The 229,377-nt window shown below is 41.7% G+C and overlaps 4 protein-coding genes and 2 long non-coding RNA genes across 13 annotated transcripts; 2 read left to right on the top strand and 4 right to left on the bottom strand.

Annotated features, from left to right (window-relative positions):
• Nucleotides 1-2,788: 2,788 nt before the first annotated feature.
• On the top strand, nt 2,789-134,921 carry ITPK1 (inositol-tetrakisphosphate 1-kinase). Of its 3 annotated transcripts, none has more exons than XM_090141528.1 (11): nt 2,789-2,940; nt 3,181-3,371; nt 34,215-34,239; nt 68,349-68,474; nt 75,823-75,940; nt 112,091-112,189; nt 114,234-114,274; nt 119,201-119,366; nt 121,233-121,300; nt 122,742-122,904; nt 128,420-134,921. In XM_090141528.1, exons 2-11 carry the CDS (start codon nt 3,277-3,279, stop codon nt 128,740-128,742), a joined length of 1,224 nt encoding a protein of 407 aa, XP_089997654.1. In that variant the 5' UTR covers nt 2,789-2,940; nt 3,181-3,276; the 3' UTR covers nt 128,743-134,921. The 3 variants fall into 3 exon arrangements, with proteins under 3 accessions (XP_089997654.1, XP_031448927.1, XP_089997655.1); XM_031593067.2 differs by having other exon boundaries at nt 2,800-2,924; XM_090141529.1 differs by lacking the exons at nt 2,789-2,940; nt 34,215-34,239 and having other exon boundaries at nt 3,196-3,371.
• On the bottom strand, nt 26,616-41,957 carry LOC149917902 (uncharacterized). The gene is made up of 2 exons (XR_016467042.1): nt 34,454-41,957; nt 26,616-32,683 (listed from the first exon to the last, which is right to left on the bottom strand). It is a non-coding gene; the product is annotated as an uncharacterized LOC149917902 (long non-coding RNA).
• A 1,231-nt stretch (nt 134,922-136,152) lies between the features above and the next one.
• CHGA (chromogranin A) lies at nt 136,153-146,487 on the bottom strand. 2 transcript variants are annotated; one of them, XM_031593068.2, is made up of 8 exons: nt 146,132-146,487; nt 145,624-145,670; nt 141,866-141,959; nt 141,481-141,549; nt 139,783-139,881; nt 138,687-139,196; nt 137,795-138,249; nt 136,153-136,617 (listed from the first exon to the last, which is right to left on the bottom strand). In XM_031593068.2, exons 1-8 carry the CDS (start codon nt 146,172-146,174, stop codon nt 136,534-136,536), a joined length of 1,401 nt encoding a protein of 466 aa, XP_031448928.2. In that variant the 5' UTR covers nt 146,175-146,487; the 3' UTR covers nt 136,153-136,533. The 2 variants fall into 2 exon arrangements, with proteins under 2 accessions (XP_031448928.2, XP_031448929.2); XM_031593069.2 differs by lacking the exons at nt 141,481-141,549; nt 141,866-141,959; nt 145,624-145,670; nt 146,132-146,487 and adding an exon at nt 140,252-140,477.
• Nucleotides 146,488-146,511: 24 nt separating this feature from the next.
• On the bottom strand, nt 146,512-166,958 carry LOC149917901 (uncharacterized). The gene is made up of 4 exons (XR_016467037.1): nt 161,476-166,958; nt 160,556-160,650; nt 152,997-153,153; nt 146,512-146,940 (listed from the first exon to the last, which is right to left on the bottom strand). It is a non-coding gene; the product is annotated as an uncharacterized LOC149917901 (long non-coding RNA).
• A 10,730-nt stretch (nt 166,959-177,688) lies between these two features.
• GOLGA5 (golgin A5) lies at nt 177,689-193,678 on the bottom strand. The gene is made up of 13 exons (XM_031593070.2): nt 193,482-193,678; nt 192,205-192,814; nt 189,590-189,811; nt 188,304-188,523; nt 187,677-187,800; nt 186,697-186,900; nt 185,400-185,570; nt 184,623-184,751; nt 182,690-182,788; nt 181,459-181,684; nt 180,449-180,554; nt 180,177-180,240; nt 177,689-178,683 (listed from the first exon to the last, which is right to left on the bottom strand). Exons 2-13 carry the CDS (start codon nt 192,764-192,766, stop codon nt 178,603-178,605), a joined length of 2,208 nt encoding a protein of 735 aa, XP_031448930.1. The 5' UTR covers nt 192,767-192,814; nt 193,482-193,678; the 3' UTR covers nt 177,689-178,602.
• A 7,021-nt stretch (nt 193,679-200,699) lies between these two features.
• Nucleotides 200,700-226,040, top strand: LGMN (legumain). 5 transcript variants are annotated; one of them, XM_090141522.1, is made up of 15 exons: nt 200,717-200,859; nt 201,143-201,187; nt 205,660-205,815; nt 212,984-213,081; nt 213,952-214,033; nt 215,028-215,113; nt 217,465-217,540; nt 217,931-217,993; nt 218,841-218,907; nt 220,532-220,650; nt 221,287-221,376; nt 221,903-222,100; nt 222,766-222,936; nt 224,477-224,544; nt 225,302-226,040. In XM_090141522.1, the coding sequence occupies exons 3-15, from the start codon at nt 205,678-205,680 to the stop codon at nt 225,339-225,341; spliced, it is 1,296 nt and encodes a 431-aa protein (XP_089997648.1). In that variant the 5' UTR covers nt 200,717-200,859; nt 201,143-201,187; nt 205,660-205,677; the 3' UTR covers nt 225,342-226,040. The 5 variants fall into 5 exon arrangements, with proteins under 5 accessions (XP_031448934.1, XP_031448933.1, XP_089997648.1 ...); XM_031593074.2 differs by lacking the exon at nt 201,143-201,187 and having other exon boundaries at nt 200,700-200,854; XM_031593073.2 differs by lacking the exon at nt 201,143-201,187 and having other exon boundaries at nt 200,702-200,859.
• The last annotated feature ends 3,337 nt before the right edge of the window (nt 226,041-229,377 follow it).

Below are 229,377 nucleotides of genomic sequence, written 5' to 3'. Positions count from 1 at the left end.
GCAACTGAATCTGGGCCCCTGTGTTTGTTGGAAATAATAGGAGACAAGGTATGAGAGGTTCTACCTCAACAAGGTTAACAAACCTGCTTTGACCTGCAGCAGGAGTTGAGATGAAGAGGAAGATAGTTATGACTGCTGGAGGGCTTAAGATCTCAATCAGCCCTCACTCCTTTAATTAGCATGAAGCTGTTCAGGAGTTACAGCTCACAGCATTGGGCCATAGAAAGTCACAGGAATAATGAGCCTGCAACTGATCAGGAATTGGGTAAACACTACCCTGGGGCTTCGTGTGGTCACAGATTTGGCATTGCCTAACCTGGCTCTGCAGCATAAGCAGAAAATTATAATGTATTTGGCAACATCATGCAGCAAGATGCAATACAGTGTCTCACTAAGCTGAAACGTATTTCTCACATATGAGATCATTAAAGGGTTAAATTAAAAGAAAAACAAAACAAAAGCCTCTCTTAAAAGGAGGGGGTTTACAGTTCTCTTTCCTAGGATTGAATCTTGTCTGATATACATCATTCAGTTTTGCTTTAACTGGAGAAAAAAAGATTCCTCCTTTGTAGCACCTGTGTTTCATTGCTATAGGAGCCAGGAACGCTTAACATCTCTGAGAACCTTTTCCCCATTCCTGGGCAGAAGTTCATAAATCCTTCTGTCTCCATAAATTGTGCCTTCAATTGGTGTGAAATTAGGACATTCCTTAAAGAAAAAAACACTCAGAAAGAAATCTTTCAGAAAGAAGGCTTCAGTTGCGTCATGTAACAATATATCAATATTCCATCATGATATAAATATGAATTTTGAACTTAATATGCTAATGGAAATCATAATAAATAGTCTAAAAATAAGTCCAGTGAAATGATAGCTGAAATAAAACATGCCCAGACAAACTTAAACCAAACAACGAACAACCAAAAAGCAACAGGAAACTCAAGTTGTTTGGGGATTTTTACTGGATAGGGTTGGATTAGCCCTTGTATTTGGGCCTTTTTGAGTTACAAGTTTTTCTGAGCTTACCACGCTTCCTTGAAATGGATAAATGTCAGAGAAATGCTGTGCAGCAGAAACTGTGCTATCAACATACACGGACTTTTTCTAATTACATTAATTTATGAACAGTGCAAATGTGTGAATACGATTCAGATGAAAAACGCATTCTGAAAAATAAAGGTTATACCATATTAGTGGCAAATAATTTAAGATGATTACCTGAAAGAGGAAAATAAATATATTTATTCCTGAAAGCCACCACATTTGGACAGAAAGTATGTTTTCCAGAAACACTGCTACATGGGCAATTCCCCTTCCTGCCTACTTGCCAGTATACCTGGGGCTTGGGGTGACCTCGCTGTTAATGTAGGTCACTCTGAAAGTAATGCTTCTTATTTATTTCCAAGGAAACTACAATGGATACAAAGAGCACAAGAACACTAGATGACAGAGCAAATTCTCAGCTACAATACATTATTTTTCAGCATAGTCACCACCGCGAGCTATGCATTTTCACCAGCAATGAACAAGAACCTGCATGCTGTGTTCATTTGCAGCAGTGGAGGTGACCGACTGTCACCACTGCTGAAACGCATCACCCAGTGCTTCACTGCGCTTACGTGCACCGCCTGGTCTTTAGAAATGCTCTGCAAGCATCAATGCGTATCAGTGGATGCCATGGAGGAATTAAAGGACACGCCGTTGCTTCAGCCACATTTCCATGTCAGACACCATTCTGTCACACTGCCCCTCTGCTGCCATCTGTCTCACGGCAACAAAACGGAACGGAATATTGGTGGGAAGGTTCAGCCTCTACTGCCGTACCACCAACATCCACCTCTGACGTCGTGGGCCAACATAATAACATAGAAGGCATTACTTTCGGAGCAGCCATTGTAAATACTGAAAAGGAAAGCAAAGCGTTCTCCTTGGTTTCTCCCCCTTTCATATTTCCTAAGGCTTCCTCGGCTTCCTCCTTCACTGCTCTTAGCAGACCCTCGTGCCACCCTTCGGGCACTGCGCTGGGGTTACGGAGCCGCCCCGTGAGTCAGCGCAGCGCCGGGCACATCAGCCAGAGCTCTGCCCTGCGCCTCAGCTCGGGGCTGCCGGATGGCCGGGCCGTTGGGAGGGGATCGTTGTTACACCACAGAGGAAGAGGCGAAGCGACAGAGCCAGGAGCGAGCCTTGGGGCTGTGTGATTTATGCCGGAGGGAGACACAAAGATGGGAAAACGGTACGTGGGCGGCGAGACCCTCAGTAGCGCAGGCGGAGATGTTCTTCACCTGAGCCCAAGCCGAGGAGCTGCAGAGCCTGAAAAGGGAACGCCGGGAGATGCTGCCGGCTGCTCCCTTCGGCAGTAAAAAAGAAATAGCTGCTGTCGAAACTTATGTGTAAGTTCTTACAGACACTTCCAAGTGTCCTGGTTTTAACGGTGAAAACTTCTATTTACCGAAACATTGTTGTGTTTGGTTTTTTTTTTCTGCAAGAGACGTACACCTTTCTCCCAAACAAGCACTGCAGAAGCTTTAAGAGAACCCTCTTCCCCGGAACGCAACACCTCACGGCCTCCGCAGTCCGCGCTGCCGGACCCCCTCGCACGCGCCTCTGCCTGCCGCCGAACCGCCGCCGGGGCGCTCAGCAGGCGCATCCCGCGCGGGGCCGGGGAAGAGGCGCTGCGCCTTTACGGCGGCGGCGCGGCCCGCGCGGGAGGTGGAGGCAGAGCTGCGGGCGGGGCGGGCGCTGCGGGTGTGTCCTGCGCTCGCCCACCCCTGTGCCGTGGGCTGGGCGGGCGGGGAGGAGGGGACGGGCCGGAGGAGGAGGAGGAAGCGGAGGCGGCCGCGGATAGCGGGCAAATGGGTAGCTGAGCGGCTGCAGCAGTACCGCGCAGCAGCAGCAGCACCAGCAGCGGGAGCAGCCGGCGGCGGGTCCGTGCTGGCGGGGGTGCGCCGGGAGCGGGGCGCGGGCGCGGGCGCGGGCGCCGCCGGGCGCGCAGCGGGAGTGCGGACCGGGCTGGGGCTGCGGAGCTGGCAGCGGGCTGGGCTGGGGCTGGGGCTGCGGGCAGCGGCTCCCCGGGCAGCACCGCGCTGCGCCCCGTGAGGCCGGGCCTGCCGGGCTGCGGCCGGCTCAGCGCGGTGGGGATCGCCGTCTGATTTCTTTCCTTTTTATTTTTCATTTTTAAAGCCGTTGCTCCGTAGACGCCGAGCGCCAACTGCAGCCGGGCTGCCCCGGGCCGATCCGCCCCGCGAGCGGGCGCCCGCCGCCTCCCGGAGAGGCACCATGCAGACCTTCCTCAAGGGGAAGCGGGTGGGCTACTGGCTGAGCGAGAAGAAGATCAGGAAGCTCAATTTCCAGGCCTTCGCCGAGCTGTGCCGGTAAGGAGGCGGCCGTGGCCTGCGCGCGCCCCGGCGTTCCGTGCTCCGCGCGCGATCCCCGCAGCCCGGCGGGCGGGGCCGCTGCCCGCGCGAGGCTCGGCGGCCGTGCCGTGGGATCACCTGGGCGGCGGGCGGGGTGCGCCGCTCGGTTGGGCGCCCGCAGACCTCGCTGGGGCTCGAGGCTGACTGGGAATAACTTGCCTTCGTGTCGTGCTGAATTACGTAAAGTAGCGCGTCTGAACCCGAGAGGGGAGCCCGGACTCGGAGGAGGTGATAGAGCCGTGTCCGTGTTCTTTGCTCCCGGGGCGGTGTGATAGGTGCCATTAGGTGTTACCGGGATGGCTCAGAGCATTGTAAATGCCGTATATTGCGCAGTCAACTTTATTGTTTAATTGTAAATGTAAACTTTATGTAAGTCCAAGGTTTCGTGACACATTGTGTGAGGCTGAGTAACAGCTCTTTATTTCTTGCTGTTACCACTGTTTTATCTAGAATATGGAATAAACTTTGATAGTGTTTGAATTTCAAAAGTATTGTCATAATCACTGTTCCTATAGATTCTGCAAAGCGTGTTCAAGCCTTGCAGGATGCATTTTATGAAACTTCATGTATGCTTTATTGAAGTATGCCATGCTGAAACCAGCAATCCCAATGTACTGATAGCCCTGTTGGCAGCACTGGCTGTAAGGAGAAAGGAGGCAGAAAAAAAAAAAAAAAAAAAAAAAAACACCCTGAAAACTATTTGGAGAAAGCAGCAGAAGCCTTTACATCAGCTGGCGTTCCTGACGTTCTCTATCTGCTCTGTCAAACTTCAGCAGAACTACCAGCATCTTTTAAAGTACAGAAACAGCCACAGGCTCTGGTTTAATTTCTTATGAAATTTCGTGGGCTTCTCAAGCGAACTGCGTCCAGATGAATGATAAGTTTTGAGTCTGCATAAGAGATTTTTTTGTTTATTTCTTTTGTGTTGCTCAAAAAATACGCTTTAATAATTGTAAGGCAGATGTCATTTTTCAGAACTGATATTTGATGTAGTTTGGCTTTCAGGAACAGAAACTCAGAAGAATCTTAGGAAATGCATAACCACTTTCTCCTTGTAATTTGTTTTTCATTTCTGGTACCGTATGCTGTGCTTTATATTTAAGGATCTCCAGAGGTGACTTTCTGCGCTCTGCTGGTCTCGTTTCTCTCCTGATTGTGTTACCTGCCTCATTTTCACTACTTCAGAAGTGCCTTGCATTTGTCTTTCATAACACAGTACTCAAAGAGACTGTGTGTCTGTATATATTTATCATTTGTTCTAAATCCTGGTAGTGCTATGAAAATGGACCTTCAAGTTTTCTCTCTTGCTGCGCTTCCCTAATTTTGTAATGAAGATTAGGCTGCCTGCCTGCCTCCCTCTGTGCCAGTGAAGTTCGCTTTGAATAGCATTTGTAGAGGTTGGATAGATACATCCATTCAGTCATGCCTCAATTATTATTATTTTTTTTTAAACAATAGAGTTAGTCTATTTGTAGAAGTGAGGTTTAAACATCAGTGCTGCTGCTGGAGCCAGTTGCTCAGAAGTCTTGGACACTCTGTTTTCCATCCTGGTAATTTCTATTGATACTGGTGGTAGGCTACATTTGTTTAGGCAAAGACTTCAAGTATTTAATGCATAATATCTATTAGATTGCCTGTGTACTTCTATGATTTTGTTACTGCAGGAAAAGTAGTGCCAAGCTCAACATACATCTTAACAGGAATATTGTGCACGGTAGGAAATAAGGCGAGCATACTCATTCCTGCACAGTGATTCATGTGTTAGAGTGGACTATGTGTCTGTCTGTCTACTGTATGTATTTTATGGTGGCTGTTACTTGGAATTTATTTTCCTGTTGCCTAGGGATATACTTTCTGGATGACTAAAAAGTTCAGCTTTGTTTGTATGGCTTTGCAGCGAAGCTGTTCTGTAACCCAGGAAAGTAACAGAAGACGCCTAATGAACTCCTGAAGCGTGCTGGTTTTAGACCAGGAGTATTGTTTCGATAAGAAAAACTTTAAATTCTTTGCAGCCTGTCAGTGCAGCCAGTACCAGTGTAAGGCAATGGTCCCTGAGAGGGATCGGGGCATTTCAGAATCAGTTTGAGCCATCCTTTGGGAGATGGTCTAAGTGCTGAACTGCTTTCTTCAGAGTGGTTTCAGACTTCGTCTCCAGCAGCATTCCAGAGCTGAGATGTCACTGTTGTACTACTTGAAGTGAGATGAGAGAGTGAATGGGACAGCAGTCAGGTGCTGCTGTGGAGCACAGCCATCCGGTCTTCAGGCCTGCTCTCCCATAAATACTGTCCTTGTATTCTTATCCAGTATTGAGGTGCAGCTTTGGCTGAGTTTCAGTAAGTTTCCCTGGGAATTTTTTTCATTTGGATTCTTCCAAGATATTTTGTGGCTGTAGAAAGGATAGACACCTCCTTTATTTTTTTTTGAAAATTTTTGTTTGGAAAGACAAAGTTCTGATCATTCATGTGTCTGGATCAGCCCCTCTCCTGCCTGAACAGAGTTTCGTACTTTTGCTTAAGTCTTGCATTCACAAGACCTTGTATCAAAGACCTTCAAGTTCCCTTGCACTGTGGTCCCCTCACCGTGGCACAGTGCAGTCCTGCCTTCAGGGATCACAGCGGCTTCTCAGCTGTGGACCAAGGAGGTGAAAACAGTGGCTGTGTGTATCTACCTCCACATTCATAGCCCAGCAGTAGTTCCCAAATTAAGTTATGTCCCACTGCAATTCTGATGCTTCCATAGCCCCAGGGCTGTGCTCAGAGAGTGGCTGAAGGAAGGACGGAGCCCTTGCCTGTGGGAGGCCTGGTGGGGTCATGCCTTTGGTTCTGGTTTCTGCTTCCCACATCAGTTTTCGGTTCCACCTGCCAACTGCTTTCTGCATGTCCATGCAGAAAGGATCCCATGTTCCTTGGTACGCATTGGTGTGGTTTCAGCAGGGAGCAGTATGCCCCTGTTGGCCTTGTCAATATGAGGATGTTCCCCTGGGAGCTGCAGTATGAGACTGAGCTCCTGTGTGTGGAGAAGGGCACTTGGCGAGGGCTTCTTATTGCCTCGTTCAGTTTGTTACTCGGGAAGCTATTAAAGAAGCTGCTGCTGCTGCCAGGCTGACTTGTACTTTTCTGAGAGCTGTTGGGTCACCATGCCTTATATTGAGGTCAGTATCACCTGTGTGCTAGTGTATGTGCTGCAGCTGTATGGCCAGGGCCTGCTCTGGGAATGCAGTGTGTGCTTTCCTTGGGGTCATGGAGTCAGCTCCCTCAAGGTGTGGCTCAGATCCAGAGCTTTAGGTAACTGCTATTGGTAAAATACCAGTACCTATGGCCTGCTGAACATCTGCGATCCTGCTAAAAAGTCAGACAAGGTTTCTTGGGACTGCTAACTGATAAGTGAATAACCCTAATTTGTGCCTGTAAAATGTGCATAGATGTACTGCCATTCCTCTTTGGGTGTTGTGAGTAAGGAGTCTTGTGTTCGTGCAGTATACAGAAGGGCAATGGTAGTGGTACAGAAAACTGCCTCTATCAGCTCAAAAAATGAGTTGTGTGTGTTAGGCACCAGCTCAGATTAGTGAGGTGTGGCTGTTTACAAGTGGCTGTTGTCTCTCTAAAAGCCATTTCCTTGATGATAGTGTTCTGCATGTCATCAGTTAATATTGCTTTTTTAGAGAGCCATGAAGATGTGAGGCAATAAGGTTATGGTTATGTGAGTAAGTTACGATGATAAAAGGTGAAATACCCAAGAGGAAATAATTCAAAGTCATCCCATTATTCATAATCTGCTTCTCGTTTATATTGGATAAAAAAACATTCAATAGTGCAACTCATAAGTTCACATGGTAGTGTGGTAGTTTTTCTGTTTAGATACTGTGTCAGTTAATCTGTTTTATAGCATGCAGAAAATGTTGAGCAAAGGAATTGAAGAGTTGCCCGAGGTTGTAATTTGTCACAATACATCCTGCAGTTTGACAGACAGCAAAACTGTGCTTGTTCGTCTTAATGTCCACATAATTTATGGTCAGATTTTATTGCACTGTGTTTTTCCCACAAAAGATTGAAAGCCTGAGAGGAACAATTTCTCAGGGAATTCTAGAAATTCTGAGAAGCAAATTCTGCCCACCAAAGGAAGTAATGTAAGCAAAATAACACAGAATGCCTTATGGTGAAGATTTGTTGCCTTAGTCTTCAGTGAACAAGTCCAATTGTCGTCCTTCCTTGAGAAATTGTTCACCATTGCACATGAAAGTAAGGCTACAGATCTGTTTTAGGTGCTACCTACTGCTGAAATCTGCTCTGGAACTTGAGCGTGTGTTATTGAGCTACTGTCTGCATTAGTTCAGTGGTTCTTGGTTTTACACAAAGAAGTGTACTTCTCTTTGTGCATGTAACTCTTGTTAGAGCACGTGTCGCCTGTGCTGAAGGCCGTGTGGGTATGAAAAGTTGCTATGGTTTTTCTGGTTTTTATTTTGTCGTTGAGTTATATTGAAACTATTTTGATGCAGCTACCAGATCAATCTGCTGAGCCAGTGAATTTTCAAGCTGATGTATTTTTCATACCAAAACATTAGTGTGTCTAATTTAAGTTTTTGTGTGACTTGCTCTTGTTTAGTTAATCGGTGCCATAAGTGGGTAAGTGCTTCGATCAGTACTATAAGTATCTACGGTTCACTTTTTCTCCTTTAGACTCTGTGTTGTTGTCCTTTGTTTGCTGTGGTCTGTTCCCAAGAACCTAGACATGAGTTTTAAGATACATTTAAGAATAGTGCTGGTATGAAGACTTCGAATTTAATCTGTTTCTTTATCGGAGACCATGAAGTGTGTGTCTATATACCTACAAACGTATGTGTATATATGTGTTTTCTTCTCCCTGCCCCAGAAGACCTTAGGGGATTTTATGTAACCCCAGTTTGCCACAACCACCTAAATATAGCTTCTGTTGAATATCTGGCTTGTGCCAGTTAACTTTTACATTTTATGGTCTTTATGCTTTTAGGTCTGTGTGTGCATTGGTCAATAGCTCCCACTGTTAGTTGTGTTAGTCTGAAATACTGTATCGTGAGAAGTAACTGGGTAGAATGGATCAGAAATTGCCTTTGACATAAGCTCTAACAAAAATTGCAACTAATGAAATGATAGTAACGATAATGCCATGAAAATATGTTGAAGACAGTAGCAAAAAAAGTTCCAAATTTCTTAGAGGAAAATTTACTGTATTTCCTTCTTCTGGATGTAGATATGCCTACTTCACATCCCAGAAGCAGATGCATGTGTATTTTCTCGATCTTCAGGAGCAATGACTGACAGGCATCCTTCTCACAAAAGCATACTGCTTTATGTCTGTAAAACTGTTCCATGGGAACACGGAGCCTGGCCATGCAGCAGCTGAAGCAACTTTCATGGTGAGACTGTTCTGTGATCTAACAATCATTTACCTTGCATTAAGGAAGTCTGTGTCTTCCCTGCAGTACATCCCCATACCACCACCTGTTTGAGCTGATAGGCAGCAAGGAACAATACTAGCCTTGGTCAAGTGGCAGCTCTTTAGAGAAAGGTCTGGATTCTGCTGTTGATCGCAGACAACGCGAACTGACACTTGGCTAAAAAAAATAAAAAATGAAAGTCATGTTGGGGTACATAAGCTGTAACTTGGCCTGCCAGGCACGTGGCGTATCTACTCTGTGCGGTGCAGATAAGGCTGCTCCTTCACTCTGCTTTTGGTCGGGAGTGCTGTGTTTCAGGGACAAGGCAGGTCAGCTGGTGTGACCAAAGGAAAGCAGTGGGAAGCAGCAGAGGTCTTGAAAATAGTGTTATTCAACAAGAAGAGCTGGATAAATCTTTGAATGCTTTAAAAAGCTGTTGCAGGAAAAAAAAAAAGGAAAAAAAAAGTGGTTTTAAAGAGTAAAAGTAGATTGTCTAGATAGTGGAAGAATGTTAGGCAGACATGGCAGGAATGACATCAGGCTGTCATCCCATTTTAAGGCAGCGTTGCTGACCTCTCCTGATACAGTGCTGCTTTGTTCAATCTGTAATAATTCAGAAGGTGTCCAGGAAAGTTCTTTGTGTTCATTAAGTAGTCTGAAGTCCCTTAATACTTCAGGAGTCATGTCTTGGGATGTCTAGGCAGTCTAAACATGAGCAGCTTTTTCCAAGATGGGGACTCAATCTGCGAGGGCTTTCAGAGCTGCCTGCTGGAAGTGTTTGTTCTGCCTCAGTGTACTGCATTGGTGAAGCATCAATTGGCAGTGCCTTGTGATACTGGCCAGATAATGCGTTAATTATCTCAACATTTGACACCTTTTCTTGAGGTGACATTCCTGAATATGTTCCAAGGAAACAGGGCATGTGAAAGACACTAAAATGAGTGTGATAATAGATAACGTAAGCACCTGTGCTGGGCACGTCTCTGCTGTAGTGCTGCAAAACAAACACTCTCCTGTATGGTTATCTTTTTTTCTTTTTTTTTTCATTTTTGAATTCAGTGTTCAGTCCTTGAAACAATGGTTTGTTTTGTACTGATGGAATTTTGCTCTCTTCAGAAGAAGTTGTGCCCTTTATGTGATCATGGAGGAAACTGCTGATGTTTCCATGCTGTTTCAACACTGCACAAATACTAGCTAGCATTCTGTTCCCTCTGCAGACAGAAATCACCACTGGAGGACAGCTGCATGTTTTAAGAATGCCTTTCAGAATGATTGACTCTCATTTGAGGCAATCCTTTAGTTCCAAATAAAACTTCTATCGTTGTCCTTCTCTTTCTTCCTAACTAGAGTGCTTGGGCTGGCTATCTTACCTGAGGTGTGGTTGCCACTGCTAAAAATGGTCACGGGATTCCTAGGAAGCCTGTTCTTTCCTGTAGTCAGGTCGTAGTGGATGACTGTGAGCTTACTGAGGTTGCTGGAGGCTCCCAGGGACCTGCTCTGTCCAGAGGGAGAAGTTCATTTTTCTAGATCTAACTGTGCTTTTAGGAAAGCAATTAGCAGAGCCAGGCACTGGACTTGGAAGCAAATTCAGCTCATGTTGAGCTGTTTAATCTCATCCTCTCGGATGCTGGTTGGCAAAGGTTTATAATGCATCTTGCTTTGTTGTGTCACTCACTGCTGAGTCATGCTTGCTTACTTGGAAGAGCTTGATGTCTGTCCTTCCTCAAAAAGAACAGAATAATTTTCTTCATCACACTGCTCACAGGCTTTTCTTTTTTTTTTTTCTTCCTGCCAACAAGCCATTTTCAGCTTTTTTGCTCTGTAATGCCTCAGTTCTATGTATTCAGTCTGGGTCTCCGGGCATTGCCTCGTGAAACTGAATTCTTCAGGGTGCAGCAGATAAAATACTTGAAGGAGACATGTCAGTAGCAGAAGACAAAATGAAAAATCTTGAACTTTGAAGCTGGGATGCTCCTGGCAGTTTTTCTGAAGGCCCTTGTTTGCCCTGTCATACTGCATTTCTGCATGCTCTTTGATGGAATCTTTTCTCAAAACTGGTACTTGGAGAGTCCTGGCTTGCACTCTGTTTTAGCTATGAGCAACATTGTTCTCCTTTTCTTTGACTTCCTGTAATTTCTCCCCCCGATGTTAGGTATGGATAGTACATATGCAGGAGGAAATAGCTCAGAGGATTCTGTAGAAACAAGGTGTCCCAAGTTGTATGGTGTGGCGCTTAGTAAAGACTTTTGCTGCCTAGCCTTGATAAAGTTATCTGTGTGTTGGGGTAACTGGTTAATAGCTGATAGAACAAATGATGTCTGGGGTGATTAATGGTGCTGGAAGGAAGTGATATCATACAGGTCCATTTGCGATGTGCCACTCCTTCCCCATCTGTGCTGGCGTGGCCCTCCTTTCTCTCTGCCACTCCTAAATTACTTTGTGGTTACAAGAACTGAGGTAATGACTAGGCTTATTTTTATCTTGTCAGCTAAGCTTCATTACAAGGGCAGAAAGTGTCATCATTTCATAGAATGACTTTGGTTAGAAGGGACCTTAAAGCCCACCTACTTTCAGCTCTGTGCTGTGGGCTGGCTGCCACCCAGCAGACCAGGCTGCCCAGCACCTCATGCAACCTAGTCCTGAACACCTCCAGGGACTGGGCATCCACAGCTTCTCTGGGCAGCCTGTGCCAGCACCTTTCTGTCCTCTGAGTAAAATAAAATAAAAAAAAAAACTTCCTCCTAATATCCAATCTAAATCTATTCTATCAGTTTAAAGCTATTACTTCTTGTCCTGTCATTACATACCTTTATAAAGAAGTCCCTCTCTAGCTTTCCTCTAGGCCACTTTCATGAACTGGAAGCGCATGGAGGTCTCCTTGGAGCCTTCTCTTCTCCAGGCTGAACAAGGCCGTCTCACTCAGCTGGTCTTCGCAGGCGAGATGCTCCAGCCCTCTGACCATCTTCGTGCCCTCCTCTGGACCACTCCAACAGCTCCACATCCTTCTTGTGCTGGGGGCCCCAGGCCTGGATGGAGAACTGTAGGAGGGGCCTCACAAGGGCAGAGCAGAAGGGGCCAATCCTCTCCCTCTCCCTGCAGCCACTTGGACTTCTGGGCTGCAAGCACACACTGCTGGCACATGTTATTTTCTTGGTAACCAACATCCCAAAGTCCTTCTCCTCAGGGCTGCTCTCAATCCACTCATCACTCAGCCTGTATTTGTGCTCAGGATGGCCTTGACCTTGTGCTTGGACTTGTACTTCATGAGATATAGGTGAGCTATGAAGCATTGTCTCTTTTAGCATTATACTGTATTCTAATGAGTCAAGTAGTGACCACCTAAATCCAATGGTATGTTAATTATTACACCTGTGTTGCAGTGAAAATCTTGTTACTTCCTTGTAGTTAAAAAAAAAAAAAAAATCAAACATACAACAGAACACTGCAAAAATTAAATACAAATAAGCGTTGGCTTTCTGCTCCATCTGCATTTTGCACAGCTGCACGTAGATAGGGCATTCAGGGCTGACCTCAGCTGTTCCATCGTGTGACAAATCCCCTCTCAGATGGAGGGCCCTGTCCCTCTGCCTGCCCTCACAGTGCCTGGCACCGCAGCCTGAAGCTCTGGGGTTAGCAGAGGGCAATAGTGTGGCACTCTGGTGTGGGCTGCTCCCTATGGCTGGGTGCACAGCAGGCAGACCTGCTGAGGAGGAGCATGAGGCCAACTGGGTGTGCAGCTGACCAGCCAGGCCAGAAGGATGGTCTGTAGCAGATACTGAGTCAGCACAAGGTGCTGAAAAAACGTGTGCATCTTCCCTGGTGGAGCCTCTTTCCATCTGCAGGTCACTGACTGGTCTGGAGGCCCTGGTGGTGGCAGCTGCATCCATGGTGTGAGGTTTAATAGCTACAGGTAGCCCTGTCCTATGGAAACCTTCAACTGTGTCTCTTGATCTCACTTTCATTTCTGGTATCATAGGATCATTAAGTAAATTTTCAGCATGCATTGGCTATGTTCTGTAGTTGCTGTACTAAACAAATACAAAATTGCTTTTTTTTCCTCCTTTTTTTTTAATCCTGTAAAGGAATCGATGTTACGTATTTTTAAGCATATATATATATGTATGTGTGTGTATGTATATATATATATATATATATATATATATATATATATATATATACACACACACACGTGTTTATTTTATTAAAACATCTTATTAAGAAAATGATTATTTTAGTCAAAGAGCTGTAAGAAGCTCAGAAGTCAAAAATTATTCCCCAAAGAGAAATAACTTCCCTTTTAAAAATAACAAAGCTTGAACAAGAGTGGGAGGAGGAGCTAGAAGCTGGGCACAGCCTTGGGGCTTTATGTAGTGCGTGCTGTGAGTTACAGCTCTCATGGCAGAGAGTTTGGTGGAAACTAACAACCCCTTGCAGTTAAAAGAAAAGTGTCCACATGTGCTGCCTGACCAGGTTGCATGGAAAGGTTCCATGGGAACACTCAGAAAGATGGTGTGTTATTTAGTGTGGAAACAGCCCCACTTGCGTGCCAATAATGTGCCATCTTGTGATGTTTCCATTGCGTGTGACTTTGTCACTGGTGTACTGTGAGACATGGTCAGGGTGAACCACGTCATCAGGGACCCTCTGTTGTGACAGAGCTGTATGAAACCTGGCATTTAGTTGTGCTTGCTTGTTGGATGGTAGGAAGAGGAGGACAGAGGGAGCTTGTTCTGAGGCTGCCTGTGGTGCTGCTCTTGTATTGCAAACAAAGAGGGAGTTTAATTCACAGGAGCTGTCAATCTGGTAGTTTTCAAGTGCTGAAAGAAAACTCCTTTAAAAGGGTCCATAAGTGTATGGGAGGGAGGAAAGCAAAAAAGAAACTAAGAAAGTCTGCTATTTTAATGAAAGAATGGTAGCCAAAAAAACTCCAATAGTACTTGTAGTTGTTGACCTGCACTGTATCTGTCAAGGGAGGGGAGAAGTATTATTGCCAGCACGCAAGGTGGGAGCATCGTGTGCTGTGCAAAGAGTATGTGGTGGAAAACTATAAAACAGAGCAGCACCCTTTGTCACTCACGAAGTTTTCTTATTCCCAACTTCTGCTACCTTTAAAGTTGGTGGAGAGACAGAGTCCTTTGTTTCACCTTTAGCTGTTCCTGGTTGCATGGCCTACAAGGTAGGAGCTGAGGCTGCTGGAGGAAAACAGACGTGTTTGCAGGTGCATAGGTACTGGGTGGGGTTGTATTCTGATGTTAGAGTTCGACTTCTTGGTGTTACTTTTCCTTCTATTCCAAGGAATGGATCGAAGTGTATGTTGCAGCGAGTTTTGAAGAGAGTAGGTTTTTAAATATTTTTCTTGGCCTCTGTAGGACCAAAAATCTTGCATGCTTTGAAGCATAGAAAGTACAGACTTGTTCATAGTTAGAAGGCTCTGTTTTCTTTTCCTTTCTTTTTCTGGTACTGTTGTAGGCCCTTGGTTCTCAGAAGTGGAGAGAATTTGTTCTTTAAATTTTGTTTTATTTTCAGTTGAGTAGAGACTGAATTTTTGGTCACAGACTTATCACCAAGCTTGAATTGGTTTTTGTGGCTAACTGTGTTTCAAGAGCTCTAGCTAGTTCACCTTCTGATTCCTGTGGTAATGCAGTGTGATCATAGCTCTGCTCTTCGTGTGTGCTCTGAGACAGTGATCTTCCACACTTTGTTGCTTCTAAGCAATGGACCACTTGCTTGCAAATGGCACTTCACCTCAAGATGGCGGTGAATCAGGATTTCCCTTTATGCATTAGTAACACTGAATCTTACTGTTGTCTGGTCAGCTGCTGTGCTTTAATTGTGAAAGTTTTTGAGGTACTGGTGGGATGTAATTGCTTCTGTGAGTCGGCTGAGAGTCTGCTCTTGGAAGCCTAAACTGATGCTGGAAGGAGCCAGAAGTGGTTGAATGGAAGAACAGAAGGCTGTTTGGGGAGTTTGTCTCTTTCCCTGAACTAAAATAAACTTGGATGCATAGTACAGAACTTTGGGGTGCAGCTATCACTTCCACATGTACTGTGCAAACCACCAGCTTTTCTATAGTGAAACCTTTTTTCTCATTTTTGCACTGTTGTGCTACTGTGCTGGGCAGTTTCCTGACTGTGCATCTTAGCTCACGATAGGTATTATCTAGGAGGGGGCTGGCACAGTTTGTTTGTACTGTGATATAATCTCTTTGTTTTGAGTAATCTGTTAATATGTAATGCTTAATCCCATTCCTTTTTGTCAGCTTTTTCCTCAAGTATTGTCACAACAATGATAATAGACCTGTAGCTCTAATTGCAAGAGGTAACTAAAAAAACCCAGTGTTTTGGGATGTTTCTTTTGTGTCTCTGGCAATAAAGCAGGGAAGCTCTGGCCATATTAAAGGCAGGAGCCTGGGCAGGTTGGACATGAGTTTGATGGTGTTTGGCTGTTTGTATGTTAACAGAAAGTTTCTGTGATTCTCCCTTGCTCCTTGAGTTTCTCATATTTTCCTTTGCAGAAAAAGAAGTCTGCAGAACCAGACAGCAAAGCTTTCTTCTAAAATAGATAAATAAAAATTGTTTCTAATCCACTGAACATGGGTAGGGCATTTGCTATACTTGACACGTATTTTTAAAATGTTTTTCCTTTCTTTGTCTATCAGCTTTTGTACCAGTGGTCTGTGGAAAAGTATACTTGATCCCTGCCCCCTACTCCAAATTACAGAATTGCCATCAGCAGACTTAATTAAAATTCTTATTTAGGCTGATATGCCCAAAAGCTCCTATTCCAGTTCTCCTGATCCCAGTGAGAACTGAAGGTATTTGCAAACCTTGGCCTAATCCAGCATCCTCTGAAACTGTTGGAAATCTCAGTAGTTGAATTCCCTCGGGACCAAATAAACCTGCTGTTTCAGTTTTCTTTTAAATGGAAAAGTGGGGAGTTGGGGACTGAAATTGAACCTGTGCCACTGTGAAGAATTTCAGTGTGAAACCTGCAGTCGACAGCATGTGGACCTCTGCTGGTTTGTTCTTCCTTTGTTGCAGAAGCAGTACTGAGAGCGAGTGCTTAAGGGGTGTAAGTAATGACTTGGTAACAGTGACTGATAACCAATAATCAAAATTGGGTAGGTAACAATAAAAAATACTACTGTAGAGCTATTGGAAGTGTTTTGAATGCCTCCTTGACTCAGAAGCATCCGGTAGAATAATTTGAAATGTTTTTGTAGGACCTTTTCTTGTAGTGACTGATAAGTGGGTGTGAAAGCTCCCTGTAAGAATAGACTTTTATCACACTTGTTGCTGATGGTATAGTGAAAGGTTAACACAAACTGTGTATTTGTGGAAAGTGCATGAAGTCCTTGTAAAATCTCCTTTTTCCATCTCATCTCCCTCTAAATCAAAGTAGATTCCCAGTTTCTGGAAACTAATTCAAACAAGATGGAGCAGACTAGCGGCACTGCTAACATCACAGTGAAGAAAGGTTTGGGCTGGAGAATATTTTTGGTAAATATTATTTACTCTTTAAAGAAGTAATGTTTGTGTTGGAGTGTTTTCAGCAGCCAGTTTGGCTTCAGGAAATAATTGTTGGAGCTGTCTTTAAGAAAACAGGGATGAGAGTTCCTCTTTGGTCCTTTTGGACCTCCTTTTGAAGAAATAAAAACTACTAAAGGGTTAACACCTCCACCCCATCTTCTGTATGTCTTCAAATGCAAAAATTCTTTCCCTGGCTTTTTTCCTTCCTCCCAACAACTTCAGGAAATTAAATTGTTTATTCAAACTGTCTCATGTCTGTGTTGGATGGCTACCTTAGCTCAGGAACTCGGAGACATTCCTGTGAGGCAAATCCCCAAAACCTGAGAGGTGGCTCTTTTCCTGCTGTACTGTAAATGTATGGTTTGACTGCCAGAGGGCTTTGAAACATGCCGCCCAGACAGCTTTGAAATATGAATGAAGTCTGACTTTACATAGATGAGATTGAAATAGGTTTAAATATTTGCTGCTGTCTTCCATGCATTCATTTGTACCTAGAATTGGAATGTGGGGGATATTGAGGATGTTTCCAAATCACAGAATTCACTCAAATCCAAGAGAAGTGAGAGAAAAGCCTCTTGAATTGAGCTTTGGTCTTGCAGTCATCATGGAGTTTATCTCTGAACTACACATAATTGCATCTCAGACTAGTACGTGAATTTCCCAATATTTACTTGAGGGGAGCTTATAAGGAGGATGGAAAATGTGCTTTCACTGTCAGACCATAGAAGAAGTCAAAGGGGAATAGTTTTAAACTAAAAGAGAGGAGATTTAAGATTAGCAGTTGGGGGGAAATTTTTCACTCGGAGGGCAGCAGGACACTGGCACAGCTGCCCTGAGAAGCTGTGGTGCCCCATGCCTGGAGGCACTCAAGGCTGGGTTGGATGGGGCCCTGGGCAGCCTGATTTCATGGGGAGCAGCCAAACCACAGCAGTGGGTAGTAACTGGGTAGGCTTTGATGTCCTTTCCAACCCAAGCCATTTTCCCTTGTTGGGATACCTAAGTTCCTAGAAGGTCTCCACAACCCTGTGAATGCAGCATGTGGCTGCTGTTTTCCAAGCATTCACCATGAAACACAGGAAAAAATGAAAGCTCTGAAAGCTATGAGTGATTGTGAGCCCAATACTAAATGTGCTCAAGCTAACAGGAGTTAATTTTCATGACAAAATGATTATCAAACACAGGAAGTTTGGAAAAAAACCTCTCTTAAAGTATGAGTCTTTAATATCACCTTATCTTAAAAAGGTGTTGTATAACTTATTCATCTTGCTGTGAACTGAAAAATTGCTTCTCAGAAGTGATTCATTTTCTTTCATATCTTCAGGGTGGTTTTTTGTGGCTAATTCTTCAGGAAGTTTTTTCTTCTTTGTATTTATTATACACAGTTTTACTTGAAATAAACATCTGAAAGACTGGAATGATTGTCTGGCTGAAGCTTGTATTGGATGTGGGTAGTAGCCTGGTTTTGTGTTTATTCTAAAATGAAAAGATGAAGTGCTTGGCAGCTTTTTTTTTCTAGAGGAACTACTGTACTGAGAAACTATTTTTTCCCCTCTAAATGAAGCTCAGAATCTCCTAGGAGATTTTAAGACTGCATATTTATTGTTTCAGAAATAGAATAATTTGCTACATCTTCAAAAGTGATGCCTGAGCAGTAAGATGGTGTCTCTGACAAGGGACTGGCAGGCAGCATCAGGAGTAGCTGAGGCTGAGCAGGAGCAGGCAGGTGGCAGGGACCTATGACAGTCCCAGCTGGATGCTCCCAGGTAGAAGCAAGGCAGGCTGTGCATTTGCTTTAGGTGTAGCTTAGTGTTTTCAGGTGGGCTAAGCTTTACATGTGTTATCTCATCTATAGGACTGAAACCAGTTTCCAGAGGGACAGATGTCTGCTTCAGAAAAGGACTCTGTAGCTTCTATTGTTTGGTGGTGTCAGTTCTTGGAAAATCTGTTAAGCTAGTTAGTCAAAAATACCTTAGAAAACCTTTCTGTGATATCATTACTGGGAAGTACCTGTCATCTGTGGCATGTTTATGTAAGGTGGTGTGTGGCAAGTGGAAGAGTCGATAGATATAATGCCACTGCTACTACGATCCTAATGTATGTGTGGGAGGAGCAGTTTCCTAGCAGGCTCTTTTCCAGGCAACTCTGGTTAATCTCTCTGTACAGGTATTACATGATTTGCAGTTATTTTGCTTTCATTGTCATGGAATCAACAACAGAGAAAGATTGCCCTTATCCCAAAGTAAAGCAGTACTGCACTGGCATGGCTCTGCTTGACTGGCTGTTCTGATAAGGAACTGCAGTGAGAGATGGCAAAAATCGGAGGATTTAGCATTTAGTTCTGCCTCATGGAAGTTGTTTGCTTCCCATGGAATCAAAGCCTGCAGTTTTAATCCTAAAGCTGCAGACCTGTGCCATACATCTCAGGATAGCAGCCTAAGGAAGAGCTTACACAGCAATTCTGCAAAATCCAAAATCGGAGTGAGAAACAGTAGCACTATGTGAAGTGTCTGCAAAACCATCATCCACAGCTTCTGTCACCCATGCTCTCCTAGCACGTTTACCATCAGTGCAGGGTCTGGTACTTGGCAGTGTGTGTCCAATTCCTGCTGCTAGAGAAGAGCTAGGGCAGTGGTATTTGGCTTGGTGCCATTAAGGCACAGCACGAGGAATGTATTGCTGCAGGTGGGTAAAGACACTAGATAATGCTCTGGGGAAATCCTAGTGCCCAGGCAGTGAAAGGGAAAAAAAAAAAAAAAAAAAAAAGAGGAAGAAGTGTGAATAAATTTGATCTATAATGTTGTGTTCTCTGTGTCGTTCTGTCTCTCGTGCAATGGTAGAGCTTAATGGCAAGTTAAGCACACTGGCTGTCTTCAGAAGCACCTGTGTGTAGTTTCTTGGGGGAGGGTGCAAGGCTGTGTGAGTTACAGCCATAGTTACAGTGAAATACTTTGCAGGCAAATGCTTGGAAAAAAATCTTTGTTTTTAACAATATCAAAGCCTTGGGTTTATTTTTGGGTTTTTTTGTTTGTTTTTTTAAGTAAGGTTTTATTCAGTCCTTCTCAGTCATAGCCTTAAATGGTCAAAAATACAGCTCTAGACTTTTCTTTCATTTCCTAATTGTTTGTGTACAGACCCTTTTTTTTTTTTCTTGGGGGAGAGAGAGAGAGAGAATTACTCACCGGAAAAAGTCGTCTTGAAAAATTTCAGTCATGATCTTCCTTCCTAGCATTTTTCTAAGGAGAGCATCACAGTGAAAAAACAGTGGGAGAAAATCACGAAAAAATAGCCTGTTATCTTTCCAGCATTAGCTCTGACTGAACATTCCCAAGAAAGAAAGAAAGTGATGTAAATGAAGCTGAACTGCACCCCTTCAAGCAGGATCTGTGGTTTAAAAGTGCTCAGGGGCACAGAACTGTTATTGTAAACATCCTGGAATTGGTAATTGGTATTATTGGTGTTATGCCTGACTTAAAGACAGGCTGTGCGTACAAAGCTGTCTTTAGACTTTCAGCACTTGGACAAAGTTTTTATTGGTTCCAGAAGTTTGCACACGGATGGTGTAAGAGAGGGTTCTGCTGCAGAGCTAAGGCCTCTTGTGCTGCTGTCAGGCTGCTGGTGAGCTGTGCCTTGGGGCTGTGGGTCTGGGCTCTGCAGCCCTGCAGGTCTGAGAGTTGTCTGGGGTGGGCTGGGGCTGCCTGGAGATCCGTGGGGCTGGGGTTTGGGCATGTGCAGATCAGCAGAGAAGACATCCTTTGCACAGCGTGCATGGTAATATCAGCTAGGATTCTGGGGAGGAAAAGTGTAGGTGACCATATTATTCTTGGAAAAGAAAAAGCTACTAAGCTGGCAAAGTTTTTGAGTTCTTCAGAAAATAATTAGGTGTATAGTCCGAATGACGACACTCATTTATGGTCCCTTTAGTGCCACTTTCTCAAGATCTTTAGTTACCTTTTTTTTTTTTTTTTTAAAACTGTCACGACTTCTTTTTTTTTTGAGGACTGAGAAGGTTTTGAAGAGGAACATTTCTATTGAAAGAGAATAGTTTCTGCTTTTTTAATAGTGCCTGTACACCTTGCAGCTTTCTGTGGCATCTTGGCATTGTGCTGGTTAAGCGCAAAGCCCTGCAGGTCCAAGGGGCAGAGAACATCAGCCCCACACCCGTGTGCTGTCAGCAAGCAAACTGAGTGTGTAAAGTCTGTACGTGATGCTGGGTGTGGAGCAACTTTGTCCTTGTGAAATGCAGCTGGCTGGAAGGCTGACATACAAGGAGCCATGATAGTGTGCTGGCTGGGAAAAAGGCTTCCTGGAGCAAAGCATCCTGCTGCTACAGGTAGATGTGCTGGTGGGCTATAAGAGCAGACACCCAAGTGGGGATTTTCTTTTGCCTTCACAAACAGGAATTCTTGAAAACACTCTGAGCAAATGATGTTTTTATTTTCTAAGAGATTGAGAGGTACATGTACTCATTTTTCTCTGTAGAGAAGTCCTAATCTTATTATGTGGCTCAGTTGTTCTCCTTAGCTGTTATTTGATATATCTGAAGTGAAAGCAAATGAGGTGAATGAAAATCACTTTGCTCAGTGGATGTAGTTCTTCAAGGACCTACCAAAGACATTTTCAACGTTGCCTTAAGATACTGTGTGATGTGAACTTTATTTTTCTATATAATGGTTCTTCAAGTCCTTGTACACATCTCAGAATTGCAGCAATTTGAAACCTTTCCACCAGTTCCTTTCTTCTGTGCTGACTGTGTCTCCAGTTAACCTGTGATGTACTTCTGGCAATCTCTGAGCTGGATCCCGTGTCAAACATCTAAGCCCTAACAAGAGAAGCTGGGCAGTTAGCTGTTTGTACATTATGATGATATGTAGAAACCAACCAGCAGGAGGGGAATCATTGTTTTCTCCCTGCCTTGTGTTGCACAGTCACCTCTTGTCTTGAAATCCCACCGTGTGGTATAGCATCATCTCTGGAGTTCCTTATCTTTCATGTCTACAAGCAAAAGAAGTGAGCAACAGAAAACGAATATGCTTGTCCAAGAGAAATTTGTTCTGCAATCCTATTTAATAAAAAATGTAATCAACATTTAATCAGACATTTAATCAGCAACTTGCATTTTTCCTTCTAATTAGTTGCTGCCTTTTGTTGGGATTGAAGAGTGAGTTTCAGGGCGGAGCTGGACAGAAATAACCCAGAGGAAAACAACTGGCTGTTCTGCACCTTTGTGTCTGCCTGTGCAGCTCCTGCTCAGAGGCTGCATCAGCTGTTGGTGTCTGCATCCTTAGCAGTGAGAAGGACAATGGTAATTTGGTGGATTAGAATAGAAATTGAAATCTATCTGTCTATATAGATTTAGATTCTTAAACTCATTGGCATGTTGTAATGGCACCAGCATTGCAATTGCAGGAAACCCAGCTAAATCCATAAAGGGAAACAAATGTGAAAGATGCCACTGAACTGCTGGCCTCAGGCTGTTCTTCTGAAAGAGAGAATGAGAATATGAGTAACTAAGCTCCTGCAGGGTTTTGCTTGTTGAGGCAGCTTCTGGAAAACCTGGGGAGGCCAAAGGCATTGCCTTATTCCCAGCTGTGCAGGGCTGCCAGCAGGGCCAAGTCTGGGCTGCAGTGAAGTCCAGCTGGAACAGGTAATAGCATTCTGGGGGTTGCATAGCAGATCCTGTGTGCCCTGGCTGAACATGGGAAAGTTGTAGTCTTGGAGCACTTCATCTGATGGAAACAATGGATTTGACAGCTGCTGTCTAGTTACCAAAAAACAAACAAACAAACAAAAAACCACTGGCAGGAATGATTAGAGTGCTGTATGTATGTGTTGTGCGGGAGAGATCAGCAGCAAGAAGTTCCATGGAGAGGGAGAGGTGTGGGGATGCATGGTATGAGCAGTGAGTGTGAGCCCAGGGCAGCGTGTTGAAGGTCACCTGCTGGGCACAGTGGTACTGGTAGAAGGGCTGAAGCTGGTTGGGAGGAATGGCTTGCTTCGGCAAGAAGAATGCTCTAAATTTCTTGTAAGCAAGCAGGATTACTGTTGAAGAACTTCCTTACTCTATAATGCATTTTTGCATTATGGGTGGATATGCATTTCGTCTAACAGCTTGGATTGCAAACAGGTAGTAGCTGTTCTTTGTGGCTGAAGCAAATGAGAAAATGGGTGTTCTGGCAGTACTGTGCGTATGCTGCTGCTCCAAGTGAGAAGTCTATGGACTGGAAGAAATAGGGAGAACTTTAATCTTACTGTAGCAACAAAGTTCATTGTAATCTAAAGCAGTTAAAATGTCTGGCAAAATAGATGCATATGCAGTATGCACACAGATGTGCATTTCTGAAGTGGTTTAGACACCGCGACGGAATTTTCTCCAGCTAGGGTGGAGATTTCTCAGAGATCCTGTTCTGTCTTTTTCAGGTGCAGAAACTATCTTGAGTGATGGAGACTTTGTCTTACTGTCTCATCTCTGCTCCACCCTCAAGTTTACTCTCTCTGACTTCAGCTGTTCTATACAGAAGGATCCTATATCCTTCACTGAACAAAGCTTTTGGTAAATTTCTATGAATCCTCCTGATTAGACTGCCTTGATACTTAAAGGTTGAGGGCAGTATGCTGTTCCATATGTTGAATTTCTTACTCCTCTCTACCAGGACTAGCAGAAAAGTATTTTTCCCTCCCAAGGGAAAAAACTATTTATTCCCACATCAGCCATTAGTAGTATTCTATATGCAGTATAATTAAAATAATTCCTTAACTATCTCTCAGTTTAGATTCTTTTTCCTTATGAGAAGAATCATGCTCAATAACTGCATGTTGCTCGCATTTCAATTTCCAGAATCATGTGTAATTTGTGTAGAGCACCAAGATAATTTTCTGCAGCGCTGTCAAATGCTCCATCCTCTTTCTTCTCAGGGAATTTGGCTGCATGTCAATAAACAGAATGTTTTGAAACAGTGTGGTCATCACTTGTTGGAAGCCAAGCTTTCGTTTTATTGCAAGCCTTCCTAATGAAGCTTCCAAATAAAGTAAAATCATTTCTTTGATCTATGTTGATGTAAACTGAAGCAGAGCAGTAAGTTGCAGGGGAAGGAAATTCCATTTATTGGTACTGGCATCTGAATATGTTGAAGTGGAGAAAAGCAATCCAGTTCACTTTTAATTTGTACCATGCGCTTTCTGCTGAACACCTTTTTTCTTCTCATAATGGGAACTAGACAGCGGGATTGCACTTTCTGCATTCCAGTTGGATTTCTGTCTGCTGATGACATGGTTCCTACAGTATTTGGAGAGTACGGGATGGGGGATGGTGCACAGCAAATAGGTGATCCCGAGTTTCATATAATACTGAACTGGTGGGACTCCTTTTTAGCCAGATACTAATTTTGGGCTTTAACAGTTCTCTTTAAAATAGTAGCTGCTTTCAAAAGTAGTCCAAACAGAAGGCTCAAGCATGAAATGCCTGTCAAAGGTAGCAAGCAAACCAGGAACTGAATGGATGAGTTATGTGAGTCTGAATGGGCGCTGAGCTGAGTGGAAGGACTTCTGGGGACGTTTTTTGCATTAATTATTTTCTGTAAGCCCTCTCCCTTGATATCCTGATGTTCATCAGGTTGGAAGCCAGTTTGGTAGCAGTGGCAGTAACTTCTGGGCGTAGAGTCCTCTTGTGAGTTGTGCCTGAGTCAATGCTTTTCTTTGGTTCCGTACGAGGAAGAAAATTTGTTCACTGTGTACGCAAACAGAGGTCACTTGGTAAACATAGGAGATGAGAAATCACAAGTATTCTCAAAGCTAATGGCACTTGAGGAAGATGTGATGTCTGAGTTGCAGTGTGCTAAAACATTGAGGCCATCCTTTGTGCAAAAACAGAAAGTTGCAATCAGGTTTCTGTGGTGAGCAGACATGCTAACTTAACTGTCTTGTTTGTACAATGTAGTTTTGCATGCAGGAATAAGCCCCAGGCACCTATATATCTTACTTGAAGCCTTGCTGGAAATGAGTAAACATTTTTGCATGGCAAGTTGCTGAGTTTAAATAAATTTCTAATTTCTGCCAAAAACACCCAGTCTCTTTCAGAGATCCAAGTGAAAAAAAGCTTGCATTACACATTTCTCATGTATGTCTCAGTGCACGTCCGGTCTCTGTAAAACTCCAAAAGGTTTATCCAGGGCTGTTTGCCAATGTCTTGGGAAGCTGCAGTGGAAGTTCAGCGTTGGGTTTCAGGGTTAATGGAATAAAAGCCGTTTCAGTATGAAAGCTTGCCTGGTAGAGACACACTCATCACTCAGCGCCCCGTGTTTGTAGCAGGGTTGGGATGCAGGGCCAGCAGGGCCTGGTCTTGCTGTCCGTGCTGGGCTGACTCTGTGTGGATAGCATGGGAAGCTGCTTGGAATGCAAGCTCCAGGCCCAAGGTTCTGGAAGGCTAACAGGCTGCTTTTGTTCGGGTAGGAGTTAGGAATCCAGATAAGACTTGTGGAAGTAAGCAGGCAGCAGTAGTATGCTGGAGAGGGGTGGGGAGCGGAACAGAAAGGGCAGTGTGGAAGCAGCCCCTTCTGGCTGATGTACAAGTCTGCTCTAAGTACCTTCTTTTTTACCTTGTTTTTTAAGACACTCGGCAGTTCTGTGCCTTGATTAGTGTGTGAGAATTCAGCAGACATTCTTGTATGGGGTTTTTTAGTTTGGTTTGCCACGTGTTACATGTTTTGTAGACAGGCATGGTAAGAAGGAGATTTTCACATCTCACACATGGATGCTCGTAATTCGGAGGATTATGGCAAATTTTCATCTTCAAGTGCTGCACTATTAGAAAAAGTGCTTCCAATTGATATTAATAGGCTGAGCATCAACTCTGTGGGAGAGCCATAAGCTCTCTGCAGACCTTTCAGGGGCTTGAGTGAAACATTGTGGTCATGAATGGGCTTTGCTGTCGGGGCTGATTGGTGTAACAGGAGTAGCTCTCTGGGCTGATGGAGTTGGATGCTTTTCAAATGCGCTGCCCAGGGGGATTCTGGTCTAGGTAAGACAAACTGTGGATAATGGTTCTACTAAATGAGTGTTCCTAATGCAGTTTGTTTTCCTGCCTGCGTTTGCCAGGTAGCTGTGTGCAGGCTCCGATGATAATGTTGTTAAAGATGAGTGCAGCAGATGCCTAGAACTGAGAGAAGTCCTGAGAAGGTCAGACTCTCAGAGGACAATTACCAGATGCTTTCAGAAAGTCTGCTTACTGCAGGGGAAAGACAGATGGGGGAGTCAAAATTGTTATGTGACCTTGGAAGACCGAGCCAGTTCACGTCTTGTCTTTCTTTCTCTTCTGTTCTCTTTCTCCTTCCAAAAAAAAAAAAAAAAAAAAAAAAAATTAGGCAGCTGCTGTCTGTTGCTATGCCCATTTTAAGTTAGCTGATCAGATGTGTTGCATTTCTTCAGTTTGATTTCCCTACCCAAAAAGAAGAAGCAGGCAATTGGAAGATTTGTAAATAAGGCACAACATCAATATATTTAATCTAAAGCTTTCTTTCCATGGGTAGATTTAATGAGATAGATAGTTGGGTATATTGATAGATGTAGATATATTTGCACTAAGAACTGTCTAAATGCATATCAGTCCAGATTCTTGTCTTGTCTCTTTAGCCTTTCTTGGTAGCTGATAACAGTGTGATATTTCTACTAATGGTGAACCAATGTTTCTGGTTTGACTAGGTTATCTGCAACTATAGGGAGTAACTGTTTTTGTTGCCTAAATCTGATTGATAGTTTTAAAGTTGAAAACTGTTAACAAAACAACTTTGTGGGTGTCTTCATGTATGTGTATTGTCCAAATGCAAGGAAGAATGCATGCTGTCTCTATTTAAACCTCATCTTGCCTTATAAAAGCCCCAGAAGCCTTGAGTGTATTTGTTAACCAAAACATGGAAGACAGCTGTTTTAATAAAGAGACGTTGACAGCTGCTAGAATTCTCAGAGAAAGCTGCTTATAAAATATGTATGCAGGTTTTACTAGCCTTGGTGTACATGAGTTAAAAATTAAAAACTATATTGAAAAGAAAGTAATCTTATGTTGCGTCACACTGAACAGTGAGGCAGAAGCCTTAAGGAAGGCCCAGAGTAAAAAAATAAAAATAAAAATGCTCATTTGCATCTGCTTTAGATCTTTTATTTTTGAGCTGCTGTCTGCCTAGATGGAAATCTGTAAGAGCATATGATTTTGTTAGCCTCCTAGAGAAGGGGCTTTTCTGCAGATGCTGGGGGAAGTTTTTTCCCCATTCATTTTGACAGCCTCAGCTGTGCTGGAAAAAAACTACGTATTCTTCTCTGCCCTTCTCATTTTCCATTTCCAGTTGAAATGGACCTATGGTCCAGTCTAGCTTTTTCTGTAGTACAAGAAGAAATCTGTGAGGTAGTTTTCAAGTGGCTAGTTTGGGAAACTTCAGCAGTGAGAGATGGAGTACAAACTGTATCCTTAGGTGAGCAATGCAGTCTGCTATAGTAAGATTGCCTGTTGCACTTCAGCTGTGGACTCTAAATAAAGGAAGGCAAGGTTCTGGATTCTGGATGGTTTTACAGGTAGGTAAGCTGGAGTGCAGGTGCATGCCTTGATTCAACTTTATCTGCATTGCTTCAGCTCTTGCTAAATCTTAATTCCTGTTGCAAAGGACGTAGTCTTTGAAAGGAGGTAGGTGGAAGGCTTGGGTATCTTGCCTGATGCATTTCAAAGATTTAGTGGTAAAGTTGTGTTGATAGTGCTCAGAAGCAGCACGGGCCCACATAAGTACGGGTAGAGTTTGGAGGAGTTGTGCTTGAGCTGACTTCAGATGTGATGGTATCAGGCTGAGAGAACAGGCATTTTTGACTTAATGCTTTTTGCCAGTTTTGTTTGAAAGGCACCTGAGCATAAAGTTAGAAAGACCCATGCAAATACAGGAATTCTACCTATCACTGGGGAAAAGCATATTGAAGGGCATCACCATGCAGCTGGTATGCAGCTTAAACAGAAAGCTGTGTCAGTCTTTCACTGTGGGATTTGTGAGCTGCTAGCTCTCCTGGCTCTGACAGGGAATTCCTAAAGTGGTGATGCTTTGTGAGGTCTGAAGCCCAAATTGAACCTACAAGCCTGCACTTTCAGGCTCTTTTGTAGCTGAGTGCAGTGCTGTGTGTCTGTCCTACTGGGGAGCAAAGAAGTCTGCTTGCTGTAGGCACGAGAGCTTCAGGGTGATTCCTGGGAGCAAGAATCTGTAGCTCACTGCCAGCAGGGTTGCTGACTCTTTCTTCAAATTTAGTGCTCTTTGTTTCACTTTGCAGTTTGTGACTGAACATCCTACCTTGTTTCACTTTCTTAAAACAGCATTGTTCTGTCAATCCTCTTTAAATCTCATTTTGCACAATGGCTTAGCAGAACATTGTGCTTTTCCAGCACATCATGTGTACTTTTACATGCAATGAAAAAGTGATGTAACGAGTTTCTCAGAGCAGCTAGTGAGGGAGCAGTTTAATTATCTGTGTTGGTTGGGATATAGACTCATTGCTTTGAGTGCTGGTGTGGCCTTGGTGAAGTTAACTATGGAAAGTGAACTCCTGTCATTTGGAAAACTGAAAAATGACCTGTTTGTTGGATCCTCAGCTGCTGCAAACGAGAAATGGCAGGACCATTTACCATTAGCTTTTATGTAGAGCAGTTCTAGCAGTGTTACCCGCACGTGACACTGATGAAGTCTTCATCAAGTCAATGCGAGTCTTCCTTTTGACTTTAGTGTAGGTGCCTTTTTGTGGCAAGCCTTTCAGAATGGTTTTAGTTTCTTACATTGCAGTTTAGTACAGGGGAAATTGAGGAGACCCTAATTTTTAACTACTGGTTTACTATCAGAGGAGATTAGCTGAGAATGATAGAAAATCTCATTTTTTTAGAAGCTTGTGAATGAAATAAGTCTTAAAGCATTTTATATTACAGTACCAAGGAGTTTTATCAGTGCACGTAGAAAACTTGTGCTTTGGTGTAACACCTAATTGAACATACTGGAGAGCAAATATGCAATATCAAGTGTTTCAAAATACAAACCTTTTCATGTGAAGTTTTTGTTCATTTTGTTTAAATGAAATAAAATGTGAATAGGTCTGTATGTTTCTGGAAGCCTGTTACAGCTTCTGCACTGCGTTTACAGTGTACACAGAAGATAAATACTGTATCTATTCTCCGTAATGATATTGTCTTCTGCCTTGGGATTCTGTCTACTCTTCTCAAGTCTCTCAGTCATCACTGGTGCCTTGTGACCTTGGAAATACTATTGAAAGGGATGGGTCAAGTGTTTGGTTTTTGCCGAGGGTCACTGGGATCATAGAGAGACAAAGGGAGCCTGGCACAGGGAGGGCATACGTGCTTTTTGCAGCACTTAAGGAGGCAGGCAGTTTATTGAAGCCAAAGGGTGGTGCTGGAACAACTTAGCATTTTTAAGGACTGTGACCTTTGGGAAATTATGTGTTGTAATGGAAGATGCAGTGCCAAAGCAGCTTGGTTTGAAGATGATTTTTAATAAGTTTATAGAGAGAGTATGTGGTGTGGCTGCTTGCCATAGGTGGAAACTGGATCTGATAAGGTCTGAAGGTCTCACTGGTGTTGCGTGCCTATGGTTGAAAGCTAAACCCTGCGTAATTGCTTATAATTGCCACCAGGTACTAAATATGCCTTTGAATGTCTGGTAGGATGAATAGTTCATTGTCTTAAATCATTTTTCTGTGCAGCTGTTAATCGTTCCTTCTTCCATGATTGCGCCTCTTTTTTTCTTTTTTCTTCCCTTCTTACTGTGGTTTTGTACCTCTTCTGGGGAAAACAGTGAGTATGGACTCACAGAACCCAAGATCGCTACATTCCAAGAACATCATGCAGAGATCACCACGGAAATGTCTTAAATGTCTAGTTTAAAAAGAAAATAGAAGAAAACAGATCCTTTTTAAGTTTGTATTACTGAAATGTAGACTTTATATTTAGTGACTTAAGGTAGTATATTCCCTATGGTTACTGTTCAGAGTGTCTGGTTTCTTTCTTTTGTGGCTTTCTCCTCCTTGCAGCTTCAACCACTGAAGTCTTGATGTTGGATACTTCAGTTTGTCATTGGTCTGGCAGAATGACAGATTAGTGGGGTTCTAGCTGGCTCTTTTCTGGAAGGTGCCTGTGTTGTGGTGGGAATTGGAGGTGTAGAAGCACTGTGGTGCCTCAGGTAAATGCCAGAGTGATGTTGCTTCCTGCCCTGTCAAAAAGCTCTCCTTTTTTCTAATCCATTTTCTGGCATCTTGTTCTGGTACGGTGCTCAAAGGAGCAGTTTTATAGCTGTAGATGGGATGATATAATGCTTTGAAGATGTGGAGGAGAGCAGATGGCTCTCCCAACTGTCACGTGGGATGGCTACATGAAAACTGCTTGCCATGTTGTAGTGTCTGATGTATGAGGTCTGTTCCCCATTCTATGTGATTCTGTGTGATTATAAAAAGAATGATGAAATGCACATACATGGCTGTCTCCCATGATTTTTTTCTGTTTTAAAAAATCCTCAGTGGCTGTCAGAGGTCCCATTTCTTCAGCCTATCTGAAGAACACTTAAAACATAGAACACTATCTGTGGCTACCTATCTATAAGGGTAAACTTGATTGTCCTTCTCCTCTGGATCTATGATGCTTTACAGAGATATGGAAAACCAAGGATTCTCCCTATCCCAAACATCAACTTCTGACTAATTCCAGTCATAAATCTTTCAAAATTACTAATGGAAGAAGAACAAAACCTTCCTAAAAGGAATAGCTGCGTTTATATTAGCAAAATTATCTCTGATTAATTCCCTGCTTAATAGATTGGCTGCAAAGCAACGATAAACCACAAAAACAAAATTCCTGTGTTACTTCCAAGTCTTGTAGCTTTTCAGGTGCTTTCAACTAACTTCAGTTTGACCTATGACTGTAGGCCTGCACCTCCCAGCAGCACACACTGCACTGGGGCTGCTGTCTGGTTGCTTCTGTCGTGGGCAGTAATGAATGTCCATCAGTGAGGGAAGGTAATAAAAGCATGGATCCTCAAAATATTCCCTGACAGAAATGCAGGGTGCCCCGCTGATGGAAAATCTCGTGCAAATTAGCTGAGCTCGCCTTTGTGCCTGGAAGAGAAAAACAGGATGTCTGTGAGGCTGTGGGGTGGCTGGTGTTTGCTGATTATTGCACTTTGCTTTGGTACTTTTTGTAGGGTGCCGTCCTTGGTGCCTGATAATTTCAGGTGGAAAATCTTACTGGATGCTGTTTTTGCTCTGGTTCATTAATATTTATGCAAATCCCTTTGAAACCAAAAAATGCTTTTATGTTTTATGTCAAAGCAGTATGTTATTATTTGCTACTTTTCTAAATGGGATCTTCTGGAGGTGAAACATCCTCATATCTGAGAAAATGAACTTCACTGCATGCATTAATAACTGCTTAGGCTATTAAAGCAGATATCATGATTGCTTTTTAGTTCTCAAAATGTAAATTGCTTGCCATTTTTCAATCTGTCACTCAGTCCAGACAGCAAAAATATGCTACTTAATTTAACCCTGGCTGTAATGTATGACATTATAGTAATTTTTTTCTCTTTAACTGTCATTCACTGTAGCATTTTAGTCTGAGATGCTGGGGTGAAGTAGTTCAAACTGTTTACTTTGGATGTTAAAGCAAGCAAACAACCAAAACTGTTCCACATAGTTTGAGACTATGGTAGAAGATCAGTTCTAAAACACCAGTTTATGGGCTCATAGTAACTTGATATTAAACTCTTCCCTGAATCCATAGATAACTTCATAACTTCTTAAGTCATGTAGCATGGTAAGTTACTTTAGTCACTGTTCCACGTGGTTGTAGAGTTGTCCACATGCCTCAGGTATAGAATTAAGTCATGATGGGCTTCTGGGTGTTATCCAGAATAGCAGATAACTTTAACAATTTTGTTTTTTTTTTCTTGAGATGTTGTAGTGTCTGATTAAATGAAAGCTCAGTGCTGAAGGAAGGGTGTGCTAAAGCGCCAGTCAGAAATTTGTGATGCCTGTGAATACATTTCCATAGTTTTAGACAGACTGGACCAATTGAAGACACTGAAGCTTTGGTGTAAATTAGGTGTTTAGTTTTACCACTTTCAGCCAATTTTTTTCTTCTCTTTTTCTCCAGAGGATTTCTAGCACTTGCTATTTTTACTTTTCCTGGCTGGTATAAGGTCCCAGTCTGGATATTCTTTAGAATTATATTTGTTCTAAAAACAGTGACCTCTAGGAACATTGTTTCAGAGTGACCATTTTTCAAGGGTTTGCTCAAGGAAAATAGGCGGGCAGTCTTGCTTTGAGGTGGTTGTGTCACCTCTTGGGAAGAAGGAGGGAAACACAACTAATGGGGATCACTCTCTTCCCCTCAGAAAAAAGGGGTTGTATTGTATAGCTTGTTTTGGATCCCATGTAGGCACTTCCAGGAGGTGTCTGGACAAGCTGGGAATAGCTGCCCTTCCTCAGGCAGGATATGACTTGGTTTCAGGCTCATTCTATTGGGCTCTCAGACGGGCTAATTTGGCAACTACTCCACCTCACCTGCACACCCCTTGCTGCTGAGTTACTTATGGCCTGTGGTCTGCTTCTTTCTGCCCATTGTTGTTTTTTTTTTTTGGGGGGGGGGGCAGTCCTAGAGTTTTTCGTATGGGGTAACAGCTTGTTTTCCACTCCTAATCCCTTTCCTACAAGATGTGGGACAGCTAGTGTGGTGTGCACTTGGCTGTGGAGTGCCCATCTTGGTGCCTCACAGCCACAACCTGTCTGTCCTTGTGGCTTTGTGGCACTGCTGGGTGGTGATCTAACAGAGACACGAGGCTGCCTGCCGTCCTGGTTACTTGGGTATCTTTGGTTCTTTAAATAGCTTAATTTTACAAAAAAACTATTTTGATAGAGGATTTATCCCAAGATACCTAATCCACAAAACACGCATGCTTCTGTGCTTTCTTGTCTCCTGGGTTTAAGTGTAAGTAGTTCAATATTTCATATAACCGAAGGGGAAAGCCCACTACTGAGAAAGAGGAAGATCCAGTGCCGCAAGCCAACCTTGCTGATCGCTTCCTCCTTCCCATAGCCACTAAGTGTGTGACAGCGTCTTCAGCACCGGATGCTTCTCGCTATTTGTTAGCGTAAACAAAAGCTGTAGGCTGGCTTCTACCTTCTGCTGATGCAGTACAATCGGTTTCAGCAATTCCTGGTAAATTTGCAGAGTCCATTTTGGGGTCATTATAGAAAGCCTTTAGGCCCATTCGTTCTCAAGTAGCTTTGGCAACCAGCTTTCAAGTATTTCTCTTCTGTAAAATAGGACAAAACTTATTCAGTGTGTGTAGGCATGGCAAAAAATGCAGCCTTTTCCATCAGATGCCGTCCTTCAAGGAGCTTTGGAGTAGTTCTTGCTGTAGCCTGGTGTATTTTTATGACGCTTTTGAGTTCTCTTTACTCCAGGGCAGACACAGCAAAAATGTAGCTAGTTTGGTTATTTTAAGTCTTAGCTTACAGTACTTTGGAATGCCTCACCAGTGGGCTGCTGCACTCATTTACAAAAAAAGAAAAGCACACAACACTTGCTACCTAATATTTCTTGTTTATCTGGCTTAGCTGTGTGAAAGTCATTGTTTCAGCAATTTGGCTATTAACTCTTTCTCTACAAGAGTCTTTTTCTTCCCAGAGCATAATTGGAATGCATCTGGCTAGCCTCAGGTGCTGTTTTGCAGCAATGCTTCCCACACTCTAATGGCAACACATCAATCACCCACCATTTACAGGCCACTGTTATTTGCAAGGGGGCTTTGAAATCCTCTGTAAGAGGTGCTTGGTTTCATTTTCTTTTTAATTTCCTTGCTGAGCAACGATGAGCTCTGTTTTGACCGTGCAGTGCACGCACTCTGCATTTCAGCCAGAGAAACTCCAGGCTTGTGAAGTGGAAGAAGGGAAAAATTTATGTCATAGATACTGATGGATTGCCTGTCCCTTTGGGCGTCTTTGTAACGGCCTTCCAAAAGAAAGACTTACTGTATTGGGGAGAAAACTGGAGGATCATTGTGCATTCAGCAGTGTGTAACAGTTGCGACTGTGGAAAGCAGCATAGGCACTGGTAGATAGGAGGGTGCTGGGGACAGTCAGGCAGCGCTGCCCTGTGACCTCTCCAGCAAGGGTCTTTGATTTTCACAGATGAGGTTAGTGGCAATGAGAAAAAAAGATTCCAGTCATGTCCTTGCTGAGGCTTTTGATTCTTAAATTAAATTCTTTATGTCCTCAAAGTGAGGAGAAGTTCATAATGTATTTAAATAGCCCTCATGTAGTGGGAAAGTGGCATGGAACAGGAACGACTGGGCTTTGTGCCAGATACTTAGTTCTGCTCTCCAGACTAAAGCAGAAATGGTTTGTTTTTCTTGATAACTTGTCAAATGCACTGACTGAACATTGCTGGGCTGCGTGTACCTGAATCTCAATTCTCATACTAGCAGAGTAGATGGGTCTCCACTGGCTCTGCCAGTTTCAGTTCTTGATGCTTTGATGTATGATTAGAATTCAGATGCTCTCCCCCTTGCATCACCCACTTACCACCTGTGCCCACTGGGTAGCTGCATTGGTCTCAGCATTACAGCTGCTCAGTGCATGTCCCCATTGAGGCCATGGTTCAGAAACTGCCAAGGTGCTTCATAGACAGAATAGAACTGAACAAATGCTTTCCTGAATTTGAATCAGCAAATGCAGATTTTTAGTGTTTGCATTCTAGTATGAAGCAACCTTTTACCTTTAAAGTTTGTTGTGCGTTTTTTCCACATTCCAGCAATAACCTTTTTGTTTTTTTTTCTTTTTCAGGAAAAGAGGAGTAGAAGTAGTACAGGTGAGTAAAAACTATTCAGTTATTTTTCTTTCTTTTTTGTTCACTTCTCTGCTATCAATCCTGTTTTTGGGAAAAGAAATGGGTCCACTTTTGTCAAGTATGTATCAAGCTCATCTAGTGGAGGTTTCTAAGTAAAAGTGGAGATGAAGTTGGCTTTTTTTGTCTCAATTAATAAGATCTGATAGTTGATTAAGTTATATTAGTCTGTGCTTACTTTATTTAAGGACAGTCAGATCTAGCAGAAACAGGAGCTGGACTCTGAAACAGAGCTGTGGTAGTGGTGTTTTTGTAACCTAGGGAGCAGAGAAGTGATACTGAAGTGCTTTGAAGTTTTAGCCCCTCTGCTGTTAAGTATAAATGTTAGCTGTGTCTAAGCAGTCATATTTTACACAAGACGTTACTTAAAGGATGATGCCAACTTGGGAAAGGAATTATGTTAGCATGACAGCTAAGTCAGAGCACTGTGGTCCTAAAAGATCGAATGGGGAAGCACATTCTTTCCTTTTGGCCTGTTGTGTGTACTTAGAAGAGCTGAATGTCACAGGTTTCACTCTTCCTGGTGCTTACCTGATGCTCATTTTCTAGTCTAAGGCATGCTCAATGTGTTCCTCACACATAGAATCGTTCAAGATGGAAAAGATCATCTAGTTCAACTGTCAACCTACCACCACCATGCCCACTAATCCATGTCTCTCAGTGCCACGTCTCTGCATTTCTTGAGTACCTCCAGGGATGGTGACTCCACCTCCTCCCTGGGCAACCTGTTCCAATGCCTCACCACTCTTTTTGAGAAGAAATTTTCCCTAATATCCAACCTGAACTTCCCTTGGTGCAACTTGAGACCATTTCCTCTTGTCCTATTATTTCTTATATCCAGTAGTAGCAATGAACCTGCCTCAATAGAGGATAAGTGGGTGTTAGTCACTGATAGTTGATGCTGTTCTTGTGTCCTTGTGACTTCACACAGACATGAAGTAGGGACATTCCAAAAGAAAAAAAAAAATAATCTGCAAGATTCTAAAGAATCTTGTCAGAAAAGGCTTTTAAAAAATTACTAGTTAACCTTGGAGAATGTCTTTCTAGTAGGTCTGGTTATCTGAGAACTGTATGGTATTATGACCAAAGAAGGCACATATTTCACTGTCTGAATTTAGACTTAATTCTAGTACCCTTTCACCACTACAGCAGCATCTTCCTTGCTTGTAGCTGCTATTGCTCAGAACTAAGAAGCAGCTCCTTTTATAAGTTCTGATAGAGCACCTCTGGATTGATAAGTGCAACCAACATACGCAAAGTACGTCCTCAGCAAACAGCACAAGGAGAAAGCTAGCCTGTATTTGTGTCATTCTTTGGTTTACAATACAATGTCTGCGTTTGTTATACATGCCTAGTTCCTGTTGTGTGCACTTAAGCTGTGCCTGTATGAAACGAATTAAATGATCCTATGATTAGATAAACAGAGAGCAGATTCTGTTTTACCTCTTGGGCTAAAGTTGCTGTCCTTCAGTGTGTTACCTGAGTTAAGTCTTTGCTGTATCAGTGTATGCAAGATACACAAATGCATTTATTTAGTTAGGTTTTTTTGCTGGTGTTTACGTAACTTAATGGCTAGTCATTAGATATTCACAAAATAATTGGAAAGAATTTATTTATTCAAAGAGCATTTGGGAAACATTTGGACAGAACTAGGCAGGACTTTGTAGAGTTTCTTAGATGGTTTCAAATTTTAAAGCATTGTTGAGATGCCACACTAACCTTTACTGGGAATCTGTGCCCCAAAGGCATACATGGAATATCAGTGCCTGATGCTCTGCTAGAGCAGGACGGATGGCCATGTGTTATCACTGCTGGTCTGCATGATGCTTTGTACATGCTAATGCATGTACTTGTAGTAGCATAGGATATCTCAGATATCTGTTCTTTGCCCACTCAGTATTCCTAGAAAGCTTGGCTTTTGTCACCTTGCACTGTCTGTTCCACTAGCCCTGCTTTCAGGTAAAGAATATCTTGGTACTGGTCTGCTGGACAAAGTTTATCTGACAGGGGGAGTGTTGTTTACCTATGTTGAGCAGCAGGGTTTCTTTGATTTGTTTTTCCTTCTCATTTAAAGAACCTGCTCTGGTGTGAGCTGTCTCAAGAGAAGCCAGCTGTATGCATGGTAAAAGACAAGTAACTCAAAACACAGAATACTTATTATCTGTTTTCCTCTTCATAATTTTTTTTTTTCCCCTGAATGCGTACGTGCTTTCCAGTTAAAAGTAGCAAGTCAGAAGATAAGGTTCAATTATTGGTTTCCAGGTACCATAATGGACTGGTTTATGTTGATTTCTGCAGACAGGTAACAATTCACTCTTTTCCAAAGATGTTGTACAAGAGCAGGAATTAATTTCCTATTACAGAACAACAGTCTTCAAGTAAGCACATACATGACTTCTATTTTCTTCATGCTTAGACTATTCTGGCATTTTGTTTACTTAGGGCTACTTTCACTGTACAGATTTTCTGTGAGATGATGTTAGATAGCTTGTTGTATTCAAGTTCCCAGTTTTGTTTCATCTCAGACTTTGTTATAGCAGAAAGAGTAATTCCAGCTTCCTGTTTTTATTGAGTTGGGATACATGCACATTGTCCAGTAAGAAGTAGTAGAAGAGTAGCACTGACAACGGGATGCTAAGCAGGCATGACCCTCTGTTCAAGTTTAAGAAATTGTTTAAGTACCATATTGAAAAAAAAAAACAAAAAAAAAACTCTCAACTCATGGGGTGATAAGTAATTTTGTTTTCTTTGTTATTCTTTATAGAAATCCTAATTAAATTCTAACAATGAGAATTCACTGTGAACTCAATGCATAGGAGCTGAAATGTAATATGTTATTTAGTACAGTTGAGTAACACCCATCAAGCTGTCTTAGATTAAAAGATAGTACAGAAAATGAATAAAAAGCTTTCAAAGTTATGAAATTTCCAAAGACTGAGCCTTTCCGAAGTCTGAGCCTGCACCCAAACATTTGGGAACCTCGGATTTATTCTGATCAGGCTAGCTCATGTCTTTTTTTCCAGTGGCTGAAGTCTGAGTAACAACATAAAGTTTGGAAGCATTTTGGACCTAGATTTGCTTCTTGAGACTTAAATCCTAGTCAGTGGGGCAGCTACAAACCATTATTATATCAGAAGGGAAACCAAACAGAAATCTCCCTGGATCGAGGACTGTGCTCAAAGTCTTACCTTGTGGCAGGCTGTTTTCTTGGTTTTTAAGTAGGCATCACCACCACCATGTTAGGGTGCTTATCCTGCTTGTACTCAGAGAGGTAAGGAAATGCTGTTGTTCCATTTTTAAGGTGAGAACTGAAAAAGAAAACAAACAAAAAAAAAACCCAAAACCTGAAGGCCGTATGCAAGCTCTGCAGGAATGCTGTTTTTCTTCCAGCCCAAGTGGTGTTTTGGCAGCTGTGCTGACAGGGCTGCATGGAACAGGGTAGAGCTCAGACGTCTGGGGAGCTGTGGGTTCTCAGACCCTGGGCTATTCCCTGTCATCCTGATTTATTTTCTTGCCGGTTCCCCTGGCCTCTTGCAGCTGGAGCCACCAGAGGAGGTAGCCAGTGGTGGGGTGGTGATGCCCTGCGTGGTGACATGTACCCAGAGCCCCAGTAGTACCATGGCCTGTAGGCCACTGGGCAGGCAGCAGCTTTGGCGCTAGCACTGGGCTGCCAGGGCACTAAGTGCTTCAACAAAAGCCTTTCTTAATTTCTTTCATCACTGTTTCAAGGGGAAGACTGCTTCTGTATTTATGCAGTGATTGGCTAATTCGACATTAACAGTAATAAATAAATCTTTTCTGTTAATGGAATCTAGCAAATATGGGTTTTGAGAAGTTTCTAAAACGAAAAGCTGTTTCTGAACCTTTTTTTTAAAGCTTGCTTTTGTTCAGTTTCGCCCCTCAAGATTAACGTAGGGCCAAATTTAGAGTTGCATACTGTCAGCTTTTCTTCAGCCAGTAGAGTATTCTATTTCTTATAACTGTGCATTGGTGAGGAAAAGAAAGAACATCTCCATATACCTTGTTTTTCAGGCAAAAATCTGTTTGGCTTAGTTTGAAGAATGTAAGATTGAAAACATGTGCAGTGAAGTGGAAATCATCACAAGTACCTCTGATGGGGACACGCATTTATTTTTGTTTCACAAGCTATGCAAATCCAGAATAATTAGCTGCAGCCCTTTGGCTTCTGACAAATTGCCAGTTCCGTCTTTGTGTGACAAAGTTTGGAGCCTTCGTATTTCTTGGGACTTCAAAGCCCTTTCGAGCACTTCTGCACCCAACTTTCCTAGAGCTCTAACTCACTTTTTTTTTTTTTTTTTCAAATTTTAAATAGTTAAGATTTCCTTTTTTCCGAGTGTATTTTTGGTTCTGATGAGCACTAATGCTCTCTTTTATCTTGGAGAGATGTTCTAGTTGGTTGGCTATAAAAGTGGGATTAGTCATTGTATTTCAAGCTGCACATTTTTTAATAGCAATGGGATATGGAGGACAACATGTTTTTCAGTGTGGAACAGCTGATTGTAGTAGTTACAATGGTCTAGGCTGCTGTTTTGTTTTTCCTTTCTTTCCCTTCAGCCCTCTGGGAATTGAAATATTTGAAATCTTTTACTTTTGAGAAGAAAACTGTCCTTTGGGCTGTTGGTTTTACTGATGACAGCAAAGGAGAACTGAGGGTCCCTTCCCCCTTTCCTAAATCTTCAATCAAAGTGAAATACCAATGGCAAGAGTTTCCACTAATTGTTGCCAGGGAACAGTTGTTTTCTTGAAATGCAGAGAGGTTTATTTTCACATGAAGTATTAATGGAATAAGCTTGAAACAGCAGCAGTCTAACAAGGAGAGAGCTTATAAAGTATATATCCAAAAGCATGTACAGAAAGATGTGACTGGAAAGCTTCCAAAGCAGGCAGGTTTATTGAGATGTTGGAGAGCTGGCTCTGTAGTACAGGGAGAAGAAAGTTTTATTTTTACATGCATGCCAACCCCTCGTTACAGTGCATGTTCTCCTCAGTATGGCAGTCAGCTTTGTCTGTATTGTGGAAGTGATTTTGGAATATATTTTTGGAAATGATGCTCCAAAAGCCCTCCAACCCTCCTTAGTCTGGATTGTCTAGATGCTTTGCGTGTGCTGGGAGGTGAAGGCAGCTGGTTAAAATCTTGAGAAGATTATAACACAGAAGCATGCAGTGATGCTGCTTAGCATTTGGGGACCCTCAGAGTGGGGTCTTCAAAAAATAAAAAGCTGCAGTAATAAAAGTTGTAGCTTTGTCCCCCAGGAATAGGCGGTCTGTGGGGGGAAAAAAAAAAAAAACAAACTGCCAGGCCTGTGATCTTTCTCAGAAGGGGAGATCCTGCTACATGAGGCCATCTTGGTACTTAAGGAACAGCAGTGCCCTGCAGCATGGAGCACAGGTTCTAGAACAGGGAAAGGTGGCTTTGGCACTTGCTACCTATTGCATCAGCAGACTGGTCAGGGAGGTACAGCATGGCCCTTTCTGGTTCAGTGGGGAAGAAGAATAAATACACATCTGGTGGGGGAATGAAGGGAGAGAAAACAACAGAACGTTTCCATCATGTGGATTGAACAGATTAAATAAATATGCACTTACTTTGTCTAATTTTTAAGAATTAAGTCAGTCAAAATGCAGTTAGATCTTTATTCTTGGGAAGTGAATGTGAGATCTGAGAGGAAGTGTTTGTGGCTCAGAGATGTTCAGTCTTTTACTGACTGGTTGGATTGCTTTCTTTTGACTTTGAATCCCACTAGCTTTGGATGAGGTGTGGACTCTGAAGTCACTTGCCAGAATTTCTTGAGTGAGTGAAAACATTTCTAAGATTTAGAAATCTGTGGTGAGTAGCGTTCAAGTTTGAGCTTGTTCTGCTTTGGCCTGTGAAGCCTTCTCTGCTAAGCTCATTTGTCTTCTCCCATCTCCTGGCTATGTCATGATGAGATGGTGATGCCTACCAGTGCTGCAGGCTGGGAGCTGGGATGCCTCAGATGGAAGTCTAGTCACTCTGGGAACTCTGCCAAAGATTTATCTGATTATAGTGGGACTGAGATTGCAATGGGGAGATGCCCCACTTATTGCAGGCACTTTGGACACTCTTAAAAAGTCTGTTTCTGCTTTCTAGTGAAGATATCTTTCCACTTACTGGAATGCCATTTAAGTTGCTTTGAGATATCTGAATTGAGCAGATACAGAGTAAGATGAGTGTGTAAAGGAGAAGAGGAGTAATAATGTGTGCTGGTAATTTCTAAAGGCAGCTGTGTATAGTACTCTTTCAGCCATCGATATGTGTCTTTCCAGACACTTACACAAATTGCAAAGTTTCATAAAACCATCCTCAGGAAACAGTACGGATAAAAGTAAGACCTTAAAGGAAATACTGATTCTTATGCTTGGGAATAGAACTTCCTATCCGCTTGCTTTTGACTAGGAATATTTTGCAGCATATAGTCAAGTCTTTGCACAAAGTGGCAGTTAAACACTGCTTTTATCAATCATGATTTCTGCAGCGGTACCCATGGGTCACCAAAGAACAAACTTTAATGTTAGGCTGCATTAAAGATTATATATAAGATTATTCATCTCACTGGATACAAGGTTAGGTTATCAAACCAGGGCAAATGGAGTATCTTTTAAAACCAACCTGTCTCGTGTGGCTTGCTGAAATTGTGAAGTATGTGTTGAAGTACAAATATGCACATGGCTCTTTTGACATTTTTCATCTGAAGTTTTTTTTTCTTGATGAATGTCATTCTCTGTTGGTATTGCAGGAGTGAGGGTGGTCCAGCAATAATAAATAGATTGAAATATTCACTGGATACCTAAGGAGAGATGATCAGTCCTAAGTAGTCCCCTTAGAAAGTGGTGGAAATAGGGCCCCTCTTATTGAACAGCTCTTTCTGAAAAGAGGATTCAGGTCTGGAGTTAACTTTCCTTCCACAGACTGCAGAGGGAGGCTGGAGACAGAAGCCTCCTTCTGTCAGGTTTGTAGGAATTTGTATCTATTGCTCATATTCACATCAGGAATGATAAATATCTGAAGATGTTGTGCTACTGACAAAGTATGGTGTCTGCGCTACCCCTGCTAACTCCTCCATAAAGCTGTATAATTTTGTTCCTAGGAGGCTTAGTTTCCAGATGCTCTCTAGTTCAGTTGTGCTTTTAGGCAAAATAAACCCAAATCTGTGTTCAGTCTATAGAATAGATCCAGGACTTGTCCTGTTCTTTGGCTGTTATTTTAGGATCCAAGCCACCTCACTCGATTTCACTGATCTCAGCTTCTCAACCTGAGATTTTTTCAGTAATTTGCAGTATTCTCATTTAGTTTCCCAAGAGGTATGCTTCCCTGAATCAAAGTGGTTTTGTATCTAAGTTAAGGTTGCTATATGCATTAGGTTACATGGATCTCACGTCCTTGTTTGAGCATTTATTCTAACGTGGGCATTTACTTCAGTAGTCAGTGAAGAGTTTTTATTTTAAATAAAACTTCCCTGACCAAATGCAAACAAGTTATTTACAGTGTTTTGGCAGAGTAATCTTAAGACGGGAATGGAAAACATGCCATTAGGGCTGAGCTAAGAGACTGAGATGTAAGGGAAGCAACTGTTGCAGAGGAGTTTCTGGCTGAATTTGCAAACAGAGAAGAGCTTTTAAGATTTGTTTTCATAGTAAATTGTTGATTGGAGCCAAGAGCTTCCTTTACTCAAAGGTCTAAGTGCATCTGAAAATGTTTTCTTGCACAAGAATCTTCGCTGCACAACCCTGTCCTGTAGTCCTTAGCAGCACGGAGTTCCTGTGCTAGGTTTGCTCACTGCCTTACTGATTGCAAAGATTGGAGGACAAGCTAACTGCAGTCCACAGAGAATTTATATTGATTCCAAAGAGATTGTTTTAATTTACGCGAGCTTGGAAAATGTTCGTTCTTGTGACCTAGTTGAGTTTATCTTGTAATACCCCTTCCTTTGTGGAAATGTCCTTAATTGGTTGAAAAAAGAACAGCAGCTGTAAAGGGGAAAGCAGAAATTTTCCTTTTGAACTGTGAGTGCAAAGTGGTTTGAAAAAGAGGCAAAGATTAGATGTTCTGAAGCCTGCTGTGGTGAATTCATGCCATTCAAGCTCTTAATGGCTGACTTAGTGATAAGTGACCAAAAAGGAGCTAGAGAGAGAGCACTGGCTCCTTGCTGGTGGCGGATCCATCCACTTGTAGCCTAAAGGGCAGGTTGAAGCTCTGGCAGGTCCTGGCAGTGATGCTCCTGCACCAGCTGCAGGACCTGGTGGCTCTGTCCCGTGTTGCTCTCGACGCCTGCAGGACTAGGAGACCAGCCTCAGTGCTGGGTCTGTCCCAGTGGATGTGCTCAGTGCCCAGGTTCTCTTCTGCTTGCTTTTGCTAGATGCTGCAATTGCTTATCCTAGATATTATTGACAGCTGGGTCTCTTCTAAACTAATTTAAGCTGCTTGTACAATTAGGTTAGTGCATCTGGATCTATTCTGGATCTTTTTGACTAAGTCTGTAGCAGTGCTGAATATTCCCAGTTTTTGAGGCTTGCTTTTTATAACTGCAGTCAAATATTCTTATGGAGTCTTAACTCTGTTTACAGCATATATATGGTGCAAGTAACACTGTGCTGACTGTTTTGCTTGTGTAAGGAATTGCAGTGTAAATATATATGTATGAAATTAGTCTGTCCACGGAGATGCTGTCTTGAAGATATCCTTCATTAGTGCCCTGATACATCTGTTTGTAGCCAAGTTTTAATGCGGTATTGCCATCACATTAATATTTAAAAGAAGAGCTATTAGAGAGTTTACTTTGGTTTCAGTGGATAGGCTTGCGAAGTGTCATTGGTGGCGACTGTGAATTTGAATTTCTTCTGAATTTTCTTACGGTTGATGTGGTGCAACTTTATTCACTGAATCTATTAGGGTTGTTTACACTTTTGCCTGAAGAATTTTGTGTGTTTGCAGAGGATCCTTAGCAACAGCCTATGGCATGGTGAAGTTGCCTCTGACATTCTCATGTTAGTATGGTGAACCTTAAAACAATGAGGAAACGCCCAGAAACAGCAAGTAAATAAAAATTTACAGCAAAACAAAGCAGTTTGTGTAGTGTAGAGCTCCATGTTTCTGTGGGGGCACTGACTAAAATTCTTTACTTTTTGGTCTTCGTTTACATTGCTGTCATCCTGATGCAGCAATGGGTCTCTGCTTCTACAGATGTTCGTGTCAGTTCTGCAGATGTTGTAATGGAGCATCTCCTGAATACTTACAAAAGAAGCAACTCTGATATTAAAGTAGCTCAAACTTGAATCTGTTAAACACTAACTAGTCCTTCACCAACTGGTAGCTAAGGAATAGAAGTTCTCAGGTCAAGATTTCTGTGCATCTCAGGTCATTTATTATTGTGTATTGATACAAATAAGTTGCTTGACATAAATGATGTAGCTTGCACTGGGAAGTGAAAGCTGAATGCAAGCAGAAAACATTTTCTTTTTTTCAGAAATTGTCCCTGGGATCTGAGATGTGGACACAACACAAAGTAAATGCCCCACATCTGTGTTTGTCAGGCAACAACAGTAACTTGACAGGAACATAGCTGACATTGTGTTTATGGACCTTGGTTTGAGTGGCCTGTAGCATGTGAGAGAAATGCTGAGTGTTAAAATACATGCTTTTATATACCTGCGTGTGTATCTGTATGTACATACATACCCATTCCTTTTGATCTGAATGTAGGCTGAAGAAAGTCTACCATTTCTTGACCTGTTGAAGAAGAAACCACACTGCAGTATTTGCATTTATGTCTAGGTTCCTCGAGTTTTAAGAGTTTGGGTATGAACACAAGTTTCAGTAGAGAAAGGTGAGTTTTGGGTGGAGTTCAGTTTGTTGATCATCACATTCCTGCAGTAACCTCCAGTTCTTAGCCCTGTGACTCAAATCCAGCCTTTTCAAGGAAGAGAGAACAGCATACTTCAGTGTTTTCTTTGGAAAACAGTCTTACCAAATTTGCTCCTGTAGCATGGGTTTGAAGATACAGTACTGAGCTTGAGCAGCTGAAAAAGGGAGGTAAACTTAATGAAGGACATCATCTTTCATTGATTGCTAAATTCTGCTTAAGGTAACCCTCTGAGTTGGAAAAGTTCATCAAGAGAGCAGTCTGTTGAATCCTCTGTCAGTCTGCAAAACCAAAACTGTTTCTGTAACGTATTTTAAGCCTTGGGATCTGAGGTTTGTGTGTGTAGCATACTTTGCTGTTTCGAAGGTTGTAATGCCGCTCACTTGCTTTGTTCATAACACTGCAGGTGTTGAAAGTTGTACTTCACTGGTCTGTCAAGGTCATGGGTTTATCTAAGATAAACCAGCCATAAGGAGCTGGGGCAAGCTATGCCTTTACACATGCCGGCTGTTTTGGGCAGGGTTATCACACAGTTTGTTTAACCTGGCAGCGGAGGTCAAACAAAACCCGTCTTGGTTGTCTTGTTCTGTGCATTGCAGAAAGGGACTATCTAAAGTTGTGCTGACCTTTCTGCAGGTCTTTGAGGCAGCCAGTGGTTTGAAGAACCTGCTTTGGATGAAAATGAGAAGCCATGAATTAAGTGGTTGTGGTTAGAGCTTTCACTTAAGTGCTCCTATTGCACTTGTTTACGTATAGAATCACATCCCGTGTGTTCCTGTGATTTCAGTCTAGCTTCTGGAGCTCTGTAGCAAATTTACCTCTCCTGTCTGACTTCTCTGTTGATCAGTGGACCACTGTATACTTGAATACCTATCATCTAATGTGTTTATCCTTCCACCTATTTCAAAAGCTATGCATTTGATTAAGAAAAGTGTGTAAAAGGATAGAGGCTGTACAAACTGGTTCCAAAACAAAAGCCCATTAAAATAATCTTTGTGTATATGCTCTGTTAAGACTAACACTGAAAACACTGGATGACACGTTTTTATGTGTTATAGTTCTGGAATAAGATGCTCAAAATGTAGCAATAGCATGTGTACGAAAATGTACAAGTTTTTTAATCTCCATATTGGAAGCATGTATTTATGTCAAGGATGGCTGTAACTTGCTAGTCATTGCTTACGTATAATCACTTTTTGAGTTTTCCTGACTCATTTAAGTTTTGAAAATGGGACTTGGCTTCTTCTGACTGAATGTTTCTGCAGCTCACAGAAGCAGGGTGAGCCCGAAGGACAGATCCAGAAGAGTACATTTCAAACTTCAAGCCACTGTTTGCACTGGCTCTGCATTCATCTTTGTTCCCCTTCACAAATGTCTCTGCTGGGGTGTTCAGAACAGGCTGTACTGAAGGACATGTCTTTGTGGCCTGCCCTGTGCTTGTTCTTGAAGCTGGCTGGAGGCAAGCCAGCTCTTCATTTTGAGGTTGCAAAACTGTGCTGGTGTGGCAGGGGATGGGCTTTGTTTCTCAGCTGGACTTAACAAGGCTCCTGAGCTCCATGCCACATTGGAAAGCCACAGCATCCCTAGGAGAGCCAGGTAACAGCTGTGTTGCAATGTGTCAGGCATGCCATCGCCTGCATGTGACCACAAACCTACTCAAAAGCTGTTAATTCATGCAGGTGTAGTTGTTGAATTTGAAAGACTCCTCCAGCGTGAGGAGCTGTCTGTAGGGATTGTCCTCTCCTGCTCCTTGCTGGCTGGGTTTTAGCTCATGGTGCTGTGTTTCTGCAGCACCTTGCTTCTTGTACTGAGGCAGGCAGAATGCTCAGTTTTTTACTTCTTTTTTAGCTTTTATAAAAGATTTACCCAGAAACTTCAAATATTTGGAGAGAGACTTTGATTCTGTGGAAACAAGTCAAATTCAGCAGATGCAAATCTAGAAACCAAGTAGTGAGATGACTTGCAGATATTCTTCTCCTCTACAGAAAGTACCGTGCAGGCAAGGTAGTGCATAGCTGCTCTGTGCTGTAAAATAGCTCTGTCAATGTGTTCTTTTTCTTCTGTGTTTTAGAAGGGATGAGGGGGTGCGAGCTTGTTTTTTAACTGTTTAGAGGTAAGGTGCATCTTTGCAAACAGGGTTGCAGCCGAATGGTTGGTGAGTCTATACTGGGGCTTAAGAAAATTAATAGGAAGGATGTGAAGGCAGCTCTCATTGTGAAGTCAGGTTTAACATTTTCACTTATCCATGTGGGTTGTTGCTTAGTTTGGTTTTGCCAGCAGTGACTGGGCCAGTGGTGTGAGCAAAGCTGAGATGTCAGTGCCAAGCAAGACCTGTGCAGATGAGCCCTGCTCATTCCCTTAGGAAGATCAAGGCTAACATAAGTGTGTCTGCAGTGCATGACAATGTGTTGTAGACAGAGCAGTCCCAGCCATGGCTTTGAGAATACCATGCATTTTCTCCAAAACTCTGAGAACTTCTGATTCTGAAATAGCAGCCCAATGTCACAAGCTTGGTACGTGTAACATAAAGAAAGACTGGGAAAGAGAAGTTTTATTACCAGAAAAACAGAGGTCACCCCTCATCTACAGGATGAAGTAGAGAAACTTTTATGTTCCCTGGTTAAAAATAAATAAATTAAAAAAAAAAAAAAAAAAAGTTCCCTTGTTGCTCATTCAAAAAGTAAAATCCAATCAAATCAAGGAGTCCAGAATAAGTCCAGTAAATTGCTACTGTGCTGTCATCACCGTTGTGTAGTAGGTTGTTAACTTATGTGTAGCTCTCTTAGGTCAATTAGAGATTGAAGTAAAAATGCAGTTTATAGGATGAGCTGGAAATGAATTGCTGTTGGGTCTTCATTTTTCCCATCATGCTTGCTGGGAACTTCTCCCTAGAAGGAGACAGCTTAAAGGCACCAGTTTTTCATAAACTATTTTTAAAACTTGAAAGTTACTTGAAGCACTTATTTGAGACATTTATTTTAGGCAGAAAAGAAAACAACTGAGTTCTCCTGTATGTATTCTTAATGTCTGCTGGGTGAATCTTCATTTTTTTGTTCCTTGACAGGCTCTGTATTTCTCTCTTCTGTTTGTCTCATGGAGAGTAAGGATTTGGAAACTTTACCAGAAGGAGAAGGCAGAATGTACTGTCACCTCCTTCTCTGCAGTTGTTGCCTTTTGATCCCTATCATAACGCCATTATCATGGTTCAAATCAAACAGGAGGACATTAGGGCAAATTGCCATTTATAAGCTTTAGTTTATCATTCTGCAAATGCGAGGCTGGGAATGGAGGTGCCCCTTGCAGTGATTTGCATCGTGCTGTAGTGAAGAGCTCTGGAGGAAGCACGTGCTGGGAAAGCCAGGCCCTCAGTATGGTAGAGAGATGGAGAAGTTTCCTTGAGGTATCTGTCTGCCTGGTTTATCTGTGGGTCCTGCTGTTCTCACTGAAAGCAGCAAACAACTGGCAAAGGGAAGCAAAGTAAAACCAGGTGTGGTGGGTGCTCTGAGCAGTTCACTGTTCCCATTCCCACGTGGGAAGATTTGAATAACTTGCATAATTTCTGTGGGCCTTCCTTTGGCCAACAGGCAGTACTGTTCTGAGCTTCATCAGGGATTTAGGAGACTGGAACTGATCAAATGGGTTTTAAGGTCCTTGGTGTTGTAGGGAAGCACTTCTCCCAACAGAACTAATGCATAGTTGTATTGTTTTGTGTTCTGTAGCTCGGCATGTCCTTTTGCATGGTGAGAGCTTGTTTTCCCTGGTTGCTTCAGCATTTTGTCCTATTTCTTGGTGAAGATAGGGGTGTGAGCACCATGGGCCGGTGTCTCAGTGACCACGGGACACCTTGAATTCATTGGACGTGGCCAGAAGGGGCTGCAAAAGAGGAGGAAGAGGAAAGTGATCTGTTGTGGAGAGTAAAGTACAGTGATGTGGGGATTACTGTTCATCTGTTTTCTTTGTGTTTGTTGTTGTTGTTGTCGTTGTTTTTCTTGGCATAAAAAAGACAGTGAGATATCTTACATGGATACATTTATTTTGTTGAATTTAATCATAGAAGAAATTCCTGCTGTATGTTACTTGATAAATGTAGTCACACTCAGCATATTTCAGCTATTCCTCAGCTTTGCTTATGCAGGCAATAAAGCACTTAAAATTGCCACCGTTGGCAGGCAGGCCAAAGGTTGACCCTACCCACGGTGCAGTGCTCATTACCAGTGCACTTCGGAGATGACTGGGCTGGGTTCTTTTCTGGGGTTATTCTGGGTTATGGGATATGTAGAGGAGTGCAGGGCAGTAAAGATTAGAGGTTTCAATGAGGCTGGTGAGCCTTAAGGTCTGATTGTCATTTACTCATTGTGGTAATAAATATGACAGAGCATCCTTTCACGACCTACCTTTGTCTCTTGCAACATCTTTATGAGATGTGGGTGCCAGTGGTGTAGAAATGCAACACAGGATGTGCCATGGAAGTGCACATTCTTTACCCTGCTGCCTGCTGAGCCAGTGTGCCCAGTGTGCTCTTATCAGGCAGCAAAGAACATGGGCTGTATTTGCACAGGGCGTTCCTGGCTGCACTGGGAGCCTGGTCGGTGTCGAAGTGCACATGTCTTAGAGACTAGGAACTTGCTGGGAATTAGGTACTTCTTTACATTTATGGACTGAACGGAGCAGCTCTGTTCCTTTTGTGAAATGAACTGGACTTCTGAAAAAAATCCTGGTTGTTGATAGTTGATACAAGGAAGTGCCTGAAACCACAACATACATTACAACACACAGCACTTCACCAAGATAGGGTTCATTTCACAGAATCACAGAATTGTAGGGGTTGGAAGGGACCTCCAGAGATCGAGTCCAACCCCCCTGCCAAAGCAGGTTCCCTACACCAGGTCGCACAAGTAGGCATCCAGGTGGGTCTTGAATATCTCCAGAGAAGGAGACTCCACAACCTCCCTGGGCAGCCTGTTTTAGTGCTGTTGCATTTGGTATATGTCCCTTTGTAAATAGCTGTAGGTCACAGCTAATGCAGCAGTTGCTCAGCTGTGCGTTGAGGCAGGGCAGCTGCTGGTGTGATCTCAAACTGCAGCGGGTCTGCGTGTGTTGCTGTATTCAGAAGTTCTGCTTTTATATGTGCTGAGTTTTGGAAGTGCTTGTCACACCTCAGAGCAGGTGGAATATTCCAGTTGCAGCTTGAGCGACACATCTTATTAAGCGATACATTGTATTAAGCAGTGTGTATCAATATTCCAAGACACCGACTGGGTTCCTACCTTGTTTGTGGGCATGGCAGTCTCTACAGAATGGATTAAATCACTTTCAGAGCAGGAGAGGACCTGGTTGTGAAAAGGCCTGCGTTGAGCTTTGCTGGTTGGTTGAACTGAGGTAGGTGTAGTGGAAAAACTACCACTATATTTCCCCAAGTGCAGGATTCTCTCCTGTAATTTTTTTTTTCTATTGTTCAGTGTACGTTTTTTTTTGGTTGTTGTTTTAAAGTTCCTAAGATCCGTCTTTCTGCAGTTCCTATGGGGGTTCACTCCAGAATCTAAATGCTTTGCTGCCAAGAAGTCTTCCTGCTAATCAGCCCATATGTTTCCTTTCTCCTTTTCATCACGTAAGTCCTAATTAATCCTTCTTGTACACTTGTCATCTCAGGCATTATCTCTTTCTAGTGCATGGCACCTTTCAGATGTCAGTGCTTCTTTCAGTACCACAAGCTTACTGTGGGTGAAAGTTGGGTTACTCCGCAGCTAGCTGGCCTCAGCATTGTTAATGAGCTGTAAATCCACTGACTTTATCTTACGGTAACTTGTTTGTATTGTTGTAAGCTAACAATTTTAAACCAACCACCCAGGAGACTCTGGTAGCAACTAAACTTAGCTGTGACCTGGAACTTGAAACTGTAGTTGCTGTAGGTTTTTCAGCTGTGTTTAGCTCTTCTATTGTGGGAATTGAACCTGTTTTTTGTTGCTGGCCGCTGTGTGCCTTCTAGTGTTGTGCTCTTTTTCCCAGCAGCACTGAAAAGTGCAGAAGACGTTTCCATTCCATGTCATTAGGGTGATATCATGTATTGATTTAGTGGTGCTTTAGAGACTATGATTTACTTTATATTAAGCCTGTTGTGATACAGAGGGAGTTTTTTTCTCCCTTCCCTCTCATTTGCACTTTTAGAAGCCTTTTCTAGTTGAGCTCCTACACCTTGCTGCTCCTTGCATGTTTGTGCAGGGGTCTGTTTTTGAGACACATGCACTTCTGCTCTCACGTAGCATATTCTTATTGAAACAGTCACCTGATGAGTGAACAGTGGTATAAAAAAAAAAACAACAAAGCAACAGTTTGGCTTCATGGAGCGTTTGTGCTTTGCAGGTTTAGTGTTGAAAAGAATTGTGTTTTTATTCCTTTCTTACACTGCAATACCTTTCTCTAACATGCAGATTTTGCTGCAGAGTAGCTTTACAGGTATTAGAAGAAAACTAGTTTTGGAGCAGGTATTGCGACAAAATAATAAAAACCTCTAGCTGGATTTTTGCTTTTTTTTCCTGCTATGTTATGAAATGCTTGAGACACTTTTTGAAGTTCTCACTGCAGTGTGTGAAATCTCCCTGCAGATTCTTAGAGGCATTTCAAACGGTCAGTCCTAGGAAGATACTCATTTCCACAAAATACCTTTTTGTCAATTCTCTTGTTCTAGGTTCTCTCCTCAGGGGCTTTTTCATAGGTTTTCCAGGCTGATTTGATTGAAGCCTTTTGCATGTCAATTCATTTTCACTCTCAAGTAAATTTTGGAAAACTGTGTTGGCAGATTTTTTTTGCATCCTTAATTTTGCTGCTGCTAAAGAATGCTTAGCCCACACTGAAAAGGTTCTCAAATGGCATTCATCTAACTTGTCTTCTTTTATTCTTATGTATTATGTTACTCCTGGGAGTCATCCTCAAGCTGTAGTGTAGTGCTACTTTATCCCCTGAGCGGCATCCCCAGCTGCTGCTTGCCTCTGGCAAAGAAGACAAATGGTTGTTGTGTTTTGGTACCCAGCCAGGTCTCCTGCATCTCTGCTAGGTCAGTGTCATTGTGTTTTATGTAGGATATAGTAGAGTTTGAATAACACTTTCATTTTAAGCCTTTCCATCTCCCACCTCTTCCCATTGATCTGTTGTTGAAGAAGTGGTCTTGCTAAAGAGAGGCAGTCCAGTGTGCAGGTTGGTGACCTGAGGACAACATACTTGGAGCTGTTTTTCCTTCTCCGAGTTTGAGGCTTTATAGTAATTATGAGGAGAATGTCTAAGCTTTCATACAAATTCCTGAAATGATTTTTGTCTTTAGCTAAACTACTGCTATCAGAAGAGAAAGTTTATTAACTTATTGTGTTCAGATTTCACTTAGAATTCAGAGAATGTATGTATCTGAGACAGATTTCCATATACACCCTTTGGTATTTGTTTCAAATCATGCACTTTATTAAAATCACTTGCTTCTCTGTTTTTTGTGTTCACCTTTAACCCATGTCTGCAGTGCTGGCATCAGCTGTGTGACTGCAAAGGTCTGCCCCTTCCCCGTGGAAGTCTTGCCATCCCACATTCACACCTGACACCTCCTTCCTTGCAGAGACTGTTGTGCCAGGTGCCAAGAGCCACGTGAGCAAAGGGATTGCTGCATGGATCTCCTTAGTCAGCCCTCCTTGAGCAGCAGTGATGTGTGAGAAACGATATGGCTGAGCTAGGGTATGATTAGCAGATAGCCAACTCATTTTTTTAGAGAACTGGGAATGCCCTTTGGCCATCTTCTTTGCCATAAATTAGAAACTTTTCTGCGTCAGTGTTTGAAGGAGCACATTCGGTCAGCGTATTTTAAATATTGGCGAATGTGAAAACTTTTGAGCAGCTGAAATAACTGGAGGAAAATATGTAATAGGGAAAAAATGGACTGTCAAAACTCAAGATCAATCAATATTGAAATGAGTTTCCTTTCTAAATTACACAGCTAAAAATGTCATGTTGCCAGAAACATGCAAAATGTAGTTTGTACTTGCTGTGTCCTTCCAGCTCAGAAGAATGACTGCAGATGACTGCATAGAGATGGGAAGGGGACTTTTAAAAAGCACTTTGGTTACCTAAGCAATAGGAATAACTGCCTCTACTGGCCTGACCTTTTAGATTTTCGCTTCTGATTTTAACCTTGTAGCATTATTTTAAATCTGTGCTTTCACAATGGCTTGAGCTCAGATTTGGAAGATGGTCTGTACACCCATGGGAGGGGCTGACTCCTGCCAGCAGCTAAAGCCCCCTTATCTCCTCCTTTCCCCTAGCTGCTTCCTCCCTCCAACAGAAAAAAAGAAAAAAAAAAAAAAAAGGAGAATCAAAAGGGCAAAAATGAGGAAAGAAATCTCATGGGCTAAGATAAAGGCAGTTTGCTAAGTGAAGGAAAAAAGGCTTAGAAAAAAATGCATAAAGATGTGAAAGGGATTGTGCACCACCAGTACAGCGATGCCCAGCCTGTCTCTGAGCAATTTTGGAAAAACTTCCCCCATTTTATCACATAGCAGGACTTTAAATGGCAACCAGCATCCCTTCAGTAGTATCTAAAGTCATCAGTGTGGTACCAGAGCTGCTTTGATCACCAGTGTAATGCATTAACATGCAGGCTATTGTGGAGAAAACTGACTCTGCCCCAGCCAAACCCACTCCAATCAGTCCCTAACAGTCGTCTCTTTCACAAATCAGTTTCCACCATTGTGCTTAAGTAGTAGTGTTTGGTAGACTCTGCAATCTCACAGCTGAAGGACACTCCCAGTGCCTACAGCCACAGATTGGAGAACACCTCCATTGTTCCTGGTTTGTGTGTTTTCCTGAGGACTTGGCCTGGAGTTCAGCAATTCAACACATGCATGTGGATCCGGCAGCACTTCCTGTTTTGTGGCAGCATGATTTTCATTGCGGTGAAGGTCTCATACGCATTAAACCTTGCTTACAGCTGCGGTTGTGCATCAGGTGACAGAGGCAGGAGGAAAGTCTAACTCTGCTGTCTGGGTCTCAGCCTTTCTCCACTACTCCTCTCTGCCACTGTGCAAGTAGGAGGAAATAGGGAGGAAAAATGGTAATTTGCTTGGTAATTTATTTGCATAACCATGGAAAGAAAATCCTTTACTAACACAACATATGGTTGAAGTTTAGGAAACTGACACAAGCAGATTTCTGATTCATAGTTCTCCAACATTCCGCGTTCCAGCCCAGACAAGTAGGTTATTTCCTCCCAGCAGCAGATGCAGAGGAACAATGGGAGCCGTGGCAGCATTCCCTCCACTGGGGCCAGCTGGATCATGCACCTCTGTGCTTCCTGCCCAGCAGTGGAGGGCCATGGTCAAGGTTCTGGGGATAAAGTGATCCTCACCTGCCAGAGGGCTGGGAGAAACATAGGGTACTTGCAGAGAAGCATGAAGCAATGAAGAGCGCGGTGATGGTTGGAGGATCCAGATGTGCTTTTTTGGGTTTCCCTCTGGAAACTCGAATCAGGAATTGGACAGCTCTCTGGTGTGGTCTGCTGCAGGAGTCACTGCAGGGGCTCAGGAAGCAGCCTCTCCCAGTTGCCTCCCAGCTCCTGCTGCGATGCGCTGGGCAAACTGCTTCTGCAGGAGCTCTGCTTGTTGGGCATCTGAAGTTGTTAAGTCAGCTTTTCCATGCTGGTGAACTGAACAGGTACAGTAAGTCAGGGGATGCGAAGAGTGTGAATTACCCTTTTTATTTGTTTGTTTTCCCAGTACGGTCCATTAAAATCCTCATTAAGTAGATTTTCCCTGAAGTTTTCTGAAGCATATCCCTATGTAAATCTTGCCATAAATGAAAATGGAAAGCTTGTTCACTTCTTTGTTTTTAATAAGGAAGCATTTATTCATTTGGAAATTTAAATTTGGCCTGGGAGTTTCACACATACTTTTGCCCAAAAGGTTTCAGGATATTTTGCTGAGACTAACAGTGAAGACCTAACAGTCCTTCAGGAAACACATGGAAAGGATCTTGTCATCACCCAGGCTCTTTTTCAGTTAAATGTAAAGACGTCTGGGTGTACAAGTGGTGCCGTCTGTGAAATGTGTGGTCTCAGTTTTTCCTGCTCAGGCAGCTGGGAGGTGACAGCTTGTGCCATTGTGCTTGGCTCTTCTGCATGGGACAGGAACAGGAGGAGCTTGTTGGTGTTCTGGCCAAAGGACCAGTCTCAGAGAGCACTTCAGAGTATGAAACTGTATCTGTTAGATGCACTATAAGGATTTCAGCCTCCTTTTCCCTCCCCAAAATGTAGGCACTTCCTCCAGGCACTGGGGGACTGCACTGGTGGAAATCGGTTGGGGGAAGTACGTGAAGCCAAGCTGCAATTTTGAGTATCAGAAGATGGCTTGGAGTGTCAGTGTGTGGAGACTTCTTCCTTGACATACCATAAGGAAAAGTTAACTAATTCATAGGGGAGAAGAGAAAGAAAACATGTATGAATATGTGAAATGTGTTTATGCATGTTTAATTTTTTATTATGAGCAACTTTCTTCCTGATCAGATCTCTAATTTTAGGTGAGATGCCACTCTGCTCACCTGGCCCCTGTTAATCTTACTGTGCCTGTAGTGGTTTAGTCTCTTTGCTGACCATCTGGAAGATGTGTAGCCACATTAATTTAGGTTCAGTGTTGCACCAATGTGTATTTCTCTGTGGGATTAATTAACCTTATTCCAAATATAAGGAGGGCAGCAAGCATGGAAGCACATCAAAGGCTTGAATTTAGCCAGGAGTTAATATGTGCAGAAGAACAACAGTTTGTCTCATTATGTTGCCTGCACGGAATCAATACTTGGTACATCTGGAGCTCGGGGGCTTTGCTGCCATTGCTGATGGTCCTGGACTCTGAATGCTTGTCTGTGGTGGGGCCAGCAGATGGAGTCAGGCAGCCCTCTGGAGAAATGGCAGGAGAACACAGGCTTGTGGGACCCAGTAATTCAAAGCCCTTGTTGTGCTTTGGCAGCCAGTCTGGTGGGCACTTCACAAACGTGACAAGGGAAAAAAGCATCCCTGCAAAATTCACTGTGTGAGACAAGGAATGACAGATAGGTTATGGAAGGCAAGGGAGCAATACAGGACAGTCTTGGTTATCATCATGAACCTTTTATTTTGCTTGTTTCTGAAATAGGGAAGTTGAAATAGCAGTTCTGTAGTCAGCATGGCAAAGCAGGAATTGGAAGAAAGAATATCAAGTCTAATAGTGATAGAGCTCTGTAGATGCCTATGAAGAACTTCTCAGAAGTGGAAGTGAAGATATGGGGAAAAAAAATGTAAAGGCATTGATTGGGTATTTGAAGTTGTGGCCAGTGGAAATTAGCTCTCCAAATGAGAGGTGAGAGATAATAAACTTGAGAGTATTGAAGGTGAGCACAGGAGGGTTTCCCTCTGATCTAGAAGAAGTGAGAAGAGACAAAAGAAATCTGCAAGATCTGGATTGCAAGAGGGAAAGAGCTTGAGAAAATTCATGTCTTCTAAATTGTGGTCCTGGCAACTAGGTGATACTATTTAGAGAATGACAAAAGGTGGCAACTTAAAGAGAGCAAAAGCAGAGGTGAGTCAGAAGTAGAAAGCAGAAACTTATTATTATGAGCTTAAGATTCAACTACAATGAAAAGCAGAGCTGAGGTAAGAAAAAGCACATCAGCAGAGATGGGATGCCTGGGGGAAATAGGAGAGGGGCTGAGTCCTGCCTGTTAGGTGCAGAATGGATTCTGCCTGGGGGAAAGTACTGGAGAAGAGATGCCAGGGTGGTATCAGGAATGAGCCTGTTCAAAAGCGGGAGAAGGAAAGAAAGTGAGAACAAGTGAAACATGATCAGTTCTGATTGACCAGAGGGAGGTAGGAATTTGTTAGGGTGCCTTAACAGACACTTGGTTGACCATCAAGATAAGCGGCTTAGGATCAGAGCATGCATGCAGTCGTGCTTTGATAACTAAGTTATCATAAGAGACCTTCTATAATTTTATCTGGTATTCTCTGTCATGAGGTTATAAGCTACACAGACAGGCTTTTCATGTTCTAGCACTGTTCTTATATTTTAACTATTTTCTTCTCTTCCTATATTTGCCTGTTAAAAAATGCTAAGGCTTGGTTTTAGCATCTGTTGAAGACACATCAGCAATCAACAGAATTTTCAGAGGATGTTTTACCTTGTGCTGTGACAGGAACATCTGAGACTCCTGTAAAAACAGTTGAGTGAAGAATAAGAAGTACAATTTCAGCTGTTCTTTTTTAGCCCATTTAATTACCACTGCATTCACTGTCTTCCCTGAATAGGAAGTCATTTTCCTGTTCATCTGAGCCTTTCAATCTGTGAAAGGGGAAAAGAAAATGAATAGTAGAGGGCGGGCAGTGTCATTTTAAAGCTTCGACAATCACATGATAAGTTTGGTAGATGGCACCTGAAACTGTTATTAACTAATTAAAATTAAATTGTGACCTAATTTCACATGGTTGATTTACCTTTAAGTCAGAGCACCCATTGTAAGGAGGAAAAAAAACTCAAAACCTGCTGCATGCTTGTTGAAGTCCAGTGAAGCCTTCTTCGTCTGCTGAAGAAGACTTCAAGATGGATGTGGAGAGAACTCGGGGTTGTGGAGGGTGGCAGACTTCTTTTGTGGCTAGGTGACAAAGTGCCTCTTCACCTGCTTCCCCTGAATGGTGGTTTCTGATAGTCTTTTTTTTTTTTTGTCTCTCACTCATGTGCTACTCACTTAGCACTCCATTTATAATGGAAGCGAAATGTGAGGTTGAGTGAATAATTAGAAACTTGAGGCTTTTCCACTTGATCTCCTCTTCTGCACCTCATTTTCCTTTTGTTCCTAGAAGAATCTTTACAGAGCTCCTGGATCATGTGTGTTCCTGGATAGTGGATTTATTTGTCATATAGCATGCCCCAGAACACAAACTCAGAGAATAAAGTAGATCAGCATTTAAGTGCAGTACTGTTTATGATTGGTGAGCATTTTCTTACCAGAAAGTGAGTAACGTTCTGAGAATTTCTATTAGCTTGAGTGCTCCTATGGAGTTTTTAAGTCCCGTGATCACAGGAATAAAGTGCAGAAGAGAGTTTCTAGACTCTAGGTAAGTTCTTCCTTCCTCATCCCTGGCCTCCAAGAGATAAATATTATACACACGCACATGCATACATTTTAATGCTTGGTTGAATTCTTAAGCATTTAGTTTCATTTTTGTTTTTTATGTCTGGACATGAATGACCTATTCTGTGTGCAGTTGTTCCATTTGGGGTTTCAGTAATACAAGCTATTTTAACTTACCTTTACAAAGCTCATCCAGTGTACGCGTTTCTGATCTTGGTGGAATTGGATTTATCTTAGCCACTGACCTATGTCAGCAATGATGCTCACGTCTTGCCCTAAGGAAAGGTCAGATTGTTTATTTTTTTAATCATTAGCTCAACTATGTGCAGCTTTTCATTTTGTATTTGTACCATTTGTCCCATTTTTTAATTCACCTTTCTGCATTATTCTTCTTTCTAACTGGTGGTGTCACTTACACTTCTGGGTAATTATTAAGGTCTGTCAGTAATCTACTTATTGTGTTTAAGGCTGCTAATGAAGGTATTAAATAAAATGGTCACAAGACTAGCACTCAAGGAATGCCAAGGGTGCATACCTCTCTTTTGCTTTGCTACTGCTTCTTTCAGCATGCAAGCAGTTGTTGTCTTGTATTTAGCTCCCCTTTCACCTTCCTGTTCTTCTGTTAGTCCTTATCTTTCTCTGGTTTGCCTAATGGCATTCTTCACTGTAGTCTGAGAGATGAACTGAATTTTTTATATCTACAGGATCAGTGGTCATACAGCAAGAGAGCCCTGACCCATCTTTTGTAGATCTGTGCCATGTTTCACAATGTTTGTTTGCTTAATTTTATTTATTTACCTCTGGAGATGTGATTATTTTCCTACATCTTCTAATGTGTTGAAAAGCTTATGTAATACTAGGTCAGCTGCATTGTCCATAGCTGGCATTTTTCCTCTCCTCCTCCTGTTTCCCAAATATTTAACAGTTGGGAAGTATTCTGTAATGGATACCGTTATTGGGAACCCTTATATTGCTATCCTGTGATTTCATATGTCATGCTTAGGTTAATTGGATTTTGTTTTCTAGAGTGGTTTTTTTATTATTATTTGTAAATGCCCAATTATAGAAGAGGGATGCCTTCCCCTGACCTCAGCATGCTTGTGCTCTTCAGAGGCAGCTGACATCTGTGCCAGGCTGAATTCAGCCAAGCTTCTCTGGTTGTGCACATTTCAGGTGCAATTCCTATTGTCTTAGAGTAGGAGTCTAAAGCAAGCTAGATTAATTTAAAACCTCAAGGTATTTGACCACTTTTAGAAGCTTAAGATATAGTTATTGACTGTTTAAACTTAGGTGAGATGATCTCATTCTGACTTCTGGTTTTGCCTGGAGGTACTCCATGGTGTCTCTGTACCTGTCTTCGCTGCTGCCTTTGCTCCCAGTCAGCATTGTTATTCTTGCTGAAAATGCAAGCAGAATATCAGAATAAAATCTGGTGCCATTCCTGTTTCTAATATAAACCTTCACTTACTGAACAGGAGTTCTGTGTGTTTTTCTTCCTTTCTGTATGTATTTCCTAAATTTCACTATTTCATATGTATGTAGGAAATGTTTAGTGTCTTTTACATTCAAATCCTTGAGTTTTTCACAGCTCAACTGGCTTTGCTAATTATTTCCCTTAATTTATCAGTTTGTCCTGAGATCATGAAAAAATGCTTGGCTAATACACCCTTTTATCCTGTAATTTAAGCTTAACCATCTTGATCAAATATTTATATTAGCAAATTTCACGTTAGTTATTCCTGCTCAGGAATACCCAGACCATACCCTCAGAACTAGTGTTTGTTCTCCTGAGTCTTGTGAGCAAATCTCTCCTAATTATACAGTATTGTTTGCGATTAATATCTGGCTGCAGATAAATAATACTATGAGATTGTCCAACCTTCTCAACACTGCAGAGCAGGACTTGTTATCAGTCTTGTTTAATGGAAGTTTGACCCCAGATGTTCTGTGTGTGCCAGTTGTTCTCCATACATTTTGGACAGGTGCAGCATTGGAAGACAGTTCACCTGTAAAAGATGTTGGAAGAAAGCAAAAGCAGAGAGGCCTCACAGTTGCTGAAAAGCATGAACTCTTGGTCATTAACTGCTGTGGTCACATCCTCCATGCCAGGGAGTTTTCTGAAGCAGTGTGTGAGCCCTGCTACTTTCCTCTTCCTCATGTTAGAGCCTCTGTTGTGTCCCAGCCACTTTCTCCTGGTTCCACCCTCTGCTCCTTTATCCTGTATCTTCCTAGCAGTGCAGTGTGTAGGAACGTGATCCACCATGGCTGTGATCTCCAGCCACGGTCATCTTCCCCAGTTTGAAAAATCTGGGGCTACTTAACCTTTGTGAACATATGATTATGTTCATTTCAAAATGAAATGTTCATTTCAAATTAAATTCATCATTAGAAGGAATAGTTCCATCATTTTGTCTCACTGGGAGCCATGGTTTCAAGATGGAGTAATGTTTTGCAATTGAAAGGCAACTTCATTCTCCCATAAGTAGTACTCTCTAGAACAGGATGGATGGGAATATTGCAGTCTCTTCCAGTCTTTCTTCTGGTTTCTGTTCCTGCAGCTTGGGTATATGACATAGATCAGCCTGAGCATGGCTTCTCCTTATTTAAACCTAGCATTACCTACTTTTATTTTCCCTTTAGATGCTCTCTTAAAGATGCTCTCTGTTTTTTATCCCTGTTGTATTTCAGAGTACTTCCTCCATTTCTATTTTGTGCTGTTGTGTGAACATTTACTAGGCACATAGAAGTCATGAGCAATGTTTCAGAATGTGTTTGGATGAAGGAGCACGCTGAGAGTGATGTGTTTCAATTTTGTTTCATTTTTTTGCAGAACAGATTCTAATTACCTTGGGCAGGGGGCAAATAACAAGTGTGAGAACTTTCTACCCTGCCAGTTACTGCTCTCGCCACATGTAGTTAAATTCTATAAGCACAACAAAGACCACTTAAATTCAGCAAAATGATGAGCAGGCTGGATTAAATGTGCGCTGGGTGCATTCACCTTCAACTCTGCATCATCCAGAGCCTTTTTAATGTGGGAAATGCTCCCAGAAAGACAGATACTCTTGTGCTGATTATTCACAGAAGAGGCTGGCAGAGGCCTGAATGTGCCTCGTGCTCACCAGCAGGGAGCTTTAGAGGAGGATCACAGCAGACATCGGTGATCTCCCAGAGATGCAGCCCTGCACTCAGGAGCACCTTCTGTCAGTGCTGGTTGATGAGGACAGGTGAGGAATTGTCCTGAAGCTGAGCCTGAGCTGTGTGGTGTGAGTCCAGACCTGGGTTTCCTCCGCCCTAAGGATAAAGGATGGTAGCCGTGCTTCCTGGTGTATGTTTCTGTGCAGATCACCTTTTCTACTTACTAATCTCACTGCCAAAAGGAGGGAAGTTATGCAGTGCTTGTTTACACGGGTCCAAGAGAAACATTCAGAAGTACACTTTTCCTTCATTTTAACTTTGTCTGTATCCAGTAGTTACAAAAATATATATATATATTTGCAGTGATGTCCAATCTTGATGTTTTGAATGTTTATCCAGTGCTATAATTAAGCATCAAAAGCCTCAGAGAGCTGCCCCCACAGCCCTCCCCTTGCTTATTCAGGCTGTGCTGCCTGCAGGGCTGCAGTATTTCTGTGTTCTGGTTTAACTTGGGCATTCACTGAGGATGGCATTTCCCTTCCATTCCTTCTGCAGTGCCTGCTCTCCCACGTGATTGATTAATAGAGCTGTCAGCTCAGTAATGGGACTGGAACTGACCCAGTTCACCGAAGGAAACATTAAAAACTTTCCTTGTGAAGTCTTTCTGTCTTTCTGGATCTCATTTGCCAGTTCAGAAAGCTTAGGAAGGAAACTAGACGTTTTCTGAATCACTCTAATTTTCCCATACCTTCTTCTTCCATTGGGATCACCTATAGAGTCTTTAATCAGCTCTATGTGAACAACATTTTTTTGACAGGTACAGAAAATAAAGCAAAGCAGTCTTAGCAGCGGGTTACGCCTACTGTGAATTCTACTCAGGATCTTGTTTTTCTATAACTTACTTTTCTTCTTTGGAGCACTAATCCCCCTGTGTCACACATTTTCTGTTCAACTTTTCTCCTCTGCTAATCTCTGGATTTGTTCTGCTGCCCTTCTTAATCCACAGGGGTATTTATGACCTCAGAAGAAACCCTTGGCAAGAGGCTTATTTTGGATTTGAGTAACATTGATTATTCTTCCTGCAGTGCTGAAAATCAACGGTTGCCTTTCAGACCATCCATGGACAGGGCTGAGCTGCTTAACCATTTGCTGGCTAAAGTCCACTTACTGTAGTTCTACTCTAATGGGACGTGAGCTTGCAGTGTAGTATCATGCTCAGAAATAGCTGTTTCTGTATCTTTGCACATTCTGGAAAGAACTTTTGCAAGTGCCAAAATACTGTACCTAAAAGGAGGAGATAAGCCAAGCCACAGTTTATTTTCCTTTCTTGATATTTTTTTCTTTGCAAGGCTCCAAGTCAAAAACAATATAGTTACAAAGTTAAATACATAGTTAAAAACGAAATAGAAAAGAAATACACTTTTCTGGAAAGCAGATTTGCACTGTGAAGAGCTTTATCCATAGACCAGGCATGCTATTTCTTCTGTTAGATGGTGAAGGGATGAACATTGGCGCTAATAGGGACAAACATTGGTGCTGATAGGAAAGTAGTGCTCAGCTGAGGTTCATAGAGCGGGATCAGAGCATTGAGGAGGGAGAAAGGAGTCACTTTTCCCAGTGTTCTGCAGACAGAGGAGGAGCCATGACTTTGTCACTTGTATTGCACAGCCTGGGCTTGCTGGCTGCTTATCCGTGTGGGAAGGATGCCAAGGAGGCTGCAGCGAGGAGATGCTGTTATCCTGGTGAGCTGAGTGACTGCCTTGAATCACAGAATCATAGGATGGCTTGGGTTGAAAGGGACCTTAACAGGGACATCTTGTGTTAGGCCAGGCTACCCAGGGTCCCAGCCAGGTTGGCCTTTGGTATGTGAGTACTGTTGATTTTACGTAGTAGTTAGAAAACTCATCCGTAAATGATGTCCAAGTATATTAGTACTTGCAGTATAAAATAATAATAATTAAAAATATCTCTGAGATTTCTCTCATTATCTTGAGTGCAGCTTCTCTTTTCTCAGACTTCTCCGAGGCCATACCTGTCTCCAGGGCAGCAGCTGTGTCTGTCTCCTGGAAACATGCAGAGCTGCTGCACCTACTCTCTGGCAGCTTGTGCCAAACAGAATGCAAAGAAACCAGCTCTGGCATCAGTGACAGAAAATGCAGAGAAACCATCTGTTAAACCTGGAACCTACTCCTCTGGTGTTAGCATTTCAGTATCTGAGAAAATGGGAATCCAGTAGGGTTCATCGCTTACTCTGTGCTGCTCCTCACCTTCAGGTGCATCCTGCTTCTTGGGATGGAGTTGGCAGCTGGGGCTGTGAACAGCATGTCTCAGTGTGGGGGCTGCTGCCCTTTCCTTTTGGGGTACTCTTAGAACCAAGCTGGGCAGAGTAGCAGCAGACAGCCTGCAGAGTTAACATTCTGCAGTGGCAGAATGGTAAGCTCTGCAGTAGGTCTTAAGCTTCCTTGGTTCTGAGAAGAGTAGCAAAAATGTGTGGTATTTTCAAGCTAAGTTTCCTTCCTGCTTAGGAAAGTTCCTCTCTGCCGTGGCAGCTGCTGTTGTTGCTGCTATGCTGTCAGAGTGAGAGGTAGTAGAAGAGCTGGGGAAGTCTCCTCACTGCAGCATTTCCTGTCAAGATTGCTACTGCAGCACGGTGCTCAGGTTCGTAGCACTGGAGAAGGATGGTGAGGGTCAGAGAAAATAGATCCTGCTAGAAAGCTTTTGGCTTGCTCTCTGCAGCGTTTGATTGCTGGAATTGTGCTTGCCCTATGCGATGGACCAGAGCTGGCCTTACAGATTTGTGCTCACTGTTCTCTGGCCCCAGATGCAGCAGTAAGCGCTGTGCAGAAACAGCAGAGGTCATTTCCTTGTTTGGCCAGATAGAGGAGGAGGAACTCTTAAATATTTAAAAGTTTTAATATTTATTTAGTTTTAATATGTAAATATTTGAGGAGGTGCAGAAAGCCTGTATATCGGTGGCAATACCTGCTCTTCATCTTCCAGATAATGCAGTGTCTTTCCTCATGATGTATGTGCCTTGTCACCTTCCGTGGGCTTTGGTCTGGAGTCCCATGTCCCTGCCTGGCCACAGAGCCTGTGAGAGTGCCAGCATGGCAGAGGGCCAGGCTGGGGCAGCTCCTGCACAACCAGACTGAGCTGCCTGTGTGTGTGAGCAGACAGCAGGCCTCCAGCTGGGTCTGGGTTCCTGCCCCAGGCTGTGTCCACATCTCGTGTGTGGTTAGAAATGCACAGCCATTTCCCTGATTTCTATCCCAGCACCTTGCAAATGGTAGAGCACTTTACCTCCTGTAATTAGACTATCCTGTGTATTTTTGTTGCTTTTACTTCTTACAAGGAAAACCGGTGAACTTGACTGATTTTTGTTTCCTCCCTTTTCTCTCCAAAATTCTTAGGATATTTTTAGAGGCTTTTATCTCTGAGCTTTTGGAGGAGAGAATAGCATACTGATAGATCAGCTGTCAGTTTTCAACTTCCTGAAGACTTGGCTTTCCAACCCGGAGCTCATGACTGTTTTTCAGCCTGACTTGTGCAGCACTGGTGTGCAGGAAAAGGAAAGAATGGGGGAATCTCAAAGGCTTTGTTTTACAGGTGTTTTGATACAACTTATGATAGTACATAGGGTAGAAATTTGCCTCAGCAGAAGAAGGTGATTACTAGCCTGAAGGTGTACATTTGGTAGAGTTTAAGAAGGTAAATTAAGTTTGAAATAAATTCCACATGTTTTGGGATCAGTGCAACCTTAACTCAATATTTGAATAGCAGGCAACAGAAGATGGTATAGAAAACTCCGTCTACAGCCTCAGGAGTCAGGGAGCAGAGAGGTCAAGTCAGGTGCTGTATGTCTGGTTCACAGCAGAATTCAGTGCCAGGAAATGGTTAGATAACCACACAGAGACTTTTGGACTGATTTCTGAAAATGTCTTGCATAGCACTGATGGATTTCTGTGAGAAGGAAGAGAAAATTCCATGAACTTTTCCCTTTTGTTGCATTAAACTTTCTTGTACTTGGAATAATATCTGATGATTTGGTCTTCTGTCTGCCTATTGAGAAGGCTCGAAACAAACCTGTTGTCTCTGGTGATTTCTCCTTATCTTCATTTACCTCCTTCAGGTGAAATTTCCGTGAAATCTTTTTTCCCCCCTGCAACAAAACAGGCTGCTGCAGAGGAATACACATAGCTTTTCTAAGCAGGAGATCAAATAAAAACCAAACCAAAGCCATAACTTAGTGCAGCATTTTGGTGAGTGCAGTTTGTTAGCTGTGTGGAATCTGGGAACACAATGCCTAAAGAAGAAATTTTATTTTTTAATAGAAATCCAATAAGAGAAAAAATGAAGATAAGTGGAAGTCTAGAAATGTATTGTAAATTCCTCAGGGATGCAGCAGGGGACAGATTTTGTTTTCAGTTTGGAGACCAGGATGGTATTAAGACTTCATTTCATGCGAATGATAATGCAAAAATTATTTCTGCAAAAGAGCTTTAAAAAAGTTATTCTGTGAGCCAGATTCTGCAATACAGTTGACTGTAGCATGAACTGGAAACTCTGAGTCAAATAAAAAATACTTGCTTATTTTTAATCATTTAGATAAATGTTTGGCTTTTGTGTTTTGTTTTTAAATCCGATGTTTGCAGTTTGTTTGTTTGACAGTGAGTGAATGCAGCCTGCTTTTTTTCACTCGGGCCTAGTTTTGTATTTAAACTCTGCTTCTAGAAGTGCATGTGTGCTGGACTGCAGTTAGGACCACTGGAGAGCAGTGGCACGCTGTTAGGTGTCCATCCTATCCCCATAGTATAGGTGGCCTGCCAGTGCTCTGGAGAAAAACAACCCCAAAGCTTTAAACAAACTGTGCTTAATGGAAATAAACTTTTTTTTTTTTCCCCCCTTACTGTGTAATGATTTGGGAAAATGTGTTGGCTGTGTGCTTGGAGTGGGAAGAGAAGGAACTTGTGTGCATAACTTGCTTGTTGGTGGATGCTCTGGGGAGACAACAGAGGGGAGCAATGAAGTTTCTGTAGCACAGAGTGCTTGTTAACTCCCAGCCAGCCTTTCTGTTGGAAGGTGAGCAGACTGATGATGAGGACATTTATCTAGTGATTGCTTTCTTCCCTATATGGATTTGTAAGATCTGGTATTGTATCTGCAATTTTCCAGATATAACTTTTAGCTTTGATACTGCCTTCCATGTCATTCGCCTGATACCTGCTGGGTTTTGGTGGTAAGTAACAATGGCATGAAACCAATACTCATCTTAAGTTTCTTCCTAATTCTGTTTTTGAAAAAGCAGAGTAGGCAATACAGGCTGTAGTGTACTTTGCAGAAGAAAGAGCACCATGGCCATAGTTTTTGTTTCTATTTTTTCAAACTGGTGCTGATAAATCTTTGCTCTCACTTCTGTTGCTATGGTGTTACTTCTGTTCGAAAACAAACCTTTGGGTAATCTTGTTAAATGCAAAGATGTTTGGAGAGAGAGATGCTGAAAGAGAGGGGAAGTAGGAGGGCTCAAATTCCAGCTGATGACGAACAATGAATCAGTGTTTGTCTCAGCAGAGGGCCAGCAGAAATTTTGCACTGTACTTTCACTGACTTGTGGTTGGGTCCGATATTCCACTTGAAAAGGCCTCTCTTTTTTTTTCCCCTTCCAAGGTTGTTTTTTTGTGGGTTTTTTTCCTTTTTTCTTTAACTTCTTTTTCCTTGGTATATAAAAGGAAGGTGGAACACTTCCAAATTCTGCGCGGCTCAGAAATATTTGCTTTCCACAGCGCGGCCCAGAACACAGCGAACTTGTTCTTGTGAACAGTTTGATCCTCAATCCACAAAACGCTGGATCAAATTTTGAAGGTTTGTGTGGCTGAAATGTACCTGCTGCCCTGCTGAGCCACTTAAGCATTCATTGAACAGCCCAAGAGCAGCTGCTCAAGTGTGCTGCCATTCCTGGATGGTTTTATTCACAAAGCTGGAGGCAGAGCGCTGTTACAGGGCACTTTTTAACACTTTCTGGTTTGCCTGTGCAGATCTTGATAGGTGTGTTTTGTTTACCTGCTCAGAATAATGTGCCCGTTGATTTTAGCTGACACAGTTCTAGCAAGGAAGTTATCTTGCCCAGATGTCTTACGTTTCTGGGAAGCACTGTGCTGAAAATGCCTGCGTGTGCCTTGAAGGCTGCTTCTATTCCTGGGTCAAGGCTGAAAGGAAGGACTGTTTGCTTGGTTTTTAACATTTCTCTGCAGATTGTAGCTGCAACTGCCATAAGAACATGTAGGGTAACCAAATTCCAATACTTACTTGCTTCTCACTGTTTTTGAAAGTGCAAGTCCTGAAAATGGATTAATTCACTTTTTTTTTTTTTTTTTTTTTTTTAAATCTTGGCAACTGGGAACCTTCTGACCCAGTTAAATGGATCCCTTGTTTTACTGTTTCCTTCCAGATAGGCAGATGAAAAAAGCTCAGGAAAAGTAGTTGGGTCATCTGACATTTCTTTTAAAGCTATTAACTAATTTTCTGGAACTTTTTTGCAACAGATCCTCTCCTTCCCCATCCTCAACTAAGCTGCATTGCGCTTCATTTTGTCTTGATTCTGCAGATGCTTATGTCTGCATTCAGTCTTCTTGCTGCAATGCTCGGAGGAATTGAAATACAGGTTCTGCACAGCCACCTTCTTGCAGGCTGCTCACCTGCAGCTCATGACCCATTGAGCAGCCCCATTGGCTCTGTTTGTCCTTGCTTATACGTCATCTTTGCATACAGGGAGCCACTGCTGCTTGCATGCAAGAGGTGTCTGTTGCTGTCCTCCAAAGATGTGCCTTATTTTCTAGTTGCATTGGGATCTACACAAGTATTTCAGAGATATTACAAGAGCCTCAGTGTATAGCTGGCAGCAGTAGTAGATTGTAAAATGCAAGCAGAGATGGGCTCTGTTGGGAAGAATAGTCGTTGTGTCTCAGTTTGACTCCATTTATTTTGCTCAAGCCTAGCCCAGGTCAGAGTGCCTATAGAAGAAAACCAGTTCAACTATGGGGATCAGTCAGATTAGCAACTGACATATTATTAAAAGGCTACAAAGTTTCTATTGCTTTAATTTTACTGGTGCTCGAGGTCTTTTCATCCTGTCTCATTGTTACCTTCCTTAAATCATGGGATGGGAAACTGTATAAGACAAAGTCCAACTGTATAAGACAAAGGCAATGGGACAATGAAGATCAAGCTCAGTGCTCCCCAAACCCTGTCTCGGTACTGGGGACCCAGCCCTGTGACACATTGCCTCTAATGTTGTGTCAGCTACACTGGAGCTGAGTTTCTGCTGACCCCATCCTCAGTGTGTGTTCCCCTACCCAGCATCCTGTTGAATGGCATAGGCTGTGCTCAGGGAGCAGCACTCCTCCCACTTGAGGAGCTCTCACTGCAGCAGAGGAATTTGCAGAGATCCTGAATCACTTGCTCTTGTGTTACCTGTGGGACCATCCTAGGTGCTGTTCTGTGCAGGCGCAGAGGGCATGAGAGGTGTTCTTTTTATTAGTGGTGATAATTTTTGTTGGCTCAATCTTTTTGCATTGCATATATATCTATATATCTATATATATATACAGGGAGGAGAGCAAAGAAGGAAATACTGTCTCAAGGAGGAGAAGAAGCACAGGAAGACCTTTGGAGGAAGTGTGCTTGGCAGCAATTTCAGTGCCTTTCCATGGAATTAGGTGTACACTGCTGAGAAATAAATATCTAAGTAAAGTTTCCTGGAATCCGATGGAATATCAGTTGTCAGGGATTTGGATAACATGTCAAAATAAAGGCAGTGTGTAAAGCAAGTGCCCAGTGTGATGGCAGCACCTTGGGCAGTGAGCCTCACACCCTCCATATATTGATAAGTTTTCTCTTTTTTTTTTTTTTCAGCTTGACCTCACCAAACCCATTGAGGACCAGGGCCCTTTGGATGTGATCATACATAAACTGACAGATGTCATCCTCGAAGCAGACCAGAATGACAGCCAGTCACTGGAGTTGGTACAGAGGTTCCAGGTATGTGGTTCTTCAGTAGCGTTTCAAGCAAGAGAATGATCGTGGTGCAGCAAATTCAATTTGTTCTCTATGCAGTTGATGATGTTTGGTGAAAAGAGATCTCTGGCACACTGCTGCCCAGCCCGAGTCCAGAAAACATCATTTTGTCAGTCTAAAATGAACTTTCACCTGTAGTTACATTGTTTAGTAACAACTCATTTCCCACCAAATGTTTGAATGTCATTTCAAGAACATTCAAGAACATTTCAAGTGTAGTCAATGAAGAACAGGTGCTTCCAGAGTCCTTTATATCTCTGTTTCTCTATGACAGAAGCTACTAAAATAATTTGACCCAATCCTGTCCATTCTTCCCACTTACTGGAATGCTAAATTCTGTAACATCAAGGCTAGTATAGGTATTTTCATCCTCTGATAGCATCCTGATTTGCTTTTTTTTTTCCTCTCGAGTTAACATTGTTAAGTCAGAAATATGCAGGGCACAATGGTACAGACAACTGTTTTCCCAAATTCCTATCGTAGTATGAATGATAATGCATTTATTGTTTTAAAGGGTGATGTTTCTGATGGATAGTTTTGATCAAAGGCATGTTCTTTTCTTTTTCACAGAGAAGTTGAGTAAGATATTTTCTGAAATTTATGAAATATGCTTATGTTAGGTGGAAGAACAGTTGGGAAAAAATAATGCCCAAAGAGGGAAAAAGACTCGTGTTGAGTTGCTCACAGCTATGTAAAACTCCTGAGATTCCTGATTCCTGATCCTTACTTTGTTGGTTGCATTTCTGAAGGTCTCAGTTTGAGCAGGGCTCAGTGAGCTCATCTCTGTGTAATGCTGTGCTACCTCCTTTGTCCCCTGCAGAACACATTGATAGGGAATTCATGCAAGCATTAGAGAACAGACCGTAGCAATACAATTAGTATCTGAAACATGTTTCTTTTATTATGAGCAAGAACTCATCAGTGGATATTGAATATTTTTATAAGAATTCCAGCTAGTGAATTTAATGTATTTAATTACTGAAGATCGTAAGCTGTTACTTTTTCAAATATCTAACTGGGGTCTTTAAGAAGCACTACAAAGTATGGAGAACATATTTTCCTAAAGCTGCACTTAAGCATCAATGTGAAGTTCAGTATGAAATGGGGCAGAGCACTTCACAACAAGAGCCTTGGCTTTGGCTGAGAACTTAATGGGCTCTTCTTGGTGTGGCAGCTGCTGCATGAGTGGAATGCTATTAGAGCTAAAATGACCCGCTAAAGCTGAATGCCTTGTCCTGATAAATTTCTTAAAGTAATCACAGTGTACCTTGATGTTATTCTATGTATCTTTGGTAGTACTTATTAATCCATTATTTTTGTATAGGTTAAGCATTGAAGCTTTGTTTTTAAACCTACTTAAGTTAAAAAATCGCAGTGAAAATGTGTTTTTTATCTAATGAGGCTGTGGGATAGATTCTGAGATTGGTGAGAGATAAGTGCTATACATTTATGTTTATTCTTTGGTTCAGAGGCTTATTTTTTATATCTTTTTGATAGCACTCGCAAATGAATAATATCACCTGAAAAAAGATGCAATGGCCTAACAACAGCAAACATTCCCTTGCAGAAATACTAAAACAAAACTACAACTGCAAGTCAGAAACTTAGTTCTCTCCACCCTTACATCCTAAAGTGCCTTTCTGTGCCTCAGCTTACCAACCTCTGTTCATAAACTGAAGTATATTTCCTACAAAGAACATTGTAATTTTAATTAATATTTAATTAAATATCAGTATTCAGGCAAAAATAGTGCTGCAGGCCTATGAAGATAATTAGCAGTGGGCTAATGGGAAGTTGAACATTTTTTATTCTGATAATACTGGAAATTTGGATTCTCTGTCAAGTGTTGTAGAAAGTAAATTTATTGCATGCATACCTGGGTTGTATGAACAACCTCAAGGTGTCTGCAGATCTATTCATCAGCAAGCAGCTGTATCACTGGAAAATCTCTTTCCCCAGTAATACATACTTTCTATATTTTTTTCCTAAGTGCAAGTGGTGCAGACAGATGGAAGCAAGGATAAGATCTGGGTATGTCACATACTGAAGAAATAGTTCACTGTCTCCTGATGTAATGGGTTGACGCAGTTGTTCAGCTAACTTGTTCAGCTAACAGTTGAACTGCATAAGGAAATAAATTTGGGTGAAAAGCACCCTGTGGATAAAGAACTTTGTCTCATTCCAGTCTCCTCTACAGGTGAATTGTGTTCATGCACTGAGGATTGCTCTGAACTTTCATCTTCATTTCATGTCACTGGTGATGATATTAGTCTCTTTTGGACACTTAGCCTAATTCCAATTTAGCATTGCTGTGCTTGCAGTGGCAAGTTTTGGCCAAGCATGCTCTGGAACGGCTGCTGCAGGTCTGCAGTAAGAAACTTTATTAGAAGCATTGTTCTTATAAACTGCTTATATGCAGCTGGCCTTCAAGGGCTTCATAGTTAGCAATATTAAATTTAACCACAAATGACAATAATAAAAAAGCCAAGAATGTTAGAGCAGAACTTGATGTTCTTTCTTCTGTCTCTGTTAGTCCTTGGTTGTTCAGTAAACAGTTATCTAACATATTTATTTTTTGAGGATGCCGTCTTCCTGCAGAGAAGTGTTATGTAATGCCTAGAGAATTTAGAAAGGAATTCTGGGGTGTATGTTCAGTCCACAGTTTCGTTGTGTGATCTAGATCATCCCATTTGCACCACCAAGTCATAAATTAAAGGAAATGTTATTAACTCCTTTCTGAGATTAATAAGGAGCTGATAGTGCAAATAGTGTTTCCTTATTGCTGAACTTGATCTGACTAAACAATCCAAACTTCAATATGCTAATTATTCTGCTACTGAACATAAATTTAACATCAAGATAAAACCTGGCACTTGGCTTATTGGTGGCTCCATGGAGCAGTCTTTCAGGCAGCAAAAAGCAAGGGCTCCTTGATCACAGGAGGAGGGACAGTCTGCCAGGCTGCATTTCTGACCTTTGGAAGAAAAACTTAATTCAGAGCTATATTGTAGAAGCCTGGACCATCTCTTCTGCAAAAGCTTAGGAGGGAGCTGGGTCTGTGTGCCTGTTCTCTGCAGGCTGTGACAAACACTTGTAGTCTGGTGCCGAGCACTAGCAGTCTGTGAAGCCTCTTTGCATGCCAGTTTGTCTTGCAGTTTAATGAGTGTTCTCAATTGCATCATAAAAAATTACTGTTACAGCAGACTCTCAGAATGGTGAGGAGGAGGTGCATGCTGATCTTTTAACTGGAGAAGACCTTTTGGACCGAGCCTTCTGAAGTCTTTGTGCTATTTGGATGTGGTCTGGACTACAGTTCCTCCAGAGAGCATTGGCAGCTGCTTAGTGATCTTCTCCAAAGCCAAAATGAAGACCATGTGCAGCACCTAGTGATTTGTGTGAAGGACAAATAGAAATTTTTCCATTTGCTTTGCAAGATACTTCAGCCTTCACATTAGAGAATGTGGAGTCTCCTTTCCTACCTGCAGCAGCACTGGGCTGAGCTGATTGAGTATAATTTAGTTGTCATATAATGGAAAAAAAAAAAAAAAAGGAAAAAAAAATCACAAAACACCACACAAAACACTAAAGTCCATGGCATTTCCTTCTTGACCAGAGGAACATGGGAAAGAAGTCAGGTGTGAAGGGTACCCAAGATACCCTTTCACTTGCTGTTTTTCTGGTTCCTGTCATTCTGGTAAGAAAAAGAAGCAAGCTACTCAGTTCCTGCCCCTCAGATAAAGTTTATGGCTTTGAAAGTCAAATATGTTTTGGCTGGCATAAGCCACTGCCGACTAGGAAAGTTTGTTAAGCTCTGATTTTAGCAAAATACTCTCTGAACAGCTGCCTGTCATAGCTATACAGGGGCTTGTGTAGCTTTATTCATAGCAGCTCCTTCTGTCTGTTCCATTCAAATTGATAGCCTTAAGTGATGGAAAATTGATAGGACTGTTTATTTGTGTTTCAGAGCTTTTTTGAACAGTTTCTCTTTGCATCAGCATTCTTGAAAAGATATTACAAATAGTTTTATTCCTAGGCCTGTGCTGTCAGGTTGATGGAAATTGAAAATGTTCTTTATTCTGCTCTTCATCCTCCCCACCACCACACATATTTCCTACTTCTGGCTCTCCTACTCTGAAGCTGTCTAGGAAAGCTCTGCTGTTAGAGGGGCTTGGAACTGGGATGAAGGGAAATAAGGGAAATATTTTGGAAGGTGAGAAGTTAGGCTTTGTTCACACTGCACTGATTGCTTTCGTCAGATTTCTCACTTTCAAAAAGGTGATTTGGGTACATACTCATGGAGATGAGGAGATGATGCTGTGGGTTTTTGTGGTTTTTTTTTTTTCTTTTTTATTATACTAGCTCATTCTGTTCCCAGTTACCAACTTTATACTCTGAAAATACAAATTTCAAATTTCTTTTCATGTGTTCTGCTGAAAAGGACAAGTGAAAAATCTAAGGAAACATTCAGAGCTTAGTCATTTTTTTCTTACTGGTTGGACAGGATAAGACACATAGCTGAACTAGTCTATTTGCATTTGAATTCACAGGCCAGTGCCTGTGTTTTTCCCATTTGAAAAGTAACTCTCTCCTACTGTGGTGTTGGAAGAGCCTTATAATCAGGCAAAATTAATTAAAAATCTCTCATCTCAGAGCCAACTGGAGTGGGAGAGCTTCCTGATGATAGGTATTTGCAAGATAAAGCTGTGGGGAGTTCTCGACAGAAAACCAGGGAGGCTGAGAGCTTAGAAATTTGCTTCCAGTTGTAGCACAAATAGAAGAGGAACAGATAAAGTGTCTGCCACCAGTATCCTTTCCAATCACTGCAGGGATCTCATAGGTTTTAAGAGACAATCAATTTTGGGATCGGTATTTGCTGAAGCTCCACCTTGCCTGTAGCTTTCCTTTTGGTGTCCATGCACAGAGCCCAAGACAACAGAAAGGTCTTTTATATTTTATGTCTAAATCTGATTCAAGGTCATTAGATAAATTTTGTTTCTGCCTCTACATGTTTTCCCCTTGGAAAACACCCATTTGTTGTTAAAAGCAGTTATCTCCGTGTTTCTATACACAGGAAAACACAAATCCAAACACTATCACTGTTTCATTTGCTGACATTTTTATATGCACTTTTTGTTTAAGGTTAAACAAAGGGTTATTGAAGTTTTATTACTTAGTAATGAAGTCAAGTCAATGAGTCAGTGAGTATTTCTTATCATCTAATGACCTAATATTTACAGTAGATACTGTATCAACTTTCTGTTAAAATATTAAAAATAAAAAAAAAAGTTACCTCTTTGGGTAAAATGGCAATCAATTCTATTCTCATTTGTATATATGCTTCTTAAGAATGGCTTTTTAAAAAAACTTATGGGCTATATCCAGAGGTATTTAATAGGGAACATGAAATACTGTCTCCCTTTGATTTCAAGTTTCATTGCTGGTCTTCTGCGAGCAGCAGGGCTGGTACAGAGCATTACTGAATACCAAGCCTGGAATAAAAACAAAGGAAGATCTGCTAAAAGTCCTGTCTTTTTCTTGTTTGCATTTATTGTATCAAAGATTAGAAAGAGGAAAACATAAACATTGTCTGGGTCAAGCTGAACTGCAGCCCAGGGACAGAGCCTTTTCAAAACACTGCTGGAAAGTCTAAATATCTGGCAGATTGTTGTCTGGGTTGTTGGAATCTGAAGTTGAATACCAGTCTTTGGTAAATCCAACAAAGGAAGGCATGGAATTGTTTTGTTCGGATGACCAGAGAAGAACTGAATGGTGAAGTTTGACAGGTTGTGCTCTCCTGAAAGCTGTCTTTTGGATTCAGTAATTCTCCTGCAGCTGTTCCATTTTCAAGTTCATATTTGTAACAGCTCATTCTTTTTTCTTCCTTTTTCCCCAGTAAGAGAAGGTTGTATTCAGTCTCCTGTGTGTGTTTGAAGAGGTTTTTTTCTTACACTACTAAGTCCCCCAGGCTCTAAATGGCTTCTGGGTGGTTATTTTCTGTTTGCCTTGCAGAACTCTTGGAGCCTCATTAAGTCAGCGAGATGAGCAGTAAGTCACTAGAAAGTCAGCTGAGATGCTTACTGCTATTGAAGCATTGCCTGGTGTAGAATTGCCTCAGGATCAGACCTTCTTTCCTGTTCAACTTCATTATGCTGTGTCAAACTTAGTTCTTGGATCATCTTCTAATGTGATTTAGAGCTGTTATCCTTATAAATGAAGTTCCTTGGAGTTCCTTACAGAAAGCATTAAAAAACAGAGTTCCTTCTGGAAGTACACTGGCTAATTTGAGCCAAACTAGTGTGGAGTATACCTGAGTGCAGAACAGTGAGGATATTCATTAACAGCAAGAGAGCATCAGGAGGATTTGGAAGCTGCACAAGGAATGGAGAGAGAGGGGAAAAATATTTTTTTCCTTGTAGAGCAGTGAAGGAGATGGAGACTAAAGGGAGGAGGAATGTATGTGTGAGGTGAGCAATCAGTGCATACACAGTGGGCCTAAATGGACATATGTGGAGCTTGAGCTCAACATGGAACCAGTGTGGTCAGGCTGGGGGGGCTGTTGCCACATTGCCAAAGGAGGAACTGATACACCATGAGAAACACTGCAGGATGTTCATGGAAGTGTGGTACTTGCAGGAGTAGTTACCATGTGCTTACATGAACAAATTGAAATGAATGAATGGAAATGTAAAATGGCTTTTGGAACTTGGGTTAAAGATAGACAGATGCTAGCTTTGGAGGTGTTTGTCCTAGTTTGGATGATGTAAGACGTATTCTTGTTTACCATCTACTTTAATTCCAGCCCTTATAAACCAGCCCTTAACATTCAGAACAGCTAAAGGGTGGTTTTAATAGCAGCATTAAGGAACTCAGATGTAGTTCTGAGCTTAGCTCGGCTCAGGTAGTTTTGATGTTTGTGTGTAGTAATTCAGTGTAGGATTGACCCCAAGATAGCAGTGTGTCATCTTTCTTCTTCTAATTGCTTTTCTCTGCCCTGCTCACAGCTGTTGCTGTGGCACTTTGCCACTGGCTCATTTCTGAGCTGATGGGGTTGTAGCAGCACAGGTTTCATTGCTGATGGTGAGTCCACAGGAGGACTGTGCCATCCTGAAGCAGTTAGCTGTCACATTTGTTTTTGTTTCAGATGTCAGCATCAAGTCTGTCTCGTCACATCCTGCATTGCCAAAAAAAAAAAAAAAAAAAAGGTTGGATGTTGACTGAGGTTTATAACTGTGTTCTCTTTCCCATCTCACTATTTTCCATACTCTTCAGCCAACCTAATGCTTTTTTTTTTTTCTTCATATTTGTTTTGCAGGAGTATATTGATGCTCATCCAGAAACCATTATCCTGGACCCTCTTCCAGCTATTCGTACACTTCTGGACCGATCCAAGTCTTATGAGCTCATTCGACAAATAGAGGCATACATGCAAGGTAAGCCAGTCACTTGCTGCCCCAGAAGGCTTTTTATTGTGATTTGTAGAGAAGGAAGCAGCTAGCTTCTGGAGGTTAGCTGTGAGGTTTCCAGCAGAGGCTTTGGGCCCCTCTAATTCTCTCTCTCCATGGGAGCACAAACACTGAAGGATTGTGGTGACATGGGATTGCACTCTGGACCCACCATGCTCTTCTCTTTCAAGGCAGGCAAAGGAGGTTTGCGTCTGGGTAAAAATGTGATATGGGTTTAATGGGGAACATATTTACTACAGTGCTCACAGAAATCTTCAGGAAAACATTTTCTTTCCGAGCATGCTGGTAAATTGAGATGTTTCTACAAACTTCGCAACCTGTCATAAGAATCCTGAGGCTGGAATTTTAAGATCTATGGAAGAAGAAAAAAAATTTTTGCAAGAACTGAAGAAAATTAAATTGTTAATAGAGCTAAGATGCATGAGAAATGCTGGAAGCCTGTCACACAAGTTAATTGCTAGGAGGAAGCATGAATGCCCTACTGGTGTTGGCTTGCTACCTGACATACATTGTTGCCTTTAATTGGACTTAATTGGATTGAATTCCTATATTTGGAAGTCATGCTTCTTAAACTTGAATAATTCTAGTATCTTACTGTGTTAACTGTTAGGTCAAGTTAGTCTTTCATTCCCTTTCTACTTTTACTGCCATTTTCTTGACTTCTTGCCTTTTCTGTTCAGTTTTAGAGAAGCTCTAAAAGTAACCGTTCCCTTGGATTAGATGACAACATTTCAGGGAAATTGCATTTTTGAACTATGCTCTAATGTGGCATTATTGCAATTTTCTTATGATTGTGTTATTACTATTTCATGGACTCAAAGGAAACTCATCAATTTGCATTTTCATAATTTGGGGTTTTACTGACCTACTGTTTGCATCTGACCTGCCTGGCCCCATCAGTTAGGAGCCTCTCAAATATGTAAAATGAAGACTAATAGCGCCAGTCTCCCATGTGCTTTACAAGAAGATGTTCAATTAGTTTAAAAGGATTTTGTTTTAAAGTGATTATTGCTGCATGTGAATGGGAAAGAGTTACTGAGGGAAATCTGTGCTCTGAATATGGGGTTGGTTTTTTGTATTTTTTTCTAGCAGTAGAGAGATTCAGCGTTTTTTTGTTTGTTTGTTTATTTGTTTTTTCCTTAAATTGTTATTGATATTATTGTCCTTATTTTCTCTACGGTAATATCTTGCTCAGGAGAGCATCCAGTTTTTTGGAAGGAATTCGAATTGCACACATTTCAGCCTCCACTGGTGAAATTGAGAAAGGAAAAAAAAAAAGAGAGAGAGGGAAAACTACTAAGGAAGAAAAAGGAAAAAGTCTATTTTTATTCTGTTAAAACTGATAGCTTCCAAGTGAAGCTGTTAATAAAATTTAGGAATGAGACAGGAAAAAACTTCACCTGTTTTCACAGACTATTCTAGTGTTAGGTGAGCTATGCCCCCAGATCTCCCAGATATAGCTCAGCTTATTTCTTTCTCATCATCAGAAGTATTATGGCAGAGACCTTGAACCACCTTTGTATTTAGCAGGGAAAATCTCAAGAGAGCTGAATAACTGGTGACTTCTTGTTCTGACCTCAGCAGACCAGCTTCTGTATTCCCACATGTAATCATTTGCAGTAGAGAAGATCAAAATAGCTGCATCCCTCTAGACAAGTGTGGTGGGTTTTTTCCCTTCCTAATTTTCACCTGCTAAACTGTGTTTTCTGCTCTGCAGCTGTCACGGAATATCCCAAGGCAGTGAGCACTTAGAAACCTCAAACAAGAAGTAATACATCTGTAAATAGCATAAGGTCTTTAAAGTCACATCTTTTTTGTTCTGGAATTTAGAAAGGAAGTCACTACCAAGAATAATATCCTAGAATTTAGCTGTAACTGAAGAGCCCATTTTATCATGGGATACAGATTGAATGTGGTGGGTTAAGCTCAGTGCCAGGGATTCTCTCTTCCAGAGGAATGCCATACGCTTGGAATGGTTCAGTATTTGTGTGTGGAGAAATGCTCTGCTTTGGAAAACTATTCAGAGGGCAGTTTTGGACTCAGGTGACCTTTGCCTTTGATTTATGTTTCAGAGGAACTGCAAACAAAGTATACTCCTTATTTATGATCTTCCGTTTGCATTTCAAGCTTGTTGGAAAGAATATAATCAAGTATAATCAGAGGTTTGCACCAGTTAAAAGGGAGGATGAACACACATTCTGGTCACTTGCCTGCATCTTCACAGATGTCGTATGTTGCTGAGGTGGCCACGTTCTGCAGCAGTAGGACCTGGTGTTAGATGAACAGCTTGATTGCATAGGTAATTACCATTCAGGTATCCAGGTTAATGCCTTTTAACAGTTAATTCTCCATATGGCATGATAAAAGGAATCGCTCTATGAAGTGCCTAAAACTGGCACCTGGACATTGTTAAGCTTTCTGAAAGTCCTGCAGGATGCTCTTTATGAAGCCAACCATGTGATTGAAAAGCATTTTGATCCAGCCTCATGAGAACAGGTTGGAACAGGCATTTTGTGGCACATACGTTGTCTCTGCTGTTGCAGCCTGTAGCAGCTAGTAAGGGGATAGAGTTGGAGGAGAACTACAAGTAAGTAGGCAAGAGTTAGTCATGCAGTTTGGTGTGAAGCATAGAGTTAAACCTGAACTTCTAGATCATGGGCTGACACTGTGACCACTCAGGACTCAGGAATCTGAGGTTCACAGAGACATGAAGGTTGGAAGCACCCCTGAAAATCACCTAATCCATCCCCCTGCTAAGAGCAGGATCCTCAGGTTCCTCAGAACCATGTCTATCTGAATGCTGTGTGTCTGCACAGACGGAGGATATGTGACCTTTCTGGGCAACCTACTCCAGGATTACATTGAACCAAGCATGCTAGCGTGCAGCTAACAGGGGGTAAAGTGACTTGCAGAAATCCCGTTTTTTTTCAGTTCAGATAGTAGTATCTCCTTTGGAAGGAAATGGAGCACTCTTCTAAAAATATACATAAATTTATGGACAGCTATTTTGGCATTAGTTTTACTGGTTTCTTTTTTGGAAGAAGTAGCCTGATCAGGGCTGAGGCTTCCTCTTTTTTTCCTGTTCTCTCTTATTTTGAGTGCAGGGTCAGAGAGAGTCATTCTGAAACCTTCTCTTCTAAGTCTTCTGAAAAAAGTTTGCGTTCTCTAATCGTGTCCTACATAGCTGGCAGGTCTATCTTGAAATAAATCACTGAAAAGACTTTTTTGGTATGGCAGTTGAGATCTCTTGGCAGTTACATTGCTTTGTTTACTTATCTGTGAAGAATGACTTCTGATATCAAAGTGTTCTAGAACAGATTCTGTAATGTTTGGTGAAAGATTAGGGACATTATTTAACAGAAATTTCACTTTTGCAGGGTAGCGTGTGGTGGGAGCTGGGTCAGCCTTTCTGAAGCTTCTGCCTCATGAAACATAACTAGATTCTCTGATGCTGTATTGAAAAGCTGTGATCTTACAGCCTCAGAGTTCAAGATCTGACTGTTTAAATTATGCTTAAGGTGATAGCAGATAATCACTGTGAGTTGGCTTGGCAATGAAGCCTTTTTATTCTGAAGATGAAAAGCTTTTAATGTTCCTGATACATATTACACATAATAATATAAACAAAAGGAATTAAGATCAAAACTCTGACCAGTGTGCTACACATTAGGTATTCTGTCAAGTTATATAAAACTCAGCTTCCTTTTATGTCACCTGTACAGTTTCTTCTGTTGGACCTTCAGATATTGTGGACTGTGGAGTTCATTTCTGTAAACATTTCTACCTGTTGTTGTTTGTTTGTTTTTTTTTTATGATTCTAAGAGAGTTCATGTATGAACCCAGTTGTGATTCCTGAATTTCTCTCTCATTTTTTGAAATAGAATAAGTATGCCTTAAGGGCAGAAAAAAATATAAAACCATTTAGATGTGATATTTTCATCAGTGTGTATTTGAAATCATTTGTTTGATTGTTTGCTGTTACAGGAGGTGCTGTTTCTGTGTATGTCATTCCTATTTGTCACAAAACTTTGGAACAGAACTCTGCACCATTTTCTGTCCCCAGAGTTGTTTTTTTGTGTTTTTTTGTTTGTTTGTTTGTTTGTTTTTGGTTAAATTCTATCTCTCTGTTTTAGAAATACTACTTGAACTGCATGTCTTCTGGGCCTAGCAGAGTGGCTCAGCATGATGTAATGGATAAAGCATAGTCTGGGACTCCAGGTTTTCTGCTGGCATGATCTGGGGACCCTTGTGCATCTTCTTCTCCTGACCATATCTGCCTGTCTTTTCCCTGCCACTGCCACATTTTTCCAGGCAGAAATCTCTTTTCCAAATATGCATGCGTATGACTCTTTCATACTTAGTCTCTGATGCCAAGCAACATGTGTTGTGTGTTATCCAAAATCATAGTTCTGTTGGTGAGTGGAAAACTGGGTTCTTGTAGGTCAGCAGCAAAGCAAGTAGTCTGACTTTCCGTTTTGGAAGTCATGGGGAATGAATACTTCTGGAGTGGTGCATACTCAGAACTTCTCAAAATTAGGCCACCCAGTTAAAGTGCCTGAAAATAGCTTTATGTACATAGTTCTATGTGTTCACCTTTGGAATCTCTGGTCACTGTGGTCTGTGGCCTACTTTAGTTAGCAATTTTGGTCGGACAGGAGGGAGTAGAATATTCACTTAGATCAACTTCAGGAGCTTTCCTCTATATTTGAAGCTCATAGTAAATTGAAAGGAAATATCTGTTTTTAATTTAAAGATGCTAAATCATCCACCTGAGACTTGTTTGTTTTTGTGGAAACATCACTAAAGCCTCTGAGTTGAGGGCTGATGTTGCTACTGCAATAACCATGTCAGTTCAGGAAGCAAAAATCTTCCACGTTGATTTTCTCCCAAGAGCACATGCAAATTGATGTCTCATCACCTCACTCTGAGGGTGGTACATGTTCATGCACTGTGTTTTAATTTGTCTGAAAACTAGAGTACAAGTGTGGAGGAAAGTAATTGGAATGAAATTAGTATTCTCTGAAAAGACCTTGTCCAAAGAGCATCAGCACACAGCAGCACTGTGTGTGACAGTGCTGTGTACTCTGGCTGTCAGCACTTCTGTTACATCTCAGCCCTGCTGCACCAAACTGGAAAGACACTGGGACTTTTGACCCAAGGAGGTGTCATCTGACATCTTTCTCATGAAAGCTCATTCTTTCATGTAGGAGGTGGTTGACAGAGACAGGGGCATGTTGGTGTTAAAATAAACAAGGCCTGACTTTGAAATTTAAAGTGGACAGCTGCTTCCAAAGAACTAATCCTATCCTGAGATGTAGCAGGAAGAGAAAGGGAAGTGAGAAAGGGAAGCCACAAAGGGAACCTGAAATCTTCTGTCTTGTACAGTTGCTTGCTGTTGCCAAGGTAGAAAGAGCAAGAAGAAGAGGTTAGAGTGAGAGGAAGAGTGCTAGTGTTATAAGAGGATGTTGCATCCTGTTGTAGCCTGTTTACTGGACAGGATGCACTTAGAGCATGCTTTAGAACCAGTGGCATTTGTAGAGAAATAAGCAACATGTTCAATTGAAGCTCTGTACACCGGGAGTGAACCACTGCTTGTTAAATCAGAGTAAAATAGACCAAATAGTAGAAATTGTGTGTATCCTAGGTTGGCCAAGTTGCTCTGGCTGTCTCTAAGTCATCTGGTCTGCTGGAGTTCTTTGAAGTTGTCAGCTGAAGTTTGGCTCGGTGGATTCTGCATTTAGACAACTTTCCATAAAAAATCACTTTGAGAGCTGACATTGAGTAAACCAAATGCACGGCAGAGACCGAAGACAGAGAGAGAAACAAACAGCTTCCAGTATGGCAAGCCAAATGTCCATACCAGCGGTGTTCCAGGGCATGTATTAACCAGTCTGGAAAAGGCAGATGAACACAGGGTTGAAATTTTTTCAGATAAATCCAAATTGCTTGTTTTTTTCCAAGCAGTGGGAGATAGAAATTTCAAGTGGATCTAACAAAAGTTAAGTGGAGAGTCAGTGTGATGATGGATCAAATTTATTGCAGTCTCTTGGGCCCATAAAGAAATAATATGAACTGCCACACATTGTTAACTTCTAAATTGACTCCTTGCTCAGGAAAGACCTCAGCATTGAAGTGGATAGCTCACTGGAAACTTCTGCCCCCTCTGCTTCAGTGGTCAAAGAGAACGTGCCAGCAGAACCGAACAAAAATCTTATGGTGGCCAAAAATAGCATTAAAGATACTGAACATACAGTTATAGAAACAAAGTACTTTATCTCCCCAGAAGACTGTTTTCAGTTCTCCTTTCCTGAATTTAAAAAATATGTGTTAGAAATAATAAAAATGCTGGAGAAGAGAGGCATGGTCAGGGCCAAGAGACAGCCGTGCAAGGGGAGAGTGAGATGAAGCTGGGGCTGCCAGAGATGGAGTAGAACCTGTGCAAACAAACTATGAATAAATAAAAAAGGAGAAATATTCTCCTTTTTCCTACCACATCAGGATAGAGTTCCGCAGAATATCTCTGCAATTTCCATAGAACGTCAACTGTGAGCATAGCTAGATTGAAAAAGATGGGAAATGTTCACAGTTGTAGTCAGAAGACTTACAAACTGTTGTGCTTTGAACTGCTTGGTAATAACTGGTAGGTGCTGGGGAGAAATTCGATTTATGAACTCTGAATTCCACAACTTGAGATATTTTCAGAGCCAGTATATTCACACATTTCCCCTGGTCTAAAGCCCACTGCGGAAGAGCAGAAACTGAGATTTCGTGGTCTCAGCTTGACCTCTGGTCTCATGTGGTTTGATAATTCCTGTCTTCTGCTTTTCACCTCCTATGAAGTAGGAGTGCCTGAAACCATGGTGATGATTAAAAACATTTCTTAGTTCGACATATATTTTAAACCTAGTGCAAGTAGTAGTATTTTAACAATCTTACTGTCTTGTGAATAAAGTCTTAGGATTTCATATCAGTTAGACTTGGGTTTTATGTTAATTATTATCTACACTTCTTAAATGGGAAATTCAAGTACAGCCTTATGTGCTAAAGTGTTATTTTTTTCAGAAATACTGCTTGATGATGTTTTCATGATTGTTTTTTCATTATAGCCCACACTAAACTCTGCGAAGTGTGGCAGGGTGAGTGTGTAGGGACAGAGCTGTGGCACAGCTGAGGAGATGCTCGTAATGCGCCAGGATGCACCAGGAACTCAGCATCGCTGAACACCCTTGAAGGAGTTTGTCAATTACCTCTTTTCTTCTGGAGGATCAAAGAGATCTTCCTCCAGGTCACAGCTGTGCTCTGTCTGGGACAGGGCATTGCTTACAACGCTGGGACCTTTCAGTGACTTTCAAAACATCTCGTTACATTTTTTCCCTTGTTGCCTAGTACAATCATGAAGAAAATGGACAAGCTGCAAAATGCTCCTCCCATGTAAATATGAAAATGTACAAACAGGTAGCACTCCACAATTCTCACCTTCCTGGTTGCTTTAACAAGCCTGGTCCACCTTCAGAATAGTTGCTGCTTTTTGCCTATGCTGCAGCACAGCTGCCATCTTATTTCATGTCTCCTGGGCTAAGGAGGAAAGTGAGATCTCAGCTGTTACTGAGCTTGTTAACTTCAGTTGTAGCATCGGGATTCCTGTGTGGGGGAGTGTTCATATTCCAGCTCCTTCTCTACCAGCTTGAGGATGCTATGGGGGTGTTTGTTCTGTCAGACTGAGTCTCAGTGAGCAGCCAGCAGTGAAATCCACCCTGCAGAGATACCAAATGTCAGCGGCACAGACATCTACCCACTGCTAATGAAGCTTACTGATGAATGGTTAGCTTTGTGGCAGCCTGCATGCAGCACTGTCATCAAGGGATGTATTAAGGGAATCTCTGAACCTGGCAAAATATGGCATTGCAATTTTGGGAATTGTAAGCTAGTGCATGCAGTTTTGTTGCACCCAAGTCTGTGGGGATACCTGAATAGTCCTGTTTGAATAGTCCTGTTTGACTCACACAGTTTGATGTTTCTGAGGAAATGCCATGAATAGAGCCTGGGGGCCTGGAGCCAGCTGTTCTTGATCTCTGCTGTTGCGATTCAGGGCTTTGTCTGCAATCCTACTTAATGTCTAAAATGCCAGACTTCCTTGTTTGCCAAGGAGCACCTTCTGAGTTAGTCAGCTCACTGTTTGAACACGGGGAAGAGAAGGTAAGCACAAGAGTTTCGATCTCCACACTGCTGCAGCACTCAGACAAACTAGTGGAAGAGTTGAGATTTGGGATGCTGTGAAGGAGCTGTAGTCTGTCTGCACCTGTTCGTGTGGGCATGGTACAGCAGGAGCAAATATTTCTTCCCTGGCAGAGAAATCTGTGGAATGAGTTTGTCACTTGCTTCACAAGGGTGAGGCAGCTGAGTGATGCATTCCTTAATCAGCAGGCTCCTGTTGCCCTGTGGCATTAGTTAGGCAACTGCATATTAAAACTAAAGCTATAAATTGTATAATTTGCATGAGATATTAGGCAGAGCGGTACAATGGGAGAGATGCTAATTGCTGATTTGGGAATCCTTACAAGAATTTGCTAGGAGATGAACTGCAGTTACTTCAGAATTAAGCAGTTAGTGTTGCTTTTCTAGAAGGAGAAAAGAAATCAGTATCCTATCAGCTGATTTCTTGTCCTGTGTAATTCACTGATGCTATTGCTACTCCTGGGAGTGGTGCTTTTGTTCCCATTTAAGAAAATATTTTTTAAAAAACAAATTAACAAAAACTACACATACAAACAACAACAACAACAAAAAAACCATTTAATTTTGTCAAAAGCAGATACAGTTCAAGAGATGCACTTCCAGTAAGTAAGCTAACCAGTTCAAATGACATTTTCTTGTATTTTTCTGCAGGGAAATGAGTTCTATTATAAACTCTTTGCGTTGTGTGGGTCTGGTCTAGGTTATCTTGCAGTTAAGCTAGATTGCAGATGAGTTTTTGTTTGGGTGTTTTTTGCTGCCTTTGCAGCATGATTAGAAAATTTTATTGTTGTAATCATGAATTTTCACCAAGCATTTTCTAATCAATCATTAGGCTGCCACTTAGTTAAACTGTTAATCTTAAAAATGTGTTTATGTAGGTAGTAGAAGTGTTCAGGGACTACAGAGCACTGCATTAGCTAGTTTTGCACTAAGTGTTGTGTCTTCCAACACCTTCCACAGTGTTTATATGCATTCCTGTTTTAAGAGTTGTTTAGGAAATACAGACAATTCTGCAAACTCGGTGCTTCCCCTCAAGGTCTTGTACTGTGGGAAAGTGACTATCTTAGGTACCAGAGCTGATTGTGAGTGCTTCTGTTTTTCAGTGTTTTGAAATAAAATAATGTTAGAAGAAAGTGCATCTATTTCATTTGCACTGAAAAAAATACTCATTTATAAGGGGTCAGCATTTTTGAGATTCTAGAACTTGGAGAAGAAAAAAAGAAAAATCTCCTTTCTTTCTCTCTCTCTCTCCTTCCTCATTCTGTAATTATGGCCCAAGAGTCCTTGGAAGGAAGGTGTTCTTTTGGACACCGCTGAGGTGAGTGCAGAGGAGCTCTGCTTTGTTCTTCATGGCAAAGCATCTTGCTTCAGACCTGTGATGAAAATGTGGGCCCTATTGTATGCATTTTGGCATGCCCTTTGTTTTGAACTTAGCCATTAAAGACTTACTATAGCCATAATCTCGTTATTTAGTTAGAGTTTTATTAAAGTCACATTTAAAATGGTTTTGGCTACATTAGGTGTGTTGCATTTCATTCCTACCAGCAAATGACAGCTCTAATGCGGATGTTCTTACATAACTTCCTGCGTGGGAAGAGGGATAAACTGTACTAGAATAAAGCGCCCTTCCAATCTGTATAACTACATCAGTGCAGGTGTTGGTGCAGAGCAACCTTCCCAGGTGGTAATTGCACCTCTGGCAGCAGTTTCACTGTGGATGCAGTTCTCTGCAAGTGCATGCTTGCCCTGAGCCAAGATATGCAGTGCTCTGCCTCTTCCCTCTTGTCTTCTCTTCAAACTGATTATTTTCAGAGATGTTCTGTGAACTAGAGTAACAACTCTGTGAAACAGGCTGAAGACATGTAGCAATTAAGTGGTTGGAGAAGCTTTTAGAATTGTAACCTATTAAATATCTAACCAAATAGCTGGAACAATAGTGTTGTCTACACCAAAATGGCATGTGTTGCTCCTTGCGGGTGACTGGGTGGAGAACCTTAGGTGGCTGGTTTGTAAAGGTTTGTTTTCCTGGGACTGGCTTTGTGACCAGCTGCAGCAGCTACTTAAGCTATTTTTGCAGTGCTGGCTTACCCATTTTCTAACTTAGTGATATACTACCAGCTCATACAAGCCAGCACAGAGCAGTTGTTGAGCCAAGCAGTAGGTTGGATTGGGCAACTAATCCATTTTTTAAACCCTGCCCACGTCCTCCAGTCATTATTTTATTTTTACTTTGGGTTGTCACGGTCCAACAAATAGGTGTTCCTTTATAACACAGGGGCAATGTGTCAGGGCTTGAAAGCAGAAACAAGCAAGCGGTGGGTCTGTGTTTGTGGAGTTACAGAATGCAAGAACAAATACAAGCAGAATTGCTGCTGAGCCCTTTGTAATGGTCAAGGTGGGAGAAGTCTTAGAAAGACGAGGAGAGCTGAGGGAAAAGAGTGGATGTAAATGAAACAGCTTACACAAATGGTACATATGTGCTGAGAAGACTTCTTCCTTCCCCACAAAATACAAAGAAGGAAGAACAAGAGAGATTATACATGTCAAAGTTTTCCTTTCTTCCTAAAGGGAAATTGGACATTCTGGATTAGTTCAGTATCCTTGCTTATTAACATATACAACATATCCAGTCTTACCAAGCCCTGTCCTGCTTCTTCGGGGTACTTCATCAGGCAATCCATTTTAGAAACATTAAGGTGAGCCAGCACAAAGAGCAAACGGGTTCTCCTCCAACCTTACTTCACTTGCGAGGTGGCTCAAGAGCCTGGATAGTGAAATAGCTAAGAACCTCTTCTAATTGTGCAAACTGATTCACAGTCAGTTTTACATGCAAAAGAAATATCATCTTAAAAGCAAAAAGTTTGTCTGCATTGGCCGTTTTACCTTTTGTTGGAGTCTTGAATTTTAGCACAAAGAAAGAAACAACAAATAGAGACAGAGCTGGGATTCAAACCACATCAGGCAGTTACTGGATGACAGTAACATCTAAGTAAACACACACACCTCTGTATTATCTGGATACCACTTGTATTATCTTCACTATATAACCTTTAATTTACCATAAGAATTTTATTTTCGGAAAAAGAAATCGTGTTTATTGTTTCCTTCAGTTTTAGGAATTTGAATGAATTCTAAACAAAAATATATCCCTTAAACCTGAATATACTTATTTGTCATTGTATTTCTTAGTATATTGCATCAAATCATTACTGTTTGCTTAGTTACAGTGAAAGTAAAAGCTTGACTGAAAACTGAAGAATACAGCTGCCTTTCATGTTGAATTGAATGTGTTTAGTCATATGCAGCTGGTTTTGATCCATTTTCCTTCTGCACTCTCATGCACTCTTTGTTTTTCTTCTTGTACAAAGATAATTTATTTTAATACCTTTCCATACCTCGTTAGCCCTTATAGGAAAATTCATTTTTCCTTTTGTATAGGCAAATTCACATGCACTGAATATTTTTTTTTTTTTTTGGCTTTATAGGAAAGCTTTCTTTTTTCTTTGAAGCCTAAACATTAAGTGGACTATCTCTTCTCTTGTTTTTTGATTGTTTTTTTGTTGTTTTGTTTTAAAAACAACAACACCCTCCCTCTCCTCTCCCCCCCCCCCCCCAAATAAACAAGTAAAAGAACCAAATATTTTCAAGGTGTTTTCTGATTTAAGCACATCAGTTTTGTGCTCCAGTGTCATGTGGCTTTTGCACTGTCTATGCCATGCAGTGCAACTTCTAGATTAAAGTGCAAGGTTCTGATGCAGGCTGTAGGGCACATGGTGTGAATCTAGGAATGGCACCATCATTGGTTCCATTAGAGCAAGGGCAATGTGTCAGGTAGGAAGGTTGTTAAAGATAAATCCATAGATGAATTCTACTGTGCTGGGACTTGCAAAGCTTGATTCTCTTCCAGGCCTTTCCAGCAGCATCTGAGTAGATTTTCATTCCTCCAGTTATTTGTTTCTTGGTCTCACGCCTCTATCCTTGAGTGGTCCCATTTGTTTAGTTTGAGGCTTCTCCAGGGCAGGCACTGCCTCTTTTATGCAGTCCTCAAAATATCAGCTTCATACTGCAATACAAATAATCCTGTCGTGTTAGAAGATGAAAGGAAGCCTTCCACAATGTCCATGTAGCTTTTAATTATTCCCGTGTTCAGAGGAAAGACTTGAAACAGCCATTATTGAAAACTGAATTCTGCACTATGATCTGGTTTCTTTAAACATTCAGGTTTTGTCATTATTTTGAAGCCTGTGGTATCTGATGCTAAAAATACACTGTGCTGAGCTTCCCACGTGTAGGTAGTTACATAAATCTTGCCATAAATAATGCTTGTTCACCAGATCATTATAGAAATGTCTCGACATGCAGTTCATAAGGGATTTGCTCAGAACAAACCAAAATTGAGTAGAAAAACACAGATTAGAATATGAGCATTCCTAGACCTATTTATATCCTTCTCTCTTTTATAGCATCATTTCAATCATTTCGCAGTCTGTTTTGCCCTTTCCCAATATACAGGCAGATCTAAAGAGGGCGGTGGAGAATCCTCCTTAATTCTTCCGTTGGCTGTGAAATGTTAAAGGGCTGCTGTTGTACCTTTAACATTGTTTGCCTAAGCTAAATATCTCACTGGCTCTGTTAGCATAAGCATAGAGTCGAGTGGTTTAATCCTTCATGGTTTGGTTTTCACAGACATGATTATTGTGTAAGTTTTGTAAATGGGAGGGGAAAAGTAGATGTTTATAAGGTGGAATTTCTTGGGATGACAAGGTTTGTGCTGCATGTAATCTTCTGAATCAAGGTATCTCGACTATAACATAATAATATTGAGGTCACAGGTCCATCTGAGCTTAAAAAAAAAAAAAAACACAAAAAGAAAAAGATTGGTGCAGAAGGGGGTTTTCTCTGGACAGTGGGTAATTATGAACAATAATTACTAGAATATGAAATCTTCTGGTTAGGTATTGTTGCATCAAAGCACCGGTGCAGAGCTTAGAGTAGTTAACAGCTTTTACTGAGCAAGCTGCAGTGAAAGCAGTGTGGCAGGGCAGTGAGCAGTGCAGCTGAGCCCTGGTAAGGCAGACTTTGCAGCTTCTTATAGGGATGGCATGAAGTGCCCAGCATGCGGATGGCAAAAGAGGGCTCTTGCATGCCCCACATACCAGTTGCCTATGTAAATCCATACACAAGATGTGCAAGTAGTGAGCATATCCAGGAAGATTTTACTGTGGTCTCAGGCTTAATTAGAAAGCAAACGTGTTGACTTAGTTCTCTGACATGAGAAATTCCAACTTTCATAGTAGGATCTTCTTGGAAGTGATGAGCATCACTGGTGCTCAGTCCCTCCAATTCATTGCCTTTGTGTCTCCAAGTTTATTTCTATACATTTGGCATCAAGTTGAAAAGTGGAATTGTAAAATTATTGTGTCAGGTACTGCTGTGAGTTTTGTTTCTGAAAGAAACAAGGCTTTCTTGGAGCTGATAGCAGTAGCTAAACTCCATAGAACCTAATTCAAAACTTTATATAAAACACAGCAATTAAGAAAGCTACAGTGCACAGAACAGCAAAGCTGGAGTGCTCTGGAGGAGTGAGAACCATCTCTCATGTATGGTGGTTGGATTTGATGCTTTTAGGTCCCTCTGTCCCCAAAAAAGACCAGCCAATGTGCTTTCTGAGGCCCTTGCACAGCCCTAGTTATACTAGAGCACTAGAATGAGAAGGAATACATTGATTTTAAGAAGCAGAATAATTGCAGTGTTTATTTTAAAGTTATCCCTTTTTCTTGGTGGTCCTCAGTTTCACTTCTGCATTACCTGTGAGGTGAGAGCTGTGGTGCATAGCCCTGCTTTGGGTGCAGTAAGAGGTAGTTTCCCTGTTTTACAAAAAGAAAATGAGAGATGAATAGAGTTATTCAGGGCATCCTGTCTCACCCTCAACAGTTCTCATGCAGCTGATTTGATCTTAAGTAACATTTGTGGGTCAGCTCTGAGAGTTCATTGCTTTTAATTGTAGAATGATGTTACAGAAGGATTTCGGTTTTCTGACCTTTTATTCTTTCTCTGACAGTTGTCTGCTGTTTTTTTTTTCATTCTGGGTGCATCATTATGGAAGTGAGATTAAACAGTGCTCCTTTCAGAAGGATACTCAGGTATTTCCCTCAAAAAGGAAGTAGGGAACATGAGTGAATGAAGGCAGATTCATAGGAATAGGAAACTCAGGATGCGTAATAGAGGTTGCATTAATAATGAGAATAGATTGCTGGTCATAAAATCATCTAGGTTGGAGCAATCATGGTACTCATTTTTGAAAGGGACAGAGAAAAAGAGGCCAGTAATTCCAATGCAAGCACTTGTAGGTTTTGTGAAGCTGTATGAAACTTCATTATTCAACAAATTATTTTGTAGATCTTACTGTCAGTGATTATGAAATAGAGGGAGAACAGATATTCAAACATCAGTATTTTACTGTCAGGGCATAACAATAGCAGCTTTGTAGGAGAATGGAACAGGTAAAAAGATAACAAATTAAGATGTTTCATCTGGTTTCTCTGTCCGTATAAAATACCAAAATGCTAAAAGAAAACACGAAGAGCAAATGGGCAGGTTTTGGTTGTTTATTCTCAGCTACGGGTATCAGCACTGCAGGAAGCAGCTCTTCTCATACTGCAGCTCTCTTTTCACCCTGGTAAGAAGGAAAACATAATTACAGAACATCTGCCCTCATTCAGCAAAGGCGAGCATCAAACAAGGCTTTTTGTAAGAGAATCTGAGGCCACCTGATTCCAGGTTGTACACATGTATCAGACTAGTGCATGAGTTCCACTGAAGAGTGCTTATCCCTAGGGAAAAAAAACCCAACATAGTGTATTATGTGAGTGCAGGTGCTTTATGCATATTGACAAATCTGGAGGCAGAGCTTGACAGACTCTGTCTTCTGAGTGTCTGGAAATTTGTGCGTGTTCATGTTGCAAGTGAGCTTGAGTTTCTGGCTGTCACCGCTTTTCCTTTTGAGCTGGGGAACGAGAAAGTAAATGCAGTTTATGTTCTTTAAAGAAAAGCTCTTTCTGTAAAGATGGGGGTATATGGATGACTGCTTCTCTGGGCTCTTCTGAGCACTCAGGCATCATCCACACTAGGTGCTATGGCCATCGCCACTGAGATTTTCTGACAGATCTCCATGTTGTCACCTAGATTCCAAGTAGTCTCTGAGTTGACGCAGTGTGCGTATCCTTCTGTGTAGCAGTAGGTCTGTAGTACTCTGTTATGCACAGCATCTAATGCCCAGTATGCTGATTTTTTTAGCTGTTCATACAGTGACGTTTGTCTCACCATTTCAGAATACTTAACAATTACAAGCAAGAACGATAGGAGGTACTGTTTGGGCTTCAGCAGTATTTTTTTTCCCTTCTTTATCCATCAACATCTCCAAACTTCTCGTGTCCCGTTTTGGTCTCCAGGGAGCTTCTCTATCCGGTTAGCCTGAAGCTAAATGAAAACCAGAGTGTTTTAAAGGATGTAAATGCCGGGAGACCTGGTGGGACTGCAGCTACCTCTCTAACTCCACATCTTTTTCTTCAATGTTAAATTAAGGCCAGTGTCAGTGCAGGGATTTGTTGACTGTTGACAGAGGAGGGGTGGTAGATGCTCAGTATGGGTTGTCATTCAAGCTATATTAAATGTGTTTAATAAATGAGTCCTGGGGAGTGAGTGTGAGGAAATTTGCACGGTGAACAACTTCTCTTACGCTCACTCTCCTTTTCTGCTTCACTAGCTAATCCCTCCAAGTATGTGCTTGTTGGCTTTCGAGTTTGATCAGATTGTGAGGAGCAGCCTCTTGGAAGAAGGGATCAGAGAAAGATTAGCAGTGCTGCAAACTTGGTGCTTGCCACTGTGGCCACGTGATTTAACTTTCTCCTTTATAATGATTGTTATTGGGGTTAAATAAATGTTACCATCTTGAAAAACAATCCAGAAGAGGAGAGAATGCTTTGTAGTTTGAAACAAAACATATCTTCAGGGCTGGTAAACATATCAAAAATTTAGATAGCATGATAATTAAAATTAATGAGAATTTAATGTAATAATCTTTACCCTGTAGGAAAAATTGTTTGCACAAAATGAAATGCTTCATATGTTCAAGTCAAAGTGTAATGTTGATGTCTGAGTTGACCAGAGAACTGTTATTTCTGACATATGATTTATCTGTTAATTTTCTATTTTCATTTACCCCTTGAGACCTCCGTGGCTGATGTTTGGCTAAGATGATGTTGGGGCAGATGTGCCATTTGTTGTAAGATTTACTGAAGTCTTTTTGACCTTTAATGGTGCAGAGTAATGATGCTTTTAGTGAAAGATCTTCTGTAGCGGGGAAATGTCCATCTATCTACCAAATTCCCACCATCATCCTGCAGTTTTAATGAGGTTGGAAAAGTCAGCTTGTTTTGATCTTCAGCTTCCTGAGCATTACGCTCTGATACAGCAGGCAAAGCCCAAAGCAGCAGCAGCCGCCCTCCGTTTCCAGGATGCAGAGCATGCTGTGTGTCACATTGCAGGGGCAGGTTATTTCTGTGTCATGGTTAAATCTAGCCTTGAGCATTGCATGTTGCAGGAGAAACTTATTTTTCTTCCAGGCCTTATCTTTTTCTTGGTAATGAGGTAGCTCTCATTGCCAGGCACGTGTTAGCTCAGAGTCATAACAGCCTCTGAATTTACAATTCCTTTTCAAGGTAAAAGAAAGAAGATAAGTTATGGAAGTGATTTAAGCAGATCTGGTTCATTTCACACTGCAGTGGGCTGGAGATGCCTATGTAATCAACTGAGCACATCTCCACTGAGAGAGGAGAAAGAAGGCTGTGTGGAGTTGCTCTAGGATTCAAAACCAGCATCTGAGCAGCCTCCTGAGCCTCAAACCAAATGCATCTGCTGTTACAAAGCAAAGCCAACCAACAACAAAACAATCCAGCTACAGAATCCGGTTCTTAATTTAAGTTTAACTTAAATTAAATCTTACTTCTAGTCATGTATTATTTACAATATTCCTAATTGGAATTTATGAGTAGAATATTTATGAAATGGTTTTTTGTCCTACTTTATGAGCCAAGTGTTATTTTTGTTTATTTGTTGGTGGATGGGGGAGGTGCAAGGTGCATTTAGGGGTGGGATGGGTTAAGCAAACTGATTCCCTGCAGGTATTGCACTCAAATGTTGTTCCCTGCATACAAGTCTTTGGGAATTGGTGTCTAGATACAGTTGTGGATGAGTGCCAGTCTGACCAGCACTGCCAAATGGAGCAAGGCCTGCAGTAGTTTCTGGGAGAATGAATCTTCTCCGTCCTTCTAAAACAAGGTGGGAGGATTTACAGTCTAAGTTAACTCTGTAGGTGTTACAGAACACCTCTTTGATGGCGGCTTCTGACCAATTTTCTAAATTGCACAGACAGAATGTAGTGTGTTTAATGCACTGCAAATGCTGTGTAAACACAGCTTCTCTTCTTAGGTAAAACTGCTGAAATGTCTTTCCTCTTGAACTAAGCAAATTTAAGTAGAGAGCTAACATCTGAGTGTTTCATGATGTTTTGTTTTTAGGCTGATTTTTAGTTCATAGTGACTAGGCTAGTTGTTTTAGTGTACTTCCATATTAAAGGTAGGGACTTTGTATAGTAGACTGTTCAAAGTCTGATCTTCATCTACGAGTATAGTGTTCTCTTCTACCTTTACAACTTTTTCCAACCAAGTATCTCTTGGTTTCTTTCAAACCATGGCTGTTCTAGCCTTGAAAGGGCTATATAATAGCCTGAGATATTAAAACACAGAAAATAGTTTGTCAAAGATCCCAAAGCAAGCTTAGAAAAGTGTGATTTTTCTCCTAGTCTTGTGTAATAAATACAAGATCAATCTGGATGCCTCTGTCTCTTCTGAAAAGTCATCATAAATCTTTGTGAGCAAAGTCAAAAGCTTCCTGAGAGAAACATGTACTGTATTTATGTGCACTATAGTGGCCAGACCCTTTCTTTTCTACCCTCAGTAAAGCAGCTTCACTGGGCAAAGGATTTGATTGAACTGAAATAGAGAGCTCCAAACTTGTTGAAGCAGCTGAAAGGAGGGTACAGTGCAGGCCTCTATGAGTCAGGAGCAGCATGCTGATGATGAATGGGAACAGCAGTGTGTTGCTTCTTATCGTAAAGGTGAAAGTGGTAGGTGGTAAACTTAAAAAGTAAAATAAAATTATTCCATACCACATAGCTAAATGCAAACTCAGTGCTGCAGGACGTTGTGGTTGTTGATTTGTGTGGGTTCAAAAAAACAATTAGATTAGTGGCAGAAAAATAGTGAACAGATAAATCATTTAATTCCCTAAAGTCCCTAAGTGGCAGCTGGGGTATGTCTTGGAAAACATCATTGTAAGCTTTCTGTGTTTTTATGCTATTTCCTAGACACTTTCCACTAGCCTTTGTCTCTGCTGATGTGTCTTGTTACAGTGAAGCATCATAGAATGGTATGGATTGTAAGGGGACCTTAATGATCATCCACTAGTTGCCAACCACTAGATCATCATCCTGATGCTGGATTTGGAGGAGGATGGGGGGGAAGGCAAGAAAGATGAACAAGAGATACTGAAGATGTTCTTGACAAAGACTGAGGGTAAGAAAGTGGAAAAGCTAAAGGAAAAGAAAAACACAAAGAAACTAAATGAATGCTAGGAGATGGTTTCTGTGATAGTGCGTGAACATATACTCCACTACCACAGATTACACAGCTGAGTTTCCTTCCTTTGGAAGCTTCATAAGGCTCAGCACATATGGAATAAAAAGGGTGAGCCTCATACTGGGGAACATAAACACCTTCCTAATTCCAGGTTGGATGGATGTTTTTTGTCTGAAACCACTCTTCTGGTCAGGACTAGCATAAGCCTAAGGGCATAAAGAAAGCTAGAAAACCACATACTGCTTCACATGATGTGGTTTTGTGTTTCTAGGTTTCAGTTCTTTTCATTCCCTGGATGCATTCAAGGCCAGGCTGGATGTGGCTCTGGACAGCCTGGTCTAGTGGTTGGTGACTTTGCCCGTGGCAGGGGGTTGAAACTGGATGACCTTTGAGGTCCTTTTCAACTCAGGCCATTCTATGATGATCCCTTCTGCTTGGTCATACTTTAATCAAATGGGTATTGAAATAAAAAGCTGACATATCTTAAGACTTCTCTGATGAGTATTTGGAACAAAATGCAGGTGAAGCTATTTCAAAGATATGGGTGCCTTCAGGTTGAAGCTGCTGGCTGAGTTCAGTGGGATTCTGCCTGTGAAGCTTTGGTGCAGAGGACCCTATTGTGCGTTGAGAAGGAGCTGTGAACTGCTCCTGGGCCTGAAGAGGTCTGAAATTTGGCTGACTGCAGTTTAACTCCAGATTTTGGCAGCTTTATATAACACAGAACATGGTGAACAGACTCATGCCACAGAATGTGAGCACTTTTGAAAGCAGATGCAGGGGTTAAAAATAAAGTGAAATTAAAATCCTTGATGTTTGGGGTTTTTTTTTACTTTTTTTTGGGGGAAGGTGAATTAAAATGAGCACAGAGCCTCATGTAAGTGATCATGACCTGTAAAAATGAAAATCCTTTAGAAATCCTGAGTTGGTTCTTAGAAAGATATGTTGTTAAATGTGGGCATTGAGGCTTCTCTGGGATTTTCTGCTTAGTAGAAAAAACAGAAAGCGGAGAGCAAAGGGTAGGAGCTTCATTCATACCTAACTTGCTGCAAGTGAAAAAAAGATAATTGCCTGTTGGCAACAGTGTCTCTGGAATGCTTTATATTTCAATTTGCTGCATGAACATCTATCCCACTGTCTTCCTCTCACATAGAAAATGAATCTCTTCTTGTCTGTGGGAGACTCAAAAGTATTTGTGAGGGGAGAGCTATAAAAAACCACCAGTATTACAGAAAATAGCATTAGTGTGTTGGCCAGCTGACAGGAATATATTTACAGAATATTCTGTTACTCGGGCAGGCTTAGGAAACAGGCATTGAGGGGAGAACGTTCATTTCAATAATAGAACTTAGCTGTTGGCAAAAGAAACGTAATTTCTGTTTCATGGTATAGAGAGTAGGAGTCATCCTGCAGATTTAAAAGCAGTCAGTTAGCTCAGCCTCAGTAGCAAAGACCAGGAGTGGAGTATAACACATGAAGTAGAAGAGGAGGTTGGATTTCAGAAGACAGTGAGCATGGCTCTCAGCTATTATCAACCTTGGCTTAGAGGTGCCTTCAGCTTTGCCTTCAGCAGCATAAGCCACAGCAGTAGCATCATTCTCAGGATTGCACTTTGCTCCTGTGGTGCTGGGGTCAGATCTATCTGGAAAGTGGTATACTTTTGCTTTCATTTGCAGTAAGATTCAGACCCCACAATGTAGGAGGATCAAGCTCCTGCAGTGATGGAGCTGCCTTGGCTTCCCAAGCTGGTTGTCCCAGTGGAACGTTCATGTCCTGTCATGGATAACTTACAGTTGAAGTAAGTGTGAATATCCCAGGTGTCCTGTTCTCTCCTGAAGCATCAGTAGATGCTTGGTGTCTTCCCCAGAGTCATATCACCTCCATAAAATGGTGGGTGGATGGGGAAGGCTTGTTGGGAAGGAGGGGGTCTCTCTGCTTGGGGGATTTCTTCATTGATGAGTCTTGGAGCCAATGGTTACCTTCCTTTAGTCCCTTGGAAAGGCAAGCCTGTGTCCTTGTATCCCAAGTAGGAGTGCAGAGAGAAATTAGAGTTCAGATCTACAGGGAGTGTTCAGTTGCTGCTGCCTCCAGTAATGATGACAGTCTGTGCTCCAAGCTGAGGCAGCTCTGTGAGCTCTCATGTAGAGGGAGCAGCAGTGGGAGTCCTGTTAAACTTCATCTCTCCGCATACCTGCCTGCTCCCACCTGGGAGCTGAGCTGTTGCTCTCTGATGGATGAAGTACACAGGGTGCCTGCTCTGTGCAGTGCTGTGAAAACAGTCTGTGAAAGTAAATGTCACGAATGTGTGAAATGAAGTTGCAGCAGTGACAGATCTTTTGTGTGAGTGAGGCAGACTTACAGCTGCGTGCTCTTTGTTGGGGCCCCAATTCAGCGTTCCCTCAGTCATAGCCGTGTGGCATTTTCAGAAGCAGTGACACAGCCTACACACAGCCAGCATCTCAGTCATGTTCTTTGCAGCATTACCAAACCTGCAATCTTCTTTTGTTCACAAAAAGCTTGGCACATTCTCCACATTGAATAAAACGCCAAATCTCCTGACAGTTTCCTGCCTTTGTATTCCCCTATAGGCTGTGCAGGCAATCCTCAGTAACCTAAAGAGACTACTATTAAGAGCTTGACAAAAAAAACTGAAATGTTGATGTTACGGTTCCAAAGACAGGAAAATATTAGCATCTGCTGTGATTCTCTCATTCTGCACTCTGATTTGTTTCTACTTTCTTAGTTCAGCACAGTCAGTTTCTCTTCCTACGCAAATGCTGTGAGGAGGGCTTGCTGCACTTCCTCCTGTTGTCGTGTTAGGACTCCGGGCTTCCCAAGGACAAGAGCCTTGTCAGGCTGCTGCTTCATATGCTCCCGTCCGGTGCCAAGTTTTATGTCCCCTCTGACTCCTATTACGTGTTGGAAACAGAATATTCCCCCTGCTCTCGGAGGGAGAATCCCCCTCGAGCTGGCAGTACGTTGTCATTTGGCACAGGGTGAATGAGTTTCTGGAATTGTCTGTACAAGTCTTATGTGTCCAACTACAGTGTTTGGCTGTTGCAGTCAGGGCATAAATGTGACTAATAGTCAGGCTCGCTGGAACAGAGCAGAGACTGGTACTGCCCGGGTTTGTGCCCCTGTAGGGTACTAATGTATGCTTGTTTAGAATACATAGAATTCCTTTCCTACTGTTTTTCCGTTCGTTCTGAGCTGAATTTAGAAGCACTGAAAAGCGGCAGCATCCTTCATGTTAAATCCCAGAGAGAAGCTACTGATGTCATGTTTCAAATGCTATTTCTTGTGAGATAGAAATGCATTGGTGCTGCATTTTAGTGTAGCATGTACAGCATCCTGACTGCAGCAGCCTGATACCTTCACGTACCCTTTTCCCCAGTAACGGGAAGAGATGGAAATTACCCAGAAAAGCTGTATACACTTGGTTTTGCTGTTTCCCACGTGCAGCTTGTGTTTTTGCTAATGAATGGCGCCAGTGCTGGCCTCAGGGAAGAGGAAGAAAAGCTGAAATTGTCTTGTCAGGACAAATCCGTGGTCTTAGAAGTCTGGCGTTTACATAATCTCATCTTCTCCAAATATGAGCTGAAGTCAGAAAGAGCAGCTTTCTTGCTCCAGTAAAGTGATGTTTTGTACAGCATGTGTCAGGCTTGTTTCCAAAGTACTCTGAGCATGGATATGCAGATCCTAGTATCTGAGAATGAGAGCTGAGTGTGTTTGTATGCCTGCATCATGCTGGTGACAGTTACAGTTACGTGAATCATCTGCAGGCACACAGACCAAAAAGCCACTGTGTGGTAATCACAGCAGTGAAGAACATGAAGTGAAAACCTAACAAATGAGCATGGTTTGAGCTTCCAGAAACAGAAAAAAATCTTATATAAGGTATGCAGCATTGATTCTTTCTTGGGCATCTTTGCACATCTTAGTATTCAGTATTCAGGATTACATTCTGCATTTTTATTGAACTAATGTTTTTTAACTAAAGTGCTTACTCTGTGTGCTGGTCATAGTTTTATAAACATATAAACATCTCCACCACACCTTTATACTTAAGTATTTGTTTTCTTTCTCTGTATTTAGCTGCCTCGTTAAACACCATTCAGCTGTTGCACTGGGAGTAGCTGGTGGCTAGGCCTAGGAGCTGGGAAGCTCTTGGTTCAGGTGCAGTCACACACAAAAGATGAGTTCCACCCTGTCTTGGAATCTTTTGTAGGGAAGTCCTCTTAGCGTTCTGTCTCTTATTTTGTGTTTGTAGAACGGAGTGGTAATGAGCAGTGCCTTTGTAAAAAGGGGAGAATCTCCAAATGAGAGGTGCCATGTGAGAACTTGGTAGAATTGCTGTTACATTCTGATCCTAACCTGATTCTGAATCCTTTTGTTACTCTGTTCAGCTTACTGAAGGTCCGCTTCAGTATCCCTAAAAGTAACATGGAAGTCCTGTTGGATAGTCCAGGGATGTTGAGAGTATCTTTGATGTATGTGAAACTTTTCCTGTATTTTGAATTTGTACAAATGAAACGTACATCAGTGACAGAAGCCTGCGTTTTCCATGAGCATTCTTTCAATGCGTTTTAGCTGGCTGAAATGTTTCATTTTAGTGTTTACTGTTGTTGCCTCCCTAAAAAAAATCATTGCAAATACAAGCTAACTCTTTTCATTTAATAGGAGTCAGATTAGCAAAGTCTTGAATGAAAGACATGATTGCATCTCTCAGAAAGCTACTAATTGCCATGGAAGTATTTAGCTTTCCCAGAGCTACAGACATGTTCGGCATTTTGGAAATGCTGTTGCCATGAATGTCTCTCCTGTCACCCTGACTTTGTTCTCACATTCTCAATCTGTCAGAAAGAAAATGACTACCCAGATTCCTGAAGCCTGGAAAATGGTCATTAAATACATTAGACAAAAAGGAAATAGCATGTCTACTAAATCAGAGATGTTTTATACAAATCGTGATGGGTCATGCTGAGAGATGTCTAGTTTGTTGAGCTTAGCAATGTTTCCCTCCTTGAAAATTAGCCAAGAATTTAGCTCTTTCCATAACTTTCTAATCCACCTACACAGCAGAGCTCAGATTCTGTAACTGGCATGTTGTAGAAATCCAGTATTTTTCAGACCGGATAGTCCTTAATGCTTCTTTGATTACAAATAATTAAGAATAGAGTTTAGCCTGTGATTTTACTTATTCTGTTAGTAACTCATAAATTCTTTTGTGCAGGATGTGTTTTGTGTGGAGCGCAGAATTTCAACACACTTTTCTTGCCACCCACGAAAATGTAGGTGGGAAGACAGTCAATGAGTGTAAATGAATTCTTTGCTTCTCAATGAAATGCATTTCCTGAAGACAAAGGATGTTTCTTTTCCTTTGGAAGAGAATATGGTGAAAACTGAGAGTTGACACTGAAAAGAAGTGGAGCTTTCCTCTTCAGTGATCAGATACTGTGAGCTGCACAGTATGGTGGTGTTTCCTAAACGAATGTCAGTGTGGCTCAAGGCATCTTCTGTTGGGTCTCTCTCTAGATCACAGTCATGCATCCTGCCAATGGGTGTTATAGAAGGGGAAACCTTTGCCTGTTCATTATAAACTCTTAGGGGTTCCAGCCCCCTTTGTAAGGATTAGTTAATCATAGAATCATAGAATGACTTGAGTTGGAAAGGACCTCAAAGGTCATTTGTTCCACCCCCCAGCCATGGGCAGGATTGCCAACCACTAGATCATGTACTAGATCAGGCTGCCCAGGGCCCCATCCAGCCTGGCCTTGAACACCTCCAGCAGCGGAGTATCCACAACCTCTCTGAGCAGCCTGTTAATGGATGGATATGAGATAGGTTGTCCTTTTAGGAGTCTGTGTCCCCTTTATTTATCAGTGTAGGTGCAGGACTTCTAGGGAATTATGGATAGTTAGCCACGAATTGAAAAGCTTCCCACACTCACTCAGCAACCTTCAGTGTTCTAACATGTCAATCTGCATGTATTTTAGCTGAGTTTTGATTCCTTCCTGATATTTAAGGCTTCTTCCTCTTGAGGAATTATCAGTCTTTTTCGTATATACTTCTTTGAGAAGGTTTATATACTTTAGACATTTCCGTACATCTTTCAAACTGTTAGTTAGAAGAGGAGAGATGTGAAAGAGATCCAGCCATCCAGTGAAAGGGAAGAAAATGGATATATAAGCTTGAGTTTTGGCAGAGGGGGCTTGAGGAAGACCTGGTTTTAGAGCAATCTCAGAGTTTATCCTTAAGAAAGTGCTTAAAAAGGTGGCAGGGTAGATAAATAGAGGAAGGTCAGAAATGGCAAGGAATGTAAGCCGTCAGTCAGAAGAGCAGATGAGGCACTGGAGTGAAGTGTCCTGGGACTGTGGGAAAGAGGGAAGGGGATGTAGGTCCCCTATGAGAACAGACAAACACAGTGTGAGCATGGTTTTTTACCAAAAGGACACCTGGGTTGAGAGATGGTCAATTCTTTGCTACATCCCTACCAGCAAGGAGAACAAGAGGATGATAATGAAGAAGAGGTAATTATACGTAGAAAAGGGTATTTTTTTAATAGTGTTGTAACCTTTAAGTAAGAGTATTTCCCATAAACCTTAAATTCTGGCTTGAATTTGGTTTTATGCGTCACAGAGATAGCTCTGATATCAAGCCTTAAATGGATGAACCAGTTCCAAATATGTATATGCCTCAGTATGTTTGGTCTTTATGTCAGCAGATGGGAACTACTTGCTGAAGCTGGTACAGCTCCTCCAGCCTAATGCTGTACAAAGATACATACAAAAAAGATGATTCAGTCCATACCAATCAGTTATGCAGGAGGTGTAATGCAGGATTAGTATATTACAAGCAAAAAATCATTAAGCAGCAGCAAGCCTGTGCCGAGGAGCCGAAGATGGAACCACACAAATGTACTTACATTCAGATGGAACAGGGCAATATTTTCATTCTCTTTTAAACAAGGAAGATTGAACTTATAAAATAAGATTATTTGTAGCTAATCATTGCTGAAGTGGAGAATGTGATTCAGGAGACTGTTTATCCTGACTAGCATTGCTAGATATAAACTGAGCAAGTCAGCCACAAGTTGTCATTCCTGGGCTTTATTTCATGGTGTTTTTGCATAAGGGTATCTCCTCCACTCTTACTGTTGTGATTCTTTGGCAGAAGGTGATGGCAGGTTCATGAATTCTGGCTTCATGTAGTAACTGAGACCAGAGAAGAGTGTATGTTTCTTTGTGTATTCAGAGTATACAGGGCAGCGTTGTTTAATGTAAGACAGAAATACACGTTTCAGTGTCTGCGTTCTTCTGCAGTCACTGGCAGAGATAGATGTGACTATGAGTGATTAATCTCAAACTATTGAACATATAAGGTAAATAATGGTCCATGAAAACAAAGTGGCTCCTAGGGTAGCCAAGAAGAACTTCTGATCTTTGCCTTCCAATAGCTTCACTTAGTTGCACAGTGTTTTGGTCATCTATGATGCAGTGCGGGAATGCTGCAATGTCTACCCAGAGTGTTTTGCAGTTATTTAGAAAAAGAAGAAGAGTGCAGGGCCATCTGAGGACTTCTTAAAGGAAGAAATTAACACAGTGTAAACAGAGTGGTGCGTGTTCATTCTTCTGCTATATAGTTATACTAACATAATTATAACAGAAAAAGATACACCAACAAAACTTTCCCATGTAAAGAAGTCTTTGCTTTTTTTCTTTCTGGTGTTAAATAAAAATAGCTGTAGCTTGTTTGTTTGAAGTTATTTCTTCTTGGTGGTTTCAAAGTGGGCCCTATCCACTCCACTTTGGAGAAGCCATCAATTTGCAGCTGCACCTAGCAGCCTTTGGATATGAGCCATGTTCCAGCTGTGCCCGTGGCAGGCAAGTGCAGAACTGGACCCTCTGAGATGAGATCCAGTGTTCTGTTAATGAGATTATGGTTTTTTATGTGTTTTATAATTGCCTATGTCCTCTTTTTCAAATTTTATGGATTCAAAACTACAAAATATTAATTTGAATGTTCCTTCCACCCCACAAAGTGAAGTATGAGTATTGTAGAGGGTAAACATTTTGCATACTTGCTAATCTGAGCAAAGACATTGTTAGGTCAGGAAGTTACCTTTTTGTCACATGTAGATTTAGGGTTTGTGGTCATTTGCATACATTGTTGATTTAGTTGAGTTTCTCCATCCTTGTTTAAAGATATATTTGTTTCAGACTAAACAGTTATTTCCCCTGATGTTTCTGAAATACTACATTGTTTTCTTTCATTTCATGATGCAGTGAGAAAACCATTGCTAGCATGCACTTTTGTTCTGGGAAGCTGCTTTACGCAATGAAGCACAAAACAGTAGTCACCATGTCTCTGGAAAATCTTTTTGGCTTCACAGCCCTGAGATGGCCCCATGTTGTTAGGTTTGACCTAAGCCCACAAAATTTCTGACTGGAGATTCTCTGCTCAGTTGCTGTCAGCCTTGCTCACTAGTACAGCAATAGGGATATGCCTCTCTAATTAGTGGTATCCCAACATCTTGCTGTGTTCTATAGATCTGCATATAAGCTCTTGCACTGCATGGTATGCTCATACACACGTGAGATGGTGAGGCAGTAAGGACTAAGTAGTTCACATTTTCTCCTTTACCAGTTGTGTGGCCTGGACTAGAAGCTGAGAGTTCTGCTCTGCCTGCTTTGAGCTGCTGCAGGGGCTCTGCTTTGGAGGCTCCATCTGGCTATGGTACTTAGCATGGCGTGAGAAGCCTCTGCCTTGGGGAAAGCTGTATCACTGGTTCACCAGCCTTAGGGCTTCTGGTTTGCCTCTCACCCAGCACATACCAGTTGGAAATGGTATTTTCAGAAAGCATGGTACATGCATTGTGTAGTCTCTCACAGGATTTATCTTCCAAAAGCTCATTAATCTGATCTGGTTAAAGGCTATCAGCCCTGTTAGATTAAAGCTACAAAGAACTTCCCTTGACTCTCTACTCTTCTGGATACTCTAATGTCTGGAAGTGAACTCTGTCATGGACAAGAAAAAAATGCCTGTATCATGGCTGGCATCATCCATCTACCATGAATGTTCTCAGTGGTAGTTCTATTTTTTGATAGACAATGTCCGATATGTAAGATATGGAGAGGTAGATTCTGTAACCTACTGAAAAGAACCCAATTAAGTCAGTAGCATTACATGCAAATAAAATCAGTAAGGAATTCAATGTTGAGCCTTCAAAGACCACCTTAGATTCCTGAGTGTGAACAGCATCCCACTGCTGCTCTGCTTTGAACTGAATTTCTTAGGCACGTCAATTGACTGTGAGGTTCCTTGCTGCTATGTTATCTGTTCAAACACAAGGGGCCTTGTGCTAATGCCTTTCCCTCAAGTTCCAAAGTGTACTGTGTAACAATGTATTTGCACAAAATCTGGTGCTCCCTGGCCATGTTCAAGCAGTGTGTGGTTATACAGGTAAGTGCAGACCACCATCTGCAGCTCTCACCCATCATTTAGGTGAGGGGTGTGCAGGCCAGCATCCCAACAGCTCCTGTCCTGAATGTGTGTAGTTTGAGGATGGGAATTTGGGTTGCAAGTTGTTTTGTACTAGTCTTAAATTTCTTGGCTCAGTATTTGGGTGGAGGAAGCTTGAAATAAGCTGCAATGAACCATCAGTGCAAGAGATATTTCAGAGGATAGAGTTATAATTGGACACTGGCTCTTTGTTCTGAGACACGTTTATCATTCTGCATACTAAGGTATTGCCTTTTGGAAAGAGTGCTAAACTCTGAGACTTCTCTTGCTTCAGAATGGCAATCATTACTGTAACTAGGCTATATGGATAAGTATGCGAAACACAGCACATAGACATCATGCTTGGAGACAGTTAAGTGGGGTTCAGGTATTCACACAGAACCTTACATTTATATTTTAAAATAGAGCAAGCTTACAGAGCAAATTTTGCATTGTCTTTCTTCTGTAAATCCTTTTAGGTTTTCAGATATTAGTATATTAGTACTATTACAGATATTACAGGTATTAGTACTTCCAAAGCTGGGGTTCTGAGTAGGACATTACTGGGATAAAAATGCAGATGAATTTTTCTTTGAGCTTGCCAAATAATCCTTTTTTTTTTTTTTCTTGAGGAAAATGGTTTTCATTCTTCCCATATCACTGGAAATGTTCCAGCCTATAAAATGATCCCTTGACTTTTTGGTACAGCTTCATCACTATACAGAATAAATCTTAAAGTTTCAATATAGGTGGCTCTAGCAGGTTTTTTTCTACACTTTGTTATGATTTATCAGAAAATTTTGCTTAAGATCGTTCTTTCTTCTGGGAAGTGGGTCCATTTCTCCCATGTTTGTGTAGCCAAGTACATCCAAGTGATTCCCTGAGAGCCTCTGCATATGGTGCTACTGAGAAACCTACAAAGCAGGAGGGGAAGGAAGCTTGTAGGTAGTCCACTTTTGGTTAATCTTCCTACATTGCTGGAAACAGGCTTTCATTCTGGGGTACAGTAAGTACATAGCACAGCCAAAATACTGCATTTTACAAGCACCTGAAATCGTGTATTTTAAAAATAGAGAGGGGAGAGAGGAAGTGTAAAAGAGTTGTGCTGTTTAAGTTAAAGTGCAAAGCTTTCTGTCCCTTGTGTTTGCATCTTGGTGGGTAACTGCTCTTACCCGCTGAAAAATTAGGTTATTTGATGATCAACACACATCTCCCAGTTGTTCCTCTGATCTGTCTCCTTAATGGGATGAGATAATCTTTCACCTCTGAACTTGTTGCATTTCTGTGAGCTCACATTGTTGGCAGTGCCAGTGAGCAAGTTTCACCACACGTCTGTTTTAACTTAAGGCAAGTCTGTAGCTGCACTGGTGTGCTTCCGAATACCCTTGAGGCTTAATCACAATGAGTAAGCTGAATGTTTGTTTGCAAACTGCTTCTTTCAACCTAACTGCCCAAGAAAGGTGAATTCCTTTCTTGGGAATCAGAAAGGAGCACCATTTTTAGTGAGTCAAGTGGGCATAAGATTTAAAAGATTGGAGAGGACACCATGCAGATCATAGCTTTGTGAAATGGTTTTCTGTGAAGAAGGACTCAGCAGGGGAACCTGGGGGAACATCTATCAGATTGTCTTTGCTTTGACTTTCTCTTCTATATAAACTTCTGTCATCGCTCTCCAATGTAAGCCAAAGTCATTATTTTCAAAAGCTGTAACTAGGACTCCTAAACTGCACATGAATAGCAGGTTCCTCGGGAGTCTTTGAATACTTATTAGTATTCAGTTATGAGATTTCCTCACTCAGCCCAGATGCTTCAAAATCACCAGTTTATTAGACATGAAGACTGTTGCTTCTGCAGATGTTCCATTTAGCATAGTTAGTGCACAATTCCTTGTATTTAAAGCATTGGCAAAGTTAGCATCATGCCCCCAAAGGTAAGTTTGCTCTGCCCTCTTGTGTCTTTGGAATATGCTGCTAAAAACACCCCAGATACAGCTGTTTTATTGTAAGAATTGGAATTTTCCCCCTCCAGGCTTAAAAGTAAAAGTCTTAACCAATGGTTATTCAGCTATGATTTGATTCTTCAGTGATACATATGATTCAGTGTATATTTGAGCTAAATCTGCTCTGCCAACATTTCACACAAACATAAATTTCTGAAGGGAGGCAAAAACAACTTGAGGTTATTTTTAGTGCAAAAGAATAAGCCTAATAAACACTATGAAATTTTTGTTTTAATGAAACTTCAATCGAGAAATTAAGTATCTGAGAAAGCAATGTGAAGGAGGTTACTTGACCGTAGAAGTAACGGTCCAAAGCTCTGATAAGTTTATAGAGGTTAAACAGTGGGGAGAGGGAGAGGAGGAGAGGAGAGGAGAGGAGAGGAGAGGAGAGGAGAGGAGAGGAGAGGAGAGGAGAGGAGAGGAGAGGAGAGGAGAGGAGAGGAGAGGAGAGGAGAGGAGAGGAGAGGAGAGGAGAGGAGAGGAGAGGAGAGGAGAGGAGAGGAGAGGAGAGGAGAGGAGAGGAGAGGAGAGGAGAGGAGAGGAGAGGAGAACAACCGCAGTCATGTAGTTATTTAAATTAAAATACCTTTGAGTTGTTTTTTCTTGTTGTCGAAAGTAAACTTAGGAGGCAAGGGTGAGCTGGAAGTTCAGATTTCCTCCCCTTATTGTATTAGGAGAAAAAGATGTTGCACTGGCTGTGCATCCTCCCTGTCCCAACTGGGCAGAGTGCAGCAGTGCAAACTGGTGGAAGCTACAGTGAAACATGGTTTATTGAACATTTCTATTTTTATAGAGGCTTAAGCATCTTCAAGTCACTGAGCCAATATTAGAGTGGCTTTTCACACTAAAATAGGAAATTCAGAGTTTGATAAGGTCTGCTGCAGATCATTTAAATAGCTTAAAGCTTAACATTTGCTCTGTGAGCATTTGGTGGTGATTGATCTAAGCCAGTGCTGATTTTGACACAGGTGTTGTCCTAGTTATCTTAATGAGCGTTTACAGCAGAGACCAGCACTTTTCAAGAGCAGTTTTGTCATTTCTCTGTATAAAGTTATGTGTGTTGTGGAGATCATGCACGTCGTTTCTTTGGAAAAAACCTGATAGCCTTTTCAGCCACAGAGAGAAACTCAAGAGCGCTCTATTTCTAATTGCTAAACAGAATTAGCTGTCACACCTTTATATGCTTCAGGACAAGTCTGTAACATACCCAGGGGACTCCAGGCCTTCTCTTGTGCTGCATTAGAATGAGTTTATTATTTGTCGTCTTAGATCTCCAGCATTGTAAGGGCCGCAGAAATCTGAATAGGAAAATATTCTATGATTTGTCCTGTTCTTACGGTTTAGGCTTTTTTCACAGCCGCCCTATGTGTCAGTACTTCATAACCATTTATAGTACAAGGACCATTGATCCTCCTTGAATACCATCCAGGGCCTGTCTTGTATGGTGTTGTCACAGTGGTTTCCATTTATTATCACATAAGGTTTGGTTAAACTAAGAATAGACAAATATTACTCTTACTGTACCTTTATCTGATTTATCTACCTGCTGCATAGCAGTGTGTATTCAGCTCTGGACTTCTCATACCTTCTTGCTTTTGGGGACTTGGGTATTTTGTAATTGTTTTGCAATCTGTCTGCAGGCTACTGGTGGTGCACAGAACCTGGGTGGGGGAGACCACTGCTCACTACCTCTTGTTTGAGCAAGCCCCAAGCATTAAGGTTTCAGCCAGTTCCCAAAGCCAGAAAACTTTTTTTCCCAACCAGTATTTACTCTGCACCTTCCACATCTTTATATCCCAGTCTCTCCTGTTACCCTCATTGTACTTCATCCAGAATAATCCCCACGTTGTTCCATGGGATTGGATCACTGCTCTGGCAAAACTCATGTCCGGTGCCACAAATCTGCATAGCAGGAGGCCATTACTGTCTGGCCCAGCCATCACTCGTGGCCTGGTAATGCCTGCTTCCCTGCTGGCTTCAGAGATCACCCGTTGCTCTGTGTTTGCAGTCAGTGTGATCTCAGCCATGGTCTCCATGTGGAGGTGAGGGAGGGATGGGCTTGGTGTAGGTAGCAATGGAAGGGCAGAAATGGCAGTTAATAAAGTATAACATAGAGAAGAAATTTGGGTGGGATGAGAAAAAATGTAGGAAGTTCAGAAGAAAGGAGGGAGGAAACCACCTGAGATCATACAGTCATGAAGAGAGAAGAATATAAAGAATATGTAGAAAGCAGAATACCACAAACTATGTACCAAAACGTACCATAACGTTAAGGATAAAGATAGCAGGAAGGATACAGTGATATTTTGACCTTACATTTAGGTAGGATGTGTTGTTTCTAACAACAAAAAATGCTACAGATGTTTTTGGTACTTGTCTGAAGCAGGAGCTGAACCCTGCCAAGTCTGAGCTGCCCTTCCTCACTGCTGTCAGGTTGGCAGCTGTAAGTTGACGTGGCCTACCTGTAGGCCCTGGCCAAGTTTCCAAGGACAGGTCTCTGACAGACTACCAGGCACTTGGAAAAAATAAAGAAATATCACTTTGTAACCGTGCCCTACAAATGTAGCCTCTTTTGTCATTGCACTCCTCTGGCACGTGGAGAGATTTTCCTTTCTGATATCTTTGTTCACTAAAGGCCGCGTGAAGATGGGGCTGATAACGATGGTTATCTGCTGGCCGTGTGACTCGAAGCATGCACCCACTGTGAGGAGGAAGTGCCTGAGTTCTGCTTTCCAATCCAAACTGGAGAGCGTAGAAAATGTGTTTGTAAGTCTCCTCAGAACTAAGGGCACTTGTGCATCGCCAAAGATGGAAGATGCCATAGCCTTTTCCAAAGAGTCAGTGTCAACACAGAGTCAGCAGTAGGGCCAGATTTCTGTCTTTCATTCTCACCTCTAGACTGTTATGTTCGTTTGTGTGTTTACTGTTTCCTTTTTAGCAATGGTTCCCCATGGTGACTGGTCACTACTGGCTTGGGAAGAGGCAGCAGCAGCAGCCAAGCATCCCACACCCAATTTGTGCTCTGTAGGATTTTGCTGTAGCTGCTGTCTGCTGTGGGAGGAGGAGGGAAAGTTACATGTGCCTATGGCTGTTTGTTGTACCACATGGAGTGTATGGTGTAATTTTGTGTTGATTAAACCCTGTTTTGAGATTGAACCTCAGACATAGAATTGTATGTCTGTCCTGGACCTCAGGGCAGGGACAGTGTGCTGAGACTGCACTCACTTGGATAGTAGGAGCCCAGTGATGAGAGAAAGCTTCAGAGTTTGCCACCTTTGGAGGGAAGAAAGGATCATCACTGACAGCTGGAGAACTTTTATAAACTGACAGCCACCTTCAGAATTGCAGTGTGTGCAGTTAAACTCAGAGCAGCACTCCTAGCTGTAGGCCTTACTGAAATCTTGTGTTGAGTGTTGTTTGTCCTCAGGTATAGCCATGAATTAATGGTTTGTTCTAGCAGCTTTATTGAGCTAGAATTGCCTTCTTGGTGGAGAAAATGCCATTGCTGTGCAAAGTCTGCAGGAGCACTTTGAGATGCTGAGAGTCTTCTCTGATAATTTTTGTTGATCCAGGTGGTCTTTTGTAAGTGCAGTGTCAAAGGGATTACTGTTTGCCCCTTTCTTCATCTCCTCATGCAAGTCTCATGTAATTGGCAGGAACACTAAAACGTCCTGTCTCCAATGGCTGTTTGCAGAGGAGAGCAGTGGAGGGAAGTGAGATGGAACCATACGTCCCTCTTCATTTGCACTCCGAAAGTAAAGTTATTTGTGAGCCTTAAGCGTATGGGTGGGAGAGCTGCCAAGGCAAAGTTGCTCCCAAGTATCTGTAAACTAAATCTGATTCCTTAAATTCATCCAACTAAGGAACTTTCTTTCGCTCTGGCAGAGGCTTGTAAATATTGCAGTACCTGTCACTTTTGGATGCTGCTTTCTGTTTTCATAGCAGCAAACTGAAAACTTTGAAGTCTGGGATGTTTTGTTTAAGTTTTTAAAGGTTGACCTCAAAGCATCGATGTTTCTGCTCCTTTTAGGAGGTATGAAAATAGTCTTTTCAGAGAAAAATTCTTGTAGCAACAGTGTTGCTAATGGCTAGAGTTCTCCTATGTTCTCAGAACACTGGAGCAGCTATTGAGATCTGTGAATTAAAGTATAAAAAGCTTTGCCTCTCTTTTATTTTCAGTGTTGCTATTTCCCCTTCTGTATGAGAGAAAATGCATAAATGTATATTTAAAATGAAATGAAAAGTATTAATCCTGACACTGCTTATTAAGTAGCTTCTAAATATGCAATACCTGAGAGCATAGAGTGGATTTTAACTGGGGTTTTACTTTACATGTACTTCCTAAATTCTGCATGGCGTAGCCTCCACCTGTTTAGGTTCTCTGTGCTTACTGGTATTGATGTGGATGTTAGTAGGGCATGTTTTGCTTATTTTCAAGAAAAAATGCTGGCTGATACAAACCTGTGACTGGAGTTTGCTAGGTATAGTTGTTCCCATCATGTAAAAAGTTTTCACATGGTCTCCCTTCAAATAAGTTCTGTAAATGAGTTTTGGCAAACCTATTCTGAACTGTGGTTCCATATTGTCAGCTAACTTAGGTTACAACTCATTTGTGACTCCAAGGTCAATCTGTCTATAGTTAAAACTCAGTGGACACAGTATTTTTAAGACTATCCCCTTTGAGGAGCTAATTTAGATGGTTGGTCTTGTCTGTGTGATGTTCTTGATTTGATTTTGTCAATGTGTGTCAAGCTTTTGTCTCAAAATCTTTGGTATCACTAATCTGTTGCAGAGATGTAGCTATAGCAAAGGTCCTCTTTACACTTGATATTGCAACCCAACCCTCTTGAGAGGTGCAGTTTTATGACTGAGCATTTTGAATTCTACCGTACCTTCCCTACGTTCCTGCTGTATGCCATGGAGAATTAAAGTTCTCCTACAGCAAACAGAACATAAGTCATACAGCAGTTCAATCTACTGAATCAGTAAGAGAGCGTTTTTGACTTCAGCCATCCCACAACCTCATCTGAACAAGCACAACATCAACAGCAAATACTCTGTTAAATTTTATCATGGTTTCTTTATTTTTTTTCTCTTTAATCAAGGTCCACTGAACAGTCTTGCCAAGGTTTTCTCCATGAAAAGCAGTGTTCTGTCTCTAGCTTTGCTGAACCAGATGAGCACTGTTTTCATCATGAATGTCTCAACCAAGAGATGTATTGCATGTCTCTCACCTTGCCTGAAATACATCCACACTGGAATCTGCTGCATGAGTGGCAATCCAGTAATCCCTGCTTTGAGAGACTGCCTGCTCCCATCACACTTGCTAACCATACAGGTTTCTGTAAGATGCTAACAGCTAACGTCCCTATGTCATTTTACTCCATTGGCTACATCTTGTGCAGTTATGTATTTCTGAGTGAGTAATGGTTTTTGCCTACCTACTAACTTGAGAAAATGTAGGCCTTGTGTATTTCTATTTTAGCATGTCCAAAAATTGGCCTTATATCTTCTGAAATGTTTCCAGAATTGCAAATCCATGTCTGGCTGATAGTCTTTCTGATGTTTTAGTATCAACTGATAAAGTATAGCTAACTACCAAGAAGCAGTTAGTTTGAAGAGAGCCTGTAAATATGCAGCTGAGAAGCTAAACCCCTGATGTTAATTTGGGCTCATTTTGTCTTATAGATGAGAGGATCTGTTCACCACCCTTTATGGAGCTGACAAGTGCCTGTGGAGAAGATACCTTGCAGCTTATAGAGAAGAATGGACTGGCATTCCCATTCAGTATGTATATGGATTTTGAATTGGTGCTTCAGTTAGGTTTGCAATATTCCACAAACTCCCCCAAGAACATCGTGGCCAACATTGCAGGAGAGTGTGTTTCATTGCCAGAGTGTACAGGCTGTTAATTTAGATGCTCTGAAACAGTTTGATTGGAATGTGGAATAAAATTCCTCCCTATCTGCTTTTGTTTTGCATTTTTTTTATGTTCATTACTTTAAACACCACTTTACAGTAAATATGTGTTCCTGGGAAATGCTAATAGTTCTAACAAAGTTAGCCTCTTGTCCTGAGCTTGTGCAAGAGATTTCTCCTGCCAGCCATGGTCATTATCTTTCTTGAGAAGATCATTCTCTTGCTGACTGCCCATTTTTCCACAACCCCTCCCTTTCCATGGTTCAGGCTGCAAATTATAATTTTGGAGGGTGGAAGAACAAGTGTGAAATGTATATCGCAGGCTCCAGGGACCTACGGGCTCAAGTAGCTGCTGTGATCTTGTACTTTTTAGCAGGTTTTGTTGTAGGGCTTGTGCTTTAATTTATTCCTTAATTCAATTATTTCTGGTATTAAGTGAGCTGAATTGGTTAGTTGGTGTTTGTTTCCTTGGTGTTTGCCTCATTTGTTAGGTTCAGAGGTAAAGTTGTGTGGAAAAAGCATCTTTTGCCCTCACTGCTCTCCTAAAAGAGATAGGTCTCCTGAAACTAGACTGGAAAGCAGGAATTTAGAGCCCACTGAGTGGCTTTGACACCCCTTCCTCACCCCATGTATGTTGTCTTCTCAGTACAGGCTGATTAGTGATGATCCTGTATTGTATCAAGCAGCGTAATCTGTGTACACACTGAGGGTGGTAATGCACTGGAACAGGGTGCCCAGAGAGGTTGAGGATACTCCATCCCTGGAGGCATTCAAGGCCAGAATGGATGTGGCTATGGACAGCCTGGTCTGGTGGTTGGTGACCCTGCCTGTGGCAGAGGGGTTGAATCTGGATGATCATTGTGGTCCTTTTCAACTCAGGCCATTTTATGATTCTATGTATTCAGAAGGCCTGAGCCAGTTCCTCTAAATGATGATAAAATTAAAAAAATAACAGTAGTGACATTGTAGGAATGCTTTTTTCTGATTCTTTTATTTAATTTTTTTTTTTTCCTAAATTCTCCTGCTTCCCAGAGCATATGTCTGTCAGACATCATGCACCACTTTCCAAAATGTCCAGTTACAACTTATTTTGGACTCTAGTGCAGGGCATCTACCTTTCATAGCTGCCTGTCCTCTTGCCCGGCAGCTTTATTCTTCCAGCAGCCCCCAAAGAAGTCTTGTCCTGTCCACCTCCTCACTACATGCAAGTTTTATCTCCTCTGATTAACATATAAATAATACTATCTTTGCACATCATGTGGCTCCCAGGATCTTCAGCTCTTTCCTGATTTCACAGTAGCAGGAACATTTTTTTTCTTCCCTCTTACCAGTTTTGGTATGGAAATGGGAACTGCGTAGATATACAGAGCAGATAAGGAATATGGAGAAGAAAGAACTGCTGAGTTCTCTCTGCTTCTTTGTCTCTCTCCATGATTTTTGTGGAAAAATGTACTGTGCCTTAGTTTGATTCAGACCATTTGGTCTCCGGTCCTTCCCCAGGAAGGGGGAAGAAGGAAAAGCAGTTGGTTTTCAATGTGTCCCAGCTCCCCTGTTTTCAGGACAGTGTTTTTTTTTGTGGTACAGGTAAATTTCTTAAGCCTCAAGCAAAACCACAAATGTGTGGAGAAGCCCTCTGAGTGGGCAGGCTGGCAGTACCAGTGGTGATACTAACTCTTGAGCTTCCCACCTCTGTCTCACCCTACAAATGATCTCAGTTCTGGGGGTTTGGTGAGAGAGCAGAGGTCGGAGCAAGCTAAGCTTTGCAGTGACTGAGGATGCTGTTCAAGCAGTGGCTGTCAGTGTTATCTGGTACAGTCAGTGCCTCCAGTGGTTGTAAGTGTGGGTGGGAATGGATTTGTAAGGGTTTTGTGTTTCCTGTCTCAGTGGTGCTTTTTTCTTTTTTTTAATTTAGTTTGTAAAACCAGAGTGGCCCATGGAACCAATTCTCATGAGGTGAGTTAAAAACTCTTGCAGCTCTACTTCCACTCCTCTTGCAGTGGTTTGGCTGGTGCTTTCTGATTCTTTAGGAAGGCAGAATAAGGGCTATAAGGTTTCACTCTCCTTCCCACACATCTCATTGGGTTTAATAACACCAGTATTTTTTAGGTTTAACTGAAAGATAGCCAAATCTATCTTTAACCTCCTGATATAAAAGCTCACTGTAGCAGTTTCAAGCTTCTGTTATCTAGTTTTCTTGCATGGGAACTGTTGAGTCATGGCCTGAACCACTGATTGAGCACCTGAGGCAAGGACTGGGTCAGCCGTGGGAGCACAGGTGAAGGCAAACTCCTAGACCCCATTTAAGGGCTGACTACCACTGGGGAAGGATCTCTTTCTGAAGATTCCTTCTTTTTGGAGTTTTCCACCATGAACCTGTATCCTTGGATACAGGTAAGCATTTCTTCCTGGGTTGTTTCTTTTTCAGCACAATAATCTTTCTGACTATAATACTTGTAAAGTACCAGCCTAACCATGCTACTCGTCCAACTGTACACTTGCTTCCAACAGTTTGTTGTCAAGCTCGGTCTGCAAGGCATCTCCTTTGTCTCATCTGGCAGGAGGTTACACCAGGGGGTGGGAGTTTCTGCCCCACCATGCGTCCCCTCCAAAATATACATAGTACTGGTAAGAAATGGTTTTGTGCTGTAGATGAAGCGGAGATGTGAATAAAGGCAGACTGGATTCTAGTGGAACTACAGGAATAGCAAATAGTGTCTGTTTCCAGGCATGTTCAGTTGTAATAATGTGGTTGAAGCTGTGGGAAGAACGGAACTGATAGCATTATCTGCTTTTCCTCATTCCCGTAAGGCAGTTGCAGTTAAAATGGTTATGTATTCCTGGAAGGAGTGCATTCTCTGTGAGCTTAGCTTCCTCTAAATTTAGGCAAGTCGAGTCCTGATTTAATTCTTTTCCATTTTTGCTTCTTGCCTTCCTGCATACCACAGCTCAGTTTTAAGAATCCTGTCCTCCCTGCTGGCTCAAGAACGCCTGGCTTCCTTTGTTAGCAATGTGGTCACTGTTCCAGGTTTCCCAGCTGCTCCTGAAATGTGCAGTATGTTGCTGCAGCATCTCTGGGAAGTGAAGGCCTGAAAGTAAAATGCCAGTCTAGATGAACAGAATGCCTACAGCTGAACTTCTGAATGGACAACACTTTAAAAAATGTAGCTAGGTTTTTCATTAAAGCTTAGCTTGGATCATTTTACAAGCATGACAGACAGTTCTGTTAGCTTGCTGGAGCAGCTGCTACGAATTTTTGCTGTTATTCCTGAGAGCACTTGGGACTGGGTCGTTAATGAATTTAAGACTTGGTTCTGTGTCGATTTTTCTGTGTAGTGTTCTTCTGCAAGAGCATCCTGGAATGCATGAAGCTTTCAAGGCCTGTCCAATTAGGCCTTGACTTTCGTTTCCCTGGTGAATATTTCCTTTGTGCAGATGTGCCTCCACCAGAATTGCATTTTCTGAGCAAAAATTAGACTGAAATATAATTGTAAGCTGCATTTTATCACATGAACTTACGACTAGAGCAAAAAAGGATCTCCTGGAAAAATGTCTAAAGTCTAGCATGGCATTTTACATATTTAGTAAACTTTGAAATTGCTGTGTTCTCAGGAATGATCCAAAATTATAATCAGAGAAGAACTGTCTTGTAAATGTTATTTTATGAGCAGTAATGGCAAGGGAAGTGCAGAATAAATAGTCTGTTTACAGTACAGTCTGTCTCAAAGATAGTAGGTCTAGAAGAAATGGTTGCATGTTTTATTAATGGCTCCTCCTATGGCTTTTGGTAATTTGCATAATTTGCTGTAGAGATATTCCCACTGCAAAGCTGACACTGAATTGAACTAGAATGCAATCTGGTCAGAAATCTGCTTTTCTTCATAAGATGACTATTCAGAAAGATCAAGTATTGGCTAGCAGGGACGGCTGAAGGTAACAGGCTTGAATTTGGGCTTGGTGCCAGCCTTGTCTGGCAGACTTCATATTTTGCTGTGAATGCATAAACTAGTTGGGTCAGGTGCTGTCAGTATTCGTGTCCCACAGTTCCACATGGCTTCTGTACTACAAATTGCATCAGCTCAGCATTTGAACCCCACTTCGCCAGCACCATCTCTGTTAGAAACTGAACAGAGATGGTGCCTAATGGTTCTCCTTCCCAGCTGCTAATAGGTCAAAACACAACTGTCCTTTGGTAAAGCTGACGTCACTAAGACCCATGATGTGAAAAAACATGTCCAGAATGTGTATTTTTCTAAATATTGAGCACACAGGAATAAAAAAGTAGGGAATCACTGTGGGTGGTTTTTTTTTTTCTTCAGACTGAAGTCCTTAAAGACATTGGCATTACAATTTCTTGCTGCCAGATATTTTGTTTTGCTTTTAGAAGAGCTCTGCATCTGTAACAAGTAATGCCATTTGAAAATTATGATACAAAGTATTATTCCCACCTTACTTCTAGATAGAGCAGGTCTGTGCTGGATGACAAAGGGGAAGCACACCCTGCAAGCAAATTCCTGGATCTGTATTCATGCATGCTGAAGGAATGAGACATCCCAGTGAACCAGCATAACACGGCACCATGGGATTTTAATGGGTTGTATGCTAGTCCATGGGGCTGTCAAGACAGAGCTTTGCAGAAGAAAGGTTTCATGTGGTTTCTAGTAGTTTGGGTCAGTTCTGTGCTGAGAATATAAACTCTCTGGGTTTCACACTTCAAAGAAAAAAAAAAATAGTGATAAGTACCTGAAGGAGTGGTTTCCAGGAATTAATTATTTGCAGAGAACACTTGAAGGATAAGAACAACATCATTTTTACCAGTATGATATTGTAGATATTATAAAGGCAACTGTCTTTGCACAAGGAGAAAAGTGGTTCTTGCCACCAGTGAAAGGCAAATGATGTTATTGCTGTGAATCATCTTGATGGGCAATGCTGCTGGTTACAGTAGGTTTCTTGCACAGGTTATCACCAGACACAAATTCAGTCTGTGTGTCAAACAGCTGGCATCTGTTGTAACAGAGACAGCATAAGAGTATCAGCTGCAAGTGGGTACTGAATGCTTATACTGACATGAACTTAGAAAATGTTAATCTCCTTAGTCATTGTGCTTATATACAGATGGTTTGGTGATCCTATGTGGTCTACCAGATAAGGAGCAAAGCAGAATATTAAATAGGTAAAGACAAAAAAAAAAAAAAAAAAAAAAAAAGCTCAGACTTTTAACTATAAATGTGAAGTCACTGCATCATTTACCATGCCTGTGTTTTTCAACAAAATCTATTAAATTTACTATTTTTAATGCAGGGACAGAGATGTTATCAAGAATTCAGTATGCTGTACAATGTACAGCAAATGAGTAGCTGATCATATATAATATAAAGAGAAGTGAGAGAACATAAAGCAGAAAAGATACAGCTTGTGCCAGAAGGTACAAAAAACTGACTGGAAGCACATGGCCAGATAACTCATTTGCACCATGCCAAGGCAAGAAGCTCCAGTGTTATTCTGTACCTTGCTGTGGAGTTGTTGTGGGACCCACAGGAATTCTCTGACCTCTCTGGGCTGTTCTACATACCAAGTAAAAGACTAGGCCTAAAGAGGATAGGGAGAAAATACTAATAGGGATGAAGGAAAACTCATTTTTAGAGCTAAGGAACTTTTATGGCAAATCCTGTGCCTGCATCTACCTCATTCAGTGCAGGATGCACAAGAGGTGGAAGGTTAGCTGTTGCCTTAACAGCTCTACGGTTGTCAAACCCAAAGATGGTCTAACTTGTGCAAGGGAAATGTGCTCAGAGGAAAGAGAGATAAACCTGACATCAGATTCTATGGCCTTAGTTAGTCCTTACTCATTGATCTGACTGACAAAATTTTCTTGTGTGTCTCTGGATAACAAGGTCCAGCATTACTGAAAAGATGAGAGATTCCTGTTCAGATAATGAGAGCATAGCTTTCTCAGGGATTTTAGGTTAGGGAAAAAACCTAAGTTTATCCTCACAGCTGTTAGGGGCACCTGGGTATAAAGTAACTTCATCAGCTTGTGCCAGAACAGTGCTTGCTGCCATTTCTGCATTGGAGCCATGGACACATTTGCATCCCATCTACAACCCTGCAAGAGGGGAAACAGTGCTTATGATAATTAGATATGCATGCAAGTGAGTTGGTGGAAGGTTCTACGCAAAGAACAGTGTAACATGCTGAAGATATGTTGGCTTGACAGAACACTTCTCTGCACCATCCAGCATCAAATCCATTGTTTGAGGCACCTGGTGTTGATCATAAAGGCCCTATAAATGACTTCCTTTGGGGCATATTTTTTACAGCTCCTTCAAGAGAACCACGCATCTGGAATAATGGGTCAAAACTGAAAACCATTGGCCCCAAATTCCCTAGCAATAAGAGATACTAGATGCTGAAAAAAGTTACCTGATTATGTGGGTGAAACCCCATTGCTTCTGACACTGCAACTGTACTGACCCAAACCACAGGAAATACTGCTGCAGAGAAAAACTTCTATTGTTAGAACACAGACCTACGTCTTCACACTTCTGTTATTCTCATGATACAAGCTTGTATTTGCACAGATGTGGTTGGCTATAATGGTCACATATTTTATCATTTTTTTTCTTCTAAAAAATTCCAGTAGCATTCTTAATAGAGTGGGTAAATGAAATTGTGAAGAGCTGAGATTAAAATTTTCATTGAAAATGAAAGTTAGGCTGCCATTTGCGTCTGAAGAGTTTGTGTCAGTGAAACTGACTTGCTGCTGAGAAGGGATTCACACTTGGTCAACATATATCCACCAGTAGATGTTTTCCCTCACTGCTTGTTGGTGAATATAAAGTTATTGAAAGATTTGTGTGCAACTGTGTGTGTTTTCAGATGGCGATCATCTTCAACCAGGAGGGTCTGAAAGCTGTCCGCCCCCCTTGCGTCATTCAGAGCTTCATCAACCACAATGCTGTCCTGTATAAAGTGTTTGTAGTTGGGGAATCCTACACAGTGGTGAAAAGACCATCTTTAAAGAACTTCTCTGCTGGAATCTCAGGTATATGGTGCTCATTTACAAGGAAGCGATTGTTCTTAGAGCCTTAGCAACAAACAGCTCAAAGGAAGGTCAAAAAAAGTCTTTAAGAAGGTTGATTAAACGAAGACATCTGGTTCTTATGTTATTTCTTCTGTATTATTTCAGTAAGAAGGGGGATAACTCACGTACTCTGGAATATATATGAATGACATTTATATAGTAAATATTTATGGAACAGTAAACAGTGTCTTACCTGTTAGAAACAGTGTCTTGTGTAATGTGGAAGTGTGGAGCCAGAGAAATTCTCTGATTTCCTAGTAAGGTCACATTATTTGTTCCGGAGTTTGTTTATAAATGTGCTTTGGAGAGGATTTCCTGGATTACATGACTCCAGAACTTCCTTTCCCTATTTTTACCTTGATTATATATGTGTGTTTAAATTCAAAATCACTTGTGCTTTCCCCGAAATATGATGCCCATTGTTGTAAACCTCGGTGCAAGTCTCTTTGTTTTGTGGATACCAGCTGTTGGAGAACAGGAGGAATGGTCTTGTCATTAAGAACAGTGATCCTCCTATATGTCACTAGAGAGCAGTCACGTGAAAGGTTTTCATTAGAAGATTCTAAAATATCCTGTATGGAAAAAAAAATCCTTCCCCTTGATGGGCCTGAGATTTACATTCTGTGGGACATCAGAAGCAAGAAGAAATTAGCAGGGCATGGATCTCTCTATCAGCGAGCAGAAATATGAACATAGACAGGGTCTTTCTTAGACAAAGATGTCTTCAGGCTGTGCCACACTAAGTGCACACAGGCTGTGAAGGTGCTTGGTGCTCCCTGGAGCTCATGGTGGATGGAGTCCTGCAAGTGGAAAAATCCAGCAGGTAGCAGAAGTGAGAGAGATCAAGCTGAAGGAGATGAACAAACAAGTGCCAATTTCTCGTGACTTTTTGTAGTGATTTCTGCTGATCTTAATATATCAGTGTGCTCATCACTGTTTCCACACACAAGGACATACTTTGTTAGTTTATGTGGAGTTCAGTAGAATCCTGGTAAAAGACCTTGTCTGGGGGTACGTATGGCAGTAGGTTGGATATGTTTACTCTTAGGTGTGCTGTGTGTCCTGATCAAATGAAGTAGGCTGTGTTCATATAAAATACTATGATTGGCTGTGGTTTTGCTGGAAGAGAATATGTTAAAGCATCTTAAGTATGCCTGCTAAGACATACCATTAGTGTAAAACCTTAAGGTTGTCTGAAAGCTTATGCAAAATACGTTGGGTGGGCAGATTAGGATAAGTGTCTGGCTTTCTTTCCCATTTCAGTAGAATTCCGTATTATAAGTACCTACCTAACAGGTCTGACGGTTGTGAGACACTCCCTGGAGCTGACTGTCTGAAAGTACAGGGCCTTTCTGAATGGGAGGAAAGGCAAGAAGAGTACATGATGGTCTCAGACTTCAGACTGGATTTAAGTTTGCTTTTCATGGTTCTCCCGTCTTTATTCTATGTGGCCCTCTGGCTGCTCTTAAATGTCAGAGGCCAGCAACCTTTCTGATCTGAGAAGTCATATTGAATGTATCAAATTGATAGAAATTAACTTCATTATTAATTGAGTTTGTTTAATAGATGAATCAAAACTAGTTTTTATTAACCTCTCATAGTTCTATTTGACTGAGGGCTGAAGTCTGGAAAGCACAGCTGGCCTGGGCCATGTTTTGCTGCCTATGCTTATAGCCAAGCTGTGAGTTGGATCACACTTCAGGGAACTATCTAGTATTGATCAAGACTGGATTCCCTGGGCTGCAGTGCCATCTGCTGTTCCTTGCACTCATCCTTTGTAAATTAAAATCCTCTATACAGTTATTTACAACCTTCTTTTAATTCCAGACAGAGAATCGATATTCTTCAACAGCCACAATGTCTCAAAGCCAGAATCATCATCTGTCTTAACAGCGGTAAGTATACTTGTTCTTTTTCCTCTAGCATAACTGGAAGACTATCTAGTCCTTTCTTATCAAAGTGCTGGTAGCTAGCAGCTCTCCTTAAGTTGTCTGCCTCCATGTTGCAGGCTGAGGTCTGTTCAGTATAATGAACCAGCATGGCTGTGTGTCCCTCTGGTATTCCTTACTGAGCTCTGGTGAGAAAGCACTGATCAGCAGGCCTGTCTGCTACACACCAGGCCTGAACTTCCCAAAGCCAGTGTAGACAAAGGGAAGAAGTTTCTGTATACAGATATCTGCCCGTTCCCTGTCTAGAGAGCTTCATAAGCATAAACCATCCTCAGTTCTGTGAGGAAAGACAAATGGTGAAAATTCAGACAAAATGCATTGGACAGGGCCATAGAGGATCAGTAGCTGTCTGCAGTGTAGGCTTTGCTGGCTGCTGCAGGACCATTTCTGGGGGTCTTCTGAGTCCAATCATGTAAGCAGGTGGCATGGATTAATGCTCACATTACCAGGCTTTTTAATAAGCTTTGTACATATGAATCCACATAAGGCCTCAGGTACTCAGCTGCTGTGAAAGTCACTTTGCAGGACTGAGTCCTTTAAATCTGAGTCTTCAGATTCTTTTCTGTTTCACAAGCTCTATGTGGGAATAGTTCTGTAGTCAGCAATGATTAATTTAAATTGTGTGCAAGATGTGCATGTGTAAAATTTTAAAGCTGTAATTGTGCTAGTTGTAAATTCCTTTGTGGGTAAATTTACTTTTAAGTTTATGTAGAGAATACGCTCTTGTGGTTTACCTGCCACCTCTCTCATGCACATACATATTCCATGCACACTTCTGTAAGCATACCAGTGTGCTTCTGCTGCATAATCTCTTGTTTAAAACGTGAAAAAATTACATCTTCCAGTCATAAGTAATTTAAATTATTTTTGATAGTACACGTCTGTAGAATAACTTATAGATGAAAATTCACACAAAAGCTATCCACTTTGAATTAGTTGCTGCCTTGAAGATACCACCAGAGTTGTGCTGTATAGTTCAGATGAAGCTAGCAGGTACAAGTCTTATCAGTCCCACAGGCAGGCCATAATCTACCTGTAATAACAGAAGTGTATCCAGAACAGCTGCAGCACAGGGTTGAACTGGTTGGCTGAATTTATTTTTGTAAGGTAAAGATTTAGTACTTAAAATAGTGATTCTCCATTTATTGCTACACTGTCGCTTATTTTAAGGAACTGCACCAATATGAAACAAAGAACTAGATGCTTTAGAGTAGGTGAGCTTCTGCTGCATGTGGGATTCTAAATTATTTAAAAAGTTCCTGTTGTTTCTCTTTTGTGCTACCAGTTCTCTGCAGTTTGGTGGATATTAGACCTGGAAATGAAATTTAATCTTTGCACTTAAAAGACTGCTTCAACTCAGTTAGTAATGTGTCCTTTTCCTCTATAGCTGGATAAAATCGAAGGAGTATTTGAGCGGCCAGATGATGACGTCATCCGGGAAATCTCTAAGGCACTGCGGCAAGCTCTGGGAGTTTCCCTCTTTGGAATCGATATCATCATCAACAATCAGACCGGGCAGCATGCAGTCATTGATATAAATGCATTCCCAGGTGAGAAAGGCCTTTCTACTCATGCTATGCAGAAGCCATGCAGTGTGTGCTTAGTGTGAAGTTTTGCTGCCGGTGTCTCATATAATTATTTCTCAGGTGGGGAAAGGGAGAGCAGCATGCAGAATTGTACCAAAATCAGACAGTGTTTAATCTAGAAAGGACAAAACCCTAGAGTAGATATGGACTGTGCTACTGAAATAGTAGCTTTTAGGAGATGCAGTCAAAGTTTAGTGACTAGCTGTTGTGTGGCTTTCATGCTGTTGCTCAGGAACTGAAGCACAGGGCTGTGTGCTGGGGCTTGAACTTTCTAGGTCTGTCTTTCATTCTCAAAGTGAAGAGAGAATAAATTCTATTTTAAGAGAGCCTCTAAGATTATTTTTCTCTAGACTCTGTACCATTAAAAGTGTTGAGGGGGCGGAAGTAGCAAAGTGTTCCCTTGAAAATCTCTTCCTGTGCAAATTGATTCTCCTGTGGAAAGACGTCTTGTGCACAAAAGCAACAACAGGAGGAATCTAAGGAAGATTGCATTTGCGGAGGAGTTGCTATAAAGTCTTAAATATCCTTGAAGGCTCTCATAAGCGTATCCTGGAATAAAACAATAGAATGCACGTTTGAAGATTTGTCCACTTCTTTAGTGCATCGTATGTCTTGGAAGCAGCTAAACAAAATCATTGACCACTGAAATTGTTAGGAGTTACAAGTGTGTATAACAGGAGACAGTAATGCTCTGTTACCCGTGCTAGATTCGGTAACCTAACATTGGAAAAGATTACATAATCTCTGATGCTGTTCTACATGGCATTTTTCTCTTTGAAAATATTGTATCATTACCTGAATAGTCTTGTCTATTTTCAGAGACATAGCCAGGCTGTTGCATAGTTTGTTTAGCCTATCATTGAATTTTCAGTATGACTGAGATATCTTCACATCTAGAAGTCTTGCCTTAAATCACCAATCTTCTTAATCTTTCAATCCAAGTCCTCAATCCCAGTACAGCCCTGTTGTGCCTTGCCTGTCTGTGACTGGCTTCCTCTCAAACCTTCAGCCCTGCTATTCACAGATGACTTTGCTGCTTGGTTCCACCATATGCTGTTGATGCAGTCTGCAAACCCATGAAAACTGTCTTCTGCCAAGAGCAATGAAACTACCTAAATCAGAAGTCAGAGCCAAATCAGTTTTATGAAAAGGTTCATGTTTCAGACACTGGATATTGAAATGAGTGGTGCAGGACATCTCTTTGCAATCCTGCATTTTACACTATTTTGCATTCTGTACTTTTAGGCGATTTTTTTATTTGCAGGTATTGTTTCAGATTCGGTGCTTTGCACAGACTGAACTACTTAATTTCTTGAATCATTGAAAAGTCCAGACTGGGCAACAGCTAGTGGCAAATTTAGCAACTTAAACAGATATAATGTCTCCTTGTAGTGGCATCACCTTGCAGAACTGCCTGCAGCCTTGTGCTCTGCTGTATGTCTATCTTTAGACAACAGTTTTTGATATTCAATGCAAGTCCTGCATTTCAATCTGTACACTAATTAGGCTTTGAATAGACATCAATTTAGCATTCTTTTCAAGATACTTGAGAGCACAGGAAAGCTTCTTGTGCACAATTCTGCATTTTATCACACACGGGATATTTTTTTTATAGTGACCTTGTGAGTAGTGAAGATAGCTATTGGCTCTGTCAGCATGGCAGAGGGTGTTGAAAACTGCTTGGAGAAAGTCTAGAGGACAACAGCAGGGACCAGACATATGGAAGAGAAGGCTGGGGGTAAACAAAGCAATATTCAAATCTGTAAAAGACAGCAGAACTGAGAGAGAGATTGACTGATCTTAAAGCTGCTAGGAATGGAGGAGAAGTAACGGAATAAAATTCAACAGAAGAAAATTTACATCTCAACATAGAGATGTATCCCTGTTGCTCAAAAGCACATTCAGCCAGGGCAGATGCATTTCCCTCCGTGGGCCAGTTTGATTCAAAGATGAGCAGCTGCAAGGACTGACTTCATCAATGGAGCCAACTCTTTGCTAATGAGAAGCTGAAAATCAGCACTGCTCAAAGGACTCCCTGATGGGCTGTGTCAGCAGTGGGTTCAAACCATGCAATCCGTGGAAGGGGCTTTCCCTTGCTTCTTCCTCGAATCTTTCTGTCCTGGAAGGATTGCAGTAGATCCAAATGGAAGCCAAATTAGACACTTTGGGGACCTGAAGTACTGCTGCTTAGTGGGGAGGGAGAGAAAGAGGTGTCTTTTCAGCCTCTTTCATGGAGCTCAAGCTGCATCTTGGGGCCAGGCCTGACCACAGCCTTCCTCAGCTGCCCAGAGGCTTGGCTTCCTTGTGCATTCTCTTTCATGTCTACCCAGCTTGGAGCTCATTTGACCTTGCCAATTCATGGATATCATATTGAGATTAATTTAACTTTAGAGCAGATATACCTGGAGGAGGATGTTGTCTGTTATCTACTTCATTTAGCATTAGTGGCAGTTTGGAAAGGCGTTAAACATAAATGTCTAAAAGCCCTATTGTGTCTCCTGTTATATAGAAAACTGTCTGGGCTATATTTAGCTGTGGTTACCAGCTGAGATATTTAACTGTAGGTCTGTCACGTAGCATGTGGGTTTTATGTTTGTCTGACCTCAGGTAACAGAGAAAGGGCTCCATGAAGCCTGCTGTTGCATCAGAGCAGCTGATCTCAGCAAGCCTGAGCAGCAGCCTGCCAGCAGGGTGTGTGAGCTGCTGTTCTGTATGCTCTTATGTGGTAGCTGGGAAGCAAGGCACTGGGTCTGGGCACACGGTTTGTGCATATGAGCACACTGCCACAAATGCAGGCTGTGGGCTATCCAGTTCTCTTTGCCCTAGGGAAGATGAAGAAAACCAGAGTAACTGCCAGCGTAAGGAAAGTCTGCTAAAATTCTGGAGTGTAATATCTGTAACACTAGCTTAAAAGTGCTCGTGGGCACTTAGTGGCTCTGCAGAGCTCAAGTAGACAGGGTGCTTGTTTTCTCTGGAGTTCCTGGACAAACTTCCTTCCTATCTGTGCTCTGCCAGAGAACACTAGAGACTGTTTTCTGTTTTCATCACAGCAAAATGCAAACTTCACGCTGACAGGTATGTATTTCCATAGTGGTTTCAGAGGGTTATGTTAGTGTAGTGCTTGCAGGAGCATGATCCATACAGATTGTGTTTTAGGTGTGCAAAACTTGGGTCCTCTGACTGATTCCCTGTGTAACATGAGCCCTGACTTTGTTGCCAGTAATTTCTGAAAGTATAATTTAAGTTACCCTTCTTGATGCCTTATTGTTGCAGCACAGTGATGTCCCACAGTTGTCATTTTGAAAGATGTACAGCAGCAGTCAAGGAACAGGGTGAGCCAATATTGACAGTTTGCAGCCATCCCCATCTCGTGGATCAGGAACTGAGACATTGGTCCTCTTCCTCCCTTCGTTGTATTTTTTTATACATATTTTTTTGCTATATGAACTTTCTTCTCAGTGACCAAGCAGAATTATTTGAGTGTTTCCATGCAGTGTGCAGTGGGCTGGCACTGCAAATGTATGAAATGCATAGATAGCTTCCTTACACTATAACATCTGCTGATTTCAGGACTTTGTAACTGGCTTTCTTATTCCCATTAAATATTTAAAGCAACTTCTTTGTGAGTTTACCATGTGCCCTCAGACAAGGCTGGTTTGTTTTCAGCAAGCAGACGTAAAACCATCTAGGGTCTATGGGTCTCCTCTCTGAATATTAAAGCTGTTACTATGGAGATGGCTTATTCCCAGGGAGCCGGGAGCACTCTGAGTAGATTTGAAGGCTAATCCCGTGTCTTTTACATAAGCAAGAAAGCATAACAAGCATCTCTATCAGAGAGGTGGAGCTCTTGTTCTGGCTCCCATGGCCTGCTGCAAGAGCCTTGGTTGTCCCTGGCTGATGAGTGAGTTATAATGTGGGTCACTGGCCACTGGCAGGTTTAAATAGCTGAATTGTTTGAATCTGTGTAAGGCTCCTTGAGACAGGAAAACTGGGAGCTGTTATCACACAAACCAGTAGAGGTATGAGACCTGTTTGGGAGTACCTAAGAGAATTGTGAGTGAGTGCAGTAAAATCCAAAGCAGTGTGGCAGCCTAAGTAAGAGTTAATTAGTTAACGTGTGGGTTATAAATACCCCACAAAACCACCACATTTATCTCAAGGTTAAATTGTCCTCTTACCTTGTGTTTTTCAGGAAGCTGGTTTCTTATTGCCAAAGGAATTTGGCTTTCACAGAAGAAGGGAGATTCAAATTGAATTATTTATGGCTCTTCTGCCCTTTAGTCGTGTTACTAAAAGTGTTCTAAAATGTGCATTTATTTGTGGTCTGCAGTTCTGCTACCATGCTGATCTGTGTGAATGTGTGCTATTCACGTGGAACTTTTAAACTGCCATTTATTGCTTTAGTCTCCTGTATTAATATTAGGTCACCTTCAAAGTACTTTTATAGGCATTCAGAAACAATCAGCCTAGCCCATTTAATACACTGACTGTCACATCACCTCTAAATACTAAATCAAATTGATACCAATTTCAGCTAATGCAGTAGTGGCTAAGGTCCATTTCAAGACATTATATAGATGTGTTGCATGTCTGATTCAATTTTAAAATGAATGTAGTAATAAAATTGTGTCTATACCAGAGTTTAAAATAAACCAAGACTCTACACACCTGCTGTCACAAAGAATGTAGTATCTCCTGTTATTTGACCATCTGTTTTAGCCACTTGTTGTTAAACTCTCAGTATGAATTGTCTGGGAGTCTCTTAACAGAACCATGCAGAAAGTTGGTTTCAGTGCTGACCCCAGATCCTGCTGTTTTGCCCAATGCTGCATCATTTAAATATATTTAGTCTCCTTGACTGTGTTTTTAGACATTGTTCATAGCAGGGAACATGTTTTGAGTACTAAGTTAGGTTAGATTAGACAAGCACCGCATTGCTTCTTTCAATCAGATACTGCCTTTCTGTAGGGAACAGGGCCTGCTTTGCCCTTCTTTGAGGTTCCCCTAACTGAGAGGTTGCTGGGAAATTATAGAGGGTATGGACCCTCAAGGAACCTGGGCTTTAGAGCAAGTTTCTGTAGTAAATCCTAGCAGTGGGGTGCGGAAAATTGGTGCTACAACACAGAGTTTGTAACTTAGGGGAAAAGCTGGACTTGGAAACAAATGATAGGATATACCTAAAATTATATATATACATATGTATGTGGGAGGAAAAGGAAGCAGAAAATCTGAGAAGTGATCTAATGCCTCTTATTGAACTGTCTGGACAGAAGTATTTTAGCAGCAAGGGTCTCTGTTCCCTTTTATGCTAGCCTGCTTGTGCTTTCAGTCACAGTGGCATCATGGAAAAAAGCTTTTTTATTATCAGTGGCAGGTCGAAGACAGCCTAAGAAATAAAGTGGGAGAAGAACCATTCAAAGAACGTGCAGGAACTACTCAGCTGCATTTTCTTCCTCTTCTTTTTTTTTCCCCTTTTCAGGTTATGAGGGCGTTTCCGAGTTTTTCACAGATCTCCTGAACCACATAGCTGCTGTCCTGCAGGGTCAGGCACCTGAGGTGACCCAGCTAAACCGTAGCAAGCTCCTGGCTGAGCAGACCGGCGGGATCATGGACGAGAGGATATGCTGTGCGAGCACAGGCTGTCTCAGCGTCATGGGAAAAGACTCCTCCTGGATTGTGGAGAGCGAGACCAACAGCTCAGTAAAACTGCAACACCAGAGACTAGGCTGCAACTCAGCAGTGTCCCCCAGCTTCCAGCAGCACTGCGTCGCCACGTTGGCCACGAAAGCTTCCTCCCAGTAACTTGCCAATGCCATGGACTGAGGAAAAAGCCGCAGGGATACAAATTGTGGTCCCAGAATCAGATCAGGCTGTAATAGTACAATTGCAAAAAAACAAAAAACAAACAAAAAAAAAAAACACCAAGAAAACACAATACAAAAAAAAAGCAAAATAACAATTAAAAGAAACCCATCTTCCATTTGATTTAACCTGATTTGCTGATGAAATGGTCTGAAAAGGCGAGGGTGAGAAAGTGATTCAGATCCACTTCATCAGATTCCAGTTGTAAATCTATAGTGAGTTTACACACACGCATGGGATTTAACACTAGACCTTTCATTGTGGGAGGGTTGCTCTTTTGTTTCTATTGTTATTTGTAATCACTGGTGACCAGCATTTTAAAATCGGACCTCATGGTATCAAGGAGATAATAATGTTGAAATGGAATGTATGAATGTAACAGTGCTAGAGATTTTTGCCTAAAATACTCCCGTTCCTTTTTCCAGCTAGGCCATTGCAAAAGAAAGCTCAGACAACTTCAGTATCGCTAAACCAAATCTCTTGCAGCATTGTCAGGGTATTGACAGAGAGCTTGCTGTGAGCCACAGCACTTTGATGGGACCGAGCATGCCGGCTGTTAAGGGCTCAGTACCAAGCAGCCACCCCAGTTCCTGCTTCACAGCTTTACCCCAGGCCTCCTTGCTTTAGTCACCAGCCGCTTCTGGCTACACTTGCCAAGAATGAAATGTGTCTGATCCAGGCAGAGTAGAGGCTGAAAAAGAGGTGCAGGTAGTTAAGTTGAGTGATTTAGTTGATGAAATAATATTCTTTCCATCATCTGCTAGAAGAGCAGCTCATCTCTGAGCAGAGAGTTTAATTTTCCCTACATTACACTTGTGAGGATTCTGGGACAGCTCTGCCAAAAGGCTACCAACCAGAGCCACACGTTCTCCTTACAGCGGTGCACCTGATCTGGGTGTAAGACAATTGCTGCCTTCCAGAGATCCACGGTGCTGCAATTTTTTCTTTTGCAAATGAAATGTATGCAGAATGAGTACCTTTGTGTGAGACAGCAGTTCTATGTAGCGTATCGTGCTTCAGGCTGCCAGGTGAGGCTGTCAGATGGGCTGTGTGGTAATTTACAGTGGTGCTTCACACTATTTGTAAGCGTTAGCACAGCCACATTCTGTCTCTTGAGGTGTGCACTAAACCTACAGTGTTCACCTGCTATTGCATCTTCTAGCATGGCAGCATCTTCTGCTGTTGAGCACTCCTGCAGCTTTTGCTAATTCTGAACACTAAACTAAAAGTAACCAACTCTATCAGTGCTGAGAACATAGACACTATTTTGGTAGATTGAGTGGCCTTCTCTTTCCCATATAAGCCCTAAAATATATTTAAGAGGCGTGGTGGTAAGAAAATGTCCTTAGTTCAGCTCATAGCTTGCAGGTATGGTCTCCAGCTTTCTATAGCAGATATTTGTAAAGCACCCATCATGGCAGCATTTAATGCCAGTTTGTTAGTATCCTGTATTAGATTAAAAGGAATGCATTACCACTCAAAAGGAAATGATCTAGAGCTTAAAGCTTGGGCAGACCATGGAGAGAGCAGTAAGCTGTATAGAAAGTATCACCATCCTAACATGATGGTACCAGTCCTGGAGGAGAGGGCATTCTGAAGAGCATTGTGTAGCAGTTATTTTATGCAAGCTCATTTTTCTCTGGGAGAGATTGGGTTTGTTCCCCAAGTGCCATTGTAGGAAAATTTCTGTAGCTGGGTTTGCATTTCTGAGAACAGTCTACACAAGAGGGGAGGACCTCGTGAGTGTGGTACCTGTAGAATTCCAGGGTGCACATAAATACAGCCAATTTCCTATTCTGTTGCAGACCAGCCCTGGGCTGGGCTCTCTTTGCAATCCCTGTATGCTTTGAGGCTGCTGAACCCCACATTGAGTGCAGCTTGTAGGCCTGGGTCGTAGTGGTGTGAGTGAGTCAGATGTACATAGGTGTGGGTTTATACGAGTATTCATGATAGACCAAACCTTTCACGAAGCCGTGACTGAAATAAAATTGACATCTACAGTTTGGGGTTTGTTTCTGTTTGTTGAAAATAAAAAGTGTTTTTATGTTACGTGTGTAACAAAAGATACCCTCAGGAAGAAATTTGCCAGTGCTTATTTTTGTATGGTACTTTCTTGTAACCAGCTGGTGGAGTGTTTGTAGACTTGCCTTTTGCTCCCTTTATTATGGCTTGGGGTTGTTTTGTTTTGATTTGTTTTGTTTTTAATTTGGTGGTGGGGAAAAAGCGATGATGTTAAAGCTGGGTTAGTAACTCAAGACCTTTCAAACTGAATATGTTTACATGAATCTGAGTGTCGGATCCAATTGAAATGTCTGTATGCTGTTTCCTAGTTAGAACATCAAATGAGAATTTTATTTTCCTGGCTGCCTTCTGAATTTTGGTTGGCCTATTTTGCACTGCTTTATTTCTCCAAAATAAACTACTGAAATATAATTGTGCATTTTAAACTTGTTTACAAATGATTGTTAAAAGTTTATTTTGTAATTCTCTGAAGGCTTACAGAAATACTATATTTAAATATTACTCCAGACCTTGGCTGTAACTAGAGAAGAAGTTTAGGTCATTGGTGTGATTAGTGACATTTTTCCCATAGTCTGTAATTTATTTCTTATTTATCAAATGTATCTGTATCACTTTAATTTACCAGGTGCAGATATGCAAGTACCTGTTGTGATGTGGCATTACAATAGAGTTTTCTCCTAAATTACCATGCGATTGCTGTATTGCTATATTTCCTTGCCGAAATTGTTGTTGTGGCTCATATGTTAGAGTGCTGCCCAATCACATGGGCCAATCAGGAGAGCAGTTTTTAAAAGCCAAAACTGTAAATTACCACGTGTCCAGACATACAGTTACATTACTGCAAAACATTTGAGCACACATATGTTATTAAGCCTGTGCTAAAGTGCTTTTCTGAATTGCTGCCTCATTTGATAAGTTTCAGATGGCTTTGATTTATGATAAGCTTCACAGTAATTTAGTTCTTGTTCTATAGTCTTTTTTTGTTTTTGTTTTTGTTTTCTTTTAAAGTAAGGAGATGTAGTAATATTAGACCATACCATATATTAGCCACGCTCTTAAAATTGCAGACAATCCGAGGGAGATTTTCCATAATGTCTTGTTTGAATTCTGTTATTGTGGGTTAGAAAGGGTTCTGCTGTCTTTTCAGAGGCATAGCTATTGCTGCTGTGTTGATTGGAGCAATTAAGTTAAGATGATGTGGTCACCAGTTAGCTTTTTATGGATCTGCTTCTGTTCTGCTTCACTGTTATCAGTCCACAAGAACACCATTAGCTTGGCTGGAATGTTCTCCAGGTTTTGTGTCAGTGTGATGGAGGAGATTTGACTGTGATTTCTGCTATAATTATGTAGCTGACTTCAATAGGTGAAGATTATTCCCTGCGGAAGAGAATTTGAATGGTATTATTAGTGCACGTAATGCAAAACCATTAACATCATCCTCTCCCTCTAGCCGATGCTGCCATGTTACATTGGGTTTGCAGTATCTGCATCAGGACAGTTGGGTTATACAGAAAACCCAATGCAGAAGTGCAGCCTGATCACGTGTGCCAGCGCTGACACCCTTAGCCTGCGGCTCTTCTGCCTTTGGTAGCGATGTGTCTGGCTCTTCCAGAGCTATTCAGACCATTGTAATGAGAAATTTGCTTGGAAATCCCCATTTGGAACATGTCAGTGTTTGTACAGAGGAATCTGCAACAACTTGCTCAGGTAAGAACCATCGGCTTCATCTGCTGTCCTCATAGATGGGCACGAACAAAGAGCCTCACCCTGGGACCCCGGGAGAGGAGGGAAGTAGGGTGGATGGCTCAAGCTGAGGGATGATGTTCCTCAGCCAACTGTGGGCTGTGCCCAGTCTAGGAGCGATTGCATGGAGCAGTGTGTGGGTTGGAATGGCAGGGCACAGCCCAAGAGCGACTGAATGCAGATGGCCAAAGGTGTTTGAGTTGACTGACCAAAAAAAAACAGCAAAACAAAGGAAAATGGAAACTTCTGTTTCCATCCAACAAAAAGAAATTCCAGACTTAGCAGCAATTCAGCTAACATGGCTTCCCCAAAGTCTTGGTGTGGCAGCGGTGACCATGGGTCAGACTTTTTCAGACTCCCTTGCAGCCTTATCTTCCAGAGTGGTGCAGAAAATCTTAGGTTTGGGCTTGTTAGTGAATAGAGTCTAATCTGAGTTTGTAGTGGTCTCCCCATGTGCACACTGCAGGAGTTCACTTGCATTACTCCGCTGATTTTCATTTCCTCCCTCCTCCTGGTCAGAGATGTATTGATTTTTGTATTCAGTATCCAATTACTTTATGGTGTTGCAGCTGTGTGTTTCGTAATAGCAGGATGCGAAAATGCTTTGTGTAGATTAAAATATTTCCTTTAATATAATCTCCTCTCGCTTTCATGTGTGACACACGCATTGCTGATTTTATTTGTAATATTGCTTTAATACCTATTTCAGAGGAATGTAACCTCCAGAAAAGTACTTCCCACATCTTCACTACCTTTCCTTTCCCTATTCACCCTGTTGGCCCAAGCCATCAAAAGTTGAGCTTTTGACGGAGTGGGTTTCACATTCTTTGTGGATGCTGTTATGTTTACATGGCCACACTAATTGCTAAAGTCTGTTGAAGTTTGAGAGGGTCCAGGTGCAGATGAAAGCGTTAGAATGGTAATTCCTTGGTGACACAGGCGTGATAGCATCTGTAGCAAGCACAGGCTTCAAGGTGTTCTTGCTGTGTGTACAGGGAACTCTTGGGGTCTGGTCCATTGCTGCCGGTAGTGCAGTTTCCCTGTGGAGGAAAAAAATCACTGTAAAAAAATGTACTCTGTGATGAAAAAGAGGGATGAGAAGAGGTAGGTGAGGACTGGGGATAAAGTCCTGGCCAGGGGACACTGTAATACCAATGGGCCAGGAGTTGGCTCCATTATTTTTACAGAAATCTTGGGAGATGTTTTCTCTCCACCTTTCTCACCCTGAATCCACTGGGGCTGATGCCAGCAGTTGTCTGTGGGCCATGAGCTCAGTAAGCAGTGGCCTTGTCCAGCATGCCTGGAGTTTGCAGGGGGCTCCTGAGCGTTATGAAGTTCTGATTGATGGCCTGGAAATCTCTTGAAACTCTAGAAATAGCTGGAACAGTGAATGAAGTTGGTGAAATTCAGGTCTTCCTCTTCCATCCTTTTTAAAGAAACCCACTTTTTATTTCCTCCTTCATTCTTTACACAGTAGTTTTTAGATATAAATTATTTTAACATTTTTGTGTGAAAAGTCATATATACATATATAAAGTTATTAAAAGGTTGACTATATGTTGAGTATAAAATAGTGACTTCTTTGTTTCAGATGTTAGCAGCCCCTAAAAATGAGTTGTTTATCCTCTTGTAAAGTCAGTGCTGTAAAAAATAAATAAATAAAAGCTGTATTAGATGTATCTTTTATTATTTATTTCTCATGCAGTATGTGATACGGCTTGTGTATACCTTTGTGAGAACCGGATACTAAAATGCAGTCATTCTTAAAATCAAGTAATAGTTCCTTGGGATCCCAGCAGTTCTGAGACAAGTGGCCCTTCACATGTGGATCATGTTGGAATTCTCCTTCACTTGCCAGCTGTGCTCCCCACTTAAGCATGGCTGAGGCCTGGGGACCATTCATCTGTGCCAGGTTTCACAAGTTTGTCAGTATCTGTGTTCAGATCCGACTGTACAGTGTTAACACGTGCGTCTTGTGATTTGCTTCAGCCCTCTTCACTATGATTTCTGAAACGGGATTCCCATTTTGTACTTAAATTTATCTAGAATGATTTAAAAAAACTTATAAAATCATGGTTTACTGTAAAAAAAAAATAGAAATATTTGCTATTTGGCATCTTACTTCAGTTGCATGACTGATCAGATCTGACAATGGAGATGGTGCTTTCATCTAACAGCAATGATTTCAATGGTAATATGTTGTGTTTTTTTTTCTTTTGCCAAGCACCTGTGATGGACAATGTTTTGGTTTCAACAGTAAAGCAATATGCAGTAGGTATTGTGGCATTCTCTCTGTACTTGTTTTGAAGACAGAACTGTCCCTTTACAACACATAATGAAAATAAATGCCTTATAACAAATTTTACTTTGCCTTCTCTTTATGGGTAGGGTAGCGAGGGAAGCAGCTGAGTGTGAGAGGCTTCCTCAGTGTCATTGTTACTTTGGACTTTCTTAAACCAGCTCTACTAGTGAACATGGCTGGTGTAGAATCGTAGAATGGCTTAGGTGGAAGGGGACCTTAAAGATCACCCACTTCCCACCCCATGCTGTGGGCTGGCTGCCCCCCACCAGCTCAGGCTGCCCAGGGGTCCATCCAAGCTGGCCTTGAACACCTCCAGGGATGGGAAGCCCACAGCTCACTGGACAGCCTATGCCAGCACCTCACTGCCCTCCAAGTAAAGAATTTCTAACGTCTAACCTATATCTCCCCTCTTGTAGCTTAAAGCCATTCTCCTCTTCCATCAATGTTTGGTTGGTTTGGCTTTGATTTGTAAGACTAGTGGGAATTAGGCTATTTATATAATGACTGCATAGCACATCTTGATATCTCTGGGATTCAGGCTGTTCCTGTGCTTAAGGATTTATTCCTAGTGCTGCCTTCTGAACTGATCCTGATGGGGAAATGTTGATTACTCAAAACCTAGAAGGATTTTTAACCAGGGTTGTATTTTGTCTAGTGCAGGAGAGGTAGATGTCTCACCCAGCAGTATTAAATTTTGCTAAGCAACAGGCAGGTTCAGCCTGTGTTCATGTAAACACTGCCTGCAGAGCAGTGCTCTGTGTCACCTCCAAGGACAGAGCTGCTGCTGGTGGTGCCCTGCCCAGCCCTGAGCTCTGTCCTTCCCTCCAAAGAAAGTCTATGGGTCCCAAACATTTGCCTGGGCAGACATTCAGGAGCCAACCACTCCAGCCCAGAGATTGCCCAGCCCTCCAGCTCGTATCCTGCCTAAGCCCACGGATATGGTCGCTCCTGTAGCAGTGCCTGAAGGGATGGAAGGGCAGGATGGTGCCTCCAGGCCCCACGTCCTGGTTCTCCCCCTGACTGTCCCATTTGTGAACTTCTTATTAAAAGCCACTCACAAATGCCTGAATAACTTGACATTCTCACGTGTTCACCCAACACTAAGACTCCTTAGCCCCCACCTCAGCCACATGGAGCCACCCAAGCGTTGTGGTGAGGCTGGGAGGCCACCGGGGTGGGGAGGGGATGCAGCCCACTGACATGGAAGCTGGCAAAGAAAGCAAAGAGCCCACCGTGGTTTTATTTTTCCTTAGATAAATTTTTTATATAGAATATATTACAGTCAGAGTTCTCAGCTTTTAATCAAAAGGTAACAAGTTATTGCAGTTTTACCCAGTGAAACTACCGGTGGGAGGAGAGCTTCCTAGAGAGCTCTCCCATCTTTTAAAAAACAGAAGGGGAAGAAGGAAATAAAAATAAAGAAAGAGAGAGAAAATACAGGTGTAGGTCACACTTCTTGGCTACGGTGGCCCGATGGGGCAGGTGGACATCCGTAGGGGACAGAGGAGCGTGGGGGCAAGAAGCGGTGATGGGCACAACACTACTGCGAGGGAGGCAGGCCTGGCGCCCGTGGGGCCGGCGTCCAAGGCGCGGTGCTTCTGCTCATCGTACTCGGCATGAGACCGGGAAGGGAGACCACGGTGGAGAGAGGCTGCGGCCAGCCCTCAGCCCCGCCTCAGCTCATGCAGCTTGTGGGCCACGCGCTCCAGCTCGGCCTCGATGGCGGCAAGGCTCTCCAGCTCCTGGTCCTGCAACGAGAGCAGAAATGGGGCAACAGGGAGTGATAGGGTGGGAAGTGTGGCTGCAGCCATGCCACCTGCCTATTTCACTGCCTGCTGCAATGGGGAGATACGGCAGTGTTGCCTCAGTCCCTGCCAGCGCACGTGGAGCTATTTGGGCCATTCAGTCCCAGTTTCCCAGTAGCAGCAGGGTAGACCTCCTCCATACAACACACACTGCTTTTAACCAAGAAGGATGAAGTGCTCCCAGAGATGCTGTAAGGGCTTTGGGCTAGGGGGGAGCAGCCCTCTGGGGGGAAGAGACCTTCCCCAAAAGCAGATGATGGCAGGAGGCAGAAGGGCAGATGCTCTCTCCTTGCTCAGAGCCAACACATTTAACTTTGCTTTCAACCAATGTGACACCCCCCTGGATGCTGGTGTGCAACTTTTGGGCAACACTCCTCTGCATTACTAAGGCAAAAATGGTGTCTTGGAGGCAAGAAAAATGCAGTAAACTGGCTACGTTCCTGGGCACCTGAGCATGGCTTGTCCCAGAGCACTGCAGAACTCATTCCCAGCCCCTGTGTTCAGCCCTCTGTGGCTCATATAAACTAGAGCTGGGCTTCAACACCAAAAAAACAGAAACAGTTGCTCCTGGCTGCCAGGGGACATGCTGAGCTGTTGCATAACATCACACGAGGCATGGGGGAATGAGGCATATTCAGACAGCCTCACATTCCTTGCAGACATTTCCACTCTAACACCTGCTCTCCCATCACAGTTGTCCCTGGTTTGCCTCCCCAGGAGGTATGAAACTGCTCACCCCGTACCTGAGCTTGGGACAGAATTGACTATCCTGTAACTTGAAGGGGATTAGAGACACAGAACCCACACCAAGGCTAGTCACTGTGTCCAGCACAGGCCAGTACAGTGCTCTTGTCACATTTTTAAAGCTCTCTAGGACAAGGAATATTTTTGCGCTAATTACTAAATCTAGGAAAGAAACAAAGGCATAGACCAGTGGAAACCTCAATAATACCCAGGTCTGAAAAACTGGAAAAATCACCAAACATCCCCTTAATGTCACAGAGAACCAACATGGGCTGCATAACAGTAAGGCATCATCCTTATCTTCCATTAGCACAGTTTGGATTCCAAAGTAATAACCAGACAGGACTTAACCAGACTTAAGCCTACGTAAACCAACCTCTGTTCTCCTGTTAGCACTGCCTTCCTCATCCTTCTTTTCTTCAGGCATGGGAGCAAGTGGAAATCCTTCACTGCTGTCCTCCTTTGAGTGATGCTTCCATGACCTTCTCACATCTTCCTCTGGGCTACTGAAGTCATACTTGTGGGACCTGAATGCCATTTTCATGGACCTGTCTGGATCTTCTCCACTGTCATTTTCCTCCATGCGCTTCTTTGATGTCAGCTGCTTGGCCAGCTCATCCATTTTGTTCCACCTCTTGGAGTCTTCCCACTCCCTGGACGACTCATCCTCCATTTCCTCACTTTTGGCATCCCTGGACCGGAAGGTGTCCTCCTCTGCCTGCATTCCCTCATCCTCCAGGCGATGCCTTCCTCGTCTCAGTACACGTGGCTGCTCTTCCTCCTCCTCAGAGCTCTGCTCATCTTTGCCAAATCCCAGAGCATCATCATTACCTGAAAGAGCATAACACACAACTTTAAGCATGAACTTTAACTGGCTGAGCTCCACCTTTGAACCAAGACTTCAGAGGTGATGTAAGGTGACTTAGTCCCCATTTCCCCAGGATTCTGGGGTATCCACTCTCAAGTCACTGTCTCAGTAATGCGGGCTGGAGATAACAGTCAAAATCACAGAGGATTTCAAAGAAAGGCAAGGAATTGTCCCCACGTGACAAATGAGCAGCACACAGCAAGGCGGCTGCAATGTCTGTGCTACTGCCATGCCCATGGGTCAGGTGTTCAGGGATTCTGGGTACCTGTCACTGGGGATATTTCTGTAAACCTGATAAGCACCTGCCTGAACTTTTAGGGTCTAAAGCCTCTTATCAGCTTGTCTCAGCACTCTCATCTCACCCTGGATAGGTATCAGCACAGTCATACAAGATACATACCATCATCTTCCTGCATCTCCTCTGCCTCCCCATCCTCCTCAGCCAAATCAAGTAATCTCTCTGCTTCAGTAGGGTCCTCCTCTCCAGGAGCATCTTCTCCATCGTCCTCCTGCTCCACACGCTCCTCTGCTGCCTCCTCCTTGCTCTGCCCCTGGCCCTGCCTGGATGGCTGCTCTCCTTCCTCCTCAAGCTCCAGGCTGTTTCTGGGGCCTCTGCGCTGCTCCTCTCCTTCCCCTCGCTGCTGTTGCTCATCCTCACCCAGATCTTTGTCAACATGGTTATCCAAATCTGCTTCTCCTTGCGCATCTTCTGCATCCTTGATCTCGTTGCTCTCTGCTTCGTCCTGATCATCCTTCTCACCAGGGCTGGCATCCTGCAGCCTAGGTTCCCCTACCTCCAGGCTATTTTTTCCTTCTTCTCTCACATCTTCCTTTTGCTGGGTTTTCTGTGCTGCCAGCTCAGCCAGGGATGCTGTGGGCTGCTCCTCCTCAGGGTGCTGTTGTGCCACATCTGCAGAGAGGAATGAGAAGCAACACCTCTCCTGAGAGCTCATCTCACAAACAGGAGTCTGGGTGAAAAACCATTACACCCCTCATGGGCATCTCCTCCTCCCAGCACGATAGCAGTGGACTAACCCTTCTTCCTGCAGAACTGCACGCCTCCAAATCGGCTAAATGTGGCCTGTTCAGGATAATGTTCAGGATAATGGTACGTTGTGTGTGTGTGGACTGAACTCAAATTTCACTTTGGGGACCATAACTTTATGTCTTTCAAAGCAGGCTGTAAGAGAGACCCACCTTGCTCTTGCATCTCTTTCAGGACAGAGTCATGACTCATCCTAAGCACTAAGTATGGTGCTGCAAGGTGGAGGGAATCACTATCACATTGGCAACCTGAACATCACTGGTTACCACAGCTCAGAAGCAGAAGTGCCATGTTGTTTTATCTGGTATATCAGACCAAAGCAAACACAGGGTTGCTGGTGCATGTGACACCCAAGGAGAAGATGAGGAGCAGATGGACACACCAAGGCTGTCAGAAAGAACATCCTTGTTTACAGCCTGCCTGGATTCCCCGGCAGGAGGCTGACACTGACCTCTTTGCTTGTTCTCATCATTCTGACTTTCAAGGACTTCAGAAAGTTCATCTTCAAAGCCACTGTTTTTCTTTTGCTGCTGAGTTCTCTCATTGGCACCTGTATTGGATAACAAAAAGTAGCAAAAAGCAGCACTTTCTGTACTTTCAGTGTACAGATAGCAAAATAGCTGTGCTCTTTATAATTCTGTGTGTATTTTCTGCAGTGGACAAATCTGCCAAAGGGGAGCTGTAAAACGGGGGATGCATGAACCAACCGTGGTAACAAAGCCATCATCAAAAACATTATCTGCAGGAATAAAAAGGTCTCTGTGAAAACAGAGAGGCAACGTTGCTAGGAAAACAGCAATATTGATGGAGAACTAGGGAATAGGAGATGCTGAGCTGCAGCACATTGAGGCCAACAAAATACTTAAGTATTGGAGTACTGAAGGATAATAATTGCCTTCTTCCAAATGCTGTCCACATACCTGAGGTGAGCACTAGGAGCCCCTGTGCCCTCCCACCTGGTGATGGGACCTTCTCCATCAGCGCTGGCTTCATGAAGGCATCTGAAGACAGTTTTGAGCTCAAGGACAGAGCTTGGGACCACTGCACAGTTGTCTTGGCAAGCAGTGCTCCCCACACTGCGCCATCCCAATGGAATCAGCATACTCAGCAAGCCATGCCTAACCCAGCTCATAGCCTGTTTCTACAACTTAAAGGCCAGAGATAACAGTGCTGGCTCAGTTATCTCTGGACCTACAAGGGGCAGGGCTGCAAGGGTGTGGGCTCTTCAGGCTGATTAGGAACAGCTGAAGCCAGCACAGAGGAGAGCAAGGAAGGAACCTTTGTTTTTCCCTTGGGATCCCACTCTCAGTCACTGATCCCTTGGTGAGAGCTCATGTTACATCATTACAAAATGGTGTGATGGGTTTAAGTCAAGGAAAGAGCAAGCTGGAGCTCCATTGTGTTGTATAGTGTGTATGGCAGTAGAACACATCCTGCACAACCTGGTCTGCCTGGGTAGCAACCCACAGCATGGAAGAGGCTCAGGTTTCTTTCTTCTGGATCATCAGAGCACCTCTGGAGCCCAACTGGGTCACTGCCTGCTGTCCCCACACAATAGGATTTAGGCAAGGACCAAATTATTGCTTTGGGAGCTGCACAGAGCTCTCTCTTAACCTTGATATGCATTTTCCCTCTCATTTCTCCCTGCTGCCTCTGTGGCTTCCCTACTCCCTAGGCAGCCATCTCAGCCTGCTGTGCCACCAGGGCACAAGGATGCCCTGGCAAGGCAGTACTGCCAGCTGAGTAACCCATGCAGGAGGAGAAGGCAGGAAGGCAGGCAGCTGCAGTTTCAGCTGGACCACGTGGCTGGGATCCTCACCAGCTTTGAATGTGCCTTGCCTGCAACCTGCAGTCTTGTACTGGGGACCTGTGAATAGTTCTCTCCCACCCCAAAATATTTACATTGTCTAGGAAAACTGTACATGGCCACTAAGTTATGCTGCAGGTTATTTAACTCATCAGATACATATTAGAGTTATTGTAAGAACAGTATCCCTGCACTTGCAGTGTTCACTGGAAATCCTGGAACTATGTTCCTTATGACTCATTTTTATGATGTTAAATTAATGTAAAATAAAACTACGAGAACTGTGCAAGGAGCTACAACCGATGAAATCTATCTCCCCAAGCAAATGTAGTAAAACTGTACCTTGAGCCGCAATTTCCTGAAGTTCCTTCAGTAAATTTTGGTGGCGAAGGATAGAAATGATTCGTTCATCTGCAATAGGGGAGACTTGGTACAGAATGTGATCAAAGACAACTTTCCACCACCCTTAGGAAATACAAAAGTACTCCGAATTCCATCTCCCTCCTCATTTACTCCTTTCTGTCCCCTGGCCTGATTTGCTGCCTCATCTCTTGACTCTGTGCCTGGCAGGAAGGAGGCTCAGTGGGGTGACCACGAGGAAGGTGAAATTGCTGGGGACCATTTGCCAGTTGCCAGAGCATGTGTCAGGCTGGGCCATGGAGAACAAGACCCTGATTCTCTCTCAGCCTGATCCCCTCTTGCCGATACCCAGAATTAACATCTGTACCTCCTCTGAGCGTCTCTAGGCATTCCTCACTGATCGGCAGTGGGTTTGGCTTTGATAAAGTATCAGAGATGACCTCCACAATGCACTTCATCACCTAGAAGGAGACAAAATACAAACGAAAGCACTGCTTCTTTGATTTTTTTTTTTTTTTTTTTTTTTTTTCTTAAATCAATCTGTTATCTAGGCTGAAATGCAGCAGATGATGGCACAGATCCTTTTGCCTTTCTGATGGATCCAGAACGGAATGTTCAGTTCCCATTTTACCTAACAGAAGAACAGAAGGTACCGCCCTAAACTGAGCAGTGAGCGAGTGACACATGGCAGCGGAAAGAGCTACTTTGACACAGCTGAGGATCTCATGACTTCAGCCCCCCCCATAGGCTGCACACAAGGAATGATTAAAGAGATACTCAACAGATGCATACTGAACTCAAATTCGTCATTTTTAAAGTCAGTGTGCCTCAACTTGTACCTCATAAAAGGACTCAGTGGGAGGCCATAGAGAGCAACAAGTGTCCGTAGCTCTTATTCAAGCCCCGAGGAGGACATTCTGCTTAGACTGCAGCCAGGCATAGAGGGTGAGGAAAGTCAAATCATACTCTCAAATGCAGTTGAGAAATACTGCTCTAATGGTCTAGAGAAGGGCAACCCACTCTGCAGAAGTTCTTGACTTCCTGGATGAAATAAACTCGTTATAAACTGGAAGAGTTGAAGGTGGAGTCAGGTCATCTAAAGGCAAGAAAGTAACCATACATTTGCTACTGCCTGAGGCAGCTTTCCAGACTGGACAGACACTGGGTCTGCCCTCTGCAGAACCCTTTTCTTCCATGTATAACGAGAAGGCATAATTTTCATCATCCCCACTCAGCCCTAGCTCTTCACACAGGCAGCCACTTAGTGCTGCATGGCTGGGGTAGCTGATCGTTTCTGCAGGCAGCCCTAAGGGCCTGCACCTCCCTCAAGGTGCCATTCTCAGGAGAGCAGAGAGCTGTAGCTGCAGTAGAAATTAGACACCAGCCAGCAATTCCCAGTCAGCTACAATGTCACTCATTCAAGCAATTGGATATATTTATCGACCAGCCGCAATGGGCGAATTTTTGCTCTGTGTAAGGAGAGAATTCTGCTTTCACAGGATACAGACAGGAAATCTTGAACTCTTCATTTATTTGCACATTTTGAGGGGATTTATTGCTGAATTTAAAATGTTGCAGGAAAGATGTAACAAAAAGAAAGAAAGGAAATTTCTCTGGTATCCAATACCACAAACAGCCCATTAATATTGATTTTAAATGACCTGGTGACAATTCAATCTACCATTAAAGAGAAGAAAAAAAAAAAAAAAAAAAAAAAAAACACACAACAGATTCTGATACTTCCTTTCTACGTTTTCCAAAATTTGGAGCTTTTTTTTTTTTTTTTTTTTTTTCCCAGCAGTATTTGATGCAGTTCCTGAAGTAGGCAGTTTCTCATCATTACAAATGAGAACCTGTCTAATGAAACACCTTGAACAAACTTCCTGAAGATTTCTAAATGATTTCAGGACGTTGTCAGAGCACAAAGAAAAGTAACAACCACCACAAAAATATGGCAGCTCTGTGGAGAAATAATGTAACTTAATGAAATGAGGGATGCAGTCAGCCCAACGCTTTCCAGAACTTTTTGTAAGATCAAATCTTGCAGAGTAAGGTTTCAAAAGGTCATGATAGAACAACCTACAGGAAATGAAGGAGAGCCTTTCCAAAATCATTGAATGGCTTAGGCTGGTGGGGATCTCAAAGATCATCCAGCTTCCACTTCCTGCCATGGGCTGGCTGCCCCCTACCAAATAAGGCTGCCCAGGGCCCCATGCAACCTGGCCTTAAATGCTTGCAGGGATGTAGAACCATAACTTCTCTGGGCAGCCTGTGTCAGGAGCTCACCACCCTTTGAGTAAAGAATTTCCACCTAACAACTAACCTACACTTCCCCTCTTTCAGTTTAAAGCAATTTGCCTTGTCTCATCACTATCAGACCGAGTAAAAACAAAACAAAACAAACAAAACAACAACAACAAAAAACCACCAGTCCTCCCTCTTGCTTGTACGTTCTATTAAAATTTAAAAGAATTAATTAATCCAGTACAGAAATTCAGACTGAAATTTTCCCATAGTTGTCCTCTAACTGCGAGCATGTAACTAATCCTTAAGACTTCATCACACTGTCCCTGCACATAAACTTTCATAGGAACACAGCCTTACTAGGAAAGACTTCACCACATTTGAACTCAACTATGCTCAGGCCCTTTCTGAAATACATACTTGCAGGTGAGAAATACTGCCTTTTGGATGTAAGGGTAAGCATACGTCAGGCATACGGTAACTGCTGTGGTCATATGCAACTCCTTGGTGCAAGGAAAGCCAAGGTATTGTCTGAGTTTTCTCTCAGCTCAAACCCATTTCAGTGCAGTACCCAAGTTGAGGACCGTTGGGAGATAATTCTTCCTTGGTGAAAAGATTTCCATGGAGTTGCATTAGTTTTTGTAAAACGTAAATGTAGCTTACTGGGACTTGCCATGTTTTACAGATAAAGCATATCATGGAATGGATCTCTCAAGGAAAATTGTGGAACTAATAGATTTTCCCATGGAATGTCTAATGAGCATCCTGCTCTGGCCCAGCCCACTTTAAGGGGCAAGCATTTGCCTGAGCCTCATTTCTCAGTGTACAGCCTGAAGCAGGCACCCAATGGCTCAGCCCTGGAAGGGCTAAGCAGGCTAAAGGTCTTAGCTGAGCAACAGCTCCTCAGGCCAGGTGCATCTGACAGGAGATGAGGAGGAGTTTCTCATGGCACTCACTCTGTAAATAACAGTGACTAGAGACCATACTCTAGAATGTGTGTCTGAGAGTGACACAAGTGTGCTCTCTCCTAATGCTGCCTGGGGAAAATCTCTCTGCAGCTAGAAGATTTCAGGAAACAAAGAGGTTCAGAATGCAGAGGGGAAAGGGCTGGTGTTTGCTTTCCGTACATTGACTCCTGTAGAAGTCTTAATTTGGACAGTAAAGAGATCAACTCATCTGAAAAAAAATACAGGTATTGTAACATCAGGAAGGAGAAGGGAGGATTCTGCTGCAGATCAACACAGGCAAACACAGCTAGCCAAGCATTCAGCAGCCAAAAGCCAGTTGGGAGTGCAAATGTGTGTGAAGTACATCAGAGAGATTCATCAGATGTAGGCACAAAAGCCTACAAAGGAGGGCTGAAAAGGTCAGTCAATTCATACACAGCTTGTATCCATCCTGACAAAATGAGTAGTAGCTGAGGACAGATTAGCACTCTGAGAGTATCCAGTTGCCTATTTTTCAGGTACATAGAGAAGTAACACACCACATGCATACAAAGGCAGACAGATGTATACACGCCCCCAAACACACACAGTCCCATTCCTGAATCATATCTTCCCCCTACTCTCCCCTGAGTCATCTCCTGTTGGAAGCTTTGAAAAGCTGAAAGTAGGAGGACCAGAAAGGGTCATACCCAACCTCAATGCCCAAGCTCATCATGCTCAAGTACCCAAAAGTAGAATTGCAAAGGGTAAATCCTGGTAGGGAGGCAGTTGGGGAGGATGGATCCTGATATGGGGAATTCTCATGCAAATCCCCCCAAGCTGTCACTTCCTACAGGGGTTTCAGTAGGAGCAGCCAAGAATAAGCCAATAAGTGGAGGTTAATTATCACATCCTTCAGCTTTGCTTCCCTCTTCCACTACAGGTTTATTCTTACCTTAGTGTCCCCTTTATTCATTTCATTTGTCACAGGAAGGGAGATAGCTGCAAAATGAGGAGAGGGCAAAAAGAAAGAGCTTGTTATTCCCTGCCTCTGGGAGACAAGCATAGAAATCCTATCCTGCTAAAAATGGGAGTGCGGGAGGTGGGAATCCAGCTCTGGTTGAAGTGGTCCCTAGGTGTGCACACTGTGCCTCCCCCCGATGAGGGGAAGGGAAGGGAAGGGAAGGGAAGGGAAGGGAAGGGAAGGGAAGGGAAGGGAAGGGAAGGGAAGGGAAGGGGAGCCCGGTGGCTCTGGCACTGGGGACTAGCAGGGCACGGCGCGGCCCTCGGGCAGTGACCTTGCGGCAGCCGCTGTCCGCGGTGCTGAAGCGGCCTCGGCCGTCTCTGTCCGAGGTGCAGGGAGCGCGCGGCGGGGATACAGCGGGGTGGGGGCGGCTCTGCCCGCAGTGCTGCGGAGCCCCGGAGCGGGGGAGGGGTCGCGGAGCTCGCTCAGCCACACTTACCTGGCACGGCCAGCAGCAGGACGGCGAGAAGTCTCGGGCTCATGGTGCTGGCGGGGTGCGGGGAAGGAGATCGGCAGAGCTTTAGTCTGGCCCTGGCTTGGGGTCTTCGGCGAGGTGCTGGAGGGAGACCAGCGCCGTGTGTGTCTGCGCCAGTGTCCTGGCTGAAGATCCTAGACGGGGCACTGCAGCAACCGGCTCATTTATATATGTCAGCCCCTCGGAAATGGCGTCAGGAGGAAGCCACCTCCTCCTCTTTCCCTCCTCCCCTCTCACGCAGCCTGCCCATTAACCTCCACCACCTGCCGAGTACTGAAGGAGCAGCCACACTCCAGGATCCGACACAGCCACCCTGATTCCTCCGGCTACCTGGGAAAAATATTCCAGTAGCAAGATGTCAAACTCGAGTTGCTCTATCTTCTTTATACACAGCAGGAGCAGGATGATTATGAAGTGTGTCCTATCACTTCATGAAAGTGATAAGAGTGAGATGCACCTCACCCAACAACAGCCATCTAGAAGCAGTTCTGCACATGTTTCATTTCTGTACATAACCAGTAATCTGAAGTAAGAAAGCCACTTTTTGTATCCCAGCCAGCATAGCCAACTGCAGGAAGATTTGCCCACTAGGGGTGCTCTTGCCTTCCACTGACCACAGAGAAAGCCTAGATGAATAGCTTAGAATAGATGTTGATATTTTTAGATCGCTGATAGATGTCTTCACGAAAGATAGGACTGCCCATAAGACTCGTCAGTAGCCAGAGAACTGGTCACCATGAAGCCAGTTTGCCAATGGAGATGACAGGTTCCAGCTATTTGATGAAAGATTTATTAGGAAGCAGGATAACAGTGGGGTAAATAACAAAAGTTGTTGAGGTTGTTGTTCAGCTACTGTGATTCTGCAATCAAATTTTAATATGCTGATATCCTTTGTTTAGTAGTTCACAACAAATTATGACATCACACTATATCCTCACTGCTGGGCACTGCAAAGTTGAGTAACCAAGCCTACTTGATCACAGCACGTAGGAGGGAGAGGAAGTAATGAATTGGACCAATCTCTTAGTCACAAGCATTACCATGTCCTTGACAAAATGGCTGTTTGTTCTTTGGAGGTGATATCTATCAGAGCTGCCCCCACTCTTTTGGAAGTATCTGCAATGTTTCTTTAGGAGATGGTCAGAAGTTTATTCCCTTAAAAGCACACCCCTGACACTCAGTGTCACTGTTATGCAAGGGGATTATTTCAGAGGTCACAAAAGTCTAAGACTTATATTAGAAAATCAAATTCAGAAAAGTACACTACCCTGTTACACTCACTGGAGAGTCCTATACTCAAAGAGGAAGTGAGCTCATACTTGCTCTAAGATGACAAAAACTCTTCTCGAGACTAGAGAGTACATGGATTTCCAGTATGCCATGGAGATGCGTTCTCAAACGTATGCTTGAATGTCCTCTAACATCTTCTAATATCTGATCTATGCCTCAAGTGACAGATTTAGATTATAAAAGCCCACTCATACGTAATCAAAGTTCCCCTTGACTGTTGCATTTTCTATTTAATGGCAGAGAAAAGCTGGCAATAAATCAATCTTCTGAACAGAGTTAGGTGGACAACATTGATCGATGGTTATATGTTTATAAGACCATGAAATGAACATCCATGACAATTCTTGTTGTATGGGGAACCTGAATCCTCCAGGAACAACAGACATCTTTCTGTATGTGTGTTTATTTGCATTCTTGGATTTATCAATTTATTTATCATCTATTGTCATATTCAATTGCCTTTTACTCTTTCAGAGTACACCAGAGCATTTTAGTCTGCGACTATAAAATACTGAACATTACTAAGTTTGTTACTTCCTCTGTATTTCTAACAGAAAAACAGATTATCTGTTTATCAGGCTATATTTACCTAGTCAATATTTACTTATCTTTACACATAAATGCTGATCTTATTAGGATGATAAACTGTCTCAGTTCTAACCCAGTTGTTTATACAAAGCCTTTTTCTTCCCTGAGGCCCTGTTTTTGAGAAATATAGTAGAACATGCAGTGTTTGTGACTATATATTTTCCTCTCTCAAGCATCCTTTAAGTACATTGCAATGGAGAAACTAAATATTTTCCAGGTATGGCATGAGTTCTTCCACTGTAGTAGCATGCTGGATATTAATTTTTCTATTTATTGCCCCAGGGCAATGGATATGAAACTGTTAATACAGCAATCAGTACTTCTGCTATTGGAATTTGTCTCATTAGGCACAGCTATATTAGGAACAGTCAAAGTAAAACATGTCAGGGAAAGATTTATGTCAAAGACCAACAGTGATCAAATAAAAAATAGGAAGGTGTTCTGCCACTCAGTGAAAGGCAAAGCCAGATACAGACTTCAAGAGAAGACAAGTTTGTGAATATCTTAAGTAGCTTGTTTTTTAGTATATGGAGTAGGTCCTTAGTGGCTGACAGGGATGATGGTAGGCATTTCTGGCCAATTGCTGTCTCATTAAAAAGGCTGTTTAAGTCTGTGGAGGAAAAAACCTATTTTCCTTGTAACTGTCTGATTTCTAGTGCATGATGTGTGGTGAGTATATGGAGAGCTATATGCCATTATCTGCTTACAGTCATTAACATTGTACGTGCAGATAGGCAGGGTGATGAGTAATTGTGGTAGAAAAAGGATATTTGCCATACTTGCCTGAAAGGAGATTTGAGAAAGCAATGCCTGAATGAAGGAAGTAGACAACCAGTGCTACTGCATAACCCATGCTCTGAACAACAGAGCAATCCAAAAAGCCATATTGTTATATGAAAAATATCATTTGGCTCAAACGCTGTTCTCAGTCAATACATAAAGCAACCTATTTCCCCAGAATTTAGATAATAAAGCCAAAGGAGTAGCTCTGAGCTACTTTGAAAGCTTAATTCTCCAATTTATTGGCTGAAACTGGAATAAGAATTCACCCTTATCTTGTACTTGGAAGTACTGACACCACATTTCAGACTGCTATGATTTTACAAATCTGAAAACTGAGGCAGAGAAAGAGAGAAGTGCCATTTTCACAAAGATATCAAAAAAGTTTGAAGCCAAGGCACAGCTATTACCTGCACTGGTACCAAACAGGCTACTAAGCAAAAAATTAACAATTACATTGTTGCATATGAAATCAGCTGATAACAGGCTGAAAACCTGAATGTAATCTCACTGACAAAGTAGTAGCAAGGCCTACTAAAAACTTCAAATCACACCTTCTGCTCTACATTAGTCAACTATACTCACTTCTCAGTTCCCCAATACAAGCCACACTCATATGCCTGTAAACAGAAACAAGTTTCAAAGCTCAGATTGCTGTTGTGAATATCCATCTACACTGTTAAAAGGCACTCCTCTCCTCTTTTCCAGGTCAGAGGTAAACTGATGTTGATTTGTTTTGATTTTCTTCATCTAGACTTTGATTGCACCAACTTGAACTTAATTGATTTTCCTGTTCAAAGTTTTACTTGCACACAATCAGCAAAGCCCAACACTGTGCTCAAAGTTGACAGTGGCTGCTGCTCTGTCTATCTGTTCCCATCCTTGCCTGGCATGTACAGCTCTCATTGGGGCAGATGAGTTATGTTCCCTATTGGGAGAAAAGACTTCTCCATAGCAATCAGAGAATACCATCTGGGCTCCTTTACAAAGAGCTTATCTTTCAATATAGTTTTTCTTAACACCATTCAAACACCAGCCTGGAAAAAGTCATACTCCCCCAATGCTTTGGTCAGTGTATTCAACACTTACAGCAAGACCTTGCTTATTCCTGTAAGCCCAACTGAATCAGTAAGAAAAGCTGGAAATGGGGGGTTCTCCCCAGCCAAAATAATCTCCAACAGCCTCCTCAGGAAATTACTGATTATTCCATGGATATGATTTTATTTGACTTGTGATAATGAAGTCTGTGTCATGCTAATGTAAATATTAAGTAACCCCAAACAATTTTCTAATTCTAGAATGGTCTTCAACAAGTTTATGAGAAAACCACTGATATTACTCAATGTTTACTTATCCCCAGAGTAAGAGACAGATAGTCCTCTTTATTGCCCTCAGGCACTGACAAAGTTTGTGAGAGTTAGTGATGCCAAAAAGACACCATTAATTAGTTAAGGGGCTTGATTTTCTATTTATGTGTTTGCTTACTTAAAATAAAAGGGAAAAACTGTTCTTTAAGTGGAAAATATGGAATCATAGGTTTGAAACTGAAAAATTTACATAGATAGACTTAGCAAATCCTTTCTCATTTTTAACCTTATAATAATATGGGGAAAAAAAACCTACCACCATCACCACAAAACCACAGTGAGAGTGATTCAGGACTTTGTACTGGCACTCCTCTCCAGGGACTCCATAAACTGACCATATTGCCCCCACACTACCTTCAGCTCACAGCCAGCATGTGGACCCACAGTCAGCATTGGTATCATCTTAGATTATGTATATTAAAAGTCTGTCTGGTATATTTTGTACTGATTAATCTTATGCCTCACTTTCTGCCTTTAAACATCTTCTCCTTTCCTGAAGTTTCCCTGGAGTGCCTGTCCACTCCAGTTGCTCAGAGAACACCAGGGGAGATATAGAGGTACGTAGGTCCCATGAGTTACACCCTGATCAAAACATATGAGCATGGTTGCGATGTTTCTGGAGGTGTAAATCAGGTGAACTTATGCTAACTTTCCCAATCCATGTAGATCAAGTGACAAAATCTGTCATTAAAAAAAAAAAATACAGTCAAAAGGACATTTCTCTGACAGCAGGTTTTAGGACTGTGGAACGCATAAGCACTTCCCATTCTAGGTGCTTTCTTTGATCTCTTTGGTTTACACTGGAAATGCTGCACGTGAGGAGATGAAAGGAAGGCTGGACATAGCTTACTTTCCTGCTGCTGCAGGAGGAGAGAGGAAAGTGGTGGGGAACAGTCATCTGAGCTTCTTCTTCCTGTACCCCTCTGTTCCCCAAAAGTGCCAGCCACAAAAGCCAGACTTATGTCTTGAAAACGCTTCCCCAGACCAGCAAGACTTTTATGGGCATCTACAAGTTTCACTTGCTCAACTCCTTACCAAGAGAAATTATCTCTGTATTCTGATTCTTCATACAACTCCTTCAAACTGGGCTACCAGCCAGCGAGTCCTACAGATCACCTACAGCATGGGTAGCACAGTGAAGAGATGATGCTGTGTCCTGCTTTCCTGGGCATTTTCAGTCTTCACTCACTTCTGTTACAGAAACTCTGAACGGGAAACCTGAAAGAACTTGTTTTCATTTCAGCAATCACTGTACATAGGTGCCTCAGGAGTATACATGCCTTCAAGATAGATTTATTCCCTTGTATAAAGACATCACGGAGAGACCAGGGAGGGATTCTGGCACTCAGACATGCCAGCAGTAGGGCACAGCATAGTCTCAGCATGTATCACGAAATCTGATAGTCTTCACGTGGCAAGGAAAAGCTCCCACTGCTGCTCCATTCTCCTTGTTAACCTCTTGGCCCCTTCTCTCCCTCTATCCATTCTGCTCAGCCTGAGCAGGGCTGTGAGCACCCTTGGCAGTGCAGATGGCTCTTCCCCAGATGTTCTGTTGATAAGGCAGTTTTCGAACACTAAATTGCAAGTTAACACCAGATAATGAATGTTCTCTCTACAGGCAAAGCAAACCTTTTCCTGCTGTATTAAACAGAGAACAGGAGGAGGTAACCCTTCAGGTATTAAATTGCCTGAAAGCATCAGCACAGAGCTTGTGGAACAGCCAGAGAATCTTAAATTGCTGCTACTGAGCTTTTCCTCACCACACAGGAGCTCCAATTTCCTTTCTCACCAACACTTCGACTTCCTGGGGGAGCAGGGGATGTGGAACTGCAGTGCCTGTCTTTGGGAAGCAGTGACTGTCTGCCATGGAGCAATGTGCCACGTGCTGGGTTTGGGATTCTGTCACTGCCCTTGTGCAGATCCCCCTATGCCTTTGTGCTAAGCTGAGTTCAGACTCAGTTTCTGCCTCTAAATGCTGATGGGAAAGTTCCACGACAAACCACACTTTCTACTTCACTGGGAAGAAAAAGGAAGGAGGGAAGGAAGGAAGAAAGGAAGGAAGAAAGGCAGGCAGGCAAAGAAAGAAAGAAAAGACTGACCATGCTATTTTTTCTGTTTTTAGTGTTTTGGTTTGGTTTGCTGAAACAATGTCTGCTGACTCTCAGTGGCTTTTTGTTTCATGGAGGCAGCTAGATAACCACAAACACAGCACAATCTTTGTATGCGTTTCATGCTGTGTAAGAAGCAATTGCTGTTGTGCAAACCTCACCAGAGCAGAAATGAAGGCAGAGAAGATAAATGAGCACACTCACTTTACATTTAAACCTGCAGTGAGTACATGACTTCCTGTGCTGAGGGGAAATGTTGCAGCTGCGTTGTTTGATACAGGTTCATGCAGTGAACCACTGGGTGTGTAAGGAACACATTCATTAACTATATTTCTAAACAAATCATTAATGAAAAGCTTGAATCCAAACATACACAGGTCAATAGAACACTCCTTCACATTTCAGTGAGTCTGGGGCCGAGTCCTGCACCCGGCACTGGGGCTACTGCCTCATGCAGGCAGTGCTGCTCTCATCACTGAGCATCCGAAGGTATCAGGCAACCTGAGATTCTGCAAGGAAGGAGTTTGGGGAGCACGTCCCAGAGGCAGGTCTGATTAAAGGGCACAGCGTGACCTCACAGAGCTTTCAGGCCATGTCCCTACACATTTGCCTTTGGGAGACTGAGAACAAAGGATTACATACATCAGTTACCAACAAATGAACTTTCTTATTAACAAATACTGCTGCTATGCTCACCTGGGTGCAGGAGGGTCATTTTCTCCCATGTTCTTCCTTTACTTTTGATGTAGAGCCCTTCTGTCACCATTTCTCTCCTTGCAGTGGGGAATCTCTCAGCAGTTTTCATGAGAAAGGTAATTTCCTTCCTTTGTTTTCTTTTGTGATAAGGACATTCCTGCAATAATATAAATCTAAACTATAATTTAGGGCAGCAAGCTTTCTCCAGCCACAGCAGATGTAAAAGCAGGAAGCCCTGAGGGATCTGAGTGTCTGTCACAGAGGGCTGTTACTTACTTCTGCTCTGCTCCATACACAGGTGGCATCTGCTGCAGCTCAAGGTCTCTTAAAAAGCCCTAATAAGAACCTCCTCCTTCATGACAGGAAATACAGAAAACCAGCATATCTGCCTAGAAATGCTTCCATGATTTTGCAGATTTGTTTTGGCTTACTACTGCTGTCCGTGACTGTGTTGACTGCTTTCACTTTCCCCTGCTACTAGTGATGGGGATGATGCTCGCTGTCCACTGCAATGGCTTTGAGCTCTGTAATACCCATCAGGTGATGCTAATAACTGATATTTGAGAAGTCAGAGCAGGTGGTATAACAATATGTGTAAACAGGATCTGACTTGCTTTGAATTTCTTGCAAAGTGTGCAGAAATAGTCACAAACCTATCATGGACAAAGGATCAGAGGGTCTGCAGGATCTCATCTCCCAGGAGAAACTCTGCTCCCTTCTTGAGAAGACACCGTCAATCAATTTTACAGGGTGTTTGATCTATGAAAATTATTAATATCAATTTTTGTGATATTTTTAATAGATAACAGTGGAATTGGAATGGAATACTTTCTAAACTTTAATATATATATATATGTATTAAGAATGAATATTCCAAACTCTTTGATCTGAAAACAACTTTGGTTGTTCTGGTTTGCAGAACCTTTTTTCATATTTTAATCAGCTCTATTTATAACTGTCCTGAAGTCCATTTGTTTACTGCCACCTGGATCACAGGATATTCATGTTTTTAACATGCTTACTGCATCTATTGATGGTTCATTAGCTCTTCATAAAGATCAAGTACACAGCCACAACAACAGCCGCAGAAAGAAAACAGGTGTTCAGCCTTGACCTTCCCACCCTTGCTCACACACTCCTGAGTACAAGACCTTTATTTTAGTACTTCATTTCATTTCACTTATAATTTTTCCATGTAAGCATTTCAAACCATCAACATTCTGGGGTTTATTCCTTGACAGAGAAATTATTTTTTAATATTCCAAGAGCATTTTCATTAATCGGAACTGCAGAGGGGTTCTTTGGAAATCCTCACTGTGAAAGGGGAACCAAAGCACAGAACTGCTTCTGCTCTGCTCACGAGATACAATCAGGAAAACCAGCAGCCCTGATTGCCCTTGCAGTGGGCCCCAAGCACAGTGCAATTAGAACAGCTGCTTGCATTCTGTGGTTAAGGAAAGCTCCCAGGGGCCAGAATATTGCTGTTTGATTGGAAGAGCACTCAATTGCCTAATGAAGCTGTTATCTTCTATTTAGCCAGAGATGAGAAAAGGAAATCTTTATGTATCACTCCTATGTAACAAAAAAGCTAATCAGAGAAGTCAGACCCTCAAGGGTACAATAAAACCACCACGGAACAAGGCAGTGGTGCAATTTCAGCAAGCAAGGGCCTTGGCTCAGCTACACCAGCTGCTGGGTTTGCCCAGCCCAGAGGCAGCCCCGTTCCATGTCCCTCTCTGCCTCTTCCTCAAGAAAAGGTACTTCCCCACTTGAAGGGTCTTGTTTTCCAATTTTCATCTCCCATATTAGAAGTATTGCCTTACCTTCACAAATGACTTGCTAATGTGCTTAATCACTGTTGACAAGATCATTAAATGAATAACTGGATGCTTTATGTTCTATATAAGTTTATTTTTTGTGAGACTCTCTGTGAGGACCTCACATCCCCTCCTAAATTCCACAGGACTCACGTGGAATTCGGATCACTTGGGCACAAACTCTTTACTCTGGCAGGACCGATGGTCTTGGCTTCAAAACCTTCAGATACATCACTGAATCACAGGAACACAGAATGGCTTAAGTTGGAAGGGATCTTAAAGAGTTTCACCCTGCTGTGGGCAGGGTTGTCAACCACCAGATCAGGCTGCCCAGGCCCCATCCAACCTGGCCTTGAACACATGAGGTGCTTCTGCAAGAACAAACAGAGCTGTTCGTTCCCACCAGGATGACCTTGCACAGAGTTCCTATTCTTACTGACGTCCTGAGGTGACACAGCCATTTTTCCTGTATGGATTAGTCTGAAACTTTCCTCTGGATCATTAGAGCTGAATGATGAGATTGTACTCACAGGAAAGTTCATTCTGCTGTCGATGAGTGCTTGCAGTTTACAGTACCCGAGACAGTGATAAATGGATGCTTAAAATAAAGAACTTCCCAAGACAGGCATTCATCCAGCAGCAAAGCCTCCATTTTACAGAGACTAAGTTTTATGAAGTATTTTTTAAATTCCCCAGTATCAATCTCATCGTGCTTATCTTAATTTTATACCTTCAATATACAATAATATTTTAGCTTTGAACCAGAATTGAGGAGGGACAACATTTCATAGAAGTCTGTTGAGGTGGGCAACGCAGAGGACTGGCTGATGTTTCCCCTTGGGCTATGGGAGCTTGTGCAGTACACAGAGGCAGTGCTGGCCAAGGACCATGGCACCCACACACAGTGAGGCTGAGCAGAACCACACAAACCTCTCTGTTCCTTTCAGTAATGACCATTGCCTATGCCTTCTTTTCTCCTCTCCAAAATATCCTAGCTGGCATCTTTATTTGCCTCATCCCTGCTATCCATCCGCTTTTCTTTAAAACCATTGACCCAATTCTTTAATTTTAATTCCAGATGGCTTAATTGCATCCTGCATTTACCCTGCACACCATGTCTCCACAGCACTTCGCCAATATCAGAAGCGATTCACCTGGTGTAAAGTGCAGCTTGGGTGTTCCCAGGTATCTTTTCTCATCTACCGACAGGTGGGTACAGTGACCCAACCTGTCTCATCCAAGCCTTTGTAGGGAATTTCTTTGTAACAGGGACACAGATGAGGATTTCTTGAGCTCACAATTCTTTGTCCTCTCCAGGAGGATCCCCTGAACTCTGCTGCCAGTCTGTCATCCATTCTGATGAATAGCCACCCCTTTTACTCTTGTGCTTTGACAAAAGGGGGTTGTTTCAATAGCAGCCTCAGCATAGACCTTGGTTTTCTGCTTAGTATGTCATAGAATCATGGAATCATTAAGGTCAGAAAAGACCTTCAAGACCATCTATTTATCACCTAGATCATCTTCCTGTGCCTTCCTGCTGAGCAGTTTGCAGTGAACCAAGGCCAGAGAGCAGGGCACATCTATGATTCTATGATCTTCCTGATGCTGGTCCTTATCATCATGAAGATTTCACACTGGAAATTTTGCCAGATATATTCCAAGTGTTCCCCATCTCCCTTACTGTTCATGAGGCCTAATTCATTTTATGCAATTAAGTCTGTATTTGCTTCTGGTTACATCGCTTGAATTGCAAATGTTAAAGAAACCTCGAAGTCAGTCTGTTGTCCTACTTCCCTCTACAGTCTTTGCAATAGCTGCTAGTATCACTGGAACTGTGCAGTGCAACAGAACAAAAGCTCTTTTCTCCTAATGACAGTCGGGGATGGGGAGGACCTACTTAACTCATCTCCCCATTGTGAGAAAATTGGCTTCGATTTCCTACTGAACCACAGTGCTCATCTTCCCCATCCTGAAGGCACTTGGGCTCTTCCAGAACTCACCTGCCAGCCAGCAGTGCCAGCAGTCACTGCCAGCAGAGGTACCGGGCTGCAGCAGGAGTAAATCCATGTGCAGGGATCAGACAGCACGTTGCACAGTTTGGCTCAAACCAGCAATAACTGTGCTGGCTGCACGTAACGGGTGTGCCAAAATGGGAAAGGTATTTCAGTTTGTGATAAAACATTACGGATCTGAATCCTACACTCAGCTTTGCTATTTCATTCCACATCTAACAGCTCGGATTATTCCTTGGAATAAATGCTGGTGGTATATCCGTGTCATTGGGGGGAGCTCTGGGATACTGGGATGCAAGCCCCAAGTAAACACTGACTATTCATATTCCATAATCTTTCTATTTTAAATGGATTCATCATGCTGCGTTTTGGAAAGGAGAGCCTGCAAACACCTAAACAGCTTCAGTGGTGATTTTGGCACAATGAGCGATTGAGGGAACACACTTCAGCCAGGCAGGCTTGATTCATGCCAACATCTCTCTGCAATCAGAGGAGCTTTTCCTGCTAGGAACCAGCAGGAGCCAGCTCCCGTGGAGAAGAGAGAGCAACGCCTAAAATTTTAACTAAATGCTCCATCTCCTGCTGCTTGTGCAGCCTCACTGATCTAAGCACAACTCTGCACTCCAGCAGAATTCCAGCTCCGCCTGGGAAGCAGAAGCCCTGAGTGCCCTGGGAAGCATCCTGAGCTGCAGTAGGTAGGCACAGCACCCCTGGGGCACAAGCAGCTCTGCTAGGGGACCGTAGGTAGGAATGCAGCCCTCCAGCTCCCAGACATGAGGACAGAGGCAGCACAAAGGGAGCTTGGAGTACATCAGTACCTCACAGCTTTGCCACTGCAGTCAGCCATCTGCTCCGGGTTTATTAAAAGTGATGTGCTCTGCTGGAAGGATCAGGAAGCATCTGCTGGTGCATTTACATTTAAATCCTCACAGCAATCTCATCCTTTTTTAATTAATCAAGCCCACTTTTTTTGTGTGAAACCACACAGATAAACACTTCTTCCCTAAATGGGGATGCACGTTATGCTAATACCACTAAATAGCTAATACACAGAAAAACAATTTAGTGCAAGTAGCAGCATCTATCTCAGGATTTAAGAAAGCTGTTCTGACAGAGATCATGCTTGTTTAAATGGATCACTGTTTAAACCTGGCTTATGCTGCATCGCAGTTTCGCTGCTGCAGAATTGCTAATCAGTGGCTCAGAGGCAAGAGGGAGCCTGAAGCAAGGAGCTGAGGCACAGGTGCTGTTGTGCTGTGGGTGCATGGCTGTGAGGGCTGGAGAGTGGGGGGAAATTCAAGATCCCCCAACCGGGTGTTTGGGTAATGCAGATTGAGTGTTAGTCCCGCTTGGTTGGCAGAAAATCCACAAGCCACCACTGTTTTATATGGCAGGTGGTGTCCCCTCTGCAGATGGAGCTCCAGCATTTCCCAGGGGACAGTGTGTGCCCAGCTCCTCACCAGTGGATACAGCTCACTCTTCCCATACTCTAGGAGGACACAGCCATCCTCCAGCCTGTGGTTCTAGGAGCCAACCCATACTGCTGCCCTGTTTCTCCCATGACACTTCCTTCTTTCTAGGCTGAGATCCATGGTACTGACAGTTCACAGCCAAGAATTTGTCAGCAGCCAGTATTCATAATGCCTTTCCAGCCAGGCCCTACAAGCAATCTAAGAGGTTTGTTATGCAGCAAGAGGGATTGACCTTCCCCATAGCCTTATAAAAGGGATCAATAGCATCAATGGCAACACTGAAGGCACTGGAAAAGCAGGGGAGTTCAGCAGTGAGAAGAGCCTTGGGGCTGTGGGAGTGAATTAGTGCTCCCGACAAATTTCCTTTCAAAACATGCAAATATATGATTGGGAGACATTCATAATGGGGGGAGACGACCCAGATTTCCCCTGCAATGAACAGGGACACCTACAGCTCAATCAAGTCGCTCAGAGCCCGGACCAGCCTGACCTTGAATGTTACCAAGGGCAACACACCACCCACCTCTCTGGGCAAACTGTTCCAGTGCTTCACTACTCTTATAATAAAAAAAACATTTTCCTTAAATCCAATCTAATTCTTGCCTGGAGTCAGGCTGTACACGCAGAACCCAGCCCTCACCTTCCATCAGCACTTGGTGCAGTTGCCTGAGCCAGTCTGCAGCAGGCCTGCAGGGAGCTGTATCTTGCTTTTTTTCTTCCTATTATTGAGAGTACTGTTTCTGTAGTTACATTCTTTAATTGTGAACACTGTTGACTAAACTGCAAGGCTGCAGTGCAGAGATTGGACAAACAGCATCTGGGGAACTCGTGGCTGTTGGCCTGGTGGGGACTTCAGAGCAATAAATATGCGCATGAAGCGATGTTCAGCAATTACAGGGCTGGAAACAGAGTTAGTGGTAGAGATAGTGCTTTAAAAAGCAACAGGTCCTGCCAGCTGCAGAGCAGACAACAGAGATTTGCAGATAGGGACAACTGTCACACCACGTCCTCCATGCCTCTCGAGAAGGGACTCACTGCCCACAGCGCGTTTTGGTTCAACAAATTGTGCAGTGAGCAGCAGAGTCAGCAAACCCAGGGCCTAATAGACCCCTCCAACAGCCCCACCTCAGTGTCCCAAACTTGTTGGCGATAGGCCCCAGTATTTCTACCACTGAGAAGCCAAGCAGCAGCAGCACAGCTCGGCTCTAACCTGTTCTCAGCAGCCTGCAGCCAAAATGCTCAGAAAGACCTATAGCGTGGTGTTTGTGTATTGAGAACCTTCCCAAAGGAATTTTCTAGAATTGCTTTTTGTGGTATTTGCGTCTGTAGCGTCACAGTTAGCAGGGGGAAGCCCTCTTGGCATATCAAACCCAAATCTCCTTGGTAAGACAGCTGAAAGCACTGGGAAACATGCAGCCTGCTATACTCCTGCTTTTATTACCTCGTCTCTTTCATAACCCCCTTCTTCGGCCATCCTTATTCTTGCTTTATTTAATAATAGGTTTCCTTTAGTCACTATTTTTTATTTGAGTTTATCTAACAGTGTGTATTTAAAGCCATTTATGTATCATAAGATGGTAAGGATGGATTGCTTTTTGATCAAAGGGATTTGGCTTTGAGTTTCTTTGTAAATTCAGCAGAGGATGGAATCATGCAGTAGTTATATTAAGCAAAAACACTACAGGGCTAAATTCCTTGTTTGGAGGAAACTTCAGAGCAGATATCTGGATTCCTTCTGTCTCCCTGATGATCCCTTCCTAAGGATCCTTTCCTCGCTGATTCCCATCACAATAAACAAAAGAGCTGTGTGAAGTGAATGGGGCATCAGAAATAATGTTTTCTCAGAAGGAAGCAGCTGGTAAGAGCAGAAGTGCCTGAGAAATGCCCCACCAGTTAACCAGACTGCCTATCTTCACCAGAGAGATCTGACTATAGGGGCCATGCTCACTCCTCAAAGTCTCTCCGGATGCTTTATAGACACAAGCAGATCCATTGCTCTCCTGCCCTTTACCCAGCCCACAGGTGACTATTAAACCATTTTTATTTCTACAAACCCTCACAGTTATTAGGGAAGAAGCAAAAATCCTCCTGTGTTTGCACTGGTAGCTGCAGTACCTGTGTGTGGACAATGCTGACAAGCCCATCTGGGTTCACCTGTGCAGGTGCTGGGCATTTGCTTGTGCATTTTTACCCTCATGACAAACTCATGGGAAAAGGCAGGAGAAGTGTCCTCAGATTGCTATGGTTATTAAACATACCTTGGATTAAAAGGCAGAAAACTTCCATTTCTTCCTAACAAAGGACATCTGCAGGAACTGGAACCTTCCTTCAAAGGATGGGAGGAGATTAAGTGCTGTGGAATAAAAAAAATACAGTCTTTGTGTAACAAGAACATTCTTGTATCACCAGGGAGTTCAAAGCTGAGGGACAGTGCTGGCTTCACCTTCCAATTAATGACCTCCGAATAATTAGCAAAATAATCTTTTTAGAAGTGCTCCAGTGGCAATGCCCCAATTGTCAGATAAGCAGCATCCTGGAGAGGGAAAGTTGGCAGTGATGAACAACGGGCTGAGGGAGCAGCAATGGCACGGGCAGTCATTAAGCTTGAGAACATTCATCAGCCCATTCAAAGCTCCAACAAGTCAGAGCTGTTTCACAGTGCAGGCTAATTGAAGAAAATAATTTATTAGGAGATTGAACAGAGATCGTTAAACACTGCAGTTTCAGTCTTGCAAATGGTGAAACAACAGTTTTTCCTTGACAGTTGTTTACTGTTAAATCCTGGATTGCTTCTCCTTTCCCCAAGCTTCAACCTCTGTGTGGGAATTAATCCTCCCAGTGGTGATGGTTTGCCCTCTCCTTCACACCCATCTCCTTTACCCTGTCATTCCTGCACCAGCTCTTACCCTTCAAAAAGAATTTGTTTCAGGACTGCTAACTGAAGAGATACTTGGAGGTACCAGGTAGGACTAAGTCTAATGGGATTTTGAATATGGTCACCATGACAAGATTTCTTTAAGATATGTCTAAAAGAAAATTATGAAAGTATCACATCACTGTGGTCAGAGACTGAGAGCATGTGGGATTTCTACTGCCTGTGCCCTCAGGTTTCTGAGCAAATTTTGAGAAAATGCCACCCAATAAAGCTGTGGGGATCAGAGAAAGGTGAAAGACTCACCTTTAAGTCGACTGAGACCTCTTCCATTGGCACCACCATGGACTCAGGTTCATAGCACACAGCTGCAGCCTGCTTTTAGCACAGCTGACTCAAAGAAGCACCAGGCTGAAGGGACCTCCTGAAGACCATGGAGCCTGCCTGTGGTTTCAGGGTAGATCAGGTGCTCTGGGATCTTCCTGCTGGAAAAATATCCCTGCTGCTCCTGGCAACCACATGGCTACTGGACAGGTGAAATTCTTCACCTTGTGGAACCCTAAACTCAAAGGATCTTGTCTGAAAACTTAGCTGTCCTTGTGTTTTGAAAGATGCATTCTATAGCTTTCTCCCAACTTCCAGTTAATTTTCTTCAGCTGAGGTTGTCCAGCAGTGGATATAGAGAACAGCTGGTAACTACCTGCACCCCTGTTTTTTCCACTGTAAATGAACTGAGCATTTCCTTAAACTCTTGTTTTTTTCCCCCTTTTTCTCATTCAAGTTGCTGTGTCCTAGATCCCTCTCCATTTCTCCTATCTTCTACAAAGTACGGCTCCTAAGGCTGAACCCAGCAACTCCAGGTGAAGCCTCACAAGATCAGTTTAGCTGCCACTATACATTACATAGAATCAAATGGAAGACATCAGCAAAGAAGCTCCTGGCTCAGCTAGCCTGGCAGCCTGCAACCACCCCTAGGTCCCTGCCTGAAACTGCCCATTTTCATCCTGAACCCAGTAAAGATTTCCTGACATTTGCACATCTATTGGAAAGCCATTTCAGAATTTCATCCTATGATCCAGGTGTTCTAGTTTTCTAGTGTTTTCATGGGTATTTTATACCTTTTTATTTTTATTTTTTTTCTTTTTTACAATAACTTCCCCTCAGTAGCAGTACTTTGATCTTCATACTTGATGTCATCTTGAGGATTTCAGGGCACTTTTCTCAGTCATCAACATCATTTTGAATGATGAGACTGTCTTCCAAATGTCTTGCAAGCCGTATCAGCTTGGCTTTCTTCAGACATCTCGTAACTGCTCTCCCTTCTCCATCATCCAAGCTGTTCTTTCACACCCTGGCCCAGATATGGGCTGAGCACACCTCCTCTGAATCTCACTGCTCAGCTTTCACCATTCCAGCTTAGCAGGTAGCTGAGCCCTGCTCTCATGGTGAAGCCCAGAACATTTCCCTGGTGCACAACTGAGTGCATTTTGTAGGAAGCTGTCCAAAGTCTTCCTACAATTAAGTTTGTGTCCCTTAATCACTGGGCCAAATAATTAAAATTGGAATGGACTGACATAGTTTGCTCTTGACAAAATCCTGCAGTGTATTTTATATCAACTGACTAATCTGTGGCCAACTATAGATTGATGTTTCAGTGATTTGTTCCAGAGATCTTTCCAGGAATCAGAGTTAGGCGTATTGATTTAAATTCCTTGGCTTTCCCTGCAAGACAGGTAATAAGTGTTCCCCTGATCTTTCCCTCTTGCCCCTCTTATTCCATAGCTACCCAAAAGCAATGATAGCTCAGGAATGGCTTTGGATGGGTTCTTAAGACCTTACAGGTGAATTTTGTTTGATTATGCAGGCTGGAATATGTCAGAGCTATCTAAATATTCCTTAAGCTCTCCTTTCCTTATTCCGCTCCAGGTCTCCAATCCTCTTGTTATTTGTTTCAATTGTGCTCAACATCTGGTTATAATTATCCTTTCTAGGAAGTTTGAAGCAGAAAATGACAGCAAATGTTTCAGCCTCTGCTGGATCATTACCTCTCCAGAATACAACCTTCTCCTCTGGGGTATTTTCTTTTCCTTAACAGACCATGTAACCATTAACCCTTTCCCCACAGTCTCTTCAGATCTCCTCTCAGGACTTAGGAAAGCTGAGATGTTAATGTTGCTCAGTAGAAATCCCATTATTGTACGTATACAACAAATTCAGGAAAAAAACCAAAAAGGTCTGAGGCTCTGCCCCTGCTGATGCACCTCATCTTCATGTCCATAGTCTCAGAGCTGTATATAAACATTTTCTAGGCAAGGTGGGAAGCAGACAAGAAAATGTGGTTTGAGCTACATTCATGCACACTATGTCATTTACTTGTTTGCCAGGCAAGGGCCAACTAGAGCATCAACAGCAATCTGGAGCCTGGGAGTGGATGTAAGTACAATGAATAAGTCACTGGACTTAGAAAATGTTGCCACTTACAAGAACATTGGGTTCAGCAGGCAGGTCACATAAAGTTGAATGAATTTGCTCATGAAGGAATGGGGCAATCATATAAATTCAGAGAAAGAAAGACTCCATGCATGACGTTTGTGTTGGGAAGGTGGCAAGTGCTGGGTTTAAAAGCAGGAAGAGGAGACAAAGGTTCTGCTGCTATTTATCACTGTGGTAGGTATAAGCAAAGATCTGCAGTGGTTCATTCTATGACTCTGTGAAGACATTCCTTCCAGTGGTTCAGCTGATATCCCTCAAACTCACTCCTGAATGACAGGCAAAAAGGAAACTTGATGTTACATCTCACTGTATTCCCACAACTTGTGCCCAGCTTGTCACTGCAGTCTGCTGTTTCACCTTGTCTCTGACTGTGATCAAGGATTCCACCTTCTCATATGGCTTGCAATGCTACTTTACCTTTCAGCTTGCCTACAGTAAAAGCAAAGCACATTACTTCTGTGGAGGTAGCTCACCAGTGCAGGTGAGTATAACAAACCTGCTCCCCGCTGGGACCCACAGCCAGGAGCTCCTGAGCACATCTCTGTCACTGGGGTCCCTGTGGGAGCAGCTGCAGTTGCTGGGCAGAGGCATGCCAGCAGCTCCCCTAGAGAGTCACAACATTCAGCTTTGACTGGGGTTTCCAACTCTCCATAGCATTCACACTAAACAAAGGAGAGAAATCTCCATGCTTTAGAGTTATAACTAAGAATGCTTCTCATCTGGGAGCCTGCGTGGAATATTTATTGCACAATCTCCCTCTTATCTGGACCCTGTACCTCTGATCACAAAGTGAGGGGTTAAAAGCAGTTATTTTAGGGAGCTGGGCAGGTACATGAGCAATCTTTCTGAAGCATACTTGTACCAGAATTCTTTTTCAGCACACATCTACTTTAATTATTTTCTTCATTGTATACACAGTAATATCAGCAAACTAAAGGGACTATGTAATTAAATCTTTTGCTTTATGAGCATCTGTGTAATTATTTGGGGTGTGAAAATATAGATAGGAACTTCATTGGTTTTCAGAACACAGAGTCGCTTGAATTAAGCCCCTTTTGCAGTTTGTACAGGGCATGTCAGCCCAACAAGCCTTTCAAATCGAATAGCTGCTGTATGCTTACAGTGAAGCAAACACAAAAAATAATTTTGAGAAACTAGGGCAAAGCTGTAACTACGGTTTGACGTGCACATCCCAGCCATATCCAATCACACTCTATCTACCACAGCCAAAGCCCACTACAGCAGTGGCTGCAGTGTGATTTGTGCCTCCTGGCTGACATGTAGGTGGCATTCCTGCCTGAGGAAATCACCACCATTGTAGGTGTTCTAAGCACTAAAACTATGCTCTAGGAGACAAACTGTGTTCCTCCTTGTGCCTTCCAGAGGAGGGGTTAAAATAGGGCTACCCGCAATTAAGATGATCGGGCAATCAGAGCTGCCACCAGCTTCTGTGGCACACTGCATTGACCTCCATGTTTTTATGCAAGATTCACTGCGTGTGAGCAGCCAGAGCTATCACTGCCATACCAAACCTCCCACCAGCACCGTGCACCCGCTCTGCAGAGGACACTCACACTTTGTTCTCCAGCAGATGTTCTGTAACTATATCTGGCTACAGCCTTCCCTGAGCCATGCTGCATGTTGCAGATGATACAGCAGCAAGAAGGAATAAGGTGTTTCAAAAAGCACATCCTAATTATTTTTTTTAATGCTCCTTTTCCCTAGCATCAGCCTCATTAGATCTGTGTGCATGAGATATTTGTTCAGGCAGGTATCATGCTGCTAATCATGCAGACGGGCTTGTTGCCTGGATACTTCACTCAAGCCACGATATCACGACTACAAACGCAGAACTGAAAATCAAGTCACTCCTTAATCTTCCAGATTATCTCGGGGTGCTGATCCCTGCACTGCGGGGAACTGTATTTCTTGAGCAACACAGAAGGGCTTGCTACACGTGATGTATCTGAATGAGAGATTCAGGTCATATTTTAAATTTTTCATTCTGAAATTGTCTTTTCTAATTTCTCTGAAGTTTGAAATGTCTATTTGTCTCCTTACTACCTCCTGAAAAGGAAAAACTTCTCCTACAGCATGGCATAATGAAGTAGTGTTCAGGCTGTTATCATGGTTTTGCACGCAACTAGGCAGCTTGCACAAGCTCCCCATGAAAGGAAGACGCCATGCCCCAATCCCTGCCCTGCAGCTGCGGAAAGAAAGAGAGGTTACCATCCAAACTGGACCACCACTGACCCTATTTATGCATCCAGACCCACCAGTTTTTAGCCACTATACGGGCTAAATGTGAATGGAGTTAAAAAATGTGGGCTCAACAAGGAAAACCTCAGTCTACACTGTACCTTCACAGTTATGCCTTTGGAGGACAGACCCCTCACCATCTGTTCAGTGCTGTTCCATGGACAGGAGAATTTAAAATGCCAAATTCAACACTGAGCTGTTACTAGCTTCAGCATATCTGAATATACATTATTTAGAAAGATGCTTTTCCTAAAAATGTTGTTCAGCTCCCACAAGCAGAGTGATTGAAAGCCGTGGGATAAGGAGAAGTTGTCAGCAAATCATTTAAATAGCCTTCATAGTCTAGATAATACTTTCTTATAAAGCCCTGCCATTTCCCTTTATAGATGTATGAAACCTTGCTGAAGCCATTACCCCTGTAATGGACTTAGTGCTTACAGCTGCTATAGTCATTTCTCCATAATTAAATGCTGTGGACAGTGATGACCTTCATCTCCCTCAGGGGATGTTCCACGAATACACTCTTGAGTGTCCAGGGGAGGTGAGATCATTGCCCAGCTTGCTGTTTAGGAAGAGTTAGCCAGTGGATAATATGGCACTAATGAGCAGCAAACTTCAAATCAGAGTTTGTTACTCCAGAAGGTGGTTCTTTCAGGACAACTTAAGGGCAAATTTTCTTGTGTAATTTTTGATTGGGTCAGAGATGGAGGAGTTTTTCTTGCTAAGACGTGCTCTGGAAGGGGAAGGGCGGTAGCCATCCTTTGGGATTTGGGAAGCTCAATCTTTGATGTCTGCCTGACTCTCTGGCACTTTGAAAGAGCAGACACTAGAAAAACAAGCATCTTGGGAAAGGCACTTATAATTTACATTCACAGACTGACCTTTGGATGGGGCCTCTCAGCTTCCCCATGTAGCCAACAGAGAATAACATCTCAGTTCTTCTCCTGACTCAGCTGCCAATTTGCAGAATGAGGCTGGACAAGTAACTTAATTTCCTTTTATTTGTACCTGTATCTAGCACCCTCCTGTGCATATGAATAAATGAGTATGTCAATATACAGACATATATCCCCTGCATTTCCATATAATGCAGTTTAATATTTGATTTTTTAAACATAATAGGATTCAATTTTTAGAATGAATAAAATGCAGGGCAGTATCCATGCTTGGTGTCCTTGCAGAACACTGGTGTCCTAATGCTTAATTCAAGTTTGCAGAATAAAACAAAGGCAGACAGAAAGATGAAAACTTCCAATCAATGAAGACTTCTGCTGAAGAGGCTCTGTAGTGGCCATGCTCTACTGGAACAGCTCAGCAGTTGGGACATCCCTGTACCGGCTCATAGGACTCCCCTCTGAGGGGACTCCTGCAGAGGACTGCAGGAAGGGAAGGGTCTGCTTCCAGCCCCAGGGAGCCACAAACCCCAGGGGCAGCACTGACTACGACTGAGCATTTGGCAGAAGACAGAAGATCAACCCCACTGCACCTGGATAAGCCTTGACCACTGCACAGACTCTTGTCCCCACAGGAATTAAGCTGATTCAGGCTTGATTTCAACAAGGCAAAGCCAACACCCTTGTGATGAAACCTGGCTGCACATGGAATTAGCGGCGGCCCGGGAGCAACATTAGAAGGACAAAGCAAATGGGAGTGTGCTTAATTAAAGTTGACAGCCATAATGGCACTGCCTGTAATAGTATCAGGAGATTATCGTTTACAGGACAGTGCTACAGGCTCTGTGACATCCCTGCCAGGGCATCACCCTTATGCCAGCTCTGACAGGACAGATCTTAATTTCTGCTTATTAATGCTGCACATCTCATGTTTACAGAGAAGTGAAAACAACTTCTTCCTTCCTGGTCTCCATCTCCAGTTGTAGACTCTACTGCGCAAACAGCAGTTATCAAGAGATCCAAGTTATGGTTTATCTGCTTGTTCTTTAATAACAAGTAAATGAACGAAGGTTAGAGGAAAGAGTTTAGCAGGGAGGACAGGGGATGTCTCTTCCTCTCTTCTGATTTTTAGATTGAATTATTTAATTGAGGGGTGGTTTGCAGCAACTCAGCTTAGAAAATGAAAGAAAACCCAGCAGTCATTAGCAAGTCTCCCTGTGAGACAGTGCTTCAAGACTTCAGCTTCTCCACACTGGGTTTCCCCCTGAAGTGAGCACTTCTGTTGACCTCTCTGGATCCTGCTTCATAATTTTCTTCCTAGGGATCAATGATGTGTGCAGCACCACCCATCTGACTTGACAGGAAAATCAAATGGAGCTGCTGCTGTTTTACAAGAGCTGAGAGCAGCTCTCCTTCATTTTGTTTTGTTTCTCCTCCTTTTCTAAAAAAGCCCTGGGATCTTAATTACAGCAACATTTCCTGCTGTAATTAAAGCACTCTGATTGAGTAGGGTAATGATGTGCATGAATTAACACTGACACAGACTTACATTGCCAGTCAATATCCTGACATCCCTTGAAGTAAGTATATTTTAACACCAATCCCAGCAGAATTCAGTATATGTGTGCTGCAGACAGATGGGTCTGAAACCTGCCCAAGCAGCATGGGGAATTTGAATAAGAAAAAGGAATTTCAAGAGATTCTCAGAAAAAGAAGTTAATAGCCATCAAACTGGGCTCGGCACTTCCATGGAAATGCAAACACAAGGAGCTTCTTCTTTCTTAAGTGACGTTCCGATTTCCCAAAATAAATGACTTATGACACTGTGAGAAAAATCTAGACAGTCCCAGTGATGAGAGCTAACAGAAAAGCCTTGGTAGCAACCACTGACTGCTGGAGGCTAATAACAAATGTCACCCTAACAAAGGGCAGAGGACTTGATAGGGGAAGGTGGCCTTTCCCCACCTCAGCCTGTGTGACCTAACTGCATATATCCACATCTGTGCATCCAGGATGCACTACCAAGAGCCCAGGAACAAACTGCAGAGAAGTCAAAAGCCCTGTAGGGAAAAATATGAATATCAGAGCACTATATTAAAGAAAAGAACTGGTAAAAGTAACCTGATTTTAACCAGAATCAAAATATCAGGATAAACTCTTCCCTACCACAGTGAGTAAATGCTGTACTTGAGATGAAATCATACCCACAAGAAATGGGGGTGGTCCACTCTAGCAGGGACGTCAGCTGTTTGTACGAATGCATCAATGATATCTCAAAAGTATCCAGAGTATTAGCTGGTCTGTGGTATTCAAGAGATCCTTAAAACTCACATCACCTTTTTGTACCCCCATCCAGACACAAGCAATGCAGCTGTCTGATGTTATCAGAGGGTTCGGAAAGACAAGCTGTGTGCACCGCAGGCTGCTGCATTCTGCTTGTGCAGCATCAGTGACAACACCTGCAGTGCTGCAGCTGAGCTCATTTCTGCAGCATCAGCAGAGAGAAGGCAGAAAGGCTTTGCAGGATCAGCCAGGAGGGAGGTCTCTGGGTGGAGGGCTTCTTAGAAAGGGGCTGGGACCCTTCTGGTGGAGAAACTCCTGCCCTGTGGTTTGGACTCACTGATGCTGAGGAGCAGGACTTGTGACAGCCTTGTGAATCAGCCTTGATTCTGGGTACCTCCCTTTCTGGACACTGTGTCCAGGACCTGCTAGGTGAAGAAGAGCCACCAGGCCAGATAAGATGAGCAGTGAAACTGCACTGCTCAATAGCAGTAATACATTGTGCACTTTATCTGGGTAAATTATGAAATTAACTTTGATTTCTGTTCCCCAACAACATGGGCAATGAGTCTCTCAGCTCTTGCCTTGAGCATGTTGCTGTGGAAGGAATTTCATTAGGGTGTTCTTCCTACCAGATCTCCAGCATCTAAGAAGTGAACGGTCACTTAAAATAGTCTGAAGTACCCAGAGAAGGGCTGAGCCCTACACCACCATTCACAATCAGACCTCAGGGCTGCTGTTAGCACAGTGCTATTTCGGAGGGGCTGCTGAACTCACGCCCACTGAGGCCCACATTTTTAACCCCTTTTGCAGCCATGTTAAGTCGGTGAGGGACCCGCTGCATGGCAGTGCTGGTCTGTGTGGGGAACAGCAGTGCTTCTAATGGGCTGCTGGTCACTCAGGTCTTGTCAGAGCTGTTCTGAGTCACTGCCCTCTGCCCTGCTATTAGCACTGAGCTACTAATGAGCTCATGCTCATGCAGTGGGTTTTCTTCCTTGCTTTAGCATTCCAGTTCTTGCTTCTGAAGATCAAAGTGGATCCCCAGCCATATAAAGCTATGCATTAGCGCTGTGGTCCCCTGACAGCACAGCCATATCCTTTACTCACACCCTTTCACCACTTCCACTCCTCAGGCTCTCTGGCTTTGTACGTCTATAGGTTTGGCTACAAAATGTTGCCAGGCCTGCAGGCATCTGTTATACAGGCTCCCAACTCAGTGAATAGGAAGTTTGGGAAAGAGCTTTCAACTTTCCTATGTTCCTGCTTGAGCCCCAATGAAACTAGAAGCTGCCTGAGATCCAGTGGGATGGTTGGAGGTAAAGGATTAAAATTCAGGCCTAAATGAGACTATTAAACACGCCTCAGAGAAGCAGCTCTTCAAAAAATTATGTTGCTTCCCAAACTGGTTCTGGCAAACCATGCTTATCCAGTTCAAAGCACCTGCCAGATTAAATGCAGCGCTTTAGAATTAATTTCAAGCCAGAATAGATAGTAGCAATCAGCAGTAACGTGTGCTTGACAGTCCTTCAGGATATTAAAACTCAGATTCTCAGGAAAGCAGTGCTCCAGAACACCAGCTGCCACCACTGCACCTTCAGAGAGAGCAAAAGAGAAGGTCTGATCTCTGTAAATGCATAACAACCTCATGATAATCAAGTACACAGAGAAAGAAACATCTTTTTACTTGGGAATTTTGCATCAAAATGTCTACTAAAAGCATAGGAAGTCATGTCCCTTCTCTGCCTCATTTGTACTGTCAAATCTCAGGTTTGCAATACAGAAGATAACTCACTTTCCAGGTAAAGGTCATGATTAAAATTTTGAAAGCTAGGAAATACTGGTTGGTTTCTTTCATCATCACCATGAAGAAATAAAATTGAAATATTCAAGTCTGTTAAGAGATTTAAGGGATAGTCCTTGTCTTTAAATGCAAAGGTGAGACAAGTACTGCTATTAGCCAGGGATGAACTCAGCCTTCCCATGTCCAGGGCATATTGCTGGACTTTCATATCCAACTCATTCTTCCTCCTCCAAACTCACTGCTCAGGATTTGTTGCTTCCTAAACACTGCAGGTTTTTTCAGGTAGAGGAACGTGAGGAATGTGCCATAGTATTGCAGCCATGTATGGCACACCTCCACAAGTAGAGTAGGCTGAACAGGTGCATGCGGATCTTAGAATCATAGAAACACAGAAAGGGTTGGGTTTGAATGGACCTCATCCAGTTCCAATGCACTCTTGCAGTGTTCTAATCTTCTAAATTTCCATTTGGACCATGGATCCAGTCTGAAAAACACAGGATCCTAAGGACCTTCAGCACACATTACCATCCTCTCCCGTGCCCTAAGTAATTTTTCTGTTGCTGACTATTGCTGTTGTTTTTTGGAAGACAGTCAGATTTTTCTTCCAAGTTGGCTTTTCCTGTCCAGCTCCATGTGGACAATGACTAGAGGTTGGATGAATGGAGGAACTCATTTCTGATAGGATCAGTCCTGCTTTCTCCTGTGAAGTGGTATTTCTACTTTACCATGGTTTCCAGACCTTCAGGGGGTAGATGTAATGAGAAAAGGCATTGATATTTCAGAAACGAGTTGTTGTTTCTTTCCATGTGACACTTAGACATAATTTCCTTTTAGGAGCCCATACATCAGGGGCCAGGGTTGAAGAAGGGAAGGACAAGCACTCTGCCTTGCCACAGTGCCAAGGGGCTGAGAAAGCCCCATTATCCTGGCGCCAAGACAGCTCATGGATAATGCTAAAACAGAGCCAGGACATGCAGTTAGCAGCCTAGGAGTAATCCTTCCTGTAAGCTCTGGGTAAATATATTGTTAAATAAAAGCATTCTAGCTTTATTAGCTTTGTGAAATTACTGCTCTATAGAGCTGCCCTTGGGATGGTGTGGGAGATCAGCAACATGTCTGCTGTGGTGGCTCATGTTCCATCAATATACAGGCACACTACCAAGGTGTTCATTTACGAAAGAGATGATCTTAAAGGGCTCTGCAGAGGCTGAACCACCGGGGATGATTTGATTATCTACTATTTTATTTTATTAATGTATTTTTAATTTCTACAAGCTGCAGACCCCAGAAGTATTCGAAAGGACCATTCAGCTTTCTGGCCATCAGTGGGTGAGGACACTGTTTTTCCTGGGCAGGCAGCCAGCTCTATCTAGCACCACTATATTCCTTTTCTCTTTCTGATGTTGAAATACAGAATTAATTTACCTAACTGTGAACACTTAATACTGAAGTTGAGCAGGAGGAGATCAGATGAAGCAGCACTTCAGGACTTGGAAGGGGCCACAGACAGAAACCTGGGTTTGTGGTCAGTACAGCAGAGGAGGTGGAAGGAACTGCCAACTGCTCAGAGCTGGCAGGCACTGCCAGATCGATGTTCAGCTTGGGCCAAAGTTTCAAAGCGAAACAGTACAGTACAAATGGTACCTATGGATGGGTGCCTATGGATGACTTCGGCCAGAGCTGAATCACCAAGCTACAGGTGAGACCCTCTCCTACCTCTTTCCCTTAGCCCTCCACTACATGCATAATTTTCTTTGCTGATAATTCATCATCCTCCCAAAGAATCTTTAGTGCCAAGGCAATTTTGACTGTCTTATTAGTCACTATATCCAAAGAAACAGTCTGTTCTAAGGCACTAAACTGTCAAGAAGGGGAAAAAATTTAACAAAACAGTAGCAGTTGGTAATGCAAGCACCTAAATTTCCTGTCTGTGTCTTGACAAAGCCACAGATTGAGTCATGTTTCCTGACATATTAATAAAACATTTCAGCGTGTGGGAAAGGAGGAGCTGGTGGTGTTTGTTCCTGCAGAGAAAAAGCAGAGGAGAACCTTGGAGTTCACAGAATTTTCCAAGCCCATTCCTCTTTGCTTATTTAAGAGCTTTGTTTTTTTAAATAAAGCAGAGTTTACAGAGATAGGAAGACAATAAAAGCCGCTGCCATTTCCTTGCTTGTTAATATGCTCTGCATAAAGGTGGCAGGCTAAACAAAATCATCCATGTCCTCATAATATTCCTAGTTTGATTGCTTGCAAATAAAGCAGTTTAATAAAGGCTCAGATATACAAATGCCACATGGCCATATTGACAGGAGCAAGGGAAAGAAGAACACAGTAATCACATTAGCTCTATCCCTCAGATTAATTAGCTAGATAAAATGCGCATTTACCTCATTCTAGACAGAAAAATATCAATTACCTACCAGCAATCTAGACAGGCACGCTACTCCTAAAAGCCAGACCCAGCTGATCCTAATTCACTGGGAAAGATGAGCCCTGCAGCCTTGCAAAGGACAAGCTCCTCCTCCTGCTCCACAACACTGGGTCACCTTCGTTCATCTCCAGAGCTCAGGCAGCTGCTTTAGGAGGATGTGGATTGCTGCTATTGCCCTTCATAGGCCCAAGTATCTTTGCAGAGAACTCAGCATACCCATAGTTAAGAAAGCCTGCAATCTGGGCTATTTGATTTGGTTTCACTGTACTTCCACAACTTATGGAAGAGAGCACTGTTTGGAAATTCCTTGTGCTTAGGTATCTCCAGACACCTGGGGATGGGTGCCACGTTCCCTCATGGAGGTTAAACTGAAGTGCACTGCTAACAGCTGTCCTGATCCCACCATAGAGGAAAACCAAAACCAAACTTCTACAGGTAGATAATAGTGCAAACGTATTTTTTCACTTATGCTTGGAAGAATCCAAGGGAAAAATACATGGAAATTGATACTTCTATACCACTGCTGACTTGAACCCAGTATCAATGAAAAATGAAGAGTCATGGAACCATAGAATCATTTGAGTTGGAAGGAGCCTTTAAAGGTCATCTTGTCCAATGCCTGTGCAATGAACAGGGACACCTACAGCTCCTTCAGGTAGCTCAGAGCCCCATCCAGCCTGACCTTGAATGTCTCTAAGGGTAAACTTGTTGCTCCCATACAGGTTGTGCTCTTGCAGCCCCAGACAAAGTGGCAGTTGTATGGCTTGCTTTTATTAAACTATTTTTCTGCATAATTGATCTCTGCATGAACCCCTGTGAAATAGCAGATGCAGGAAGTTCAAACCAATGCTTTCAGTAACCTTGGATTAATGATAGTCATGTGTAACTGATGCAAGAGATCACACAGCACTGCTGCCTTTCTGAAATAATGGCTGAAGAAGTTCCTATGTGAGCAGCTTGAATGTCACCATGTTCAAAGTCATGTCCCACCAAGTCAGCAGGGCCCAGAGGAGTCAAGGCTCTCAAAAACATAACACAGACACTTCCCTTCAGTTTCACAAACAGGCATTTAGGAGGTACTGCTTGGGAAAGCCTCAGTCTACATATCCAACTTGCAGAAACCGATATGCAGTTCAAGCTAGGCTGGCTTTATTGTACCAGGAGGCTTTGAACGTCAGAATAAGGAGCTGGGAAAATACTCAGTTCTGCTTGTTTCATCAGCTGCATCTGTGGGGTGGGGAGATGAGGGAAGGGAAAAAGCATGCAGAGCTGTGGCAGTAGGAGGGAAACATGAGGCTCCTTCCCAGGGACGCTGCCAGGAGATGCCGTGCTGACAGGCAGGGGTCTCCGGCAGAACCCACATGCTGCTGTTTTTCATAATTAGAAAATAGAGTATGTTTTCTAATTATAAATTAAACATTAATTGGGAACTGTTATGCTTTCTTGCCACTAAAGATATGAAAACAAATGCTTCAACAAGCTTCTTAATTTTGTAAATAGAGTAATTCAGGATTTAATTACTGCTTGAATTTGCATACAAATAATATATATTCCAGATTTCTATGAGACACTGGTGTTGAGTTGATAACTTTCTTATAAGCTCTTGAGAAAACAAGTGCATTAGCATAAAACTGGAAAGGTGCTATCTGTGATAAGGTTCCTCTTCAGCATGAGCCCTAAACCAGACTCCTTTACCTCAAGAAAACAAAGCAAATCAAACCAAGCCACAAAACCAACATTCAGTCTATCTCAGCCCTACAAACCCATGTCTTTCCTATATCAGGTCAAGTATTTTGCTGCAATTGATCAGTCACAGCATTGGTGTCTATAGGAAAAGATTTTCTTACCTTTCTCAAGCACACCTGCTTGGCTTTGCAGAACATCTGGTGTCCATCACCTGCTGTAGCAGAGTTCAAACTCCTGCTTGCTTGTGTCCTCCTCTAGCTTTTCTTGAGGAAACGTGGACCCAAACTATAACTTGCCTAGTTTGACATGAAGATGCAAACAAAAAATTCCTATATGCAACGTCTGTCAGAAAAGTGTTACATTTCAGTATAGGTATGAGGAAGAACTGATTTCAGAAGAAAACCCATCCATGTAAAATTCCCTAATGAGAGATGTCTAAGTCACAGCACAGAAATATCATTCCTTCTCTATTATCGTTTCCCACATGAAGTATCTTACAAGAGATCTGACCTCTCAGAATTCTAATCACATCATTAACAGAGCTCATAATTCACAAACAGCTTTGGTTTTGCTCCAGTTTGAGAAAGTGTCTCTGTCTCTCAGCCCAAGGTTTTTCCTCACTTTCATTCACTTGGATCTGTCCAACAGACTGTGGTTTCCCACCTTCCTTGAGCTGCCTGTAGCACTGCATGTGCTCTCTGAAGAGCTGAATAGCTTGCACTCACTTCTTGATGCATAAGTGTTTATTTCAAACAACGTTGGCAGGAAGCAAGTTTAGATAGGGAGAACCCCAAAGATTCTTTGCAGAAGCCAGTGGAGGGTCTGTTTCTGTCAGTAGCCCAACTCCTACAAGATATAGATTAAATTGACAGGAGCACATGTGAAGGAAATTATATCTAAGAGGATGAGCTATGTGAGTGCACACACACAGATGCTCGTTACTATCATGCAGGTAATTTTGTGAGCTGCCATTTATCTGATATCATTTCTACTTTGGTGATACCTGTCTGCCTTCTTCCAAGTCAAGGATTTCTAAATTGAGGACACGGGGCAAGATGGCAATGCAGAGGAAAACCACTGATATTCTAAAGAATCCTCAGTATTTGCAAATAGTTATTCATTAAAATTGCCTTTTATGGCTAAATACCCAGCAGCACATTCACTGCAAACTGCAACTGACCAGCAAAGAAGGGAGGCAAAGAAATGCAATATAAAGTAACATCTGTTTCATTTATGCTGATCAGAAATTAGTAAATTAGTGACCATGCAAGTCACCAATTCCCCCCTTGTTACCTGCGGTCAGTAAATTCACTTCCTTTCTGCAGGGTCTCAGTAACACATGGGTGACCTAATACAGCAATCCAAGTGCAGGGATCAGGTCTATGAAGTCATGGTAGGTTAAGTGCACCATAACATGATAGCCCCTAAATAAGGCTCGGTGCTTGGGATATCCTTCCATCACTTAAGATGTAGGCTAACAGAAGCTCCTTGTTCATGCCAAAGCCATCTGTTCAGGCAGGCAGCCTCCTGACACCATTAGGAGTGGCTGCTGGCTGCCGGCCTTACACCACCTCTGACCCAGTGCTCCAGCACGCTCAGCACAGCCAGCAGGTGACATCAGGGACAGGCCTTAATCCCAGGCAGGAAGTGCATCTTAACCTTTGACTTAAAATCTGACGTTTATATACAGGTAGGATCCATTACAGGATCTTGTACGTTCTTACACTGCACCACATGTAGCTCATTAAAATAAATTATGGGGAAAAAAACCACTATTTAAAAGAAAGCACCAAGGTGTAGTCCTCTGTGCTTCTTGTGTAGCTCTGAAGCAGTTAACGCTATCGTAAAAGCTTTTCTTACTCCTCTGTGATTTACACAGAGCTGTGAAGGTGTTTACTTACAGAAGCACAGCTTTTAGTGGCACAGGTGAGTGTGTTTTCTCATCCTGTGTAATCCCCCACACTGCACAGCCTCATGTATGGAAAGGAATTTTGATCATCACCTGCCAACTGCCAGCTTTTTCGCAAGGTGGGAACATCCTGATTCAGTTTGATTGGTCAAATTACACCTCTTGAAAAGCAAAATATAATGGGGTACCACCATTGAAGTGCTACGCTTCTCTTTCACAAGTAGGAAAAAAAAGTGACAAAGACCGCTGTATGTGATTTTTGAAGGAGGAAAACAAACCCACAAAAAATCTACATATGCAGAAAAAGGTTTTACAAACGTCCGTCCTCAACTTCCTTCTATAGCAATCCGCTCTTCCCAGTGTCCAAGAGTGCCTGTTGCATCAGAACTGAAAACAGGCAGCAAGGGACTGAAAAAAGCACAGCAAATATCACAGAGGGTAAGGACACTTTTTGAAAATTCTCTCTTTTATTATTTAACCCATCAAAACATTCCAGTTTCTCTGCAGGCCGTGAATCAGGCATTTTTCCACTGTAACATTTCCATAGGAGACAGCACGACAAGCTCTGTGTACAGGACCAAGGCTTAGCGTGCTCAAGTCATGTGAGAGCTGAACTATACTCATCAGTGACAAATTAGTCATCCTCACATTACTCAGCTTCGAGCACCACACAAGAAAATGACCTTGTATTGTGGTACTACTAGGTTAAGAATGCCACTGCCTAATGACAGAAGAGTAGGTTTGGATTGATCTTATGGGTTTTACAATAAGGATTGGACGAGGTGTGTTTATTATCACATTTGGAAGCGTTTAGGCATGATAATTTTTTGACATAATACAAAAATCACAGAAATAGTTTAATTTAGGTATCTAAAGTTACAGAAAATAAATATTTCAGTAAATACAAGATCTGATTAAGACATATAGAATAAGAGGTATACAAGAAAATATAGTTAAAAATACAGAAATCCCAAGTGGGAAAGGAAACACCATTTTTCTTGAAGAATTTGAACCTTCCTTCTTCAAACCATCATTTGTCTCTCTTTGATAAAGCTCCACTACCAACATTTAAATAGGCAGCCCCACCAACCACCTGTTGCACTAGAAGTACAAAGCTAAGAAGAATGTGTAATATTTTATTTTTCAATGTATTTACAAAAAGATATTGCACAGATCCAGGCATTTTTTTCAGTTTAACAAATTAAGGAAAAGCCTATTTACAAAGTTAAAAACAGAAGTGCAAAATAAGACTGAAAGAAACCCAGAAAGAATAACGTTTATTTAATTACTAAGTACAGTCTGCTATCTGACCATAGCCCACATCCTGCATTACCTAAATTAGTTCTACCTTGTTTATCTGTAACTTCAGAAGTCCTTGCATTTCTTTATAGATGCAAGCTAATCTTTTACACTAACCATGAGAAGGTTTATGTAAAATGTAAAGGCTAAAGTTAGCTTAACTTAACATCTTTATTTCACCAGCAAAAGGATGCTCTTTTAGGTAAATTGGTAAAGCTACATAGTATTATAACATGTATTTAAAAAGTAGTGATAAATCAGGCATGATGGTTTTCATTCTTTGTAAACACCATGAGGAAGTCTGCCAGTATATCTGGACTGATAATCCTAAATACACCGTCAGTCCAAATTACATTAGCACAGCATACGGTCGTGTCTCAGCCTATCTGCCACTGGGGCTATCATGATGCATTTCTGGGGTGTAAGTAAGCAGAACAATCATGACCCAAAGATGAAGCAATGCCTGGGAAAAGAGAAGTAAAAATTAACTTAGCACACACACTTGTTGTTTATGGCAATGTGTGTCAGTGTAAGTGGAAAAAAAAAATTGTATGAAAAATATTTAAGCAAAATATTTCTACTGTTTTCACTTCTAATAACTAATTGTTATATGCTTAATGAAATGCTGAGTCAGATTCTGAAGAAGCGAACAGCAAAAATAAATGCACAGAATCCAGGCTTCTTTATGCTCTCTACCTTCTTTCCATCCATGCATGCCTTGCAGAAGCTCCAGCTGTTCTCCCTGATACCCAGCCCAGCCCATGGACATCACATTATGCGACCTGTCCAGTGATAAACTGATACTCCTGTGCCACCTGGCTGACACCAGACAGAGTAAAACTCTGAGTTCTACTTTCCTTCTCCCTTCCCACACGTGATGTTTAATAACATTTTTATAAACACTGCAGAAATGTTAATCATCATTCAAACTTCACTGAAATTACAGTTGGAATACATTTTGCTGGGGTGCAACAAAAGAGATAAGTGACAATACCTATCACACATATCCTTAAAAAATAATAACCAAAACCCGAACATTAAAATTACAGCAGTCATAACAGATTCCTGTTGAAAAAGGCCCAACATATGGCTCCTGTGCAACTGTTATTGAGTAGCTCAGGCAGTAAAATTCTTCAGTATCTCAGCAGAAAGCATTTTATTTACATATTCTGAAGTCTAAGTCATGAGTAGGAAGAAAGAGAGAAGTCAGGAATTAAACAGCCCTGTTCCTTCCAGTACTTAATAGGGTGGAAGAAGAAACTGCAGGGGAACCTTGTCATTTCCTTTATTTACATGCATCTCTCTGCCTTACTGAAATAGTGACAGCTGTTCTTAGAGACTCCGTTCAGAAAAATCACTGTGTGTTCTCAAGCAACTTATTCTCTTTCATTTCAAAGACTTGATAAACATTTTCAGTCAGGGCAGACTGCGTGTCTACCTTGCTACAGTTCATTTCAACTAACAGACATCTACCCTCTAGTGGTAAAGGAAGGGATCTCATTTCCATAATTTTTTCTTGTTTTCTCAATTTTTATCACCTACTATGTTAAGATTCTATTATTTGAATTTCAGCAAAAATAAGTCATTTTTTCAGCTACTAGAGTAGCATGACCATTAATTACTGAACAAAAGCGGAGGGCCAAATATTAAGAAAACCCATAAAAGAAGTCAACTTTCCAACATCAGTGCATGCAGGTCACAATATTATTTTCCATTCTCACTTCACTTTAAACATTCTTTTAAAAGGTAGTTACATAACTGTCCTTAAGAGTTTCATACTAAGAATTCATGAGAAAAACTGAGAACTAACAAGCAACACAATTTCAAAATGCTGTTTTGTAAATACTATTTAGTCTACAAAAAAAAAGAGCTGTTAATTACACAGTACATTTAAGACGTACTTCATAAACTGGCAAAAGAAGTCTTGAATTATAGTCTTAAAGAAATCTTGCTTACCATATATATTATTACAAATATTCTTGCTATAGGATACCTCCTTAAAAAGATTCCCAGCCGAATGCTACACAAGAGAAAAACAAAATGCACAAATCAGCAATAAGCAGTAAGTTCTTCTTCCTCTCATTCTATTTAATCACAAACTCAAACTCTACATCTGTTTCTGACCTGAATTTTACTTCATATATTCATGTGTGAGAAAATTTAGAATGCAAACTATTAAAAAAGTCTTTTCCTAAACCAGAAGATGCATTTTCTTGTCACGTTCTTACCTAAATTGATCTATGCTACTAGCAGCCTTGCGAACTCTCCCATACATTCCTGCTATGTTGGTATCCACATCACTGAAAAGGACAGGAACATTACGCATACGAGCACCTATTTGAAGGGAAGAAATAAAAAGACTCATTACTGTAAAACCACTTCAAGTTGCAGTCTGAGTAAAATTAAATTACAGTTTATAACAAACATATGTAAAAAAACAAAAATAGCAATTCATCTGATTTGTTATTGCTATTTTGCTGGAGGCAGGGAAGTGTGTTATAAGGGGAGGATTCCTGATAAACTTACAATTGATTTAAACATCAATTCAACTCAGTATGTTCAAAAATTTATTTTAGTTAATTGAATGAATCTTGGTATTGAATTCTAATAAGTAATAAGAGTTCTTTTATTAGGTATAAAATAATGGGTTTGATAGTTATCTTTTTTCCATTTACTTGTATTTCTCATACAGTAAAACTGACAGCACTTCTAATACTAACTTGTATACTCCAAATATTTACATATTATTTACACTTTTAATATGCATCAACTTTGTTTTAATAAGATTCTCAGACTGCTACCTTTGTGCAACTAAAAACAAGCCAAAAGGAAAATTTTATTCAACGCTCAAAAGGAAGTGTACTGTTCACATTCACCTCCCAAAACCTTTTTACGAGACAGCAAATACTGCCAGCTTCTAACATTGTTTGAACCCAAAAAGACAGACTTCCACCTGTGACAGGATTTGTGTATAAGATTGTAATAAGATTGCTTTAATAGTGCCACAATATTAAGAATTAAACTGGCTTCATTAAGGCTACTTATCACTCACAAAGAGGAGCTTTAATTCAACTATTTTTGATACAGACTGCTGCTGAAAAAGTCTCTGCTATAAGCACCATATTTTCAGACTTCTCTTTTTCCTTTACGAACTCAGATCTTCAGAGAAAAGCATTAGGAAATACAGAAAGCTGCATTGCAGAGAGAAGATTTTTAAATGTTATCATTCCTTATTTACCTTCAGTACCATCAATTCCTGCCATATTAATGGAAGGCCCATTAGTACTATTGCCTTGGAAACCCTTCAGCTGATGCTCAAGCCGTTCCAGTTGATAGACAAGTGAGTTTTTCTCTGTGCTCAGGCTCTCTAACATGGTCTGCTTCTGAATAAGTGTTTCTGTCAGCTGATGAAGGCGATTTTCTAATTCAGTTTGACTACTACTACTTAGAGCTTTGTTTGTGAGCTAAAAAAACAAAGGAAAAATCAGAACATATTCAAAATCTGACCAATGTGACAAATTACAAAAGTAGTACGCTCCCAAAATCTAAGCCATCAAGAACAAGCTATAACATTTGCAGGACTTCTATGGGATAATAATATCCAAACCAGTGAGTGCAGTGAAGAAGAAACTCAATTTCAACAGTTGTTAAGACAAGACTTTTCATGTGAAAAACAAAAAAGCTGTTTAAAAATGTATTCGTATGTTTTCCACTTCTAGTGGAATATAACTTTTATCATCAAAATTAATACTATGTCTCAGAACTGAGTTTAAATGCATGACAACCACAATAATCAGTCTCCTCTTACTTCCAACTTCACAAACTGAGCATGTAAAATATTTTCAAGTGAGGAAGGGAATGCTCAGTACAAACAAGGAGTGTCTCCCCGAAGAGGCTGCTAAAGACTGACAGTATCAGAATGTTCCAAAAGGGATTAGACCTATTTAAGGAAAACAGTTCCATAAACGTACTAACAGAACTTAGGGTCTCTAATTCACCTAAGAAAACCACAGATGCTGAAAGAGTGCAAGGGAGCGAAGACAGTGTCCAGGCTCACACTGCCACTATTCAAGATAAAAACCTATCTGTTGGATACATGGGTAACTAGTCTGAGGGACATCTTATGTTTCTATGCACAATTGAAAAAATCTCTGAAGAAACAGTCATGATCAATCAAACACCAATGGCATTGTTTAGTTTCCAGGATGAAGCACACAACAGGTCTAGTTGGATCCCAGGTTACCCTCTGAAGACAAAAGCACGTGTAATCATAAAATTAGACTATTTACTGTTTCATGGTTCCTTTCCTTTACCCTCCACACTTAAAATTCTACTTTGCATAGCAAACAAGCACATGCTAACTGAGTAGTAGTTCCTATGTGTCTTTCGTATGGTTTAAGCAAATTAATAATTTTCAGCACTGTTTTCATAAGTGAATGTAATACTTATTTTCTATACAAATACAGTACCTGATTCCTGAGCTTCTGAATTTCTTCCTCTCTGTCTTTTATTCTGCTTTGCAAAGTATTCTTTGTTCGATATAATTCTTCCTCAGTATAACGGAGTTCCTATGAAGTACATCACAGTCAAAGATCTTGTTTTCATACTTACTTTGAAAGAGATTCTCTTATTTAAAGTTACACTTACTTTACTTATTTAAAGTTAGAACAAGTAACACAGTATAATCAGATATAAACTAACATTTAATATAATTAGAAGCGTCTGGCTAGCACTGGGAAAAAATAACAGAGCAGAGCATAAAGACACTACCTAGAAGATCATAAAATCCTTTAGTGAAGACTGACTTAACATAAATACTAGCCCAGATCAGTTTACTAATGCTGACACAATTCCACTGGGAACATGATTTGTTTTGTTGTCCTCATCTTCTCACTGTTTATTATATTGCTATCTTTAAGTGATACCAATACTTAAAGAATTAGGGAATACCAGGGGGAGGGGAGGAGGAGGAGGAAGGGGAGAGACATCTTTGTTCCTGAAAGGAGCCCATCAATCATTAAACTAAAATGAAGTGGGTATCTTCCAATTTTAAGAAATCTTCTCATATTTCTCTTTAACTTTGTGAATGTCACAGACCTTCCATAAACTTTTAAGATAAATTAGCATAACAGAGGGAAAAGGAAAAGCAATATTAGCAAGAGAAAACTTACTGAACAGCAAAACTAACAGTAAGGTTTCTTACTCCCACGATTTAGTGGCTGTGTTAACTCCTATTTAAAGACCTACCATACTTATCTTTTAAATTACAACTGCCTTCAAATCACTGTGCCACTTCAACTATCAGCTGCTACAGAAGACAGCTGATCATACTTTTCCTTTAAGTCATCAGATATACAGTAAATAACTTTTCATTTTCCAATGTCAGCCTCAGAAGCTTTACAGCAAGTTAGAGCAATTCTCCAATAGAACAGGCCACTGTTGCATTAAGTATCATTGCAAACAATTACTTTAAAAGCACACGTATACATATGTCATCAAAAGAAATATCATTTTCTGTAGCAACCAATAATGCTTTTTTTTTTTTTTAAGGCTTCACCTCACTTCTTCTATACATGGCATTAAATTAAAATATACCCCTCAGAAGGGCAGGAGTAATGTGATATAATCTACCATCTGCTTTGATATAACCATCAACTATCTATCAAAAGCAGACATCAACTTCTGCCTTTTAATTAGTTCAAGCTGCTAGCATCTCATTCAAATGTAACTTCTGAAAGGACAGATAATCCTACAAGATAAATTGTTCCTAACAAATACAGTACCCTCACCTGCTTTCCTCATTAATACTCTTTACATGAGCTTTTTTTAATTTTTAAAGGACATTTTAATAGGCTGCAAAACATGGGTCTGATCTAATATTCTGTCTGTTAACACAAAACACAAGAATGAAGTTTTTTCCCCTCTTCCTAGCACAGAATAGCTTAAAAAGATGTTACAACCGGACAAAAATTTTCTACTACTATTTTGTTAACAATTTCTCTTATACAGTAGCTTGGAATCCTACACAGAATTTGATCACTGCAAAACAATTGTAACCTTTATTAAGTTTCTTGACATAAATGCAAGTTACTACCACATCCCTGTTGCTGGATTGTTCACCTGCTAGATAAATTTAAGATCATTATCAATTTTGTTCACTCTCTAGGGTCTTGTGTATTCTTTAAAAAAAGCTGAGAACTGTATTTAATCAGGATTACTGCTTAGTACTGGTTGCACTTTGGCCTTATGACATTCACTAAAATTTGGGAAATTGCCTTGGAATACTAGAAGAAAAAAACCCTCAAATACCATATAAGCTACTCTCTCATTAAGCCAAATGCTTTATTGAAGACAACAAACAGGCCTGAAATAAGACCCCATCAGCTTTCAAACATTCTTTACCTGCTTCTGCCGTTCTAGTTCAGCTTCTGCCTCCTGCTTGGCCATTTTATGTGCTGCTATTTGCTCCTGTAGGTCTTGAAGCTGTTCTCTCACTGACTCAGCTTCACTTACCTGCTGAGTCTCCATATCCTGAAATGAACAGAAACATTACTATTTCACTAGCATTCAAACAGTACTGCAATCTGTCATAGGTGACTACAGAAAGTGTTGCTTCTCCAATACTGATTCCAAGAAAAATGAAAATGGGGGTAAATTAAAGGCAACTGCTCATTTTATACAGAATATTTTTATTACAACATCAACAAGATAAATGCAATTTGTAAACATAAGCAGCCTTCAAGTGATCTCTTTTTCCCTTCTGCTGTATGGATGCTAAAATTGTGTAAACCTGGCACAGCTGCTGGGTTGAGCCAATTATGCCACAGCTGACTCAGATTATAGTTGCTTCAAGGATTAGTAGCAGCTCTTGCAGAAAAGGATGTAGGTAGAATCTACAGAAGTAATCAGGCTTGTTTAGAAAGAATTATTTTTTTCAAAATAAGTGCATAGTAGAGTGGGAAAAGAAAATGGTATCTACAATACTTCTCCCACCACCAGGATAGAAAATACGAGAAGAAAATGGTTCTCTATAAGTGTTTACCCCACAGCTGAGCAAAAGCTGCCTTGGTTTTAATACTTGTTCAAATAAATATTAGAAGTGACAGCCCTAAAGCACACAAAAAAAGAGTCTTCTGTGCATGGCTAACTACATGTAGGTGTGTACATAACCACAGCTACCTGCAGATCCGTTCTCATCTGCTGTATTTGTCCCATTAGCTTTTGTATTTCTTCTCTTTGAGTGTCACGCTCGTGCCTCAGTTCCTCTAGTTCCATTGTGCTTGCTGTCTGGCTATCCAGACCTTCAATACCAGAGCCTTCTTTTAGGCTGTTTATCAGCTTTTCTTTAGACTGAAATAATAAATCAAAATGTTATTGACAGTACTATTTCATAAGTGCTCAAATAAAACCCATCAAAAAATTGCTCTACATTTCCTATGTAGATTTACAGTAAAATAACTGTTATATCTGTTCTTTCAGACAAGTCAAAAATAACTCTACACATTTTAAAATGGAAAATGCTTCCCTACTAATAATTTCTCTGATTTTCCATATGTCATGAGATGGGATGTACTGAAAGTCTGTGTTATCAGAGGAAGAGTAGAGCTTTACTCTTTAGAATTGTGTGGAATGTTAAACATGTCACAGATAAAAATTCTGCCTTTCCAGCTAATGTAAGAGAGAATACAGACACCGAAGACAAAGATTTAGTCCATCCTTTCTCCTGTCAACAAAGCCAAATAAAAACCCAAATCAGCAATTTCTCTTCTGGGAAACAGAATAAACTTTTTTTTTTTTTTTAAACAAAGTTAACCTAACGTTAGCTTGAAATTGATTTCTGATCTCATGTTTCTTGCATTCATCAACATGATTCAAGTCCTGTCCTTGGTCATCAGACTAAATTGATTTATTCTAAACAGGTAAAGTTTGCTAACTCTTATAAAACTCAAATTAGTACCTTTAATAACTTAAGTAGTAGACAACTGCACAAAATATGTAATTTTGCCATTGCTTATATAATCACACACAGCTTTTCAGAACACAAAAATATCTTCTTTGGTTTACACAAGTATCCACTATGCTTCAGACTCAAGCAAAATAAAGCAGTTTTCTTGGCACAAGAACACTGGGTGTAGATAAACTGTAGATTACATTTGTATCCATCTGCTTAAGATCAGACTCTGGGATGGGGAACACAATGACAGATGTTATAAAATAAGTGCAGTGGTTCACTTGGATTTTTCTTTAAGTTCAGGACCTCAACTTCCATTTCATTATTTAACTCAATCTGTCAACCAAAATTTTAGGAGGTACAAAATGCAGACTAGTAACTGTTCTAAATAGATATTATTATGGATTCACCCCAAAATACATTACAGATCACATGGAAAAAAAACAGATTAAATTACGTGAAGAATAACATCCTATAAAAATCAAGCATACAAATCAAACTGAATGCCTTTAAATAAATGCTTACTTGGAGTATACGAGTAGCTTTCTGTTTATAGTCTGCCAGTTCCTGTTTTGCAGATTCTAGCTGGTTTTTAGATACTTTGACTTGCTGCTGAAGCTCATCAGCTCGCTTTTTCTCATCTAAATACTTTCTTTCTGCAACCGTTACCCCTTCTGCCAAATTCTGACGTTCTGCTTCCATTTTACTCAAACGTGCTGCAAACTCATTCTATTAGCAATAGAGAAACAATACTTCTGTTTAAACACAATCACTACTTTAACCTAGAAACAAAAGAGAATTTAAGAGCAACTACATTTGAAATAACACTTCATATGGACTGCGTCCAACTTGCATACGCATTAGTGCTGTGTGGAAAGAAATTCTGCTAGTTTAAGGAAGTACTAAATTGGTACTCAGTAAGAACATGCATTTCTTTGCCACCAGAAGTAGATCTTTCTGTTTACATACATTTGGTAAACAAAAAGCAAGCTATCCCTCCACAAAAATAAATAAATCAATCATAAAGATATTTTAGTTCAAAGAAGAGTAAGGGTTTTCACAGATGTTATTATACATAATAAAGGCTAAGCTAAATGGAGAACGCATAAAGTCTTTAGCAATATAAGCTTTCACATTTACCACAGAAGTGACCACCCAGTCTAATATTCTTATGATTACATATTAAAGTTGTAGGTGCAGGTGGGGAACAATACGGCATGGAAAATCAAATTGACTGCTGATTTAAAATATGTTTTCACATAAAAGATAGAGTGAAAAAAAATTCTTTTTCAGCATTAATTCTCAAGAAATTTAATCATAAAGCTTTCAAAATAGCACATAAGAAGAAAATCAGCATCTCAAGGATACTTAGTGTAGCAGAAGGCACAGTTTCCAAGTGCTTAGTACCCTGAACAGGAACTAGTCAAGGGGAAAAGAGAGCAGTTAGAACCTCACAAATTTGATCTCACAAGCAGTCAAACTCCTCCTTAGTCTTCCCATCTAACCTGCATTTGTTTGTAACTTTCTTGCTCTCGCTTCAGTGTGGAGTCTGCATCACGCAGCCTATCCTGAAGAGTTTGAAGGGCTTGATTTTGCAAACTGCTCCCTTCACTGTGGTCTTGTATTATTCTGAAAGAGTGATATACATATTAATTGAAATTAAAAATTCAGTATGATTAAGGTAGAAATATGACTACCTTTAGCAACAGCCTTGAAAACGTACCCAGTAAATTAGTGAACATGGCTGGCTAATAACTCCTGCAGTCCCATTGTGAAGTAACCAATTTCAGATTCATGTCCCAGTAAAAAGACAAAGAAGTCTTTACATCTGAGAATAAGCAAGTGTATTTTTCAAGATAGAAACATTTCTTCAGAAATTAAGCTTCAACCCTTTGACAAAAACATAAATATATTGTATACAATTTGTTTCAATAATCAGGTGATAATTGCTCTTATTCATTTGCCCAGTTTCTACTGCCAGCTGTGATGTAACAAGCTCAGAGCAAACTTCAGTGTTCATATTTCCCCACATTAGTTCATTCATTTTTATCCTTAAAGAGACTAAACTACCTGTACTGAGTTTTCAACCCTACTACTATTTTTGCAAAGTTGTGAAGTCTGAAATTAAGTACCGTGATTTTTCACTCTGCAATGCTTCCAAAGCTTCTGTCCGGGAACTTAGGAGCTGATCAGCTTCTTGCAAGCGTACTTTGAGCACAGCTAGCTGGGAATCCTTGGCACCAACAGCTTCTGTCAGATCATCAACACGAGCTCGAAGTTCTCTGACCATCCTGTCATTCTTTGAATGATCAACATTCCACTTCTCCACTCTTTCCCGGGATTTGTTCAGTTCTACAATGTAAAGTGTTCATTTTAAGTTTTTAAAAACAGATCACGACAAGGTTGTTTTTTTTTTTTTAAGTGCTCAGGATGTGCATGCTAAACTTCCTAAAGGAAGAAATCAAATACACCCGAAATACACTGAAACTTTAGGAGCTACCAAAAAGTAACAAATACCAGACTTTGGCTGTCAGATCATGACCTACTAAAAAAAAAAAAAAAAAAGAAAAAAATGACATATGATCTCAAAACTCATTTTCATTCCACTTTGCAGCTGACAATCTGTCTTAATCCTTGCAATGAACTACTGTTGAACAGCCCTGGGCGAGCAAACCTTTCAAAACCTCTGCAGGTAGCATCTAATTCAACACTACATAACAATAAATCAAACTAAATAGCAGCAAACAAATACAGTGTTAAAATGATACCTGGATATTTACTGAGACTTTGTTTTTAATCAAAGTTCACATGCTAAACTTCAAGGGAGAATAAATTCTGCAACTTAAACACTTACTTTAAAAAAAAAAAAAAAGAAGATACAGTCCCATCCCTCAGTTGTGTGCCTAACTGAAGTAGTTTGCCAGGTATTTTATTATTTGTTTTTATATTCACATCTGTCATATTTCATTTCATGTAGCTTTAGGAAAAAAAAAAAGCTAATATAGTCATACAAAAATACCAATCTGAGATTTTCATCATCAATTAGCTACAGACAGAAAGCAGTCAGATTTCAAGCACTTAAAGGCATTCATTCATAACCATTTTGCAAGAAACTTTAAAAGGCAGAAAAAAATATTTTAACATTTAATATTTGCTAGTATTAAGATGTAAGCATTGGAACTAACTCAACTACATCATTTTCATCAACATGTGTGTTATTATTGTAGTTGAACAAGACTTCCAGTCTCTCTCAGCTCATCATTTTGAAAACCAGGAATCATTTTGCTTAAGTCACACATGCAAATTTATCTAGGAAGACTTTATTATAAATATAAAACTCTAACACAGAAATAGCTTTGCTTCCCAGTTTACCAGTATTTTCACAGTATGTTACAGTTTAGTTTCCAAACTACGATACCTTCTTGCGTTTCCTTGGATCTCTGAATTAATGAAGCCATTTCTTGATTTAAAGATTGCACTTCATTTCGCAACAGCTGATTCTCTAGGCGAAGGTTGGATAGCTCGTGTGATTTTACATCATCGTTAGCTGAAAGGCCAGGATTAGTTACTGCACTTAGTGATGAATCCTTTGTGCCATCCACTTGGGTTCCCAGTCCAGAGTCTGAGCTGTCTGGAGTTTCTGTACAGAGAGATGCAAGTTAGAGCTGATCAAAGCATTTGTAGGTCTGTATCAGTGGTTGAATGCACTTAATCTAATTAAAAAAAAGAAACCAAAACAGCTTATATTGGAATATAACATAATTTTGATGTCAAACCTAAATATGTAATTCAGCCACACAGCTGTACGTTTTAGCTACCTTTATGTAAAAGAGTGTTTTAAGAATCTTCAGTTGAAACATCATCTTACTGATGATTCTGCACCAACAACTCTCAAAACACGCTTTTAAAATTACTTTTAAAAAGCGATATAGGAATTTCTGATGTAGTCTGAACAGAACTCACTTGCAGGGAAGAAGGAACCTACAGCCCTTCCTCAGCACACACATGGTACTGGATTTGCTCTGAAATTAATGCAGCAACTCTAGCAGTGTTGATGCTATGCACAGACAGCTGGGAGATTTGCACCAGTCTTAACAGAAAGTGAACAACCAAGCAAACATTGCAAAAACATTCCTTCTGCATTCAGTGTGCCCCAGATCAACAACTGTTGAAAATCCACGGGGACACACTACAGCAGATTCAATGCCAGACTGCAGTTTAGCTGTCACAACACCATTTTCTTCGTGCTGTGATTATCAACCAATCTGTCCCACCTTCTTAGCTGCCACTCCAGCAGGTCTCATGAGCCAGAGCTCATCAAGGAGGTGGGGCAGACTGGGAATTCCTAACAGCGTACCAACAAGTAACCACAGTGACTGAAAAGTTTATTTCAGATTTTCTCAACCCCCTTTCCTATTTAAATGTTTTTAAGAAGTGTTACTTCCTTTCTTTTAATTCATTTACATAACTTTGAAATTATCAGACAATCTATCTTCATTCCTTTGTCTGGAAAACTCGAGAGTCCAATCAAGCTAATAAAGCAAAAAATTAGCCATTTATAGCAGACAGGGGATTGCATCCAAGGCAATGTACATACTGTAATTTACTTTTGTCTGTAACTAATGAACTGTAATTTATTTCAACAGTTGTAATATAGGACATCAAAATGACTGATACATACAATTGACTTCAAAACTAGTATGCTCAAACTCTACATATCAATCATGTGCCTCCTCACTTAGCAGCTTCAAAATGCAAACTCCGCTGAAAAATCTTCAGAAAAAAATTCAATGCATCACACTGAGCAAAATAACCATGTTCCCTGAGCATCAATTATCAAGGTACAACATGCCATATAGCTAAGTTTAACATATTTGACTTATTGCTGTCAAATGTTATTGAAAAGTTACAGACCCAGAAAAACAAAAGCAGTTAGATCTCTGGAAATGACCCCTTTTTACCTGTAAAACTTTTCAATACGCTTAATGCAGTTAAGTCTTTTACAGTAAGGGTAGTGAGGCACTAGAATAGGTTGCCCAGAGATGTGATGGATGACTTGTCCCTGGATACCTTCAAGATCGGGCTGGACCAAGCTCTGAACCACTTGATCTAGCTGTGGATCCCTCTGTTTGCTGCAGGTGAGTTGGACTAGATGACCTTTAAAGGTACCTTCCAACTCTATGGATACTGTGAATCTGTAAGTGAAAAACTGGCACAGTGCTTTACATGCATAAAGCAGTGAACAAATAATACTCCTGCTATGCTATTAGAAATACAACTATTTGCTTCAATTTTATAGAAAAAATAACATTACAGGAAAGACTATAGACTGGGGAGCCAGATAGAGAATGAAAGTCTCTAAGAGTTTTATTCTCCTTAGTAGACACTTGAGGTTTTAACCACTTGGCCTGGAAACTACTGCAGGTATCTGCAGCAATGCACAACTTCTGGCAAAAACTAAGCTGTCTATCTCACTTTCTCACGCCTGTAGCTCAAGAGAAGCATGCCCATTTTCCCACTGTCCAAGCCAAGCAAGTTTGACAGCTTGCCTGTCTTCCATGGTAGAGCAGGGAGAAGCTCACATTATATCTATCAGGTAAGGCATTGGGTAACAGCCAGAACCATTTACCAGCTGTAGTGAAAGTCTCTTGCTCACATATGTGGCATCACAAGAGGCAACAACTCCAGGCAAAGGAACAAATGCAGCAATGCCAGAACCCATACTTCCAAGTAGGGATGCACAGGTGCTGATGTAGTATCAGGCCATGACTCAGGCAGGATAAGGTGAGCAGTAGCAATGAAGCAGATAAAGAACGCAAAGGATTTAAGTGTCACGTTATATAACCTGCCAAATTACTGTAGTATCTAAGATTATTCCAGTGATGAAAAATAGCAAGAACCATACTGTACTTCACAAATGTAACACACTGCTGCCACTAGATCTTTCATGAAGTGACAAAAAACCTTTACCTTAGCCTTACACTAGACATAAAAGGGTTTAAAATATCTTTAGATTCAATATTATTAAACTACCATTGCTTTTGCTTCCGACAGAATTATCTTCAGTAGTCACTGCACTCTGTGTACTAGTAGATACAGAACTAATGTTTGAAGTCCGAGAGTGATTTTGAACAGGTGCCTTGCCCTTCTCTTTTTTAGAGTCCATCCTTGCATTAGGCTCTTTCTCAGAACTGTTGAGAAAATCAAACAGCAACTCATCATCGGGTTCAGACTTCTTTCTCCTCACAAAATGCGAGGAAGCTCTGGATGTGGAAACACTTTCTACTGAAGAAGCAACTTCTGAATTTGTTCTACGCGCTGGTTTAACATTTGCAGTTCCTGCTAAGATTGTAGCCTTTTGGTTTTTAATGTTATCAGCTGCTGAGGAGATGTAGGCTGCTTTGGATGACGTCTGATATTTCAGTTCTCTGGCATGCTGGGACAATTCAGAATATTCATTGGCAGAATCCAAATTCTTGCTATCAAAAACTGCATTGCTTGCTGCGTCTTTTTTGTTCAGAGCTGATGCAGCCCCTTGATCAACTCTGTTGAGAAGATCCTCCGCCTTTCCAGCCAGATCAGCAAGCCAAGACATGATAAATGTCTGCTGATTAACTCTACATCAAAATTTCAGGAACATATGCTGCAAAAGAGAACAATTTAAAATCAGACAGGCGTTGAGAAGACAAGAAGCGTGGGTTACTGAAAAACTGCTGCAGTCATCTATTACTGTTGTAACTACATTAACACTTCTGTCCTACTAACTTCGTATTTCATTGTTTTGATAACTGATGGAAATAAACCAAATCATTTTCCTAAGAAAATACACAAAAGCACATGGCTTTGCCATCAAACCATACCTGCTCCTAGCATCAGCACCTGCTGATGCAGCCTGTCAGTGCAGCGGTGACAGAACATAAAGTCTACTTGCATCTGACAACACCCAAACCCAGGTGGAGAAGGAAAACGTGTCAACAAACACACCGCAGGAACGGACGCACGAGACAAACATCCCTCAGGTGCCTGACCTGCAGATCAGCCAGGTCAGAGGGACGAACATCCCCAGAACAAACCGCTGCCCTGAGGTGCCCCTACGACAGCGACAGGGGGACGAGGAGCACCTCCCCGGCACTCAGAGCCTACGACAGGGCCCCCTCACCCGGGACAGGCCTGCAGGAAGCGGGCAACGCAGCGGCCGCGAGGAGAAGCTGAGCTGGCCGACCCCGCCCGGACCCACGGCCCCGCCAGGCCCCTACTCCCACCCGGCGGCCCTCAGGAGCGGCGGAGGCCTCAGCACAGCCCGGCCTCACCTCCTCCCAGCGCGAGGAACCCCCAGGCCGAGCAGAGCGGCGAGAGGAGGCCGGCACACAGCGCGCAGCAAAACCCCGGCCAGGCGCTGCCCACCTTCCGGCAGACGTGGCCGCCTTCCGGGCCGCGCCGCGCGCACGCGCAGGAGGCGACGGGAGAGGCGTGAAACTGCACGTTGCTGCAGGCCCCGCCCCTCCGCTTGGGGGCGTGGTCACGTCGGGAAGGGGCGAGGCGCGGCGTGAGTGTTGGCGGGAAGTTCGTCACGCACCGCCTGCAGGCTACCGCGCGCCTTCTCTTCAGGGCTGCGCGCCGTCCTGCGGTCGCGGCACCTGTGAGGCGGAGCGCGGCCCTCGAGTTGTGGGAGTTCAATCGGGGCGGGCAGAGCCCCGAGATGTGCGTGCAAACGTGGAAAACGGGCACGCGGCGGGCGGCTGCCAACCGATGCGTGTCCTGCATTTCTGCGTTGTGGTGGCAGGAGGAGCTGCAGCCCCGCGGAGCGACGGTCAGGCTGTTATAAAATGCCAGGCGTCGACTTGGCTTTTCTTGACAGTTAAGGGAGACTGTTAAGAAGACTGCTTGACAGATGGATCACCTGATTCTCGAAGGCAGCTTAAAACACCAAAGAACGCGGAACCAATAGGATATAAACCCCTCCATTCTGCCAGCACAATCAGTGCAAATAAGCAAACGTGTTCTGTCCTCCTGACTGCACAAAACTCTTGTCAGAAGCTGGGCTCACCCTCATCCTCTTGCAGCAATCTGTCCTGTATGATAACACCCAGATGACCTTGTTTCTGCTGAAATTCCTTGAAAGGTGCTGTGCAATCAGTGCTGGCTCCTACTTGGGTAACAGGCCCAAGGTTGTCTTAAGTCTTTTAAGATAAAGTTTACATAGGATATCGTGATTAGGCTTAGAGGGGACAAGAGGTGAGGTCAGCCCAAGGGCTTCCCATCTCCTTGTTCACATTTATAAGAGAATCCAGGAGCTCCCACTGGTGAAGAAATAATCTAAGCACTGTCTTTGTATTTTTCCAGTCTTAAGCTTCCTTTTCATAAAAAGTCTCTAGGCTTTCTCAGGCTCTTTCAAAATGAGCCATGACGATCTTTTTGATACATTAAAGCAACCCATTTCCTATTTCAAAACATTGTAATTCAGAGATTTGCATGACAAGAACGGCTCTTGTGAATGCAAGAGATGTGGCCTGAAGAACAACTTCATCATTCTTTCAAGAGATTTCGTCTATGGGGCATGTTTCACTTCCACTCAAAGGAGGAAAAAGATTTGAAAAGAATGGCTTTCATTAAATGTGAACTGGTAGCATCCTACAACCAATAAAGTACTATTCCAACAGTGAGTGGAATATTATGAAATTTAGGAATATTTATTATCAAGTATGCAAAAGGCACAATCAGGAGGAAGGAATAATTCTGGCTTTTCTTAAAATTGGGAGACTTTTCTACGGTTTGTGTGTCTGGCGTTGAGGTAAGTTTTAGATAGTTTCAGGTTTTATTGTTGGGTAAGTAGAAAAGTACACTTATCCCGCAATGTTGTTTCAATCATCTGTAAGTTACTGCATTCATTAGCTAAAAGGGGATGTGAAGACCAAGGCATCTGTTAGGAGTATTTTAGCACATGATGGTGCATGAAGAAAATGAAAACTTTTTTTTTTTTTTAAAGATAACTGGTAGGTCAGTTCAGGCAAAGGTTAGAGAAGTCTATCTCAAGAATAGAGCTCATGTCACATTCAGAAGAATGGATTTGCCTTCACAATTGCTCCAGTCCTAGAAGCAAGTGTATAATATGGCAAATCATGCTGATTTTTTTCCAGCAGTATTCTTACTATCTTATTTCCTTTTTCTCCATATGCAAATGACAGGGGTCATTCATCATTCTTCAGATGAGAAACAAAGCCAGCCTTCTAGACAGACACTGAGAGAATCATCAGAGTTAGGAGACCAAAAGTGATTGGTGACATTTAAAAAACAGAAGCTTTTAGAATATGAAATTTGGAGAGTCTGAGGATTTGGGAGGTTTATTTGCATTCAGCCTTCCTTAATTCGAGTTCATTATTTGTTGAAAAGAATCCAGAATACTCAGAACAATTCTCTACTAGGTTAGGACTCAACTTTCCCTACCAAGAGCATGCAAATCCACATAACAAATGAAAGACCAATAGCAGTTCTCTTAATTCTTTTTTGACAAATGAAAATATACACAAACATTCCTCAATACAAACATTCAGAGGAATTTAACCCTGTCTACTGCGATTACATTTGGCTTTTCTCACAATTACTAATTCAATATTGAAGAGATTTTTACTTTTTCTTTCTCTATCTCAAGGATATGTTTTCCACTTTTGACAGTAGAGCTGTGGAGGACAAGTTTGAAAGGTCTTATTTGTCCTGGAGTTGTCCAAATTTGCATGCAGCATGTCTCTAGGAAGTTTTTTACTGAGAAATATTTATCTTCTGCATACATACTGTCACTCCCAAGGATGTAAACTCAGCAACTTTGGTGCTATATAATGCCCTTAGATCTTCATAATAACTCGTGGCTGAAATGGCAATGAAAAGCCTTGTGAAGGCTCACAGAGGTGAGCCTGACATCAAATTCATCAAGCTGCCAGCACAAAAGGCAAGTGCATGTGATGGTGTGAGCATTGAGAGTGGAAGGTCTTCACTGGGCCAGTTTGGTAATTCTCTTCACCATGAAGTACATGGAGAAATCCTGAAGCTGCAGATGTGCAGATCAACTAGGCAAGGCTGAATCTAATACAGAGGGAAATGTATTTTAACCAGCAGAGAGAGAAAAGAGCATTTGTCTTGAACAAGGCAATGGGTTACTCAAATGTTTGGAATCTGAGTGCAGATGTTCACAGTGATACTGCAAACACATCACATAATTAGACATTACTTTTGTGTAGGAAAAAAATCATTATCAAGGGGATGCATGCACTGTTTAGGAAGTCAGATACGAGGATTCCCACAGCTGCCTGCGATGAAAACAAAAGACAACATAGGTCAAGCTTAGAGAATCCTATTCTGGGTATATAGACTTTCATCACTGACATTTGTTTTCACAGACTTTAGTGGATATTTTACATGAAATGAAAATGCCAGAACTAGGACTGCATACTTGCAGTAAATAACAGCGTTAAGCTTACAGCTGGTCATTACCATATTCCACAGTTTTTAAATCAGCACTGTCTATTTGGAAGCCTGCTGTCAGCAAGGATACGTTAGCAATCTTTTAACCTCTAGTCTTCTTTCCTTTTTCCCTTCCCCATGTTTGTTTTCTGTGGTACACATTGTTCTTTTGAATTTCCTGGTCATGAGGCTATCACCTCACACCTACTTTATTCTATGCTAAATGCTTGTTTTTTTTCTTTTCCCCCAAGCAATCCACTAAACACATGGCTACTGAGGTAGAAAGGTAAATCAGCTGCAGAAAAGATGTGTAAACGGATATAATTAGTTTTTGTGTTTTCTGTAGGATGTAAGTTCTGCTTATCATAAGAAAATGTTTTCCAGTCTCTAATCTACACATACCTGTTGCATTTTAAGATTATTATTTCTTATTGTATCCTGGAGATGTGAAAATATTATTTTCCTCTTGTTATGCATCAGAAGCATGTTAGAGTGGCTCTCCTGGACCTGTGCTTCTCTATACTAAGTTGCCTCAGGTCTTTCAATGTTTTCTTGCAAGTGATCCTTCTGAAACCTCTATTTGCTCTTCTCTATGCAACAGTGCACTTAATTATTTATTGACACAATGTACACAAAACCTCATCACGACCCACTTAGGGTCCACTGTGTTCACTGTTTTTCCGTGATGATGTCTCAAGCCTTTCCTCTCCACCTGGCAACCTATTTCCAAAGAAAATACTGGAAAACAGTACCTTGAACACTGACAAATTTATTTAAATCTGTCACAGTGGTTGAAGAAAGCAAGTATGAAGCTATAGGGATTAGGTTTCCTCTCACTCCCTCTCAAAATGCTTGTGTTTATGTTCCCACAGTGATGTAAGTGAAATAAACTGCTGAATCCCTCTGGCTCCTTGACTTGCTTAATCTCAGTTTATCTCCGTGATGACACACTTGCTATCATATTTCTTTCTTTCAGAACTAAGATTGCTTCATGTAAGTCTCTTAGAATATTCCTCCCAAAATGAAGACAACATGTGTTTGTTTTTTTCTTGATAGCTAAGATCGCCTCCTTGTTCATCTGCTGGTTTTGCTAAAATGCAACTAAGTTTTCTCTCTTTTCAAACATCTTGGTTAACCATGATGTTTGCTTTTACAAGTCAGCTAGTCATGCACCATTGCCAGTCTGTCAAATCTAATATGATTGTTGGAGAAGATTTTGAAAGACCAGGCTCAGCACATTGTTTCCTTAACCGTAAATATCTCTCACTCCGTATCTTACACACTAGCTATTTTTTTTCCTGATTTCCTTTTTCTGCCAGAATTGAGTTAATACAACTACAAAGAATGAGCAATTCGTAAAATATCCACAAAATATCCTCACTTTCTCCCTTTTATTTTCCTGATTCTCCCATGCAGGGTACATTCAAAAATGTCTGGTGTCAATTTTCCCAAGAAATAAAAAACTTCCCTTAAAAAATTCCAGAAAGAAGTTGTGAGGTGCAGTCTTTCAGGCATGTTCTGGTTCGTTAGTTGTTATTTAATCTAAGAATCACGTGCTTGCATTCACTTACTGGTGTGCACCCTGTGCATCTGGCTCACTGATACATGACCTACATGTGCTCCATTCACCAGTATAGTCCATTTCCGCCCAGCTAAAACTGTCTTAATGATTCATCAAAAAGTAAATTCTCGATCTATTCAGATGCTGTTAAAGGAGAAATAACATATGCAGCCCAGAGTGGTTTACTGCACCATGTTTTTATAAATGTGTTTTGCAGTGGATTAAAAGCAAAGCCAATGATTGTTCAGTCCAGCTTTTGTCAGCTGTGATGCTAGCAGCTAGCATCAATACACAGGTTGGCACATCTCCAGACTTCTGACAGAAATCTGGAAAGCTTCTTTTGGGGAAAGCTGTGCTTTCCAGGCACTACTATTACCATGCCAGCTATTTAAGCCAGCCTTCTGCAAAAATGCAGGCTGTAGGAAAAAATCCCATCAGAGCACTCCTAGCAAAACAGAATCAGAGCTGAACTACCCTCACTGACTGTGCAGCAGCCTTGTGGTCTGTAGGACTTTCCATACGTGGTTGGTTAAAATCTCAATGTTAAGAAAGCACCTTATCTGCCTTATCTGCAGTTTTTTAAGTTTCATATGTGGGATTTTGTTGTACTCATTTGGCCAACACTTTCAGAATTTGCTAGCACCTTAGTTCTCATTTGTGTTGTGTGGCTTTGGCGGGTTGGTTGGAATACATTCAAGAGAGTCACAGTCTTGTTATGAGACATAATGGTGAAGGCTACTTTTGCTTTCTAGAGCTGTCAGAGCAAGAGGCAAAAAGTTTCATAAATACATTATGTTTTTACCTATGTACATGCTTTTCTCTTTCCAAAATTTTGCATGTTTGTTTGTTCATATAGCAATAAAATGTTTGTGTGACCAACGATCTCTACTTCTTTCTTTCTCTTCCTTCTTTCCTTCCTTCCTTTCCTTCTTTCCCTCTTTTTTTCCTTCCTTCCTTCTTTTATTTTTCTTTCTTCTCTTTGCTTTGCTTCTATCTATGGCAGCAGGGGCAGTAGGAATAGTGCTGGATTCCTCTTGCAGGACACCTGGGCACTTCTTTTTTATCCCAATTGCATCTTAATCTCTCAGTTTGTTTCAGATCACATGCCCAGCAACACCATCCATATTTTTCCTACTCGATGCAAGGCAGCTTGTTAATTTGCTGTTTAACACCACCAGAGAAACAATCGCACTTGGAAGTAAAAAACCTAAATATCACTCGAATCTCTTTAATACATCTGCTAAGTTTAACCAGGATGCAGGATTTCTGCAGTGATCCTACCTATTATTTTTCAAAGCCAAAAGCATCCTGTTGATGCTTAATGAGTGTAGAATCCAGAGAGAGTGATTTGGCAACAATATTGCTTGACTTTTCAAAAATGATGGCTGGCCCACACCTCTCATTGCCCAGCTGTGATAAACAGCTTGAAAACAAACCCCTTTGCACTTGGATGTGTTGAGGGACATGGTTTAGAGAGAACTATTGGTGATGGATGGATGTTTGGACTGGGTGATCTTGTGAGTCTTTTCCAACCTTGGTGATTCTATGATTCTGTGATTCTGTGATGGGCCAGCAATGCTTTTAATTGATGCAGACAGCTGTTAGGACCAGAGAATGACACTCCAAGCACAAGCACAACCACGTGGTTACTAAACTCAAATTAGATAGGGCAGGAAAGAGAGGCTTAGGGTTGTTGGATACACAGCAGGATGGCTTTTGTCAGTTCAGAGGCCACCTCTGAGCCATCCCAAACCATAACATGACTTGCCAGGAAGCCACATCTCTGGGACACACTTCTAGACATGTACTGATGATTAACCAGCACTGACCTTTCACATTTATTATCATAAGCAGAGCTGAGATGTGCAGATAACGCAAGTGGCAAACTCAGAGCAAAACCATGAGTTTCGCAGACATTCAGAACCATGGTTGGTTGAAAACAAATTGTGAACCTGTTTTGTTTTTTTAAGTTATACTTGACAGGCAAGGCAGAAGCAGGTATGTTCCTGCTGGCGTGGTTAACTGGACAAAAAGTAGGTTTCTTTTTCCTTTCAAGAAGGATTTCTTTCATTAAAGATGGAGGAGACTTTATAGAAGTGTTTCTCAGCCTTTTTATTTTTGTAGCAAAAACAAAAAAACAATAATCACAATTAAAACAAACCACCAAAACAATTTTGATGAAAATACCTCCCACCTCTCAGCGATGGCACATGCCATTTCTGAACCGCACGTGAGCCACTCCTGAGGCAAAGCAGTGGCCGTGTGTGAGGTCAGCACAGACTGCTGCAAGAAGCCTGTGCCGTGCAGGCCAACTTTCACAAAATACACGAGATTGATGCTGAGACATCAGTTTCTCGCTCAGTTTCATGGGTGACCTTGTAACGCACTCCTTCTGACCGCCCTAAGCCCCCAGTCCTCGTCCCGCCCCGAAGCAAACGGCGGACTACAACTCCCACCGTGCTTTGCGCGCAATGCCTCGCGGCCTTTAGCGCGCGGCGGGGCGCGGTGCATGCCGGGACTCGTAGTGCGGCGGGGCGCCAGTTCGGCCGCTCCTCCGCGCGGCCGCGATTGGACAGGCCCGGTCTCTGCCCGCAGTGGCCCGCGGTCGTCTCGGCCCGCAGGCGCCCGGCGCAATCACAGCGCTCGCGACGGCTCCGGAGCAGCGCGGTGAGGTGGGCCCGGGGCGCGCCGTCGCGGTGCGGGCGGGGGGTGGCCTGGAGGGGAGCGCGACGCGGGGCCGGCACTGACGGGCCCGGCGCGCAGGAGTTAGTTAAGCTGCACAGTCGCGCCTCCTGAATTTCTTTCCATGCGCGCTCCGAACGTTTCCATGTTTGCTGGGCAGAAATGTTCGTCCTCATCTGAGTTATTCCTCCCCGCGCCCCGCCACAGAGCCGTGCAGGGTGATAATTAGCAAGCATTCGGGCGTCGTCTCAGCGCTGTTTTTTCTGCCTGCAGTGTGACTCCTGAGATACCTTCGGGATGTGCCGAGGCTTTACTTTAGTAAGATGTGGAAGAGAAAGGCAGAGGCCGAATTAGCATCTGTTATTTCCGAAGTGCCTAAAGAAAACCCCCTGCGAGGGCTCCAGGAGGCTGTCTCTGTCCTGGGAGGCTCTGGGCTCCCTTGTGCTGGCTCTGCTGCTGAGGACGAGGAACCCACGATGGATTTAAAATTACTTCTCAATACCTCGATGGTGCATTTAGAAATGTTTAAAATCGTTCTGAGTGAACGTAATGATGAATTAGTGCTCTCACGCTAACATTGACTTCCACATCTCCTGGAGCTACGTTAAGCTCTTTTACTGCAAGCATCAGTCCTAAGCTGTTTCATTAAGTATTTACTCGTGGCCCTTGTAAACAGCTGTATTGCAACAGAGCCCCTCATATCTGTCTCCTTCAGAATGTGGTTTATCAGAGGCTGCGGTCGCAAGGACTTCTGCTTTTTGCTATAGACGTGTATACAGAAAAGCAGACCTGTTCTGCAGGGCTCGGCCACGGCGGCGGTGCTGTACCAGGCAGCAGTAGCGATGCTGCTGCCCAGCGCTGCGATCGCTGCCCATGAGGAGGGCTGTCGTGTCGTGTGTTTTGTGGGAATCAGCAGCCGAGTATCATGGCAGGCAGTGTGCAGGCACGGTGCAGGAATAGGTATTGGGACTCAATTCTGAAAATTAGAAGGCAAATCTGAAAAATAAAGGTCATAAGTGCGCGGCCTGGAGGAAAGAAAACAAGGAAAAGTAAGATTTACAAGAATGGGCATGATCAGCTGGTAAGCTAAGGCTGTTTTTTTTTTTCTACGTTTACTCTTAGCTCATACGAAGGGAGGATGCCTTGATGGTTTCTGTTTGTGTGGCTCTGAGAGGCTGTGCTTGAGCTGTTTGGAGTTCAAGTGACTGAATGTCGACATCACTGTAATTTCCCGTGGAAAATGCTTTCCTCAACACAGGCTGCTTTCCTTAGTGTTAGCTGGTATCTGAGATTTTTGGTTTAGTGTAGCTTTTCTAAGGAAAGGTGGGGCGGACACAGAAGCAGCAGGCTGCTGGCCAGAGGAGTGGCACTGGCAGATGGCGTAAGCTCCCATCTCTCAGCAGGTTGGAGGTGTGCAGTGGGAAATGGCTACAGGAGCTTGGGAAGAGAATACAGGAGCTGGGAACTGGGCAGGTTGCTCTGGCAAGGGCTGCCTGGCCCTGGCCCAGCTCCTCACAGGGGCTGAGCAAACTGCATGCTGTGGTTGTTCTGTGTGTGCAGGGTCGCGTGCTGTGTCTGTGAGGTGCCTTTTTCCTGACATGGTCTCCAAAGCAAAGTTAGCTCTTCTACTAGAAAAAAAACAGGAAGGGCTCATGAAATCATCCCGTGTTGTGTGGTGGTCAGCCAGAACTCTAAAATGATTTTGTGAGTTTTCAGTTCTCCCATGCACAGGTTGTGTTTTTCTGTAGAGCAAGACTCGTGCTCTGCGTGCGTTGGGGATGGCACGTGATGTGTTTTATTCCTTGCTCTCAGAAAAAGCTGTTTACGCATCAATGGTAAGCTGGTCAGATGGTTCCTAAATGTGACCTGAAGGCATGACATGTGATGGGAGCTTTCTCTGCTAAACTCTGGGTCAAGCACTCTTACAACACCCCAGAATGCAACCCTTCAAGTTGCTGCTTGATCAATCAAAGGCTTTCTTTAAAACAAGTAGAAATACGTACTTATTTTATTCTGGTATTTGGAAACAAGCAATGAAAGACTTGTTCCCACTGCACGTGTGTTTAATGCTTAAGCCAATTTTAAAGCTGCTCAGGGAACCTTGGGGAACTGAGCTTTTATTAATTGTGGCTTATTAGGGCACCAAGGCATGTCTGTGCTTTTTGGTTTTCCTTTCTGATGTTAATTTGATTTAATTATAGTAGAGGAAAAAGATAAGTGGGATTATATGTCTTCAGAGAATATAAAAGATGAATTTTGTCAATTCTGAATAAGCTGTAACAAAACATGTAGCTTTCTAAAAACACAGTGCAAACCCTTCTTGGCTTCTTTTTTCCTTCACTTCTGTATCATTCATGACTTTGTCTCAGCAGAGATGGGAAATTGCAGGGTCCTCATGTCCCTGTACCACATGGAGGGACAGTCAGAAGGGCTTGCTAACACAGCCTTCATTTGTTCCTGGTCTGGCCCTGGCTCCAGTGCTGTGGCAGTGGCTTTTCCACGCACTAGATGTGCTGTGCCCTCAATTAGCCATCCTGCAGTGTTGCCCAGGGTGCAGCTGGCAGCAGCGTAGCTTTTATTGATACATAATGAATTTGAGTTAATTATTTACATCTCTAAGAACTTATAAGCATCACGTGAAAGGATCTCCAGTAATCATTCATACCATTTATTTCCTCTTTGTATTTTTTCCTGTAAATGTGAGTGATTTTAGCTGGAGAAATGAGTTGTACTTTAATTAACATGGAAAAGGTTTCGTCACAGGAAACAGAGACTAAACTTTGAAGGATTTGCATGAAACTTGGCTATAGTTTCCAGTAAGTCAAACTCAGTTAAGATTTCAAAGTAGATGGTCTAAAATGTCTTGATTTTTCTTCTCCTGTCCAGTATTTCAGCAGTTGGGTATCCCTGAAACTGAATAATTGGAGGGAATAGGTATGTTATTCCATGGCATATATTGGCATTTGACAAAAGTTTTGCACAACTTAATCACAGCTGTGCTACAAGTAAGTGTAGGCAGCTTTTGTTGATGTTGCATTGTGAATGCAGTGCCTCTTCAAGGCAGTTGTTAGTATGCTGCTTGTGTCAATCGTCTGAAGAAGTGACAAGATAGGCAAGGCAGAGGTGGAATGCAGGGCTGCCTGTCTTAAACTGCACAAGAACTTAAAACTGCAGCTCAGCATGAGAGATCACAGCTGTCTATCAAACTGCAGAAAACTATTGCTTATTCCTTTATGCACTTCTAGCTACTCAGGTGTCTAATAGCTCAGCAGTCTGTTGTTAGTTTTCCTGTATTGTTCTTGCTCCAAAATCTTGTGCTTACAGGCAGTGCCAGGAGTGGTTTACTGCAGAAAGATAAGTGTCCTAGCTGAAGGTGAGTTTTTGAAGAAGCAGTGTCACAGCACTTTATGTTTGGTTCTGTCTTTCCCTCTGTTCTGGAGCTCACTGGTGTGGTAATAACTCTTCTTGCAGAAACCAATGTGCTAACATGACTTTGTGCTACCTCCATTAAAGAGGGAAAAAGAAAAAAAAGCCCCAAAACCTCTTTCAAAAACATTTATAATTTTTTTTCCTGTAACTGCCTGCATGACTTAGCCAAGATCTAGTCTTAGAAATACCCATACTGTGTTGTGCTATGAGCACTCACCATACATGACCTAGTCTCGGGTTGGTTACATTTGTTTCAGCCTTAGTTGGGAGTGTAGGAGTCCTGGCCATGTGGAACTGAGACCAACTTAAAATGCTTGCTAGTTCTTTGGCATAGTGGCAGCTATGGCATTATACCTTCTGATCATGCAGTGTGCTGTGGGAGTTTCCAATTTTATCCCAAAGAAAGCTGTGCTAAGTAGACTGCTCCACTCTTACTGTACCTCTCACATACGTATCAATGGAGATCAGCCCCCAGAATATATATATTTTTTAACTGGACCAGTGTAAAATCCCCCTCCAAGAGCATGCAGCTCTTCTCTGGCTCTGCTTTTCTGAATTCGTGTTCACAGTCTCAGACCTTATTCTGTCTCTACGCAGCTTGTGCAAACACTTAACCATTGTGCAAAATAGATGAAAGTACCTCTCTTTCATGTGGTACCGGTTTGCTCTCCACCAGCATAGTCTGCTCAAATAGCACAAGGTGCTAAGAGCCTGTGCTTCCCACCAGCCCCAGCTTTGTTGCATGCAGATCAGCAGCACTCTGGGCTTTCCCTCCCCTCACTGGCTCTGTGGGCACAGAGAGCTCTTATAGTGCTCTTCTAGTGCTCTGACCTTGCAGCTCCTGAGCAATGCCCCACATCTGTACATCTTTGTGCCTGCATCACCAGGGGTTGAAACTTGATGGTAATGGGCTCATTGCCAGCAAGTGGAACCAGAGATCTACCCAAGCAGAGACCAAGAGAACAGTGTTACTCTGAGAAAGTTTTGTGTGAAATATTTGACAATGATACTTGTTCTGTATTTGAAAACTTATTCACTGCCAGCTAGTACAGAACAAAGCAACCAGAGGGAGCTGAAAGACTTGGTTGTCCTGCTCAGAACTGCTTTCAGTTACATTTGAAAGCTGACAGAAAAGTATTGTAACTAGTAGCAGCTTGGTGCTAAGGGAAGATATGACCAGAAATTGTACAGTGGGTTGAACGGTCTTTAGAATACAAAAACAGTCCACAAGCAAGAAGGGCTTCTTGTTGTGATACTGCTGGCATTTACTTTGTTTTGGCTTACTTTTTTTTGGCTTATGTCCTCTGATCTACTTCTTTCAAACTTCTTCATTAGGGATTTTTTCTCCTTCCCATCTGCAGAATAAATAAAGAAGAAGGATGATATTGGAAGCAGTTGTGCTGCTGAGCTGCACTCTGGGCATCAGCACGTTCCCCCTGGAAGAGCCCGAAGATGGAGGCAAGCACTGGGTGGTGATTGTTGCAGGCTCCAATGGCTGGTACAACTACCGCCACCAGGTAAGGAGCCACATGCTGACACCACTCTCCACAAAATGCCTGCTCTGGGACTTGCAGGGAGATGGCAGTCTGTCTAGACTAGTTCAGACTTAGGTCATTTGGGCAACTGCTTCTGCTTCTGGGCTTCCAGGAGCATGTGGAGTATTGTGAAAGAATAGCAACAAGATTCATGCACAGCCTGGCCTTGTCTTGTTATTCTCACCCAATAATTACCCTTCATTTTTCCTCTTACTGAGTGTTTTTGTTTACAACTTCATCCAGCCTTTCGCCCTTTCAAAAGAAGTCATTAGCAGTAGGAGCAGTGTTCTTCCTCTAGTCAGCTTCTGTATCTTGAGAGACCTGTATCACTTAGGCTAAATATTTTATTACCATGCTAGGTCTGACTCCAACTTAAAGTAAGAGATGTCTAGAATTAAACCTTAGTTTTGAGAGACATGCATGTTTCTGTCTGTTGTTCTTAAAAGCTTACATTATAAAAAAATCTTCCTTTCTCCTCCGCTATTGGAAAACTCAGCTAAAGCTGTATATACACATCATGTTTTCTGGGGTTTTGTAGAGTGGAAGACAAGGGTTCTTTTAAGCTTTTTGCTAGCTGTATTCTGCATGGTCTCAGACTTGTGCTGCCACAAGAAGAATACAGTGCTCTGGGTGCAGGGCTGAAAGAGGAGAAAAGGAAACAGGAACTCCTGTGTTGTCACCACTGGCGTGAGGGCGAGTGTCAGAACAGATGGGACTGTGACTTAACTCTGATTAAATTCAGGACTTTTGTAACTAGTGGTCAGGAGACTACAGCATTTTTTCCCTTTGGGGAATTCTTGGGCAATCCCTTAAACAGATTCATCTTCACTTAAACATAGTCCTTGCTCAAAACTTAGAATGCTCTTTTGCTTCTCTGGAGAGCACAGCCCATTTTATTATGACCTAGGTATACATTTGTGTGTTTTTAACTGTTAGAAAAATATTTTACTAGACTGTTGCTGGTTTTGACGTAGTAGTAAACCAGCATTTTAGAATTTAGGCTGCATTAAATAAATTGATTACATCTATCAAACTAACTTTCTGAACTCAAAACTTGTTCATTTTTAAAACTTCATCATTTTTAATGCAGCTGCCTGTACAAACTAGATAGACCTTATCTTCTCCATTTGTTGCAATGGGGAAAGAAACAAGTCTTCTGTGTGTTGCGTGCACTAGGCTTTGTGTTTATGCCTCTCTTCCCTTTCAGCTTGCAATCAGTTTGCTGCTTTCAGTGCAATGATGAGATTAAAGCTAAGTGAACCAGCCTGACAACGTTGTTGCATTTGAGGAAGAACCTGTTAGAGACAAACGCTGGCTTAAGGGTTGGACAAACTGGTTTTGGGGGTTTGTGCCAGCTTGTTGCACTGTAACAATCGCTTGATAACCGGAGGTGGAATTACTTGTGAAGAGATTTTGAAAAGTCGAAATTCCTACAGAAAACAATTACAAAAATGCAAGCATTGTACTTGATCACTACCCTTCTTGGCATGTCTAAATGTAAAATTATTCCGAGTTAGGTTATGGTTGCTGGCATTGCTGTGTAACCAGTCTTTCTGGCTCTCTTCCACTAAGAGGAATTAATACTGCAACATTCAATCTTTAAATAAAATTTCTTTTTAAAGCTGTGGTTCGTGATAATTCCTTTTCTACTGTTGATCAGGCACATAGAGCTTTTAATCTTTCTGTTGGTAGGTCTTCAGTTTATCTGCCGGATATAAGGGAGTAACGAAGAACACAAGAATTTCACCCAAGTGTTTGTGTCTGGTGATAAGTCAGAATTTCACATTTACATTTCAAGTGTGGTCGCACTTAGCAGACAGTTAAGTACCTTTTCAACTTTCAAGTACTGTCTGCTAAGTAACCTTTTCAACTGAGAACAAGTTTTTTTTGAATGCCTTCAATTTGAAGAGAATGTCAACTAACTGCAAAGTATCTGGAGTGTCAGGTACTGCATTTAAATCCTAGAAATGTCTGTATTTTAACCTCTCCTTTTGCATCAGGAATAGTGCTAGCATTTGGGGAAAAAAGGGAAATGAGTCCATTGCTAGCAATCCTGTCAAAGTTATGAAATCGGTATTATAAGTCTGTGTGCAGGATCCTTCAGAAGGGGATTAAGCTCTCACTTATCTGTTCTCAATGAGACTCTGCTACCTCTATTTTGTTAAAAAAGATTTAATTCCCACAAGATGCAGACTGTCAGAAACCTCTACTGTCATGTCTAGCTGCCTCTCAGGGTCCACCTCCATGGAGGAAAGATGTACTGGGACACCCAGTAGCTAACTCGTGGAAAATGCACTTTGTACGTGCTGCTAAATGTAATTCAACAAGGGGATGCCTCGAGTATCAAACATTTAAGATAGCTTAATCCCAGCAAAACTAGCTGAACAATAGACTGACTTCTAGGAGAGTTGTAAAGAGGAGGTGGGGCACTAACAGACACTTCAGGAATCATTACAGACTTTTAGAAATGTTATGCAGGCTTATTGCCATGCTTTGCATATGTTAGTTATCCCTTATTTTCAACCTTGGACGCAGAAGTGGTGTGCTAAATGGCTTGCTCATCAGGTGCTTTGGAACCATGAATAGGACTTGAACTTCCAGCTGTGTGCTTCATCCATCATGGAAATTGTTCCATGGTGAGCCTACAATTTTGAGTAGAATAATACTTATACTAACAGAAACTAAGCAGTGCTTTAGGAGTGCAGATTTAATTCTTTGTCATTCTTCTTTCTAAAGGAGAAATTGCAGAAGAAAATAAATTGTACTTTAATGCTCTTTCCTCCCACTGTCACCTTCCCTCCTTAGAACCTCTCTGAAAATATGTAGATGTGAATCTTCCTGCAAGTAGTTACTCAGTGTGCCGGTTGCTCATTACCAGTTAGGGTGCTATTTCCTAAGTGCCCCTTGTGATATCCCTTTGTAACTTGAGACTAGGCAAACACATGGGTTTTGGTACCTAGTTCAGCTCTTTGGGGTACAGTTAATAAATAAGGCTGTGTGTTTGTATTACACCTAATGTTTTTGTTGCTTTGTATTCTGTCTGTACGCAGAAGTCTGTCTGCTCTGTTGCCTTCCACAGTAGGTACCAGGTAGCAGAAGTTGTTCCTTTGACTATGCAAACATAAAAGGAGGGAGCAAAGGTCACACCGTCAAACACATCTCTAATGTCATACCTAAAAGTCTGTAGGGAAATCAGTCTGTTGTTGTACCCTGTACAGACCATCAGTATCAAGTTTGTAAAGACTGTGCAGACTCTGTGAACTGTGAGTTTGCACCTGTAACCTCAATGAATCTGAAACTCCTTCTAGGACTTCATCTGTCAGCGGTCAGGATCCACTCTAAGTGGTGCAAACCTCAAATGTAGGCAAATAAAGGAGAAAAACCCACTGTTTGCATTTATCTGTACTTGAGATTCAGATCTTACAGGCACTTGTATTCTGTCTGATGCCTGAAGTGAGATGGTTATCAAATCAAAATGATCTAAACTTTTCTCTTGCAGTTATCTAATCAGGTTCCCAAGAAAAATGTTAAATGTTTTGAATAGTACTCAGCCCAATGTGATAGGCTTACTGCTATTGCAAGACTAGCCTATATATAACTTTGTGCTTGGTGCTTCTCAATTCTTCAGCAGTTTTACTGATATCTTAGTATTTTTTATTAGAGTTGCTTGGTCACTGAAAGTATTATCCAATATACTATGCTCCTTAGCAGTTTTTCTGACTGCTGTAACTGTGCCAGCAACTCCAACCTAAAGTTAGTTTCACAAGCAGATGAAGAAAACAAGCCATTACTTTCTGGTACTCCACAAGCCAGAAATGAACATTATTGATACTGTACAGTGTTGAGTCTTACTAAAGGTGGAACATATACCAGAGGAGAAATCTGACAACATGAAAATGATGAAAATTAAAACATTGTGTGCATGGGTCTGTTTTCAGTCATTGTTTTCAGTCTTATAGTTAGTGAGCTTTATGGGCCAGGAATTAAACATTTCCAAAGTTCTTAATAGAGCTGTAGTTTTTGACTGATTGACTGATGCATGCTTCAGAAAGGGAATGAAACGTGGCTGACATTTCAGACATAGTCTTCTGCCACGCTTATACATTAGAGTTCATTCTTTCTTTGGCCATAGAAGTTCTGTGTACCTTTGGCAGGAGCAGTGCCACTTTGCAGGAAAGCTGACACTTTGTTACACGTGCTTTTTAGCCATGAGGCTGGAAGTCATAAGACTAGAAGTATGTAATTGCAGGGAAGTCTGTGCTTTTTTTTTTTCATTTAGGAAATATTTGTGCGTACATACCACAAAACAACTTGATTTTTCCAAAAAGAAAAAAAAAAAAAGCAGGCTACTTGAAAGCTGTGTTAACTTGAATGTTTAAACAGCTCTGTGACAAAGGAGTAAGGCTGGTTGCTGTTTCTTGTTTTCATCCCAGGAAAGGAAGGAAATTCCACCTGACTGGTGTGCTTTCAAGATGCAGGAGTTAATTATTTAAGTGGATTTAAGCTCAGATATTCCTTAGGAATTTGCTGAGGTGGCAATAGGCTTAGACTTAACATGAGAATACAAAGTCTGAACCATCCCATTAACAGTTTCCATTACAGCTGACACCTGTGCACTGTTGAGTATTAGCAGCTGTATAATTGGACATTCTCATCCGTGCTCTTCAGAACAGAGCCATCCCTATCCACACCAAATCATAATCACAAAAACATGACTTGCTTTAAGTGATGATTGTATGCAGTAAATGTTCATAGAATTCATATCATGTACTAAATCAACAAGAATGATACCAACAGGGGACCTGGAACAATATTAGCTATCTCTTTTAGAGTAGTTTACATGTTTAGCTATGCTACAAAAAATTTTTCTGTAAGAAGCAAAGCTCAAGCAACGATACTTACTCAAGCACTTACTGATAACAGGAAATACTGTAGATTCACAAATGCCTTCCTATTCTAGCAGCAGGCTGTTTCTATTCTGGTTTTATAGAGGTTGTTTTTCAGTATATGGGAGGGAAGAAGAAGAGCATGTGATCAACATCAAAGGTGGCCGGTCTGGTCAGCTAACTATGCACACAAAAACATTTCCTCAAAACTGTTCTACTTAAGATAAGGGAGTTTTAGCAGCAAAACATGTTTTTGCTACAATAGCCTGTGTCAGTGATATCACGGTATTACCAGCAGACATACTTTCTCATAGCAAAAGTCTTAAAAGGTGGGGTAAAAATCCAAACAGGCATAAATTAAGGTTGATGGGAATTGATCAAATTGCTCTGTTTCCACCTACACTAAATAATTTGACTCACTTAAACTTACCATCAAGATGTATGTAAGACAGGATACATTGAGCAAACAGTCAATGAATCAGAATGAAGAGCAGACAAAAAAAAATAAGCTGATAGCATGCAATTACAAAGCTGAGGTACTTTGGTATTGATTTAAAGCACCTCAGAAAGTCTCAACAGGCCAATCATATTGCCTGCAGACATTTGTTGGTTGAATGTGTTGATATTCTATGACTATAACATACCTAAGCATTTCTTTGTGTTGCTTGACTGTAGTTGTGTCTATCAGCCTAGCAGAAGACATGTACTGTGTCTTAAGGGTGACAGATCTGTGACCCATCTACTCATCAGTTCGTGTACAGATGCTTGATTAGTGTTTTCTACTACTTTTGCCTGGGTTGCTTCTGAAAACCAAATATCTATTTAGTCAAGTGTGCACTCAGCTGTTTTGCATTGTGTGTGGTACCATTTATAACTTTGGATAACCTGTGTCTTTGGCTTGATGTGGCAACAGCTCCCATAATGCTGTACAAGGAACTGGAGAACTGTAAACAGTGGAGGTAGATTGAGACAGGAGGGAGAGAATCTATCCTGATTTGTGTTGTAGGAAGTAAAACTGCTTTAGTAAGGATAGTTTAACACTCAGAGTTAGTCATATGGAAAGATATGCCCTGAGAGAGTTCATTGGCATTGAATTTGCCTCACCCTTCGTAGTCTTGCACAACTACCCTGTTTTCAGCCATACAAGATGAAAATGGCAGGATTTTAGAGTCATTTAAATTAAACTAATAGAAGTCAGTAATGCATCTAAGTAAACTAAACTTATGGAGGTCCACTTAAACCACTGTAGTTTGGTGTATAAAACAGTTAATTAAATGACTTTAGCAGAAATAAGTTTTAAAGCTTGTTTCCAGCTTGCATGGGAAGTTAAAATTTTTTTAGGTCAGACATCTCCTGTTAAATCTGCACATTTTTTCTTGCATCTGATAGGTTATAGTTAAAATGCAGTTGCTAATAACCCATTCAGTCATTTACAGACTGCAAGTCTTAAAAAGAAAAAAAAAAAGAATGATTGTGTGCTGATAGAACTTCATACTTTACTGTAATATTGTTTTAATGAGCACTGTTATTTCTCTGCCATCAGAAAGTGGTTCTGTAAAAAAAAATCTGCTTACTCATATCCTGCATGAGGCAGGAAAAGAGCCTGAACAGAAATTTTGTAATTCGGGTTTCTGTGGAAATCCTTGCCCTGAATATACTTTAGTGTTACTCTACACGAAATATATAATTAAGGAGGAATTATTGGTTAATCAAAATTCTCATTTAGTAAAACAAAATTAAAAAAAAAGTCTTTGCAGAATTGATATTAGTAAGCTATACTTGTTTGAGCCAAGGGTAGTTTTTGCTGCTTAGTCATGCAGGCTTGTTGCAGAACTAATTGAAATTGGTGGAAATCCAACTCTTCCTCTGCTTAGCGCACTTTGGATCTCTGTTGGCAAGTTTTTCACTTAGATTTCCTTGCACAACATAGAACATTGCTGAGGACCTTTTGTTAAACTTTGCTATCTTTATTAATCTGCATGTAAATTCTAGATTGTGTTTGAATAGAAATTGTAAACTGGAGAAATTTTAATCCTAGTCTTAATTATTAATACAACTGTTCCTAGTAAGAGGAAGACAATTCTGGATTACATCTGTGCATTTCAGTCTTCTAGCAACCCTCAATCTCTTATATTTGAAATGAAAATACTAGGATGGAGTTTCTTTTGAACAATAGCCTGGTCTTTGGTCCACAAAGCTATTTTTCTTGTTCTCAAGCGTGAAGTCTCTATTAAAGCTAATAATGAAAACCTACATTATTACAGGCAGATGTGTGCCACGCATACCAGATCGTACACCGAAATGGAATTCCAGATGAACAGATAATTGTCATGATGTATGATGACATTGCTGATAATGACGAGTAAGTAATGAATGTGCACTGGTAACAAGCTGTTTTCTACAAATATGCCATAGTCACTAATATAGTTTGAGTTTGTAGTATTTTTGTAAGAAGAGCTTTTAAGACTGCCTGAGATACATAGAGAAGTTTTATCCATCAGCACTGTAAATCTGCTTTGGGATATGCTCATGAGGCATTCTAGGCATTGCTCCACGTCTCAACCTCTGTTATGGCACTGAGGACTTTAGAGATCCTTGTCAGTTCTTCACTGTTACAAAAGCAAGGGGTCTTACCCCCCAGACATAGAAGTTTACAGCAGATAACCTAAAAGCACGCATGTAGGGAATCTCAACATCCTTTCATAAAAAGCCTATGAGTTACATATCAAATGGATTAATCTCCAGAAAGTGCACTGAACAGAGAAACGTACATGACCTGTCCTTGATCACTGCCTATATAGCATATATAATTGTTTTCTGTGTGAAACTGTTCGCTTATACAGCCTCTATTTCTGATACAATTTCAGCAGAAGTCAGCAGACACGGCATGCATAGCAGAGCAGAGAATAAAAGGAATTAAAGGAAGGAGTGAAAGCAGGGAGATAATAATATAACAGACCACCTACCTATATGCTCAGGTTAATCTACACGATCTGTGGTAGGATACTTCAAGTACTCTGAGTCTCAGGACATCTAAGCTGAACATGTGAAGTGACTGAAATGTAAAGGCCTTTGTATTCTGTGATCACTTAACAATACATGGTACTAGTGTTCATATGCTCTCCAAGGCAAGGTGGCCAGTCAGGACATTTTGAATTGTTTCCCAGTTGTTCTGTGGTTTTTGTATGGCACATTACTAATTCTTTGTATTTATATTGTTTTAAACTTTCAGAAATCCAACAAAAGGCATTGTCATCAATAGACCTAATGGAACAGATGTGTATGCTGGAGTGCCCAAGGACTATACAAAAGAGGTAGGAATAAAACACAATTTCAGGGAAACTAGGGTTCAGCTTTAACCAGTGTTGTGGATAAATACTTTTAATCTGTATGTTACACATGAGAATGCACATAGTATAAAGCCTTTAGCTTATTCACCTGCATGGTTTGGCACGAAGCTCATTGTTCATAAGATGAATGTAAACACTAGATACTTGGAGGCAAAATAGTGGTCATAAAAGTAAATCCTCACATTGTCCTGCATATAAAAATGTTTTAACTCAATCTAAAGAACAGCTGTGTAAGTCTATTTCATTAAATCAGAAGTGTAATGCAGTTACTTGGTGATTTTGTGATTTGGTATCTGAGTGAGTCATAAGTGCTAATATGGTCTACACATGCAACCCTGAAGTTGGGAAATTAGGTTTAAGACTGGAAACTGTGTCATTGAAGCTAAAATTATAGTAAATTTCTTTGGGGATTTTTTAAAATTCCAGATGATACCAATATATAGTTAAAAAATTACATGCAGGAATAATTTTGCCAGTGTATGCAATTGCAAGGACCTGGATGTAGGACTGAAGAGGTGGGTGAAAGTTGGCAAAGGCAGGGTCTTTTAATTTGGCTTTACCTCCAAAACATAAATCTCAAGAAACTCTAAACATTGAGCTCCATAGTTGCAGTAAGACTGTTTTATCCCTGGAAATCTAAGTAGGAACCAAGACAGGGAATTCCAATGATAACTATATAGAATGAATAGATCCTCTTTCTACTACAAGACCACGTTTTGAATTTGGCTTGCATTCTTCTTTTAAACTGCTGAAGTATCAGAAAGCAAATTACTTTCAGAATATGAACAATGCAGGAAACTGAGGAAATGTTGTTCTTGAATATCAGTGGCCAGCTAAACTTGCCAGCCACACATGAGTTATGGTTTTCAGAAGCCATCTTACTAAATACAGATTTTGTTGATTTTGTTTTGTTTTGTTTTTTTAATACTGTTTAATTTAAATCCTCTTAAATTCTTAGGATGTTACTCCAAAGAATTTCCTTGCTGTTCTCAGAGGGGATGCAGAAGCAGTAAAGGGGGTGGGATCAGGAAAAGTACTGAAAAGGTAAGAGAAACTTCATTTAGAAAATAATTGCATGCATGTTGCACATCAGTACTGATTTCAAAAAAAGAAGAGGGTAAACTAGAGCTGACATTTTTTTACTGGTAGTGAGTCCAGTATAGATGAGGGTGAAAAATTCTTGAAAACAGTGTCAATTGTATTAGAGCATATATGTCAGTTAAACTGTTATTTGTTGTGGTTTGGGTTTTTTTTTTTGTTTTGTTTTGTTTTGCTTGTTGTTGTTTTGAAGGAGATCTACAAAAATAGAATTCTGTTAAGGTTTGGAGACCTTTGAAGAGGGCTTGGTTTGACATACACTAACAGTTTTATAAGTGAAGTGGTAAGAGATGGCAATCAGTGGTAGTGGGGTGGAGATAGGTTCAGCAGCTCATCAGCTGAAAGAATTGCATGCTTAATCCCAGCCTTGGCAGATGCAGATATATTTAGGCTTTGAATGTAATGAAATAGAATTACAGTTTATATTTAATGCAGGAAGTCTTCTAGGCTGAAAAAGTAACATAGCCTTACATATTAATGGATTTGTAGCTTAAAAGTGTTTGTCAACTTAGTTGCACAAATATGTCTAATTTTGGCAATATTCTTATATATGAACAATAATAAATACTAGATTAGCCATGTAGAATTAATGCAATTAATGTAGAATTAACTGTAATTAATGAGTGCAGTTTATAAAGGTTTATAGAACTTTGTTGATTCAGTAACCAATCTATTTGAGGGCTTAATTGGAAGACCTCTTAAGAATATACAAGATGAATAAATTACACCAGGTATCTACAGTGTGAAATATGATGCCTATTTTCTGAGGTGTATTATATTTCTGACTCAGTGCTGCTAGTGATATTTTTCATATTTGTCCTTTTTCTATGTACTGTATTTCTTGTAAAAAATTTAAAATTTAAATTCAACCTATTCAAAGAAGTAACCTAGTTAAATAAAAATTGTGTAAGTGCCTGTCTTCATCCAACAGTTCATTTTAGAGACAAAGCAATGAAATAAAAGAGTTGTTTTCCAGCTTTGGGAAGAATAAAACCAATGAAGGAGCAGGACAGTATTTGAATAATCTACTGCTCTCAGTTGTTTATATTCCCTCCTAAAGAAGCAAGATAGAAAATAATATATGCAGGTTGTATAGGCAAAAAGTTAATAAGTTGCTGTACGGGTACTAGATTGTTCTTTTCTAGTAGCTGCAATGAGCCAAGCAATGAATATAAAGCATTCTTTAGCCTATTAAAAAAGTGTACTTCAAAACACACCTCACTTGTAAAATCCTGAAGTTATAAGTCACATAAAGGAGTGGCTATGCAGAGGGCCAAGGACACTTAGCTACTCAGGAGAACAGCTTGAACCCTGATAAAAAAAAAACAAAACAAAACAAAAAATGGCCAAGAGTGGCAGACAAATATGTCCCAACCCCTTTTTTGTTAGGCTTCGTTGTGTGAATTTCAGTGCCCTCATTCTGCTTTTGGGTGGGACGAGAGCTCAATTATTTTTTCTGCTCAAAAGTCTTATAGATTGCTCTGTAGGTTGTTCCCTAACCAGCAGGTTATTGGCCAGGCAGAAAGCTGGCTTGGGGATTCTTTCCAATCTGTTTATACAGTTTATTTGAAATAGTCCCTGAACACAAATCCCGTTGGAGATCTGGCTGTTAGAGCAACACCTTAGCATCAGCCAAATATTATCTATTTGATTTAGAGAGCATTAAAAATCTGCTGCAAACTTCAGGGAATCAGCACTCATGAGCATACAGTGCTCAACCAACTGTGAAGCTATGTAGTACAAGGAACCTACCTAGCATAAAGAGTGAATTTGTATACAGATCAGATCTTCATGAGACATGGACTGGTACTGATTTGGCTATATATAGCTGTACAGATCAAAACAAGGTAGTACATAAACATACAAAGAATCTTATTAAAAAACACGTTGTAGTTTATCACATATTATAGCAGGTGCCCTGCTATAACGTAATTACAAAAGGAATCCATTTTTACTAGAATGCTACAAATCTCCACAGTATACAGATTTCTAAGATGGGAAAAACAGTTGTACTCCTACCAACTACCATCACCAGCCTAACCAGCAATTGTCCCCATGTTTGAGGGATTAACAATATATACCTGATCTTATTTCTCTTCCAGACACCCATCTTTTCTCAAAAGCACTCGAAGTAGTACGCTTTGGAAGGAAAAAGTACTACCAAGAGCACGAGGTGTTTCAGATGCATTATTTTCAAATGTTGGCATGCCTTGGTATTGAGCAGCAGATGATGCTTGTTGCAGTAAAGATTAGGTTAGAGCGATTAAAAATAATTTCTTTCAATTTTTTCTTTACAGTGGTCCCAAGGATCATGTATTTGTTTATTTCACTGACCACGGAGCTCCAGGACTTCTAGCTTTTCCTGATGATGATGTAAGCATTCGGGGGGGATTACTTTGGAGTTTGTCATTAAAAAAAAAACCTATCTTTTTAACGCCATACTATAATACTAAGTAATACATCCAAAACTCAAATATTCAATGCACTGCCATATTAAGGATTGGAGGGAGAAAAGGAGCGATGTTCTCTTCATCATCCCTGTTTTTGTTAGGACTTGCTTTCTGGTGCAGTATATGAATCATGTATCATTTGGCACCATTAGTCATCTTTTGTGGTAAATACTAGAATACTGTTTCAGATGTCCAAAGCACTGGATATGTTAAAGATTATGAATGTGTGTATCACTTCACAGTTGTTCCTAATAAACAAGTTCTGAGTCTTTTGAACATCAGTGATTTTAACAGACGCCTTCTTATTTTACAGCTTCACGTGAAGGACTTGAACAAGACCATTTGGTACATGTATCATCACAAAAAGTACCAAAAGGTAAACAAGTGTGTTAGAAGTTGTATGATTAAAAAAATTGCTGCTATGGAAGAGAGCTCTTGCCTTCACTTGCAGAGAGTAATTTAAAGCACAAAGAAGTTGGTGCCATGTAATGAAATTTGGATTAGAATTTATAACTTACGGGTCTGATCCTCTACATATTTTCCCTTTCCATCTTTTCTGGTTTGCAATTGATGCAGCAGAGATATAGACTAGACTCTTTATAACATATAAACGTAACCAGCGGGAGAAACAACATTCATAACTATTGCACCCTCATAATGCATTGGCTCTTTCTTCCTGTGCTTTTTTCATTTCAGACTGCACTATTCCTACAGGATGTTCATATATGTCTTGTTTTTCTCTGACAGTTACTAATATAGTTTAAAAGACTGTACCTTTTATCAGAAAATTCTGTGAATCTAACGGTAGCTTTTTTTTTTTAAAGCTGCTTATTCTATCTATAGAATAGTTGGGTGTGTTTAGGAACACATACATGGTCATAGGTTCCAGATATACTACATTCATTAGTGGCACACTGCTAGCCCTAAGGGTTGACTTGTGTTTAATTTGTGCTTTGTACATTAGCCACTAGATCCCTTTGGATTCTATAGAGGTTGATTGCATCTTTCCATTGTGATTGTTTTCCCTTTTCCACATAGCTTAGTTCTCCCCCCCAAAAAAGAAAAAAATGATCTATTTACTTTTTTGTTTTATTTTGTAACATTACAAATAGGTTTTGTTTCAGGATTATCAGTTCAGTTAAAGTAACTACAGCTGAAAAGCACTGAAGGACATTTCTCAGTTTCCTTGTGGAATTTATTAAAGTCTCTGATTTATTTTATAGATGGTGTTTTACATTGAAGCATGTGAGTCTGGATCTATGATGAATCATTTGCCTGATAATATCAATGGTGAGCCATCAGTTAACTTAATGGACATAGCTTTCTCAACCTGTCGTAGGCAAGACCTAAACAGATACTGTGTAAGGGATAAGTTCGAGTGCCATGTGCATCCCTAGAAAGGATTAGAGAAAGTTACATTTTCCATTTATGGGAAGTACCATTTAAAACCCGTCCAAGAATCCTGTAAAGACGATCTAGGCTTTTTGTTTCTACAAATGAGAAGTTGAAAAAGTTCTTTTCAGGAACTACGTAGTTGTCCTTAACTGGTGACCACTAAGGTTATACTGACATTTCTTAGTCTCAGCATTGTTAACAGTTGTTCCTGCTGACACTTTCCTCCCCTAGTACCAATCAGTATACAGGATTGACAGACAGTTTTGCTACGCTGCTTTGGGCAATACACCAGGTAGTGGAACTCCCAATTTTTCAGAGTTTCTAAGCTTTCTACTACAGAGCTGGGAGTTTAGCCTTGGTTAGTATGAGGAATGAGAACCTTTTCAAGCTCTGCACCATGGCTGGGAGAGCAAACACTCTGGCTTTTTCATTGTCGTGAAATTCTTATTCCAGGGAGGACCCAGCCACCTGCATATCGTGGCTTCCTAGGACTTTGGCCCTGTAGTAGCCTGGCTGGCAGCCACTGAGTCTTACAGCCTCATCAGGAATTTACAGCAGGTTCTCACAGAACGTTTCACAGTACTCAGTGAATCAGCATGTTTTAAAATTTATTCTATTAGAAACCTCCAGTTTGGTGACTGGTTTTACTGCTAGCTCTACCACTGATATACAAAGGAAGAAAATTGGGAGTTTTTGTTAGAAGCAGAAGCTGTCCTTGTCAGCCTTCAGTTGTGAGCTACAAAGATTACAGCTTATTTTGAACATTTTTAACTGAAAGTAACCGTTTGTTATAAACTATAAATGGTTTCTTAGTAAGTATTTTAAAGGATGCCAAGGGCATCACTTAACTACACAGACGATATTTGAGACTCTTGGCTTTTGAACTGTAGCAACATTCTGAGTGAAAACAACACTAGCTATATATTAAGCATGCATAGCAGTTTTCATTTTTGCAACTTGGACTCCAGTCACACAAGTATGCCGTGACTTGATTTTGACAAAAAAATCTAGCTTTTGTTTTAGTATCTGTAAGGGAATGTTTAAAATGCTTGTTGCGTAAGAGAGGACTGACTGGAAGCACTGTGTTTGAGACAGATCGTGTAGAGACAATTTGAACTTTTCCCTCAATGTAGAATGATATGGAGATAATATTACTTAAAAGGTAGCAAAAGATGATTTGTAGAATTTATTCCAAGTTTGGGAACAAATCCTCCTCATTGTAATTAGGAGTACAAATGTATAGACTGTGAAATATTGTCAGGCAGTTATTTGAAAGTAGTTTGTGTTTTTCCCTCCAGCTTAAGCACTGCTGGCCACACAGCAAGTTCTTAAAACAGTGCAGCTGACTGAACAGAATTACCAACTAGCTTCTTTTCTCCACACCATTTAGAAGTAAATGATAGCCAACATCCTTAGGCAAATATATCCCATGCAGGAAGGTACTCAATCATGGAGTAAATGGAATGTTAAACACAAAAAAACAACAACAAAACCACGAAAAACTACTTTTTTCTTACAGTATACGCAACAACTGCTGCAAACCCCAGGGAGTCATCTTATGCCTGTTACTATGATGATGAAAGGCAGACTTATCTTGGTGACTGGTACAGTGTGAATTGGATGGAAGATTCAGACATGGTAGGTTACTAGATAAGATTGCTTGTATTTCTATACACAAATATCACTAGGCTTTAAAAAAGTTGTTTTAGAGGATTTGTTGTTTTTATGTGAGACTGAAATCAACAAACTGAGTTGATAAAAGTATTTAACTGCTATTTAGAAGTTTATAATCTTTGGGCAACTGAATTTATTTCAGAAACTTACTCTTTTTTATTAGTAATATTAGAAACCGTCTAGTTTCTAGTTTCAAGTTCACATCACCTTTGTTTACTATCTGAGACAACATATCTGAATTTGTTTAATCTGGCAGGTCAGTAGGTTTCATCTGTGCTTTACAGATCCTTAGATACTGAACTGTGGTTAACCCATTAGCATAATGGAAAATAGTAATAGTGAAACAAGTCTGGATTCTTATGCTAGTCTCCTCCCTGCTTGCCCATTTGCTGGGAATTAAGAGATCACTAAAAGCAATTTGGGAATATCCTGGCAAATCTTCATTTCCATTTTTTATTTCTATGCATTTCAAAGGTTTTGTAGCTCTTACTCTCTACTTTTTTCTACAAACTGGTAGCCACAGCCTTTTCCAGGTTTCTACATATTTTTATAATAGCTGAATTTAAATAGCTACGATCACATGGAAGTTTCTTTATGCAGGAGGATCTGAGAAAAGAAACACTGCACAAGCAATTTCAGCTGGTGAAGAAGCGCACCAACACCAGCCATGTCATGCAGTATGGAAACAAAGTACGTATTTGAGCAGGCTTCCTTAAAACCTTCTCTGCCCTATCCATTTTTTCCCTTTAAAACAAAAACAAACAGCAGTCTGGCAAAGTTAATTTAAAAATGAATCTGGTCATCATACACAAATAAACCTGACATCAATCAAGTATAATAGAAATAGTTACCACTTCTAGACATGCGAATATTGATATAATGTTAAGGAAGTATACTGTTCCCTTGAATGAGAGGGGCTGAAAGATGACATGCCATTTATAATAGTCCTATTATTCAGTGTGTTTATAGAAACACATTAACACATTATTCAAAACAAATAAGTTATTTAACCTGACAGTCCTTTCTTCTTCTGATATTTGGAAATAAAAGTTCCAAGATTTTTGGCAGCCTTAGTCTTAGTCAGAAACAAAAATATTTACAAGGCTTTGAATTCTTTTTCTAATAGAGCAAGTTTAGAGAGTTAGATTTGCACAGCAAAGCAAAGCATTCAACTGGAAGTGCTTGACAGTTTATTTATTTACTTTCTAACTTTCAGAGTATCTCCTCTATGAAAGTGATGCAGTTTCAGGGCATGGGGAAGAAAGCTCTCCCCATTTCTCTGCCACCTGTAGAACACCATGACCTGACTCCTAGTCCCGACGTGCCTCTCGCTATCATGAAACGAAAGCTGATGGCTACCAATGATATGTATGAGGCTAAGAAGATTGCTGCAGAGATGAAGGCACACCTGGAGGTATACAAAACAAAAACAAACAAATCCAACAAACAACAGTAAAACCACGCTGTATGCCAGGTCAGATTTCTGTCCATAATAAGAAGTCACACTCCTGAACCAATGGGATTGTTTCCAGTTTTTACAATTTTTAACAAAATTAGTCTGCAGACTGCTAGCCTCTAGCTGATGACTTACTCTTCCTTTAAAACTTAGGGATTTACTCCCAGAGGCATTTAAAGTAGTGATTATGAAGATAGAGGTAAGCAAATGCAGAAGTCAGCATCACACCTTTTATTGCCCGAAAATGCCCATTCTCTATCCATAGGAATTCTTGCTGGCAGGAGTTAGTCTTTGGTATTAGCTAACCTTGTCACAGTAGAAGCAAAGTCTCCCACATCAAATAGCCTCTGCAGTAGTGTGACCACTATCAATACTTCATTGTCTTTCTTCTGGCAGAACACCAGAGAGAGAACAAGTTGTTTTGTGCACCAGAAATCTCTTTCTCCCTAGTTTTCATTTGAGTGTTAAGGTCCAAAATATTGTACCAAAAATAGGAGGCAAAACTGATTCCCTTAAAGATTAAGAGCTGAGGCCCAAGAGAGATTTAAAGAAAAATTCCATTAAAAGTCTTCAAATTAGGCATAAAAAAAAAAGCATATTTTAAAGTTTTGTCTTATGTGCAGGCTAAAGAATATATCCAGGAATCCATGCGGAAGATCATCACCCTAATAACAGGATCAACGGAACTGACTAACCAGATCCTGTCAGACAGGCTGACCATCAGCAATTACGACTGCTATCAGGCAGCAGTGAACCACTTCAAAACTCATTGTTTCAACTGGCACTCTCCCTTGGTAAGACAAGCATTAGATATAACCTGATACACTAGTAACACCACAAGCTCAGAAGTCATTGTCAGGTCTGCAAAATCAGCTTTTATTAAAAGCTAGCATGGGGACAAGCTTGCAGACTATTTTTAGATGAGTAATGTTTTTGGAAGCAGGAAGCACTTTAACCACACTTGTAGATGAAGATTACTAAAACAATCTGCAGTAAAAAGCAAACAAAAAGACTAATTTCTACTAGTTAGAACTATCCCTTCACCATCTCCTTTCCCAGAAATCCAAGTGTTAAGTAAGTCATGTTGTATTTTTGGTTGGAGCATTACTACTAGAAAAACAGAAACAGCACTACCACTTTGAATTCACAGTATGTTCAGATTTCTGTATTATAATTGCATGTTGTACAGTTCTTTTTCATAGCCTAATTGATACTATCATGGTCTCATTGAAATCCTGAGAGCTCCTTTTTCTTAGCTGCTTTATTATTGTCCTTTCTTCCTGAGATATCACTTAAAGACCAAATTCTGTTGTGCCAAACACTGTTCAGAGGGCAGTTCTTATTTGAGAAAAATCAATGCTGGTGTCAGGCAAGATAACCTAAGCAGACAGAGCTGTGTGATGGGGTACATCAGATGGATGGAGCACCTCCCCTATGGGGAGGGGCTAAGAGAACTGGAGCTCTTCAGCCTGGAGAGAAGGCTCCAGGAGGACCTTACAGCAGCCTTCCAGAACCTGAAGAGGGCCTACAAGAAAGCTGGGGAGGGACTTTTTTTTTTTTTTTTTTTTTTCCCCTAAATGCACATAGCAACAGGATAAGGGGAAACAGCTTTAAACTGGAAGAGGTTAAATTTAGAGTTGACATTAGGAAGAAATTCTTTACTATGGGGGTGGTAAGATGCTGGAACAGATTGTCCAGCACAGCTGTGGATGCCCTGCCTGCCTGGAGGCATTCAAGGTCAGGCTGGATGAGGCTTTGAGCAACCTGGTCTAGGGGGAGGTGCCTTTGCCTATAGCAGGGGGGTTGGAACTAAATGATCTTAAATGTACCTTCCAACCAAAACGTATGATTCTGTGAACATTTATTGATTTTAGCAGAAGTCAATGGAACTATCTGCCAGTTAGACAAGACGTAAGCACTATTAGCAAATCAAAAGCAGAGGTGCTCTTTCAACTGGAGCTTCAGTTTAGCCAGGCTGTTAGGAGGCCGTGAAGCTTTGTTAATCTTCTAATTCCTCTTCTGTGCTTTTTATGGGATTTTTTGTTGTTGTTTGGGTTCTTTTTTGTTGTTATTGTTTGTTTGTTTTTTATTGCAAGTGGTTAGATAGGCAAGCCTTGCCTAAAGGCTCACGCACAGCAACAGCTGAATTTACCTAATGAACTTCTAAGAACAAAGTACACAGAAGAGAGATCCATTTAACCTAGTATTAAATTATTCAGACCAGCAAATAAATGCCTTGAATGTTAATAGCATATTTGAAGTATTGCCACAACTTAATTTGCATTAAAAATATCTGCTATTCATCCTTGAAATTATTAAAAATGTTTATTTCAGTATGAGTATGCACTGAGACAGCTGTATGCTTTGGTCAATGTCTGTGAAGGAAGATACTCCATTGACAGGTAAGGAGGTTCCCACATACTCTATCTAGTTTTGTCTATGGCTGGAAAAAAAAAAAAGGCTAATAGGATGATGAGCCTAACACTACAAGCATCTCAATTGTTCTTCTCCTCTGTTGACCACTTTGTTAGTACAGTTCCAACTCTAAAGCCATACATGCAAATTCTGGAAAACACATCCTGTTTAGTCCCTCCCTCTCATAAGTATCCAGTTCTCCAAGTCTTTAATTTGCTTGTTGGTAAAATTAAAGCCTGTCAGAGGATCCCCCTGCAGAGCATAGCTTCAAAACAGCACGACACATTAGTGTTATAGGACAGACATGTTGTTCTGTAACTTCTGTATAATGTCACACTGAAGCAAAGTTAGAAATTGCTTTGTTTTCTCCTGTGCCCTCAGCTGCTGACTCAGACCACAGCACTTCTGTGTTCTCATCCATAAGCACGTGGTGGGAAAACAGGAAAATAAGGGTCCAGGCTAAAGTGCTGTGGTCAGGAGAAGGAAGTATTGCTTTGGAATTCTGACTTACGAGGGTGTAGTTCATGGGAGAGGATGGGATCCTAGCTTGTGAGACACACAAGCAGAAGAGCGAGGAAGGACTAATAGCTTGGGCAGAATGAACATACAACACAGTTGGTGAATAGCTGCTTTGTGTAGTCCTGGTGGCATGTACTCCTGTTGGCATCCCACTACAGTCAGTTTGGAAAACGTTGAGAAGAATGAACCCGAAAATTTTCTTACTGTTATTGTTCTCTATTGCAGAATATTCTTGGCCATGGATCAAGTGTGCCGTGGATATTGATGGAAACAGTAGTCTAATGTAACCCTTACTGCAAGTGATAATTTTTCTTAACTGAAATAATCCAGACTTTCTGTGCATGCAACATGAAGAGTCAACCAGTGCTGAAGCTGTGCTAGGAGCTGCGGGACCTGCCCAGCAGTCTTACATCACTTGCCAGCACTGTCTCCCCATTCCCACCTGCCAACAGCCCAATGGTTTGGCAGAACCATTTTATTAGACCACATGGAGCTTTCAAGATAGGAATCTCTGGGTGAACACTACATAGCATCACCAGAATGTGTGCTAAATTTAAATATTGACTCAGATTCTGGAAATGAAAAATTATAGCATTGCTAACCATTACCTTTTTTTTTTCTTTTTTCTTTAAATGATAATGAATGCTATGACAGTGACTAACTTGCAGATTGGTTGAAGAGTGAAGAAACCAAAGTTTGTTTTTTAAGCTTTAACTCCTTAACAGTTTAAAGAAGCAAATTGTTGTGTTCAAGAACTATCAGATGTTAACAGCACAGTTCAAATGTGAACAGTAAAAAACCTTTTTGGGTAGAAAACACTGTTTTCCAAAGAAAAAACACAAGTATCTAATGCTGTAAATTTAGCACCAGTATGCTATAATTAAATGTGTGTACACACAAACGTGTGGGAAGTCACAGAGTTCAGGAATTGTCTGTGAATAAAGTTGATAATTTCATCAACCTACTGGGCAATACAGCTTAAGTGTCTCATTTCTTGAAATGAATTGAGAGCTAATTCCTTCACAACAGTGCATTAAGTGGTTATTTAACCTCCATAAAGGTTTTATAAAACAGACTGTATCAAACAAGACCAACAATAAAAAAGAAATGCAAAACCCCCAGATCATATTGAAAGGGGTATTCCTTAGAGATGATTCAATAAACAACAAACAGGGAAGCAAATTAGAAGCTATGAGGTGCTTCCAAATGGTCTTAGATTATCCATACCTTTTTACACATGAAGACAGGATGCAGAAATACTTCAGAGATCTTCCCAAGATGTAAAATAAATAAGCAAAATTATCTCATGCTTATGAGAAAAGAAAAAACACAGGGTAAAATTAATCATGGATCTGCAAGATGGTGAGAATTTGGAGTAGGTCTACTCCAAGGAGCTGAGAGGGAAAGGAGCTAAACCTGAACTTTCATTTACCTTAAGAAGAATCAAACCTGAGAGCATTAGCACTTTCAGCTGTGATTGAGAACACAATTAGCTTCAGAATGGGTAGGGCAAGGTAAAAAGCTGTGAAACACAACTTTACTCAATCAAGAAATTCAAGTTTATGCCTTGAGGGTATTGAAAGTTCAGATACTTTTTTTTTTTTTTTTTTTTTTTTTTTTTTAATGTAGCTGGTTTCCTTTCAATTGTAAATAGATGGAGATCTATAAATAAGAGGTTGTGAAATTTTGGAATGTATTAATGTGTTGCAGATGTTCTCCTGAAAACAGAAAGAAGGCTAAACAAGACAGCATTCAGGCATGCTTTTTGTCTTTTGGTTTTTCATGTATAGAATGTAAAAGGAAAAGAAAAGCCCCTCAGGTTCTTCACAAATACTCTACATCACTCTACAGTCGAGAGACTCCAACTAAGCTGAGTAGACTTCAACGAGTAATTGCTAAATGAAAAACCAACTGTTAGCACAGATTTGTTCATGTTCTCCTGCAGGCACTTGCAGCTGTGAGGATGCAAAGCTGAAATGTGGAGATATCTGTCCACAGTGCAGTCACACAGGAAACAACTCTGCAGAATGAAAAGACCCACAACCTTCACCTGCACTGATCAATACATTTATTTTAAGGTCTCCAAATAGCATCACGTTGGCTTAATGCCTGTATGGCAGGCTCTTTATTTTGAGATAGTGGTAGAACCTGATTAGAAGATGATTTTAGGATTGTGCAAGGTCAATCTTAAAGAGTAGTTTGTGGTGCACTGTGCAAGCACAAACACCCTTACTCTTCCTTCAGGCACATACTTGCACAGACTATAATTCCTAGAACACTGAATGTAGAAATAACTACTTAAAAATAAGTAAGGCTGCTGGTTCCCAGTAAGTTATCATCTACCAGAATGGGTCAGAGTGTATTGTGCAGAATAGTTGTGTTTAGCCCTGACCTTGGAAAGAGTGCCAGGAGGGAACCTAGTGAGACAAGTGGGGTTTTACCCCAGCTGAGGACAAGGAACATATTTTTCACAGTGCATGTGGTTGAAATACTGGAGCAGGTCTTCTGAAGGTCTGCATAATCTTCAGCCCTGGGACCTGCAGCACAGAAAGGACAAGGCTGAGCTGTCCTGGGGGCAGCAGTGCTGTCAGCAGGGGTTGGGCTGGGTGGCCCCCCCATCCTGAGTCACTCCTGATGGAAAATAGAGTCCTGTGCAAAGTACCTATCAAAGTACCTATCAGGTTGGTGAATGATGCATGCTGATGCCCAAAGCTCCTGAATTCGGCAGGAAAACTGCTTTTAGTTTCAATGACTTTTATTTTAGGTCATACTTGACCTCGCAATGTAATTATTTTAGTGAATTATTGACAGATTTCATCACTGGCACTGTGTGGCACTAGGCCAGCTCTGGGCACAAAGTGGCCACTTGGGCTTTGCTGTTTGTTTTTTCTTTTTTCTTGAGAGCTGTTGCTAGGTTCAGCATATCTTCTCTCTCACACTAGGATCCTTTGCTTATGCATAGATGAGTGATTGTTGCACAATATTTCTGTGGAAATAACTGTTTGAGGAGACCTTGGCCAGATTACACAACTATACTTGGTCAAAGTCTTCTGAAATGCTTGTCTGCTGACTTCTCATGTGAGGTCCAGGGCATGAGTCACGGTGTGACCGTCTTGACTAACCAGAGGAGGCCACAGATCTCCAGACTGACTGTACCTCTTTAACTGGTTGGTCTGTAGCGTGACGATACCCCATGACAAAGCCAATGAACAAAGTCTAAGGAGTATTTAAAAGTGTTACAGATTTCATCTGTAACATTTTTTTTCTTACTGACTGAATGTCAGACACCAGTTCAAAGTGCTGAGAGATTCCAGGTACCAGCAGCCATAGGGAGGACATGCTGACCTTCTCTACATGATACGCTCAACCAGGCTGGGTGCCCCATGGCTTCTGAAGGAGACCCTCCTCAGCTCTGAGCTCTAGCACGGGGACTTCCATCCAGGCAGCTCACTGCCAGGCACAGTAACTTGCATTAAAAAGATTAATCCCTTGAATTCAGAGGAGAGGGGAGTAGTCCATGGACGTCTTTGTAAATCTACTTTGACCTTTTCAGCTGTAATGCCAGATGAAAGTTTTGCAGGCTTTTGTAAAGGCCTTTGTAAAAGCTTTCTTCCTCTCCCTCTCTCTCTACTTCCTCTCCTCTCCTCTCTGGCAGTTCTGACTTCAGGACTGTTTGCCTTATGGTGGTTTGGCACCAGCAGAGTTTTCTCGTGCTTGGCTGCTCAGCCATACAACTTGTGGTGTGCCCTCGCCCCAGGGCCTGTGGCTGATGGCCTCCCCAAGATGCTGTCAGGTGCCTGGAGCTCTTCCTTGCATAACTATGTTGCTCATTCCTTTCTGCTGCCAAGTCCGGTCTCTCCCCTGAAATATCCAGCAGAAGATCAGTCCTATCTTAATTCCTTGGGTTCAGCACAGGACCCTGCAGGTGGACAGCCCAGGGGGATGGCAGGAGTGCTGACAGCTGCATATGAGTATAAATGACCGAATAACCAGAAATGTGGAGTCAGTTCCCTGCTGGTGTCATGCCAGCACAAGCTCTGCATGTGATGGCCTCAAAACTGAGACTGCTGCTATTCACTGTTCCTTATTCTTCGTTGTCATCCCTTCCCAACAACATACACACGCAGCCCAGGCTGGCAGATGCACAGATGGTCTGGAATCGTAATGCACATTTGGCCATTGCACGCGATGGCTCATGCACACAGACATGGACATTTCAAGCCACAGAGACTGATAGCATGACCAGCCACACACACTGTCATTTTCCTTTTGGAGGCTCAAGCAACTTGGTCCAACATGTC

The sequence above is a fragment of the Phasianus colchicus genome, chromosome 5, assembly GCF_987193195.1.
Source record: "Phasianus colchicus chromosome 5, bPhaCol1.hap1.1, whole genome shotgun sequence".
Classification (NCBI taxonomy): Eukaryota; Metazoa; Chordata; class Aves; order Galliformes; family Phasianidae; genus Phasianus; species Phasianus colchicus.
This window is presented reverse-complemented; position numbering and strand designations above follow the sequence as displayed.

Coding starts and splice junctions, on each gene's coding strand:
- ITPK1 (XM_090141528.1), top strand. CDS start 3,277: ATGCAGACCTTCCTCAAGGGGAAGCGGGTGGGCTACTGGCTGAGCGAG. Junction 34,240..68,348: donor GAGGAGTAGAAGTAGTACAG/GTGAGTAAAAAC, acceptor TTTTTTTTTCAG/CTTGACCTCACCAAACCCAT. Junction 121,301..122,741: donor CATCATCTGTCTTAACAGCG/GTAAGTATACTT, acceptor TTTCCTCTATAG/CTGGATAAAATCGAAGGAGT.
- CHGA (XM_031593068.2), bottom strand. CDS start 146,174: ATGAGCCCGAGACTTCTCGCCGTCCTGCTGCTGGCCGTGCCAG. Junction 141,960..145,623: donor TGAATAAAGGGGACACTAAG/GTAAGAATAAAC, acceptor GTCTCCTTCTAG/GTGATGAAGTGCATTGTGGA. Junction 141,550..141,865: donor CCTAGAGACGCTCAGAGGAG/GTACAGATGTTA, acceptor CCCCTATTGCAG/ATGAACGAATCATTTCTATC.
- GOLGA5 (XM_031593070.2), bottom strand. CDS start 192,766: ATGTCTTGGCTTGCTGATCTGGCTGGAAAGGCGGAGGATCTTCTCAAC. Junction 188,524..189,589: donor ATCCAAGGAAACGCAAGAAG/GTATCGTAGTTT, acceptor TTTACATTGTAG/AACTGAACAAATCCCGGGAA. Junction 178,684..180,176: donor TATTTGTAATAATATATATG/GTAAGCAAGATT, acceptor CTCTTTTCCCAG/GCATTGCTTCATCTTTGGGT.
- LGMN (XM_031593074.2), top strand. CDS start 205,678: ATGATATTGGAAGCAGTTGTGCTGCTGAGCTGCACTCTGGGCATCAGC. Junction 215,114..217,464: donor TCAGGAAAAGTACTGAAAAG/GTAAGAGAAACT, acceptor TTTTCTTTACAG/TGGTCCCAAGGATCATGTAT. Junction 222,101..222,765: donor AGATGAAGGCACACCTGGAG/GTATACAAAACA, acceptor TCTTATGTGCAG/GCTAAAGAATATATCCAGGA.